Raw genomic sequence first — 288,358 nt, 5'->3', positions numbered from 1 at the left:
ACAAGTCACATGAGGGAAAATGGCTAATTGGGCCCAATTTGTACATTTTCACTTGGGGATATACTCACTTTTGTTGCCAGCAGTTTTGACATTAATGGCTGTTTGTTGCGTTATTTTGAGGAGACAGCTAATTTACACTGTTATACAAGCTGTACACTCAATACATTGTAGCAATGTATCATTTCTTCAGTGTTGTCACATGAAAAGATATTATCAAATATATTGCAAAAATGTGAGGGGTGTACTCACTTTCGTGAGATACTGTAACTGAACTATAGCAACTGGCAAGACACTGGCTGTGCCAGCTGTTACATCACTCCCTAACAAGTAACTCTTCCTTAGTAACACCTGAAACTGATCAATATGTAGTACATACTATATATAAACTGTGCCAATATTTTCTAAGGTGAAAGGAAACATGATTCCACAAGCAGATAAATATATTATAGAGCTTTAAAAGATACCTTCCCTAGATCAATGCCAGCTTCCCACCTACTTACAAGGTTACACAGAATAGTGCTCTTGTTCTTTTACTTTTACCATTGACTATTCCAACATCCACTGTTCTACAGCTTTGTTGATATAACTATTCACTAGTGATCCACTGGAGTTGATAAAACATCAGCTGAAAACAAACACTAAAAAACTTGAAAAATGTTATGTGAAATACTAATAAACTGTGGGTCACCACCATGCAGTACCCTCTCTCTTTCTACTTTCTACTAGAATCATCAACCTGTATCATACTTTATGGTGGAAACTAAATGAGAATTTTCAGTCTAAGACAGTAATTACTCAAAGTTGTGGGTGGTTACTCACACATACATGCACACACACACATTTTAGGTTTTACTTGTTGAGTCTCCAAAAAGTATTCCCTAACCCCTATCCCTAAAAAGACTTCTTTCCTCATGGTGACCAAGAAATTGTACCCACAAGGTCAGATTTCTTCTATTATACTATCCTTTAAAGGATCGTGTTACTCAAGTACAGTAACTACAACATAGTAAAATACATTGTACATTTTATAACAATTAAATAAACACACTAGAAAGAAGGGAAATAAATCTAGCAAGGATTTAAAGCCTTTCCTCAACTAATACAGTATATGCAGTAAGAGGAAACTGATTAAAAAAAAGTTGGAAATGCACATTTATCACAATTTCCTTCACAATGTCTGCCTTTATGTTGTTTTTGCCAAGAATACTTTTTTTCCCCACCAGTCTACAATTGAAAGAAAAGCATTTATTTCGTCATTGCACTATAAATGAAGATATATTAGCATCTACTAGGGGCTATGGGCATTTCCACTCGTTAAGAGCCAGTATAGACGGGGAAAAAATTAAGTTGTATTGTAATTCAATTTTCTACTTATTTATTAAATGTATTTTAACTGTGCAAAAGTCATTTTGGTTAGTGTTTTTATGGCCTTCTGCACTCCTGATGCCAATGGATCCTCTAGTAAGATACATACCTAAGGTCCAAGCCAGAGCTATTGAATGTCTGACGCACAAGGCTCTCCCTTTCCTTATTTTTTATTAGTACATTATATTTCTTACCCTTTCCTGCTTTTTTTAACTTCTTCTCCCTCTTCTCCTCATACGTTTCCCTCTCTTTACATTAATTGCATGCTTGTCACCACACCACAACCATTCCTGAGGAAGCTTCTACCCTGAATAGCCAGTCTTTGAGGTTGGAACCCTGGTCCAGGAGCACACTCCATTTGGCTGGGACCATGACGGAAAGTACAGGCACTGACCGCATAACGACCAGTGTCTGAGGGCCTGGCTAATTTTTCATGTTCAAACAGGGCTATCGCCTGGTATCTAGCATCTATTTTACCTTATGATGACTTTAGTCAAATGTGAAAACCGTCACATTGCAGCAGTCTAAGCTAATCTAACTTTCAGCAGAGCTTGCTTTTTCAGCAAAGGCTCTTTCCTCTATTTTTCCCCGACTGTATCTATATAATAAAACATAAACACGCCTTAAAACGTTACACAAACTGTAGTTGTATTTCAACTTAAAGGGATTTAACAGTTTGAAACACTTGAAAAAGAGCAGGCAGTGACAATATTTGTTCAAAAAGAAAAGATATTGAGAGCAAAATGAATTCTAAGAGTGGACAGAAGTGCATGCATTCTTTTTCCCCGTAACCAGCATGAAACCAGTATCCCCAGTATGTAGCAGGAACGTAAACCCTGTGAAAAATGACAATGTTAAGAACCTCTATGACAACAAACATAGTGATTTCAATAAGATGTATTCCCTGGACATAACTGTGAGAATGAGAAACAAGATTAAGCAATTTAAATCCCAGTATGAGAGATCTACCAAAGTTGCTGACACACTGCTTAAGGGTAAATGAAAAGATGACTAACTGATTCTACTGTCTGATTTCACAGCAATGAGGAGAACTGAAATATTAGCTGAAGATTTAGTTACTTAACCTTTCTTGCATTTCATTAGTTGTGGATGAATCAACAGCTAACCCTGATAATGCCCAACATCTGGTATTTGTCAGATTTCCAAAATGAAACTAAAAAGAAACTGTGAGCAGCTTAACAAATCAAGAAGCACACTCAGGGAGCAGTTATCAATGAGGACATCAAAGTGATGCTGACAATAAGAAGTTAGCGGTCTGCCAGTCCGGGAAAATTGTATTCTGAGGTCATGAGGAAGGAAACCTTTTGAAACCTTTTGAGATCAGCATTATCTCTACAACAATGCGTGCTGTGAGTACTTCTGACAGAGGCCAATGCATGCTTTGATGACTGACTACTGAAAAACGGCAAAGGAAAGAATTTGTCCCCTGTGGTTCTCAATGGCAACACTGCCTTGTTAACCTTGACAACGTAATTGTTTTCATCAGGTACTTTGTAGAAATTATGTAGCACCTGAACAAATCTGTGGGTGTGATGTTAAGGGCATATTTGTAAGATTTCCAATAATACAAAAGCAGAAAAAATATTCTGATTATATTATAAATGTTAATGAGAAAAGATGTTAATTGAAATTAAATTATTTCCAAAGTATTTCATTTTTGTCAGTCTATTCATGCTCATTAGATCTGACGTCTTCCTGATGATTTTCTCTTGCTAATGTTCTGCTGGTCATTTGGTCATCTGGAGAAAACTCAGACATAGGCATCTCTTTTGAACAACTGAGGAATACAACATGAAAAGCTAGCTGTTTTCTCATTAACATGCAAGTTAAAAATCCAAATAGCATGGAGTATTTATATTTTATAGGCAAACCTGGAATCTCACTATTGTGGCTTGCTTATCCACATACTGCTGACCAACACCACTTGCCTAGGACACAAAATGTGTTGCATGCCAACTTTGCCTACAGTCTTGTCTTCAGCAAGTGAAATACATGCTTGTTTTGATTCATGTTGAATGATTGACTTGGCTAATCAAGAATATTCCACTTTTTGGCCCTGAAAAGCTCCTTGGTTTCTTTTGCAGTATATGTTTTGGGTAATTGTCCTGCTGCAGGGGGACGGCATTTGGAGAATATCATATGTTTCTGCAGTGACGTGCATTTGGAGCAGGCCATATATTTCTGTAAACTTTCCTCCTACTGGTGCTATCAGCAGTTACAAGTGAGCTAGCCATTCATGCCCAAAGCATGACATAATTTCACGGATAAGTTAGTATGTCTGTTCCTTTTTCTCCCCTTTTCTCTCCCTTTTCTCTCCATAATCCTGTGTATTCTGTACAAATGACCTTTTTCCATAAGTCTGGTATTTTTTAACCCATCATGTTTTGAGGCTAACTAGTAGTTTTGCACCTTGCAAGTCTTCTGAGAATGCTAGTGGCTGACATTCACATGTACCACCTGTTGATTTTGGTAGGCCTGATGTTTTTGCTGCCCATGGTGGCCAACTTGACTTGCATTGACAGTACTTTGCTTGTTTCGTTGTCAGACACCATCAACTGACACCAAGAGCAAATGCTAAGCCAAGAATCAATCCTCAACATTGACAACTTTCTTGTGTATGCACTAATTATCCAAACAAACAAACTAATGACCTAATAAGAGACAGCTGTGATGCCAATTGTCCATAAACCTTTGTGAACTATAAATGGGGGGACTATATACAAAATGTGCTGTGATTTTTCAGTGTTTAAGTGCCAAAACATGGAAATTGTCCAAAATAATATGGAATGCACTGTGCAGTATATCTCAACACGTGCTTGCTGAGGCTGTGTGAGACCTAGATGGGATGTAACCACTCCTTTTTTTGGGGGCAAAGAAGTGACCGATGAAGAAGCCCTGGTGTGCTTACTCCTTTGCTACAACAAGTACGATTCCATTTTCCAACGGATACTGTATTTTGTCATGGGGACTTGTCATGGTTGCTCCCGGTTTGGCAGTATACTCCACTATTCCAATGAAATGGGAAGTCGCGTGTGCCTATTGTGTGCCACATGGGCATACACGGACTATAACCGTTTCTGTTGCATCAGGGAACACAAACACACAATGTGTCATGACCCTCCTAAAAACCTCACTGGGGTACTTAAGGGTCTGAATGGTATGGTTGACAAGATATCATGTCCATTAACTTCTTTCGTTCAACAGTGCCATGGTTTAGTGGGTAGTCATTCAGCTCTTTAGAATGTAGGCAGTTGCAGGTGTGTTCATGGAGTACCCACCTGAGCTGCAGATCAGAAGATCCTTCCGTAAACGTGTACATTAAACAAAGCATTAAAAAGTTTGAGTGTTCGATCCTGAGGGCAGAGGGTTTCAGAGCTTTTGGGTGGAGGTGCTCATCCAGGTAAGGCTTTATGGAACAAGGACTACGTCACCCTGATGACTACGTGGGCTTAACCAGCCATAGGAAAAGATGACTTATCAGATATCACACAGGACTCCAACAAAATGTAGAATTACCCAGAGAATAGCTTCCATCTATAAAAAACCTGTAGACCCGCCTACTCTCCAGAAACAGAGTTTCCTACACCTCGAATAGGATATGGACCTACGTTTTTCTCTAAATGTTTTAGTTATTTAGCAAACGACACCTGGAGTTAAAATCCTGTTTGCAGTATACGCAAATATAGCCTAGCATGTGGCAGTGTATACAGGCTTACAGCATCAGGGGTTGGAGGGTGGTGTTGGAAAGAGTCTTGTCACCCTCTAGTGACTCCTTATGATAGGTTGGATGGCTGAAAGTTTAATAAGTAGTTAAAGTCTGAAGAGTCTGAGTAAGAAAAATTGACCCATATATTTAACTATATTGTTGGCAATATGACAAAAATGTTTGCCTCTGATGTTTTATCTGGGTTTGTTGAGTGGGTTTCAGCTATGTTTGTGACTCAATGGTTGTAATTGTCTTTCATTTTAGGCCTGTATGAGTGTGCATTTCCCTAGAAAAATGCACCGGAGGTTCTTAGAAGAAAAGCCGAAAGCCTCATAAAGTACATGACGGCATGGCAATAGCGTAGATGTACTATCTGTACTCTCTCTTTCTACCACCTGTGTCTCTTACCAGAAAAGCTTTTCTGTGGCTTTCGTGTGTAAAGAGCACAGAGCAAACACTTCCGTTGGCACATCCTTCGGACCTATAATCTCAAATAATTGTAGGCTTTCATGTGTAAGAATGAAGATACCTTCAACCTCAGTGAAAATACTGTGTGGTTTTAAGCAGCATGCACATTAGGGGAAGGGGTGAATGAAAGATTCCACAACTTTCCACAGAACTGACTGATGATAAGGAAATAATATGGTAAATAAAAAACAAGTCTGAAAACTGTTCTGTATTCATTAAATCCATATAATAGACTACCTGACTTTCAACATTTCAAACAAACAGAACAAACTTTTCTTAGTCTGGTTGCATATCTCCAGTAAAATCGTTATAAAATATGTTATTAACACACTGAACCTAGATCTGTGGGCAACATCCATCATCCATCATGGGATCTGACATAATGTTGTGTCCAATTCGATCAGACTTACCAGATTAGATATTGGGTAATCGGATGCATACATGGGTCAGTGACGTGACATGTACATTTTGCTGTCTGAAATAAATATTTTCAAAACAGCTAATGTGTATATTTCCATTCTCCTATCACTGAGTGTATATTTACAACCACTGTTCTCACCAGTCTTAGTCACTTATTGTCCGGATCCCTAGTAAGAGTTGTGTGGGGTTTGTTTATTTAGCTGTGTTTATCCTAAGTGAGACTTGTGCACTTCTGTGTTATTGTTACAGTGTTAGCTTTATGCTCAATTTGTTAATCAGGTCAGTTGACCTTGTCCTTCTACCAACTCAAGTAAAGTTTACTGGTCCTTGCATTTTCTTCATTATTACAATTTGTGACAGAACAGAAATTCTTAAATACATAAAACTGTCCAGGACATTTTCTTTTATCATTAGCTGCAACCAATATTAAGCCGCTATATTGTGTTAATGGAATGAATATAGACATGTGACAGGATATGACATCATGGATAGGAAACTGAGAGACCCTCTGGTTAAGAAAAAAGATTCATAAGTCTCTAATAATTATTTGAAATGTTCACATTTCCACTCCCTTTCAGATTCCACCCAAAAAATGACAACCCCGTTTCCAAGAAAGTTGGGATGCTGTGTAAAATGTAAATAACAACATTTAAACCTCATATTCAACAGAAAATAGTACAAAGAAAAAAGTATATGACCACTTTGAATTTGATGACAGCATTTTCCAAAAAAGTTGGGAATATCATTAGTGGAATATCACAGAATTAATTAAGTCAACTGGCAACAGGTCAGTAACATGATTGGGTATTAAAGGATCACTCCAGAGAGGATTGGTCTGTCAGAAGCGAGGATGGGGAGGGATTCATCACCCCCTTCCCAGAAAGACTGCACAGGCAAATAGTGCTACAGTTTAAGAATAACGTTTCTCAATGTAAAATTGCAAAGATTTTGGGGATCTTATGATCTACAGTCCATAATATTATTAAAGTTTCAGAGAATCCAGAGAAATCTCTGTATGCAAGGGAGACGGCCTAAAACAAATATTGGATGGCCGTGATCACGGAAATCACTTAAAGGGCTCAGGAACACTTCCGAAAACCATTGTCTGTGAACACAGTACATTGTTGCATCCACAAATGCAAGTTAAAACTCTACCATTCACAGATGAAACCATGTATTAACAAGATCCAGAAACACTGCCGCCTCCTCTGTGCCCAAGCTCATTTAAGATGGCAAAGTGGAAAACTGAGGCAAATAGGTAAACTGTCCTGTGGACTGACAAATCCAAATTAGAAATTATTTTTGGGAATCATGTATGCCACGTCTCTGGACTAAAGAGAGGGACCATCTGGCTTATTATCAGCACACAGTTCAAAAGCCAGCATCCGTGATGGTACAGTATAGGGGTGCATTAGTGCACATGGCATGGGTGACTTGCACATCTGTGAAACCACCATTAATGCTGAACAATACATACAGGTTTTGGAGCAACATATGCACCCATCCAGGCAATGTCTTTTTCAGGGAAGGCCTTATTTCAGCAAGACAATGCCACATTCTGCACGTATTACAACTGCATGGCTCTGTAGTAAAAGAGTCTGGGTGCCTAACTGGCCTGCCTGCAGTCCAGACCTGTCACCCATTGAAAACATTTGGCACATTATGAAATAAAAAATACAACATAAAATTCAAAATGGGCATGTATCTTTCAAAAAACAATAACATTTCTCAGTTTCAACATTTGATATATTGTCTTTGTACTATTTTCAACTAAATATAGGAATAAATGATTTGCACATCATTACATTGTTTTTTTAATTAACATTTTACGCAGCATCCCAACTTGGAAACAGAGTTGTACATCATGCAACTGAAAAAACTATAAAAATATTACAGTGGCGTGCATTGAGGTCTAAGTCAGAGTGGGCAATAAGAAATACGCTAACATCTGATATTCTACTCTCTAGTCAGTTTGAACTTCCTAGCAAATCTATTTCTATTACCTGTCATTAGATTAGAAGCATACATGTTTTACATGGAACTGTACTGTCGTTGTCCCATATATGTATTTTTGAGACTGCCCTGGTTTTTTTGCACGTTTCTGTATCACATCAGCGGTTTCTTTGTGAATCGCAAAGTAAGCAATTGAGTGCGCGAGTAGCGGAAAATTGCACAAGCAAATGTTTTTTTCAAAATCTCGTCAGAGGATCCTACTTACCTCAGGAATGCTATGCACCATGTGGCCCTTTACAAAACAACCAATTATGTAAAACACAGTAGACATCCCGCAAAAAATCTGCATTGCACCAACGGCCCAAATACAAGCATCTGATACCTTCTGAAAGATTCCGGAAGCTAACAGCAGGATAAGCCCCACTCCTACACACCTGCCTCCCCTTGTGATCTTGTCATTAGGAGGAACTTAAGTGTTCCCAGGGAGCAGAACGATGTGGAGGCCGGAAGGAAAGATGATGAACAGGACATGGCTGGAAGACAAAGTTGGAGAAAGACGGCCCGGAGATGAAGGGTGCCAGAGCAGCCACCAGAGCTATGAACACCCTCACCCATTACTCCCAAACCCCCACTGGGAGGCTGCCTAGGAGTTGATTCTGCCTCCTCAACGACAGGGTTCGGCCTTTCCCTTTCTCCTTCACCTCCCCCTCATCCTTCTCTTTTAGTTAATACAACACCCACCGGGGCCCCCAACGCACGGTCTGTGTCCGATCCCTGTGTCTCTCCCTGTTCAACTGCACATACACCTACAGTCAATCAGAAGTAAAGACAAAAGTAAAAAGGTGAAGACAAAAGTAGCAACAAAAAGTCAAAGGGTTACATATTATAAAAACAGCAGTAAGACCGTAAGATGTGATGAGATCCAGTGGAGGTTTTTACCATGGCTGATGCAGGAGTCTTTCTCGTTGACCTTGTTGGAACAAAGATAGAGCTTTATTTCTGCCACAGACTGGTAATCTAATGCAAACATGACGCACAAGAGGGCAACCTAAGGAAGTGGAGTTCGGAAAAAGAAATGATGGCCACACAAATCCTGGGTTTGTGGCTGTACAGTAATTGCCAAAGCTGGGGCAAACCCAGTAATTCATCCACATTGAGTCTGTTAATTCATGGTAACTATATAAGACAGCTATGAATCGGGGACACACACACGCGCACACACACACACACACACACAAGCCAAAAAACTTAGAGTTTAAGGGGTGAAGGATGCTCTATAGTTTTGGCAAATTAATGGAAACTATTTTTATTCTCACTTGCTCAACCAATGGAACATAACCACTGAAATAGGAGCCTTGTGTAGCATGTGGACAAGCCCATGCATACATTTTTATGTAATAGAATGATAACCATTCAGAGATGTCAAAATTCCCCTTTCATGTGAATCGTTCTGCTCTTGTCCATCAGTGAAAAAACACAGTTTGGCAATTATGCACCTATTAGGATTAGTGTAGATTAAGCTATCATAGGGTTGAGTTTGGAAACGAGCTAACACTCCTCCAATTACTGGACCATTATCTCTTCGCCACAGCTCTGTGTGGTCTTCTCCACTCTGCCTGGATTTATCTAGACTAGCCAATCCGCTGCCTGACTAGAAACCTGCAAATTTATGTCCCGGGGGTGTGTCCCAATGCAGACCTTTCTGTTTATTCTCTTATCACAGTTAAACAGCTCTGATAATGATTGTACAGTATAGTCTGAGTCTAGCAAACCTCACAAAGAAACACTTAGGTGATTATTCGTGAGACTTTATTGCCATGGCAAACATATCTTTTTAACATATTGAACTGATACTTATTTAAGCATAACAGATTATCTAGCAGTCTGGGAGACAGATGAAAGATTTAAAGTGATGACAAGTACAATAAAAAGAACATTCTGTAACTGCACACTTATTTTTTTCACTAATTTAATTCTACAGTTTTATTTAGGATACCACTTCCAACTAGAACTTAAGGTGGAACAACTAATAATGATGGTCCTCTCCATGTGTATTACTTGACTTGGTTCAAACATAAACTGCTGAAGCAGAAAATTGTAAGAGCTGATCCTGCGTTCTCTAAGTGCACTCATTGGGAAGGCATTAAAATTGGACCGATCATTTGGTGCACCATGCAAATTTAGCTCATGTAATTTCTTTGCATGTTTTTTTCTCAGCAATCAGGCCATTGTTTCCCTGCCTCCTTACATTTACCACATCGCTGGGTTAATAGAGCTCTATCAGAGAACTGTAAATATTATAGAGCTCTCTGGATTAGCTGTAGCAAGTGGGACTCTGTTTATCTGGTACTCTGGCACCGCCCCAGACTGGGGATACTATCTCTGAGGTTTGTCCAGTAGAACATTGTTTTCAGATTGTGACCTTAGTCAGACCTTATTTCAAGAGAAGTTGAGATCACTAAACTCAGTCATTGCCTTTCCTATGTGTGAAATTCTGGCATAGGATGTGCATGCAAAGGTTGAGGTAAAACTTCATTTTAGGTTTTGAAATAGGGTAAATTAGGGTTTTAGCAGAATGGAGGAAGCTGAGTGCAAGTGCCAAACATTGCAGATACAACAGCATTAGCATTTTTAAGGTGCAGTAGTAAATCCTGCATTGGAAGTGGAGGGGCGGGATCTGGGGAAATTAAACAGGATTAATGCACTTCCTTCGTCACGGCGACTGATAGCGGTAACTATAGCGCCGAGGTGGTCACCTTGGCCTGCCTTTGAGTGGGATTAGACAGAGAATGGGTAAAATAATGTACTGGGTTGGGTTGTATTCATATTATATGATACCTTCCATCAAATGGCAAATTTTGTGGCAGTGACGCATCTAATCCAATAACAAGGCACTTATTTGTTTTTGTTGTGCAATAATTGATACGTGTGGTTAACAATTCTATAGACCAAGATCAAACATTAAATTGACAAAGTTGTTTAATTAGCAACTTCGGGGAGTTCTGGAAGCAAAGCACATACAGTATCTCACAAAAGTGAGTACACCCCTCACATTTCCGTGAATATTTGTGTATATCTTTTCATGTAACAACACTGAAGAAATGACACTTTGCTACAATGTAAAGTATTGAGTGTACAGCTTGTATAACAATGTACATTTTATTTCCCCTCAAAATAATTCAACACACAGCCATTAATGTCTAAACCGCTGGCAACACAAGTGAATACACCCCTAAGTGGGCCTAATTAGCCATTTTCCCTCCCTGGTGTCATAGTGTTACAAGGTCTCGGGTATGAATTGGGAGCTGGTGTGTTAGATTTGGTGTTATAGATCTCACACTCCCTCATACTGGTCACTGGAAGTTCAACATGGCACCTCATGGCAAAGAACTCTCTGAGGATCTGAAAAAAAGAATTGTTGCTCTACATACAGATGGCCTACACTATAAGAAGATTGCCAAGACCCTGAAACTGAGCTGCAGCACGGTGGCCAAGACCATACAGTGGTTTAACAGGACAGGTTCTACTCAGAACAGGCCACGCCATGGTCGACCAAAGAAGTGCACATGCTCAGCATCATATCCTGTCAGTGCTCAGACCATACGCCACACACTGCATCAAATTCGTCTGCATGGCTGTCGTCCCAGAAGGAAGCCTCTTCTAAAGATCATGCACAAGAAAGCCCGCAAACAGTTTGATGAAGACAAGCAGACTAAGGACATGGATTACTGGAACCATGTCCTGTGGTCTATTGAGACCAAAATAAACGTATTTGGTTCAGATGGTGTCCAGCAGGTATGGTGGCAACCAGGTAAGGAGTACAAAGACAAGTATGTCTTGCCTACAGTCAAGCATGGTGGTGGGAGTGTCATGGTCTGGGGCTGCATGAGTGCTGCCGGCACTTGGGAGCTACAGTTCATTGAGGGAACCATGAATGCCAACATGTACTCTGACATACTTCAGAGACTGGGCAGCAGGTCAGTATTCCAACATGATAACGACCCCAAACCCACCTCCAAGACGACGACTGCCTTGCTAAAGAAGCTGAAGGTAAAGGTGATGGACTGGCCAAGCATGTCTCCAGACCTAAACTCTATTGAGCATCTGTGGGGCATCCTCAAAAGGAGCGCAAGGTGTCTAACATCCACAAGCTCCGTGATGTCGTCATGGAGGAGTAGAAGAGGAATCCAGTTGCAACCTGTGAAGCTCTGATGAACTCTATGCCCAAGAGGGTTAAGGCAGTGCTGGAATATGATGATTGTCACACAAAATATTGACACTTTGGACCCAATTTGGATATTTTGACTTAGGGGTATACTCACTTTTGTTGCCAGCAGTTTAGACATTAATGGCTGTGTGTTGTGTTATTTTGAGGGGACAGCAAATGTACACTGTTATACAAGCTGTACACTCACTACTTTACATTGTAGCAAAGTGTCATTTCTTCAGTGTAGTCAATTGAAAAGATATACTCAAATATTTACAAAAATAAGAGGGGTGTACTCACTTTTGTGAGATACTGTACATATTCTGCCTACAACCTGTATAAAATAATAACTAATACATAAAAACGTTTTCTTAAGGGGAATGTCACATATACTGGAATTTTGTATGTTTTGCCCTAACCCTGTAAAACATTTTAAATTGACCTTAGTGGGAGTGGATGGGAATTACCAACCTAAAGCATTTGTCATCATTTCATTTATGCAGATAGGTTTCCTTGGATGCTTTTTACCATTAATCTGTGTATTACCAAGCAACAGCACCTCACCATCAAAAACAAATTAAGAATTAGTTAACATAACTCAATAAATGTATAATTAAGTTTTAATTGAAGTTTTGCCATGGAGGTCTTAGTTATTGTACATACAGCTAAGGAATTCAGTACCAGACGGATGATTAGTTCTGACATTTTATCATTTACAGAAAACAAATACATTCCAGTCTGTAAGCTGGAGCCAATCACTGCTAATGAAATTAAGAAGCTAACCAGCTAGTGGGCCATTAAATGCAATGTTCCTTCAATACGGTAGCTGCTACTTTAGTAACATGATTTAATCACAATGAACAACTTTTAATCAAGTAGAAACTGCCTGTTCTGGCCCAAGTCAGAGCAGTGAGGAGTCAGCGGCTGTGGCTGCACTGTATGCACAGCTGTCCCACAGCATTAAAACACAGGAACAGACAGTGAGGTTCACAAGACGTGTGAGGGGGTGTTTTGTGAGAGGTGACTGGCCGGCAGACAGCTTTACTATTGTCTAACTAATTCCAAATATTTTACTCCAGCAAACCTGAAACTTTGGCCAGACGTGTGTGGCTATGTTGGTATGCAGGGATACACATTGTGACACACATTATCAAAGGTTTTTGTTACAAATAGACACTGTCATGTACAGAGTATGATTTCAGATTGACACTGAAAGAAGAAATTAATGTTATTAATGTTGGATATGGGTTAAGGTTTGAGTAAGAGTAAGGGTTGAGGTTAAGATTTAAAGTATGAACAAAGTCTTGCTAGCCCGTCCCGCTTGAAAATGTCAACCAATCATATGCCTTCCTTCCAACGCTTGAAAAGAATTGGATCCTGTATAAAAAAAAAGGAGCCTTTTTTGTGTGCATGTCACAAATGTTTTTGTGTCTAAACAAAAAAAGCAATTTGTGTCTATAATTTGTGTTGCTGCACACCTCTATGTTTCCTTGAGTATATGATAAGTGAAATGGAGAAGGACCTGTCAGTTTCTTGTCTGGTCTATTCTGGGTACAGGTGAATGCTCCATCCGTCAGGGCTTAAGTAGTTTTCCAACAGTACATTGACCTTGAGTGCCTGACATTGATTTCCTGTGGCGTCGCACCCAGCTGGGTCATTACCGTGTGGCCCCGCCATGGGATGTGATCGGGAACACAATCCGCAAATCCCGATACTGCGTCTCGGCACAGAGGTGATGGATCGCCAGTCTCTGTAGGACATCAATCCTCACCTGGGGTAACAACTGATGTGGCAGAGCAGGTTAGAGTTGGGAATCCTAGATAAAGAGCCCCTTCACAAAGGCAAGTGGAGACATACCGCACATGGGCTACACACATTATTCGTAAACTGTGCACACCAATGCTATCATACCCTTCTCTTTTACTCCATTACACCTAAAGTAAATGTAAGTCCTGCAGGTGAGCTTAGTTTGAGAATGCTGACTAATCCCAACCAACAGCAATGTATATATTAAGTTGGGTTTTTTTGGTTACAAATAGCTGATGTGTACAGGGAGGTCCGATGCCAGAGAGATTGGCAATGTGATGAATCTAGCAATTAAATTCTAATACAAACGCAATTAATCTGATATACAATTTTCTAGCTATATATATTTTCATCCTATTTCTCTTCAGAAACATAATCGCATTTACGCATCACCAGAATTAGGTATCTACTAGAGGCTACATGTAAATTGGGTGAAAGAATATGAAAATGTGTATCCAAATTTACAGACATTTGCAATTGATGTGCACACTTAGAAATGTACTGTTTACTTAGTACACATTTACTTATTTAATGTTTGACCTAGAAAATACAGGGGATGGACAAAATACCAAACACCTAACAATTATTAAACATACAGAACCCATAGTGGCTTTCGACGGCCTACCTTTAATTTGATGTAGAACGAAAGTTAGGAAATATATATAGGTAGAAAATTGTATATCAGATTAATAAAGATTGTATTAGCATCTTACTAGTTTCAGATGTTTCAACACATCTCTCTGGCACTGGAATTCCATGTACACAGTGTTTCTTAACAAAATATACTGTATTTGTGCTAATATCACAAATCTACTCAATAAAAACTTGTTACATTATTCGTGTGGATATTGTTATTCAAAACGAAGCAAAAAGAGGGTACGCTTTCATTTTTACGTTTATTAATTTACTCAAAATGCTAGTGCGGCCACAACTCTTCATGTTAGTAGAGACTTGTTCTATGTTGTTGGATGATTTGGAGTTGGAAACATCCTTGCTCTTTGGAAAGAATCTTAGATTTGAAGTAACAATCTTTGTAATATCACATTGCTTTGACATCATGACACAAACTACTTTCAGAGAAAATGTGAGATATGTAAGCACATTCCATTGCTTTAGCAGGGATAGATAGATAGAAGGAATTTATGGAATCAACAACACAGCAGCCCACATATTTGTATTGAAGAAGATGCAGTGTGCTTTCCAAAGAAAATTTGAATATTTTCATTGTATTAAAACATGTTAAGAATTATTATTGTGTGTGTGTGTGTAACTTTGTTGGCATTTGCCTGTGGGAACTATTACATAAGTTTTAAACAGTGTTGTTGATTTTGTATGAATTGTTTTTGCCTTATTATGGGCTCAACTGTACCATGTACCATGTGCCAGTCAACAACAGCTAAGACCAAACTATGGGCTAACTGTTTTAATGAACATAATACATGGCTTGTTAGTCCAATAAATGTTGCTATCAGCTTTTAAATCAATGTCAGTTACACGAATGCATTTCCAAAGTGACTGGCACCGTTAATAAAGCTACATACAAAAAAAGAGTGTATGAAATAAAGAATAGAGGTAATTATTAAATACATCTTACAATGCGCTTTGACACATCATCAGTGATGTAACCTTGGATCATCGGGTCTTTTGGGTCTTTCAACAATCATACAGCCAGGGTTGATCAAGGGTTGTGTCCAAGTAGCCTGTGGAACCCACAGATGCCCCCTCTTGTTCCATAGCCATCTGGATACCCTCTCTGGCCCCTTGGTGGTATTTTTGATGGCTTTTCTTCTGTGCAAACCTGTGATGCCAAGGAGCTTGTGGGCGATTGGCTGTCAAAACCTCTGCAGCCCACATCAACAGGGGCGCATTGCGCCCACCATCCCTGCTTCTGGCACTTGTCAACCAGATCCTCGTACTTGGCCCTCTTCCTCTCATAGGCCTCCTCCATCTAGTCTTACCAGGGAACAGTCAGCTCCAGCAGAACCACTTGCCTTGATGTTTCAGACATCAAGACCATGTCTAACCTTAGTATGGTCACAGCAATGGTTTCTGGGAACTTGAGCTGCTTAAACAGATCAACTTTCAGCTGCCAATCCTGTGCCGTAACGTGGAGCCAGCCCAACCTCCTTACCTGAGTCTGTGGCTTCTCTTCTGGCCTTATCGTAGCAAGTTCTTGGAATGCTGCCGAGCCCTGCAAGTCCAACCGCCACTGATCCAACCAGAGCACTGTGATTCTGCCTCATCCACAGCCTCCTGGCTCCTCCACTTCCTGCCAGTCCTCACTTCAATGCTGGTCTTTGAGACTCTGGTGTCAGTGGAGTCTCTATTTGCACCAATTATCTTGCACTTAGACTGCTGATTGGGAGCCATAGATTGTTTTTCTGTCCGTATAAGGCGATGCTGCTCAGGCTTCGTGGCATGCCCAGCCATTTGTGGAGGAAATGACTAACCTTTCTGTCAAAGCCCTCAACAGTTGTTGGTGGGACCTTGTAAACCAGTAGAGGCCACAGGATGTCATGCTGGTAAATATAGGCCTTGAATAATGAGCTATGTTCAAATACATTATGTCAAAATATTTTACTTAATTAATGATTCAAGGAACCAACCTCAATCAACCTTTCCTGTAATTTTGGTTGATTCACTTGTATCATAAATTAAGTACAGTACAATATACAGATGGGTAACACATTAAAGGAAAAAGCTGAAAGAAATACTGTAGAAACATAAGTTGCTTCCATACAGGTGTACTGCATGACATAATTAAACAAGTAAAATCCTATCATGAGGAGCTCAGAGTAGAGCCGTTGCTCCTCCACATCGAGAGGGGTCAGCTGAGGTGGCTTGGGCATCTGTTCCGGATGTCTTCTGAACACCTTCCCAGGAAGGTGTTCAGGGCCCGTCCCACCGGGAGGAGACCCCGGGGAAGACCTAGGACATGCTGGAGGGACTATGTCTCCCGGCTGGCCTGGGAACGCCTCGGTGTCCCCCCGGAAGAGCTGGAGGAAGTGTCTAGGGAGAGGGATGTCTGGGCATCTCTGCTTAGACTGCTGCCCCTGCGACCCGGCCCTGGATAAGCGGAAGAAGATGGATGGAATCCTATCATGCTCTGTGGCATGTATAAAAATACAGACATTGAAAGAGGGTTCATTATTATCAAACATTAAATGGTTTGATTAGTATGAAAATTATGCTATGGCCTTTGCAGTCACCAGATCTCAACCCAACTGAACAACTAATGGAAATATTGGACCGACGTGTTAGACAACACTCTCCACCACCATCATCAAACGGCCAAATGAGGGAATATCACAACATCTATACCAAAGCGCATTGAAGCTGTTCTGGCGGGGCGTGGTGTCCCAACACCTTATGTGAACTTGATTCATATGACTTGCTTAGTATTCACCATGAAATCAAATGGAAAAGCAGCACACTCCCTTTCAGACATTGGTGTCAATAAGACGTGTGATCATCCCTTTAAATGGACACTTCAAATAGGACTATGCTTATTTGTGTTAAGTACTGAAATACTGTATGTTGCGGCCAATGAAGAGGGCTGCTTAACCAAAGATGTGCAAGAAACCACCTTTTGAAACCGGGACAACATAAGACAAGCACAGCCATGTATCTGGGCACCTATGTACAACATACGCACACACACAAGTACTGTGTGATGAAGAAGAGAATGAACAAAGAAGACAAGTATGTCTTCAAATAGTATATTAAAGAGGAGGAACACTGCTCTGCAGGCTTGTGATGGCAGATGGAATTGGGGTGGGGGCTTATTTGGGAAGACTTTGTTCCCTCTTCACTCTGGCTTGCCTCCGATTCACAGCCTGATGTATTTGTCCCGGGTTGTGGGGTCTGGTGTTGGCTACAGATCGGCGTGCTGTGGTTGGCGCTGTTCGTTGTATGTTTATATATGTTCCGAGATTTTAAAATAAGATAACAAATATCTTAATTTTAAGTATATCAAAATAAATGACCAAATAGAGCAGCCACACCACTATTGTATTTTTGAATTTTAAAAATACTCCAAAATGTTTACAAGGGACCATGAATTCACTTTGCAAACCTTCCATCAATCTCCCTATTTGATATATCCCTTCACCAATACACTGACTCAGTATGATTATGCAGACTGCCTAATGAGTCATGAGATAAATCTGACATATGAAACTAGTTAACAGATCAAATATTCACATCGCTGTGATCACTCATATTAAGATTAGTTTTAAAGTAACCAAGAGTTTAATGTTTAACTAACTGTTTGCAAATGACTCACAACTGTAAAAGTAATGTTTATTACTTGGTGTTTGGTAATGAAGTGGCCTACTTTGCATCAGCAATACTGACTCAATGACAAACAAGTAATTCATAAGAAGACAACTGATGGCACCTTTATTCATAGCAACTAGTTTCTAATAATTAATCATTTAAATATATAAATATAAATAAATATAATAATACATTATGTTTCAGGCAGTAATTAATGCAATGGTATGCAAAATCATAATCCTACTAAACAGCTACTTCAATTAGGGTACAATCATTTTGCAATCAATTATTTATTTATCAATCATTGGACACCTATTGGGAACTTGAAAACAAACATTTTAGCACTTTGTCAACAATTATTAAATGATCAATATGTTTTGATTTTAAATATAGCCAGAAACTTGTCAAGGAGTAGTAACCCAACTCCAACCACTGAATCTATTGAGAGCATCAAAATATCAGTATAGAGGACGAATACACATTAATAGTGTAGCAGTAACATTTACTTAAACTCCCATAGAGAACACTATAAGAAGGAATACTACAGACCAGGTATTTCAAAACAGTTCAAAAAAGTTCTACCAAAAACTGTCAAACTTATGTGTGAGTGTGGGTGAGAAAGTAAGTGTGTGATTGAATGAGTGTGTGGGTGTGTGTGAGAGAGGGAGTGTATTATAATACTGAAACATTTAAAAAAATTTCATGCACAACCGACAAAAATAGGCTGAAAGTAGCAAGCTAACGTTAACTGTGGGGCCTGCTACTCGGGTCAAATAGTTAGCTAGAACATTACATAAATTGGTAAACAATTTAACCTAGGCTACTAAAACAAACACCAAAACTTAACATGAACTGTTAAAAATTGTAGCAATTTATGCTAAAAATCTATTTAAGCTTGGCAACCTACACGTTTCTCACCTTGACCTTATTTTTCAGGAATGGATACATTTTCTGTTCTGTTCTCAACAGGTTTAGGCAAATTACTGAGTAGGCACCGATCAGGCAGCATTTTTATGATGTCATTATGTAGACTTCTCACAAATTATTTTACTGTATATTTAAACTACAAAATACAAAACACTAATGTATTTTGATACAAAATATGAAGACATTGTGAATATGAATACGTGTCATAGATCCTGCCCATCCAATATATGTGTGTGTATATTTTAGTTTTTGTTTGACTGCAGGTGGGTGTCTGCATGGGTAAAGGTTTGCGTGAGCGTGCAAATAAAGAAAAGTTGAAATGGTGCTAATATAGATTGTTTACCGATAGATAATATCTGCTTGATCACGACTAATATACATTACATAAATTACATACAGAAATAAGTATTGTATTGTGAAATGTCAAATCAGTGCAACACGTTGAAATATATTCAGCATCCAATGGGCTGTAAATACAATGGAATAATCAGGGGGCTATCATGATGAACCTTTGGAACTATTCTTTGGAACAGTGTTTGACTTGGAATTAAATAATAGCAGAAGCTGTCTTTTTCCAAGTCATTCCATTAGACCTGTGTTTCACAGCCCTTATATGTCGATCCCTAAATTACCACAATAACTGGGAACATCTATTTGTAGCCCCTGTAAATCTAAATAGAATGTTGCAGGTCTCTGGTCCCATAATTCTACCATCTCCTACCATTGGGCTTGATCAAAGCTCCAAGTACAATAACTGCTATGTTAGGCTACTGTATAAAATACATATCAGCCTTGTTATCTGGAAAGCTGCTGGGTGTGCAGGCATTTGATCCAACACTGAATCACACCTAAGGTATTGTCCTTTGATAATTAGGCTGTAATGTGGTTAGAATGGGGTTCAGGTCAGGGCCTGTAAACAGTAGCTTTCCTGGTGGATGATTGGCCACAACAAAATACTGTCTTCAATAAATGTTTCCCAAATTCAAACAAAAGCACTAAATAGGCAAATGGAATTGTAACCAGTGGTGTAAGGTAGGCAGGCTGGCTAGAGATGATTATCTACAAACATTAATCTACGGGAGATATGTAATTTATTCAGAGCATGGAAGCTATTTGTTAATTTTACTATTAGAATACGTTTTGATGAAAAGGGACTAGCGATGACATATTGCTTTGCTTAGCATTAAAACATTCAATAGCTTAGCACCTGGATTTGCGCACACACGGCCTCTTGGGACTAGTTACAACCGTACAACGATTCACCACCCAAAGTGTGTTTCGCAATTTTCCTTTCATTCAAATAATGAATAGGACATTACATATCTGCATTCCTGATTACCTTAACCCATAACGCCTAAATCTAAAAGTCACCCCAATTTGAACACTAACCCTAGCTGCAAGTTCTGCCCTAAACCTAACCCCTATGCCAGATATAGTATTTATATATGTATTATTAGACCTAGATCACACATACTCTTATTTCATGAACTTCGCTAGAGCTTCATGCATCCCTTAACACTACCAGTTTGACAGAGAAGTTTAAAGCCCAAATCTTCTAGATATGCACAGCACATACTTTACTCTCTACATCCTCAAACTAAGACATGGATTAGGTGGCATCAAAGGATGAGAAGTATAACCAATCGATTACTTTTTTAGTATTAGTTCTTTCTCCCAAAGTAAAAGGTATAGTTCTTTTGTATTTCTGAATATGCACAGACATTGATTTCTACATGTCAAAAGACAAAAGAACAAGAAAAATCACACAGACCGCAAACTTACAGTTTCAGTGAATGTGTACAGAATGCAATTATTGTTTTTTGTCCAGTGTAATCTCATAATGCAAAATTATTTTAAGACAGTATTGTGAATAAGGAAGAGTATTGCAGACTGGATACTATTTACATTGGTTTCATACACTCTCTAGAGCTGCAATAGTTCCAGCATTGTACACCATCATGGGAGTGATAATGCATGTGGTTCTGTCTGTACAGTAATAAATAAATATTAAATACAAAATCAGACATTATACAATTGCTGCATCCATGCAACCCACAACTCTAATTTCTACAACATAGTTCCCACACCATTTCTTAGACGATTCTTAAAACAGATGCTTTGAAATTCTTCCCTTTGATCCACCCGTTTGAGAGTGGACCAGGCCCCCTGAGCCTTTTGATTGAAAGGGACTGTTGACAGGATTTATCTATCCTTCGGATTTACAGTGGACCAGAAAGTGATCCAGAGCACTATGCTTTGATACTGAATGGTTTAGAATGATGATTTAACTAGTAATTGCCAATAAAATGACAATCAACAGACAAAGAACCAAAGGTAAAAAATAGGCATTAAATTATAGGGAATACTTAAAGGCAGGCTTATAGACGTGTTTTACTGAAGGGGAAATGCCTTTCATTTTGCCAAAGGAATGATTTTTTCCCCTCTTCATTATGATAATGATATTCAACAAGATAAACTTGTTGAATAAAACTGAACACATCTGCAAAAGTTTCTTATTGAGGAAGGACACAGGCACAGAGGTAGTGGAAAGCAGGACTTTTAATACACAGATGAAATAACAACATTTAGTAAAGTGCATCCATTGAGTGCATTGTCTGCTTTGTGGGTAGGGGTGAACTGTGAAAGCTTGAGATCAAAAGGGGAAAGGAGTAAGAAGTTATAAGAAATTAATCAAAAAGCAGACAATGGAAGACTGAAGTCACCCAATAATACTAGTAGTGAGCCATAATCTGGGAATGAACTGATCAACATGTCAGGTTCAATGGGACTCATTCATCAACCATTCTTAAGAAGAAATTATTTCTTAAAACACACTTACGCAGTTTCCACAAAGATTTTGACATTCACCAAAGTTTTCTTATTTGGGATTTGTTCTTGGGTATGCTCAGAATCTACACACACTTAAGAGCACACTTTCATTTGAGTGCTGACATGTTTGCGCCAAATAATTTGTTATTGCGTTTTCTTCCATTCTACCGTTTTATACTATGTCGTCATAGTATAAAACTCAACTCAACATTAGAAAAAAATATTGTGCATTAACATCACACCAAATTTGAATATTAAGCTAGAAACCATTTAGCATTGCGTTAAACTGAATAAAGTTTCTCATTAAGTTTACTTCCACTATAAATAGGATCTATGAAGTGTGAAGCTTTTGCCACTGGCAGTTTTAATAGGTTACAAACCAGTAATACTAGTATCTTCCTACTAGGAATAGTTATAAGAGTTGAGCCCATTCTAGCGAGACTGAAGACAAACTTCACACTTCCAAAGCAATTTCATTTCATGGCACAACAACATTTGTTTTTCTATCATTAATGAATGACATTTATACAGAAACTATCAATGTAGGTGACAATAACTGACTTTTTTGTCAAGTGAAAAGATGAGAGAATCATGGAAACCCCTCTTTTACTGCACACGGGGTTGTGGTCTATATTTCCCCAAATAGCATGCACAGATTTATACTTCGAAAATACCCCAACAGTAGACCGGGAACGTGGCATACTATTTTCAGTGTACTATGGTTTGGGACATACTAATCTTCTCACATACTAATCTGGTATCCTGGTATGCTATTCGTGATTCAACCCATCTGTGTATGATTCCTATGTCTGCACATGGCCCTGCAGTCTATTCCCCTTTTATGGGGATTGGTTGGCCGTTTTCCGATGCTAATTCTGAACAACTGGCACACGCTTTCAATTTATGAGGACAATTGGATTCATCATTATAAGAACATGGGTGCAAACCATTCTGCGGTTTAAGAAAATATCATGAATCTGAAAGAGTTTTCTTAGGACCTTTCTCAAGAATAAATCTAAGAAAAATGGTGGATAATAAATGGCAACAAGGTTAAGATTGAATGGACAGGCCACATTGACAGCATGGTGAGGGAACATAATCTTAATTTTGAAGAAATTAGTAGCCCTGTGTTACTACCATGGTGACCAGATGCTTTTGGCATATTAGACTAAAGAATCAGCTGGTGATCGTACACTGTTTACCGGGGAGCAGAGCCACAGAACGTAGCCGCAAATCTGGGGTTGGTGTTAGCGAAGTCTAAGTAAGTATAGAGAGTACAGTGATATTGTTATTCACGCTGGCACCAACGACGTTAGGATGAAACAGGCAGAGACTACGAAGCAGAACATACCATCAGCTAGTAAACTAGCTAGAAAGATGAGCTCTACAGCAGACTTGCAAAACTCAATCGCTGGCTGAAAATGAAGTTCTGCCTGTCGCAGGAGGTAGAGTTTGTAGATAACTGGCTCTTTTTTTGGGAATCTCCCAGAAATAGGGCCAGGCCTGATCTACTGAGGGGCAATGGACTCCATCCTAGCTGGAGTGGTGCTCTTCTTTTATCTAGGAACATTTACAGGAGTCTCACTCCTATAGCTTCACCATGAGATAGTGTGCAGGTCAGGCCGCAGACTGTTAGCCAGCCTGCTAGCATAGTGGAGCCGGTCGATAGCATAGCCAGAATAGTTAGTACAGTTTTACCTATTGCCACTGTGACTCATTCCAGGCTGAGAAAGGTTAAAGGTAGTGCTAACAATAACAACCTTATTATGATAAAGCCTTCCTCCACATCAGTCACAAATAAAAATGACTGTATCACCTCGCATCTCAAAATGGGACTCCTAAATTTTTGATCCCTTGCTCCAAAGGCAGTTGCAGTGAATTAATTAATCTCTGATCATAAACTAGATTTTATTGGCTTGTGTGAAACTTGGCTAAAGCCTAATGAATTCACTGCCCTAAATTAGGCCTCTACTCCTGGCTATGCTAGTGATCATATCCCTCGTGCATCCTGAAAAGGAGGGGGTGTTTATGACAGTAAATATAAATTTACTCTCAAACACATCACTGATTTTCATTCTTTTGAAGTTTTACTCATGAAAGTTAACCAGGCTGATAAATCGTTTTACATAGCTACTATTTACAGGCCCCCCGGGCCATACACAATGTTCCTCAATGAGTTTCCAGAAGTCTTGTCTAACCTTGTAGGCATGGCAGATAGTATTCTAATTTTTGGCGATTTCAATATTCATATGGAAAATTCCAATGATCCTCTTCAAAAAGCCTATGAAGTCATAACTGACTTACTGGGTTTTATCCAACATGTCTCAGGTCCAACACATTGCCACAATCACACCTTTGATTTAGTCCTGTCACGAGAAATAGATATTGTAGAATCATTTCACCCCAAAATCCTGGATTATCAGATCACTGTCTTATTACATTTACTGTTAAAACAAAAAATCCACTTGCTCCGCTAACAATGAGTTTCAAAAGCTGTACTATAAATTCTCGGTCTACAAATAAATTCCTTGATATTCTTAAGTTCGCTCATCAACGACAGAGTAAATAAATCTGCAAATGATCAAATCGAGGATCTAAACTCAACACTGCGAAATACTTTAGATATGGTTGCACCACTAAAAACAAAATAAATATGCAACAAGAAACATGCTACCTGTTACACAGACAATACTAGAGCTCTCAAGCAAGCCATTAACAACAATTGGAGCGAAAGTGGCGCTCCACCAAGTTGGAAGTATTCAGACTAGCCTGGATAGACAGTACACTACAATACCGAAAATCACTCACATTTGCTCGATCAGCTTATTTCTCCAACCTAATTAAGGTTAAGAAAAAACATCCAAAATGTACCTTCGATACAGTTGCAAAGTTAACAAAAAGTGGGTCTTCACTTTAGCTGTAATGGAAAAACGAATCCATGCTTTTGTTACTTCTAGACTAGATTACTGCAATGCTCTTCTTTCCGGTTACCCTGACAAATCAATAAATAAACTTCAATTAGTGCTGCACACGGCTGCTAGAATCCTAACTAGAACAAAACAATTTGACCACATTACTCCAGTACTAGCGTCTTTACACTGGCTGCCTGTTAGGGTTAGGACTGGTTTTAAGGTTTTATTGTTAACCTATAAATCAATACATGGACTTGCTCCTACTTACCTCGCTGAAATGATCCAGCCATACATACCCACAGATAACCTACAATGGCAAGGTGCAGGCCTTTTAATTGTACCTAGAATTTCTAAACAAACAGCCGGAGTTAAGGCCTTTTCTCATAAAGCTCCACTACTGTGGAAGGATTTGCCTGTTAAGGTTAGAAATGCAAACTCAGTGCAAACTTTCAAGTGTCTACTAAAGACTCATCTCTACAGCATGGTTTATGATTAAGTGTAGTCTGGCCGTGGGGCGTGAAGGTGACCAGAAAGGCATGATACTGTCCCCCATGCTGTCTTGCCAGCTGGGCTCTCATCGCTACTGGGATGCCCTCCCTCCAATGCCTCTCTGGGGCGGAGTCACTGGCTTGTTGCTGTCTCTCTGTTGCGCACTTGTGCAATTGGGCTGTACTCTGCTGGCAATACTCTGCCCTCATTCAGGGTGGTTGCGGTTGGTGGGTGTCCCTTTGGTTCATGCTTGGCAATGTGGGTGGATTGATTTCCTGCCTGTTGGGCCCTGTCTGGGGCCTCCCACAGATAGGGCCACAGTGTTGCCGGACCCCCGTCTCAGTCCCAAGGTCTTACCCTGCTATATTATTGGGCCGGGGGAGTAGGGTCAGTTCTCCTTCTCCACTAAGTTCTCCTTCTCCACTATAAATCCTTGTTGATATGAGGAATGCATTTTCTGAATTTTCCCAGTCTCCTCCCGTTTTGAACTTAGGAGGGCATGAGGTCCTGGCCCACACCTGCAGAGTACCTTGCTTGAAAGACCCGTTGCTGTCCCTGTCCAAATTCTTCCTGGTTGTGTTGCAGATCAAGACGATACCTGACAATTTCAGCTGCCACTGTGCTGACACCTCCTCCCTCCCCCTTTCCTTGTCCTTCTGGTCATGCTTCTGACCTGGACTAAGTTTAAATAGACTCTAGACTCAGCCCACATGCATTTATTAATTATTACAATTGTAATCTTAATATGTTCACCCGGCACAGCCAGAAGAGGACTGGTCACCCTTCTGAGCCTGGGTCCTCTCTAGGTTTCTTCCAAAATGGTGGCATTCTTAGGGAGTTTTTCCTAACCACTGAAAAAGGCCAGATGTTTTGTAAAAGCACTTTGTAAAAACTGCTGATGTAAAAAGGGCTTAATAAATACATCTGATTGATTGAAATAAATTTGATTGACATAGGTTATGGGAGAATAGCCGGAGTAGCAGATATTCCTTGCACAATCCACATCTCTGTCAGGGGCAAAATGTGAACATAATGTCACATAAAAGCTCAGAATGTGTAGTCTTAGTTCTATGCTTTTTGCCTTTACTGTCTGCATTTTTGTGTCAGTAGACAAAATGCAACATGAAAAATAGAAAAGCAAGCAAAAGAAAAGCGGAACTCAGAACCATAAACTAAAAGTTGAGCATAGCCAAATTTACAGTTTGGACTGTCCTGAAAAAGAAAGACACCACTGGTATCAGCAGAGGCGGAGCTTAAATGGGTGCAATCGGGGGCTGCACCCACGGCAGCCAATCTGAGGGCCCCACAACAAGTTAATGGTTGAAAAAATAATATTGCAAGCAGAAAAAACCTTAACCAGCCTATTGTCAATGTTATCATGTATGACTGATAAAACATATGGATTGTCTGGAGAGTCCGGATGCGTATTTTCACTTTGGATGTGGTAATTGGTGAAGCATTCTGTTGCTAAAGCTGTTTTTAACCTCTGTTAGCCTTCATTAGCCTAGCTCTGGGTTAGATTGACAAGTCTAGTAGCCAATTAGATTGTCCCTTCAGTGGTAGGCAGATTTCCGGGGGACGGCGGGGACGAGCCTCTATATTGATTCTCATCGCGCAGTAGGTCAAAGGTCCCATGGAAAGTCAATGGGATGAGAATGTTTGTGTTTTTATTGTAGAAAATGGTTTTCTATACTAAAGCTACAGCATTAAAATCATTACAGCTGTACATCAAACAGACTTGAGGTTAGAGTAGGTTTTGTTGTTGCCTAATAACAAGCATCTGTTCATCATGGTACATGAAACGTATGTATTTTTGGGGGTAGTATTATATATGAATATTATCTGCCTCTATTAGTTGGGAAATCAGGTAGCAGTAGGTAGATTTTAGTGGTGGCGAGGTGGGTGTGGGGGGCCTCCAAGACTAAGGTTTGCACCCATGGGTGAGAAAGCTAAGCACCGCCCCTGGGTATCAGCAATCATCAACAACCAGGTTGGCCAAGAAAAACAACAGCAGTTGATGACAGAAGAATGACCCGAGCTTAGAAAACACCCTTAAATAAGTCTCAGTGAAATCACCAACAACCTCTAGAATGCTGGGTTTGAAGTGTCACAATCTGCTATTCTCAGAAGACTTTGGCAGCAGAATTACAAAAGTTACACTGCAAGATGCAAACCTCTGATCATCTCCAAAAACAGAAAGGTCAGATTACACTTCATTAACAATGCTTTCGGGAAATGCAGCTGTAAGGTAAGATTGTATCTTACAATCATCTTAGTGCTTTGGGAAACCTGGCCTGGGGCTGTTTCAGTGTTGTAGGCCTGACTGGAACTTCTCAAATAAACTGTTCTGTTTGAGATTGTCCTGAAGCTGTATAGCAACCACTTCCTTCAACACATTGGAAAGGAAGGGGAGGTTGGAGATTGGCCTGTAACTGGTTAGCACTTCTGGGTCCAATTTTTTTTTTTTTGCAGTGGGCTGATGATGTCAGTATAGGTGGAACACATCTAGATTGGAGGGGAGTGGTTAATAATCTGGGTTATCAGAGGGCTGAGTGCAGGGATTGGTGATTTAAGCAGGGCTGTTGGTATAGGATCCAATGTACAGGAAGAGGTGTACATTGATATACTTTACTCAATATCTCCCTGACAGACTTCAAGGAAACTGGAGAGAGGTTGAGGTGGGTTTGGAGGCCTTTCATTGAAGAGACAGAAGAGAAGAGACAGAGTAGATAGAGTAGAACTGATTTTCAACAAAGTGCTATACTTCTTATCTTTGCTTTAAGTTGAATTGTCCCAATAGCCATGCTCTCATGGTCACACATTCGTGAGTATTAAAGCCTCCCCAATTCAGCAACTGCAAAAGCTGATTCTTTGTCATACGTCACCTGAGTATCTTACCGTGGCTTACTATAAATAAAATCATGATAATATAAAAAAACTGCTGTGAATTTGTGCTTTCGTAGCTATTTTACCTGTGTGTGTTTTCTATTCTCGTTTACAAGGTGTGGGATGATATTCGCAGCTCATGATTCAATACAGTTCAATTTGATTGCTTTGCAAATCAATTTTGTTTAAAATATCCAAACAAATGATCGATTTAGATAAATTATGACACAGTCACATGTTTACCATTCCTTCATTTTGAAACAGTGTTTCAGCTTAAAACAGTACCTATGGTTGTGATCATCCAGATACGACTCTGCTCCCTGTGCTGTGGCCTTCTGTCTGTGGCGCCATATGCACCCCCCCCTCTATGTTCCTCATTGGCACTGGTTAAAAATAGAACAAGACAAAAATGTAACTTCAGTGTTACATATTATTTTCCTGTGCTCTTGCATACCCACATACACAAGCTAAATATTTCATTAGTGTACACTCACCTAAAGGATTATTAGGAACACCATACTAATACCTTGTTTGACCCCCTTTCGCCTTCAGAACTGCCTTAATTTTACGTGGCATTGATTCAACAAGGTGCTGAAAGCATTCTTTAGAAATGTTGGCCCATATTGATAGGATAGCATCTTGCAGTTGATGGAGATTTGTGGGATGCACATCCAGGGCACGAAGCTCCCGTTCCACCACATCCCAAAGATGCTATATACAGTTGAGATCTGGTGACTGTGGGGGCCATTTCAATACAGTAAACTCATTGTCATGTTCAAGAAACCAATTTGAAATGATTAGAGCTTTGTGACATGGTGCATTATCCTGCTGGAAGTAGCCATCAGAGGATGGGTACATGGTGGTCATAAAGGGATGGACATGGTCAGAAACACTGCTCAGGTAGGCTGTGGCATTTCAACGATGCCCAATTGGCACTAAGGGGCCTAAAGTGTGTCAAGAAAACATTCCCCACAACATTACACCACCACCAGCAGCCTGCACAGTGGTAACAAGGCATGATGGATCCATGTTCTCATTCTGTTTACGCCAAATTCTGACTCATCTGAATGTCTCAACAGAAATCGAGACACATCAGACCAGGCAACATTCTTCCAGTCTTCAACTGTCCAATTTTGGTGAGCTCGTGCAAATTGTAGCCTCTTTTTCCTATTTGTAGTGGAGATGAGTGGTACCCGGTGGGGTCTTCTGCTGTTGTAGCCCATCCGCCTCAAGGTTGTGCGTGTTGTGGCTTCACAAATGCTTTGCTGCATACCTCGGTTGTAACGAGTGGTTATTTCAGTCAAAGTTGCTCTTCTATCAGCTTGAATCAGTTGGCCCATTCTCCTCTGACCTCTAGCATCAACAAGGCATTTTCACCCACAGGACTGCCGCATACTGGATGTTTTTCCCTTTTCACACCATTCTTTGTAAACCCTAGAAATGGTTGTGCGTGAAAATCCCAGTAACTGAGCAGATTGTGAAATACTAAACTGGCCCGTCTGGCACCAACAACCATGCCACACTCAAAATTACTTAAATCATCTTTCTTTCCCCTTCTGACATTCAGTTTGGAGTTCAGGAGATTGTCTTGACCAGGACCACACCCCTAAATTCATTGAAGCAACTGCCATGTGATTGGTTGATTAGATAATTGCATTCATGAGAAATTTAACAGGTGTTCCTAATAATCCTTTAGGTGAGTGTATATAAAATGTTAAATGATTAGAAACATTTTATTCTACACAAACCTCTCACACACAGGCACAGAAACACGATGCAGAGGATATAAATTAAATGCACAGAGGTTAGCTAAATCGCACATGCACAAATTATATTTAAAATTCAGAATAACACAAAAGAAAATAGTTGTGTTATGCAGTCTATTGATTAGTGATCAGTCTGTAATTGGGGTGTGATCTCTGGTAACCCACAGCCATTATCATGTATGATTGAAATAGCAGGAAGTCGATAATGCTCCGGTAAATAGTTGATGCTAAACACAATGCCTTTTCATCCTCAACCTTGCCAAATCTTAGTGTTTTTTTTTTTTTTTTTTTTTGCAGTCCATCTACTGGAATACTCACATAATATATGTGTAAAAAGCATCCAGTGCCATCTTGAGAGTGGAAGAAGTGCATTTACATGAAAAGCCAAACCAATATATCAACATGAAATATTGCTCTGAATACAACCATCTGGAGGAAACATCCTTGTAAGTACTGTAACAAGTGGCCTAGTTCAGGGAAACCAGAAACCCGACTCTGCCCAAGTCTCACTATCTCTCTTTCTCTCTCTCTTTCCCTCACTCTCCCCACCATCTGTCCTTCACTCTCTCTCTTCTGTCTGTATCCCTCCCTCTGTCCAGTGCTTAATTCAGGCTCAGGCTCAGACTTGGCATCCCTAGAAAACTGTGGCCGGCTCTGACCACAACTCCTAGTGAGGAGTGGGGTGTGGACAGTGTTGGCTAGGGTTGGCTAATCTGTTACAGTTACAAGTTACTTGTCCACATTTGTAATCAGTAATGTAACTTTTTACATTACTCAAACTCAGTAACATAATCTGATTACTTTGAGATTATTAAGAGGCATTAGAAGACAATGCCCACCACCCTCGTTAAAGCCTGTTTTCCTATCCTCTGTCACCAAATGGAAAACATCATAAATGCACCTCTTGCCTCTGGCGTGGTACCATCCAGCTTTAATACGGCGGCAGTCATCCCCACTCTTTAAAAGCCAGGCTCAGACCCAGACGACCCTAACAACTATCGTCCAATCTCCAACCTCCCATTCCTCAGTAAAATCCTGGAAAGAGCAGTGGCTGCCCAGCTTCACCATCATATGTCCCACCATGAGCTTTTTGAACCCTTCCAATCCGGTTTCAGAACCCACCATAGCACTGAAACCGCCCTTATCAAAATGACTAATGACCTCTTGCTTGCTGCTGACAATGGCCTCATCACCATCCTCATCCTCCTTGACATATCTGCAGCTTTTGATACAGTTTCCCATACCATCCTTCTCCACCGCCTCTCTGAGCTCATTGGCCTCAGTGGCACAGCACTGTCCTGGTTTCGGTCCTATCTCACTAACCGAAAACAATCCATCACCCTAAATGGCTCCAACTCTGATTCAGCACCCGCCAACCATGGCGTGCCCCAGGGCTCTGTGCTTGGTCCCCTGCTCTTCACCATTTACATGTTGCCCCTTGGTCATATTAATTTCCACTGCTACGCTGATGACACCCAGCTCTATATCAGCACAAACCCCTCCTCCCAGCTTCCACCCATACAACTTGTCAACTGCCTGCAGGAACTCAAATCATGGATGACCACAAACCTACTCAAACTCAACAGTAACAAGACAGAACTCATGGTGGTGGCTCCTGCACCACTGCTCAGGAAAGTTGGAGACCTGGCCCTGGTTGTGGATGGTTGCTCCATTTCCCCATCACCGGAGGTGCGCAACTTTGGTGTCATCCTGGACTTGGGTGTCATCTCTCCTTCCGGTCCCACATCAACAAAATCACCAAGTCTGCCTTCTACCACCTCAGAAATATTTCACGACTCCGACCTTCACTCACACATTCAGTAACCGAGACACTCATCCATGCATTTATGACCTCCCGTCTGGATTACTGCAATGGTGTCCTGTCCGGACTGCCCACCAAGACCCTCAGCAGACTCCAGTATGTTCAGAACTCTGCTGCCAGGGTTCTAACCCACACAAAGCCCTGGCAGCATATTACTCATTTTCAAACAGCTCCACTGGCTGCCAGTCAAGTCTCGCATCACCTATAAGATCCTCCTGCTCACCTACAAATCTCTCCATGGACTCTCACCAAAATACCTTACAGAACTACTCCACCCCTACACACAGTCACTCTCCTTGCGGTCCTCTGACAAAGACCTGCTGGACACCCCCTGTACCAGGTTGCGAACTTTTGGAGCCAGGGCTTTCTCTGCCAATGCTCCAAAACTGTGGAACAGTTTACCACTCCACATCCGCTCTGGCCCATCCTTGCAAAAAAAAAGCACCCTAAAAAAAAAAAAAAAAAGCACCCTAAAACCTTTTTTTTAATAAGTCTTTTGATCCCTAATCCCTAAGTCCCCTCTCCCCCCTCATTTGTGAAGTGACCTTGGGTATTATGAAAGGCGCTATATAAGTATGTTATTATTATTATTATTATTAAATAGGAATAGCCTATAACAAACTGAACACCTTTTGGGGTATGAATCAATGTTACAATTTACATAGCAGGCCAAAACAGAATTAGCATTTTACTTCATGGGTTAGGTTAGCCTTTGGAAAGGGTTTCTAAAAAATAGCTTTCTTCTTCAATATGATTGGGCTCCATCTCTACATTACATGCTAAAGGTCTGTCAGATATTCAGTCATTCCAATGAATCCAATAACCCTTGATCTTCCAGAATCTGCACAGTAAACCCACAATCTAAGGATGTGTTAACCTATTATGTTATTTCCATTTTAGGCCTATTCATGTTTTTTATTACTTCAAAACATTGTTGAAAAAGAAATGACAATTTCCCGAAAAGGGTATTGACATTATTGTATATAAAAATCTGGATACCCGTAGCTTTTCGTTCTTACACTAAATCTGCAGTAGTCTGATGTTTTGCTTCACAACCACCACCAAAACGTTGCAGAAAGCCCAGGCATGAGAATGCACGTTCGCGATCGTGAACACCCGCATACAAATTAGTTTTACCCGTGCGAACGTAACCTGCGATTTTTAGGGCCACCTGCGATGGATTTTCAAAACGCCAATTAAAGAAATAAACTGTGATTATACACCTGCACTCTTAGATTAAAGTCAATGTCGTCAGCAACCTATAACCAATTAACGCAATTTCCTGAGATGCAAAGCAAACAGAATCACAAGGCCTACCTGTTCGGACAGAGTTGAGGTGGCTGCATCAAATGCAAATCATCCACTTGGCAGAGTGCTTCCTAACACACCTTTTCTCCTCAAATAACATGCTAAATTCCATATACAGGTGCTGGTCATAAAATTAGAATATCATCAAAAAGTTGATTTATTTCAGTAATTCCATTCAGAAAGTGAAACTTGTATAATGTATACATTCATTCCACACAGACTGATATATTTCAAGTGTTTATTTCTTTTAATTTTGATGATTATAACTGACTACTAATGAAAACCCCAAATTCAGTATCTCAGAAAATTTGAATTTTGTGAAAAGGTGCCACACTCTAATCAGCTAATTAACCCAAAATACCTGCAAAGGCCTTTAAATGGACTCTCAGTCTAGTTCTGTAGGCTACACAATCATGGGGATGACTGCTGACTTGACAGCTGTCCAAAAGACGACCATTGACACCTTGCACAAGGACGGCAAGACACAAAAGGTCATACCTTAAGAGGCTGGCTGTTCACAGAGCTCTGTGTCCAAGCACATTAATAGAGAGGTGAAGGGAAGGGAAAGATGTGGTAGAAAAAAGTGTACAAGCAATAGGGATAACCGCACCCTGGAGAGGATTGTGAAACAAAACCCTTTAAAAAATGTGGGGGAGATTCACAAAGAGTGGACTGCAGCTGGAGTCAGTGCTTCAAGAACCACCACGCACAGACGTATGCAAGACATGGGTTTCAGCTGTTGCATTCCTTGTGTCAAGACACTCTTGAACAAGACACAGCGTCAGAAGCGTCTCGCCTGGGCTAAAGACAAAAAGGACTGGACTGCTGCTGAGTTATGTTCTCTGATGAAAGTACATTTTGCATTTCCTTTGGAAATCAAGGTCCCAGAGTCTGGAGGAAGAGAGGAGAGGCACAGAATCCACATTGCTTGAAGTCCAGTGTAAAGTTTCCACAGTCAGTGATGGTTTGGGGTGCCATGTCATCTGCTGGTATTGGTCCACTGTGTTTTCTGAGGTCCAAGGTCAACGCAGCCATCTACCAGGAAGTTTTTAGAGCACTCCATGCTTCCTGCTGCTGACCAACTTTATGGAGATGCAGATTTCATTTTCCAACAGGACTTGGCACCGGCACACAGTGCCAAAGCTACCAGTACCTGGTTTAAGGACCATGGTAGCCCTGTTCTTAATTGGCCAGCAAACTCGCCTGACCTTAACCCTATAGAAAGTCTATGGGGTATTGTGAAGAGGAAGATGCGATATGCCAGACCCAACAATGCAGAAGAGCTGAAGGCCACTATCAGAGCAACCTGGGCTCTCATAACACCTGAGCAGTGTCACAGACTGATCGACTCCATGCCACACCGCGTTGTTGCAGTATTTCAGGCAAAAGGAGCCCCAAGTATTGAGTGCTGTACATGCTCATACTTTTCATGTTCACACTTTTCAGTTGGCCAACATTTCTATTGGTCTTAAGTAATATTCAAATCTTCTGAGATACTGAATTTGGGATTTTCATTAGTTGTCAGTTATAATCATCACTATCAAAAGAAATAAACATTTGAAATGTATCAGTCTGTGTGTAATGAATGAATATAATATACAAGTTTCACTTTTTGAATGGAATTACTCAAATACATTTTTGATGATGATTTTATGACCAGCACCTGTATTGTTTTATCTTGAAGGCAGCGCCATGTTACAGCTATCTAACAAATATTTTCCTAATCTTCTAAACAATCCTGTCTGAAAAAGTTATGCTTATCGCCTATCAATCGTTCTGAGAAAGATGCGTCGACAGTAAATAACTAAATCACATTTTATATGGGTCGGCTAATATTCTTTAAGATATACTCTGTTTTTACCAGCCAATCAACCAACCGAAACCAGAGAAAATTCCAGTACTGCTTCATTGTTTATGCGCGCCCACTTTTTCGAGAACGATGATCACACACAACTGAAACGTGCAATTGCTATTTGGTTTCAAATAACTGTGTTTTTTGAAAACAAAAAATCAAACATGCAACTTATTATTTCGCGCACTTATTCATTTGAATTAATCCCAGATGTAATCATAAATTTTTTTGAAAGTATCTGTAAACAGATTGGTAATGTAACTGATTACAGTTACTGTTTTTTGTAACCTGTTACATGTATTTCCTCTAGAGATGCAATGATTTGGCGACATCTCAGGGAGTTCTGGCCTGCTCTGACTCTTCCCCTAATTTGTCCACCTCATCATTTGCACCCCTTGCTTTGTATCTGTTTCCGCATTTTCCTTGTCTGATTCATTGTAAGTGTGCTTTAACATTACCAACTCTCTGTCTGGTTTCTTCCTTTTCTATCTCCATTATCTTTCCCTTAGCTTGTTCATATGTTTCCGTCATCACTTTCTCATATTTTTTTCCCTCTCAACCATTCCATCAAAGAACTCCATAGTGTTATGAGGCTGGAGTTCTAGGCATAGACGGCATAGTCTGGAGTGGAAGAAGAGGCCTGAGCCGATGCCCAACAGCAGTGTCTGTGGATGGGTACTGGCTGTGCCTGAACCCCCTCCTCTCCACATCCTGACCAGTCAAGACATCTGAGAATGCTATTAAAGAACTGGTGTCACTTCAGGATAACCTGGATACCTGCAACTGTTTTCCAACTCCCTCAACCACTCAGCCCTCACCTACACTGCTCTACCGCCATCTTATTTCCTTTTGAATAACACCTCATATAGCTTTGGACCTACATTGTATTTACATTACATTTTACTGTGCGTTTAGTAGATATTTAGATTTTTCCTCCTTTCCCCTGTACAGATTATTCTCTAACTCCCAAAAGTTTTAATTAGACTAAAAGCTTGTGGAAAATGATGGACAGTAATAATAGATGATGAATTGAATCGAGACACCAACTGTGACAAGATAATTTGCCATCGCCCCACAAAAAAGTCCCTTACAAGGCAAGGGGAACAGCTACTTTAGTGTTATACTGAGACTTATGTGAATCAAAGCCCCAATGTTAAAGGATCATTGTTCAGGCTATGTATCTAAATGCCAAACCTACCTTAGAGTAGCTCAAGAACAAAAAGGTGAATGCCCTACAGTCGTGCAGTTAAAGTTGTTTGTAGGAACAATTTTAGATTTGTACTTACAAATGGATTTTGGAAATGTTGTATGCATAGAAAAAGTGTGATCTATTGAACAATTTTATGTACAATGGAAGGAGACCACTGTGGACCTTTACCAACAGTTCTTATGTTTGGAACACAAAGGTTTGGGAATTAATCGCTGTACGGTATCTTTCACGCAACGAAACTACTGTCAGTACTGCATCTTCAGCACGTCTCAATAAATCCATTTAATACACAGTTACAAAAATGTGATGATATGTATGCAGCTAAACACAAATATTAGTCACACATTTGTAGAACCCTGTTCCCAAAAAGTTGGGACGCTGGGTAAAATGTAAATAAAAACTGAATGCAATGATGTGTAAATCATTTAAACCCTATATTCAATAGAAAATAGTACAAAGACAACATATCAAATGTGGAACTGAGACATTTTATTGTTTCTTGAAAGATATATTGCCCACTTTGAATTTGATGCCAGCAACCCATTATGAAAAAGTTAGGACCGAGGCAACAAAAGCCAGGAAAGGTTGTGTAATGCTAAAAAAACTAAACCTGGTGGAATACTGCATAACTAATTAGGTAATTTGGCAACAGGTCAGTAACATGACTGAATATTAAAAGAGAATTCCAGAGTGGATGGGTCTGTCAGAAGTGAGGATGGGGAGTTTGCCCTAACATGCCAGTCTCACGGCCCTAACATGCCTGTCTCACGGCACAGTGATTTAACATTTAGCTTTTCTGCTGTTTGGCTGAGGTCTCTTCACAGTGTTGAACTATTGTCATGCCTTCTACGTGGCTTCATTGAAACACTTACATTAATTTAGCTGTTAAGACACTAGCTCAGCTCCAATTTCAGTAGCCTATCAAGCTGTCTAACCATTTTTATTGTCAGCAATGTAAGAGAAAGGTTACTGTTCATACTACTACTATTCATACTTCCTAACTATTACCGGTGAATGCTGCCTGTGAACTCTTGAGTCAGTCCGAATGGTATTATAGCCAGCTATTAATGTAACACAAAAACCCCATACCCTTATGTCTTTCCCAAAAACACAAACAAATTTCCAATAACCATAGATATTATTCACCTTCTTCCACATGTTTTAATATTTAAAAATCTTTCTGCAAAGCCTTACACAAAAGTGGCCAAATAAATAACTAATTGCACTATAAATTCATTCAGCAAACACATGCTCTCAATAAAATGTACACAAGTCATCACAACCTAAACTCAAAGAGCACACCTTTCTCCAGGTGCAAACCCTGACCTGAAACGAGATGATGATAACACTGACGCTGATTAACTCGACCAAGACCTGAGACGAGATGAGAACACTGATGCTGAGTAACTTGACCCGGACCTGAGATGTGTTAATGAGAACACTGATGCAGTAACCTGTACATTTGCTGCATTTGGAAATCAAACTTTAGGGAGTTGGGCAATTGACTCTTTCTTATATGTTTTGTCAATGGGACAGTTTTTGACCAAAAAAGCATTAACAGTAGTATTTCCTTATCCACTGTGTAAGATGTATTTATTACAGCAACGTTTAGAATTTCTTTCACCAGGGTGTTCCTGAAAGGGTTATGTGGATAGTCAGTGCTGTGATTTTACAAAGTTCCAAATTATTTCTCTGAAAACCTATTCTAAACATTTAGGTACCAGTTTTCTGAATTAATCCCACCAGTGTGTAACAAACAGCCATGCTGTCTGTGTTTTTGACAGCTTGTGTGTGTTGTCTGAGGGCAAAGTTTGAATTGGGACCCCAAAGTTAAATGTGAGTGAAGCAGGATGAAGATGAGATGAGATTAAGTTAAATGTGAGTGTTTAAAATTGTGCATGAAGATTTGAGAAAATTGTAAGTTGTTCCTGGAATTCTGTCTAAGCAATTGAAAAAAACTGTGATGATTACATCCGCTCAAATACAGTAACACATTTTTTGCTGTTACATTTTGCGATATACACTCACCTAAAGGATTATTAGGAACACCTGTTCAATTTCTCATGAATGCAATTATCTAATCAACCAATCACATGGCAGTTGCTTCAATGCATTTAGGGGTGTGGTCCTGGTCAAGACAATCTCCTGAACTCCAAACTGAATGTCAGAATGGGAAAGAAAGATGATTTAAGCAATTTTGAGCGTGTCATGGTTGTTGTTGCCAGACGGGCCGGTCTGAGTATTTCACAATCTGCTCAGTTACTGGGATTTTCACGCACAACCATTTCTAGGGTTTACAAAGAATGGTGTGAAAAGGGAAAAACATCCATTATGCGGCAGTCCTGTGGGCGAAAATGCCTTGTTGATGCTAGAGGTCAGAGGAGAATGGGCCGACTGATTCAAGCTGATAGAAGAGCAACTTTGACTGAAATAACCACTCGTTACAACCGAGGTATGCAGCAAAGCATTTGTGAAGCCACAACACACACAACCTTGAGGCGGATGGGCTACAACAGCAGAAGACCCCACCGGGTACCACTCATCTCCACTACAAATAGGAAAAAGAGGCTACAATTTGCACGAGCTCACCAAAATTGGACAGTTGAAGACTGGAAGAATGTTGCCTGGTCTGATGTGTCTCGATTTCTGTTGAGACATTCAGATGGTAGAGTCAGAATTTGGCGTAAACAGAATGAGAACATGGATTCATCATGCCTTGTTACCACTGTGCAGGCTGGTGGTGGTGGTGTAATGGTGTGGGGGATGTTTTCTTGGCACACTTTAGGCCCCTTAGTGCCAATTGGGCATCGTTTAATGCCACGGCCTACCTGAGCATTGTTTCTGACCATGTCCATCCCTTTATGACCACCATGTACCCATGCTCTGATGGCTACTTTCAGCAGGATAATGCACCATGTCACAAAGCTCGAATCATTTCAAATTGGTTTCTTGAACATGACAATGAGTTCACTGTACTGAAATGGCCCCCACAGTCACCAGATCTCAACCCAATACAGCATCTTTGGGATGTGGTGGAACGGGAGCTTCGTGCCCTGGATGTGCATCCCACAAATCTCCATGAACTGCAAGATGCTATCCTATCAATATGGGCCAACATTTCTAAAGAATGCTTTCAGCACCTTGTTGAATCAATGCCATGTAGAATTAAGGCAGTTCTGAAGGCGAAAGGGGGTCAAACACAGTATTAGTATGGTGTTCCTAATAATCCTTTAGGGTGAGTGTATGTACAAATACTATTGTTGAAGAGACGAGACCGTTTGTGGCCGATGCAATAAGTGAAAGGACTGCCATATCATTTCTAAAAGATTAATTTGCTTATTAGCATATACAGTGGATATAAAAAGTCTACACACCCCTGTTAAAATGCCAAGTTCTTGTGATGTAAAAGAATAAGATGAAGATAAATCATGTCAGAACTTTTTTCACCTTTAATGCGACCTATAATGTAAACAATTCAATTTAAAAACAAACTGAAATCTTTGTGGGGGAAAAATAAAATACTAAAACTCACAATAACCATGTTGCATAAGTGTGCACACCCTTAAACTAATACTTTTTTACCTTTTGAATTTATTACAGCACTCAGTCTTTTTTGGTAGGAGTCTATTAGCATGGCACATCTTGATGTGGCATTATTTACCCACTCTTCTTTGGTAAATAAGCTTAAGAAAAACAGCCCCAAAGCATGATGCTGCCACCACCATGCTTCACTGTGTGTTGGGTGTTCTTTAGGTGATGTGCAGAGTTGTATTTACGCCAAACATACCTTTTGGAATTGTGGCCAAAAAGTTCAATCTTGGTTTCATCAGATCATAACACATTTTCCCACGTGCTTTTGGGGGACTTGATGTTTGTTTTTGTAAACTTCAGCCGGGCTTGGGAGTTTTTCTTTGTAAGGAAAGGCTTTCCATCATGCCCCCCTACCCCATAGCCCATTCATATTAAGAATATTGGAGATTGTTGTCACACAGCCAGTACTTGCCCGAAATTCCTGCAGTTCCTTTAATGTTGCAGTAGGCCTCTTGGAAGCCTCCCTGACCAGTTTTCTTCTCGTCTTTTCATAAATCTTGGAGGGACATCCAGTTCTTGGTAATGTCTCTTTTGTGCCATATATCTTGATGATGACTGTCTTCACTGTGTTCCATGGTATATCTAAGGCTTTGGAGATTTTTTTGTACCCTTCTCCTGACTGATATCTTTCAACAATGAGATCCCTCTGATGCTTTGGAAGCTCTTGGTGGACTATGACTTTTGCTCTGAGATACAACTAATACAATGTCAGGAAAATCCTACTAGAACAGCTGATCTTTATTTGTGATTATTCAGAGTCACTTTAAATGATGGCAGGTGTGCAATGACTTCTATTTAACATGAGTTTGAATGTGATTGGTTAATTCTGAACACAGCCACATTCCCAGTAATAAGAGGGTGTGCACACTTATGCAACCAGTTTATTATTTTTCATTTTTCACCCTCAAAAATGTCAGTTTGTTTTTCAATTGAGTTGTTCACATTATAGGTCACCTTAAAAGTGGAAAAAGTTCTGACATGATTTATCTTTGTCTCATTCTTATCTTTGTCTCAAAAACCTGGCCTTTTCACAGGGGTGTGTAGACTATTTATATCCACTGTATTTTAATCCATCAACTGTATCTCTTGAACTGCTAGATACACCAAACCCACTTTTGCCTGAATCCATCCACACCTACTTTTCAATTGTAACCAGTCACAATTATTACTACTATAGGCCACTACCTTGAATGTTATTTCCGTAAATAGTTTAAAACAAAAAATTCTCTAGTAATGTTTTTCAGTCTTTCTGCTGTGTATTATCTATTGCGCCAATGCAACTGCAAACTTGTTTAATTGTCTGCTTGGTTTATTGGCTATGGTGCAGGTTCTAGCCACCAGCTGCAGAAGCCAAAATTAAATTGGCTTGAGAAGGCCAGGCAGTGGCTGTAAGATTAACCCCTAGCCTACTCCTCAAACTTGTCCTCTGTATTTTATTATTTGGGCAGACATAGGTTACCAGTTGAGCCTCTTCATGAGCATTTTAATAATATAAGGGGTTAACGAAGAGACTTCCTGTGTTGGCCACCATCCCAGAACAGGACATGTCTGAAGAGGTGCAGGCATGGAAAACATCTGTGTGGCAGATATTGTGAAACAGACACACAGAAAAACACTTAATTTTCTGTATATTTTCCAATTTGACACTGTAAAGCTGAATAATGTAAACTCCATGATGTTTTAACTGTAGTACAATTTTGACTACTGAATTATACTAAAGTTATACAGTGCCTTTAGAAAGTTTCAGACCTCTTCACATATTCCACATTTTATAATGTTATGCTCTTATTCTAAAATGGATTGAACTGATTTTTTTTTTGCTCATCAATCTACACACAGTACCCCATAATGACAGAGCCAATAGAAGTTTATAGAAATTTCTGAAAATGCACAAAAATATCATATTTATGTACATACTCAGACTCTTTGTTTTGACATTCATATTTGAGCTCCGGCACATCCTGTTTCAGTTGATCATCCTTGAGATGATCTAGTCCACCTATGGGAAATTGAATTGATTGGAAATGTTTTGAAATGGCATACACCTGGAACTCTGGAGCTCTGCCTGAGTGACCATCAGGTTCTAGGTCACCTCCCTGACCAAGGCCCTTCGCCCCCGTTTGCTCAGTATTCCTGGGCTCTTGGAGGCCTTCAGTGCGGCAGATACTTTTTGGTACCCTTCCCGAGATCTGTGCCTCGACCAATCCTTTCTCGGAGCTCTACATCCAGTTTGTTCAACTTGGCTGTTTTCTTTTCTGAAAATTGCTGTCAACCATGCAACCTTCTATTGAAAGTTGTGTGCCTTTCCAAATCCTCTTCAACCAATTTAATTTACCATAGGTGGAAACACCTCACGATTGGTGAGAACAAAAATCATTGTAATCCATTTCAATTCTTATTAATAAATAATTTAGTAATAACAGCACATTATGCACACAGCCCACCCATTTCTAGGTGCCATAAATATTTAGACAATGGCTTCATAGTTGCTTTTTGCCGGACCATGTAAACAGAGCCAGCTAAAAAGAGCAAATGTCTCATACTGACTGAGTGCGTCACTGACTGCCTACCCCTTGTTAAATAGCGTAGTGGTTAGAGAAGTGGATTTGTGAACTAGAGGTCCCAAGTTCGTGTCTCCTCACAGGCGGAGCGATGTACACATTGTGAATTATTCACTATTGACGGTTATATTGGGACTGTTTCTAGCATGGAATCGTTCATCTTCAGTCTCGCTAGCGATTGCTCAGTTCTTCTTATATACAGCCTTTCACATGGGTGACCCATGTTTGAATCTCAAGGTGTCAACTTGTTCTATTGCAGGCCAGCAGAACTAGGCTTGCCTGTTTTCTCGTAATTAGTCCTGTGTGTTTATTTGCATTTTTAGTGCATGCATTGTCTAGTCCTGATTTGCATCTGTCTAGGCTTTGCATCTGGAATCTGTTTCTGGTCTCTGAGAACATGAGGGCCAGTCTTCTCTCATGTTATTAACAGACGTGGCTATAATGTGTAAATTGATGTATGCATGAAGAAATGTGTCCCTTTCACATACATATACACCCAAATGTCTATATAGGTTGGTAACCCTGTTTGGGAGCAAAGGTAAATGACTTGAATTGAAAGCTAAATCCCTATAAAACTTTACTGCTCTTTTCTGTTGGAGAGATTTATTTTTATTTTTATTCATCATTCACACACACATTTCTGTGTGTGTGAGTGTGCGTCATTCTCTTTCTATGTTTCAAGGGCTTGTTGAATAATGTGTTATGTGGTGTGTAACAGGCTCCCTCTGTTTTTTAATGCATGAGTTGCTGGACAAAGTGTGGTGTGCCACACTAGATGCCTGCTGATAGAATGGTACCCTGGAGCAGTCAACTAAATGAAAATCACAACACTTCAGAACAGCTATGGAAAAACAGCTGTTCCACATAAGCAGTTCTGTGGAGAGAAACTAACTTTAAAGTGTAGACACTAGTGTTCTGTACTTTACAGTAGAATCAGAAAAGGTTGAAGTACACTGAAGGATCAGTAAATTGGATTCACAGAATCACAAGCTGCTCTGTCTTACTCATTCTCCTCTCTGTCCTGATGCTAACATGTTGACGATGTTTAAAGGTGTTTCGGATTACAGTGGAGCGGATTCTCAGTAGAGACTGAGACGGGGTTGTGCAGAGTAGTGCCCTTGAGGTAATTACTGGGTGGGGTGGATGTAGTTTACTTCACTCTGCCTAACCTACTGTACCCACTCCTCTGCTCCCAATGGGACTGACTCTCATAACTGTTGGAATCACAGAAGCCTCTCTTTGTCACACCCCCCCCCTTCCCCCACGCATTGTGGCTGTCAGGATCCAGTGGAGACTGTATTGGTAATTAACTATGCTAATGAACTATTCTATCTGCAATCCACTAATTAATACCTTCTTAAATGCTTTTGCTATCCTGCTACAGAACTGAAATTGTCGAAGATAGAAAATGTACACAAGACAATCAAACATATGAGATTGTGTAAGCTGAGTTACACTAAGGTGGGTCAACTAGCTTAATCTTAAATAATTCTGAAGCCCTTATTCAAACCATTTCATGTGTGGTAGTGTAATAACCTAAACCGATGAAAGCAAGCATGGATTGCAAGTTTATTTGTATAGCACAATTCATACATAGAAGCAATTCAGTGTCCTTTACAAAGAAGAAGAAGAAATATAAAAATACAATAGCATAAAAACAAATACACAAATGAAAACATCAAAACAACATCAAAATAAGAAAACAGAATAAGAAAATAGAAACAGAAAAAAACAGGATAAAAACATAGGAAGCTATAAAAGCTGTAAGGCTAAACAGAGTGGTTAATTTTAAGCGCTCAGTCATAGGTGCATGACAAAATAAGTGTTTTTAACCTGGATTTAAAAATGTATACGTTTGGGGCACGTCTAAGATCTTCTGGTAGTTTATTCCAGTTGTGTGCAGTATAACTTCCAAACGCAGCTTTACCATGTTTAGTTTGGACTGGGCTCTACTAGCTGACCTGTGTTCATGGATTTAAGAGCCCTGCTCGGTTTATATTCTTCAAACATATCAGAAATGTATTCAGGGTCTAAACCATTCAGTGATTTATAGACTGAAAGCACCACTTTAAAATCTATTCTGTAACTGACTGGAACCCAGTGCAACGATTTAAGAACTGGAATGATGTGCTCTGTTCTCTTGGTCCTGGTTAACATTCTAGCAGCAGCATTCTGAATGAGCTGCAGCTGTTTTACAGTCTTTTTGGGGAGTCCAGTTAAGAGGCCATTACAGTAGTCAACCCTACTAGAGATAAAAGCATGGATGAGCTTCTCTTGGTCTTTTTGGGACACCAAGCCCTTGATTCATGCTATATTTTTAAGATGATAGAATGCTGTTTTGGTGACTGCTTTGATATGACTGTTAAATGTGTCTATCAGAACACCAAAATTACGCACTTGGTCCCTGGTTTTTAGGGCCCGAGAATCCAGTTCTTTATTAACACTGTTTCTTTTATTTTTGTCACCAAACACAATAATCTCTGTTTTATCTTTGTTTAATTGTAGACAATTTTGGTTCATCCAGGTATTTATGTGCTCTATACAGTGACACAGTGAGTCTATTGAGCTGTTGTTGTATGGTTCGAAAACCATGTATATTTGAGTATCCTCTGCATAGCTGTGGTAGTTAATATTGTTGTTCTGTAGAATTTGACTCAGAGGTAGCATATATAGGGTTTGAACAGAAGCGGTCCGATAACTGATCTATGGACCTGTCCGTCTGATGAGTGGACAGAACTGGGTGAACAAAAAAAGTGTATGTTTCTCTGAGAATATGGAAGGTTGAGTCAGTGGTGTAGTTTAAAGGCAGAAGGAATTAACAGTTTGCCAGATTATGGATTTGTCAGGGTAAGAGAGCACAATGGGGAACCCCAGGCCAACAGGATGTTCACCGCAACGGAATGGTAACCTGTCTTTCCCGCACAGCTTTACTGCATTACATGCAGAAATGTACAAACGGATGCACGCACACTCAGAAAAATGAGTTGAGTGGTTTCCTGCTCAGGAAAACACATATGCTGTCTTCATTTTACTCACATCCTCTCCCCAAGTCTTTCACCTGCTTTCTAGGCATTTTTTTACTTTCATTTCATGCAAACGTCTTTGCAAAATTTCCCTTTAATGTCTGTGAAGTAACCTTACCTTGCTCTTTCATGGTACATTGATGTTCTCTTGCCAAGGCTATCCTTGTAAAGGAAGATTGGCTCTAAATGGACCTTTCTGCTTAAAATTAGTAAGTGATTAAGAGAAAGTATTGGAAATAACAACCTGATTTTGATCATGCTTACTTCCGTTATTAGTACTTTCATGTGAAATTATTGGTTCTTATTTTCATGACCTTTAGACTAATGAAAAATGATCCAATCTGGATTTGCTTAAGTCCAGTATTTCACCATCTTCTTCTCACTCATTGTCCAATATGCTGCATTATTGACATAAGTACCACACTCACATCTGCCAGCTAGCCAATCAGTCAGCCAGCTTGCCAGTCAGCCAGCCAGTGACCTGGATAATGCACTCCATTCATCTCCCAGACCATTTTTACTCATTCTCTAACTTTCGCTTCTCCTCTAATTGAGAAGTGTAATTTGATGGCACTGGTAACAGAGTTAGAAAGCAATTAGCATCCGACCCGTCTGCACAAATGGCAAAGAGGGCCCACCTGTGGGTCACTTTTTAATTTGGTGGAGTGCTGAGTGCAAGGACCCCAGCTTTGATATACTCAGTAGATGGTAAATCCTGTTAGCAATAATGCCAAAAACTCCCCTGGGGACCAATTTCCATTGAATCCCCTGGTTAGACACACCACGTTGTGCAACAAATTATTAGGGTGTCATCTGGACCAGGATTAAAAATACCTGACTCCTTGGAGAGAGGGATGAGAGGAGATGGAGGGAGGTTTAATTAAGGAGGCTGATCCGTGCTGTTTGTTGTAGAACTAATTGTCTGTGCCCCTGAGGAGAACTTTCCTCAAGGAGCCTCCCTAATTACACTGGAAACAATAAATCCTCATATATCTTATATGGTGGAGACCACTGCTCTATCCAACAATGCGAATAGAAATGCAAATGTACTTTTGTTAGATATTTTAGTAAATATAAAATGCACTCTGTCAGTCAATTATTGTAAGGTGACAAAAAACATGATAAATATATAGCTTGCATAGGTATTCAGCCCCTACACATTAATGTTTGGTAAAGACCCTTTTCGCTGCAATCACAGCTTTTAGTCTTTTGGTATGTACCGGCTTTGTACACAGTGTCCAGTGATTTTGGCCAAATCGTCTAGGCAGATTTGCTCTGAGTGGTTTTGCTTGGTTGGATGTTGCTGGTGAACTGCAAAGTTCAAATAGTGCCACAGATTCTCAATGGGTTTAAGATCAGGACTTTGACTGGGTTATTTAGGGCCCTATGTTGTCCGCAGTGCAAAAAACGTGGACAGAATTATGGAATCTGGTGATAAAAATGTATTCATAAAAATTGTCCATAATTTGGCTGAAATGTATTTAAAAATCTCAAGTAGGCCTAATTATTGTAGTAACCTAAATGATTTCATAATTGTAAAATTACAGATGTGTAGGCCTAGAGAAACAATTCAGTTTTCAACTTACTGTGCGTCCCCCTGACAACTTGACTGTCACTGAGAAACAGTCGTCAAAAAACCTAAAGATTTTGAACTGAACTGCTGAATTCGGAGCCGAGCAATACGGTAAGGCAATAAGCTATTTTGCAAATTCTGTCAACATACTAGGTTTTTGATTGGACCCGTAAAAATATGTGATGACCACTTAATGTCTAATGCCCATGTGAAGGACAAAGAAAAGCATCATGCTAACCGAAACACGTCTCTTCACAGACCAGTACTACAGCAAGCACATCAGCAGATTCAAGACGAGGATTTATTCAGGAAGTTGTGGCTGTTTCCCTAGTCTGACATCCCTAGAAGAGCTAAGAAAGCTACGGCCATTTCTGCTGAAGCATTACCTACAGGGAGAACTTAAGTGTTGCCCGAAAATGAGAGCAGCCTGCGTCAAACTCACTTACCCCGTGTGTTCAACCAACTTCTGAACAGCCTATTCAAATATTGCGATGCATATTGTCAGCAGCTGTCTGCCTCTCCATCTGGTTAACTATCGCTGTACCTGCACCTGATTGTGTTTACAACTTACAAATTTAAATAACTTGCCTTGATAAAACAATTGTGCAATGCAGTGTTGCATCATTAATCAATCAATCAATTTATTTATTTATAAAGCCCTTTTTATACAGCAGTTGTCAAAAAGTGCTTTACAGAGACACCCGGCCTTAAACCCCAAGGAGCAAACAACAATAGTGTTGAATTTCAGTGGCTAGGAAAAACTCCCTAAGAAGGTCGAATTTTAGGAAGAAACCTAGAGAGGACCCCGGCTCAGAGGGGTGACCAGTCCTCTTCTGGCTGTGCCGGGTGAGATATTAAGAGTCCAATTGGAATAATAAATACATTTCTCTGGGCTAAATCCAGAGTCTATTTGATTTTAGACTAGGTCAGAAATATGACCAGGTGGACAAGGACAGGGACAGCAACGGGCCTCCCAAACCAGGTAATCCGCAGGTGTGGACCAGGACCTCATCTCCTCCTAATATTTTAAACTGGAGGAGACTGAGAAAAGTTAGTAGTGCATTCCTCATATCCCCCAGCACAATAATATAGCAGCGTAACACCTTACAAATATACAACTTTACAAAGTTATATCTTATTAAATTGTCAAAGATTTATTAATTCACATTATTAGACACTAGATGATAACATTTCCGTCAATCGTAAAACACAGAATTCAGAAAAATTACAACGGAAAAAATAGAATTTGGGAAAATATTATACAGAATTAGTAAAAACCAGAAAAGGAACCAGGCAAGCCTTGTTCAGCCGGCCCACAATTAATATGTTATTACCCTCACTGGAATCATACCCAAGTTGCCCATGCGAGTGGCTCTGTCTTTAACCACTACACCACAAGGCAATATGTTTGCCCAGTGTCTGTATAACATCTCGACATTAGATCATTTCATCACATATTAACATCCCGCCACATTTAAAATGTTTTTTATTAAGTTTACCTCCACCACAAACAGCATCTATGAACTGTATTGCTTTTTCCACTGGCCGTTTTAACAGCTTATTAGCCAGTAATAGACTAGTATCTTACTTACTACTTGGAATAGTCCTAAGATTTGAGAAATTTCTAGCGAGTCTGAATATAAACTTAACACAGCCAAAGCTATTAAATGGCACAAAACTTTCATTTTTCTTTCATTCGTGAATGACATTGATACAATAACTATCAGTATATGTGATAGCCACTGAAGGTTGTAGCCGGTACAGTTTTTATCTATCCGGAACAAATCCTAATGCGTAATTTGCTTTGACTCTAACAAGATTCAAATGCGGGACCTATTGGTTGCAGGGCCGCGTCTCTAACCACTACGCTTTTTAACAAGAGCGAGTCAGTCAGTCAGTCAGTCAGTGACATTCACTTTTCTAGACCTGCTCTGCTTACGCGGTCCGGCAAAACCAATAGGTCCCGCATTTGAATCTTGTTAGAGTCCGGCCCTGGTTACTGTAGGACATTCATGTTTTTGCTCTTGAGCGACTCCAATGTTGCTATTGCCTTGTGCTTGGGATCACTTTCCTGTTGGATTTCTTATTTATACATTTCTTGCTGATTTAAGCAGGTTCTCATGCAGTACTTCCCTATTTTTATTCCATCTATTAAACTTTTAATCTTCCTAAGTTGTCCATTCCGTGCTCATCAAATTAACACTGAATGCTAACAGATGTGTTCTTAGTAACACTGCGCCAAGTACTTGGGCAAAGGAAGTATTTATATGAACATGAAAATATTTTTTATTATCTATGATCACAAGAAACAATATTTGCAGCTACAGCATATCTCTTTGTCATTCTAACAACTCTGTTGACTAGTTTGGTTGTCTCTAAAGGAATGGGTGAGTCAAGCTTGTAGGTCAAGCTTGAAGCCACATAGAATGGTTTGCGCCTCTAAAAAGTGAAAAATACCCATAGCCATACTTAGGTTTATGTCATGTAATTAATTTAATATCATTATCATTCATTTGCTTTGAATTGCATGAAGGATCAGCAATGCACTCTGAGGCTCTGTGATCCGCTCTGAATGCAAACTTGAGTTATAGGCTTTACAGGCACTCAAAGTGCACTTCTGGGTTTTCCAATCAGAAGTGTCCAGTGGAGTCAAACAGATTTATAGATAAGAGTATAACGAGATCGTCACACTTTTAGTTCTTAGCGTACTTAACTGTTAAAAACAGAAAAACAATACTCTTTGAGCGACATATAGTGCTTCAAGTTTTGTCTTGAATGTCTTATGTTAGTCTTAACTGACCACAAAATTGCAGCTGGGTCACTTATGCTTTGAGCTTTTTGCTATGCAGTTCAACACTGAGAGACATCATGCTGCTAATTAGATAATATATAACGAACAAATCAAGCTAGCCAAGTAGCCCTGCTGCCCCAAGTAAAACCTAACATTGTATATCAGGTTACTACAGTAGCCTCTTTACTTGTGTGTTACGACCAGCGCTAGACATTATCACTAGCCACCCTTTTGTTGTTGGGAAATTATGTTTTATTTGTTTATCAGTGCTACATTGTAGCCTGTCTCACTGTCTCATGCCCTGTTGTCCATGTCCATGTGAGCAGCTAATGCACGCTGCAATGTCCTCCCTAATATCAACCAAAATATATAAGCAATATATTTATTCTTAACATAGACCTATTAGCATGTTATTTAAAAAGAAACATGAAATCACTCATCAGCTATATAGCAGCCAATATTATTGTTGTCTATTTTCGTTGTTAAGCTATATTCTTGTTAATATAAACTTGCATAAAAAAGAAACAGAGCTGTTGATATTACAGCCTTGTCACGTAATTTTTTCCTCCATCCTTGCCGTGACGCCATATCGTTAATCTCCCTCTCTCGACCGCCTTCATCTGTACTAGGCTCTGCTGCTGTCGCTGATCCAAAGTCGGGAGGTATTTATATTCTTAGTGACTTAAATATGTTAATTGTATATGTTTTTCACTGTGTATTGCATATATAGCCCAATGTTTTTGGTGGCAGTACACACCCTTATCTGATTATCTTTTCACCAGTCATCTTCATTTGTCTCGCAATCTCTTTTTAAATAAATCTGTAATTGTAGGCTATACCAGTAGTCACCTGAAAAGTTTTTTTTAAATGTATGTGGCCCTGGTTACGACCATCAATTAAAACTGTTTAATAATTAGTAGCATTAACATAAGGGCATGACACCATCCAACTTAACAAACGTTTTAGTTACAAACAAACAGCTGCCTTCACTGCTGTTTTTCTTAGTGTGTAAAACATATTAAGTGCCAGTCAAAAGTTTGGACACACCCATTGAGTAGTCCATCTAAGCCCATTCCCCCATTTGACTTGTCTGGAGAGATTCAGAGGTACATTTTCTCAATATAGCATTGGAGAGTAGGTACTGTATTACATTATGTTATTAATTGTGTTTACTCGTCATTAATCTATGAATCCTGCCTAACAGCTAGTTAGTAGGCTACACAACTGGTAATATAAGGAATGCACTGTTCTTGTTGGAAATTTGAATTTCTCTCCTTGCATCCCTACAAAAACATATCAAACGAGGCCAACTCCCCTAACTCTGACCTTATTCTCCATCTGCTCCAGATGCTGTGTGTGTGCGATTCCAGGTGCTAACACCTTGCTTGTAGCATGGTAAGTTGTCATTATTTAATGTTTTTAAAGTTAAGCATTAATATCATCGCCAGCCTTGTTTGCACCAAAACATATTATATTCTAATAGCAACTTCCATGCTCTGCATACATTACAGATCTCCCCTGATGAATATTTTCTTTAAAACATCTCTAGCCACCCTGCCTACCTTATGCTATTGCTTATTATTCAAGTAGCCTACCGTTCCTTATGCATTTGGTTGAATTTGGGAAACTGCCAATGAAAACTCAAGTATTTTGCTGTGGCCAATCATCCACCAGGAAAGCTACTGTTTACCTGAACCCCATTCTAACCCCATTTCAGCCTAATCATCAAAGGACAATACCTTAGGTGTGATTCAGTGTTGGATCAAATGCCTGCACACCCAGCAGCTTTCCAGATAACAGGGCTGATATGTGTTTTATACAGTAGCCTAACATAGCAGTTAGCATAATTGGTGCTCTGAAGAAGAGCCCAGTGGTATGAGATGGTAGAACTATGCGGGACCAACATATAAGGGCCATAACAATCTGATCTATTGGAATGGCTTAGAAAAAGAATGGCTGTAATTATTTAATTATAAGTCAAACACTGTTCATAGTTTGCAGTAAAACACAGCATGTCTTTTACATAATGCACTGCTTTTTAAACAGGAAAGCGTGCGTTCAGAGCCAATTTTAATACATTCTAAAATTGTGATTAATCACGATTAACTACAGAAGATCATTTGATTAATCATCATTCATTATTTTAAAACGACGGCATTAATAAGAATAGTTCCAAAGGTTAATTACGATACCCTGATTATTCCACAGTGTTTACAGCTTATTGGATGCTGGGTATTCATGCTCAGTTCAGTGGTGTAGCTGTGGGCAGTGCAGGGGGCGCGGCTGCACCAGAGTCCGCGATGTGTCGGTTGGGGGTCCACGGTGGGCAGGGGGGCCGTGGTGGGTCAGGGGTCCATGCTTGTCCTGTATATTAAATAGTTGTGTTTATATTTATTTGATATTGTGTTGTTCTATGTGGTTTTTACATTCAGACGTCAGCTGTGAGGTTAATCTACGCCAGGATCAGTGTTACATCGTAATTTTCCGTCCCGGGTGGGGGGTGGGTTGGGGGCCACCACAGCCCGGCGTCATCACGCTACGCCACTGGCTAAGCTTTAGCACGATGCACTGATATGATATTTCACAATCTTAAGACGATAATAAGCCTAGTCCTAGACAAAAATAATATTCAAATGAGCATGATTTTTTTGTACAAGACTAGAGTGTATGGGTTTGAGACCCCTGTGGCATTACTGTGAATCTGTTTTCTTTTCATCCTCAGTTCACCTCACACTAGATGCTCTCCTGATTATTCCTCCCTACTTTCTGATTAATGAGACCTAGCTGAGTTTGTCTGTATGTGTGTCTGTGAAGATGTGTGACTAGATCACAGCATTTCAAGACTGTGCTCATTTCTTTAGTCGGGTGCTGCACCAGCTTGGGACACAGCAAGTAACACAGTGCTTAGCAGTAACTAAACACTACTTTGAGTGGCCGGGTGGAAGCACCTAAAAAAGGTGCATTTATTTGGCTATAATTTATGTTCCAAGACAGTGTTAGTGACTTCAACATCTGCTGCAGAGTTAGAGGGGATTGGGAGTGTCGGGAGAGGGGATTGTTTCAAAGAGGTAAAACCATACCAGCTCTCCCTTTTTGCCCTCTGTCTTTACACAGAGGGCCAAAGCAAGGATAGGGTGGCACCACAAGAGTGGGAGTGATGCATTCACAGTCTCACAGACGGTGAACAAATGTTCTTTTGAGGCGACGTTGCAGAAGACCTCTTGCGTGTCCCAGCAGTGGGCTGGCCTGCTGCAGAGGGCTGAGAGAATGAGGAAAACCAACAGAACCTCTGAGAAAAGGCTGCTGATAGTAGAGCATATTGCAACACGGTGGGAGGTCAACCACTGTACGTATCTATCCCCCTGCTTCAAAGACGTTTTCCTCATTTTTCAGTGACTACGCAACTTGCCAAATCATTTTACATATTCATCACTTTATTTCAGAATCTTCAGACTCAATCTCAATAGTCACATTTCATCATCACTTGAAATTCAATCTATTGTCGCTGTCATGATCAGTTCTAAGAGACTGGACATAATGGGACCTAATCACACCAGACTACCCAAAATAACCCCACACTTCCCAAAAGAGTTACATAAAATAACAAAACAAATGACAAAAAAAAAGAAACAAAAAACACTAAACTACCAAAAACAGGTATCATGATTTCACGTTCAGCCAAGTAGAATAATTTAGATATTTTATATCTTAGTATTTGTGTATTTGTTTTCTGGTAGTATTTTTGTTTTCTAAAGACAATATGGTATGTTTTATTGAAATAAATCATATACACATTGAGATATTTGTATCACCATGTTCCAATAACATCATCTGTATATTTCATTTTACCCCATATGAATCAAAATTCGAAGAATATAGATGTGATCTGTTGACATTTTTAACATTGCAATGAGATGTTTTGAAACAAATACAATTGTCAAGTGTTAACATTTTATTGAATAACTAAGATTATTTGTTCTTTTGAGTAGTTATATATTTTGGGATATCTTTTGCATTTTTGTGTTCTTTTCATTGGTGTTATATTATTTTGGAAGAGGTTTTGTGTTCTTTTAGTTGTGCAACAATGCACAACTGAAATGACACCTGTGCTGTAGAAACTAAGCACTTGTCCAGACTCATTAAGCTTGTTTCCTAACCCCATTGCAGATGCATTAACGTTGCATATATGTATATACATACATAACAAACTTTGAAAACCTTTAAGAAATGAAAAGATTTTGGGAAACAAAAATTGCATTATATAGCGTAATATGCTATATATTAGAGTGGATTTGGAAAGTATTCACACCCCTTCATTACTTCCACCTTTTGTAATGTTACAGGCTTATTGTGAAATTAATTATATGGATTTTTTTTCATTCATCAATCTACACACAATACCCCGTGCTGTTCACAAATGAATGAAAACATATCACATTTATGTAGGTATTCAGATCATTTGCTATGACACTTGAAATTGAGCTTAGGTGCATCCCATTTTCATTGATCATCTGTTAACAACAAAACTTTCTGCTTTAATAAACAGGGCATTGATTTTGAAGAGTCATGCTTTCTCCCTGTCAGCTGCAGTGTGTGGATTGGCAAATATTTTTTCGACCAAATCAAATTGAGCCCTTTGCATGTGTAATTGGGAGAAGAGGAGAGCAATTCATTGTCATAATTCGAGGGATACAAGAGAAGAGTATCACACATCAAATGGCCTCCAATCTACCCCGACCAACATCACATGGTATCCGTTAATGTCCTCTACATATCTGTCCTCCTTCTCTCTATCTTTCTCTCTCTCTCTTCCTCTCCCGACTTTCACCCTCAATTTCAGGTCTATTTCATTAACGTGAGAACTGAGATAAATAAGGACCCATTCAGTGCACTTTAATAATAAGATTAGACCAGGAGCACAGGGGTGTGGAAGTAGGCAGAGGGGAAGATGGCCCAGAGAGAGTTGCCCTTGTCTGGGAACAGTCATGCCCATTGTCTAGGGCAAGTAGGTGTTTTGGTCTGGAATGGCAGATCTTGTTCTATAATTGCAGAATGGAATGTGAGACTGGTTAGGGAACATGTTCTGTCTAATGGTTGTCATTGTTTCAGAAATCCTGGGAGCTAGATCCTAGTGCCACTCCAGATTCATGGCTGGCAATTTCGTTATTGATAGATTGTGTTTTTATTAGTCAATTTAGGTCACAAGAGAACCAAGACACATTCACATACACAATCATCCATGAATGTGTGGTCATGCATGTAGTATCAGAAACAGTTCTGTTATAAATGAAAAACACTTGCTTACTGTTTTATATCTAGATTGAATGGTTACCAGTATGTGCTTTGTTTTGCATGACATTTACATGAAGGAGATGAAGATGTTAATCTAAATGAAAGGTTAACTCTGTGATTAGGAAAGGGATTGCAGTTTTCTGACATGCTACCAGGAGGCTGGGTGTAGTGGTGCACCTTTCTCTTTATAATCTCTCATGCAAAACTTGTTCTCTTGAGATTCACACCCTAATCTGCATTCACTTTACATTGTGTAACAATTCCTTCTAATGTTCCATTGTATTCTATTGTGTGTGCGTTTATGATTTTTTGATGGAAGAAATTAATTATTGTAATATTATCTTGCTAAAACATATTTCATATCTTGGGTGATTGTGGGATGTAGGCCTTTACATCCCACAGCTCAAGTTTTATCTTAAAACTAGACTATTACCATTTTATTTAGATATTGTTTCAATTTGAATGCCCTAAATAATTAATTGTAATAGAGGGCATTATTCTGTTGTGTCCACAGCTACCTGAAATGACAAAATGTGTATCTCTTTCAGTCACACACAAACAAGGAGACTCATTATTCCACAGAAAATGCTCTCACGACAGAGTGCAGACTTGTCTATTCTAACCCTAACCTTTTAATGGAAAATGGTGGGACTGATTTCATAAACAAGATAGATCATGACAAAACGGTTACGGGACAGACATACAGACCGTCAGAGATTGGGAGAAAGACACAGATGCCCGCTATGCAGTGAAAGTTATGTTGTTATGTCATTCTGTCAGTCAATAAATGATCCATGTCAAATGTTTGTATTTATTTGTAGGTAGTCAATCCATCTCAAGATAGTATGGCAGAATACTAACAGGGCACACAGGGCACAGGCTTATGTGGTCCTCATCTCCAGAGTGCTCCCATTAATTGTGTTAGTCATTATCACTCAGACATCATATTAACTTGTCATAAGCAGAGTTGGGGAAAAATATCCATCCATCCATCCATCTTCTTCCGCTTATCCGGGGCCGGGTCGCGGGGGCAGCAGTCTAAGCAGGGATGCCCAGACTTCCCTCTCCCCAGACACTTCCTCTAGCTCTTCCGGGGGGACACCGAGGCGTTCCCAGGCCAGCCGGGAGACATAGTCCCTCCAGCGTGTCCTAGGTCTTCCCCGGGGTCTCCTCCCGGTGGGACGGGACCGGAACACCTTCCCAGGAAGGCGTTCCGGAGGCATCCGAAAAAGATGCCCAAGCCACCTCAGCTGACCCCTCTCGATGTGGAGGAGCAGTGGCTCTACTCTGAGCTCCTCCCGGGTGACCGAGCTTCTCACCCTATCTCTAAGGGATCGCCCAGCCACCCTGCGGAGAAAACTCATTTCGGCCGCCTGTATCCGGGATCTTGTCCTTTCGGTCATGACCCAAAGCTCATGACCATAGGTGAGAGTAGGAACGTAGATTGACTGGTAAATCGAGAGCTTCGCCTTGCGGCTCAGCTCTTTCTTCACCACGACAGACCGATACATCGACTGCATTACTGCAGAAGCTGCACCGATCCGTCTGTCAATCTCCCGTTCCATCCTTCCCTCACTCGTGAACAAGACCCCTAGATACTTAAACTCCTCCACTTGAGGCAGGCACTCTCCACCAACCTGAAGTGGGCAAGCCACCCTTTTCCGACTGAGGACCATGGCCTCGGATTTGGAGGTACTGATTTTCATCCCCACCGCTTCACACTCGGCTGCAAACCGTCCCAGTGCATGCTGAAGGTCCTGGTTAGAAGGGGCCAACACGACAACATCATCTGCAAAGAGCAGAGACGAAATCGTGTGGTCCCCAAACCTGACACCCTCCGGCCCCTGGCTGCGCCTAGAAATTCTGTCCATAAAAATTACAAACAGAACCGGTGACAAAGGGCAGCCCTGCCGGAGTCCAACATGCACTGGGAACAAGTCTGACTTACTGCCGGCAATGCGGACCAAGCTCCTGCTTCGGTTGTATAGGGACCTGACAGCCCTTAGCAAAGGACCCAGGACCCCATATTCCCCAAGCACCCTCCACAAGATGCCGCGATGTACACAGTCGAATGCCTTCTCCAAATCCACAAAACACATTTGGATTGGTTGGGCAAACTCCCATGAACCCTCCAACACCCCGTAGAGGGTATAGAGCTGGTCCAGTGTTCCACGGCCCGGACGAAAACCACACTGTTCCTCCTGAATCCGAGGTTCTACTATCGGCCGTATTCTCCTCTCCAGAACCCTGGCATAGACTTTCCCGGGCAGGCTGAGAAGTGTGATCCCCCTATAGTTGGAACACACCCTCCGGTCCCCCTTCTTAAAAAGAGGGACCACCACCCCGGTCTGCCATCCCAGAGGCACTGTCCCCGACCGCCACGCGATGTTGCACAGGCGTGTCAACCAAGACAGCCCCACAACATCCAGAGACTTGAGGTACTCAGGGCGGATCTCATCCACCCCCGGTGCCTTGCCACCGAGGAGTTTCTTGACCACCTCAGTGACTTCAGCCCGGGTGATGGACGAGTCCACCTCTGAGCCCTCATCCTCTGCTTCCTCAATGGAAGAAGTGACAGCGGGATTGAGGAGATCCTCGAAGTACTCCTTCCACCGCCCAACGACATCCTCAGTTGAGGTCAACAGCTGCCCACCTCTACTGTAAACAGCGTTGGTAGGGCACTGTTTCCCTCTCCTGAGGCGCCGGATGGTTTGCCAGAATCTCTTCGAGGCCAGCCGATAGTCCTTCTCCATGGCCTCACCGAACTCCTCCCAGGCCCGAGTTTTTGCCTCCACAACCACCCGGGCTGCAGCCCGCTTGGCCTGTCGGTACCCGTCAGCTGCCTCAGGAGTCCCACAAGCCAACCAGGCCTGATAGGACTCCTTCTTCAGCTTGACGGCATCCCTTACTTCCGGTGTCCACCACCGGGTTCGGGGATTGCCGCCTCGACAGGCACCGGAGACCTTACGGCCACAGCTCCGAGCGGCCGCTTCGACAATGGCGGTGGAGAACATGGTCCACTCGGACTCAATATCTCCAACCTCCCTCGGGATCCAGTCGAAGCTCTGCCGGAGGTGGGAGTTAAAGATCTCTCTGACAGGAGACTCGGCCAGATGTTCCCAGCAGACCCTTACAGTACGCTTGGGCCTGCCGAGTCTGTCCAGCTTCCTCCCCCGCCATCGGATCCAACTCACCACCAGGTGGTGATCAGTTGACAGCTCCGCCCCTCTCTTCACCCGAGTGTCCAAGACATACGGCCGCAGGTCAGATGAGACGACAACAAAGTCAATCATCGACCTGCGGCCTAGGGTGTCCTGGTGCCACGTGCACTGATGGACACCCTTATGCTTGAACATGGTGTTCGTTATGGACAAACTGTGACTAGCACAGAAGTCCAATAACTGAACACCACTCGGGTTCAGATCAGGGGGGCCGTTCCTCCCAATCACGCCCCTCCAGGTGTCACTGTCGTTGCCCACGTGGGCGTTGAAGTCCCCCAGTAGAACAATAGAGTCCCCAGTCGGAGCACTTTCCAGCACCCCTCCCAGAGACTCCAAGAAGGTCGGGTACTCTGCACTGCCGTTCGGCCCGTAGGCACAAACAACAGTGAGAGACCTATCCCCGACCCGTAGGCGCAGGGAAACGACCCTCTCGTTCACCGGGGTAAACTCCAACACATGGCGGCAGAGCTGGGGAGCTATGAGCAAACCCACACCAGCCCGCCGCCTCTCACCATGGGCAACTCCAGAGTGGTGAAGAGTCCATCCTCTCTCAAGGAGTGTGGTTCCAGAGCCCAAGCCGTGCGTAGAGGTGATCCCGACTACCTCTAATCGGAACCTCTCAACCTCACGCACTAACTCAGGCTCCTTCCCCGCCAGCGAGGTGACATTCCACGTCCCTAGAGCCAGTTTCCGTGTCCAGAGATCGGGTTGTCTAGGCCCCTGCCTTCGACTGCCGCCCGATCCTCTTTGCACCGGCCCCTTATGGTCCCTCCTGTGGGTGGTGAGCCCACGGGAGGGCGGCCCCACGTCACCCGTTCGGGCTGAGCCCGGCCGGGCCCCATGGGGGAAGGCCCGGCCACCAGGCGCTCGCATTCGAGCCCCAACCCCGGGCCTGGCTCCGGGGTGGGGCCCCGGCTGCGCCATACCGGGCGACGTCACGGTACTCAAAATGTTATTCTTCATTAAGGGGTTTTGAACCGCTCTTAGTCTGACCCGTCGCCTAAGACCTGTTTGCCTTGGGAGACCCTACCAGGGGCATATAGCCCCAGACAACATAGCTCCTAGGGTCACTCGGGTACTCAAACCCCTCCACCACGTTAAGGTGGCAGTTCTTGGAGGGGAAAAATATTAAAATATTAAAAGTAAAATATTGTAATCGGATTACAGATACCTTTGAAACAAATGATGATTACTTTTGGATAACTTCAGTTGAAAAAGTTAAAAAAAAGTTCATAATTTTGACACTTTGCATGTTTGAGTTCATTATTTAATGTTATAAAAACATAGTTATTTGAACCAAAATATGAATTGTGCGCCAAAGTTGTATGTGTGATCATCAAACGCGCAAAGGTGGATGCACATATACAGTTTAGTGATGGAGGAAGCGCTAGTTTAAATTTCTACGGTTTTAGTTGGTTGGATGGCTGGTAAAAACAGAGTATATCTTCGATAATATCAACCGAGTCATATAAAATATTTAGTTATCTACTCAACGCATAATTCTCAGAACAATGATAGGCAATAGGCCAACCTGGTGATATATGTTTTTCAAGTTTCAAGGTTTATTTGTCAAATGCACTGACCAACACAGCCAGGACGAGCACCGAATAACTTTTACCAGGAATTGTTTAATAAATTAGGCAACTGTTTGTTATATAGCTGTAACATGGCGCTGGGGAGAAAGGGTGTGTTGGGAAGCACTCTGCCAAAGATCCTCTGAGCCTGGGTCCTCTCTAGGTTTCTTCCTAAAATTCGGCCTTCTTAGGGAGTTTTTCCTAGCCACTGAAATTCAGCAATACTGTTGTTTGCTCCCCGGGGTTTAAGGCCGGGTGTCCGTAAAAGCACTTTGTGACAATTGCTGTTGTAAAAAGGGCTTTATAAATACATTTGATTGATTGATTGATGATTATTTGCATTTGATGCAAATCGGTCTGTACAGGTAGGCCATGTGATTCTGCTTGCTTTGCATCTCGGAAACTTGTGTTAATTGGTTATCATTGGCTGCGGACGTCATTTACTTTAAGCTAAGAGTGCAGGTTTATAATCACTATTTATTTCATTCGCGTTTTGAAAATCCATCACTTGTGGCCATAATAATCGCTGGTTACGTTCGCGCAGGTAAATCTTGCAAACGTGCATTCGGGTGCCGGTGGTTTCTCCAATGTTTTGACAATGTTGGCTGTGGAGAAAATCATCAGACTACTGCAGATTTAGTTTATGCGCGAAAAGCTACGGATATCTTAATTTTTATATACAACAATGTCAATACCCTTTTTGAGTAATTGCTATTTATTTTTCAACAATGTTTTGAAGCAATTCAAAAAACATGAATAAAACACAAATAACATAACAGGCTTAAGCAGTGGCGTTGTTAGACATGGGCGTCCGGGGCTATAGACTCAGTTCTTTTATGAATAGCCCCGGATCTCAAATGGACCAAAAATAATAGTAAAAAAAAATAAATACCCCCAATCTATTAATCTGTAATTCCGATTGCGCATTATGACAATGTAGACGTGCAGGCCGCTAGCGTGTACATCGACATTTTCGATTCAAAACCCTATACTTTCTGTCCCTGGCAGGATGGGAGGGTGGACTAAACCCCGAATGTTTTGTCAACCTAGTGACGCTTCTCGGTTTAAGCATCATTAGATTTTGGGTTATGTTCAGATAAAAAGTCAGATTCTGGAAGATCGAGATTTATTGGATTAATTGGAATGACTGAATATCTGACAGACCTTTAGCGTGAAATGTAGAGATGTAGCTCAATCATATTGAAGCAAAAAGCAATGGATTAGAAACCAATTACCAAAAGCACTGTAGCCTACACAACCCATAAGGTAAAATGCGAATTCTGTATTTGGCCAGCTATGTAAACTCTAATATTGATTGATCCCACAAAAGGTGTTCAGTTGGTTATAGGCTATTCCTATTTGTTTTCCAATGCCTCTTAATATGAAAGTAATCTAAAAGTAATTCTAAGTAACCAGTGAGTACTGAGTTTGATTAATCAAAAGGTTACATAACTGATTACAAATGTGGACAGGTAACTTGTAACTGTAACTGATTACATTTAAAACGTAACCTACCCAACCCTGGTCATAAGTAATGCAAGGATTTGACAAAAACCAAAAGTATATGTCTCAATCCATGTTTAAAGTATTGAATTGCAGGAAATTATCTAAATTGAAATGTATTCCTTCTGGTATATAAATAATAATAATTACTTGATTACATTTATCAATGCTTCATCATGGGAACATAAAAACATACAATCTATATGTAAATCCCTAATATGCTAATAGTTCCCCTGCATGCATGCAGGCTTCCACAAGTCTTTTGTTGCAACACAAAAACAAAAAGAGTTTCATTGCTTTTGAAAGTAGTAAATTATTTCCTGGTTTGTATTTGTAATTGATCTAAAACAATTTGTAGATTTAATTTTTCCCTTTGACATTAAGTATTCTTTATGTTCCTCAGTGTCAAAAACGTCTAATTAAATCCATGTTGATCTCATGTAACACAATCCATTGTGGAAAAGTCCAAAATGGGTGAGTACTTTTGAGAGCCACTTTAGGACTTTAGATTTTAATTGTATGTTTTACTGTATCCAACACATACTCACATGCATGCATAAAAAAACACAGACAGATATATACAAACATTAGGCTTTAAGTCTAGACGTTGCACTGCTTTGCCAACGGCTTTATGATTTAATGTAAAAACAGGATTGTTGCAATATAAAACAAAACATCAAAATAATCTCTACCATTCAGGTTTTTTTTTCTTAATGTGGACAATGTATTTCTCACATAAAACCATTATAATGTTCTTTATATGTCTTTAGTTTAAAAAAAAAAAAAATCATTTAATTAGGAAACAGCTGAAATTGACACTTCAGGAAATACACTACAAATGTAAATGTCCCTTCAATTAGTTAATTTAAATTAGTTTTTTTCATTTACTCTTCACACTGGGTTGTAGTGTTCATTTCTGAATAAGCTCTCAAAACTCTCTCAAATCAACATTAGGTACCTCATTCTCTGGAAAAGATTGAATGGGCTATGTTCAAAACATTTTCTCAAATTATGCTAACAATGGAGAAAGAGGACAGACAAATATTTTGCGGGTGAAAAAACTTAGACACACACCACACACACACAGCAACACACATACTGTTATTACGGATCACACCGTGACAAGTTTCTAATTTGGTTGCCTTAGTATTTTCAATTTAGTAATTAGTCCTGCATCCTAGTAGACGTTGATGACACAACCCTTAGATTATATCTGATTTAACACTCATAATGCAGATGATGTGTGGGGTGCAAACATCCACACGTTTCCATGTAGGCACAATAATTCTAGGTTCACCATTTAAGATTTGAAATGCACTGCAAATATACTCAAATGTCATCTTGGATCCAGTGATTAGTGAATTTTGAGATTAGGGATGGTGAATGACTAATAGGCTACCAGTAGACATGCATGACTAAATAGCAGTAAATGCTAATGCTCTAGAGCTTAAATTGACCTCTTGAACCATTTTTCTTTCTTTACTCAAGACACAAAGCGACTTTAAACATTTCTTTTTTCACTTCATAAAAGTTTTTCTTAATTGGCCTCTAATTGAGTAAAATGAATTCTTAGTAATGAAATATTCTTCTTAAAACATTATTGGTACCCCTGTGATTAGTCATTTGTGCATCCTCCCCTTGCCAGAGACGTTGCAGTAATGTTTGATGAGGTGGTGGAACCCACAACAAAGGATGTGAGACCATTTGTGCATACAGAATCTTTACATATTTCAGAGTCATTCGTCCCCACTTGTGAACTCTCCTCTTCAGTGCATTCCAAGGATTTTCAATGGAGTTATGGATCTGGTTGCTATCAAATTTCCCAAGATGTATAGCAAACTACAGGCTTTTACTTGATGAGATTTAGACATTTCCTCGGCAAGTCGTCCAAATAGCTTGTTGGAATTGGGCGGACATCTTTTGTAGTTTTGGAGACATGATGACCCTAAGAGTCAAACAATGTATGCAGTTCTCCAACAGTGATCCTAAGAAAATGTTTCGCCTCTTGTACATTTGTTCTGATATGGGGGGCAAAATACTTCTCCCAGATAGGTTTATTACAGCTCCAGCAAAATGTCTATTGCCTAATTTATGATGGAAATGTTTTCTCCTTGAATTTGTGTTCTCATAACTTCCCTTGCTAAATGAATGAGGGAGTCTGGCATGTGTGTCGTCTCATATTTATAACGCAGTAAAAAGTAATGGACCTCCACTTAAGATTTTCTAATGACTCAGAACCATATTTCTGTGAATAAAAAAAAACTGAAATATGTCACTTGCATAAGACTAAAAACAACACTGTTACTTTACCACTTCCCTTCACGTGTGAACCTTTAAAATTGCTGGCCTACAATCACTTTGATGGAGCTACAGCATTCACAGGCTAAGAGTGGAGTAAAGGTGCATTACTCCATATTGAAGGGTGGAAAGGAAAAACGTTTACTCAAAAAGTAAACCAGCTGAGATTATGGGGAAGGGTTTTGTGGTCAGATGAGACCAAACTGAGTGCTATTTGTGTTGCAAAACGAATGCTGCATATGTGTCAAGGCACACCATCCCTACAGTGAAGTATGGGGATGGCAGCATCATAGTGTTGGGATGCTTCCCATCAGCAGGGACTGAGCAGCTTGTTAAAATTCAAGAAAATGTTGATGGAGCAAAATTCAGGGAAATACTGTACCAGAACCTACTTCAGTCTGATAAAAAAATCTAAGCTGGGGTGGAAATTCACCTTTCAGCCAGAAAACGATCCCAAGCACCAGGAACAAAACATTAGAGTTACTAAAGATCCAAAAGGTGAATGTCCTACAGTGACCCAGTCAATAGCACAATTTGAAAATTGCATTACACAAACATTGCCCAACCATCTTTAACAACCTGGACCTAATCTACCAAGAAGAATGGACCAAAAAGCTGGTACTACCAAATATGCATGCATGGTTTCAGAATACTTATAATGGCAACATATTTAAGTATACATTTTGTATATATTTTCCAATATTAAAACAATGTCACATTGCAATTCATTCATTTGGTTGAGGGGTGACAATAATTGTATTTTGTTTATTATTTATTATTATTTTATTATCATTATTATTGCTTTTTCTTTTAATACTTTTACCTCATTTAATGGTTAGATGTCTCATATTTAAAATAATGCTGATAAAAAACAAATACAGTTTTTCTTAGCCTTTTCTTCTTATAGTCTTATCTTTCCAAATTGCATTTGATTTAACCTCAAATATTCAAAAATATTTTTCACACAAAATCTGACATACCACTTCTCCAAGAAATCTGAAAATAATAAATCATATCAAGAACTTAGTCTACTTGTAAATTATAATACACAAATGTGAAATATTTGCAAATATTGAACTTTCATTACACATTTAATTGTATGGGATTTCATTGGGGAGATTTCTTCATTCGCTTAAATTGAATACTATTAGTATATCTGGACAGTATAACTGTTCAAATTAAGGTCCCTAATTAGTTAAGAGCTCCCCTCACCTTAATCTCCAGGTCTAAATAAGACGTTCATTGAAAGGGAAAACCAAAAACCAACAGACACTAGGATCTCTGTGGAATGAGTTTGACACACTTGCCTTAAGAAAACACCCAGTGTAGGTTACACAGCTGTCTTGAAAAAACAAAACAACTTCTCTCTCTGTGTTAAAAGGGTCCACCTCCAACCAAACTGGCCCAGCCAAGCACTGTCCAACATGTTGAATGTAAAAATTATGTGAGGAGGAAATAACAGTAAATCATTTAATGACACAATAAGGGAGAGTTATTTTTAAATGGGGATTAATCAATATTCTCATGGGGCACATAAAAAAGTCTGAAAATATTTAATTCAAATCAGAGCATCTTTGTGTGTGTTAGTGTGTATGTATGAGAATGTGTGACAATATCTAAGAATGCACTGAATCTCACCTCCCAAGGCAGCTACTGAGGAGACCTTGGAAGAGATCCTAGAACAATCCTAGAGACAATCGAGGAGGCGGTACCTCCGTTTCGATGTCTTACCCACTCTCCTCATAAAAGCGGCGTTAGGGGTTATCTGTTGGATTCCAGAGTTGCGCAGCACTGCCATTAGAGGAGACCGATCTTGCAGTAAAGCCAAAATATGTTTGTATGTCTCATAGTGAGTGTTTGTTGGGCAACCCATCCCCTGCCCTAGTTCTGTCAATGGGTGTTATCAGCCTGGGTCCCATACAGGTTGTTGACACTCAGTACTGATGTCAATATGTCTATGGAATCCATCGCCAGTATCCACGGTATAAAACAGATATTAATAAACTTGACACGATTACTTCAGCCATTGTCTGAGTCACAGAAAATAATGAGAAAGTTAACAGAATGGTGAAAGTCATATAAGAACATATATGCCTGAGCCGATAGGGATTTTAATAAATTGTGTTATAACATAATTATTTCTCAGAGGCCCACTATAAGATAGTTGAATGATCTCCTAAAAGTCACAATAATTGTCCTTCTCATTTCTCATTGAGGAAATGAGTTTAGTTATTGAATGAAAAACATCCAGAGATAAAGCCAGTCATTATTCACTCATCATACATAAATATACATTAGCCGGTAAACTGTTCAGAGTTGTTGACCGTGATACTTATTTCTAATCAAGACTGACCCGTGATATGAGGCAATGGCTGCTTTCGACATGACACCCTTCAGTATCAAGTAGCAACTTTGATTAAGCAACAACAACACACATGCAGGCATCTGTGGGAGCTTTCAAGGCACGCTCTTTATCTAGCTTCCTAATCAGACCTATACTGAAAATTCAAAGTGGGTGTACAGTAAAGACACCTTCAGACTGAACCAACATTGCAATTACAGAAAAACAAAGGAGTTTACCTTTCTAGTTTTTGTCAAGAATCCAATATAAATATGTCATAGCAATGTTCTACAATTCAATACTAGAGAATGACTGAACCAAAAAAAGAAATATTGTGGGTAATACACAACTCCTTTCCACTTTTTGGTCCTTGTGCTGAACAATTTAATTTGACATTTACATGTGGAGTTGTGGGCCAGGCGCACTAGAGGTATACCAAATTGCTACATGCCTGCTCCTGCCCTTTTAGGCGGAACAAATCTTTAGCAAGGGTAATGTTTTGAATGTAGAAGATAAAATTCACTACGTAACTGGAACATGATGTCAATTTACAGTACTATACAAGCAACATATGATAGCGGGAATGGCTTTTCATATTTGAGTTTTCTGCAACCCATGAATACGATATCAATGCAAGGACGATGTCATTGTCGTCAGGAGTTCATCAGTCTCATTTGCGGTTGTCTTACACTCATCAAGGTTTTGTCAATTTCATTGTTGTCAGTCTCGTTTGCAGTTGTGTCAGTCTACGTCAAATGTTGTCATTCTTTTTTTTATGATCATAACATCTACACAATATTTATGATAATGTCAGTGTGCATAATTAGCAGTCTTTCCTCTAGAATGTTGGACAATACAGGCAGACTTAGTGTGCAAATTGCTAATTGGTTAAAATAAAATCATCACGTACATGGCTCGGTTTTCCCAAACTACCTAAGCATGGTGATTTAAAGAGTGTGTCCTAAAGAGATTGGAGGACAACACAGTAGTGCACAATGAGCTACCTTTCCAGGTACAACTTCCAAGACAAATATCCAGAAACATAGCCAATGTCCCAAGACAGATATCATAGCTGAAAACAGAAATAAGTTACCAACTCCCACTTATTACTACTCATTAATAACAGTCGCCACAAAAACAGTAATCTTTTTTTTTTTAGGCCAGTTTGGAAGTAATAGCCCATCCAAGGGTTGTCCTAATCTAGATAGTGATGAAGGACTGCTGATCCACGGGTTGTGTATCTGCCTTGTTTGCAGGTTTTTTTTGTTCTGTATTAAACTTTTTTAGATAAAATAGTTTCCTTTGGACAAAATTAAAGGTGTGTTATTTTCCTTACATCATACACACAACTATTTCTAGGACAATGCACTGACAATGTTTACAGTAATGTTCTTTTAACACTGTAGCATGTTTTTATCTGGTTTTATTGTTCACTCTGATACATTTTATAAAGATCTGATTAGAATTTGATAATATGTCATTTAGTTGTTTAGACCGGTCTAAAACTGTGGGATTTGTTACATAAAATATTTTTTTTACTATGCATTTCTTGGTTAAAATATTTTTTTTACATGTCCTTTAAATACCAAACTGACAGTTATTAAACACTTATTTTACAAAGGTGGATAATTTCAGTTGGTTTTATTGTTTTTAGTGTTATGAAACTGGTCATTTCACTATACTGTTGGGCTTTCATTAAAAAAATGTGGGCGTGTACAGTAGCTTATCTTTTTATAGCCATTTCCTGATTTGTAAAGATCAGCAGCATTTTATCTCAAGTAATGTTTGTGTTCTCTGGCTTTTCCATGTTGATGGATGACTAATGAAGTAATATATTTATCAGCCTTTTCATCTAGACTCGGTCTTAATATATAGAGGAAGCATATTACACACCCTATGTTGATGCAGTGATAAAGGCATTACCCAGTTTAACTTTTGTGAACTGAGTAACTGTCAAATACAACAAATTACAGATCACAGTGTTCCACATTGCAGGATACTTAGTTACACATTTAGTGTGTAAGAATTGTTGAAGAAATGACATTTAATTTAGGAATGTTTGTGAGATGTATATAAACAGTATAAACAGTACTTCATACATCCATTGAATTATAGGGACAAAGACTACACAGATCTGCAAACCATGAAGTGGTGCACGTGTGGTGGCACACCAGGCCTTGGATCAATGGTTTTAGGTGTGCAGTGCACGCACAACTCTGAAATAATAGGCAGATGCTTTTTTTCAATAATCATTTTGCCAAAGGGCTACTTAAATGGGAAATATAGGCTGTATGCTGGAATAAGTGCATGGTAAACAGCTGCTCTTAAATAACTCTAAAACAGTTTGGAGATACACTACTGTTCAAAAGCTCGGGGTCACTTAGGAATGTCCTTGTTTTTCAATGAAGCGTATCCAATTTATCATTTGAAAAGGCTAGTTGATTATTAGAAAACCCCTTTGCAATTGTGTTAGCACCGCCGAAAACTGTTATGCTTATTAAAGAAGCAATAAAACTGTCCTTCTTTAGACTAGTTGAGTGTCTGAAATCAATTGTGGGTTCAATTACAGGCTCAAAATGTACAAAACAAAGAACAATCTTCTGAAACTTGTCAGTCTATTCTTGTTCTGAGAAATGAATGGTATTCCATGAAGGAAATTGCCAAAGAACTGAAGATGTCATACAACGTTGTGTACTGCTTCCTTCACTGAACAGCACAAACTGGCTCTAACCAGAATAGAAAGAGGTGTGGAAGGCCCAGGTGCACAACTGAGCAAGATTACAAACACATTATAGTGTTTGGTTTGAGAAAAAAGATGCCAGTCACAGGTCCTCAACTGGCAGCTTCATTAAATAGTACCTGTAAAACACCAGTTTTAATGTCAACAGTGAAGAGGCGACTCCGAGATGCTGGCCTTCTAGGCAGAGATCATCTTCTGTCCTGTGTCAATGTACTTTTGCCCATCTAAATTTTTTCTTTTTTGTCTGAGATTTTTCTTTGCAGAATGCAGTCATATGCAAATGTGGGCTATAAGGATGTTGCCATTCTTTTTTTCTTTTTTTTTAAGAATACATTTTTATTAAATATAATTCATATAATTTGTTTTACAATCAATACATTTACACATTTCAAACATGAATATGATATTGTTCTGAAGTGCAAAATACCTCAAAAGTTATTAACTACTTTCTTTTTGATAATGCATAATTGTTAGATCAACCAGCAAACACGGCTTAGTTAATTATACAATTAATCTGAAGTCATTCTATTTCATTTTTTGTCTGAACATGTTCTTACTTGTTTATTATCTCTTATCTTGTTGCACAGTCTTTAGCATTGTTTGTCTGTCCTGAAATTACTTGGTAGTAACTAGCTACTATTTGAACTGATGGCACCAGTGAAAGACAGATTACTTGGACAACGGCACAAATACCGAAAACCTTGTTGTTTTAGGGTAACAACAATGCTGAGCACTATTGGGAAGAAGGTATGTGTGGGAGAAATTCCTCATTGAAATGCATTAACTCTTAGGCACAAGACAGCAAAATGTAAAAGAAAATATTTTCAAATTTTGTTGAGTCAATGCCTCAGTTTGATGCATTTCGATTAAGATTTTTTTTTTACACTTAACTAAACACATATATCTCTAGCAGGTCACACCCCATGCACCTAACTAGGGCATAAATACCAAAGCCAACAGCACTGATGCCTGGGGTCATCCTCCTGGCCTTGATCTGACCACCATCAGTCCTCTGTCAGACACTGCTGCTTACTCCTCTGTGCTACACCCCGTATAACTTTCCCCTGAGTTCACAGAGACTGCCCTCACAATGGAGACATGGAAATGGTCACTCTGGGAATGTGTATTGCCGTCTCTGACTACCCAGTCAACCCTCTACCCCCTCGGTCCCACCTCGCTGTGTGACAGATGTATTAGGGTCATTACAGCTTGGCTGTGCCCACATTCTGGTGGCAGGGTGAACATTTTAATTCCAGTGTCTCTCTCACCAAACTGTTGATGAAATGCTGTTAGCACTTGTTGGACTTGCTGTTCATTACTGGTTACCCTATTAAGAAACATAATGCTGTATATCCAGACAACATTCAGCCAAGGGTCTATATCTGTTTCCTGCATAACCTGTGAGCTTGGAGCAGATTCTTTCAGCTATCAGACTGCTAACAGTGACTTAGATAATACATTCAGATTAAGCCGGTGTTTGTGGTTGGTGAGTGTGTTTGTGGTTGGGGTGTGTGTTTGTGGTTGGTGTGTGTGTTTGTGGTTGTTGTGTATGTGTTTGTGGTTGTTGTGTATGTGTTTGTGGTTGTGTTTGTGTGTTTGTGGTTGTTGTTGTGTGTGTGTATGTGTTTGTGGTTGTGGTGTGTGTGCATGGTTGTTGTTGTATGTGTGTGTGTGTATATGTGTTTGTGGTTGTGGTGTGTGTTTGTGGTTGTTGTTGTGTGTGTGTGTGTGTGTGTATGTGTTTGTGGTTGGTGTGTGTGTGTTTGTGGTTGTTGTGTATGTGTTTGTGGTTGTTGTTGTGTGTGTGTGTGTGTATGTGGTTGTGGTGTGTGTGCGTGGTTGTGTTTACGTGTGTGAGGATGCCTAAGTGACTGATAAAATGGCAGGTCTATGCCTTATCAGCCCCTAGCAGCCTCTTACTACTATTAGCTTAATTCCTTCTAGTCTTTCTATTACAGTCCCACAACAAACAGATCACTAACCTCTGATCTTTCCACTTATTCTCCATATTTAATGCATACTCTCCAATTTTTTTTAAATAAATATGATACAAACAATGAAGATACTTTTACATAAATCAAACATCCTGATACAAAGCAAATTTTCCACAGGAGTTAATAATGCCCTGTTAAAAGTGTTCGGTAGGTGTGAGCACACTGCAGAGATTGTAGGCCACTGTGATCACTTGACATTCGCATTTCCTAACATCGCTAACTCACCTCATGCTGTGCTCACGCTGTCTTTTGTTGATCACCAACGGCTTGTGATTGGCCTAGCTCAGATGTGACCTCTGAGACGATCAAGAAATAGGAGAAGAAACCACTAGTAAAAGTAAACAACAGAGGAGGACTTAGTATTTTCTTCTGTGTGCAAAAGGTATCTTTTACATACAGTAGTGTTCGCAGCTGAGAACGTCCAATGTGAATGTGATGACTGCTAATCAAAATGTGTCTGAGTGAAGGGCTAAAGCCTTTAACATCCAAACGCAAATCATGTGCCTATATGAGCACAACCTTCAAGGGTCCAAAAAGTTATGTGGGTGATTCAACAACTTCGAAATTTAAATCTATTGAAACATTATTCTACTGTGCCAGTATTATGATAGTCTTTGATTCATATACAAATCATTTCTGATAATGCCTGTGATTGTACTATTATGGCATATCCACACTGCAAAATCAGTACATAGTGAGTAGAGCGTGTTTTTGTTTCCACATAGATTGTTCCAGGAGGATAATGTTAATTCAAAAACAGCAGGCAATCTAATAATTAGGACAGGTAAGATATAACCTATTTGAATGTGCATGTAACGCTTTAACACTTAAAATCTGCCCTTTCGCATTTACATTGAAGAGTTGCAAATGTTTCATTTTTTGTGGTCATTTTTAACCTAAAAGCCATTCATGAGCCAAATGAGTAGACTCCTTCAGCTGAACAGAGCTAACTCACCAAACAGATGCACAATGTAGGTAAATACTTCAGTGAATGGATAAAAATATCTTTTTTGAGTTATATGGTGAATCAGTTAAAGCTACATTGTGGGATCTTGGATTCTGTGTAATGCTTTATTCCATATTTAACTCTGATTTCTGTCTTGGATAATAAAATGTTAAATGAGCCTCATGAACATAGTGAGCTTCTTCATCACGTTATACATTGTAAGATGCAAAGCCACACCCAACTTTTGGGGGAAACTCGCCAGTTTGTCCCATAGACAGCCATTCAAAATTGTGGCCTTTCAACTGTATTTGAAGGGGTCAGATAACAAATAAAATCCCCGAAAGTTGTTGTCACAGGGGTGTAACTGTAAAATACACAAACACCTAGCAGTTGGATTTTTTTGCACTACCAATTTAAAAAAACAGAACCACATAGGTGAGTGCTTGAAGGGCCAAAATTCGTAGAAACTCAGCAAATGAGTGTTATGCAGCAAAACTATTCTGGAGGTGTACCTCAAACCCCTGCCAGGCTGTCCCCCCACTTCTAAAACTAAAGCTTTGCTCTTGATTCTTATCCTCAGTTCTCTATGACTCAGTAATGGATGCTTTAACAGAACTCATACAAATTTTATAAATAATAGGGTTTTAATAGAAAAGTGTCTGCACCTGAATAACTATCTCTGCCAACTGATCTCAATTTTCCCTCCATTTTGTCCTGCAAAACTACCTTCTTTGTCCTTTTTCTTTTGATGAGAATGCTTATTGCAGTGGTGCAATAAGCATGTAGATCTCTTCCATGTAGATCTCATCCTCTACGCAATGCATCATCAATAACTTCAAAGGCACAAAAGCAGCAAAATTAGGTCCGGCACTTTGTTCTGTCATGTCTAATGAGCTTTGCCTTAGTTTGAGTATTAATCTTGCTGCAATGTTGTGGCTCAACCCCAGGGAATGCCACACTACCTTGCCAGCTTTCCATGAGCTGATTAAAGTTCCTTACAGTCAGTACAGTGTACGTGCTAGTAAATTATGTTTTATACAGTTGTTAATATGTTCATATTTCTGCGCTGTTGGAATGCTTAATAATATTACATTACAAGTGCATGACGAAAGATGATGATTGGTCATGAGCCTGCTGGGTGTAGCCAGAGCGGAGTGTTATATAATTCTCCATAGATTTTACTTTCAGATTCTTATCTCCTCCTCTTTTTAAAAATCTCTGCTAGAATCTGTCCTCTAACAATTTGGCATTGTTGCTATCAGTTACAGTTTAAACTCAAAAAATATTTAAAAGCACCACGCATGTGAATTAAACTATGTTGAAAAGCTCACTTAACAAGGTTTTGGTGTGAATAGTACCTTTTGTTGGAAATTAATCTTACAAAAACCCACTCTTCATTACTGCACACCTTGTTCCGGTCTGCTCTGTCTCCCCTAGTGAAGACGGTCCACACTCTAAAGTGATTTGTTGCGTGTTGTTGCCTGTGCGACTGATCTGCATGGAGTGTGCTGGATTTACTGTCTGGCTCTGACTATGAGGACAGTGTGCTCTGTGTTTCTTAATTTGATCATGCAGACAATAGTACCAGAAGCTCAAAAACCTTATGAACAGTGTTGTAACTGGACAGATTAGACATACATTTTATGTCAGGGATTTCTTTTTCCCATGGAGGCTATGGTTTTGCCATTCTGATATTACAATGCAAAAATGTAACAAAATGCCCCTTTAATGCAAACACACTAAACACTGTACCTGTAAAACTGTCCTACCAACACAACAACAGTTAACCATTGTTAGCAAGGCTGCTAGCTATTGTTGAACGTTCCCCTTTCCAAAACAAAAATAAAATATGACAGAAAATATCACACTCCAAATTAGGGCATTTCTGTAACTGTTTTTTAAATGTCCGAGCTTTTTTTAATTGTACATTAACATAGTTTTCAAGGCAGTGTTGTAACTGTCGTTAATGTTTGTAGAAATATATTGTGGCTCTGAATATTAATGAAAATGTGTATTACTTGTGTGAGACAAATTCAAATAATTTGCTGTACATGCACACCTGTGTGCTTAAATATTTGCTTTTCAACTAGCTTAAAGCCGGCTAATTGCCTGTGTGGTTGTGTGTGTGTGTGTGTGTGTGTGGGCATTTTATGAACTTTTGTTTGAAGATGAAGGGCCAGTGAGAAGATGTTCTTTTCCAGATAAACTTTCTGTAGTGAAAGTATACATTATTACATTATTTCCAATGTGGGAACCTCACCGTAAGGTAAAGTAATGTACAAGTAGAAAATATTGAGCACCCAACGCACTCTTTGCCAGAATGCATGTCAGATTACAGGAATCATGGCATTTTCCATTTGCTGCACATTATTATCCTGCTGTGCACACTAACCGACAGTGTCTGAACTCAGTATTAGGCAAAACATCAAGGAAGAGCGTGCCTATCGGTATGCAAATCTATGGAATGGTTTGATAGCTTGCGGTTTAGCACTTTCAAAAACAGTACTATAACATGTTTTGTGTATTGCTCTTTCACAATGAGAGACAATCATACCCTTTATTATTAAATCTCTGGGAAAATGTACTATGGATTAATTTGTGCACACATTTTAATGACATCCTACTGGAAATGTCTACTGTGTCCTTTCAAAGTGATGCACTAACAATTTCACAGTAGAATCCCCCTCCCACAATGACAAGACAAATTAGTTCTCCTTAAGTAAACAACCATGGATATAAAAGTCAATCACACACATCATGCAGACTTTGGCAAGACAGTGAAGTCAAATGGAGGAGATACGACTCAATATAGCAAAGATAGACTAGGACTCAGAACCTGTTGCTATGTGTGTTTAGAATGTCAAAATGTGTACTTTGTCCATTGACGATGACACGCAGAGTCAAAGGTGAGAGTAAATCCCTTAGCACTGATAACTACAGGATCATGCTTACAAAGAAAATCCCCCTAGCTGTTTACTCAAAATAACTGTAACGACTGATGTCAATTTTCTTTGGACTACTTATTCAAGTTGTTAGTCACTGATGCATGTCAACTATATTCACATCATTGGCTAGAAGTGAGTTTTAGAGATTACATTTATTCCTGATATACAGAACAGTTGGATGTTTTTGGGACAGATTTAAATGACACATAATAAACCAGCAAACCACTAAATGTACAAAGCATTAAAAGCCAATGTTTATGGTGGTGTTTAGCCAGCTTATGACACAATTCAAACAAACAACAAACTAAGCAAGCATGTTCATGAATAACTTCAGTAGTTTTCATTTTTATGTACATGTTTTCTATGTGAATTTATGCTTTTTCATATTTTGGTTACTATAAACATTGGTGTCAGTTGTTTGTTGGATTACTTCTAGATTTACAGGCATACATAACTTTAGAAGTTCTGTATACCTGTAATACGAAGAACTGGGGCCTGTCTGTAGGAATTCAGACACGAAAAAGCATAAATTAAATCTAAACAAAAACATTATTTCTGAAAGTATATGTTCTATGTTGTTTGTATACTGTGATCAAAGCAGGATTTAATTGTGTACATTACAATGAACTCTGTAGAGACAAGCCCATTATTTCCTAGTTAATGTTTTTCCCTTACTTATAAAACTGGTTCTGAGATATTTGCAATCTGATTGGATGAAATTGGGGTTTTAGCTTTTCACTATTCCCTGTTACAGTGGGGGAAGTCTTTGATACACTGCCGATTTTGCAGGTCTTACAAAGCATATATAAGTCAATAATTTTTATCATAGGTACTCTTCAACTGTGAGTGATGGAATCTAAAACAAAAATCCAGAAAATCACATTGTATGATTTCTAAGTAATTAATTAGCATTTTATTGCATGACATAAGTATTTGATACATCAGAAAAGCAGAACTTAACTTATTTGGTACAGAAACCTTTGTTTGCAATTACAGAGATCATAAATTTCCTGTAGATCTTGACCAGGTTTGCGCACACTGCAGCAGAGATTTTGGCCCACTCCTCCATATAGACCTTCTCCAGATCTTTCAGGTTTCGGGGCTGTCGCTGGGCAATACGGACTTTCAGCTCCCTTCAAAGATTTTCTATTGGGTTCAGGTCTGGAGACTGGCTAGGCCACTCCAGGACCTTGAGATGCTTCTTACGGAGCCACTCCTTAGTTCCCCTGGCTGTGTGTTTCGGGTCGTTGTCATGCTGGAAGACCCAGCCACAACCCATCTTCAATGCTTTTACTGAGGGAAGGAAGTTGTTGGCCAAGATCTCGCGGTACATGGCCCCATCCATCCTCCCCTCAATACGGTGCAGTCGTCCTGTCCCCTTTGCAGAAAAGCATCCCCAAAGAATGATGTTTCCACCTCCATGCTCCACGGTTGGGGTGGTGTTCTTGGGGTTGTACTCATCCTTGGCCAAAACCTCTCTGGTTTTGGCCATTGTGGGGAGGTTGGAGTCTGTTTCATTGAGTAAGTGGACAGGTGTCTTTTATACAGGTAACGAGTTCAAACAGGTGCAGTTAATACAGGTAATGAGTGTAGAACAGGAGGGTCTTCTTAAATAAAAATTAACAGGTCTGTGAGAGATGGAATTCTTACTGGTTGGTAGGTAATCAAATACTTATGTCATGCAATAAAATGCAAATTAATTATTTATCGTACAATGTGATTTCCTGGATTTTTGTTTTAGATTCCGTCTCTCACAGTTGAAGTGTACCTATCATAAAAATTACAGACCTCTACATGCTTTGTAAGTAGGAAAACCTGCAAAATCGGCAGTGTATCAAATACTTGTTCTCTCCACTGTATCTGTCTAAAGTAGCCTAATCACTGAGTGGTAATGTGAAAATATAAATACGCCAATTTTACATGGCCAAAAAACGAAATAAAAAAACTGGCAGACAACTTCAGTATAGAATTGGAAATGTGGACATTATTTAGAATTTTCTTAAGTCTGCAACCCACAGACATCATTAGATGCTGGGTATCTTTCCTGGTGGTGCAGCCAACTAGGAGGAGGAGGGATAATGGTCTGGGGCTGTGTTTATGCACGTATTACAAAAGCATGGCTCCTTAGTGAAAGAGTCTGGGTGCTAAACTGGCCTGCCTGCAGTCCAGACCTGTCACCCATTGAAAACATTTGGCGCGTCATGAAATGGAAAATACGACAAAGGAGAGACCCTGAACTGTTGAGCAGCTGAAAGCCTATATCGAGCAAGAATTTGAATTTCACTTTCAAAACCACTGCATTTGGTCTCCTCAGTTCCCAAATGCTTACAGAGTATTGTTAAAAGACGAGGTGATGCACCACAGTCGTAAACATGCCCCTGTCCCAACTTTTTTGAAATGTGTTGCAGGCATCGAATTCAAAATGGCCATGTATTTTTCCAAAAAGAGTCAAATTTCTCAGTTTCAACATTTGATATGTTGTTCAGATGGGTTACGCACCTCAGCAAACAAAACAAAAAATAGGAGGGCTGCTGTGACAGTGGCAGAATTCAACCAAAGTATTTGCCACGAACTACCGAAAAGGCCTTTCCAGGCAAGGAGTAGTACATCATGTGCCGGTCGCGTCAAAGCAATTATACTCAGACACTGGGCCATTCTCAAAAGCAATTATACTCAGACACTGGGCCGTCCTCAAAAGCAATTCTACTCAGACACTGGGCCGTCCTCAAAAGCAATTCTACTCAGACACTGGGCCGTCCTCAAAAGAAATTCTACTCAGACACTGGGCCGTCCTCAAAAGAAATTCTACTCAGACACTGGGCCGTCCTCAATAACAATTCCACTCAGACACTGTGCCGTCCTCAAAAGCAATTCTACTCAGACACTGGGCCGTCCTCAAAATCAATTATACTCAGACACTGTGCCGTCCTCAAAAGCAATTCTACTCAGACACTGGGCCATCCTCAAAAGCAATTCTACTCTGACACTGGGCCGTCCTCAAAATCAATTATACTCAGACACTGGGCCGTCCTCAAAAGCAACCTTCTTTTGAAAATGTTACCCATTTGCTCCTTTTTTGGCTTCAACGTTCATGCGATTTGTCCGACTCCATTATGTTTAACATGCAGCCATCCAAGAATACAGAATCTTGGCTCCCAGGTCTGGAATTATATTTTAATGCAGTGATGAGCTTCAGTGTCACTAGACAATTCCATGGTAAGTAAACAACCTCTTGAAAAAAAATATATTAATGAGAAATGTGCCCTCTGGTTATTTTGTTGTGTAAGGTCAGTATGTTGCAAATGTTCATTAAACCCCACCCATACTAGTGCATGACCACCTGCCTAATATTGTGTAGCTCCCCCTTTTGACGCCAAAACAGCCCTGACCCATCAAGGCATGGACTCCACTAGACCTCTGAAGGTGTGCTGTGGTATCTGGCACCAAGACGTTAACAGCAGATCCTGTAAGTTGCGAGGTGAGGCCTCCATGGATCAGACCTGTTTGTCCAGCACATCCGACAGATGCTTGATTGGATTGAGATTGGGGGAATTTGGAGGCCAAATCAACTCCTTGAACTTGTTTTTGTGTTCCTCAAACCATTCCTAAACCACTTTTGCTCTGTAGCCAATGCCATCAGGGAATATCATTGCCATGAAAGGGTGCACATGGCCTGCAACAATGCTTAGATAGGTGGTACTTGTCAAAGTAACAACCACATGAATGGCAGGACCCAAGGTTTCCCAGCAGAAAATTACTCAAAGCATCACACTGCCTCCACAGCTTGTCTCCTTCCCATAGTGCATTCTGGTGCCATGTGTTCTCCAGGTAACTGACGCACATCCCCCCGGCCATCCATGTGATGTAACAGGAAACTTGATTCCTCAGACCAGGTCACCTTCTTCCATTGCCCCGTGGTCCAGTTCTAATGCTCATGTGCCCATAATAGGCGCTTTTGGCAGTGGTATAGGAGTCAGCATGGGCACCCTGACAGGTCTGCGGCTACGTAGCCCCATATACGCAAAAAAAACTGCAATGCACTGTGTGTTCTGACACATTTCTGTCAGTACCAGCATTAATCTTTTCAGCAATTTGACCTGCCTTTGAACTTGGGAACAGGTGGAAAAATGTCTTTACACAGAAGGAGTGTTTTGTTGTCTTTAATAACTAAAGCTCTGTCTTTATGACTCGAAAATCTGGCGACTGAAACTTTAGTAGAACAAGCTATGGCATTCTTCCTAAAACTATCACTATAATCTGAAAAGAGTTCTAAAGGTGTAAATATTTGTTAATTTTTTTTTTGACAATTGTGTCTAAATAAATGCAAAGGTACAGTAAAAATAGTTTGTTAGGCAAACAGTGAAATATTTAGAAAAACATATTTCTGTTGGTAAATATGTTAATGTTGTTGTATGTTGGCATGGTATATGCGGGATAAACAGATTTTAATATCCAGTATGTGGGTTTACCTATGAGATCTGTTCTAGCTACTAATGGGAAAGATCTGTCCATTTTGGAATTGTTTTTCAAAAAGTTTTGACACGTGTCCTGTCTGACAATAGTACTTCAAGTAGGTGATCTATGGTGAAATGTACCTTTAAAACAGATTTCACATTTTGGGTTATTTTGTAGATATGACTTGTGAGGTCAATGATGAGGAAATTTCAGTAAGACCAAGGAGCTGGTCACGGAACTTAAGATGCTACAGGAAGCCACTCCTACCTCCAACTGTAACCATTCAGGGTTATGAGCTGGAGTTTGTGAAGTCGTCCAACTATCTGAGAGTGCACTTACACAATAAATTGGAATGGAAACAAAACACTGGGCTACTGCAGATTTTTCATTGGTCTGGGATGATTAATGCACTGTTCTTTACTGTAGTGTGTTAGGGAGGTAGTATCATGCTGGTGATGAAGGCCTGCTTTGTTGTCAGCACTGAACTAGACAGTCTACAGGTAAAGGCTGAGGAGAATTTGAGATAACACCTCCCATCCTCTCTACTGTGAGATGGGGCTGCTGAGGAGTATTTTCCCCATCTCACCCTCCCCCAGTGCAAGACAAAAATTCTCCTTTGTGCCTGTTGTGATCAGACTTTTCAACCAAGAACAGTAACCTCTGTTAACTGTGACACCCACCTACATGCCATACATGCTCTATATTACTTTTATCTTTTTTGGTATACACACAAATCTACAAACCCGATTCCAAAAAAGTTGGGACACTGTACAATTGTGAATAAAAACCGAAGGCAATGATGTGGAAGTTTCACATTTTAAATGTCATGGCATCAACACATCTCAAAAAAGTTGGGTCAAGGCCATGTTTACCACTGTGTGGCATCCCCTCTTCTTTTTATAACAGACTGCAAACGTCCGGGGACTGAGGAGACAAGTTGCTCAAGTTTATGAATAGAAATGTTGTCCCATTCTTGTGTAATACAGGATTCTAGTTAATGAACTGTCTTAGGTCTTCTTTGTCACACCTTCCTCTTTATGATGCGCCAAATGTTTTCTATGGGTGAAAGATCTAGACTGCAGGCTGGCTATTTCAGTACCCGGATCCTTTTTCTATGCAGCCATGACATTGTAATTGATGCAGTATGTGGTCTGGCATTGTCATGTTGGAAAATGCAAGCTCTTCCCTGAAAGGGACGACGTCTGGATGGGAGCATATGTTGTTCTAGAACTTGGATATAACTGTCAGCATTGATGGTGCCTTTCCAGATGTGTAGGCTGCCCATGCCACACGCACTCATGCAACCCCATACCATCAGAGATGCAGGCTTCTGAACTGAGCGCTGATAACAATTTGGGTTGTCCTTGCCCTCTTTAGTCCGGATGACATGGTGTCCCAGTTTTCCTAAATGAACTTCAAATTTCAATTTGTCTGACCACAGAACACTTTTCCACTTTGCCACAGTCCATTTTAAATGATCCTTGGCCCAGAGAAAACGCCTGCGCTTCTGGATCCTGTTTAGATACAGCTTCTTTTTTGACCTATAGAGTTTTAGCCAGCAACATTGAATGGCACGGTGGATTGTGTTTACCGACAATGTTTTCTGAAAGTATTCCTCAGCCCATGTTGTGATTTCCATTACAGTATCATTCCTGTATGTGATGCAGTGCCGTCTGAGGGCCAGAAGATCACAGGCATCCAGTATGGTTTTCCGGCCTTGACCCTTATGCACAGAGATTGTTCCAGATTCTCTGAATCTTTGGATGATATTATGCACTGTAGATGATGATAACTTCAAACACTTAGCAATTTATCTCTGAGAAACTCCTTTCTGATATTGCTCCACAATTTTTTGCCGCAGCATTGGGGGAATTGGTGATCCTCTGCCCATCTTGACTTCTGAGAGACACTGCCACTCTGAGAGTCTCTTTTTATACCCAATCATGTTGCCAATTGACATAATAAGTTGCAAATTGGTCCTCCAGCTTTTCCTTGTCTGTACATTTAACTTTTCCGGCCTCTTATTGCTACCTGTCCCAACTTTTTTGGAATGTGTAGCTCTCATGAAATCCAAAATGAGCCAATATTTGGCATGACATTACAAAATGTCTCACTTTCAACATTCAATATGTTATCTATATTCTATTGTGAATTAAACATAAGTTTATGAGATTTGTAAATTTTTCCATTCCTTTTTTACTTTTACCAATTTTTTTGGAATCGGGTTTGTATCTATATTTAAACATCTATCAAGATATGCATAGTGATGTTGTGTATACAGCACACGTCTGGCATGACAGAAACAGCATTATCCCCAAGACTTTTCATAAATATTGTTCAATGTTGCACACACAGAACAACTCTGCAAAATACTTGGTCTGAAAAAAGTTCTGAACAGAGTCTTTAGCACTGACAGGTATGTAGGGGAAGGTTTTTCAGATGTATCATCCTGAACTCCAACAGTCGGTACAACGATATGATTCTAGAGGCTTCGAAGTGGTGAATTCTGGAGACATGGAATGGTTTGGAAAACATTAGGCTAATTGGCATGATCATCTGGGATGTGACTGATTTGACCTATCATTACACTATGTTTACCACAGAAGCTAAAAATACTCTGGATGAGATCACAGACTTGGAGTTAAAGAGAGATGGAGAGACTATGATTATAGACTTTTGTCATGGAGATTAAACAGCTACGTATTTGTCGACGTTGTGTGAGCTTCTCTCCAAATAGTCCAAGACATGAGGCCAGAGGGTGAAGCTGATATCACTCACTATATCAATGGACAGTGATATTACAATGATAGCATTGTAATGCATTATGATGCTGTCATCACCATATCATAACATCTAATAACAGCTGACCTAACTTGTCATAACCTGTTTTAATATTCTCATGACACTGTTATGACATGTAAACGGTCATGTAACATGTAAACTGTCACTTTACTTAAAATACCTAAATACACTTCACGAAACTGTCGGGAAACATGTCTATCGGAATCACTCCGGTATCAGTCCCAATGACTGTCTTGCTCCTGAAATCAGCAACAGTATTCTGTAGGTTTATGTCTGAATTCCATATATGCGCTATTACAATGATAACATTGCAAATTCCTATTATATGTTACGGGTTGGTCCAAAATGTCATGACCTGAAAAAAGAAAATCCCCCAAAATGTTCTTACATATGTATTCTGTATTTTTAGTGAAGGGTGAACTCCAGGGATTAAGGACTAATCCATTTTAGGAATTGGCTGATTTACTTATATAAACGGCAAATCTGTAAAATCTTTGAAATTGCTACATTCATATTTTTCCTTTTGACTTATGATCTCCTATCAACTCGGTGCACCTGTGCACTGTTACAGTAGATTGTGAGTGCAATATAACAGTGCACACTGAATTCAACCAAAGATGATCTATTATGCTGTCAAGATAGTTGACTGATTCTAAAAATGTAAGTACATGCTTAGACATATGGGAGGACACAAGATTAGAATGGAAGACTTTAGCCAATTGCTGTTATATATATATATTTATAGATTCTTCATTTAAACAACCATCTTTGATACAATTGTTTTTCTCAAGGTTGCTGGAATGCCAGCTTTGTCTGACATTACGTTACATCCTAGCATACATATTACAACATGTATAGTATATCAAATTAGTCTCACACAGCAATTTAGCAATTAAATGTTTCTTAACAAAAATGTACAATCTCTTAAAGATTTAATATATGACTATGGCGAAAGGCTGCAACAGCGGAACAACTTCTTTAAATAAAAAGATGTATTATTATTATTGTTATAGTAATATGCATGGATTCTAATCCTGGATGCAACACCTATTCATTGTTGAATTACTATTTATTTAATCACTGCTTTATAGCAACCCAAAATGTAATATGACCACATTGGAGGAGGCATACACCTTTACTTGACTAACAAATATTCTATTTAATAATAATAATAATAATTTAGTGCAAGGGTTCAAAACCAATTGCCCCCTTTTCACATTTGAAAATGTAACACTTCTATCCAAATGTGATATCCACACATTCTTTAGCATACAATTCCTTCCCAAGCAAAGTCCTGTTTCTTTGCCTACTCAACTTACATAACAGGTTAGAAATTAACCAAAGATGTTCATTCCCATGTGCATCAGAAATACACTTTCATCTGGCACTTACCACTTTTTTCTTGACTAAATAAAATGTATAATGTTGATGTATTCATGAAGAGTAATAATGATGCCTATAATATGTAATATTCACTCATTTGACTATTCCTCTATCAATACTATATATAGGCTATGTGTACATAGTATTTTGGAGAATGGTGCTTCCATGTGTCCAAAAGGTGGCACTGTTGAGTTTTACAACGACAGATGTCTGCTCTCTCCATATCTTCTTCATAAGCATATTGCAAACATTTTATACTGTGTTCTGTCACATATAAAGGAACCAAATCTGTTGTTCTTGTAAATACAATAATTTTAGAGTGTGTTTATTCAATTTGGTTATGTTACATGCAGATTTCAACACGAATTTCAAAGTGCACAATTCTAAAACTTTTTTCAAATCATGAATACAAAACGTTAGGTTTGAAACAAATACAAATTAATGCAACATACAAAAGCGTTATTTCACGTTTATTTATAATAATTATATAAACATCAATAACAGTATCAATTGCACAAGATGTTGTACATATGAATATTCAAATACCTTGATTCAACATTAAATCGAATCATATGTTGCATACAGCCCAATATTCTTTACCCACTATTGTCTCAATGAAATAATCATATATATATATATATATATATATATATATATATATATATATATATATATATATATATATATATATATATATATATATAATTCAAACTGAGGAGTGAATGAGTTAATCGGTTGAGTTCCAGCTGACAGTCAGCTGATAACCTTTGACAGTTGAGAAAAGTTTTGTTTCTGCACTAATATGTTAATTAGCCCTCCAAATGTGCAAGCCTATTGGCTCTTCGTCCGAGTCAATTTTCCATTTCCAACCTGACGTCAGGGTGGCTATAAAACTCTGCAATGCTTTTAAACTCATCTGCTGTGTGATCCTTCTAAAAAATCGCCTGCAAGTTAGAGCCATATTACGTGCGAGGCTAAATTTATCCCTTCTCGAGATATAACCATCACCGCTTTAGGCAATGGATAGATGAAGAAACATTAAAGTGTTAAATGTTTAAAATACAAAGCCGCCGAATTTCTCTTGTTGAAAGAGGACTCCGCAACTTGAGTGCACGGCTCTGGTGAGTCTGTGCAATAGACTGCAAAGGGAAAGTATTCATCTACAGTTGGGAACCCGTCGTTGCAAAAAGGACGTTGAAAATATTTTTTTCTACTTTAAACAAATACGCTTAAAAATCAAACTGGCTCACGTTCTTCCGAAGCAACCCAGTTTGACAGCTGCTCTTCACCCCGTTTGGAGGACTGTCAGCAGCAAGAGGATGGCATCAGAGCTGGCAATGAGCAACTCCGACCTGCCCACCAGTCCCCTGGCCATGGAATATGTTAATGACTTCGATCTGATGAAGTTTGAAGTGAAAAAGGAGCCGGTGGAGCCCGATCGCAACATCAGCCAGTGCAGCCGCCTTATCGCCGGGGGATCCTTGTCTTCCACCCCGATGAGCACGCCTTGCAGCTCGGTGCCCCCTTCTCCAAGCTTCTCGTCGCCCAGTCCGGGCTCGGGGAGCGAACAGAAGGCACACTTGGAGGATTTCTACTGGATGTCCGGTTATCAACAGCAGTTGAATCCGGAGGCGCTGGGTTTCAGCCCCGAAGACGCAGTTGAGGCGCTGATCAACAGCAGTCACCAGCTCCAGTCCTTCGATGGCTATGCTAGAGGACAGCAGTTTGCCGGCGGAGCCGGAGGAGCAGGCACCATGGCCGGGGAAGAGATGGGCTCCGCCGCTGCGGTGGTGTCCGCAGTTATCGCCGCCGCAGCAGCCCAGAATGGGGGTCCTCACCACCACCACCACCACCACCACAACGGTGGTCACCACCACCAATCACCCGGGGTCCCGTCCAACGGCAGCTCCGGAGGAAACCATCCACATATGGGACATTTGGACGACCGGTTTTCGGACGACCAGCTGGTGACTATGTCGGTGCGGGAGCTCAACCGACAGCTACGAGGGGTCAGCAAGGAAGAAGTGATCCGGCTGAAACAGAAGAGGAGGACCCTAAAGAACAGAGGCTATGCCCAGTCCTGCCGCTACAAGCGGGTCCAGCAGCGGCACGTCCTGGAGGGCGAGAAGACGCAGCTCGTCCAGCAAGTCGACCACCTTAAGGCTGAGATCTCCAGGCTGGTCCGGGAGAGGGACGCATACAAAGAAAAATACGAGAAGCTCATCAGCAACGGCTTCAGAGAAAATGGATCCAGCAGTGACAACAACCCTTCCTCCCCGGAGTTTTTCATGTGAGTTTCAACATTATCGTGAAAAACAAAAGATTATCAACTGAGTTTGTCAGTCCCCTCATTAACCTACAAAGTTTCCTTTTTTATGGGGCTTACTAGATCAAGACTAATTTCCCAACTTTTTCGATAGTGGTTATTTGACAATCGGGGTTTGCTCAAGTCTGTCAAATAACGGTTTTGAGTTTTTTGGGGGCTTGCAATAGAAAAATGGAACTTGTCATCATTTTCGTTCATTTTGGAGTAAAAACGTTGAAACCTGCCATCATCATTTTCGCTACCATACTTATTATTTTATTCATATTTTTGTCAAGCTTTTTTGTCGTTCATTTGACTTGCAGTGTTTCCAATATCTCATCTTGGCTATTGTTTTTCGATGTTGATTTGACTTTGCACTGTTGCTGTAGACTGTGTGCATGCAACCACTAAGTATACCCCTTTGGAGTTCATCAACTTGCTTTTTTCCCCCCACCATTTTACTTTGAAACCCGCGTACCTGTAAAAACTGCAACCATCTACAGAAAAATGTTTTTGGTCCTTTTTACTTTCTTTTTTGGTTTCTGACAAACTTCGATGACTGCGGATGACCTGCCATTTTACCCCACCTCATCTCATGCGTTATGCTTGCTATTTTGTGTTTAGCAAAAGACTATTACTCTTATGAAAGAATATCCATTGTTTTAAAAGATATATGAAATTGAACTGGCCTGCATGCTGGACATGTACGGTTTATATTATATTTTTGCTTGAAAATGTACTTTTTTCAGATGACTCCAGCATGGCATTCATACTTTCTTTTATGGCCTGATCACTTTTTTGGGATTGATCAAAAAAGTGACAAGGACCCTTATGCCACCCCCCTTCCCGTGCAAGTGCATTTCAACTGTGTTGAATGACACAACGTCGGCTCCCATTTACATGCAGTGAATGCTCTGATGCATTCTTGATGGAAGTTTTTCCGCGGGGATCCATGTTGCGAGGGGTGAAAGGACGTAAACTATTCAAAAAGGAATCATGTAGTCCTATGTGGGCCTAAACTGTATGTGGCTTTAAAACGGTTTGTTTATTTTTAAAAAGAAAATCCCTATCCTTGTGCATTTGAAAACGTTGGAATGCAATGGATCTTTAGTTCATAATCTAGGTATAGCCTACATTTTTATTATCTGTAACTCTAAAATATAACTTGGATGTTCTACAGGTTGACATTTAAAAATGAATGTGATATAGAATATTAGGATCCTTTAGATGTAGATATCATTAAGTCATGTGCCCTAAATTATTTACTTGTCATTGGTTAGGTTAGGTTGGCACGTCTCCAATTTATACAATAAAACAGTATTGTTTCCATTCATAAGCAGCGCTTTTTGCGGCATGTTCTGGTAGTTCATACAGTAGTTTGACAGCTCTAGTGATGTTTGTCTTTGCCAACCGACTGTATTTAAACCAAAGTATTAAACGAGGAGAAACTTCAGGCCCAGTTTAGCGTGAACCATGCATTTTGACAATGTATTCTGAGGTATTTTGGACTGAATTGCACTAAAATGTAGCCTGCAATATCACATAATGGGATGTCTACGACGCTGATAAAAACGCTGATACCTTGGCATCGCTGGATAAGTTAATTTTAATAGTTTGTTGGTAACCAGGCATAGATGTTTTTGTCTCAAACGTAGTCATTATTTACAAGGCAATAATATTATTAGGAAGTCTATAATCAATAATGTCTGGACATTGTTTAAAAGACAGGGATTGACACCCTACTTGTAAAAATTGTGAGATACCATTCCTCAATAAATCTTTAAGAAATTTGTTAATTAAACTTTTCTCATTTTGCTGTGCAAAATTATTTCACTCACTAACCTTATGTAATGTTCATATGTGCTCGTTTTTTTATTCTTACAATTAAATGATATGCAATAAATGTATGTAATTGGCATTTAATTACGTTTCTCCGTTTTTTTGTTCTTGGCATATACCAGCAGAGAGTGAATATGGATTTCACATACAAAACCAGAGTAGTTCATGTTAATGCAAAGTGAAACAAAGAGTTCAGCCTACATTTGTAGGGTTGACTTAACTGGAGTATATTTGTGACTTGGTATCAAGACGTTTGCGGCAGGTTTTCTTGTGAGTTTTCTAGTCTATGAGATTTGTGCTGATGAAAGAAGGCACATTCCAGGTAATAACATCATTAATAGTTTGTTTGCCAGTTTGCCTTATTCAAATCTCACTGAAAATCTTAAATGTAGAACATGATAATTCAACTTAGTACATACACATTTGCCTTTTGTTGGAGATACAATCCATTTGGAATGTGGCACTGAAACATTTATTTAAGGGTATCTTTACATGGAGCAATATCTATAAATGTAAGTTTTGTTTTGTGAATTTCTTAATAAAAATAAAGTAACTTAAAAGAAGAGACTAGTTTATATCCCACAGGAACTATCTATCTAATGTAGGTGTCCTTGCAAACCAAGTGAAGTTGTATAACAACCAGCTCTTGACTTAATTTCACTCTTCAAGGAATTGTTTATAAAAAAGTAACTCAATTGAATAAACCAAATTGAAGTAATAGTTCCGATGTCTTTTCCTCCATGCATGGTTAGATCAAGCCTCTTGGGTATGTATAACACTTGTCATTCATATTAGCAAATTCAATAGCTATTTATCATTCAAATCCGGTAACGTGTGTGCATTCTATATTATAAATACATAATGTTTTATATAAGTAAAGTGCCTTTCATCCTCAATTTGAATCAACATTTCTGTGTGTAAAAAAATCCTATTTTAGAGTTATTGTGTGTTCCTATGTTTCTATGTTTGTGTGTGTGCGTGTGTGTTTGGGATACATTTCCACATGTGCAAGAGCCCGATCTTTATATCCATCCCCACTTCACCATTCACTTCACCCTGCCTTTCTCACCTCTTGCATTTGGCCTAACAGAAAAGACCATGCCCTGAGAGCTGGGGTACACCCTGACATCCAAGAGGGCTCTGTCATACATTTGAGGGGATTTAGGAGACAGTGCCAGCGCAGTATGTAATGAGTCACAGAGGCAGGTGTGGGCAGATGAAGCATAGAAACACGGCTCCCTGCTCACTGTTGGATTGATGTTTACGTTTTGACCTTTGAGACCTCTTCTGACGATGGATCTTAATCTTAGTGTTCCTAAGGGGACTGTAACTAAAGATTGCTCTCTTGAATGTGTGTGATGTCAGTCTGTCTAAAATGTCCAAAAGACATGTAGAAGAAAGAAGGACGTGGTTCATTTCCAGTGTTCTAGAACATTCACTTAATGAGAAAAGAAATGTGACGGTCTAAAATATACACAATTTTAGGACCTTGTTTTTTTGTTGTTAGAAGCCTGCCAGTGCATCAGTATGCATGATAAGGTGTGCATTGAAAATGTTTTTAATGAGTGTGTGAACACATATCCTACTCTGAACGTCAGTGAGGTTGGGTGTGGCCATTTTATCATAACATTTAAATCACCATCACAGTGGTGTATCCTTCCTCGTGATTATTTTATGATAGATAACCAGTCATGTAATTGTATTTAAATTCATGAACCCCCAATTGATGAGACTATTTGTATTTGCCGGTAAAATAAGATCACTGTTAAAAGCATAAAGTACAGTCAGTTGAAATAATCTGTAGTAAAATATCAGAGTCATTTCTTTATTGATCCCCTAAGCCTCTACAATAATTCAACTAAATAACCAATCCGTGAGAGGCATGGTGTTTTACTCCAACACCAACACAGGGACACTTCAGTTCCCGCTCCTCTCCTGCTTGGCTGTTTAGGCGTTATGTGAGAAGTAGGGTAGTGCGGTGCTGCCGCGGTGGCTGATGTGCCCATAGCAAGGGCCGAGAGGGGGGCGAGGGAAGCGGGTGTAGATGGGGAGGACTGAGACAATAGTTGGAGCTGGGGCTGAATTAAATGATTTTGCTGATGATTAATAGCACAGCGGGCCAGTGGCTCCTGCGATGTGGAGATGATAAATTGTGAGTGCGGCTCTTTGCAGCTGTGCCAGGCCTGTGCCTTAGCGTGCACACACCACGCAATTTACAGCCAAGCCCACTCTCCTGCTTACTTAGGAGAAACCGCTCAATATATCTAATCACATATGTGTTTGATCCCCAGCCATAGAGATGCCATTTATTGATGAATATTTAATATTTGCAACACAGAACAACCAGACATGTTTGGCGTTATTTTGGGTGGATAATTTTCACCTTTTGGTGTCTTTTATGGATAATGAAAAAATCAGCAACTAGAACCAATGTGGGTGTGTGTGTGTGTGCCGCCTTGTGTGTGTGTGTGTGTGTGATAGAGAAGGAGAGAGCAAGTCTTTACTGTGTCTCTAAAGATCATTATCCATATAAGAACTTTGTCAATTTTTGTGCAAATGTTTATACAGTGAGAGTATTGAAGCACCTTGACCTTTTACACATTTCCTTAAAATGTCACATACATTTTTTTAAATCAATAATTAAAACAAAATACTCTATAATGCCAGATAGGTTGATCAATTCTAGGAATTTTCAACAAGGTATTGCTTATGTATTCAACCTCCTGAGTCTATATATTGAAGGAAAACATTTAGCTGTGATTAGAGTGTGTCTTGTTATAAGTCTCTAAGAGCTTTGCACAGCTGGATTTAACTTCATTTGCTCAATAAGCATTTAAAAACACTTAAAGTTCTGCCACCACCATGCTTTCAAATATAGGGGTACACAATGATTTATTTTGGATTTGCCCCAAACAATGCTTTGCAATCAAAAGAAAAAGGGATTTATTGCCACTTTTTTTTTTTTCGTGTTGTGTTTAATAAGTGTCTTGTTATATACTTAATGCATGTTTTGAAACAGTGGTGTTTTGTATAGGCCTCTTCCTTTCAGTCTGTCGTTTAGGTTAGTATTGTGGAGAAACTGCCATATTGTTCTTTCATCATCGGAGCCATTCAACTACAGTCATGTGAAAAAGTAAGTACACCCACTGGAAAGTGTATTATTATTTTTTGGACACGGATATGTAATCTCCCCCTTAACACCATTGACAGATAACGGTAAACTAATTCAACAAATGACACAATTATTATATTTTATATTTAATTTTATACTTTTATTGATCAAATATCTACAGAAATATACCTTCAATAACAGGTGTTTGCCTGAAATAACTTCATGTAGTCTTTTGTTGAAAGTGTCTATCAGTCTCTTACATTGACTGAGACATTTTTTACTTTTACCTGGCCATTCCATAACCCATCATTTCTTCTATTTAAGCTATTCTGTTGTAGCTATGCTTATGTGTTCAGGAAAATGCAAAGCAGCCCCAAAACATAATGCCACTGCCTCCTTGCTTTATCCTTGTAATGAGGTTCATATGTTCAAACGCAGTGTTTTGTTTTCACCAAATATGGCATCAGGCATTGAGGCCAGATAACACCTTTGACTCATCTGTCCAGAGCACAATTTTCAAGTAGCTTTGGTCTTTACCCAGGTGTTGTCTGGCAAACAGTTGTGTCTTGATATTCCTTTTGAGCGCAGACACTTCTTCCTTTTTGACTTTCCGTGTAGGTGACGTTTTCGCAATCTCTTTCTGACTCTTTCAGTCACTATCTGACTCATGCACTTCAACATTTATTGTGGCCAGAGAAGCCTGTAAATTTCTTGTTACGCAGTCATTTTTAGAGACATCTGTTAGCATCATTTGGTCAGCTCTTGGCCTGAATTTAGAGGTGCAACCTGTCTTATTTAGATTGTTTGACAAAACCAAGTTTGCAATCTTTATAGAAGGCTTAACCAAACCAAGATAAACTCAAAAGATGTTCCAATCATTTACACCCTATTCTAATTGTAGTCATTTTATGTTATGGTAAAGGTAGGGGTGTACTAAAACTTTCTGCGTAAGGCAATATCTTATATTTATTGTAAAAATGGTTTCTACGTTTTTTGTGATTTGTTGAATTGGGTTAGCTTTATAAAATAATTTGGTTGAAATGTAGCTGTGTCCAAATATTTCTTTTATATTTTTGCTGAGAATTCGCTACTTGACTGAGAGATCTTAGATTATTTGGGAGATAGAGAGCTGGAGTATTTATTCAAAAAGTATGTTAATTGAAACATAATTTCACGCAGAGTGAGTGTATTCAACTAATTGGGTGATTTGAAATGTGAATTTCTGCATTCAAAATACAATTATTTCTATACATACTGCTGTCAAGATAGTGAAGACCAAAGAACTCTCTGAGGAGGTCAAATACTAAATAATCCTCATTAAACATAGACATTCCAACATTCCAAATTCCTGTTAGCACAGTCTGGAGTATTATCAGGATGTCTGCAGCCCTTCGAACCGTGGTCAGCTACCTAGAATGTAATATTTGGTGAAAAGGTAGTTCAAACAGTTGACAAAGCACCTTGCACAACTGCTAAAGATCAATTAGCTGACCTCTAAACAAGTCTAAATCCTTCTGGGAAACCTTTCTGTGGGCCGATGAAACAAATTGGAGGTCTTTGACAAAGCAGATCAGCATTGTGTAAAGAAGACCAAATGGAGTGTTCAAAGAAAAGAACACCCTGGCTGAAGTCAAATGTGGAGGAGGTTCTATAATCCTGAGGGGTTACTTTGCTGCCTCATGTATTGGAATGCTTGAATGCGTAAAATGCATCATCAAATCAGCTGATTTTCATGCAGTTTTTTTTTCATCTCGTGTACATGAACTGATCATCAAGAAAGAATGAAAACCACTCGGGATTAACTGAGGATGAAACAGTGTTGTTTTCTGTGGACAGTGAATTTGCAGCTGAAGACTGGGATAGAGAGGTGAAGACACAAGTAGAGAGGTGCAGGAAGCTTACTGATGGTTACAAGATCTGTTTAACTGTCGTTATCTTTGCCAACAGATTAGCAAAGAAATATAATGTTGGGTGCCAATAAGTTTGCCCATAACATTTATGATACGTGTGTTGGTTTAAAAAAATGAAAACAATAGACATATATTTTTGTAAGAGTCATATACATTTTCAAGCTGTAACACAAAATGTGGAACAAGTTAAAGGGTGGAATACTTTCTAAAGGCACTGTATATGGCTTGCAATCTGGCCACTAGGGGCAATCATATTCACTATTACATTTAATACATATCCCAGACTGGAACCACACATGCCCCCAGGGCTTCAGCCTCAGATAAGCCAACTCTCTCGGTTTCCCTTCCTAACTGTCCTGTCATTAAAATAATCAAAATACAGAAATAAGGCTTGCAGTGTAATGGGGGATTGCAGAAATGAATGGGGATAGGATATAAGTGGTTAGGCTTCTGTCTAAAAAGGTTTTAGGTTTGAACCTCCTAAGAGGGAAAAGTTTGTTTAGAGCTTTGTATTGAACTTGACGACAAAACCCTAACTTCAACCATCAACTTTATTCCTAACCTTACCCTAAACTTAAAAAAACGTAATGAATGCCTAACACTAACCCTAACTATACTTGCACATAAGTTTTACTTATAGTCTCTCATCGATGTCATGTTAAATGTTGATTCAACCCCTCGAAAACATCTGAAGTAAATTGAAAGACACACAGACATTGCTTCTACACCAGGATGGTAAGGGTTAGGTATTTTGGACTGTTTTAAGTAAAGGGTTACTCCTAAGGCTAAGGTGAGTTATTCATTCTGACTGGTTTGTTGAGGTTAGCAAACCACCAGTCTCTTTAAAATTAAATCATCAGCCATAGTTGCCGGTTTTTAAGTCATATCTAGGCGTTTTCCTGAACAGGACAAAAGTAATGTACTGTTAGGTAATGGATCACGTGTTGTCTGTCTGGAGAAATCATCTTCTGCTACTGTATAATTATTTTTATTTTTATTTGGTAAACACCATTATCCATTATGAATGATTTCTTAATATTTAATATTATTTAATTCATAACAATAGATATAATTTTGATACATTTGAGTGAGGATGGTAGATAAGTTATATGCAACATGCCCATTGCTAATTTGCTATACATTTATTTGAGCCACTAATTCTGAGTTATAGAACACTTTGACGTTAGCCACTTATAGAGGTTGGCTGTGGAAAAGGCTGTATGTTAGCTCAGAGAGTAACAAGCCTGTTGTCAGATTCTAAAGTTAGGGGGTCTGAAATAGAGGCCCAGGACAGGGCTATGGGAGTAATTGTTCATGCATGTGTGTGTGTGTGTGTAAGTTTGTGTGTGTTTGTGTCAGACTGTTTTAGAGGAGGTATGGAGGTCAAAAGTGAAAGTGCACACGGCTGTACACAGTCATTAGAGTAATCTGTAACCCAGGGGAACACACTCATTTCCTCTGCAGAGTAAGATGGCTCTGTGTGTGAGATACAGCTAACGCTCTAAGTTATTACTGCCTAAATAATATATACTGTCATCATAACAGCCACTTAGCTCGACACTCGGTACAGTGTGTATACAGAGAGCGCAACTGTCACTGCAGTTTTGCCAGTCCTTAACTGTGTAGGTGCATTTGAGGGAGCGTAAGAGTTTTGCAACAGCTGTTCCAGATAAGTGACTGACTTGTGTGTAAGTGTGTGTGTATGTGTGTCACTAATCAGCGGAGCTTTAGTAGAGAATCATGGACTAGGGACCAACCTCTTTGTTTAGTCATAATAATTCCCCTCCATGGTAGTGATGTAATAACACTGATTTGAATACATTCTGAATACACATTGGGCCTTTAAAATCTTTTGGACGTCATTTAAGTAAGTTATTATTCTGATGGTTTGGTTCTGCTAAATGCTAATTTTATTTTTGTTTAAAAAAGATAGCTTTTGATGGCTGGTGATGGTCAGAATGAATGTAGCTGACAGAGTGAATAGCCAGTCCTATCCCATCCCTCCTGGCCTCCTCATAAAGCCTGTCCAGGATGGTGAAGTAAGGACATCTGATGAAATACCGCAAACAGCAAAATAACCTATCCTCTATCCTCTTTTTTATTGCATTCCTTCGGGGGCCTTACACACACACACACACACACACACACATAGAGGATCAATTAAGATGTACTTATTTTATTGGGGAATATTTATCTAATTTTATCCTCTTAATGGAGGCTGAAAGTTGAAGATTAGTGCTTCATAAAGATATTTTGGTGAGAATGGATGTTCAGCTCATTAGAGAGTTGTCCTTGAAAGTGGCTGGCTGCAGGTTATGTTAATAATGAGGTGTAGCTGTACTCTGAGTTGTAATTATACATATTTGCAAATGAACTCAAAGCAAAGGGACTGTGACTTAAATGAATCCAAACCCGGCTCCCTGAGGTCCAGTAACACAGAGGTTGACAAGGTTGTTGTGTTTAGTTTCATTTCTGTGATTACAATAACTGACATTTAATACAGCTAGTAAAAAACATTTGAAATCCTCTTAAAGTGTTGCTATAGGTTTCTGGATCATTGTTTGTGCCGTCTGCCTCAGCTTGTGGTGTACCTCGTTGTTTGTTGTTTTTGTTTCTGGAAAAGCACATTAGAAGAAATTATTCCCTTTACTCGCTCTGTGTCTTGAGTCCTGCCTGCCCTTCACCATGACAAAAACAACACTTACTTACAGAATTACGCTTTCCGTTTGACGTCATCACCAAGTGCAGCTTGTGGTAGCAGGAAAATCTTCCACATTTCCCTCCGAGCAAAATCTGATCATCAAGCAACGTCGCAGGAATATAGTATATATCATGAGTGTAAAGAAAAAAATAGGATGTTAAGCTTTTTTTTCCTTCAATAGGCTTTTGTAGTTTCTGTTTTTAATAATTCATGTCGTGTTTTTTGTATATATTGTTCAGCAAATTTTATTACCAGATTTGTCACTGGAACCATGTGTTCAGGTAGTAGGAATGTGTTAATGTTAGCTGCCAACATCATTTTGTATGATTTGTGGTAAAACGTTACCCAAAACGTTAGCTAAAATTTTACTATTTACAAGTTCTTTATGATCTATGGTATTACTGTAGTTAGCAAAAAGCCCTACCCAGTTATGCTAGTGGGCATCTCACCACGTTGATATGTCAGATTAAAACTAACAAGACAACTAGAAATGGTGGGCTAGTTGTAGACAGTTAATAAGTACCAAGCATCAGTTTGCTATGCTTCAATGCCTTAGTGTGCTAGTGGAAAAGTCCGATAACAGGCCACAAGTTAACTAGACAACATTTAGTAGGGTAGTAACAGATAAAAACTAGCGAACGTTCAATATCTTACTATGCATAATTTATTCAGTCTGCTAGGTAACATCTCAACCACATAGGTAGGTCTGATAACAACCAACAATATGGCTAACACATGTTTGGCAGGTTAGTAGCCAGCTAAATAGATTGCGTATGGGGTCATAAAGTAAAGCAAAAACTATTTCAGGTAAGTTATTATTGTAGTTAGCGCAGCTATTAAACATAAATAATTTTTTGTTAACCCATGTAAAACATCTGCAAATACCAACCGTACAGCGTAGAACATAACTAATACCTACTGTATTTCTATTTTGTCTGCTTGTTCAAATGTATCTGATCTTTGCAAAACTGATTTGTGCAGTTAAACTTAAGCTCAGTGTATTTTACCATAATGACAGTATTTCATTATAATGTTAGTGTGCTAGTTAGTATTTTTCAGTACTTTTCAACCCTGATTCCTGTGTATCCTTTCCAGTAGCCATTTGTCTGTCCCCCACTACACACAACACCCCATCAACCCTTCTCCAAAAACATTGGGGGTCTGTGTAAAATGTAGTTAAACAGAATTTAAACAGAATGCAATGATGTGCAAAATATCTAAGCCCTATATTCAATAGAAAATAGTACAAAGATAACATCAAATGTTGAAACTGAGAGATGTTATTGTTTATATGCCCACTTTGATGCCAGCAACACGTTTCAAAAAAGTTGGGACTGGGGCAACAAGACTGGTAAAAGTAAAAGTGGTGTAATCCTAAAAAAACAAGAAGCCAGGCAAGCCTCTTTTTGCCACTGGCCGTTTTAATAGATAATTGGCCATTCGTGAATGAAATTGATAGTTAAACTGACTAACGTTTCTTACGAAGTTTACCTCTACCACAAATAGTATTGAGTTTGCCACTGGCCGTTTTTACAGGGTATTAGCCAGTAATAAGCTTTACCGGTATCTGCTAACTTACTGGAATAGTCATAAGAATTTAGCAATTGCTAGCGAGTCTGCCAAAGCTATTTCATTTCATGGCATAGGAACATATTTTTTTCTTTCATGGCAAAACAGTGTACTTTTTTCATTCGTGAATGACATTTAGACAATAACTATAAATAAAGGCGACAATAACTAACTTTTTCATCAAGTGAAAAGATGAGAGAATCGTGGAATCTACCAGAAATAATTAATAAATGTAATTGCACTCAATAGATTCAAACGTTGGTCTTCCATATGAGAGACAATGTCAAATAGTGCAACAATTTATGAATGTTTCTCAATGTCAAATTGAGTTTGGGGATCTTATCTACAGTATATAATATAATTAAAATATTAATGTAATCCGGAGAAATCTCTATGCAAGGCACAAGGCCAAAAACCAATGTTGTAAATTTGAAATTATGTTTGGGAATCATGGACGCCGCATCCTCGGCTAAAGAGGCGAGGGACGGTCCAGCTTGTTATCAGCGCACAGTCCAAAAGCCAGCATCCGTGATGGTATGGGGGTGCATTACTGCACATGGCATGGGTGATCTGCACATCTGTCAAGGCACCATTAATGCTGAAAAGTATACCCAGGTTTTGGAGCAACATATGCTACCTTCTAGACAATGTCATTTTCAGGGAGGGACTTGCTTATTTTAGCATGACAGTGCCAAACCACATTCTGCATGTATTACAACGGCACGGCCTGCATGCAGCCCAGACCTGTCACCTGTTGAAGACATTTGGTGCTTTTTGAAACGAAAAATATGACAAAGGAGACCTGAACAGTTGAGCAGCAAAAATCCTATATCAAGCAAGAATGGGAATATATTTCACTTTTAAAAGTAGAGCAAAATTGGTCCCCTCAGTTCCAAAATGCTTACAGAATATTGTTAAAAGAAGAAGTGATTCAACACAGTGGTAAACATGCCACTGCCCAAACATATGTGAAACGTGTTGCTTGCATCAAATTCAAGAATGTTTTTTTCCAAAAGCAATTACATTTCTCAGTTTCAACATTTGATAGGTTGTCTTTGTGCTATTTCAAATAAATATGGGGATACCTGATTTGCACATTATCACATTCATTTTACACGGCGTCCAAACTTTTTTGCAAACAGGGTTTTATATATATATATATATATATATATACACAATATCTCACAAAAGTGAGTACTCCCCTCACATTTTTGTAAATATTTGTTTATATCTGTTCATGTGACAACACTGAAGAAATTATACTTTGCTGCAATGTAAAGTAGTGAGTGTACAGTTTGTATAACAGTGTACATTTGCTGTCCCCTCAAAATAACACAACACACAACCATTAATGTGTAAACCACTGGCAACAAAAGTGAGTACAAATTGGGCCCAAAGTGTCAATATTTTGTGTGGCCACCATAATTTTCCAGCACTGCCTTAACCCTCTTGTGCATGGAGTTCACCAGCGCTTTATAGGTTGCCACTGGAGTCCCCTTCCACTCCTCCATAGCGAAATCACGGAGCTGGTGGATGTTAGATACCTTACGCTCCTCCACCTTCCATTTGAGGATGCCCCACATTTGCTCAATAGGGTTTAGGTCTGGAGACATGCTTGGCCAATCCATCACGTTTAACCTCAGCTTCTTTAACAAGGCAGGTGTGTTTGGGGTCGTTATCATGTTGGAATACTGCCCTGCGGCCCAGTCTCCGAAGGGAGGGGATCATGCTTTGCTTCAGTATGTCACAGTACATGTTGAACTGTAGCTCCCCAGTGCCAGCAGCACTCATGCCCAGCCCCAGAACATGACACTCCCACCACCATGCTTGACTCACCTGGTTGCCGTCACACACGCTTGACACCATCTGAACCAAATAAGTTGATCTTGGTCTCATCAGACCACAGGATAAGGTTCCAGTAATTAATGTCCTTAGTCTGCTTGTCTTCAGCAAACTGTTTGTGGGCTTTCTTGTGCATCATCTTTAGAAGAGGCTTCCTTCTGGGACGACAGCCATGCAGAACAATTTGATGCAGTGTACGGCATATGGTCTGAGTACTGACAGGCTGAACCCCCACCCCCCTCAACCTCTGCAGCAATGCTGGCAGCACTCATACGTCTATTTCCCAAAGACATCCTCCGGATATGATGCTGAGCATGTGCACTCAACTTCTTTGGTTGTCCATGGCGAGGCCTGTTCTGAGTGGAACCTGTCCTGTTAAACCGCTGTTTGGTCTTGGCCACCATGCTGCAGCTCAGTTTCAGGGTCTTGGCAATCTTCTTATAGCTTAGACCATCTTTATGTAGAGCAACAATTCTTTTTTTCAGATCCTCAGAGAGTTCTTTGCCATGAGGTGCCATGTTGAACTTCCAGTGACCAGTATGAGGGAGTGTGAGAGCAATAACACCAAATTGAACACACCTGCTCCCTATTCACACCTGAGACCTTGTAACACTAATGAGTCACATGACACTGAGGAGGGAAACAATGGTCTGCAACAATGCTTAGGTAGGTGGTACATGTCACATTAACATCCACATGAATGGCAGAACCTAAGGTTTCCCAGCAGAACATTGCCCAATGCATCACACTGCCTCTGCCGGCTTGCCTTCTTCCCATAGTGCATCCTGGTGCCATGTGTTCTCCAGGTTAGCGATTCACACGTACCCTGCCATCTACATGATGTAAAGGAAAACATGATTCATCGGACCAGGTCACCTTCCATTGCTCCGTGATCCAGTTCTGATGCTCACATGTCCATTGTAGGCACTTTCAGCAGTGGACAGGGGTCAGCATGGGCACCCTGACTGGTCTGCAGCTATGCAGGCCCATATGCAACAAACTGCAATGCACTGGGTGTTCTGACACCTTTCTATCAGTACCAGCATTAACATTTTCAGCAATTTGAGCTACAATAGCTTGTTTGTAGGTACTGTCCACTGCAACCGAGAAGACCCCACCAGGTCTGCAGTTTTGGAGATGCTTTGACCCAATCGTCTAGACATCACAATTTGGTCCTTGTCAAAGTCACTCAGATCCTTATGCTTGGCTATTTTTCCTGCTTCTAACACATCAACTTTGAAGATGGAATGTTCACTTGCTGCCTAATATATCCCACTCACTGACAGGTGCCTTGATAACAAGATTATTAGCATTATTCTCTTCACCTGTCAGTGGTCTTTCCAAAAAAGTCAAAAAGGAAGGTTTTGAGTGAGGAACAGAAGGGTTAAAATTATGAGACCACTGCAAATTTAATGCTTCTGTTCCTCAGTCAAAACTTTCCTTTTCAGATTTTTTGGAAAGGAAAGAAAAAGTTGCAGTGGTTTCTTAATTTTTTCCGGAGCTGTATATATTATAATATTATATATATTATATAATTTTTTATAAACTTTAACCTCTTTTTTTTTCAAACTCTTAGTGGATTCAGGACAATTGATGTTGAGATGTGGCCTCTGAAGCAAATTGGATGCAGTTCTAGTTAGAGCTAGAAGGAATGCCACACGGAGTAGAGGGACTATACTGTATATAATACAATTGCATTAATTTATATTTATACAATGACAAGCTCAACATTTGGGCACCCTCAAATCTAATTTTGTTTTAGCCCCCAAAAGTTCAGGGCTACTTAGGAGGAGATCTATTCCAGAAAGATTCATACTAATATACTGTATATCTTTTTTGGAAAGGCTTCAAGACAATGTAATAGCACTTAAAAAAAACATAAAAAACATATGCATTTGTTTATATGCTTCTGTGTGAGTCAGTCAGCCATCCTGTTTGATAGATGGACATACCCAGTTGCATTTTGTGAACCAAGAAAGCAGGGTTAAAGTAGTTAGGGGCTAGTTTGGGCTGCTTTCAGGCATAATATACAGTGTCTGCATCTCTCTTTACACGCAGAGTGATTTAGACAAGCTAACTTTATGTCCTGCTGTGGTCTCTACATCATCAGACTGCATCACTGCTGTTTTCTTAGAGTTAGTCAGCGTTCAGTAAAATTGAGTTATGTGGCTTTTATTTGAAAACCCAATAACTTCAGTTTTTTCCTCTGCAGTGTTTGTACATATTTCCTGCTATGTGTGGATCTGTGCATGCTTGTGTGTGTGTGTGTGTGTTTGTTTTCGCATGTGTGTAATCGGTCTGAAAGACTAGCTTTTGTTTGGATTGGTTTCGGTGTGATGATAACAAAAGAAATATGCACTTTTCAATGACTCAGATTAAGGGCAGTATGAAGTAAAGTAGATGGCTAATGCTGTTTTACTAAATAATTACAATAGTTAATTTCTAAAAGTATGTTTAGTAGAGCTGGTGTCAGTCTCTCTTGAAACCATAATCAGTTAAATGTAACTATTAAAAATGAAACTGATATATTGTTTAATTGCTCAGTGCTGTTTTGTGTGTTTTTGTCTGTGTGTGTTTATACATGTGCAGATGTGCCTTTTGGTGCAAATATGTGTTTGCCCATCAATGTGCAGTTAAGCCTCCATGAGATCCAATAAAAAGCAAATAATTATTTTCACAATTAAATGTATTAGCTTCCTAAGATCTAGCCCCACACTGACATTTTTCACATTTTTACTTCAGGGCAACCAGGTTAGTAGCTCACAATTTTTTTTTTTAATTGCATTTATACAGTTTTATTTATTAGTGTCATTGATTAATGTAAATAGATTATGAGATCTACCAAAGAGTTCCAGTGAATACTATGTTTAGAGTATGTGCAACAACTTTATAACGTTCATAAAACTGTATAAAACTAGGGCTTGGTATTTCCTATAATCTTCAATTTAGAATATCTTGTTCCTTATCTACATTTGTGTGGCTTCTGAGCATCATAGAGCACAGCAAAGCAAATTATATTAGTCTCACAACATTTAAAAATAGACTTGCCTTGTGGTTGGTTATATTTTTATAATTAATTACTTCTTGATTACTGTTGTATTTGTCTGCTTTGATTTAGTATTCCCATTCTTTAGAATACATGTCAGTTAGTATTTTAAATGAAATTGAATTTGTTTGTGTAGATGTTTAGAGAATTGACAAAGCAAGTCTACAATGCACATTTGCCTAATATTCAACCTTTCACATCAAATTAGATGTACAGTAAGCTTCCATATTTATTTTACTGCATAGCTGCAGAGAGAAAGCAACTCGCTCCGTGGTTGTGTGTGAAGTATATAGTGTTGTCTGTGTATCTTTGTGTGTGTATAAATGGTATGTGTTTTGACTGGGTTTTCTATTTGCATTTCCAGGTCGTCCAGAAAATTCCTCCATCTGTGATCCAGACCCTCGCCGCTCTGTGCCCTTGGCCTTGACGTCTGAGGTAAATGCAACTCTTTCTCTCTCCTTTCTCCTTTTCACTCGCTTTCACTCTTTTATCAATGTTATTGATTATTGTCTGTAGCACTCTTTTATACTGTTACTCTTTAATAACAGTATCAGCTTGTAAACCAATCTTTAAATGTAATTATAACATATAAAATAAAACTAATAATAACAATAATAATTATACATATTTTCTTTATTATATTTATTGTTGGTTATATGATCGTTACCTTTAGTATTATTGTTCCTATTTCTAGTACTTCAGTCACAAAAAAATATTTTTATCAGTGTCATTTAATGAATAGTTTTCACTTTGAACGGAACACCCATGTACATACAGTATATTAGATTGAACAACACCAGAGTACACTTTGTACTATGCTATTATAACATAATCTGTGGTTCTCTGAAAGGTCCATTACAGCTATGTATGTAATATTGTTTGTCATTCTTTATTTATAAATCTGATGCCAGCACCATCTTTCCTCTGCAATATCTTTCTCCAACTCATCACTTTATGATGTTCATGGAGCCGTACACAAGCATTTTTATATCATTAGCCTTTATTTACATCTCTGAAATATAATGGGCTGGAAACATAAAACTGCCTTATGAAGACAAGATGGAATATTTTACCTACGTGCCATTTCTACAAACTAATTTTAGTTTCTGGCTGTTTTGTTTTTCTCTTCTAATATACCAAAGTGTGTCAAATACACCTTGCGTGTACAGTACAAGATAACTCCAATTTAGGAAATTTTTTGCATTTGTAATTGATGCACACCTTTGAAGGGAAACTTGGGTCACAGTTTGTCACAAAACCAAATGTTTTTTAAATGGCTTCACTTATTGTGCCGCGCTAAATCCCATTGACTGATCACTTAAGAGGGAAGTCTTCGGTGACTTAAAATGAGACCCACAGTGGGCGCAAAATACTGTGAAATATAAGGAATTGCACTTGAGTAGTTGTCCTATGTGTGCCTGTTTGTGCTGTGCTTAAATTCAGCTGTACTTATCATATCTCATTCCATCGTATGGATCACGACCAGCCCCAAAGCCCTCCGTTCCTCTTTATGATGTACAATACATTACAACGCCCACCTGCCTTCAACGGCCTCTCTGACGGCCTCTCCAGGCAGCTGTTCCTCATCTACCCATAGGCAGCTCTTCCCTGGGAAATCCCTGTCATCCCTCTGATCCCAAGTGTATGTTCAGGGAGTAGTCACCCTAATCAGCCCTCAGACACTGGGCTTACCCATACAGGACCACATATAGTTATGTCGAGTAACAGCTAACTGAGTTTATGAACAACAAAGTGCATCCCTATTTATTTCAAAGGTTTAGGGATGGCCTTGTCTCTGAGGAATGATCCTATGAGCCAGGTGATACTATGGGAGGTAACTGGAATAAACATTTAAAAAAAATCTGAGTTGAAAAAAATAGCTCACATGTTAAACAGCAAGCATGAAGAATCCATTCAGATTGCCCTTCTGATTGAGCTGGCATTATGTTATTTAATATATTACACCGCCTCATGCCCCCGTGAGTGGTCTTCTAAGGCCAAAGTCAGTTGATGTGAGTGACCGGTGGCTAACACTGCACAAGCAAATTGAAGGGGATAAAAAAGTCTAGGTTTCACTTCTGAGAAGCATTAAAAATATAACTTTTCTAAAAATAGTTTGTACTGAGATGGCGCATTGTGGGCTTCTATCTCCACACTATATCGAGTAAGGCGTCCCATATGGCCATACGTGTGTGTCTCCTGTGTTATCTGCCTGATTGTCTCTAAGTGGGGTGTGGGATCAGTAGCTGGCCTGTCTCCAGCTCCACTTAGCTTCAGCAGAGTGAGCGAGAGAGAGAGAGAGATAGAGGAACGATAGAGAGCACAACAGAATGAGAGAGGCAGGCGGCAAAAGACGTTAGTAAAGACATGGACAAATCATATTTAGATGAAGTGTTTTAAGTGCTTCGCTTTTCCTACTGCACCACTACTGTACATTTGGTGCCCTCAGCTCAGCATGTGCCAGGGCACAGAAAATATACAATGCCACAACCAATGGGTGTGGAAAATTGGAAAACCATAAGGACGTCAGGCTCTTATATCCAAGGCAATTTCCCATTGTATGAAATTGTTGTACTCCCTGACCATCTGCCAACCTCTTACAGCTTGACCTAACCCTGTCTTTTCTGTGGCCATCCTGGTTTTTGTCTCTGTCCTCAGGCAAGGTAGGCTATGATGATGAGTCTTTGCTTAATTCAAATTCATGCATAGGAGAAGGAATGGGGGGCAGTAATCAGTCTGCTCACGTAGCTCCGAGAGGACAGGCTGAGGGATCGGAACAGAGAGACAGCGTCTGAGTGTCCTTGCTTGAGGAAAGAGTTTCCTGACTCTGGTTGGAATTGGAGCTGACCAGGACACAGATACAGTATCTCTGTCTATGTCTCAGACTAGCTGAGGGAGTGAATCAAGACAAACATGTATTTATAGTATGGAAACTGAAGGAGAAAAAGGGCTACTGTGTCTTCATGTGAGTTGCGTGGTTAGAGCTAAGACAACTGCTCCTAGTTTGTCCTTTATACCAAGAGATGCGTGTATGTATGTGTGTGTTTGTCGGCGTGTGTGTGTCTTTGTGTGAATGTTCAGATCTGTCTGTGAGGAAGGCAAGCAGGCATTTTACCTCAGGTGTCAGCCCTGGCAGAGGGGGAATGGAGTTCAAAACCCAGCAGGGAGGAGAGGGACCTGGATTCTGCTGACAAGGAGAAAGTGCCAAGTGTGTGTGTGTGTGTGTACACATGCGTACGTGCGCTCCCATGACTATGAATAAGTGCACTCTGGTTAAAGAAGATTATGAAGCTGGCGTTTGTGCCACGGAGTGACAGTGTGTCTGTGTGTGGTCAGACGGAGGGTAGGCTGTAACGGACAGGGGAGGTGTGACATTAGGGTGGCTTAGGTTAGGCTCACTGATGCAGTGTTACCCACACACAGCACTCCTCTCACAAAGACGCCCATTTTCACAATCACCAGTGTGTGTGTGTGTGTTTGTGTTCATCTGTATTCTTTGACAGTCAAAAATCATCTGTGTCCATTTTACTCTACACTATTTTCAGTGTAAGGTATGAATCTCCCATTTGTTCAAATGTTAATTGTCTTCCAGTGTTTGTCTGTCCCCATATGTGCTATTTTTTGAAATTGTTGAAAATGGTTTAAAATTGTTTCTTTGCAAAAAAGGCTTTGGTAGGTTTTGCTTAGTCATTGTACTGGACATATTAGCTGAAACTGAAAAACTTGCTCTTCTTTCACACTCATGTTGCCACAGCTACCTAATAAATGGAAATTTCATCTAGTAACTGAATCTTTACCAAGCTGAACATTGCACTTTTTCACTTTAATATTAATAGGGGAGTTTAAGGGCTTTTTCAAATATAACTATATGCTGATATTGATTTTGACTACTGACATAAACATTTACCTAACCAGCTAATCTGTCAAGGGTGAGTATTGTCAAAATAAATGTCCCCATACTTATTTCATAACCACTAATTGTAGAAACATTTCACAACATACAGTGCCTTGCAAAAGTTGTGTTTTGGCCTTTAAATTGGAATTATTGTCCTGCTGAATGATGCATTTCCTCCCAAGCTTTAGTTTTCTGGCAGACTTAAGCAGATTCTCTAAGTATTTCCATGTATTTTGCCGCATCCATTCTTCCTTATTTTTAACAAGATGCCCAGTTCTTGCTGATGAATAACATCTCCACATCATGGTGCTGTCACCACTCTGCTTCATTCTAGGAATGGTGCATGTAGAAGCACGGTCAGAAGTTAGTGCCATACATTGGTCTTTGAGTTTTTGCCAAAAAGCTCAGTTTTGGTCTCATCTGATCGCAAAACATTTTCCAATATCACAGGTGGATAGCTCTCATGTTTGCTGATTATATTTTAGGAGTAACAGCTTCTTTCTTGCCACGCTTCCAATACAGGCCAGTTGTTTGCAGAGTTCTCTGATATGTTAGGTCAGTGCACCATTTTTCCACCCCCAGCCAATGAACTCTCTAACTCCTTCAAAGTGATCATTGTCCTCTCTATGCTTTTTCTTTTGTTTCAGCACATTAGTTTTGAGGGACAGCCTTTTCTTGGCAGTGCCTGTGTGGTGTGATGCACTTCCACTTCCTAATTTTAGGTCTAACTGTGCTCAGAGTGTAAAGTGGTTGAATACTTATGCAAGCAACATATTGCATGCATACATATATTTTTGGCTGGATTCTGTTTTACTGGATAGATACATTACGATTTTTCCCCCCCGAAACAGTAGCAGGCTTGAAGTAAACCCATGCTTTAAAGGGTATATCTTCTCTGGAATCTGCAGCTTAGATCAGTGAAACCGCCTAGGCTACCAGATTTGTTTTCTTATGACTTCAAGTTGGCCAGTCTTATTGTGTGTTTTAAAACCAGTGTTTTAATCCTGCACATGGATTAGCCCAGGGGTCCCATGGTTTTGCAGGGTTAGTAATATTATTTAGTTGCCTTGCCTACTGGCACTCTAGAGAATCCTTTTGGCGGCATGGGTGTCTGTGAGCTCAATCAAGGGAGTAGGTTGGATAATACGCTCCTTACGGCATGTAAAGATTATAGTATAGGCCTCCTAGGTAAGTGAGCAGTGTGATAAGAGCACCACTGGAGTCTGCTGGGTGTTGAGGCAAATTCTTAATCACAAATTTCATATCACAACATTGCCAATAAAAACATGGTAAAAGCAAAAATATAAATACAAAATAACCCGAAACCGGACCGCTCTGACATCAAAGACGACAAAAACATGTGAGCGTGCTGACCAACTCTCTTGGTGTCTCTCTGATTACAATATTTTCTGCCCGTACCAGTCATGCTTCATGTCGAGTCACTCCACTGAGACGGCTGTCCTCTGTATCACACTGTATTACACTGCCTAAGCTGACACTCTCCACTGTTCTCATCCTTCTTGATCTATCTACAGCATTTAACACTGTGAACCATCTGATCCTCCTCTCCTTCCACTCTGGGCTGGGCGTCTCAGGCTCGGTACAGCCTTGGATAGCATCCTGTGTGGCTGGCTGCAGCTAGAGTATATGTGTTTTCCTCCAAGAAATCTCACTGATGGTGCCCCCCAGGGCTCAGTTCTAGGCCCTCTCCTATTCTCTAATTTCTTTACCTGGTCTTTCTTATCATTGCAACTTGACACTTTACTATTTCCCTCGTATGACACCAGGTGGCAACCGGCATTTCTGCGTGGCCCACCACCTCAAGATCAATCTTGATAAAAGCTAGTTGCTTTACCTCCAGGGAAAGGCATGTCTCTGTAAAATCGTCAGTGTCCCCCTCACAGAATGCTAAAAATAACATTTGTTCTTCTAATTAAACATCAAGGCGGTGACCCTCTCCTGCAGGGAGAGCACAACCTTACCGTATACATGAAGCAGCCCAGTTACGAAGCAGTAACCCCAGCCAAAGTGTTCGCTGTCCTTGCACCAAAATGGTGGAACCAGTTAAGAAAGCTGAGACCATGCTCATTTTCAGAAAACGTCTGCCTTTTGTGAACAATTGTTTGCATATTTTGTCCTTCTAGCCCTTAGTTTGTCCTTCTAGTCTTGACTTTAAAATGATTTTTGTAGCTGTAATTTTCTGCTAAATTACAAATGATCTGCTAAATGACTAAAATGTAAATTCCTGGTTTACAGGCCATATCGGGCCTCCAAGTCACATTATGCTAGCTAGCAAAGGAATGCGTAATTCCTACTGGAATCCAGTCATTGTTAAGAATATACAGCAGATGTGGTGTGTATATCTCCATGTTCAGTATGTGCCTGTGTCTGTGTGTGACACAGTACACTCCTCTCCCTCCGCTACTCCTCCTTAGCTGCATAATAACTCACTGTTCACTTCCTCCTCTGTGCACCGGAGGAGTCACCGTATTTCTGGGTGCAATGCAGGATGATGGTCTCCCTAGAGGAATGAAGGCAGATGAACCTGATACATATTGACCTGTCATCCGGAGGAGAGAGGTGAACGTGGGGACAGAGTTGAAGCAGATTTGAGGGAGGAGAGGGCATCGCAGAGCTTCACAAACAACCCTTCCGACCCCTCTGCCACACACAGGTCAAGAGTTCTTGGATTTAGTTTGGCATCAAGACAGAGGTGACATGTCACCCCTTACCCCTAGATGAGCATGTACCATGTCCCCTGTCTCTTTCTCATCCTCTCTACCCCTCATCTCCACCTGCCTCCTGGAAAGGAGTGAGAAACTGGAGTAGTGTTCAGAAGGAATGAGTCTATATTTAGCCTGGGTGACCGAAGACACTGTGGTCTGGCTTTAAGGTTAAAAATATAGATCTCCATGTACAGCCAGCTGGGTACAGCCGACGTCACACTCAGGCACCATGAATCAAATTCCCGTTCCTACTAAACTCAGTCTTGCCCATCTCAGCCTGGCCCAGGTTAGGGTTTTAGGGCTTCTTTTGTAGGCTCTTTGGCCCTCTGTAGTCTGTATAATTTCATTGTTTTGTAGGTTCTGGGTATTTTTTGACTCATTTAGTAAAAGAGCGGGATTTAAAGGCTAATCCAAGTAAAAAAAGAACACCTGTGTGTGGAAGCTATCTGTGTGTTTATTGTACTTAAAAAAAAAATCACAATGACAGGTTATTTAGGAGTTTAACCACAAAACAACTCAAGCATAATCATTTTTAAGAATCAAAAGAAAGGTGGAAAGAAAGAGCAATTTAGTTCTTAGTTTAAAACATACATTTCTCAATTGTATCTCCAATTTTAGGGAAGTATGGGCATGTCTTGGTTGTGAAATGCTTTCAGATTTAGCTCAGGGCGTATGGACATACAGCTCCACTTTGCGATTTATTTGCCGCATGGCACTTCCTTTCTTTTCTTCCAAGCCTAAAAACAGTCTCTGAAGTAAGATCCTAGTCTGCCCTACTCAGGGTGTGAAATACCAAAGTAGGCTAGAATTACCTGGAAAAGGAGGAAGGACACATTATGGCTAGTCACCGTCAAAAACACATCCATTGGTTGGTATTACTTTCTGTATACATGCACAGTACTTAAAACTACCCTCAGCTAAATTAGAAGCGATTGCAGATACATTATATCCAGCATTTGTGGAGCTGAGAGGGGAAGGCACATACGTTTTTCAAATTTTTTTGACCAAGATGGCCTGATGTTAAGATATTTCACCTCAGACCGGCATCCTGCCTAGTGGCCTAGACTGTGGAGAGCAACTGGACATCAGATCTCTTCACCCAGCACTTACTGGTGAAGGCCAGAGTCCAGGGCACCACTAATGGTTGATGCTGCCTGGAAGCCTGTACCTCAGTTTATAGCACTGCAGTCCCCACAATAGCCATTGGCAAGGACCCAATTCACATGGTTGTGTGCCCAGATATATGTTGTTATGTAAACTCTCTAACATGAGAGGTACTCTTTCCACAGACTCTCATTCTGTCTTGGTTTCTGTCAGTCTCACTCAATCTGTTTTTCCTCTGTCCTCGTGTCTTTTTCTGTTTCTCTCTGTCTCCTGCTGTTTCGCTGTCTCTCTCCATCTCTCTCGGTCTGACTTAGTCTCTCTCTGTCTCTCAAAAGACATTGACATTCTCCACATTCCTTCCAAAGCTTGTACCCCCTCTCTTTCTTCCTCTTCGTCTTTTAGAAGAGTTCACTCCACCAACTAAGCCAAACACTCCTAAAAGAAAGCCAAAAACTCCTTATCAAACAGTATACATCCATCCCAATGCTACCAGAAAACCTCACTTCATCCTTTCCCTCCAACTAACACCCCAGACCTTCCGTTCATGCTACCTTCCTCTTCTCTCTCCCCTCTGCACCGCACCTGCCTCCCTTGTCCTCCCTCTCCTCCTCTCCATACGTCAGTTATTCTTCTCTTCTCCCCCTCCTCTCTCGTTAGCTTGATGAATGGCTTCACTGCAGGGAAAGTGCTGATTTTCCTCCCTCTGTCTGATTTTTGCTGGCTGTTATTAATTTCAAACACTCAGAGAAAAGCAAGCGAGTCAATAAATAAGGAAATGAACACACTGAACAGCATTGCCTCTCACAGTTATTCCCCCTGTGCCCATGTCCTGCACAAGACTGCTGTTTACACACATAACGTTACTGTATGTGTCTACCTGCAGTAGATGTTTGCATTGATTCCCTCTTTAGCTGCTGCACACTTCACAGTGTATATTATATTTATTTGAATGTTGTTTTGTTGGCCAGGTTGACTCTATCAATTTTAAACATTTGTACATTTGATAATGGCATGGCATTCATTATCATTCATAAACAACAATGTAAATCAATTTGACTGACCCTACTTAGTTTGAGCTAGTTTGTACTGTGCAGTGCCAAAACCCCCACAAGCTAGGTTTGTTTTGTTTCCAATACTCAGGAAATGGATGATGGGGTCAGGTATCATTATCATTAAGTCTATAATTACTTTTAAGAAGGCAACAGGTAATGTTTTCAGAGTGACACTGCTTTGAAGTATTTTGGAGGAAAGACAGTAAATGTGAGTACATTTGTTATGGATTTTTTTGTTCATGTGCAGTAGTGTAGGTAAAGTTATGTTTGCTAGCCATTGTGTTGCTAGCTCTGTGTTGCTAGCTCAAAATTTTTCTTAACACACTTGGAATGGACACCTAGGCCCTGGTGGTAGATACATGTAACTAGTTAATTGTGAAATGTATTCATAGATTGCAACACTTTCACTCCATTGTGTCATTGCTATATTTGTGTAATATGTATTATATAACAACTTTGCCATCAATGTCACATCATGAAATGTATTGACAGATGGCAATGTTGCCTTTAGCTGACAAAAGTTATTCATAATATTGCTAGAAATGCTAACAGTAGCTAGCTAACATTTGATTGACTGATAAACAGATGTCCAGTATCATTCACTATGCTATATTTATTAGATTATATCATAATGATGACAAAAGGTTATAGCTACTAATGATTTCCTTTCTTTAGAGATGGTATTGTGTTCACATGCCTAACTGTAGACCAAATCATCAGCAGCTCCCATTGAAGAAGCAGTTGACCTTATTTTGTAATCCACTATAAAGCTGTTTTTAAAGATGTCGGGCCGTCTCCACTGCACTGGAAGCTGTCTCATCATAATGTAGGTGATCCAAATGTTGATATTTTGGGACCAACCCGATATCCAAATCAGATATACCCATGATGCAAATAATAAAGCTATTGGATCAGAACTGAATCAGTGTAACCATTTAAAATATAAATTCCCAAGTCCACACTCTCTCCATATATACAGTTTTGGAATATAACACTGCCATGTGTAAAGCTCTCAGATAAAGACTATAACCTGTGTAATTACTTCTATACAAGTAAAGATGACAAACAATTGGGTTGTTGCTTTGATTCCCATAGGGAGCCAGTACTTAAAAAGTATGAATACTGTATCCCAATACTGTCATTCTAGAGTGTCAAATAACTTACAATGTAATTAAATTGAAATACCATTGATTACCGAACTAGAAGCTCTGCGGTATCTGGTGCATCGATTGCGTCAATGGAACCTGAACATCTGAAGGATAGTAATCTCTGGTTGTGGTTTAACCAGAGCACGCAGCTTCTTTTTTTAGCCAGAGGTTCATTACCTTTGCGTCCACCTTTTCTGCAAAATGACCTGTGTTTCACGTTTCTATAGTACTCACTTCCACATAGTACAGCTAGTTAAGCTGTACTTTAAAATGCTAGTATCAAACTTGCACCCCCCCCCCCCACTTTTACTTTTACAGGTTTTATTGTGTGACAACATGTTTTCAAAATCAGTTTAATTAGGAACTTTTTACTCTAATCAATATTTTCCTGTTGCCACTCAAATATAGATTTGACTGCGTTATCTGTACTCTACAGTGATGAAGCTGCAAAGGGCAGAACTGTTAAATTACGTGTAACTGCAAATGTGCACAAACAAATTGAAAAATTATATATTACCGTCCTGATCATCAATGCTTGTATTTAATTATTTATGTTGATGTTAACATCCTCAGACAAGCCAGTTACCTGGTCTGTCGCCGAGTACAGTGTCAACTATATTGATGATGGTGTTGAAAGCCAGTGTGTTTTCCAGCATGATCCACTTTTGTTTTTCTAATCTTTAAAAATAAGTATTTTTCATCCTGGTTGTTGTAGCGTGATTCATTAGGGTTATCCGAAATGTAACTCCCTTCTATAAAAACACTTTTGGAAGTGCAGACGGATCGTTGGCAAATGGCAAAACTGATGGCAGTTTGTGAGAACTGATTTTCCTGACACGAAGCAGCATGAACCTGTTGTGGAAAAAGGCTTGGGAGTCCATTAAGACACAGTCCGTATGTAGACAATTGTGTATGTAGACTGTTTTATCCTGCATTTCCAGGGCAAGAAAGGTTACACTCATCGCTCAGAGGGAGTAACGGCATTGAGGGCAGGAGGGAGGGTTATTGCAGTGATGGTGTCCACAATCTGACCATAGATTTGTCTACGTTTACAAAATGTTTAGCCAGTTGTTAATGTTCGGTGCACAATCCTTATTTTTATGTTTAATAGGTCAAGAAAACAGAATGGCAGGCCACTGGAATAACAGGCCACTGGACAAATCTCTCCTTTTCAATTTGGGTAATATAATGTTGTGTGTACTGCAGGTTTTCTGTCATTCAATTAAAAGGCCCTTCTTATTGGGGATTGAGATAATCCATAAGGTGAAAAGGGCTTTCGTCAGTATTGTCTATTACATTTTCTAATGAACCCAGCCGACAAACCCCAATGTTATTCTGTTATTTCAGACATGGAAATTAAATGTATTAATGTATATTCTGATAAATATAATCTTGTCCGTAACCTTAGATATATTTTTAACAGAGTGGTAGACTCACACATTCTTCTCGTTGCTGTGGTTTGGCTAGCACTTCTGCCTTTGCTACTTGGATTGTGTTTCCCCTGGCTCCGGCAATGATAACAATATTTGGTATCAAATTAATAAGGGTTCTGCTTGGTTGAAGCCAGCCCAGCCTGCCTGCATCACATAGATTTAAGCAAACAATTCACAGCTAATGCTGCTAAATTAAGTCATATTTTTATCACCTCGTATATTTTGGAGACTGCTCATAAATCAATGTGTATGAATTCCACAGAATAGGCTACTGAGGAGACGGTTGACATGTCAGTATTTTGGTAAATAGGAGTGTAGTTTGCAGAGAAAGGAGAAGGGGAATATATATATATATATATATAGGTATATATATATATATATATATATATATATATATATATATATACACACACACAATGCATGTGTGTAAGTATTGAGAGTTTCCCAAGGAATATAGTATAGATATTGTTAATCACTCAAATTGTTACCATTTGTAATGACTTTATTAACGTAACAGAAAATGTAATCAAGATTCTTTTCACGGGCTTTAGGAATTCCTTCAAATGTTGATTATCTAATGACTTATGAAATACTTGCTATTTTGCCATTAAACACAATGCATTTTGGTTATGTTATTATATTATCAAGTACAACAAGTTCTCATACATAGTAGATTTGGGCACCATGTTATAAATGTGCATTCATATTTCTTTATAAGCTCGAAGACAACTTCTCTCCCGTCAACTTTATATATATATATATATATATATATATATATATATATACACAGTATCTCACAAAAATGTGTAAACCGCTTGCAACAAAAGTGAGTACACCCCTAAGTGAAAATGTCCAAATTGGGCCCAAAGTGTCTATATTTTGTTTGGCCACCATTATTTTCCAGCACTGCCTTAACCCTCTTGGGTATGGAGTTCCTCTTCCACTCCTCCATCACGCCATCACAGAGCTGGTGGATGTTAAAGACCTTGCCTTCCGTTTGAGGATGCCCCACAGATGCTCAATAGAGTTTAGGTCTGGAGACATGCTTGGCCAGTCCATCATGTTTACCCTCCGCTTCTTTAGCAAGGCAGTGGTCGTCTTGGATGTATGTTTGGGTTCGTTATCATGTTGGAATACTGCCCTGCGTCCCAGTCTCTGAAGGGAGGGGATCATGCTCTGCTTCAGTATGTCACAGGACATGTTGGCATTCATGGTTCCCTCAATGATCTGTTCCCTCATTCATGGTTCCCACAGACCATGACACTCCCACCACCATGCTTGACTGTAGGCAAGAAACACTTGTCTTTGTACTCCTCACCTGGTTGCCGCCACACATGCTTGACACCATCTGAACCAAATAAGTTGACCTTGGTCTCATCAGACCACAGGACATCTGCAGCAATGCTGGCAGCACTCATACATCTATTTCCCAAAGACAATCTCTGGATATGACCCTGAGCATGTGCACTCAACTTCTTTGGTCGACCCTGGTCGAGGCCTGTTCTGAGTGGAGCCTGTCCTGTTAAACCGCTGTATGGTCTTGGCCACCGTTGCTGCTGCTCAGTTTCAGGGTCTTGGCAATCTGCTTATAGCTTAGGCCATCTTTATGTAGAGCAACAATTCTTTGTAGAGCAAACTTCCTCAGAGAGTTATTTGCCATGAGGTGCCATGTTGAACTTTCAGTGACCAGTATGAGAGAGTGTGAGAGCGATAACACCAAATTTAACACACCTGCTCCATTCACACCTGAGACCCTGTAACACTAAGGAGTCACATGACACCGGGGAGGGAATGTGGCTAATTGGGCCCAATTTGGACATTTTCACTTAGGGGTGTACTCACTTTTGTTGCCAGCGGTTTAGACATTAATGGCTGTGTCTTGAGTTATTTTGAGGGGACAGCAATTTTACACTGTTATACAAGCTGTACACTCACTACTTTACATTGAAGCAAAGTGTAATTTCTTCAGTGTTGTCACATGAAAAGATATAATCAAATGTGAGGGGTGTATCATGTTCATAAAAAAAATTTATGAACATGATACAGGACATAGATTTTCCATAGCGGTTTTAATTATGTCAGTGTACATTATCAACAAATCTAAGATCAACTGTTATCTTTCCTACATGGTATACCATTAAAAATACTATTTCCTTTCTTGCATTTCAGGGCATTTAATACCCATTGATGTATTAGCTTTGCCAAAAACACTGGTCCAAAAGTTTTTGTACCATATATTTTTTACAATACACCCCCATCTTTTTGAAACATTATTTAAACAATGATCACTAATGGGGAAGTACTAATGAATAGGTCGTTTCCACAGGTAATACTTCAGCTTTGTCAAGTTTGTATTTTTAAAGTGTTTAGTGAAGTGATCAATTGTTGAAAAACCAACTAACCAGTTCTGAAATACAAATAAACAAAGGCAACAAGCGAGACATTTTCAGGTCACTAGGGTTGGAGCTTGCTATGTTTGGGTCTTCAAGTAGCAGGCATCTATGAGGGAGATGACTTAGAAATGAGATGGGAAAGGAAGAGCCGGCCGTCTTTTTTTTTTTTTTTAAAGTGAGAGTGCTGATGTTGTTTGTCCTTTAAGTCATTTATCGCCAGTGACTTTCATCAGTGAATGCATAATGTTTTCCATACCAACACCTCATGGGAATTGAGCCCATAACCTTGGTGTCAGACACGCAATTCTCTACCAACTGAGCTACAAATTCTCCTCCGTATGAATTTGTAGCTCAGTGGAAAATGTCTCCCTGGCAGACATCCTTGCACAATACAGCCTGGACAGGTGCCTGTCTTCAACAAGGTATACCTTGTGTAGACAGGAGAGAAGGAGAGAGGGAAGGCAGAGTGGTAAATGTATAGTCAGGGAAGTAGCAGATGTGGAGGGTTATCTGGGGGGATGGAAGAGAAAGGGAAGAGGTAAAGATGAGGAGAGAGGAGTCTGGCGTGTGGTAGAGTGGACAAAAAGGGTTAGGAGTGGTAGAGATGGAGGGGGGAGGGGGGAAGAGAAGGGGAGGGATGATCTCTGTGAGCAGAAGCAGCGGGGGGTGGTGGAGCCTGTATGTCTGCTTCATGGATCTCCGAACCTAGACATAACCATTGTGTTTACAAGCCTCAGTTACTCTTTCTGTTAAATTATTGGGGTGGGGGAAGTGTAGGGAAAAGGAGAGGGAGGGGGAGTAAATACATATCTTCTCCCTCTCTTTCTGGTTAACCAGGCTCAAGAATGCTCTTTAGGTTTTGTAATGACAGACTCTGAGTACTGAGTGTCACCCCATTAGAGACCCTAGAGACCATAGCCACAGAAACTGCACTCTCCAGAGCGAAGGAGGCAGAACTAAGGCTCTGTTGGAAACAATGGCTTTGCTGGGCCTCGACTTGAGGTGCTCTTGGGGGCTTCTCTCTGTGATATTGCTGTAGGGCAAGTTTGTCATGTCGTGGACCAACACTTTTCTGTATTTTGTGCAGCTATGCCAATCAGCCTAGTGTTATGAACTTTGTCCCCTTACTGTTGTCTGCTATGGTCTGCTAGGTGAGTGACACCTGGGTGAGAACATATATGTGAACCAAATATATATATGAACCAAAACAGAATCATGTGAGACCCACCACACCAGTTTATGCAAGTCCTAGATGCAGGCCAAAAGGAGACGTTTCACTGTGTGTGTGTTTGTGTGTGTTTGTGCGTGCATATTGCTCTTTGAAATGCCATTTTCCTCTCTCTGCTGATTGATTCTGTCATCATCATGTGCTCTGACCTCAACAATGACTATTTCAGTATAGAATTACATGATCGGAAAGAGACCAGAATAACTACAGAAAAAATAAAAAAGAGATACCACTCAGCCTTAATTCTTTTGTCTGAACTTCTGTCTGCCTGATTGAATTACAATAATCATTCCTGGATTGTAATAGGTCCAGCTGATTTACATGGATACTAGTTGTGTTAGCTGGTATCTTCACTTTGTTTGCTGAAAAATATATGCCCTCTTTGAATTTGATGCCAGCAACTTGAAGTTGGGACAGAGGCAACAAAAGCCTGGAAACGTTGTGTTAAAACATTTAACCTGAATACCACACAACTTATTAGGTAAATTGGCAACAGGTCAGTAACATGATTGGGTATTAAAGATGAGGATGGGTCTGTCAGAATTAAAGATGGGGAGGGGTTCATCACTCTGTGAAATAATGCACAGGCAAGTAGTGCAACAATTTAAGAATAATAATTTATCAACGTAAAATAGCAAAGAGTTTGTGCGTCTCCTCATATACAGTACATAATATAATTAAAAGACACAAAGAATCCATAGAAATCTATGTATGCGAGGGACAAGGCTGAAAACCAAAATTGGATGGCTGTGATCTTCGGGCCCAGGTGGAACTGCATTAAAAACAGACACAATTCTATAGTGGAAATCACTGCATGGGTTCAGCAACACTTCAGAAAACCATTGTCTGTGAACACAATACGTTGCTGTATCCACAAATGTAAGTTAAAACTCTACCATGTAAAGAAGAAACCATATATTAGCAAGATCCAGAAACGCTGTCGCCTTCACTGGGCCCGAGCTCATTTAAGATGGACTGAGGCGAAGTGGAAAACTGTCCTGTTGTCTGACAAATCAAAATTATTTTTGGGAATCATGGACGCTGCGTCCTCCTGACTAAAGAGGTGAGGAACCCTCCGGCTTGTGACCAGCACACAGTTCAAAAGCCAGCATCCGTGATGGTATGGGGGTGCATTAATGCACATGGCAAGGATGACTTGCACATCTGTGAAGGCACCAATAATGCTGAGCAACATAAACAGGTTTTGGAGCAACATATGCTGCCTTTGAGATTATGTATTTTTCAGGGAAGGCCTTGGTTATATTAGCAAGACAATACCAAACCACATTCTGCATGGATTGCAACAGCATGGCTCCATCGTAAAAGAGTCTGGGTGCTAAACTGGCCTTCCTTCAGTCCAGACCTGTCGCCCAGTTAAAACATTATGAGCATTATGAACTGAAAAATACAACATAGGAGATCCCAAACTGTTGAGCAGCTGGAATCCTATATCAAGCAGATATATTCAAGAATGTGAATATATTAAATTTTGCAAACTACAGCAATTGGTTTTCTCAGTTCCCAAATGCTTACAGAGGATAGTTAAAAGAAGATTTTATGCAACACAGTGGTAAACATGCCCCTGTCCCAACTTATTTGAAACGTGTTACAGGCATCAAATTCAGAATGGGCATGTATTTTTCCAGAAACAATAAAAATTCTCAGTTTCAACATTTGATGTGTTCTCTTTGTAGTATTTTTTAATTTTCAAAGTTATTTAAACTTCATTGCATTCTGTTTTTATTCCCATTTTATGCAGTGTCCCAAGTTTTATGGAAACAGGGTTATACATCACTTGCTCCATGTGTGTAATGGAGCACAAATGAGTGGACAGTCTGCAGTACTTAATGAAGCATCATGCCCCATGGGTTACATACCATACACACTCTGCTTAAACTGCACATCATCCTTCTCTCACTTCACACCCTACCTGCCACCTCTTGTTTTGGGGCCTGGGATAGGGCCGTGCACAGAAAAAGCCATACTGTTCCCTCCCGAGTCCCCCAGCCTTACACACATCCTCTCTGTGCACACAGACAATCCTCCCTATTTGTAATATCAATCATCTCTCCAGTCTCAGTCTTAAAGAATGTCATGGTTTCAGGATGAAATGCTTAATTTTGCTGCACAATAAGCACATCTAGGGGAATGGGAAGTCATCCCTCTCTCACCCTCTTTTTTTCTCTTTCAATAATTTTGGGGGAAATGTTGCCTTTGACATATCAGACATTTAAGGCCGTACTTTACATACAGACAAATTCAACCTTAGATCCTTACATTGCAGATATGTGCACATGTAAATCGTTATTGTATTCAACTGAGGAGGATTGCATTAGTTCAGTTATTGTTGCTGTTGTAGAAGAGTAGTGGTAATGGGTAGTGACAGCTGAGGGAGTGTGGGAGCTAGAGAGTAGTATCACTCCAAAATCCCCAGACAAAACAGAGAACAAGAGGAGTGCGATTTAGCCTGAACAACTTTCTCTAAGCCCCTCCCCTTGCCATTTCTCACTTTCCCTCTATTTCCGTGTGCACACTTTCAAATAGTTTTTGTGGTCTGTTAATATTTGTAGTAATATTTATTTTGTGCTTAGTTTATATTTGACTGAGTTATGCATTAACAAGATCATCTGGCCAATTAATAAAAATTATCACATATGAATATATCTAGCGTGTCTATTAGTTACTGTATATAGTATCAAGCACATACAGTGTGCCCGTTCAGATCTCTAATTCGCCTCTTGCTCAGTGTCCCCTGCTTGTATCTTTAATTGTCTTCAGCGGCAGAATAATTTGCTCTTAAACTCTGTACTGTATGTACATGCGATTTGTGTGCTTTCAGTCTGTGTACAATCTTTGTGGCTCTCTTTATCTCCTAGGCTTGTGTGAGCATGTGGAGGTCAGAGACTGGGCTGGCGGTGTGTCTCCATTCCCACGGCTGCTGTCTCACAGCCACATTGGTCACAGGAGGATGAAAAGAATATGGATTTTTCCTCTTCTTTGTATTCTCCAGAGCGGGCAGATTAGACAGGAGATGAGTGGAGCCTGGCCCACTGAAAGCAGCTCTAAGCTCAACACTGTAGTAACGCCTGACCTGGAGTCTTTGGTTCAGGGAGCAACAAACATGCAGATGTACACACAGACAGGCAGACAGACAGACAGACAGGCAGGCAGTTGTACATACACGGGTATGCACGCACACACACACACACATTCTAATAAACCTGCATTGGTTTAAAGCAGTACATGGGTGGAACACTGACCTTGTAACCTTCAATGTGAATATTTAATTCAGGAAGCTGAGCTTGCTGTCAATGCAGTCAGTCAGTCACACACACACATACACACATACACAAATGCTCAAACAATTCTTAGCAATACCTTATGAAAACTGACACATATGTTGGTCGACACAAAAATGTTGAAAACATGAAAGGTAGCGAGAGGGGGAGCAAAGGGGAGGAATACATATGGGTGGATGAAGTCAGAACGATTGAAGGAGGTAGGCAGAGACAGAGCAAGAATTCACAGCACCATTGCCCTTACAAGCAATTAGAATAATTTCAAATTAATATGAGTGTCTGCTGCAGTCTTATCTGTATCCAGAGAAGAAGGCTCTCTTCCTCTTCAATCAAAATGCATGAGAGGCCTTCCTGACAGAAAAACTGACACCCTACCATATGCCGGGCTCCTCTCTGTTCCCACTCTTTTCAGCTTGCAACTTTTTTAATAAAATAAAAACATCTTTACGCAGACAGACAAACAGACAAACAGGTTGACAAACAGAGCAAGAGACTGAGATAGATTTAATGGGTCTGTAATTGTTCCTTAATTAACTGTCAAGCTCTTATTTATATTGTCTTTTTTGTAAATGTTCATCTTAAAAGCTCCCAACTCAGTTAAAACTCAGAGACTTCTACAGAGACTTCAGGGTATTTGATTGACCGCCGTAAACATTGTCCACAGTGAAAATCAAATACAGTAATATCCAACATGCATTACCGTTCACAAGTTTGGGGTCACTTAGAAATGTTCTTGTTTTTGCAATTGTTAATGTTGTAAATGGCTATTGTAGATGGGAATGGCTGATTTTTAATGGAATATCTACATAGGCCCATTATCAGCAACCAGCACTTTGTGTTTGTTAATCCAAGTTTATCATTTAAAAAGGCTATGTGATCATTAGAAAACCCTTTTGCAATTATGTTAGAACCACTGAAAACTGTTAAGCTGATTAAAGAAGCAATAAAACTGGCCTTATTTAGACTAGTTCAGTATCTTCAGCATCAGCGTTTGTGGGTTCGATTACAGGCTCAAAATGGCCAGAAACAAAGAACATTCTTCTGAAACTCATCAGTCTATTCTTGTTCTTAGAAAGGAATGGTATTCCATGCAAAACATTTCCAAGAAACTGAAGATCTCATACAACAATGTATACTTCTCTATTCACAAAATAGTGCTAACTGTCTCAAGGGCTCGATAACACTTTATAAATACCTGAGGGGATCTCTAACTGAAAGAGGTGTGGGAGGCCCTGGTGCCCAAATGAGGAAGAGAACAAATACATTATAGTGTCTAGTTTGAGAAACAGAAGCCTCACATTTCCTGAACTGGCAGCTTCATTAAATAGTACCCACAAAACACCAGTCTCAATGTCAACAGTGAAGAGGCGACTTCGGGATGCTGGCCTTCTAGGCAGAGTTGCATAGAAAATGCCAGATCTCAGACTGGCCAATAAAAAGAAAAGATTAAAATGGGTAAAAAGAACACAGACGCTGAACAGAGGAAGAACTCTCAAAAGGGTTTTCTAATGATCAATTAGCCATTTTAAAATGATAAACTTGGATTAGCAAACACAATGTGCCATTGGAACACAGGAGTGCTGGTTGCTGATTATGGGCCTCTGTACACCTATGTGGATATTCCACTGAAAATCAGCCGTTTCCTGCTACAATAGTCATTTACAACTATAACAATGTCTGGACTGTATTTGTAAACAATTTTATGTCATTTTAATGGACAACTAATGTTATTTTCTTTCAAAAACAAGGACATTTCTAAGCGACCCCAAACTTTTGTGTTTCTGATGGTGACTGCTAAGTGACGCAAAGGCTTGCCGTTAGTACTGTTTCCAGAAGTGTACGTGTGTGTGTGTGCGTGTGACCGTTGCTGATTTCTGGATGTCGGGCGAAGTGCGAATCCCTGGGTAAGATGTGCCATTCACACACTCCTCCAAACTGCCATCATCAGCATGTATTTACATGGGTGAGATTTGGCCACAACGCTCAACAATTTCCCAGTCAGTACAGGACATTTTGTCACTTGTGTCTAATTAGTGAATGTCTTAGCACCAGTATATTTTACAATACCATTTTATTTTTATTTGATAAAACCGACACAACTTTTATCTTCATGTTGTATTCCAACACACTGGTTACAGCCAGCTCTTTAGTGGTGTGTATGGGGTTGGCTGTCACAGTTTTTTGCATTCATTCTTTGGCTAAAGATGTTTAAGCTCGATTGAAACACATTTCAATTATAATACTACTTAGTATTTCGTTTGTCATGGTATCTCTTACGCTACTCGGATTGTCATGGAATAAAACAATCAGCAATAACAATTTGATATTAAATGGAGAATAATACTTGTTTTAGTGCTTAAAACAACGCTGTGAATATGCATCCAAGTGCTACTGTTCGCAAAGAAATACTCACTACTTCCAAACAAAGCCAGATGTAGCACTCTGGTTCTGAATACCAGGAGTTGTACCTCCATCTGATTGGTGAGACAGGTAGTCTCCTAAACAGCACACATCCATAAGCATTATGATTTTAAATAAAGTTGGTTTGATGTCAGTGTTGACGTATTCTCTTGGGTACTGAATATATCTGATGTTGCTGGGAGAAGGCCAGGGGGAAGTGCTTGTATTGGAAGTGGGCCGCTCATTTGACCGGTACATGGAGCAGGCCTTTGCTGACAAGCTGCTCAAATATCAGCCCCTCATATTACGCCTGAACAGCCTCTGTTATCTGTGCAAGCTTGTGATACTGATATTCAGGAGTCTTAGCTATGTTCAATGGTTGACAGTACGTGACCTTCAGATTGCAGGCCTACATATAGGCAGCTAGCAAGATACTACTCTCTTTCAGCTGTCATTGACAGCCTCACTGTATGTTCTATGTGATCTATGGTTCCATAGATGTCCAGGTATCTTTGTCCTTACATACTTGATTTCTTTATGTAATTCATAGTCAAATAATTCAAGTCAAATAATGTTTAAAGCTGTATTGACAATAACTGTGGCAATTATATTCGACGACTAAACAACCATCCTACTTTTTTCCATTTCAATAATTTACTTGTTTGAGACCACATAATCTAATAAATAGTGCTGCCTATTATTTTAATGGTCTTATCTTGAAAATGCTTTCGATTAAAGATTACATTTATTTATTAGATTTGCATTCTAGAAAAGCCTATGTTTATTAGGTATTTTACTCACATGGTATTGGTTGTACAGCATTCTGATGGGATTGTGTTATATTCTTTTCTTTTTAATTGCTGCACTGAACTTATTCAAAAGATTCCAAGATACACCACTACTTTCTAGTACAGTGAATTGATGTCCAAATTATATTTAAATGTAGAAAGTATGGCCCAACCAAATGTGTTTTTGTCTGAGGTCAAGCTACTATAACTTGCATAAAAAACACCAACATATAGAAGACTACTTCTGTGTTCCAATATAGTAAATTATCAACATGAAGATTATAACATATCTATGGGATTGCCCCACTATATTATTACAACAGAGTTTGTTATTACATTGTGACACCATGGAATTTACGACCATAATAATTCCAAAAGTTCTTCTCACCTCAATATTTTCATTAATTCTAAACTGAACTGATCACTGACCTGTCACAGTGAGGTCATTCATTTTCATCTAATCTTAAAATTGTTAGTCAGCATCACATGGATTTTGAATAATAAGCATTAGGACAAAATGCCCCATTGACAACCTGCTGTAGATGGCCTGTGGCATCTTAATGGAGGATGTCAGGCTCATAGTAATGGCTGTAAAGGGATGGTTTTCATGTTTGATGCCTTTCCAGGTATTATTATAGGTCCACCTCTATAACAACCTAACCTGGTCTTCCCTGTTTTATACCAGGTAATGATAAATACATTTTGAATATAATTGTTTCAACACAATGGCATAAGTCACTTCTGAATGCATTTCTGACAGTAGAGGTATACCTCCCTATAGTATCCCTCTCTCTCTCTCTCTCTCCCTCTCTTTCTGTTTCTTTCAGTCTCGATCTTTGGGCCTGGTGGTTGTGGACTGTACTGGGCATGCCCAGAGTGGGATGGTGAGGTGGTACGCAGGCAGGCAGCTCATCTCCGTCTGCATCATTAGGGAGTCAGCTCACTGTCACGGACACACAGAGGGCATCGCTGCCATGCCATGTGTGGTACAGGAAGTGTGTGTGGCGAGGATGACATAAGCAGGACGCTGCGCCTTTCCCTGGCACCGTCCTTTTGCTACACCTGCATATGGGAGGGGGGTCAAGGGCGAAACAAACACATGGGCATGCTCATACAAGTACGCATGTACGCACAAACCCCCTTTATCTCCTGTGTGTGTCTCTGTGTGTATGTCGTGCCCGTATGAGCTTACTGATGTGTTTCATTTTAAATCAGTGCAATTTGTTTTCATACCAATACAGTCTGATATACTACGGCGATCAGCCAATCAGTATTCAATGCATGCGTGCAGTACTATTGAAAGCAGTAACAAATGTACGCGTATGTATATGTTTGTGTCTATATATAAGTTCAGTAGTGGGTCTGTGCTTGTTTTGTATGGATGGTAGCCTGTGTGTATAATGTCTGTGTCCGCACACTCTTGGCAGCAGTACACACTCACTGTGAGGGCTGTAAATAGGCAGTGTGTGTATGTCGTGTGTCTCCGCTGTGTTGGGGCCTATTTTAGAACTCACAGGATACCAAGCCACTCTGACAGCCATGCACCCTGCCAGCCTGTACCGAACAACACAACACAGCTCCGGAAGCTTCTGTCTCACACATCCCGAAACACACCTGAACGACACAAAAAATATACAACAGCTATACAAGCGAAGACGAAACACACGTGCGCATGCACGCACATACACATTTTTACACTGTACCATTGCTTCTCCACATCATTCTACCATTCACTTTATCTGATATTCAATCGTAAAATGTCCCTTCTGCCTGCTAGTAATCCTGCTACTCTGATCCGTGTGGAACCATTTCCAAGAAGGACCTGCTGAGCCTCTGTCCTTTGCCTCTCCCCTTAGGAATGCTATACACTTCACGCAAGCTATGCATAAATGTGTTTTCACACCAAGCTCGACATACTTTTGTGCGGGCCAAATTTTGTAACGGAACTGTTATGGCGTTCCGATGCCCTAAGTGATGTCTGTAGCAACAATTATCAGCCTTTTATACTGTACATACTTGAGTCCCTGCTGCTGCCTCTGAGCCTGAACATTTATTAAACGTTTACAGCCATACTATCCAGTGTGCTTTATTCTGTGGCTTTCACGACCGGTCTACCAGGCTCTACGCTCACTAAACCACAGTAAATTTGACTGCACCTCTAAGTTTACCCTTTACTCTGGGTATAACATTTCTGCACGCCATTTTTGAAAATGCAGCTTTTGTTTATTTACAGTAAAGTCTTGAAATCAAGATGAATCATGTCAGACCTTCTACAGTAAGATAATTTTTTTTTTTATTTCAGCCAAATGTATTAAAAAGAAAACTGTCAATGACATAATTGTGTTCACATTCCAAATAATGTATAAGGGGACTGTGTGAGTACCTGAAATCAACTGAAGTGGTTCCTTGAAGGTTTCTTGGCTGCAGACTGCAGAGAGCCTTGGTCCACAAAGAAGTAACAAAATATTTACAACATTTGATTGTTTAATGCATTACCTGTATAATGGAACAGCGTGAAGATCATTGTTAAGAAGTGGAGGCGAGACGGCACCACCAAGACATCACCAGGGAACTCATTACCAATAATCTGATCTCAGCCTGATTGGGACCTAAATTAAATGTCAAAATAATTCACATCCTAAAGTCGATCACAATGTCTCGGGTAGTGTTAGCAGGATGTCCAAAAGTCAAGTTTTCAGTTGCCAGGCCTTTATATTTTGGCCAGGAGACAAATTCTAATAATAATAGAGGGAAATGATCTGGGGGAAATGGAGCCCAATTAGTTGTAGCACTTTGCCGGCATACTTATGTGAAAACATTGTAACTGTGACACTTAACGGGACATTTTCCGCTGTTAAATATATGTAATATATCAAGTACTTAGGTTAAACAACCTTTATAACGTCAGCACATGAAGCAGCTTGAGTTATATTTCTGTCGTTCTTCCTTTCTCTTCCAGTCTTTCTTTCGGCATGACTTCAGTATCAGTGGAAGGCGTTATAATAGGACAGCACCCTGGTGAATTAACTGAAAGGAGCACATTGCCGCATGAACCTTTTAGGCAATAGAAATATGTAAGTGTATATTAGCTGGAGTCAAGCACGTTGTTTACTCTTTCATGATAACAGAGGTCTATTAAAGGTAACAGGACCTTTTTAGGGATCAATGACAAGCTCACGCCACATTTAGTGCCTATTGTGGGCTTGTAACACAATGACGAGTCAGCGCTTTGAAAGAAAAGCTCATTTTGTATCGGGCCTCATTAGGGGACAGTGAGGGACCTGCCCAGGGACATGCTTTTTATCACACTCCATGCTCATCCCATTCCGAAATACTTAATGATTCTCTCATGTATGTGTGACATATTTATTCTGCGTGTCACATGCAATAATATCTTTTTTATTTATTCTATGTGATTAATTAATATTAGTGGCCTTAGACAAAATCTCTCTTGACATTAGTATTTGGAAGGGTACGTCAAACCCATTTCCAGCCTTTGCCCAAGCTGAAAAGTTGGATGGAGGGAATTGCTCATAAATAGTTGGTGCATTTTGCTGTGACTCAAATCACTCACTGTCTGTCTAGATCCGCTGACTAAGAAAAAGATGGAGAAGTCATGTTCAGTCGGTGCATCCTTTGCGACTGAACTTTTGTTTGAGGTCAAGGACATCTCCCAAGTGGAATCCCCAGTGTGACCACATGAGTTAGAACCATCGGCACTGGCTGCGGCCCAACTTGACGCTGATGCCTGAGCAACTCCAGGAAAATGGAGGTTGGAGAGAGGATGGGAGATACTATACTGATGGTACCTCATTTTGCTCATTTGTCTGTCATGATAGTGCAGTTTTGGGGCTATTGTCACCCAAGCACTTGGTTTCCCAATAATGTAAACCTTTCAAAATAAAATGTTAAGTTGTTCGGTTGCAGTCATCGGTCAGCCATGTCAGGAGATCTTAGAGGAAAGTGCTTTTGCAACAAGGAAATATGCAGACAGGAAATTTGAATTTGCTTTTCAACATTAATAAATGTACATTTAAAATATAACTAACAGGCAATGAATGAATGGACAATAAAAATAATTTTTCAATATTACTTAGCTAGACTACCTAACCACCATAATGTAGCTATTCTCAGACATACACAGCCAGATTTGCACATTACACTTTTATAATGAGACTTGAAACAGTGTAACCCATCACATCTAGAGGGAGGATGCTTTATACATGTCTTCTCCTTTTAGAAGATACTAAAGCACTTTTGCAAGGAGCATCTAGGTCCCACATATCAGTAACAGAGTTGAACTGTCAAGGGCAAATCATAGCATGATTTACTACTTTAAAATCCCAATATATTGCGTTTTCTACAAACTATCAAAATAATAGAAATAATTTACTGTATCACTATAACTAATAATAAAACATCTGGTTCCCCTGAAAAGTTACTTTCAATATTATTTACTATTTTATGGGTTGCTTGCAGTATCTCTCTATATATACCGTGCTTATGTGCATTATTATGGCAGGAGACATACACATTATGGCCAAACGTATGTGGACACCCCTACTAATTATTGAGTTCAGGTGTTTCAGTTACACCTATTGCTCACTGGTGTATAAACTCCAGCACATAGTCATTAAATCTCCATAGACAAACATTGATTGTACAATGAGTTGTACTGAAGAGCTCAGTGTCTTTAAACATGACAATGACATAGGATGCCACCTTTGTCACCAGTCAGTTTAATGAATGCGTAAATACATTGCTTAAGACTTGCAACATACTATATATCTATATAATGGGTTTTTATACTAGATTATATTGTCGAGACTAAGGATTTGTTAATAAATGAATGAATATTTTTCTGAAAAATGTATTTAACGGTTATTGGGACTTTTAGTATTGTGTGCAATACACTCTTTTCTCCAAGATAATGGCACTGAGACTTGTTTCATAATATTTCTTGAAGTGGGAGAACACATAGATCTGAGACCACTGATTCATGAAGAATCTCAACATATTCTCCAAATTATTCAGAGTCCATGGTCCTCGCATCGCACTCCACATGTTTTCAGTTGGTTTAGGTACAGGCAAATATAAAAGATTAATTCTTGCTTCTAATTCTTGACATATAGTGAGGAAAAAAAGTATTTGATCCCCTGCTGATTTAGTACGTTTGCCCGCTGTCAAAGAAATGATCAGTCAATAATTTTAATGGTAGGTTTATCTGAACAGTGGGAGACAGAATAACAACAAAATAATCCAGAAAAAAGCATGTCATAAAATTGTATAAATTGATTTGCATTTTAATGAGTGAAATAAATATTTGATCCCCTCTCAATCAGAAAGATTTCTGGCTCTCAGGTGTCTTCTATACAGGTAATGAGCTGAGATTAGGAGCAGACTCTTAAAAGCAATGATCCTAATCTCAGCTTGTTACCTGTATAAAAGATACAGGTCTGTCCACAGAAGCAATCAATCAGATTCCAAAACTCTCCACTATGGCCAAGACCAAAGAGCTGTCCAAGGATGTCAGGGACATGATTGTAGACCTATACAAGGCTGGAATGGGCTACTAGACCATCGCCAAGCAGCTTGGTGACAATAGTTGGTGCGATTATTTGCAAATGGAAGAAACACAAAAGAAATGTCAATCTCCCTCGGTCTGGGGCTCCATAAAAGATCTCACCTTGTGGAATTGCATTGATCATGAGAACGGTGAGGAATCAGCCCAGAACTACATGGGAGGATCTTGTCAATGATCTCAAGGCAGCTTTGACCATAGTCACTAGAAAAAACAATTGGTAACACAGTACGCCGTGAAGGACTGAATTCCTGCAGCACCCACAAGTCTCCCTGTTCAAGAAAGCACATGTACAGACCCGTCTGAAGTTTTCCAATGAACATCTGAATGATTCAGAGGAGAACTGGGAAAAAGTGTTGTGGTCAGATGAGACCAAAATCAAGCTCTTTGGCATTAACTCAACTCGCCGTGTGTGGAGGAGGAGGAATGCTGCCAAGAACACCATCCCCACCGTCAAACATGGAGATGGAAACATTATGCTTTGGGGACGTTTTTCTGCTAAGGGGCTGGACAACTTGACCACATCAAAGGGACGATGGACGGGCCATGTACCGTCAAATCTTGGGTGAGAACCTCCTTCCCTCAGCCAGGGCATTGAAAATGGATTGTGGATGGGTATTCCAGCATGACAATGACCCAAAACACACGGCCAAGGTAAGAAAGGAGTGGCTAAAGAAGAAGCACATTAAGGTCCTGGAGTGGCCTAGCCATCTCCAGGCCTTAATCCCATTGAAAATCTGTGGAGGGAGTTGAAGGTTCGAGTTGCCAAACGTCAGCCTCGAAACCTTAATGACTTGGAGAGAATCTGCAAAGAGGAATGGGAGAAAATCCCTCCTGAGATGTGTGCAAACCTGGTGGCCAACTACAAGAAACGTCTGACCTCTGTGATTGCCAACAAGGGTTTTGCCACCAAGTAATAAGTCATGTTTTGCAGAGGGGTCGAATAATTATTTCACTCATTAAAATGCTAATTAATTAATACATTTTTTGTCATGTGTTTTTCTGGCTTTTATGTTGTTATTCTGTCTCTCACTGTTCAAATAAACCTACCATTAAAATTATAGATTGATAATTTCTTTGTCAGTGGGCAAAATCAGCAGGGTATCAAATACTTTTTTTCCCTATAGTCCACAATATCATGTATCTTAACATAGTTCCCAGGGCCCACAGCATCACATCCACCACCATATATGAAAGTTTGAGTTTTTTTCTTCTTTAAACTGCCATGTTATGTATGTAGGGACCCATGAAATCCGTTTATTTGCTCAATTATGTTTATTTTTCAAATTCTGTGATGCCTACTTTTTTTTTTGTAATTCTCTAATCACACTTCCATGTAAACGCTCCAGGTCAGCGTTTTTTTCCACACTATTCCTAATAATCTGTCCCCAACTGCTATATGGATGAAGTGACCCGAAACCTGCAAATATAGACAATGCTACTGTAACATACAGTTTGCGCAGCATTTTTTCAATCAAATGTTTCAAACTGTTTGAGTGACAGAGGCTGGCTGGTGATATGTAGCTTACTTTGAGAGGCATATTGCGAAAACATTCAAACCGCTCACAACCCACTATCATCCACTTTTGTAAAAATGTGCTGTTTGGCACAATTCACAGACTAAAGAAAGTGAAATAAGTATAAAGAAAGTGGAATCACGATTCATGACATGAATGTCTACCCTCCATTAGTATTTAGAAAAAGCTTCTGGTACTGCATTCCGGACACCTCCGGCCCAAGTCAAACACTGTGGATGGTTTGGAGGCTCAACAAAATACATATATGTAAACTATAACCAAAACAATGTATGACATAAAACAGTTGAAGTAAGACATTAACTTTACAGAATTTGTATATGTATATAGATGGGAAGAATTTGTATGGGTTCAAATAATACATACGTGACCTTGAAAGTCATGATGTGACCTGAGTGGCCCTCCGTAGCCCAGGCTTTTTTCTCTTTCAGTGCTTGTATGCATTTGTTTACTCTTCTCACATTTTACCATCTTCATAAGGTGGGTCATTTTGATGTGCTTGACAGCACAAGGCAGCTAATTGGACAGTTTGTGTACCAATGTGTTAGGGACCAATGTGGGCCCATTCCGGTGAGGGGAGTGTTGGGGTGTCAGCCGGAACGTGTGCTTGGCAGGCGTGGCTATGCTATTAGCGAGCGCTAACAGTTTTATTATTAGAAAATAAACGGTGCACTGCAAAACTCTGAATGTTATTAGCACTCTGCCATCTGGGTCTGACAGCTGTGTTCAGTCACCACTACACCACCATGGCTGTGGCGCTGCTAACGGTGTAGTCACAAATCTCAGTCTGAAATCCTTCTTTTTATCAGCCGCACTTCCTCTCTGAGTACAATTTTCGTCTCTCTACTCTCTCTGTTTCCACACACACACACACACACACACACACACAGTTGACAGGGACCCTTAGAGCATACACTTAATAGGATCACAGGACTATTGGTCTGGTGCAGGGATTTCTCCGCCTGTGAGAGAAAAGAAAAAATGCAATAGGCTCTCTTTAAAAGTCTCATCACTCATGTTTTTACAGGCGGGCTGTGAAATTAGAGCGCTGCAATGTTTTGTGTTGTTTAACTGTGTACTGTTTATGTCTTTAAAACCCTACTCAAAGCTCTAATTCTGCCATTTGAAAAAAAAAGAATAACTGCAGAAGCAAAACCACAATAAATGATTAGGGCTGTTCCCACTGAAAGCCCCATCTGCTGTTTGTTACAGTTACCAGTGTATTGCTGTCAATAAAACACATTTACACAGACAACAAACACAACCAAACACGACATCGCCAAGATGTGAGAAAAACAATGCTATTCCTCTTTTTATCTCTGTTTCTTTTGCAAGTGTGAATTATTTACATTAAGGTAATAAACAAGATGTTGTGTTTCTTGATATGACAAATGAGTATGACAAATTATGACCCAAGCGGTTGAATGTCCAGGCATACCAGATACATGTTCTGGTCCAGTTCTCCCCTGTCTGGTTCACAACCTTTGCATGTTTACATCACATTACTTTTTCTGAGACTTATTGGTATATATTGATATTGGTAGCTCGAGGCGCCAACGTCCGTGATGCTGTGCACCACATTTTCGGACGAGTACCCCTGGAGTATTGCAAGTTTGAAGACAATACTGTCAGAACTCTATCCATTTTCTGTGCAGTGCGCATGCATATCGCTCGGTTTTCCCTCGATTGACGGCCTCAAACATGTCTCCAACATGCTGGTGTCAATTGAAACGGTATGGAAATGATTATGCAAACCCAGATAATTCTGTCTAGCTTTTAATTCTCTCGCTCATAATGTAAACAAGCCCTAAGTTTCCATGTGCGTTCAAATTGCAGATAAGTGTGTGTGTGTGTGTTATACACACCGAGTTATATAGTAGTTAGATACACCTACTAGACAAACAATGGACAAGCCCATCTGGCATTTGCCACGAATGTCCAGTACTCTGCTGAATTTCCCCTATCCCCCTATCCCAAAGCATATCAGAGATTTATTTAATCAGATAACCTGCTACCACTAGCCTGCAGCAAACCCCATGATTCTCCTGGCTCCTCATGTTGCCCCCCGGTCCTCCATAGAAACCCCAGCTGACGGAGACGCCTCCAGAAACACTCATTCTTACTGCAAACGCTGCACAATACACTCCCCCACCAGCTATTCCTCTCTTCCTCTCCTCAAGTCGAAAAAGAACAAGTTTTCTTTTTCTCTGGCAACTCCCCGTACAGGTGTCATTCTTTGTTTAATCTACATGCATAGCTACTTACTTTGCTCCTATTTGGAACGTCACGTCCACGTAGCGTGAAGGACTCTGCACCATAGGAATCCATTTCACATGCAGATGCACAGGGGTAGAGCACAATGAACAGTGGGGATAAGACATGAGGGGAACAGTGTATTTTCAATTTCAAGGCGCCTCTTTCCTATTCTACTGTTGTTATTGTCTGTCTAATTCTATTTGTTTGATCGTTTCGTCTCTGTCTGGTAGTTTTTTGGTAATGGTAAATCCATTGTGGATTTGTAACAGATTGAAAGTTGAAAATGAGGTGTATAGGTCCCATGATGACTTTTGTGTCTATGTGTTCGTCCTTCTTTGCCACTACATGTAGTGTGTCAGTGAGTTCTGGGTGGAAATATAGATATTGCCTCTGAATGCAGAAACTGCTTTGGATTTTAAAGTTAATTGCCCTGGTTATTTCCCGTTGCCTGTTTGTAGTTAAAAATAAAGAAATTCACACTCTTTCAGTTGGTGTGTGTTTTCTAGCTTTTTTGGGTGCTTGAATTTCCACTGTGTGTTTGCACACTACACCAGTAAGGGGTTAATTCCCCTCAAAGAGGTTTATGTGATCACGCTTCTACTGCACTGACCCAGAGCCCTAGTCTCTCCCAGGCCTAGTTTGGAGCACTGGCCAGGGGGAGCCAGCCCTGGCATGGTGCTGGAGAACAGGGCAATGGGCCAGAGGTTATGGAGGTCGAAGGTGTGTGGGTAGAGTTGGAGCGGGTGGTATGTGTGTGTGTGTGTGTGCTTGTGTGTGTGTGTGTGTTTGTGTGTAGAGCCCTATATCAAGAAGTATTGTAAAGACGCAGGCAAGGATGCAAGCCAGAGAGGGGAATATTCACAGGTTTGTCTTACCCAGAACTCACACAAAATGAGTCACTCTGGCAGCAGACAAAGAGAACGCGGTACGTCACATTATAATGGTTGGTATTGGTAATTCCCCGACACAAAATTATGGCAGGCAGAAATACCTTTTCTGCTTTTGTTTACGTGTCTTATCTATCAGTTGCAATCAGTGCAGTACCTTCATTGTGAAATATATTAATAAAACAAGTGACAACAAGAATAAGCCAAGCCTCTATATTAATTTGTCATTGTCCGGTTTAACAAACATCACAAACCTTTGTTTGTGTGTGCGTGTGTTTGTATGTGTTTGTCTGTGTGAACTATACCTCGCTGCGTTTGTGTGTGTGTGTGTGGTTAATGTTTTCGACTTCACTCAGACCACAAATCAAAGTGAAGGCTGGTGAATACCACATAAGAGAGGAGATACAAAGCAGATATGTGTTGATATCAAACAGTCCCTAGGCAGCCAAAGTAGCCACGGTCCTCCAGCACAGAAATGACAACTATATTTCACAAAACCACAGCCGTTGATGTAGGCAATGCAGAGGTTATATACTTTTTATTTTTTACGTCACATTATTAACAAGATGAGTTCAGCTGAAGCTAATTAACCAATTAATAATTTAAAATGTATCCATCTGGATGCACCCAATGTACTATTATTGCACTTTTACCCTTGTTGGTTAATTAATGTCGTATTTTATTATTTGTGTATTGAATTTAAGTTGAATGTTCTGCAGCTCGCCCATATCGTGGCTTACACTCATCAATACGCCAACCCTTGTGATAGTTTATCGTGGAGTTGTTGTAATTCAATTGACTTCAGATCAGAACCTAGTGCTTGAGAGCAGTCCTGGATTGAGGGACAGATCGAGAAACACGGGCATGAGAAATAGCCTGGATGGGAAGTGTGTGTCTCTGTCGTGGTACAGGGCCACTGAATAATGTGGACCGTGAGGTGTAACGCTCTGACAGAGCTGTCCCTTGGATGATCCCCACCTGACAGGATGAACAACAGTCCTTCTATGTGCCTGTCTACTTGCTCCTCCACCGTTCCGTCTTCTGTTCTCTAGAAGGTGGGCAGGCCATGTTTGTGTAGGACAGATGATCTTCCCACCCTGTAGCCGTAGTGAATGAGTTTACTGGGTTTATTACAACGCGCTGTTTAATCACCCTCTCTATTCCCTTTAGTCTTTTTGCGTGCCAACCTGTGACCGAAATGCCAACAGAAGTCAACTAGGCACCTGTATGCTGTGCCTGACAAACGCCGCTGACTGATGAATACCTCATCTTCTTTCAGTTCTCTTGCCTCCTCCCATTCCTCTCTTCCCGTGACTCGTCCCGTTTTCTACCCTGAGACCGATCCTACAGAACCAACCCCTTCCACCCATTCGTTCTCTCTCTCTCTCCCACCCACTGATTTGTCCTTTCTCGCTCTTTCTCTGTCCCTTGTTTCCCTCCCAGCCTGAGTCCCCTCTCTGTCCCACGGTCTGTCCCTCGCTCCGTCCCTCCCTAACTCTCTCTCTTCATCTGTGGGCCATACTTCTTCCTGTAGCTGCTGTGCTGCTGTGTGTGACAGTCTATTAATGACAGGGGGGCAGCTCCCTAGACAGCTTTATAACAGTAATTCCACTCTCTCTCCACTACTGCCAAATTGTTCTGGGGGAGAAATAGGAACTAATCTTGTCCACTGTCATCGCAGTACAAACTTAGCCACACAAAGCCATGAATCCAATCCTACCTTTTACACTTGAAATAACTGTGCAATATATTGTATTAATCTCTGTGCACTTTTCTATCGTCGGTGTAATACTTAAGACAAGGCTCTTTTTTTCAGTTGGGTTTTTTTTCATGGGAGATTTATTTACCATTTGATTAGATGGCAAAAATAGAGAGAAAAGATTTTGACAATATTGCATAAAGAAAATGTTATTACATAAATGGACTGTGCAATACAAAGACATGCATATGATCATAATTAAAAGTGAAATGGACCATATGGTGCGGGAGAGGAGCTGCACACAAACAATCACAGTGAAAGCCTTTAAGTGAACAGTGAAAAGCAGGAAATGTTCATTTTTCAAACCGGGATAGAAGGAAGCACTGATGGGGCTGTTGACTGCCGGAGCGCAGGGAGTGGCTAAATAACTTACACTTCCCTGTAACCTTCTCCTCTCTTCCCCACACCTCCTTCATCTTCTGATTTACACTCAGCCTCTCGTCTCTTCTCTCCTCCCCCTCCATCCCTCTCTGTGCCCTGGCCCCTGGGTTATGTGAATATCCAGGAATAGCTGTCACGTGGGCCCCGCAGCACTGGGATCTGTTCCCTAGGCAGGAAGCTGTTATATGGTTACAGTTATTTCTGTTGTCTGTCTGGGGATAGTTTTTACTGTGCTCCGGACGATCAATAATTGTCATATGCCTGCGTCACCCGGTGCCCTCTGCAAGCAGCGCTGTGTGTAGGTTAGGATGCTGTACGTATGGGGTGTTGTGTGTGCACAGGTTAGGATGCTGTACGTATGGGGTGTTGTGTGTGCACAGGTTAGGATGCTGTACGTATGGGGTGTTGTGTGTGCACAGGTTAGGATGCTGTACGTATGGGGTGTTGTGTGTGCACAGGTTAGGATGCTGTACGTATGGGGTGTTGTGTGTGCACAGGTTAGGATGCTGTACGTATGGGGTGTTGTGTGTGCACAGGTTAGGATGCTGTACGTATGGGGTGTTGTGTGTGCACAGGTTAGGATCCTGTACGTATGGGGTGTTGTGTGTGTGCACAGGTTAGGATGCTGTACGTATGGGGTGTTGTGTGTGCACAGGTTAGGATCCTGTACGTATGGGGTGTTGTGTGTGTGCACAGGTTAGGATGCTGTACGTATGGGGTGTTGTGTGTGCACAGGTTAGGATGCTGTACGTATGGGGTGTTGTGTGTGCACAGGATAGGATGCTGTACGTATGGGGTGTTGTGTGTGCACAGGTTAGGATGCTGTACGTATGGGGTGTTGTGTGTGCACAGGTTAGGATGCTGTACGTATGGGGTGTTGTGTGTGCACAGGTTAGGATGCTGTACGTATGGGGTGTTGTGTGTGCACAGGTTAGGATGCTGTACGTATGGGGTGTTGTGTGTGCACAGGTTAGGATAATTTTTTGGTTGAGAAAACACTTTGTGTTCCCTTAACCAGCTTCCTGAGGTAGTCACCTGGAATGCATTTCAATTGACAAGTCTGTAGGCCCCTAGATGTTCTACGTTGAATTTAATTTTTTTTTCAGTATATGCAGTTGTACTGTTAAAAAGTAAATGTCAATTTCTGCAAACTGTAGTAGAGTATTGAGAACCTTCTCATCAAGTATGTTGAGATCAAAATAATGACTAAACTTATTCCTACTTATAATATTCCTACTCATCATGTTTTCCAGACACAGCAATTGTTCCTGAAATATTTTAACAGAATGTGCAACCAATGAAGAAACTGTCAATGCTGTAGGCTGTCTCTTTATGTATGTAACCATCAGCCCCACAGAGGAGGTCCTGTAACATATCACATGGCATGGTGGGGAGCGGAAGCAAATCCACAGCTAATTGCTTCCTGTGTTATTGGCATCCCGAGCCGCCGTTGTCACTTTCAGCGCATCTCTCTCCCTCTCTTTCTCTCTGGCAGATACACTGCATACGCCCACCAAGGGTTTGACACCCCTTCAGCAAGACACACCTGAGCTAGTGTGTAGCCCACATTTCTGCACCTATATGGGATGACAGTGAATGGTTGAATGATATTTTTTTGTGAAGTAGATGCGACAATAATGCCCAATTCATGAACATGCAGGCTACATGCAATAAAATCCCCCTCAGGCAGGGAACTGTATTTTACTTCATGTTTCTGTGCTCACCTCCCCTACCAAGCATTCTGTCACACACACACACACACACACATACACACACACACACACACACACACACACACACATACACACACACACACACACACACACACACACACATACACACACACACACACATACACATACACACACTCTATCCCGGCCCCAGCCCTGAGTGGAGGATATGAAGGTCAATGTGTAGCACTCTCAGCAACCCCCCCAACCTGACACGGTTCCTAATGACAGGGAATGCAGGCCTTAGTCCTGATAATCACAACCCCTGTGCCTGTGTGTATTGTAAAGCGGACAGAGTGAAAAGGAGTCACCCCCCCGCCCTTCTTTTTGTGCAGTGGAGTTCTTAGGCAGAGTGATCGGAGTGTGCTCTTGTGGTGTTCTGAGAAAGGAGAGGGACAAAGGGAGGTCTCTGGTCTCAACCCACTGCTCTGATCATAGGCTTCATGTCAGGACTGTCAGAAGCAGCATGTGTGTGGTTATCTTGGTAGGAGACCTTCTATGTAGAGGCAAAAACTGTATTTACTCACTTGCAGTAGGGGGACAGAGAGAAAGACAATTACCTCTAACTCGACCAAAACATAGACACCACAGGTAACTTAAACAGTGCTGTGAATGACCTGAAAGACATGGCAAGAAGGGTCTTCTAGGCAATCAAAAAGCACATACAGCTTGACCCCCAATCAATATCTGGCTTAAAATACTCCAATCAGTTATATAACCCATAGGCCGGTAAATGGAATAAACACCAAAATTATTAATAATTCATGCAGAGCTGTAAAAAGTCCCAAACACCTAAACATTGCCCTCATCTACAGACAGATTAACACAGAGAATAATCTTTAGCCTAGTGATCTTGGGGCAAACACAGACAGCACCAAGCTCCAGGAGAACTAAATTACATCTGTTATCACACTGGAAAGTATCACCTGAAAACCAGAACAAATTGGAGAACAGAGTGGCAGTGTCCCTGACCACTAAGATTGAACCAAAAATAAAGAACAAAATGTACAATGTATAGACTCAGTGAGCAAGTCTTTGCTATAAAAAGAGACTGCCATTCGCAAAATAGAAGCTACAGTATGTACACACTGTGCAGAAAATGTAGTGAGAATAAAGCTACACTTCCTTTCCTCCTGCCAAATATATGACCACATTAGGGACATATACTGTATTTACCTGAAAATATTCAGACCTATAACATTTTTCAAAACATTGATAAACTCATGTATCGTTTGGGCAAAATACAACAGTATTAAGTAATATCAGCAAGACTGGTGTTCGGTTCCTTTGAAAAGGGTCAGCAGTGGAGTAAAAAACAGATCCAAATGTTATACATACCTAATAATATAATGTTTCATTTATGAAATGCATTTATGCTTTTAAATTGTCTTGCGTTTAAAGTTTTTGTTTTATTTTCTTATTTATTTTTCTTATTTTCCGTTGGCGTTGGCAATGTAAGCAAATGTTTCCTAAAGCGAATCAGACTTCAAAGGGAAATTGAATTGAGGAGAGAGAGAGAGAGAGAAAAAAGCCTCAGTGTGCCATGCATCTTGTCAACTGATCCCCACAAGTGGTGTGAGAGAGGACTAGAGGATGTTACCGATAAGTTCTACCCAACAGTGTTTCGTGGTGGCAAGTGAGCAATGTTTACAAGTAAATACAACTTTGTTATGTATGTAACAGGAACTAAGCAGAGAGATTACATTTGTCCAATATATATATATTTGTATATATTATATTACTTACACATTTTTTTGTTTACTTTTTCTGTAATTGGTTTCAATCGTTTTAAGAATGTTTTTGTTGTGTCACTTCCTGTATTATTAAGATCAGTCCCTACTGGCTGGTGAGGTGAACCCGCCAAACCTTTTCCCTCCAGTCCCCGGTCTCCTGTCCCGCTGTATGCAGGATGTCCTGCCAGACAGCTCTGACTCCCCCCTCCTCCCCTGTCATCCTCACTCTCCCCAGCCACCTCCTCAACCTTGATGGTTCTAGTGTTGACCCCCTCTTCCAAGGACCTTTGCTGCTCCCAACACGTTAATCATTCATGGTGAAAGATTGAAGGCGATAACCAGGCTCTGATATGACCTAAAGCTTGCAACTTTCCTTACCTTCAGTAAGTCGGATCTGCTTTATCCAAGGCCTGAATGTTGTCTGCAGTCATTCAGAAAGAAAATCTACTCAGATCAAGTGGAGGTTGATTAGTAGCTACTTGCTGCATTGATGTGATTTCCTGAAACTGTGTGTCAGCGTGCCCTTGAGTGCCTATGCATGAGCCCTGCCGCAGCACACGGCTATGTGAGAGGATGTGGTGGGAGGTAGGAGACGACAAGTTGCGTGTCTTTAATTATTGGTTACCTCTCCCAAACACTTAGAGATAAGGGGTATGTAAGAGCAACAGCGCCCTGTCTCACATAAAAGGTATCTGTAGTGCAAATCAATGCAACCCTTCCTGCTCTTCCCCCCTCTGTCTTACATGCAAACACACACACACACATGCACATACACCCACACACACACGCACGCACACACACACACACACACACACACACATACAGGCATATACACTACCATCGACAGATGAGACTCATTCAACATAGCTAATTAATGCCACTTTCTGTTTTCACTAAAAGCACGATATGCAGGGACTCTATAGCTTCATTAGATGTTTCATATTGCTTGGTTGTTGCTTGCAGAACAACAAACATGTTACTTCCCTTTTATTAATTGAAATGGATGAAAAATACAATCGTAGTAATTTCAGAGGCAGTTGACACTCCTGTTGAGAGAGGTTTAAGCAAAACCGTATCTGCTGAGAGTACAATGGAGTAATAATCAGGTATGCTCAAGGGAGGAAAAATGTTGGCCGGGGTGGTTGGGCAGATTTAGCAGAGTATGCACATTGGTGTAATGTCCTGGCACGACAGGCCTGTCTCTACTTAAGTTACTTTTTTCTTCGTGTGTCTTACGGGTCTTTGGTTATGCCATATGTAACATTGTTTCTGTTTTGTCTTGCTATGTCGTTTTTTGTTTTGTCATGTCTTAGTTCATTCATTAAACATCCTCCGTTTTCACATCCTTCATCTTTGCAGTTGCCTGTTATAGCATGAATAGAAAGAGAATTGAAAAACTTCAACTATTCCAAGAGAAACCTGACGTCTCTAGGAATTTGGGGGAAATGAGTGGCATGCATCTTGATTGGGGTTTTCTACAAGAATAGGATATTTTTTTTGCAAAACAGGGATGTGGAGTGAAGTCCTGTTTGCAAGGAGCACTGAGCAGGGGTGACAGTGACCTTAAAAACACTGGGTCATGATGTGGCTGCACTTTGTACAGGATACTATTAAATAATCACTCAGTGACAGAAGGACTCGATGCCAAAGAGGTAAAAAGAAAAGTTTCCTGCGTGAAATTGGGATAGTTATTGCATTGCAAAAGTACATATCCACAGCACTCTTTAAACTGGTAATGTTGCTAATGTACTGAACTACAATAATGACAAACGTCAAGCACTGTCTGATAGTGTGCCGCTGACCACGGCCCCTCGGTTTGACTCCACAGGAATGGTATAACCAGATTCCCCGGGGACATGTCATTTCACCCATGAAGAGGCAGAACGTGTGCTGACATCCCTAGCTAACAAGTGGATCAGATGTTGTCACTCTCGGAAACTTGCTGCCTCTATTATCACAGCCCTTATTGCCTGCCTTTTCAGCCTCTCAGGACACACTTCTGAAATCCCTCCTGAATTGGAAAGCTGCAACTGTCATTCAACTATTTAAAGGGGGTCAATAAGCTACACCCAAAGTGTAATAGGCCTTCCTGCCCAGTATATCGGGTTTTTTCTTTAAACTGTCTGTGAAAGAAACCGTTAAACCAGCCAAGACCCACTTGTTCTCTCCCGCTGCAGACCTGAGGGAACAAGCAACGCTGAAGGTCATAAATCACATAATATTTGCTATAGAGAACAAGTGACACATTTTACACAAGTACTGTAGTCATCTGCAGTCTCAGTACTGCTTAGCCAGTGCCCACCTGCTACTAGTTTTATGGTCAAGAGAAAGACATGGTCATTGGAAAACTAAACACTCGTGGCCCGGGCTCCGAGTCTAGCTGGACCGTCTGGACTGAAGAGGAACATTGCTGGAGCTCAGTTTGGGCCAGTGCCAACCTCTGATGTAGCTGCGGCAGACCCTGTGGGGTGTGGAGCATCTCATCCTTGGGCAGAGTTAGCTACAGCAGCGCTGGATTGACCTCCAGCTGCAGGGGAAACTCAATGCTCTGGAATGTGGTGGTGACCACTCCGTCTCCCATTCCATGTCTCAGAAGGATACCACTGGCGGGGACATTCTCATATTTACCGTTAAGGCGAGGTTTTAGGTTCTACAAACAACAGAATGCCTTGGTACCCTGTACCTATTTTATGTTCTACATGGAAACATAAAGGAGCCTGTTGACATTGTTCTGGTTGTTTGTTGAACATGGACATTGTAAACCTTCTGGACTTGTTGACCTGACTAGTAGTTTCAAAAGCAGCGCACATCCACATAAAATATTTGTGGAAGATGGTTTAACGTTGATGTGTTCTCTGAATACTCCTAATGTTGTTTTTAACATTTGAGTTATTCTGCAGACAGTCTTATTTCAGTTAGCAATTAGGTTTAAGTTGCTTGCTCATGTGTAAAACAACAACAATTTCAACTTGTCGGCTCAGGAATTACAACCAGCAACTTTTGGTGGCTGGTTAATTGTTTTAATCACTAGGCCATCTACTGCCTTGTGGATCTTGGAATGCTATAAGGAGCCGAGATTTGCTGGCATACTGCTAATGTATCAGCACCTCATGTCTGAACTGCCTCATTTCAGTGCATCTCTTGTTCTTTGAGACTGAGGGCCATGTGATAGGCCAAAAGTACACTGCTTTCAAATGGCAGATCAAGTCAAGTGCACAGTATCTAGCTAGCTACTGCTCCCTGTCAGCTATCATTTTATTATTATTCTATCATTATTATTCTAATTATTTTTTCCTTATATTACAAAGTAAGTTGACTGCGAACAAATTATAATTTACTTCAACGACCTGGGAGCAATTAGGGTTAACTGCCATGCTCAGGAAAAGACAGACAGGTTTTTCACCTTGCCAGCTCAATGATTTGTCTAAGCGGCTCATGTTTTAACTTTGCCACCCCTAGAAGGAGCCATACTTACATTGTCAAGTAGGTGATATATATACCTTCGAATACAGGAAAAAAGTTTTTGTGGGCTCAAGTATTTCAAATGTGTTTATGTGTTTGATAGTGAAAAAGAGAAAGTGTGTGTGCGTGCATGCATGTGTGAGAAAGAGTGGGCCATTAGAGTGTCTGCACCTTCTCTGTGTGTATGACTTCTATTGTTTACATGTAGCTGGAACAAGCTTGTGTTAATCAGGATCATGGCTGATTATGTGGCCGTAGGGCATTGTGGGTCTCTGACTAGGACTGGACTGGCAGTGTCATGTTGGCTGAGTTGGTCCTGGGAGTGTCTGCTGGCATTGGCCAGGCTCCCTCTGTCGACCCTGCCAATGGCCAGCCACAACACCTTCTTACGGCTCAGAACTATCTGGAAATATCTAAGCGTGCTGTAGTGGAAATTAAATGCCAGTAAATATGAGGACAGCAGCAGTTTGCTCACTGTTTGCGGACAAATGCATTGAGAGTCCCCATGCCTCTGTGCTTCAAACATGTTCCTCAGGGTTAATTTGAGAAAAAAACATAAAAAGCCCTTATAATGACAGAAACGCAAATATGTCAGTAATCATTGAATTAAATTAAATACTGAAGTCGCCTTCAATAAATGTATTATATTAACCTGCCAAATAAATCTTTGCATTGTATATTTCATTTAGCAGACTCAAAAGCATTACTAGTTAAACTCCACTTAGTCTTTCAAGAAATGCTCAAATCTGTTTTGCCCGTAGCGATTTGGGTGGAAATCACATGAGAATATAATCTAATCACAGTGCCTTATGATCACACCTCAGAGCAACAGAAAATGCCAGGCAGAATAAATAAGAAGGACTAAATAAATGATCAGTGATTGTTTGGCTCTAAGTGCAGTTAGCTCAGCTTCCTGATTTTGTCGAAGCCTTCAGCCATCCCTCACTGGAGGCCTGGTCTTAGCGGAAGAGAATCGGCTAAAAAGCCCCATTCTTCTTCATACCTTCAATATTCAATGAGAGTGCTAATTGCACTGCGCTGAAAGAAAAGGAGGGAGGAGGGGAGGAATAAAGGGAGGGAGGGAAGAGAGAAGGGAGGGATATGCTGGCTAATGGTCTGTAGGCGGGAAAAGGAGAGAGAAACAAGAAAGAAAAGGGGATTTATTTTACAAAGTTAGAGCATATCCTCGGGAGGTTCCTTCCTCCTCCTCTGTGTGTTTTTCTTTTACCTGTACTGTATGTGTCTCTTAGCGCTAATGCTAATGCTCATTAGCCAGTCTGTGTGATGGTAGCTCAGGATCACTGGTCTCGTTAGCTAGCAACCGTCACCGCGAGCACTCTTGCCAAGACAAGAGGCTTCCAATGGTTACTGTATGCACCACTACCCTCTTGTCAGCCGGAATCAAGTGCACTCCTTAATGAAGTCTTTGTTATTGGTGTAGGATTTGACTTCAAAAGTTTATGTTAGAATGAAGTCGCTCTAGGTGAACCCTTTTTCCTTTTCAAGAGAAATTTGGGGAATGCATTAGCATTAGAATAGTCTTTGAGTGGAGAAAGTGCCAGCACAGCACTTCACTTTTCCTCCTCCTCATCCTTCCACCTCCTCTCACTTCTTTCTCTTTAATTTTCGGGGCTTAATCCTGATATCTCACTCCCTAGAGAATAACATTATCTCCTCGTCCTCAGTAATCTGGAGACAGTGAATGAGATAAAGCTTGCCTAACCCTGTCCAAACTAAACATGGGCCTCAGGCCAAGCACTTAGCTCATGTCTAGTGTGCTTCCACACAAACCCCTACAATCAACCCCTCACTATCCTGGTGTACAGCAGGTGAAATACAACTGGTCATAAGTTATCTTCATAAATCATGTGTAGTACAGACTAAAGCTGTAAAGATGGATGTCCTTAATGAGGACTGAGGGTACGGTGTTGCTTGAGTTTAAGAAAGTCATTTTTCCTAAGTGGCAGCACTCATGCATGTTTGGCTATTTTGTAATTGACAAATGCATTCAATAAAAGCATTCATTATCATGCAGTAGGAGCTAACAATTAAATAAACACATTGCTTTTTGATATACGCTCTGTGTGTGTGTGTGTGTGTGTGTGTGTGTGTGCATGTGCTTCTGCGTGTGTTTGTGTTGGTTGTAAGTTTGCTCCCTGGTTCTCCGGTTTTGTCTTTGGGGATCATTTACAACTCTCAACATTTTTATAGCAGCCCATTTGATGCTATTTATATTGATTACACTGGCTGCCAAACACTGGCTCTAAATACTGGGTTTCCATGAATCCCACCTTTTCTCTCTCCTTGGTCCCGCTGTGTGATGTTGTTACTTTTCGCACTCTCCTTTTTCTCTTTCACTATCTTTCGCTCCCTATCTCTTTTCCATTCGGTCTTATTCCCTCCTTCTCGGCCTGTGGCTCTATATATCACTCAGCCCTGTATAATGTTCAGTGGGTGCTGTACATCTGTGCCTTAGTTTTCATGTGCCCATTTGATTTGCTTCCTCTCACTCGCTCTTGTGCTCTCTCTTTGTCTCCCATACCGATTTGCACTCTTCTGTTTCGCTCTCGTTCACTCTCTCTTACAATCGGCATATGTTAAACGTTCCATATCCATGTCCCTGCTGACATTCAAATTGATTCTGAGTGTGGATACGATTTATAACATCAGAAGCAATATTTTTATAGTCCTTTATTTAATGATATATGTTCACGCTGTTGATTGAGTCCCACTCAGATTTTACCGCAGCCATGTAAATGGAAGATAAATATGTCTTTATTTATCCGGATGTCATACGAGAAGTGATCATTTCAATGGCGTGATTGTGTTATGATGTCAGTACCAGTCAGGACATACCTGTGTAATACTCCTTTCCCCTCACTAATTGGAGAGAAAGATAATACTGGTCTCTATTAATAGGGCGATCTGCTCAGCTGTGGATCAGTGTCCCTGTGATGGAGAAACAACATTTCTTCCATAAGCCTGACCCTGGCACAATGGTTAGTGACCAGATTCTACATTCTTTACTTTGGTCCTTGAACAGCATCTTGTGTGCTATCAGAGGTATTGTGTGTGTGTGTGTGTGTGTGTGCGCGTGTGTGTGCGCCTGTGTGTGTGTGAGTGGGGGTGTTTGTGAGTCTGTGTGTGTGTGTCCAGCTGTCAGCTCTGCTGTAACATAACCTCGTGTATAGGGATCTGCTTTGGTCAGGCCTCTTGGCTCACTAAGGTCCTGATGGCCTTCGCGCCTCCTCCACTTGTCCCAAACAGGAACGTGTGAGAAGTTTGAAGTGCCTGAAGCGGCTTACTTAGAGCTCCCTCCCTGTTGTGGGGACATCAAGTAGGCTCTCAATGCTCCTGTTTTTCCCAGTGGAGTTATAAAAAGGGGTTGGGCAGCAAAAAAAAGGCAGGGCAAGTCATGAGTAGCACTGGTGGAGGGTGTGTGGTCAGAAATTAGGGCTGAGGGGTAATAGGTGACAGAGTAGAGGAAGAGAACCAACTGGGTTTGGCAACATCCTAAATTCTTAGAGGCAGGCCAGAACATCTATATTTCCTTGTTTTTGGTCTTGGCCATAGTCTTCTTCTTTACTACTTTCATTTCCTTGTTTTGTTGTCTCTCTTTACTACATTTCATGGCTTTTCCTTTCTCTTTTTTTCTGTCCTTCTTTCTGAAGAAAACAGGATGATTTAGGGTGAATTACTTCCTCTGACCTGAGAGCATGGTGAAGGATGGGTGGGGACGAGGAAAAGCCTCTCTTCTCTGGTTATCTCTTGTAACAGCACAGTGCAGTTAGAGGGGCATCAGAGACCAAGCCCCTTGACTTGAACTATGTCCGTCTCTGAAGTGGCGTGGGTTGGCACACGCTTGCATTGTGAGAGCCCCGCATCCTGTCCTGTCAGAGCTTTATGAGCCCAGGGGGACTGTAAAAAGACAGAAACTCTTGGCCTTGGTCTGGTCAGTGGGTCAAGGAAGGCAGGGGAGGGATGGGTTAGTGATGACCAAACAGTTCTGTATTGTCTGAGGCAATATCTCCTCTCACTCGGCAGCATAGCACCCGACGTCCCACTGCTGGTTTGCGTCTGATGCTAAGCCGGGTTGTCGATCCATAGTTGAGAGACCAGATGCTGCTAGAAGTGGTGGTGGATTGTGGGTTCATTTGGTGTTAAGATTATTGCCCATTGCCCCAGGGCAGTGAAGGGGACATTGCTCTGTGTAGGGTGTATCCTTCATATTTAAAATGGATGTCCTGACTGCAATCACACACACACATCAAATGTCTCTCTGATCCGACACACCATAATCTTCACAACTAATGTTAAGGAATACAGTATATGAAAACACCCATTCTCATGGATGGATAACAGGTGTTTCCTTTGTTCATTGCAAATTTCAGTAAATATGTTATTAGTGTAATTGAACCTTATCGGTGTTACAATCTTTTGGTGGTAAAGATTATCTTAAATTAAATGTTTTCTTGACTATAAGGACAATCTGTAGGTCGGTTGACGACCTTTTTACGAAGAATATATTTTTCTCCTCCTTTTGTGTGTATATTTTCATCTGTGTATTTCAGTCATTGTGTAATTTACAGCTAATCTATATTAGAGACCTTGGTCTCAGTAAGGCTCCGTTTTATAATAAATAGGAAATATTTTAATCTTGAGGCATTTAAGGATGACCATGTTGAGGTTCCCATGACGTGAGATTACATGCACACACAGACAGACCTCAATGCAAAGGATTTGGATTTTGACCCGTTTTAGATGAATTGCAAACAGTCAATGAATTAGTGTAACAAATGTATTTAATATATAGAGAATTACAGTACAACTATCAAAGATCAAAGCTCTCCAAACATTTGAGAGCAAAGATGCATGCACAAGTGAAGAAAATGAGAGATCTTTCCCAAACATCACTCTGGTTTATATCCCCAATTGAAGTTGTGGGGGTTGGTTAGCTAACATAAAGATACCAAGACTAGTCCTGCAGAATAGACCCCTTATCAATTAGGGACACTTTCTGATCTGTTCCTGGGGCCATCTCATATGACCAAGTGATTTTATCTTGTGGATCATGCAAGCTAGGCAATTAAAAGCAAACCTTTTGGTCCTTTTGTCCCTGCATTCACACCTTACAGAAACATCTGATAACCATTAACATTAAAACGATAGCCTACTGGGACAGAAATTAAGTACACAGGTATCAATGTCTATACTAAATAATGAAGAATCATTTAATATGTAAATAAACATAGAATCTGCATTTTTCAGTTCCTTCAATACACCTGTATCCAGGTGCCTGTTGGTCTGTTTTGCCCACTAGGTATTTTGGGTAGTTTCCACAAAGATTCTGGCATTTGCCAATGTTTTCATATTTGGGATTTGTTCATTGGTAAGAACAGAATCTACGCACAATTAGACTGCTGACATGTTTGTGCCAAATAGTTAATTAATGTGTTTTCTTCAATTCTACAGTTTAAAATATTCAGTAAAAATTAAGAGACCACTGCACCTTTTTCTTCCCTTTCCAAAAAAGTCAAAAAGGAAGGTTTTGAGAGAGGAACTGAAGCATTCAATTTCCTGGGGTCTCTTAATTTTAACCCTTCTGTTCCTCACTCAAAACCTTCCTTAATAACTTAATTTGGTAAGGAAAGAAAAAGGTTTAGTGGTCTCTTAATTTTTTTCCAGAGCTGTATATGAAATGATCATTCATAATATTTTTTTTAATAATAATAAAAACATTTTTTTGGGGCCTCAGATTTGAAATATATATTTTTTTGTAACTTCCTTCTCCAGTTTCAGCGTTCACATCCCATGCATCTTTTTTGTTGTTATTTTATTTGCACTACTGAATATGCCCGCTGGTTTGCTCTTCACTTCCTGCAGCAATACCTCCACTTCAGGTTTTTTTTTTTTTCATTTGGAATCCGGACGTATTTCGATTTTTGTTTTGGCATAACTGACCACTCTTTCAACTTTTCTTTTGAATTTCTGTGTGCAATTTCTGGGGCACACAGCCATGCAGTCTCATGCCCTATTATCAAGTTCAACTTTATTGTCGTGTGTATTAAAATACATTGAAATATTTGCGCTCTGGCTCTCTCTGACTTACATATAGGACACAGGTCCACAGAAACACAATGTTTAGGGACACTGCATTCAATATAATAAATCATTGAGGTAGTCTTTTCTTTTATGGGGATTAGCTGAGTGTTTACCTGTGCTAATTATAAAAACTGGCACACACTTTTAATTTAGGAGCACAATCATTAAAGGAACGTAGGTTCTGCGTTTTAAAACCATTTCATGAATCCGACATAGATTATTTTTTTTAAATCTCTCAAGAACTTAGGAAGATATTGGTGACTAAAGCCCACTGTTCTAGTGGGGAAGACAAATCGATGTTGCAAGAAATGAAAATGAACATGCATGTTTTTTATTAGCGCTGCATTGGAAGGGCAGGTAATTTTTCTGATCTTGGTTTTTCGCACACACATATATACACATTCCTTACATCGCCATAAACATTTCATCTGAATTATAAATGGCCGACTTACCTAGCAGGGTATGTGTAGTTGCACAATACTCTCCCAGGTAAGGCGCTAATAAGAGCAGGGTGATGGTGACATTGGGTACAGTGAGACGTAAAGATCCCACAGACTGCTTTAGACACAATGGGAACATTCAGAGACGGGCCTGGTTGCCTGGGCATCTTCTTCCATAGGGAACCCACTGACTGAAAACACACATTTAACCATCTGCAGCTCAACGACGCATGGAGCAGGGGAAGAAAGAAGAAGGGAGGAGCACTGCTTTATGCGTGGTTGTGTGCATGTGTGTGTGTGCGCGCGCAGTTGCATATCAGTTTGTATATGAGTGCATGCCTTTGTTTGAAAGTGGTAGGGTTTAGTCTTTTTTTCAATGCATTTGTAGTTTGCTATGCATGAGCTGCAACTAGGTACGAAAGACGCAGTGTAGAAAACCGGCCTGTGTGTCCTGTGATGGTCCAGTGCCTCCGCTACTTTTGCTGTGGCACGTGTGCCGTTTGGCCTACTGCTATTTTGGGCACACCGTACCTCTCTTTCTATCCTTCTCTTTTCTGTGGATGAATTCCTAAAAATGCCACAAAAAAAGTGTATTTAGATATAACACAATTGCATGGAATTGTCATGATGGAATGAAATGGACCCTACTGAAACATTGTAGTTGTGACTCAGTGGCCCTGTGTTGAGTGGTTTTGGTCACGTTGTTTCTAGATTATGAGCTAGCTTTCCTATAAAAGCCTCTGACAGTAAGCTGTGATTCATCCGTCATTTCGTCAGAATACCACGCCCACCTCGGCACCTCAGGACGGGGCTGTAACCATTCCAACACCCTGTATTCTAGTAACCCGTGGGCCTGCTAAAACCTCAGTCCCCTTTCTCCATGACAGGATATTGTGCTTCCGTAGAGTGCGGTGTGCATACAAACTCCCTCACACTGCAAAAGGAAACATCAGTTCTCCTGCTTGTATTGATACAATCGTCAGTTGTTACCTTAATTGTACGAAGTGGTCATTTTTCTTCCTCTGCTTGTTACCTTAATGAAGGGCAACTCAACCCATCTCCCACATTCACCTCTGAAGCCCTTAGATAAACAGGGCAGAGGGGTTTCAAGGCAGGTCTGTGGTGAAGGTGGTCACACAGAAGCTCAGAAGTGTGTGTATGCGTGTGTGTGTGTTTGTGTGTCTGCTGCCATGCATACATCATCTCAACCCACATCAAAAGTAAACAACACCTGAAACTGCTCTAACTGCCACTGTACAGCCTACGTCAACGCACACAGACAAAAACAAACAGACCCACACACTCGAATTCACCCATCGCCTGTGCTACAGTTGGCCGAGGTGGCAGCTTGTATGTATGTAGAATCTCCAAACGGGGAAGAGGGGTCGCAGTTGTGTAGAGAGACTGTGTCACACGAACACGAAAACATACAAACACACGCGTATACACCTTTTGATACTATGCAGCATCAAAAACTGCAAAACGTAATAGATTTTCGTTTGTCTGTTAGTCTGCAGATGTCAAGTTTGATTTGGAGATATTTGCTGTCTTAATATGCATATGGCTGTTTTAACTTCAGTCACATCAATGCAGTGATGCACATCAGAAATGCACCCGCAGTTTAATGTGTGTGTGTGTGTGTGTGTTGGTGTGTGTGTGTGTGTGTTTGTGTGTGTGTGTGTACTTTTGCATGTGCTTGTGCACTAGGCGGAATATAACTTTCACTCCCATGGGTGTGCGTCATAGCCTGCCCCCCCCAACCTCGGCTTAAGGTCATGCTATCTCGACAGTACTTGATTCATCACATCAAAAATGCAAGCAGAGAATGTTGCTTTCTAATACCAATTGCATGTTTTGTTTACCTTGATGAACGGAAGCCTGTTACTAAACTGCTTCCGTGTGTCCCGCAGTGACAAGGCCTTGTAGCCAGGTGCTGCTGGACCTGTCTCATCCTCGTCTCATCCCCATCTCATCCCTGTCTCATGCCCGTCTTCTCTCCTCTTCTTACTGACGCTGCCATGCTGCTGTCACTGTCTGCAGACCTTCTAACGTCAGTCCTAGAATTGTTCTCGCTCTCCTGTTCCCTTTTGAGCGCCAGGCATATGCAAAGGAAAAGTGAAAAAAATGTTAGGTTACTTTAGGTGAGCTTGGTGTCTTCCAGCTCAGATTCTTAGCTGACTAACCCACTGGATCTGACATTACACACCTGCAGTCACAGATTGGTGTTGAGAAATCATGAAGCAAATACAGTTAGTGATATATATATATATATATATATATATATATATATATATATATATCACTAACTACATTAATACCAAAATACCTGTTTTCTAAATACAATCTATTATAAATCATGCACCCATCGCAACTGTGCCTAGTGTAATGGTGGCTATGCAGACTACAGTGGATATAAAAAGTCTACACACCCCTGTTAAAATGTCAGGTTTCATGTCAGAACTTATTCCACTTTTAATGTGACATATAATGTGAACAATTCAATTGAAAAATAAAATGAAATCTTCAAGCGGTAAAAATGAAAAACAAAAACCTTACAATATCCTGGTTGCATAGGGATGTGGCTTTGTTCTGAATGAACCAATCACATTCAAATGTCATTAAATAGAAGTCATTACACACCTGCCATCATTTAAAGTGACTGATTAATCACAAATACATTTCAGCTGTTCTTGTAGGATTTTCCTGACATTTTCTTAGTTGCATCTCAGAGCAAAAGCCATGGTCCGCAGAGTGCTTCCAAAGCATCAGAGGGATCTCATTGTTGAAAGATATCAGTCAGGAGAAGGGTACAAAAGAATTTCCAAAGCATTAGATATTCCATGGAACACAGTGAAGACAGTCATCATCAAGTGGAGAAAATATGGCCCAACAGAGACATTACCAAGAACTGGACGTCCCTCCAAATTTGATGAAAAGACAAGAAGAAAACTGGTCAGAGAGGCTTCCAAGAAGCCTATAGTAACATTAAAGGAACTGTAGGAATTTCTGGCAAGTACTCGGTGTGTTCTACATGTGACAACAATCTCCTGTATTCTTCAAATGAATGGGCTATGGGGTAGGGTGGCAAGACGGAAGCCATTTCTTACAAAGAAAAACACCCAAGCCTGACTGAAGTTTGCAAAAACTAACATGAAGTCTCCCATAATCACATGGGAAAATGCGTTATGGTCTGATGAAACCAAGGTTGAACTTTTTGGCCATAATTCCAAAAGGTATGTTTGGCGCAAAAACAACGCTACACATCACCCAAAGAACAACACACCCACAGTGAAGCATGGTGGTGGCAGGATCATGCTTTGGGGCTGTTTTTCTTCACCTGGAACCGGGTCCTTAGTCAGGGTGGAGGGAATTATGAACAGTTCCAAATACCAGGCAATTTTGGGCACAAAACCTTCAGGTGTCAGTTAGAAAGCTGAAGATGAAGAGGAAGATCACCTTTCAGCACGACAACAACCCAAAGCACACATCCAAATCCTCAAAAGCATGGCTTCACCAGAAGCAGATTAACGTTTTGGAATGGCCCAGCCAGAGCCCAGACCTGAATCCAATTGAACATCTGTGGGGTAATCTGAAGAGGGCTGTGCACAGGAGATGTCCTCGCAATCTGACAGATTTGGAGCACTTTTTCAAAGAAGAGTTGGCAAATATTGCCACGTCAAGATGTGCCATGCTCATAGACTCCTACCCAAAAAGACTGAGTGCTGTAATAAAATCAAAAGGTACTTCAACAAAGTATTAGGTTAAGGGTGTGCACAATTATGCAACCAGTTTCATTTTCAATTGAATTGTTCATGTTTTAGGTCACTTTAAAGGTGAAAAAAGTTCTGACATGATTTATTTTTGTCTCATTCGTTTACATCACAAGATCCTGGCATTTTAACAGAGGTGTGTAGACTTTTTATATCCACTGTATGTGTTTTACTAATGTATTTCAATCAATGATTTCATTGCATCAATTCCTGTGTGACTGACCTGGAGATGTGAATCCTAAACGAGCAGCTTATTCCCGTCAATGCTAATGAAAATGCCTCTGTGTTTTCTGACTTTCTTTCCTGCCGTGCTAGTGTACACGGATTGCCCCCTGACCCCTGATCAGGGCTGTCTCAATAGCCCAAGGAGACATGACTCTCACACAATTCTTCCTGTGTGGTTTCAGCACCTTGCCAACCCCATAGCAGTGTATGTGTTGCTGAGTCGTGTTTGACCTTTGAAACAGCCTGAGAAGCCCCCCTGGGTCAAGACAATGATGTGCTACCGCCGTGGTCACAGCCTGCTGTAACGACGTGGTTAGTGTTGCTGTGAAATTGGCAGCCTGGAAATAAATGAAAATAAACGGTTCTCATGTCTCGAGAACATGACTGAGAGAGAGCGAGAGCGAGAGCGAGAGCGAGAGCGAGAGAGAGCGAGAGCGAGAGAGAGAGAGAGAGAGAGAGAGAGAGAGGGAGGGAAAGAGATTGTGTTGTGTGTGAGTGCATGTGAGAGAGACTTTTTGTTTGAGTAGAGTCAAGAATTTGAAAACAGGAGATTGAGAACAAACAAATGTCGGATTTGAAATCGACCACCATGTTGCAGGACGATAATTGTCCAATGCAGGATTTTTTTTAACCAAAAATACATATATATATATATTCTTTACCCAAAAGAGAGTTCACCAAAGACAATTTTAAACATAATAAAAAAATCTAATAATAATTTAAGTATAATCGTACACACACACACATACTCACACAGACAAATGTCCATCAGATATTAAAACATTTCCACAGATTGTGATTCACATTTCTTTCGCTGCAGGATTGCTGTAGAAATTTGTCTCAAATTAAGATCCTACTTCTGTGTATGCATCATATTATATTTGTCATGTTCTTGGGCATAGTTTTGCCTGCATGCAAAGTTTTGTTTAAGGATTGCATTGTGTATAGTCATTACTAGTTTATTCTGTACTAGATATTTAGTATTCATCCTATCTGTCCATGTGTCACATCACTTCTACATTACATTGGATACTACTACCACTCACACACACAAAAAGCCTCATGACTTTTTTTGCAGTTCTGTAGTTCATCTGTTGTGTCACCAATCTTGTATCCTACTCTCATTTCCCTTTACAGGTTTTCTGTTTGACTGTCTGTCCTATGTCATCCTTCCTCCCTCAGTGCTGTACTTTTATTCACCAAACACCCACACAGAGTGAACACTACTGTTGAGCAGCTCAACAGTCCACCTTAACCTATATGCGGGGTGCTGCTACGACCAAGTACTTTTGAAACTTAAATCCAACATTCTTTTGTAATAATTTGTTATTCATTTAAGTACTTGATGTATTGTATTTTGTGTGTACACTCTGACTTTAATATGGGCACTTGTATAGGCACTTTCCCTGAAGGTCCAGGTTGCAAGGTGCTTGTTATAACCACTCAAGTGGAAGAGAGGGTCTCCCCAAATGACTGTGACTTGAAAACCCAAGCCATTTGAAACAAAGATACTGCTTTAGGGTTCATAAACACACATTAGGCTTAATATAGTCATAGTTGATCAGCATTTAAGTACAAGCAACTCAAGTTGGACCTGTAAATGTAAGCAACAACTGTCTCTTTCCATTTGTCACATAGAGTATGCACAGGACACCGTTTGGAAAATGGGACTTTTTTGGGAAGGGACTTCAGAAGTTATAATTTGACAAATACGGGAACATATTATGACTGGTTGTCTTCATATAAGACTAAAAGTAATTAATTAAGAAATAGAAATGAAAAGTTTTGATTACGCCCAGAGAGATCATACATATCTTTACATACCTATATGTTGTTTTCTAATTGTACCTATAGAATACAGTTTGTTGGTTCTGTTTCAGATTGAACATATCACACGCTCAATTTCCACTACTGCAACAACTCATGATAACACCAACCACTGTTGGTGAGACAGAAAGACAGAGATAAACAAAGAGAGAGAGAGAGAGAGAGAGAGAGAGAGAAAGAGCAAGTGAAAATAAGATTCAGATGGAATGATAGAGAGAGAGAGAGAAAGAGAGAGAGAGAGAGAAAGAGCAAGTGAAAAAAAGATTCAGATGGAATGATAGAGACAGAGAGAGACATGCTTTCATGTGTACTTTTCGGTGTCAGATGCATAGAAAAAGCAAAAAACTGAGTTGAACTATGGGGAGTGTCTATGGGGATGAGTCTGTAGAGTGGAGGCTGTGTGTCTATGGGGATGAGTCTGTAGAGTGGAGCCTGTGTGTCTATGGGAATGAGTTTGTAGAGTGGAGGCTGTGTGATATGGGAATGAGTTTGTAGAATGGAGGCTGTGTGTCTATGGGAATGAGACTGTAGAGTGGAGCCTGTGTGTCTATGGGAATGAGACTGTAGAGTGGAGGCTGTGTGATATGGGAATGAGTTTGTAGAATGGAGGCTGTGTGTCTATGGGGATGAGACTGTAGAGTGGAGCCTGTGTGTCTATGGGAATGAGTCTGTAGAGTGGAGGCTGTTTGATATGGGAATGAGTTTGTAGAATGGAGGCTGTGTGTCTATGGGAATGAGACAGTAGAGTGGAGGCTGTGTGTCTATGGGAATGAGACTATGGGGAGTGTAATGCAGTCTTACTAAAGCCTGGGTTTGCAAATAAATCATCTAAAAGCGCCTGTTCAAAGCATTAGCCTATCAAATCTAATCTAACATGCTATCCCCTCCCTTACTGCTACACTCGCTCCCCTCCCTTGGCAGACAAAACAGTTTGCTGCCTCAGGCAAGGGCTGGAAACACAGGCGCAAAGTCACAGAGCGGTAGGCTCCAGTGCTGTATTTCAAGTCTGTAGAATCCCATGGACGACTTTAAGATCTGAACGTGTGAAATGACTAATATGGGGTCACCAAGCAAAGCTTTGGAAGCCAATTGCAATATACTGCCCTGCAAAATTAAATTGTTTGTTTTCTTGTTCCCAACTGCCTCTACGAGATGAGGTGCATTACAAAATAGATTAGGAATCCTGCCAGTGTTAATCTTCCATACAATTAACAATATAGCTAAGAACAAGAAAGTAGTGGCAGTTTTTGAGTGACTGCTGGTATACAGAGCATGTCTCAGGAATGTATTTTGCATGTCTTCTTTGTGTCTGTCATTCATTGCGGTTTCCACCACAAGACACATACCCTGTTCCTGTGGGGACTGTAAGGGCAGACGCCATGACAGCACAGCTAAGCGACAAACAGGCCAGCAGACACTGAACAGAAACCTAGGGTTAGTTTGGAGGTTTCTGTACTCAGCTGGCTTTTACGCAGTGACGGCTCTAGGCTTTTGGGGGCCCTAAACAAAATGTAATTTGGGTCCCCCTCTCCCCCATAGGTCGTGGGCTCCCTAACAGTCGGAGGCCCCCAAGGGGTCAGGAGGCCTAAGCAACCGCTTATGTCGCTTAAGCCTGGAGCCGGCCCTGCTTTGGTGTATATGACGTTGATCTTAAAACAGTGTTTTGAATTTAGATTCTCGTAGGATTTTTTTTCTTTCTCAAGCATTCAAACCCCTTTTAATTAAAATGAGAAAGTATTCGTCCTGAAGCAAAAACAGAGAGAAAGGAGAACATATAGTTTTACTGAATTTAAGTGAATTTAATATTTACACATTGATCGTGGTAAGATAAAAGGCTCATATATTCTTTCTGACTCTAGCTATACATTTGAAACATGCACAATGTGTGCACCACAGAGGCTGTTACATGATCTGCAGGTGTAGTAGACACACATCTACATGCATTTATTGATGTGTTTGTACACGCATGACCACATGTAATCGTAGTTTTTCTGTGCATGAATTATCCCCCACGATAATTAGTTTTAATTAGTTGGTCAGTCAGTTTGCTAGGAGCACTACCCCTTGACAACAGATTCTCCTTCCCCATTCTGCTGCACCCCTGAACCTGATGTGGAAATGAATGGGGTGTTGATGTGACTGGGTTCATCATTACTAATCCAAGTCTAGTAGCTCTATTAGATTGAGTATGCCATTGTATACCAATGATTGATTCATTTGAATCTAAATATGGTATTTTAGTGGGTCAGTCTGTAATATTTTAGAGCCATGCTTCGGCCAATGGGTTTTCTTACCTATTTATGAATGAATGAAATGAAACACTTTATTAATCCCCAAGGGGAAATTAGTTTAGTCTTTTAAATAAAACAAAGAAGTCGCCTTTCTCTCTGTGACAAGGCTGTGTTATGTGAGAACTGTCTCACAAGACGTTTGCACTTCCGTTCTCACTTAAGGACAAGCCCCATTGATCCACTGGAGAAGTGGGTTAGAAGCTGTGTTTTTCAATGGCTCCCTCCAGTGCTGAGGCCTGCAGACTGCTGCTCCCTGGGTGGGTGTTTGGCTGCAGCCGGGTGTGAGACGGCCCAGCCCAGGGTGACTGACAGGCCTGGAACGGGGATAATGTGTCTGGCCTCAGTGCCATCGCAGCACAGCACAGCTCCAAGTGATAAACACTGGCAACCTGATCCAGAGACAAGAGACGCCTTTCCACTGCTTCTCCTGACACGACGCAACCGTAATGCATCTCCGTAATGTCTCACTCAGATCTGACCAGACCTGCTTACAGGGATCCACCCTGATCTAGCCCAGCGCCGGTTAGTTCAACTCAGTCCAGCAGTGCTCAGTTTGGCCCAGTCCAGCCCAGCCTTATTTGATTCTGGCTAATTCCACCCCTCTCAGAGGCAGCCATCCGATTTTTACCGCCAGCTGCCTGCTGTCTCCTCTTGTCTCCTGCTGTGTCTCCTTCTTCACAATTGGGCACTGCCAGTATCCTTACAGTCCTCCATATTGAATATTCCCATTCCGAGGACAGGACCTTTGGATTCTATCCCTACCAGAATATTTATGGGAAATGTGTTTTATTTTATCTGCTTTTTTATTGCTCCTCTTGTGCAAATAGGCCTCCTCAGAGTGTCTGGGCCCCTGCCCTTGCCGTAATGGCAATGTAAACATGGGAAAGTAATTTGAATTCTAACAAAGTGGAGATTAGCTGGTGACAGTTTGTGGCATAGGTGATTATTTATAAAATAATCCTGTTTTGATATGCATCGGCGTCCCGGCAGGAATTTTCAATTTGTTTTCCCAATGCTGCATGTAAACAAGCTCCCAGTGTCTCCTTATCACTGAGACGCACAAACGGGGAATGAACGTGGGTCTGTCCCCCCGTACTCCTCCGCTATACGGCTCGGCATCTGGTTTGAGTCGCTAAGAAGCAGACTCGCTTGTCTGGGTTTCAACAAGTCCCTTTATCATGCGCAGGTAGAGGGGTTTTATGTATGTACCTGCAAGTCATTTGCAAACATGAAGTCCTCAGAAATGCGCCTCCTGAATATGTTCTGCTTGAAGAGTTTCTGCCCATTTCCCCATGTGAATAGGCAAATGTGCTGCATGGCAAAATGGCCCCCTGTAACCCAAAAGAAACAGGAGTAGCCACAAGCCTGGTGCATGTGATAAATGTTTAGAGAGTTGATTGTCAATCACAAGTTAGGAGGAGAATTGATCATTTATGTGAATAACTCTCCCTGAAAAAGAAACAACTTTAAATTAAAGTTTTAAACTTACCGTGACAATAGAAAAAAATATGTTGAAAAATATGTAACTGCACTATTCGTGGTTCTTTGTTGCCAGTAATATCACCCCATTGGCTCACCCTCATACCCACCAACTAGGACGTGTTGACTCATTTCATAACCTGCAGTTTACCTAACTGCAGTGCAAAACTTCCAACCACAATATGGATAGCAACAGAGAGAGAGAGAGAGCAGCTGTGGCACACAAGAGCTGTTTACTTTAATCTGCCTTTATGTGGCAGGAATGCCAAAGGGGCCATTTCACTCAGTAATTGATTGCTCTTGCCTGAATCTGCATGTTGCTTGTCATGTCTCAAAGTTTATCAGGATTATGCAAGGATAAACATTGTAATCCTGAGCGTGGTCGAGGACTTCCAATTACCCACGCTCCTGCACATAGAAATCAAGTCACCATTGATTTAACCTATTAATGCAACATAAGCCCTGTAGAATCCCTCTTCTGCTAATATCACCAAAGTTAGTAACTCAATAGAACTGCTTACATTCAACAGCCACCCATGTTTCAAGCCGTGGGCCTGGGAGGTGAGCCTCTCCCCACCCCTGCTTCATAGGTTGTGGGCGTTAAATTAGAAGTGACCAGGCAGTTAAGCCTGCGGTCGCTGCTGTTATCCAGCCTGGCCGCTGTAGCGTTAGCGATAGCACAGTTGGAATGGGCTTCAGGCCTGCGCTGAAAGTCGGGATCAATGGGGAATATCACTTTCTCCCCGTTCAATCTGGAGGACCCTGCCCCCTCCCCAGCTCAGTCGAAGGCATGGCGGTCAAACAGGGAGGAAGCAGAGGTGTACTCCTGGGGATGACATGACTGACTGAGGGACACACAGGGGGTGGCAGAGCTGACTGATGTGTACCGCGATCCGGCCAGACTGTCTACTGCGTCTTAATGTTCTAAATATGTCGCAGAGCAGTTTTACACCACAATCGTTTTCGGTGGATGAACAGGAATTTCTTTTCTTTTTTCTTTCTATGGTTATCTGTGAAAATGCCAATTCTCTAATTTCACCTTTCAAGGTAATGTGGGAAACTTTTCCAACAGATACTCCCTGTGGCTACTGAAGTCTAAAGATGATGTATTTGTATTTGAAATACAAAAACGTATTTGTCATTAGGAAGCAACATCTCACGCTGGCACCTTAAACAATTCACTGTCAGCAGGAGCAGCACTAGGTTAGAGCCTATTTATACCTCAATTGTTGTGAAAACAATGTAAATAACATGAAAATAATATGTAAATCCTATTTTTATTCCAAACTAGCAAGGGAAGAAACTTACTGCGCCATGAGGTGCACCACGTACACGGGCAACGTTTTGGCCTGACCTCTGACCTGGAAAGACGATCAACTCACTGACCACGCTGTTCACCTAGTAACTAACATGGCGCTCTCTGTCTGACATCCCGTTGATGATGATAGCAGACTTGCAGAACCACACTTCCTAAGTCACCACTCATTCCACTCCAACAAACATTGAGCGACACATCATAACTAGTCCTCAATATCTGTCAAAAAAGTGTCAACCAGTCACATTAAGGTTGTCATGCTGCATCACATGGTTGATCACAAAATCCCACCAAGCAATGTTTTCCAATGTGGTCTCCACAAAAAAAACACAAAAAAAAAAAGAAATCCTTTGCTTTCCAACCTATTGTGTCTTTTCCACCTGATGCTTGCATTGCCAGCCAGTAATTCCTCCCACTTTGTAACTCTTTGTTATGTATTCTAACCTGTCAATAACAATGAACAGTGTCTCTTTATAAAAGCTAATTTGTTGTTTCCTTACAACATGGCTTTACCATACAATCACATGCGAGGGTGCTTTTTCTCTCATGATGGCTCAGTTTCACACAGCCTTCAAAGAAAGTGAAAAGAGCTCCGATCTGAGGCTGTCTAAAGTAACCCATGTTTTGGTACTTAGTTAATAAACCTGCTGTGTGAGCCTAACAAAACACAGGAACCAAGTCTGATGTAGTAGCCTCCAAGTAAATACACCACATCAGTATTAGAGTGCACAAATAACCTTAAGAATGACATGTCATGAAAAATCACAAAACGCAAAAATAAAACGGGTGAATTTTTCCACAAGGCAGTTCTCAGTAAAATTCATGAAAACATATAAAATCCATGACTACGTTTTGTATGTTTGAATGCTAATTGATTGTATGTGAATGTTTACAGTGTCGTTTTTATCTGATATCTGTCTGTTTTCTAAATATTCCCATCCTCGCTGCTCTGTGCATAAATACATTTAGTGTGATAAGAAAAAAATAAGATTATCTCAAATCTAATTAAATTAAACACACTATCTTTCTAGTTGAAATATGATAGAGCTTCCTGGCCTTGTACCTAAGTAAGGGCTACAAAGCAGACTGACTCAGAGTATTAGCCTTCTCTGTATCTTCCCCTCATTAATCTAATCTAATACATTCAAAGCCAAGCAGTGCTTTCATAGGCAAGAGCAAGCACGCCTTAAATTACAATACAAAGGAGTGGGAATCATTACTACCTTTAATGTTCCCAATCTAATTGAGGCATTCATTTAAGCAGAGAACTCCGCTGAGGATAATTCATAACTGCTTTTTAATTTAGACGGACCATAAGCAGGAATAAGGCATTGGAAATGCCAGTTTACTATTCCTGTTTATTTTTAAGTCATTTTTTATTTGTGTTTAATCTTAAAGCACACTGATGTTTGCAAGAATGGAGAAGGGAATTGCAAAGCAGGAGAGAGATCCCCTGTCTCCCTAACAATGGACAAACACACGTGACAAAGACCACCGTAAATGACCACTCACACACTTTACACATCCCTAACCATTCCCTATCCTTAACCCTTACACATCCCTAACCATTCCCTATCCTTAACCCTTACATATCCCTAACCATTCCCTATCCCTAACCCTTACACATCCCTAGCCATTCCCTATCCATAACCCTTACACATCCCTAACCATTCCCTGTCCATAACCCTTACACATCCCTAACCATTCCCTATCCATAACCCTTACACATCCCTAACCATTCCCTATCCTTAACCCTTACACATCCCTAACCATTCCCTATCCCTAACCCTTACACATCCCTAGCCATTCCCTATCCATAACCCATACACATCCCTAACCATTCCCTATCCATAACCCTTACACATCCCTAACCATTCCCTATCCTTAACCCTTACATATCCCTAACCATTCCCTATCCCTAACCCTTACACATCCCTAGCCATTCCCTATCCATAACCCTTACACATCCCTAACCATTCCCTGTCCATAACCCTTACACATCCCTAACCATTCCCTATCCATAACCCTTACACATCCCTAACCATTCCCTATCCTTAACCCTTACACATCCCTAACCATTCCCTATCCCTAACCCTTACACATCCCTAGCCATTCCCTATCCATAACCCTTACACATCCCTAACCATTCCCATCCCTAACCCTTACACGTCCCTAACCATTCCCTATTGAAAATCCTTACCAATCCCTAACCATTCCTTATCCATAACCCTTACACATCCCTAACAATTCATTATCCATATCCCTTACCCATCCCTAACCATTCCTTATCCATAACCCTTACCCATCCCTAAACATTCCTTATCCATAACCCTTACCCATCCCTAACCATTCCCATCCCTAACCCTTACACGTCCCTAACCATTCCCTATTGAAAATCCTTACCAATCCCTAACCATTCCTTATCCATAACCCTTACACATCCCTAACCATTCATTATCCATATCCCTTACCCATCCCTAACCATTCCTTATCCATAACCCTTACCCATCCCTAAACATTCCTTATCCATAACCCTTACCCATCCCTAAATATACCTTATCCATAACCCTTACCCATCCCTAACCATTCCCTATCTATAACCCTTACTCATCCCTAACCATTCCCTATCCATAACCCTTACTCATCCCTAACCATTCCCATCCCTAACCCTAACCCTTACCCATCCCTAACCCTTACCCATCCCTAACCCTTCCCTATCTATAACCAAACAATAATCAAACCTTCATGCCTTATATTAACCCGGCCCTAACATGTACATTTGTAATGCCTAAACCTGAAAGTAACCTAAAATCTGTTTTAAGTAACCTTTTTTTTCTACTGTCATCCCCATGCGTAAAGCTGTGTTAAAGCTGTGTCACACACACACAGACACACATGCACACACACACGCGTTGCACAAACCCACATGCTTAAATAAATAACAAAAAGTCATGTAGCCTTTGTATGTGTGATCCACTGCTGTTTGTACACGATTGTAAAACCACACAATATGTCCACACAATGTTTTTTGGCAGCCCCATACCTGGGTAAACTAGATTTTTGGCCTAGGAGTGAGGTTTTGGGAAAACATAGAATCAGGCATGTTACTAGAATTGGGGTCACTTTTAGATTTAGGCATTACTTGTGAGGTTAGGGTTAGTGTTAGTATTGTGGTTAGGGTTAGAGTATAAAAGAACATGGATTTATAGTTCCCTGATCCCAACAAGGATAGATAATCACTTGGTGTATGTGGATGTGTGTATATTTACTTGTGAGCTGATGGCGTGCCTCAACTCGTCTCCATCACCTTATCTGTCCCAAACCGTAAAAAGACATGCTTCTATAAAGTTAAATCAAGCGTTCAGATATGTCTCAATTACTACACAATCATCGCACTTTCAGGGCAATATGCTTGTGCAGGCGGAGTGAAACTGACTTGAGCTTGATGATCTTGACAGAGTGGCAGTCATTGTGTATCTGTATGTGACTCAGAGCTGATTACCCATGATGCCTGGCTCTAGTATCTGAGTCCTGGTAATGAGCAAAATTCTTCTCTTTCTCTTCTCTGATGCTGTTCTGATGATTCCATTCACACAGCGTAAAGGGCACTCAACTGCTTTCTTTGGCTGGATGGATGTGGAAAAAAGGAACACTTTCTTTTCAGAACTGTTTAGGTGCTTGTAATCATTTTAAATGAATCAAGAAGAAACAAAATATTTGTGTCCATTAAAATACAACATTGATCAGAAATACAGTGTAGACATATTTGCAACTCTGTGAAGGGAGCAGTACACAAAGTTGTACGAAATCTTCAGTTTCCAGGCAATTTCTCTCATGGAATAGTCTTCACTTCTCAGAACAAGAATAGACTGACAAGTTGCACAAGTTTGTTCTTTGTTTCTGGTGATTTTGAGCCTGTAATCGAACCCACAATTGCTTCAGATATATATATAAACTTGTCTAAATAAGGCCAGTTTTATTGCTTATGTAATCGGCTTAACAGTTTTCAGTGGTTCTAACATAATTGCAAAAGGGTTTTGAAATGATCACATAGCCTTTTAAAGTTATAAACTTAGATTAGCAAACACAAAGTACCATTGGAACACAGGATTGATGGTTGCTGATAATGGGCCTCTGTACGCCTATGTAGATACTCCATAAAAAATCCACCAAATCCAGCTATAATAGTCATTTGCAACAATGTCTACATTCTATTTCTGATCAATTTCATGTTATTTTAATGGCAAGAAAATGTCCCTTTCTTTCGAAAACAAGTAAATGTCTATGTGACCCCAAACCTTTGAACGGTAGGGGATTTCATTTTTCTTATGGACAGCCCTGCAATCTTTTGTATCAGTGTTATCCCTCATACATGGACCAGTTATCCCAGACAGAAAGAAACATAAGGGAACCTGTCTAATACACACACAGAACCAAAGCATGCACACACAGTACACACACACACACACACACACAGACCGCTAGGGACTTTGTCACGCTGATAGCGTCACTGCTCCCCTGTGGCATTAGTGTCACGCATAGCATGCCATCTGGAGTGGGAAGAAGAGTTTGTTCAAAGACTGTTTGAGCTGAGTGGTACATGCTTCGACCGTGCGGCTGACCATCTGGGCTGGCATGGTGTGTATCACTAACTTTGAGCGGCCTGTCCTGTAGAGGGGGGGTGGGGGGGGTGGGGGGGGGGGGGCAATAGAGGGGGATATAGCTGCAGGGTTAAGAGCAGTCAGGAGCTTAGTGTCCCTTATCGATGGATGTATTAGATACCATAGCATTCTCTTAACTCCCTACTGGGGAATTTTTCCATCTCTAAGAAGTAGGGTAGATGAATCGTTTATGCTCTCTAATATGAGACATAGAATGACTATATACAGTATATCTCTCTCCAACACCTGTTGATTCTGCAACCAAAGTATAAGTAAAACAAATGTTGTTGTGAGAAAAAAACACTGCAAAGTTTAACTGGGTTTTATCATTATTATTTGACATCAACAATACACTTACATTTAAATCAAACACTCTTAGCATGTAGGCAGAATAAAGTATTTAACAAGCTTAAAACAGTTAAATGGAAAATATATATATTATGTACTTTATATTTAGACAAAAGTGAGAGATTATCAAAAGTAGGCCCTTGTCATTATTAAGCCTTAATCACTGAGGGTTGATGGGTGTATTAACAGTAATGGGATCGGGGGTAGGTGCTGAAGATGGCAGCAGGGGAGGGTTAAAACAGAACCAAAGATTGACCTCTCTCCAGGACCTTTACCTACACTCTGTGGATTAGTGGCTGTCAGCTCTGTGACTTCCCTGCTTATTCAACAGCGAGAGAGGGGAAAGAGAAAGAAAACGTCTCACACACATTATGGCTGGTCTATGGGTGGCCAGACCCTTGGCCAGCCGCATTACTTAAGGATGTATCCACTTCCCTTTAATATTTTATAGTTTCCTTCTAAGGGGTGCTACTGCCTTTACCGAACCCTGCTCTCTGCTCCCATGTCTGGGCTGGGCTTGGCACTGATTGTCCAGACTTCTCGCCTGTATCCTGCATGGGGATAGCGTTACCAGCTCTTCTACCTCTTCCTCTCTCTTCTATCCTCCTACTCTCTCCTTCCTTTGCTATCGCCTCTGTCTCCCCTGGCCATCGATCGCCATACAGTCACTCTCACCATGCCCCCCCTGGCTAGGGGGTATCCTGGAGACCTTTAGCTGGGTCAGCCGTAGGGGGGAGTTTGCAGAGTGGGTCGAAAAAGGGAAAAAAAGAATGAAAGATGGCGAAGGGCTTTTTGTGCTTGGATACAGCTACTCAGATCAGTATTCCTGGCATCAGAAAGCGGGTTATTTCCTACGTTGTTGAAACCCCAAGAGTCAAGTTTGCTGGCATTAACATACAGTATGAAGGCATTCCGGCTTTTCCCAACATATGGACGGATTAGAACAGAAAACTATATATATATATATATACTGTATAGAGAGGGATGTGTGTGTATATATACACAGCTCTGGAAAAAATTAAGAGACCACTGCACCTTTTTCTTTCCTTTCCCAAAAAAATGGAAAAAGAAGGTTTTGAGTGAGGAACAGAAGGGTTAACATTAAGATATATATATATATATATATATATATATATATATATATATATATATATATAATATATATATATAATCAGCATATGTATATATACTGATAATTCCTGACAAGCAAATTGATGCATGTTTTTCAGGAAGGAGAAATCTTTTCCAGGAGAAATCTTGTTGGACATCAAAGACTGGGATTGGTGTAAAGTTCCCAAACACTTTATGAATATTGCAGTATTCCAAAGTCACTCCTCCTGTTCTGAAAGAGAAACTTCTGAGGATCAGGCCCCCCTTCTTTACAGTAGCAGAAGAATGGCCAGTCCATTAACTATTTAAATGCACACAGAGATGTGAAGAAGCAGTGGCCAACATGCTAATGAAAAGCAGAGACTGGACAAGATGTATTGAGAAGCCTTCTGTTACTGATTACCTTCTACTCTCCAGTGCTACTCTCAGGCAGTCTGGCATTTTGTTTGGACATAGTAATACATACTTTACATTAGTTGTCTTCATGTATAGAAACTCTGCTGGACTATTTGCAGAATGGGAGTTCACTCAGCTTATATTTCTGTGTGCATATTTTGGCAAATATTCTTGCATTTGTGAGTGTATATGTTTATAGACATGCTATTGTGCCTCCCTGCATGTGTGTATAAGTGTATAATCATAATATTACTGATATAGCTGTTTACAACAAAAGTTTTCTGAAAGTCGAAAACAAGTTACAAAGGGACTTAGTGGCTCTAGGAGTTGGCCAAAGCCACAGTGTTATCAATCCCCCTTTCATGTCCCCAGTGGGAGTCCTCTACCCGTCCACACTTGGCTGTCCTGTCTTAGGCACGGTGCTAATGAGAAACAAGCCATTTATTAAACACTGTGAGGCCTGGTGGAAGGATCTGGAACAGGGCTGAAAGAGCAGCTCCCATGGCCCTGTAGGCCTATGTCAATCCAGTGCCTAGGAATTCTATTTGTTGCCTTCACCATTCAGTTAAAGGCGTTTTTTGCATTGGATGTTATTGGGTGTGAGGATTAGGGTGGATACGCATGTTACACTATAAATATAGAGATAATATAATTTTGGAACTGGGACGGAAAGCTTCCAGTAAATGGTCAAATGCAAACAAACAAACAAAAGATAGCGAACAGAATAGGTTGTTCTGTGTTGGTCTAAAAAAGTTTTACATTAGAACCGCCAGGCCTTTTTGACCTCCAGTAACCGCCAGGTTATATAACTTGCTTCTTATTTCAGGTTCTGGTCTAATGCTCAACCATACGGTTAGATGCCGTGGTTAGAGCATAAGACAAGAGTAAAGACCATAATGTACACAGGTACACTGAACTTAAGTTCACAAATCCAGATCTTTTCTCAAGAGCTGTTTTTGTGATTCAAAGCCCTGTCTTAACCATATAGCTCTGCAATCTCAGTTTCGAGGCCTCTAGCCTGGAGACTGAGAACGGGCCCCTGAGACAGTGTAACAGACCTTTGCTATTCGAAGGGCAGAGGGCTAAGTGGTTGTTAGGATGTGGAAAGGGCCTGGATAGAAGACTAAAGACAGGCCTTTGCAGAGCCGTCTTCTATGCAATGCTCCTATTCTTTTCTTCTCTTCAGATCAGTGCTCATTCATTTGTTTGCTCCAGCAGAGTCAATAAGGTGTTGTTTTAAGTGTCTATCTGGCTTTTATCCTCTCTCTTGTGCCCTCTCTTTAGCCCGTTTACGTTTACTCTTCCAGTGGTCTTGCTATCTCTCTCTGTTTCTCTTTCTCTCAATCTGTCTCTTTCTGTTCCTCTCTCTCTCTGTCTCTCTCTGTCTTTAACTCAGAAGCCGTGCACAGTCTCATGCTGCAGCGTAGCGCTACAGGAAGCCGTTTACTCTTCCAATCCTCACCATTGTTCCAGCCTGTTCCTCTCAGAGACAGCTTTTATTCATTCAACTGAGTTGTCTGCCAGGGGACAAAATAGATGTGTCGATTGTTTGGCTGCCACCGTTGAAGATTGCACCCAGGAGGATTGCACTTTAAAATCATAGAATGTGTAATAAAGATGCAGATGTGGCGAGATGGATGGGAGGACGTGTGAGTGAGTGATGGGGACAGGGGGCAAAGCATCTTCCTCCTCCCTGTTGTTCTGTTATCTCAGGGTTCCTTCTTTCTTTCCTGTCATTCTCTCTCCATCTATCTGTCATCCCCTCTGTCTTTCATCTCCTCCCTCTCTTTTTGGAGTTCTCATGGAGGAGTATGTAGCACATTGGCAAATAAGTTCCCCCTCTTAGACTACTTGTCTCACTTCAAGACTGCATTTCAATACAGTATTTTGGGAGTGACATTTTCATTCGTCATCCTTGTTAAGAGATAAGGATTAGATGTACAGTATACCACTCCAGTTCAAATAAATCAAATGGTACAGTCCAAGCACCCTGATCTTGTCTAGAAACCCCGCTCCTTAGGAAGATTCTGCCTCCTCAGCCAGCAATGTGAACCATGTTTTGGCCCAGTTGTCATTGTAAATGAGAATTGGTTGTCAATCTGCTTACCTTGTTCAATAAAGGTGAAATAAAAACATTAAATAGAAATGTTGCATAAGAGATTTACAGTTGGCCATAGATGCCATGTAAGGTGCTATAAATGGAAGGGCACATTGATTGCTACACTAAAATGTCTAAAATGCAACCTGAAATGCAATTGCAAAATAATCTCAAAACAAAATGTGCCCCTGTGATGAAATTATGCCATGACTTCACATATTAGTAACATCGTGGGTTATATACATATGTATACGAACCGGCTCATCCCTAATGTTTCATACATATAAATATATATTATATATACAGTGGATATAAAAAGTATACATACCCCTGTTAAAATGCCAGATTCTTGTGAGAATGAGGCAAATATAAATCATGTCAGAACTTTTTCCACCTTTAATGTGACCTATAAAGTGAACAATTCAATTGAAAAACAAACTGAAATATATATATATATATTGTTAAATACTTTAAATATATATATATATATATATATATATATATATATATATATATATAAAAAAAAAACACAATAACCTGGTTGCATAAGTGTGCACACCCTTAAACTAATACTTTGTTGAAGCACCTTTTGATTTTATTACAGCACTCAGTCTTTTTGGGTAGGAGTCTATTAGTATAGCACATCTTGATGTGGCAATATTTGCCCACTCTTCTTTGCAAAAGCACTCCAAATCTGTCAGATTGCGAGGACATCTCCTGTGCACAGCCCTCTTCAGATTACCCCACAGATGTTCAATTGGATTCAGGTCTGTGCTCTGGCTGGGCCATTCCATAACGTTAATCTTCTTCTGGTGGAGCCATGCTTTTGTGGATTTGAATGTGTGCTTTGGGTCATTGTCGTGCTGAAAGGTGAACTTCCTCTTCATCTTCAGCTTTCTAACGGATGCCTGAAGGTTTTGTGCCCAAAATTGCCTGGTATTTGGAACTGTTCATAATTCCCTCCACCCTGACTAAGGACCCGGGTTCCAGCTGAAGAAAAACAGCCCCAAAGCATGATCCTGCCACCACCATGCTTCACTGTGGGTATGGTATTCTTTGGGTGATGTGTAGCGTTGTTTTTGCGCCAAACATCTTTTGGAATTATGGCCAAAAAGTTAAACCTTGGTTTCATCAGACCATTTGGATGTTTTTCTTAGTAAGAAAAGGCTTCCGTATTGCCACTCAGCCCCATAGTCCATTCAAATGAAGAATACGGGAGATTGTTTTCACATGTAGCACACAGCGAGTACTTGCCAGAAATTCCTGCAGTTCCTTTAATGGTGCTGTAGGCCTCTTGGAAGCCTCTCTGACCAGTTTTCTTCTCATCTTTAATCAATTTTGTAGGGACGTCCAGTTCTTGGTAATGTCTCTGTTGTGCCATATTTTCTCCACTTGATGATGACTGTCTTCACTGTGTTCCATGGTATATCTATATGCTTTGGAAATTCTTTTGTACCCTTCTCCTGACTGAAATCTTTCAACAATGAGATCCCTCTGATGCTTTGGAAGCTCTCTGCGGACCATGACTTTTGCTCAGAGATTCAACTAAGATGTTGCATCTGGTGTGTAATGACTTCTGTTCAACATGATTTTTTTGATTGGTTAATTCTGAACACAGCCACATCCCCAGTTATAAAAGGGTGTGCACACTTAAGGTTATTGTAATGTTTGTATTTTTCATTTTTCCTCCTCAAAGATTTCAGTTTGTTTTTCAATTGAATTGTTCACATTATAGGCCACATTAAAAGTGAAAAAAGTTCTGACATGATTTATCTTTGTCTCATTCTTTTACATCACAAAAACCTGGAATTTTTTATATCCACTGTATACACTACTGTTCAAATGTTTAGGGTCACTTAGCAATGTTCTGGTTTTTGAAAGAAAAACAAATGTTTTGTCCATTGTTAGTGTTGTAAATGATATGATGTTGTTGCTGGAAACGGCTGATTTTCGATGGAATGTCAACATAGGTGTACAGAGGCCCATTATCCGCAACCACTCCTGGAAATCAATCCTGTGTTTCAAAGTTGTGTTTGCTAACTGGAGTCAGAAATGTCCTTATTTTCCATGAAAACATATGTGAAATTAGTTTTAATAGGACATATAGCAAACTAGATGGGAAATATAGTAATTGAGAACGGTTTGAAAGGTTAGAAATAATGATTTTAATCCAAATAATTATTGTGTCCATTATATACACCATTTACAGCGGTTGCCAACCTTTGGCATTCAAGTTGTCAATTTCTTGAGGTTATCTGAAAATATTTCACCCTTTGCTCCCCGAAGCACCTCCCACAAGTTGGATTGGCTTGATGGGCACCTCTTCCTTACTGTATGGTTAAGCTGCTTCCACAACAGCTCAATAGGGTTGAGATCTGATGACTGCGCTGGCCACTCCATTATAGAGAGAATTCCAGCTATTTGCTGCTTCTTCCCTAAATAGTTATTGCATAGATTGGAGTTGTACTCTAGGTCATTGTCCTGTTGTTGGGGGCAGTTTGCGAAATTTTTGTGGTTATTTTTTAATGAAGCAGCCAATTGTGGAGCTGTATGGCTTTTGTTTTTCAAACTAGACACTAATGTATTTGTCCTCTGGCTCAGTTGTGTACCGGGGCCTCCCATTCCTCTGGAAATTTTGAGCCTGCAATCGAACCCACTGTTGATGCTCCAGATCGACAAAAAAGGCTTCTTTAATCAGCATAAAAGTTTTCAACTCTGCTAACATAATTACAAAAGAGTTTGCTTATAAAAGGGTATTATTATAATATATATATATATATATTATAATAATAATTAATTTTGAAATATTCACAAGGCCCCTGATACTTTGAAGCCTGAGGCAGTTTCATCTTCTGCCTTATGGTAAGTCTGCCCCTGAGCATGTCCCTCAGTCCATCACAACATCTGCCCACATGGTTTTACAGCTCTATACTTCCCAACTGGAGCCGTCTCTCTTCACCTGCCAACATCCGGCATTGCTGTGGCCTAATGGACGCACAGTAAAGACTGAGCCCATTAGATCCCATTATAGAGCCATGGGAGGGACGCTACGGAGGAAGTTGCATATGGCTTCAATTTGGCAAATGGCTGGATTATCCTCAACGATTATCTTTCTTTAACAGGGGAAATGTTTGAGTCACACCTTTCATCACCCTGCTATCTCCCTTCTGTATGATGTAGTTACATAGCTGTAGAGAGTGACAGCAATTTGTATGGAAGGATGGTACTGCAGCTAAAGAGACTGAGACATGCGACTATATACAGTAGACACAAATTAAATTTACTGTTTGTTTTTATTTCCTACTTTCGCTATCCCTTTACCCTAAACCTAACTATAATATAAACCCTAATGTTAACCTCAGTAACCTCAGTTTACCATTATACCGAAACTTAATCTAACCTTAAAATCCAACCCCTAATGCCGTAACCTAAAACAAAACCCAATTTGAAACCCCATAAGCCAAAAAGAACACTTTTTCTTCTACGGGACTCTATAAAAAACCTTGTGAGCATTGTGTGTGTATGGGTTTGTGTGTGTGTGTGTGTGTGTGTGGTGTGTGTGAAACCTTGTGTTTGTGAGATGGACGTCTGTGTAATGGTAAAATCTGACAACTCAGTCCCCACAAGGTTTTTTAGCAAACACACACACACACACACAAACATACAATGATGTTTGAATTTCTATCAATGTGAGGACCTGAGACTTGAGCCAGAAATCTATGTACCTTAATTTCTGACCCTAACTTTTACCCTCACCCTAAACCTAATCATTATCTCAATAATTTAGAACAAACCTTGCCCTAAGGCTTCACCCTAAGCCTAACTGGTTATTACTAACACTTAAAGCAACCCCAATTCAAACAATATGCCCATTTGTTTTTTCCCAAAACCCAGCCTCTTAGCCAGAAATCACATGTTCCCTTTTTGGGACCTGCCAAAAATATTTTTTCAGGTTTGACAATTTTTGTAGGTACCACACAACACATACACACAGATGTGGAGGACATAGACACAATTGTTATTCTATCCTGGTGGAGACCTGCAACATTCCCCTTATATAGAAATGTTCCCTATCCCTTATCCATAAATGTGACCCTAACATTATCCTCAGTAATGGAACATTTATCCTTAAACTCAGCCTTGCCCTAATGCCTATTTCAACAAGTGGAAAGCATGTGGGTAAACTTTTCCCAGGATCAACCTCTCTTCTGCCCACTCTAGTTCATACTGGGGGTTCCATGACCCTTTCCAAAATAAATTGCTTTTGGATAATCAATTGCCACACATTAAAAGTTATCTCCATGTCACTGTGCCATGGACACCAGTTATTCACCATTTTAGATTAAAAGAGACTTTTACGGTCTTCTTTCTGGACATTTAAAAGAAAGACCGGACAATAGTAACAGTTGCAGATTAACAACAGCTAGGCTAGAAGTTAATTTGGCTAAATTGCTTTCAAATATGCAACCTGCAATTACATGCAGAGGCTCATTTACAATGGTGGGGTCAGGTTAAGATCTTGAGGCAAAGTTTAGAGCTGAGGGGCTTTAGGGCTTTGGCAGTGAATGTGCATGTTTTGTTCATGTTTAGAAAAGGCTAGGTTTAGGCCTTCTTCGAGTTCTACAATGTGAAATACCCTTTAGATGGAGCTACACGCCCAGATGATTAGCACTCTAATAAAACCCATATAGCAGCAACAGAGAGCATGACTTATGCTATCATTTGAGGTTAGAAACATGGCCCCATAATCAGGATACAATGCTGCACTAACATACCGAGTCGCTGTTTGCAGAACGGTTCACTATAACCTTCATGTAAATAATTGAACTGCTATTGTGAATTATTCATCAAAGTGGCTGTAAAACGAAGGTAGCAGCTCTCCATAGGGCCATATTTTGTTTTGCTTTAATGTTCTTTACAGTAGTGACTACATGTATTTATTATAAAGGCTATTAAGGCATTGATTTATACTGTTTATTGTTGTTAGTCTTAACATATATTGTTTGTTCAACGAACATGTTTGGGTCATTTACATAATTATAAAAGACATTACTGTGCCTTTAGAGTTCATGAAGACATTAGAAGGTAAAGGTAGCCACCATTCAGTACTGTAGTAGCAGGTGAATTTCCAAGGTTTTGGTAATAATTGTTCATGTATGGAGGTAAAACATCAAAGCATTTATATGAACAAGGAGAGTGAGCTTCTGTGAAATCTCTCAAAACTAATAGTTGTGAACTGTAGTAATTTCCATCTCATTGTAATATTCTGTGCTACATAGCTTCGATATTTCTGTGTCGCTGTAAAAGTTACTCTGTCCACAAGGATGTATGCTGCCTGCCTGCGTGTGTGCGTGTTTTTTTAGGTTTAGGTGGTTTTTTAGGTTATTAAGACATTTGCACTTTTTTTATTAAGCGCCCATGTAGCCTTTGGCTCGGATTACTTCAGGTCAGAGAAATACAAAGTGATCGGTACAGATGGAAAGAGAAACTGAGTGTGTAGAGAGAGAGAGAGAGAGAGTCAGGGGGAGAGAGAGTGAAAGAGGTGACAGTGATGAAGAACCAGATAGTGTAGAGGCCCCACAGGATATGAACCAATCCACTTCCTCTTCAACCAAACCTCCGTTGTCAAGCTTTTTAACATCCATAATAAAGCCACTACCTGCTTTTCTCTCCTTTTCTCTCTCAATTAAAATTTAATGTATAGGATTTATTGGCATGGGAGTCATTTCTTTACATTGCCAATGCCTGTGGAAACGAGCAAGACAAAATAACTATGAAAATAATGGGCATATGTGGAAATTCTTGGCATTCGCCAGGCCCACTTGCAACTCTTTCAGGCTTTTGTCACTGTCACCATTTGTCTTCGCTGTGACTTATGTCCCCCACAGGTGTCCTGGGACTCCATTACCTCTGCATGCATTGAGGGAATGTCAGGACCTCCCTGTGTGGAGCACTTGCTGTCGTTGGCGCGCTTTCTCAGATTGATAGGCGGAGGTGCAACGGTGACCCGACTGACTTTCACGCTAAGCAGGGACTCAAGGTGACAGATTTACATGGTAGACATAATGGAGGGCTTCTGTGGTACAGGCTAGCCGGGGCTAGCAGGTGCTAGTAATGCTATCAGGCACCAAGTCCCAGGGTACACAGAGAGGAATGACTTGTCCAGAGGCTTGCTGTCAGGGGAGGAGAGTTTTTCATATTGTAATATTGTATAGAAAGGACTTCTGCCCATTTAATCAGCAGGTAGGGTTGAACACCGCATGAAACTTGGCATCATTGATATCTGATATATTACGTATTGGCTAAATTGGTTAAATGTTGCAAGAAATCATCAAGTGTTTTAGGCAAATCTTGGGTTCCGGTTGTTGTGCTCATCAGCGACAATGGAGACAGATGACTGAATAATGCAACAGGGAAAAACTACTTCAATGATGTTTAATAAATTATATAAAAATTTGTATACAATAATATTACTGGTAGTATTTGCTCCAAATATTAATTTAGAACTAATAACGTGAAATGTTACAGATTCGGGCTGATTTTTTCTCCCTACAGTCCAGTGGACAGCATGAGATATTTGCATATCAGGTGCAGAGTCTACTATATTTCGGTTCATTGTCTTTATCAGAGTGGAAAACTTCACTTTCTGAACTGTGTTCGGAGAAGTAGCTGTGTATAGACAGAGCGTACATGATTAAATACAACCAGACATTGTATTACTGTTAAACATATTAGCTATTTGGGGAGGCCTGGGCCTAAGCAGTAGGTTCAAAAAAGCCTGTTTTAACTTTCATGTCTGCAACTCCATTCCAGACTTAATTCAAGCGCTGAAGTCTTTTGCTAGATGTAAAACTGCATGACTAAGTATGTATATTTTAAGTATTTAAAAAGCTTACCATTTCCAAGTGAGGCATTTTTTTTTACACTTACCAGATCACAGTTGTTCATTGAGTGTGTAGAAATATGTTTCACCAGGATCTGGAGGGAGCCCTAAGTGGTTCTAGCTCCAACCCTGTAATCAGGGCCTTGCCTCTGTCTGTGTTTGTGTGATTATTAGACATGACAGCCTCTCCACAGGGAAGGAGCTTTGAACCAAGGCGCTCCAAGATTCTCTTTTCTCCCCCCTGCACGGCCCCCTTTCCACCCCCTCTCCAAGGTTCCCTCCTCAGCCCCCACCTCTAACCTGTCCTCTGTCACCGCCTGCTAATCGTACCATAGGAAACCTGGACGGGCCAAAAAACGAGATTTTCCCCCAGGAAAGACTGGGAGAGGGTTGGCCGCTAATGAAGTGGGTCAAAGGCTTTTTTTTACAGCTGGGTCTTTATGGAGATGAATGCCAGAGATGGACAAATAGCAGGACATTAGCTGTCAGCATGCCGGGCAGGAGCCAGAGGCTGACCGCCCGTTAATACCCTGTTTGTTAGTGGGGAGGAAGAGACTCATAAAAGTGGAGTCTCTTATCTGATGAGGGCCCTGTGTGTTTATGTGTGTGTGTCACAGACTCAAAGTTACATATGCTGAACTCCTTTTGTTTCTGGATCTTAGTATCTTCAAGACACAGTACATTCGAAAATTATTCAGACCCCTTCACTCTTTACACATTCTGTTATTTTCCAGACGTATTAGAAAATGTATTTAGTAATTTTTCATCAATAATTTTTCATCTTTCATCAATCTACACACAATACCACATAATGACAATAAGCAGATTATCACATTTACATAAGTATTCAGATGCCTTTACTCAGTACTTTGTTAAAGCATTTTTGGCAGCCTTGAGTTTTCTTAGGTATGATCCTACAAGCTTGGCATACCTGTATTTGAGAAGTTTCTTTTTTCTCTGCAGCTCCCCTCAAGCTCTGTTAGGCTGACTAGGCCACTCAAGGACATTCACACACTTGTCTCACAGCCACTAATGTGTTGTATTGGCTCTGGGTTTGGGGTCGTGATCCGGGTGGAGTTGTGCCCTTGCCCAAATCTGAGGTCCTGAGTGCTCTGGTGCATGTTTTCATCAAGGATCTGTCTGTTCTTTTCTCAATTCATCTTTCCCTCTACCCTACATAGTCTCCCAATGCCTGCCATTAAAAAACATCCCCAAAGCAATATGCTGCCACCACAATACTTTACCGTGGTTTCCAGGCGTGGCTATTGGCATCTGGCAACTATAGTCATTGTGGCTGCAGTTCATTAGATCATCAGCTTCTACTCTTGGCACATTTCTTGCTGGAAATCAGAAATGTAACCATGCCTGAAAAAGTTTAAACTTGAGATTGTGCTATGCCAATCTGATCCTAGATCTCTTCAGATGATTTGTCAACACACTGAAGAAATCTTCACTGGGGGCGGTTGAGTGATATGTGCCGCTGTGACCTGTTAATCAGCTCATCCAGTCATGTTTTATGTCCTGACAATGATGCCTTTCTCTTTTTGCCTGAGAAGCGCTGTTGGCCATGTTAGCTTGGTCCCTGTGCTCACACCTTTAACGACTTCTGAAATGTCACTGAATGTCATGAGGAGGGATAAAACCAGTGTGCATGTGTGTGCCTGTGTGTGTATTAATGGTAAGGTGCAGCTTGCCAGTGATCCTGGGTGGGTTTTCAGTGCACGTCAGCGAGGTGATACTGTTGTGTAGGGGGAGTTTTGTGTGGTCCACATTTGACCACACAAGCTGTTTGGTTGGTGGCATGGCAGAAAACACCTGCTACTTAGGAATACACTGAGGGAGAAAATATGTTCATTATATAACAGTAAGTAAATAAAGCTTGCTTTTTAACCAAAGACTTAGCTGGCTATAGTTTTTTTTTACCAGTTTTTTTAGAGATAACTACTGGGTACCAGATAAGCATGCAGATATTTTCTAACCATATCACCTAAACCAATGTCCAAACAAGCATGCTGCTGCTATTGTGCGTGTGATATTTTAGGAGCTCTTTCTGTCTGTGTTGTGAGCCCTACAGCTGTGTGAGCTCAGGCTGTGCCCAGATGGCAGAAACTCAGTTCAGCCCAGCAGCGTGAGTCTGTATCAGTTACGTTGTAGCAGAGATACGGACCCAGCAGGCAGCCACCTGGCTCAGGCCCAGCGTCCGTGCGTACGGTCAGCTACCATTCAGTGTCTCCTCTCCTTCGGTTCCCTGACCTAATAAGGCAGTGCATAGGCTGGGTACCTTTCAGCCTACACCTCACCGAAACCAGAAGAAAGGGACAGGCTGGAGAACGAGAGGATGGTAAATAGAAAGGGGGGAGTGATGGGGATAGATGATGACGGTCAGGTAAAAGAAGGGAATGATTGATAAAGGAAAAGAGAAGAGATGGAAAGAGAAGAGAAGAGAGAATTGCAGTGGCTTCAGTGACGAAGGTCATGGCCTAATGACTATCTAACCGCATACCTTTGGCTGTAAAACTGAGAGGCCCGTTGCTCCTCAGATACACCACACACATATGGATCTGTCTCAGACCAGAGCCTGGTGCTAAAGAAGTATAGATGTTCTTTAAGCCGTATAGCTCTCAACTCTCCATCTCAATCCAATGAATATGTGGCTGGCTATACAGTCAATACTGCACCACTGTGCAAACGAACGCCTTTGAATCCAGAGTGTGTGTCTATGTTTGGTGTGTGTAAATGAGTGAGAGGTTTTCTTAAGAAAACACTGTCATGCATAATACAGTATGTGTGTTGCCTTGGTGAGGCCCTTGGTTTGAGGCACTGGCTGGCTTATCAACCAGACAGAAGGGCAGAGTAAGGTATGTTAATGAGATAGGGTAAATGGCAGGGTCTGAAGCACTACTTCCTATTGTAATTTCACACTTGTCAGCTCTTGTGAGGAAACTTCACCTTACAGGGGCGAGCAGACCTGAGCAGACCAGAGCAGACCCTTCGATGGAGAACACACAGACATTCTGTCTGGTGTAGGTGCGGTCTTGGTTTTTATGTCATTGCAGCGGATTTCTTAGGTTACATTTCAAGGTAACCATTTCAGTGGCCAGGTATGTTTGTCTTGACATTGGCTTATGCAAGTATATTGTAGATTGAGAGGCAGGTAATATGATTTAATACATGTACTGGGGTCCATTATGCTACTTTCCGTGTAATGTAGTTTACACGGCAGTAATGTAGTTTATCGCCACAGTGATCTTCAGTGGTTAACTGTTCAGTCCTTTCATGTAAAATAGTTTTTTCTATAGCATATGTGTATCATTTACATCATGATACTGTTAGGTCACAGTCGGGCATTTTTAGGATGGTTTGTACTTAACTGTAAAATATCCATACATTTGTATACGGGTGTATATGAGAGAGTGTTTGAGAGAGGGACAACTCGTGGGCGCAGTGGGTTTTATGGTTTTTGCTAATAGAACAGACTAACAGGCCAAAATGTACACACGTGTCATTCAGAGCTTTTGCTTATTGTGTTGCCATTATTATCATTATGGTAATATCGTGGTCTGAAAGTTAGAAGTTCAATACTTTGTCCGGGATTTTCATAGGCTGCGGGTAAAACATGAGTCCATTATAATAATTAAATCAAAATGTCTAAAAAATGATATACTTTATATTATTCAAAATTATTTCACATTACCTCATCTTTTTGTGTCTCCATTCATGAAACCTTTTGTTCACAGTGCAGTGTTTCAATGTACACATTTTGTGAGCGGACAACATTTTTGTGTTTGCAGGGTAGATAACAGGAGTGTCTGCTAGGCCCACAAAGATCCTACTAAATCAATATGGATTCTGTATGTAATGATATGATGAGACATTAAAGAAAACAATGAACAAAGCATACATTCCCCCGTTATGTTTCTTTAATATCCTCTTTACATGCTCACTTGTTATAACAGCGTTGTTATACAGTTTGTATAAATACAGCATATATATATATACAATATCTATTTTTGTTTGGGTGGGGGTTGTCTGTGTCATTTGGTCATTTCGCCGACACTCTTATCTACGTAATCTTACAGTTCAATTATGGTTAACTTTCTTGCTCAGGGACAGAATGACGAATTGTTCATCTTGCCAGCTCGAGGATTTTAAATATAGCAACTTTTCCGTAACTGGTCTGATGCTCTGACCGCTAGGCTAAACAGCCGTCCCCACCCACATATGAATGTGACATATTATATTTTGACTGTCATGCGATTACACCCATCTGTAATGGTCAATCAAGCAGAGCCATGATGTGTTTTGTTAAAAAAAAAAAGCATGGGAGGTGAGGCACATTTACCAAATAGAGAATGTTTTTTTTTCAGTCTGAAGAAATTGGGGCAGAGCAATTACCAAACTTGTAAGAAACTGCTTCATAACTGTAATTAGATGGCAGCACCCCAGACAGTACAACACACAGTCAAGTGCATCGTCTCCGTGCTCTTTGGTCTGACAGGGAGGAGAGAGGCCCAGTGCAGCAGTGCAGTGCAGCAGTCCAGTGCAGCAGTCCAGTGCAGCAGTCACATCAAAAGTTCCAGCAAACATCAAACAAACAAACTGTGGTACAAACAAGTAGAAAGATAGTTTTCAAGTGAAAGAGAAAAAGTGTCCAGGGGAACACAATGGTCATTGTCATGTTAAGCTATAACATGTACAGTCAGAGATAGACACTAATTATTTGAGGCATCAGCTATTTTGTTGAACATGTATTTTATGTCTTGCTGTTTAGCAAAGAAATGTATTTGATGCGCAATAACAGAAAATACGAACTGTATTTCCCTGTAATCAATAATGTTCTGTAAATAGTCAGTAAATAAATATTATTTTCAAGAACAATCTTCCCATTGAAGAATATGTTTTTGAACTTCTGAGTTAGGAACACTTCAGGGATCTGTTCATCTCCAACCGCATCAAAAATTGTGATACATGTTTTTGAGAAGATTACAATTTCTTCATTAAAGTACATTACAGAAAATATTTTTCTGGAGTTGTCTGTAATATAATTGTATTAATTGTATTATTTATTTGGGTCAGTACATAGGTGCCAAAACTCGATATCAAAATGGTTAGTGATACTTGGTATCTTCATTTTAAAACAATGGTTACTTAGTGCAGATCACAATAAAAGAAAAAGAAAAACTGAAGGTAAAAGAAATGGAATTAATATGTTTTCATCCGGCATGTCTTGGTCTTGCTCTGTTTACAGGGAATATGTAAATGATTGCAGATCATCAGATATTCTTTATGTTTACGTTTCTCAACCATCCCTTACAGACTGGCACATTATGCAGTCAGTACAATTAAGTACTACATTTAAAGAAAATGGCTTACTAATAAACCAAACACACATAATATATATTGTCAGAGAACTGATCTTGTTTACAAAACACACACACACACGCACACACACACATGCTCACACTGAATCCTGAGGCCTACTCTCGCTCTGGTGTCTAACATAAACACACATTCTGATGGGTGTATTCTAATTGTTTCTAGGGGTGGAGGTGTGAGGAATACACAGTCTAAAACTGTATGCTTATTGTGCCGATACTTGAATTCATAATGCCATGATGTGGACAACATTTGATTTACTAATGTAAATTAGTACTGTAAACTCAAGTGCCTGTAATATGTGTTTTACTGTGTTTGAATGGTCCCTCTACCAGTTCTGAAGTCATTCAGTCACAGCTATGAAGTTTTTAACCCATTTTGCTTCAGTCCTTTTCATAGCATGCCGGACCACTTTTCTAGCAACATGCACTGTCTAACATGTTCACAGTAGGGGGCTTACTGGAGCTGTTATTTGTGACTGAGACTTATAAAAACCAACTTAAAACTATGTGCCTTTAGGATTACAAACAATCCTTTTCATGTGTACCTTTTAAATTAGGACTATATGCAGCCACAACCATACTAGACTGAATGACTCTTGACAGAACACTTGACTGCCGCAAGCGTGATTAGCAAAAATGTCTAATGTTTTGCTGCATCCCCCTGAAACGATTGGTTCTCCAGGTTTAGTGTTCAGTGGAGGCTGGCTGTGTGAAGCTGTGTGCATCAATAACATTCGATAATCAAAAGCTGACTGTCTTGCAGCAGCGGCGGCGTTCCATCATATTTTCTTATGCATAGCTCAATGCGTGTTGGTGGCAGAAACAGCATTCCTTTCCTTTTTACTTTGTCCGTCTGACTCTTGTGAATGCACATATGAGACACTAATGTATTTCATTGCATATACCTTTATTGCGTGTATAATTGCACTTTTTTATTTCAGTAGTCATAAAAACGGAGTCATTTTTCAATTCCTTTCAGCTACTAAAAGTTTACATCATTAATAAATAGCTTTTTTTAGGTTGTTCATTTTAATAGGCCAAAATTGGTTTCTTCTACAGAAACAAATCATGTCTGTCATCTGAGCGTTGAAATAAAGCCACTGTTATGTCGCCAGTAGACTACGGTGATGTGCAATATCTGCGTGCCTCAGCATTCACACTGAAACCTCTGGTTACAGTCTATCATGCAGCCTTGCATTTTATCTCTGGTGCAAATGTTCCCTCACATCATTGTCTTTTACATACTTCAGTTGGCTGGGGCTCCTTGACCTCTGGGAGAGCCAGACATTGGTTGATAACACAAGGCAAGTAGCTTTTTTTTTCCGGAATGAGCAGCAGGTCGGATTCAACCCTATGCTACAGCAGTATGCCGATTGCAGCTTAGACCGATGGACTGCCCTAGGGCAGAAGATTACACGAAAAGCCGGAGGAACACATTTTCTAACCGTCTACTGAATCAAGAGTTACTCTCCAGAAAGCAATTATATGAAAAAGAAAACGATTGTAATTTCTAAAACCTTTTATCTAGTTGTAGATGTTTTTGTAGTGTCCTGCAGTGGCCTATGGTGTGCTTATTTCACATGTTTCATGAGCTGTAATAAAAGATCTCAGACATGTTCCATTTGTAAAAAATACAAAATAAAATTGAAATTGTGGGCACAGGTGTGGCATGTTAAGAAGCTGATTAAACTGCATGATTCTAACTGTGCACCTTGTGCTGGGGACAAGAAAAGGCTACTCTAAATTGCTCTAAAATTTTGTCAGCTATCACAATGCAACAGATGTCTAAAGTTTTTAGGCAGTGTGCAATTGATATGCTGACTGCAGAAATGTCCACCAAAACTGCATTCGCTGCCTCCTACTTTCGTTTTAAAGCATTTTTCAGTATGTCTCTCTGGCCTCAGAACCACAGACATTTAATCAAATCTGCCTAGGACCTCCACATCCGGCTTCTTCACCGGCGGGATCGGCTGAGACCAGCCACACTGGACACTGTGGATTTGCTTAGCTGAAATGTTTTCACAAGAACTGTTAGAAAATGTATCAGGGAAGCCCAACTGCGTGCTTGTCGTCCTCGCCAGGGTCTTCACCTGACTGCAGTCTGGCGTCATAAACGATGTGAGTGTGCAAACGCTCCCCTTCCAATGGCCAGGGGCATGCTGGATAGGTGCCATGCCATTCATCTGCCACCATCACCTCGTGTTTCAGCACAATAATGCCGGCCCCGATGTGGCAGGGATCTGTACACATTTCCTGGGATCTGAGAATGTCCCAGTCCGTCCATGGCCAACTCACCAGAAGTGTCACCCAGTGAGCAGGTTGGGAATGCGCTGGATCAGCGCGTGCAGTGTGTTTCCGGTTTCCGCAAACATCCAGCAACTTCACGCGGCCATTGAATGGTATAACATTTGACAGGCCACAATCAACAGCTGATCAGGTCTTATAGACATTTTCCCCACGTGGATAAACGTCTAATAAAGATGTTGATCCAGAGTGAAAAGGGCTTGTGAAAGTGAGAAACAGAGAGAGAAGTACAGCCAGGAAGAAACAGAGAAAGAGAGGGAGCGAGAGGGAAAGGATATGAGAGCCTTCTCAGGGGACGTTAAACAAACTGACTAAAGTGGGCCTGTTTTTTGATCAGGCACTCTAAACAGCCACTGAGGAATTACCCAGTTACTGTTGGTGGAACTCCAAGTGCTTCAGGGACTGTGGAGTGTCCTCAACTAACTAACCCCATGCTCACAGACAGACAGAGTTGCTAAATGATGTACACACACACACACACACATTAGTATGCACATTATTTGACTGATACACATGATAGACATGGCTAAATAGAACACAGAGGTACATGAACACATGTACACCCACACAAACACAGAACACAGAGAGTAAACTAGGTAGAAAACAAATATAGCTTCACTCAACGCACTCAGCAGACTTGAAAGAAACATAAAGCAATGACCTTATTCTATCTACTGTTTTATATTTATTTTTTTCTTTTCTTTGCTTACTGTAACCAGGTTTACCTGAAATAAAGATGAACTCAAAGTTAGGCCCCATGATGTTGCACACAAATACACCAAGAAGGATCACCTTAATTAGGTATTTCCCTCCCAAGTAAAGTTCATTTCAATTAGTCCCACCTCAGCCCTTGTTCCAGATCCCAGTTATTCGTCATTGCCTCAACTTGTATTTAGTGCATGTGTGGCGATCACAGTGGTATACACTGTGTTTGTGTATATGTGTGTGTGTGTGTGCATCTGTGTGACCTGGAGAGAAGGAACTCCTTTGCCCTTGACATTTGGTTCTTGTACTTGTGATAAATTGCAGGGGTTGTTTACTGCTACTTGAGAGTGAGAACCTCAACCCTTATTTGTTCCCAAAACACACAAAGGAAGCACAGTGGTAATGCTTACCAAACACTCTGCTCTGGAACTGTCGCAGCCAAACGCACGGTGGAATTCTTCCTCTGCTCACACTCACATTTGTTATAATATTGTGAATAGTAGCAACATTATATAATTCCTAGTTTTTTAAAATTTGAATTCAGATGAGAACAGACAATGCATCTGATGTAGCTCAGTTTAGAGATCATGGTGCTTATAATGCCAGAGTTATGGGTGTGAATTCCATGGAGGCTCTCTATGAAAAGGTTTGATAATGTATGCACTCACTACTGTAAGACGTTCCAGATAAGAGCATCTGCTTAATGACTTAAATGTATATTAATGAAATGCACATGAATGATATAGGATTATTTTTCTGTTCAGAACAGTCAACCATTCTGTCTTCACTCCAAACACTCTGAAGGTGCTGTTGTGTGTGACCTGTTAAATTGTCAGAAATCTTGTTGCCCCTGAGGGTGTGCAGAGGGTGTATTGTGTCCGTACTGTTCGTTTTGTGACACCCTCACATGGGCCGATCAATCTGCTGAAAGGAAACCCATCAGGTCACCTTTGGAATTTATCATTTTTGTGCGCGTAAAATGAAACGGCCCATGATCGGAGACAAGCTAAATTTAGATTACCTATATGCTAACATATCTCTGTCCTAAAAAAAGGTTTAATGGATTATGCTGAGAGGCCTTTCCATGTCAGGTCATTTCAAAGACCTCAACTATACTTGGAAGCTTGAGGGGATTTTATGCCGTGTAACAGAAAAAGGATATGCAATTAGTGTCTCTCTCTTAACATTATGCTTCCATAATTGTAATCATTGTAAAATGTACATACATGGAAATGCAAGTCAAACCATATATTCAATTTAAAAAGAAATCAAGACGTAAGGAAGAAACAAACCGGCGTGAAGTAGCCAATGAGCAACCACTTGAGTTTGACTTTGTATACAACTTCTGTTCTTGTGTGTGTTAGTGAAATAGGGATAAAACTGTGGTTTCAGAGAATTATTACGTCTTGTTTGCATATGTGTGCGTGAGAGAAAGAGTCGCTCCTGGAGGTTTGAGATGCTTAGCGTCTCTTGTTTGCACACAAGCCTCCTGTGATTATTGTGCGCTCTAGGCAGTGCATACGTTGCTGCCTCTGCTCACAAACCAGCTTAATTTGCATAGCTATCGCTGTGAAAGCCTCGAGTCTTAAGTGTCACATTTGTGTTGAAGACGTGAGATCGTAACGACAGATCATCTTCATTTGTGTTGAAGACGGAAGGCCATATCAAAGTATGCAGGCGCAGGATAAAGGAAAATAGCTCAACTCAAACGTACAGCGCAGTATCATCAAACTGTTTTGAATATGACCCCTATGGTTGAGCATTTAAAGGAGTTAGGTGAGTTTTATAGTATAGCAGTCATGGGTTCGGGCCCGTTAGCCTCTACTCATTGACCCCTGCCATCAAGGTCCTGCAGTAGGATTTTGCTGGTATTTTCCTGCAGATGGGACACAAAATGTGCCTTATCTGAGCATTTGCTAAGGCAACAAAATTAGCCATTTCTTATGTGTTTGTGGATGTGTTTCTTTTTTCAGTTTTTTGTGTTGTCGCTTTTTCTTCCTGTTTTTTTTTTTGCTGAACGCAGCTTCTCAGACCCCTCCATGCAGAAAGGTCCAATATGGCTCTGTCTGTAAACGGGAGTCCGGGGGCCCAAAACAGAACACACGGGAGAACCACCCGGCAAGATTTAGCACACGATAGCTCCCAGCGGGCAACATTTGGGGACTACAGCTTAGCATTTTTCTTCCTCCTAATTTCTTTTGCTTTATCCCCCACTTTTTCCCCTTCAACAGTGAGCAGGTTGGAGAGCTCAACTCCGGCAGCGGTGCTGACACAACCACTCAGGGACGGCTGTAACAGCTCTCTCCCTCCCTTCCACCTGCTATTGAGCAGTCAGAGAGATAGGGAGAGAGAGCAAGAGAGAGGTAGTGAGGAAGGGGTGGGAGGGGGCCAGACAGGGGAGGGAAACTCACTTGTAATCTCAATACTGTCACGGTGCTGAACTCTGGTATTTCAGCCGCGGCATCGGGGAGCACGCCAGACTACCACATGACCCTGATGTTACACCGGGCTACCGACATGGAGATGTTAACAAGACTACCTTTACAGAGATGTTCCAAATTGTGTTTTCAAATTATACTACTTTTTTTTTTTTTTATGTCAGCCGTGCAGTACCGTTGCCTTACGACTGTAACCAACTGGACTCGGAAGGTTCCAGCCCCAAGCTATAAGACTGCTAATAAAAACAGATGATAAAATGGTTACCCGCATCTGTCCGCCTCCACAGTTTCTGACATTCCACAAACATACACTCATTCATACAAAACATGAACACATGTATTCTGACGCTGGACACCTACCCACAGTTTACACTCATCCACCCCTGGACATGTGTTAAACACTGACATGAGACTGGGAATACATTGTTTTAACTCCCCTGAGTAGTATGTGCTCTTGTAGGGGAGACTTGCGCAAGACTATTTACTTTGCTCTCACTAAATGTTTTATAACGATTGCCTACAGTATCTAGCTAAGACGCTTTCAGAAAATAACAGCTGTAGAGTAAGAAGGGTCATTAATGTAAAACGGATGCCTTAAAGCTGTTGTCCTCGCAGTGTCCAGTATGTACTCACAGTCAGCACTATGAGACGGACCGCCCAATATCACTGGGATAGGTTCACTTTGTAATGAAGACAATGGAAAATACTGAAGTAACTGTTTTAATTTCCATAGCCAATGATCTGAAATAGGCACACACACACACACACACACACACAAATTCCAACAAAGAACGCAGCTGTCCATTCAACCAACACCACGATGTCCCACTGCGGAGCAATCAAAATGGATAAAACCCACTGCTCCCTCCATAATCAGATACGCCTGCAATAGGTGATTGCGATGATCAATACGTAATAAAATAACCAAGCATAAATCTGATACTGTTGTTCCAACACTTTTAATGACATATATTTGTATATTGTTTTGTGCGTTGGAGTGATTCATTGGTTAAAAAGTGCTATCAGGCTTATATACTGTACACGGCCAGAGTCCTGGTGGCGCGCCAATAATGCAATTAACTGCATTGTTCAGACTCATTATGTGATGAGGAACACAATAATAATCGCAGGACTACAAATGCATCGTTTCTCCCATTGAGCTAATCACTTCTACTGGCTGTTATTAATCTCTCCCCGCTCCCCCTTCCCGTCCCTCACTCGTAAATCTTGGAGTGTCTGCTGTATAAATCCCATGGTGGTGAATTAGTATTGTAATTTCTGGGTTTCCCTGCATGCTTTGCCAGAGCAGACCTGGGAGTTATTAATCTGAGGGGACAGGTGCCATGGAAACAATATGCTGAGCGGCCACTCGCATGGCTGGGAGGTGAGTACTGGACTAACTCTGCCCGTGCCAAAGTCCTCAGTGCATTCAACTGGAATTACAAGGCATGGACGTGCGCCTAGTCTCAGTGAATATACACTTGCTATAGATCAAACTGCCGTCCATGTTTAGAGAAAATTGCGGAACATTTTAGATGAGGATCTGATTACTTTGGCTGTAGGAAAGTAAAAAATAGTTACTGTATATTGCAAAATGGGCCTCTGTAACACACACACACGCACAGATCCCGGTAAAACACAGACTCTCTCTCACTCAGGAATATATCTAAACGTGTCCCACTCGGTAGGCTACTCCCAAACATTAGCGAAGGTCCTACTTGGTTGCAAGCTTCAAACATTAGCTGGGCATTAGCAGTGCATTTGTGTGCCTTTGTTGATGCCACCAAGTGCTATTTGAGCTCTGTTGTTTTTTGGACGTCCACAATATGTGATATGGAGTGGATACTTCACTTTTTACTTCCTCTCTGATAGCACAGCTGTTAGACTGCACATATGGCCCACTGACAAACATGACAGATGAAACACTTTGTCTGTTTGCTTTTGTTTAAGCGGCGGCTCCACTCCTAATACAGGCCTTTTAAGTGATCAAAAAGGCCCGGTGATATTTGATGTTGACTGCGGAGACAGCATGGAGGAGGGAGAGAGGGAGGGAGCGGGAAAGAGAGAGAGAGACTGGAAGTGTCATCCAGTGATATACCAGTCTTCTGTCAGACAGCGTAATGTCTGCTGGGAGATTATCTGACAGTGTACGCTCCAAACATCTCTGTGACGTGATAGAGGGAAGGAGAAAGGGAGGTAGATGAAGAAGGGAGAGTGATGGTAAGGGAGGGAACAGAAAGGTAATGATCAATGGGGACAAAGGAAAGCAGAGGAAAAAAAAAGTGCGCTAGAGAGCTGAAGAAACGAAGGAGAGAATAGAGGAGGAGACCAGGTGAAGAGAGCAGAGTCTGAATCATTCAGATGGCCTGCCTGACCTGTCAACAGCTGTCAGAATAGATTTAGAAGTCAGGCTTTGGAGAGAGGCCTTCCACAGCCCCTGTCTGCTCAGTGGCCTGAGTGACCACGCTCACCGAGGTCTTACTGACACATCAGCAGACAATTTAACCCACTTGAAACCCAATCACTGGGAATTACAAAGCAACAGACTGCCATGTCATTGTTTCTCATCTGCTTGATCTTATTAAGCAGTAAGTGATCTAACCTTTAACAAAGTTGAAATTATTCAAAGAAACACATTCTTAATCAAGAAATAAATTCTTAATCATCAAATAAAAAACATGTCACAGTTATTGACGTGGCTGCATTTAATTCATTGTGCACCCTCCCTTTGCCAAGATAACAGCACTGAGTCTCTCTCTCCTTCTAGTGTGGCTGTAAGTTGCCCACAAGCCATGCTATCCACAAACAAAACGAAGGAGTCTGTAGAAAATCACCCTCATCGGGTGCACCTACAAATACATTCCTTAAAAATGACCAGTTGGAGCTAAAAAGTAATAGAAAAATATATTGTACATTCAGTAAAGACTCCATAACCAGGAGGTGATTTTGGTTGATCTACAACGGTAAGGGTAAGCACAGTAAGCTGTGGGAAAAATGACAATGAGGGTAAAAAAAGTTTACTAGATAGAATCCTGAAGCTAACAAGGTGAACATCTGTTCTTCTCTGCCTGTGCAAGGCAGTTTGCCCTACTTGTTCTCCAGGTTTCTGCTGTCAGTCAGAACGTGTTGTCAGTCAACTTACAAGGTAAAATAAGGGTAAACGTTATTTCAGAACTAGCCAGAAGACCACTCATTTTGCCGTTCAACTACTTTGCTGCACTTTTGCTTCTTCAAACGCCCACTAAAGATATGAGCTGACCAGGCATTACCATAGGAGAGTGGCAGGAATCCGGGCCCAGAGCAACACCCTTCAGCACCTGATGGCGCGGTGTCAGGCTGCCTGCCTGTACAAGCAGATGAATGGAGAACAGAGAGCATGGTGCTTGAGAGATAGAGTGCATATGGACAGGGCCATTAAGAGAGAGACAGGGAGAGAAAAAAGAGCGTGCTACAAGGAAAGGAGGGAGAACAGGAAAAATAAGGAGGGAGGGATGGAATAACTCGAGTCATTAGGCATGTGTTTGTGGGAGACTGGCACCGATATGACATAGCAGGGTGGCAGGATGAAGCTAGCTTCTGTTCCTTTTCCCAGTAAAAAGACAAACAGATTGGCTCGTTTGCATTTCACTCCTCTGGGTGCCCCCTCGCCAGGGTTCTGGGGAACACTTGAGGACTTTCTCTCAGCCACTCACGCTCAGGGTAGGGTATGTCTGTGTGTTGTAGGGAGAGTTTTAGATTGAGGATCCCGTGACGGTGTATGTCATTGACCAGCAGAGAAATGGGGGAAACATTTCTGACACATGAGTTCACAAACGTACCCTTTTCTGACATGTCTGCCAATACTTCAGTAAATAGCATGCAACCATTTTCTTTTCCACAAACCCAATATTTGTCATCATCCCCTTCAGAAGTCAAAATACTTAGTCTTTATTTGGATTTTAACTCACAACCTTGATGGGAGCTTATCATAACCAATTGTCCACGCGCCAACCATTTCCACAATGCTCCAGTAAGCTGTCTGCTGTGATCCTCCTTAGTATCAAACACATACATACATACATACCTACATACATACATGTATAATGTACCTACCCCTACATACACTCACACACCCTACCCTGAGTTAAGGTGAGAAAGACATTGATGGTCCTGGGTGTCCCTGTACCACACCCAACACATATTTTCTTACAGCAAATTTATTGTTTATTTTATTAGCAGAGGTTTTTTTTTTTTAAATATATTTAAAACAAATATATTTATAGCAAAAATAGTGAACCATTGTGCTTTACACTTTTAACACAGATAACATCTTGTTTCTGTTGAATTTCAAGCTCAATCTTGAATTACAGTCATTAAAAAATATTATCGCTGGGCCTTGACACAGCTATTTAGGAACTGAATAATAATGGAGGGCATAATTAAGTGCTAAGAGCCGTATCTGCCAGCTGGGTGGAACACAGTCACCTCTGTTTTCCAGGAGGTATTGCTGGTCAAAGGGAGTGTGCTACACACTGTACGTAATATGGTGCCATTTTAGACACAGAGATTTTGTATTGACTAAGAACAGGGAAAATCAGTTAAGAACATTATCATGAACAGACTAACACCAACTGTAACACCTACTACAGCATTTTTGTTCCCTTTTTCACTTGAAATCCGACTTTTGTAATGATTTCAGTTTGTTCACACAATCACATCAATTCTTCTCTCTTTCATGTCATATTTCTCTCCCCTCAATAATATGCTCATTATCTATCTGTATCCATCATTTTTCTATCTATCGTCTTTCATGCTATACTGTGTGCGTGTGTGTATGTTGGGGGTGGCACTGGCTGTTGGACGGTGAGTGATGGTGCCCATCAATGTAGTGCGTGTGTTGTAAAACAGTCACCCACTGACAGATTGACTGAGATGGTCGACCCCTCAATCACCGAGCTCACATAGGAACGGGAGGAGTGAGAGGAACATTTGGAAAAAAAGATGAGAGGAAAAAGGGTGACAAAAAGTAATGTGTAGAAATCAGATAATGTTCTAATTGCCCCCCCCCCCCCCCCCAAAAAAAAAAAGTAAAAAAAAAAAAGAGCTTGAGGCTCCAACCACAGTTAAAAGTACATGAAGAAAGAACTAACGTGAAAAAAGATTTAAAGATTGAATGGTATTGAAAAAACTGTGGTTCTGTGTCATTTCAACAGCTGTTGATTCAAAGAGTAAAACTTTATTGGGTCCAGATGGTCCCAGTCAGTGGCGGAATGAGAGAGCTGACTGTTGGCTTCAGCCATGTGTCTCTCCTCCTGATGAAAATGAAAATGGTTGTTCGTTTGTCACTGCTCACTACACAGCTTAAAATGTAGTTCTGAAACATTACTTAGTGATAATGCACCATAATTACTCAAAGGCCTGTTCTTTATTGCAGTTGGAAGACACATGGAGCACTTCCTTTTAGATTTAAATCACAGAGTTCACCCAACTTGAAGTAAAAGCATACATATAGTTTCTGAGGCAGCAAAAGCATTGTTTCCTCATAATCCCTTTTTGATCTTTGCCACTTTAATGAGTGTCTGCTCCTGATTAAAAACAATAGACAGGAAGAGTGGATACTGTATAGTGTACAGTAGCATGCGTAAAGATGTGATTCATGTATTTCTTTAAGCCCTCTGATGGCTATGGTGATGCTCACAACATCACTTCTTAACAGGACTCAGTCAGAGTTGAACTCATAACACATCAGACACACACACACACGCACAAAACACAGAGACAAGGTGATGAACACCCTGTCTGGAAACATGTCATCGGTGTCAGAAACAACACATACGAACACATGAAATCCAAAACACAAACTCACAGTGACCTGTGTTCGTGTCACATCTCTGGCCCTCGTGGATACCACGGCAACCTCCAACTCCTGGTAGAACCACGGTAACTGTGTCCTTGACGGCAGTGGCGTCAGTGAACGTAGCGCTGCACAGCTGAGCATGCTGAAACAGATTATGAATGATTCATTACGACTGCCCTTACCCTGGACTTCACTTCCAAGGAGTTATTCAAAACATTCCCATGACTCTCACTCTCTTCTTTGCTCTCCTAGTCTTGTACTTCAAATTCTGCTCTCTTTTACCTTTTCCCTGCCTCTTCTTCAGCAGGATGCTGGATCACTCATCAAAAAGAAGGATCTCATGTCTGTGTGAGTCTTTCATTTTTCCTCTGTGTTCATGATCCGATTGTTTTGTCCTTTTTTTGTTTTGCTTTTACATAATAGAAAATGAGCATGGGATTTTTTTTAAACAATCAAATATGAACAGAAACATTTTAGTTTCATGAGAAAAACAATTATTCTGAGATCAGAGACTATATTATATCCATCTCGTATTACAGTCACTAAGAATGTCTGAGCCACTTATTATTATTTTTTTGAGTCTTTTAAAGAGACCACAACATACTTGGAGAATCCTCAGTAGGACTTGAAACCACCAGCCCAGATTTGAATGCAGAGGGAAACAAGACTCTGTTTAATAGGGTAATGTTTGATTCCTCGACTGAGACTGACTGTTTATTTCCTTGACTGTGACTGACTGTTTATTTCCTTGATTGTGACTGACTGTTTATTTCCTTGATTGTGAGGTTTGGATGTTTAAGGGGACCAATAAACAATAAGTCAATACAATTGTCATTATGTAAAGAGGGCGAGCGGCCATGCTAACAGCACATGAGAAATGCTTATGTTATATACAGTTTAAATACATTTACATTTCCACCAGGTTCAGTTCAGATGCCCAGTCACAGCCTCACAGTAGTGACAAGGCATCAGTAATGGAAATGTAAGAATGTAAATATATATCAGAGATTTTCTATTATTTCCATCCATAAACTCAGATCTTATATCTTGTACCGCACAGCCTGATTATGGTCCAGATGTTGACTGAATACACTGTTTTCATTTTGACATATTGTTAGGTGAAATATTCCACACTGCACTTAAAGCTATTAATAAGATAATAATAATAATAATAATAATATGATTCACCCAAACCTTTTTTAAATAATAATAATGATGAAATGTGCACATAGGAAATGCAGCCTTTTTTGTTATTAATTTTGACAGCAATTTTTTAGTTTAACACAATTCCTGCTATTACAAATGTCTAAATTGAGTCACTGGGGAGTAAAATGTTTGGAGATGTCATCTATAATGGGCGTATGATCAGTATGATCAGCTATCCATTAGTTGATCTGAACATGTATGCATGTATATGTGTCTTCATCAGTAGAATGCACACAGTCGATCAACTGCAGACTAAAAAACACCAAATGGGCATATTACACTGTATGGTCTGTTACGGAGGTCTCTGTGGCCTGGTCCATAAATACAAGATCTGACTGGGTAATGTGTGTCTCTGCTCACTGTGGTCTCACTGTGGGCCCAGCCGGCAGAAGCTGACTCCTCCGGAGTGTTCTACTCTAAATACGTTCCACGACATGGGAAGACTTCAAATACAGGCTCTGTAAATAATCTGTAAAGGCTGTCCTTGAATTTTTAGATGTATAATATAAAACAGTTTTCTACACAACCCAAACACACAATAAAATACAGCAGATTTATTTTGCTATGGTTTAATCTATACGAGTCTATTTTAATTTGGCCATGTCATTATGTGTGGCCTGATTCCATTATGTTTGTGCTAGCTGCTTATGGTAAATGTATTACCAGAATTCCTTATTTGCAGAGGTGGGGTGCCCTGATGAGACAGACCTCACTAAGACGTCTGAAAGTATATAACAGTTTGTGACACATCAACCAAAAGGGGAGAGCCAGGGTAAGATGCTGGTCATCACAATGTTTTTCTCAGACACACACAGCCTTAGAAACAGCTGAATCTGTCCGGAGTTGTCAGTGTCCGGAGTTGACAGGCTCTGCCAAATATTACTGTACATTTTTGGCAGAGACTCCTTTTTCTGCAATAACAGCATTAAGTCTTGGTTGCAGATTCTCAGTGGCAGATTTGCTCCAGGTTTTTCAGATTGGTTGAACAAAGCTTGTGGGTTTTAAATTTTCAAATAGTGTCACAGATTTTCTGTGGGATTGAGCTCAATATTTAGACTGGGCCACTCTGGAACATTCACCTCTTTGTTTTTTCAGCTACTCCAGTGTTGCTTTGGCCTTTTGCTTGTGATGATTGTCTTAATGAAACATGAATTGTTTTGTGGACTGAAGCAGACTCTCTTGCAGCATTTGCCTTCCTTCATTTGAACAAGCTGCCCAGTCCCTGCTTATTAGAAACCTCCCCAGCATGACGCTGTCACCACTACACTTCTCTGTCGAGAATGGTGCGTGTTGAGGCCTGGTCAGTGTTAGGTTTGTGCCACACACAGCACTTTGAGTTTTGACCAAGTTAGTTAGTTAGTTAGTCTCATCTGACCAGACAATCTTTTTCCACATTGCAGCTGTGTCTCTCTTTTGCTTTCAAATTTCAGACAACATATTAACTAATGGCTTCTTTCTTGCCACCCTCCAGTACAGGACAGTTTTGATATGGTTGACCGGTGTACTGTTGCTGCTCTAACAGCCAATGAACTCTAGCTCCTTCAAAATAATCGGTGGCCTTTCTGTGGCTTCTCTCACAAGTGCTTAGTTTGCAGGCAGTTCCAAAGTGTTAATAATACACTATTAACATACTGAAACCAGTATAACATTAAGTGGACGTTCCCCTTTGTATTTATACTGGCACTGTGTCCAGCTACTCTAATATGTTTGAATGTGCATAAAAATCCTCCAAAGTCTGTGTTGCTGTAATAGTATATATCCACATGTTGCTATGATGGTGTCTGTAAGTGCTTTTAGACGAACACTACTTTAAACATGTAAGCGCGTCAATAGTTTCTAAATGTGGACATACTTTCTTAATGGAGAATGTGATTTTGCTCACTGACAACACTTGGCATGTCTCTTATCAGTGATTATATAACTTGCCTGTACCAGTGTGAATGCTATGTACACGATATCATCTGAAATGGATGCCATGCAATTACGTAGAAGAATGTGGATTGCAAACAGGTTCTACATATACTGCAATGATGATATAAGCCGACAATTAGTATTTCGTTTACAAAGTCTATTTAACAAATTATGCTATAACTATCATGGAATGGGATCTGAAAATAACTTTTATTTTAAAAAGTTTTAAATGTTTATTTAGCCATAGAGCAATATTACATTTTGGGAGGTGTCAGGCCTTAACAAAATTGCTAATTATTAATGAATCAGAACTAAGCCATTTTTGCCACCGGCACCATATAACTGATGCACCCTAAAGCGTATTATCCTATTGCCAGCCCTAAGATTTACCACTGCATGCTTTATTTCCTGCAAGGATTTTAGATGGGTGCCCTATATGGTTTAATGCCTTTTGTTTATTCCCCATTAAGCATATTTTTACATGTGTAAGAAATAACACTCGCCTACTGCTATGACTGCCTAATGCTATTTGTCATATCATTGCCTGAGTTAAAGAGTATTGCTTTTAACAGATTGCCTGTCGTCCACCATTCTATTGGCTGTTTATTTTTGAAATGTTGTTTTTTTCAAATAGTTTTTGTTTTATTTTGTCTGTTTAAAATCAGATGTTCAGAGAGGATGCAGAGATGTGGGTTACCTTATCAGAGCAATCAGAGGAAGGAATTCAGCTGCAAACAAGTAAGAAAACCTGAGGATATGAGCTACCACTAGCCATCAACACTGAATTAAAACTAAATACATGTCCAGTATGGGCAGAGGCTTTTTGTCCTTTAGTGAAAGAGTCACTTATTATGTGATGGTCAGAGAAAACACAAATACTTCTGAAAACTCTTTATTGTAATCCCCGTTATCTGATTCCATGCGTCCAACACTGAACATGACATCACAGGCAAACAACTATAGCGTTTTTATGATAACATTACATGCTTAATCCAGAGTTGGCTGTTTGAACCACGTGTGTCCATTAGCCCTGTTCACAATGCATTTGCAAGCCTACTAGCTGGGAATAGATGTTCTTGTTTGGGTCATGTGTTGAGAGATGAGGTGACTGAAGACGAGAGTGATAGATGACTAACAAGGCAAACACAGGTCTGCCATCCTCCTCCTATAGTTCAAACACATGAGTCACTCAGCCAGTTAGGGCCTGCTTCACTGCTCTCTGACCCCAGATCAGTGCCGTGGAGGGACAGTCCTCTTAACTGTAACAGAGCAGACAGAGGAAAAAGCTGTTAGGCTAGGGACATGTTTATATGATGTGGTATGTGTCCAGAAGGTGCTTCCGCTTTCGCTCTTCATCATTCTAAAAATAACCAACATTCTACTTGAACGTAAATTTCACTATTTAAAAAAAAAATTGAGAGGTTTAGCCATGGGTCAAAAACCATGCCCTTCTATCTTTGGTTGTGTGCAGTTGCCTATTTTATTAAATGAGCTATGATATTTGACTAAGGCAGCTCTTATCTCCCTGGGTTTAGGCGTTCCTAAGTCTCTGGGTCACCAAACTCCCCAACACCTAAACCAAGCACCATGAACCCAGCCACTGAACAGAAGCAAAGCAAAGGAGAGAGGGAAAATAAGACTCAGATAAGCGGAAGGTCATCAGGAATTTTCCACAAGTTGAATCCTCTATTCCATTAACCTTGTAGGGTGGAAAAGAGCACAGTGTTCTCATTGCAGCCATTCACAGGCCACCCTCTATTTCTTTTTTACTGTCTTATCTTTCAATGTGTTTTGTTTCTGACTTCGAATGTCACATTACACAAGCACACTCCACAAGCCTCTGTATCAGGGACACGAACAATGACCAAAACAGGATAAATAATTTAATTTTGCGATTTTTTTAAAGTGTGAACGAATACATTAACATGTTTTGTGTAGAAGAAAATCATCAGTATTATATCAATTAAAAGGCAATTAAAATGAAATGTGTAGTTCAGGCAGAAAACCCAGCGTATTAGTTAAAACATTTATTGGAGAATAAAGCACAGCGATGTGCATACAATGACCTGGCATTAGGTACTGCTCATTTGAGGTAACTCACTGCCATCAGAGTATATGAGACTATAAACAATAACATCACAGTGGTATTATTAAGAACCATCCCCATAGGCAGTGTGCAGGGTATGCAGTACTGATCCACCCATAAAGGAAACAGAACCTAACAGTTGGAGGCCGGGGTGGGTGGGTGGATTTACACCCTCATGCTGGTACAACCATCAGCATATCAGACTGGCTACGTCACCTGACTATTAAATAGACAGGTATAAAATCTGATTTTCTGATCGTCAGCTGATGCATCGCTGGCCAATTACCACTCTCCTGGTTTCCTGGCTGGACTGGCTGTGCTAATTTATAGGTGGTTGGAATGTCGCTTTAACCGCGTCACTACAGTTGTTGAACCATGTTTTACTTTGTTTTCACTTTGTGAAGAAACTTTCCTGCTTGTCAAATGTGTGGTTTCTCTTACATCAATGTGTTCATTTTCGGCGTGTTGTTGTCTCTCTCTCTCGCTCTCTCTCTCGCTCTCTCTCTTGCTCTCTCTCTTGCTCTCTCTCTCAGTCTCTCTCTCTCTCTGTCTATATCTCAGTGTATATGTGTGTGTATACATGTATGTGTGTGTGTGTGTGCGTGTGTATGTACGCATGCCTGTGCACATACGTGCCTGCAATCTTGTATAAAGAGAGACAAAGAAAGAGACAGAAAGAGACAGATCCAGATTATATGTACTTGCTGGCTATCTGCAGTTAAACCACAGGCATTTGCATTGCAGGAAGCTTGACATCCGTGCATATAAAAGGGGCAGTCCCCAGGGCAAGCCAACAACTCAAACAACCCTTTATTCATATACATACCAATGGTGTGGAGACAAAACACTGTCACACATTACCCATCTGGTATTAGGTTTTTGTGACATAAGGTGGTGAGATGCAGGGAAGGCAAACATTAGTGTGTCTCGATATTTAGCTCTAAATATGGTGAATAGGAGCTAATGGAGACATTAATAACTCATCCAGTTACATCCACCGACTATGAAGAATCAGTCCCAAACATCCAGTGTTTTATTCTAGACTACCTGACAACTTAAACTGAAATCTGCGTTAGACAAAAAAAAGAACATCCATGATTGAGAAATTTGGCTCGGTAGGCAAATCATGCGTCCCTCCAATATCTACGTGTTCCTCTCTAATCTCAGCTTATTGGGGATTTCACCCGTCACTTGCCACCTTCCACAGATCAAGACTTTATGGACCTTTTTAGATGAAAATTTATCAATACAGGAAGAAACATCAGCAGAAACACAGTGACACATTGGCAACACCAAGCTGTTCTCTATGCCAGCATCAATAATTTACCCCGAGGGCTAATAACTTTATTTTTTTAATGCATAATTGAATCCAACCAATGTTTTCTTCAGATGATAAAATGTAGAGCAATTTTTTGTTAACAGTAAAAGGATCGCTCCATTACATTTTTATCGGCTTCTCTTCCTGCTTTTGCATAGTGTACACTAGATACAGTATATTGTTCAATACAGTGGCCGCTCCTGCTGTAATTTGTGCATCAGCCTTCAGCGCTAAAATAGGCTGCTTTGATATAAAACAGTTCTCTGTTCTCCATTCCCTGAACAAGCTGTAGGTATATCACTCTAAATAACAACACCTTCTGAGGAAAGTGTGGTGAGAGAGTGAGTGTCAACTAACTGTACTTAAATTAGGAAGAGGGGCTTGCTTAGAGGAGGTACGTGCACCTCAATCTGTGTGTCTGTGTTTGCGAGTTTGTGTGCCCATGTGTTTATTTTTATTCATGTGTGCACCCGCATATCAGTGTGTGAATATGCCTTTGTGTGTTCCTGCATGTGCCTGAAATAGGAAGGTGGTGGCGTTACAGTATTATTTTAAACTCATAAGTCCTGGGTTTGCGTGACGATGGCCAAAGGTGGGGCATCGTTGAACTGAGATAGCAGAGGTTTTGGTTAGAGTGGAGGAGGCAGGGGAGGTTTGGCTGACCTCACCCCTGCCTTACTGTATCCTGCCTCACTGTATCCTGCCTTACTGTATCCTGCCTTACTGTACAGACAGACAGACAGACAGACAGACAGACAGACAGACAGATGGTGTAGCAGCAAGCATCCAGTGCTGCTGAGAGGGTTTTATGCATAGTGAAGTGTAACGTGAGCAGAGTTATTCTCAGCTGCTCTGTTTACAGAAAAACTACAAGAGCTGAAGGACGGGAAAGAGAGAGAGAGAGAATGAGAGAGAGAGAGAGAGAGAGATAGAGGGAGGGAGAGAGAGAGAGGGAGAGAGAGAGAATGCTCACCTTCATGAGTTCACCATGCTTCATACAGATGCATGCACACACATTATTATAATAAAGCAAGTGATTCAGAGAAAGGTAATAGATGCACTTGTGGTAATAGTGCAAGCTTCTTCTTGTTCATGAGAGGGAGGGTGGGAGGAGGTCATTGTCCTCTTGGCCCAGACAAGTAGTGCTTAATAAATATTGATTCACTTTTTTTAATTACATGCTAATCTCAAAACACATAGGTGCTAGCTTTAAGACTCTGAAGTCATACAGAAAAAAATCCAGTTTGCAACTATTTATTGGTATGGTGTCCGGAGAGGGCTATAAAAGTGAATGGTGATCATTAAACAAACAGTAGCTATTGACAATATCAAGACAAGTGTCAATATCAGCCACACCAGTGGATAGGCCAACCAATCAATATAATGGCACTCCCCCTTTAAAAGAGCTATGTAAATCAAGAAAAGAGATAAAACTGCTTAGAAAATTTTACTAAGAAATATTATGTTTAACAGTGACTTTGCTCTATAGGTATGACAGGTTGGCAACACTTAATTAGAATATGATTTTAAGTGATTTTAGTTGAGAAAGGGAAGGGTGTCTTGTATTAGTTTAGTTCAAATATAATGCAAGATTGAATATGAAATATTTTGTATATCAATATAACAAATTTGAAGTGTGAAATAACATTTTATGTAAAAAAAAAGAATGTATTTGTTTGCTATTTTTCTTCTCTCTCCTTTCTTCCTCTCTACTTCATTTTTTCTGTCTTTCTTTTAACCTTCCATCAGTGAGATGTATTGAAACTGAGACTGCATTAAGGTGATTAGAAAGCTGAAATATTCAGGGGAAAGCTTGTCTTTTTCAAAGGGAAAAAGTAATGAGTAAATATGAGTAAACAACTTAGTATTCATCCACTATTCATTTGCCCTAAACAAAATGGACATCAGGCACAGTATTGTATACCATATTTGTTTATTTTTTTGTATTATACATAATGAGTATGTTTGCATTTGTGATTATGTATTTGTGTGTATGTTTGTGAGTTTGAGTGTGCGATGTGCATTATTGTGTGTGTGTTTGTGTGTGTGTGGGCACATTCTTATGCATATGTGAGTGTTTGTGAATATTCTATGTGTTGTGCAAGGTTTGCATGTTTTTTTTTTTTTTCTGATCAAGGTTGCTGGTTTTATTGAGCCTGGACTGAACACCGAGCAGAAAGAACAGAGAGAGGGGCATTGATTAGCTATGAAATGCTTCCAATATGGCCACTCGATCACACTTTATAAGGAGCTCCTTCAGGGTCAAAAAGAGATTCCTGCCTAAAACAAAAAAAAACCTTGATAGGGTATTGATGTCATATTTGTTTGTTTTTATATGGTTGAGCGATGTCATATTTGTTTGTTTTTATATGGTTAAGTGATGTCATATTTGTTTGTTTTTATATTATTGAGTGATGTCATATTTGTTAGTTTTTATATGGTTGAGTGATGTCATATTTGTTTGTTTTTATATGGTTGAGTGATGTCATATTTGTAATTTTTTGTATGGTTGAGTGATGTCAGGTCCTTAAAGACTCCCCCACGCCAGGATTGCCACAGAAATCTGCAGCAGTAAATACTACCAATAACTATCTGCCCAAGTGACTGGTTCATGTTATTCTGTTCGTGAAGAGGCCTGTATAACACAGTGACAACACTTTATTCTTTGATGTAGCTCATTTCTACAGGAGCTTCAGTAGCCCATACATATCATCTGTCTGAGTGTTGACCAGGATCAATCTGTGTATCTGGGACAGGAACCAGTCCTGCTTAGCATGGTGTCAGAGGATCGGTGTAAAGGGGAATTCACACTTCCTTTTGGAAGTGGTTGCATGGTCAACATTTGTGCTTGGAAATGTTATTTTGCGGGGGGGGGGGGGGGCGGTATACTTCAGTGGGGGGGATTTTGCCAAATCCTTTCGCACACATGATTAGTTTTTTTGGGCTGTCGTTTGTTTCGTTTGCATACTGTGATTGATCAGAGGTTCGCACACCTCCCTTGGTCCTGGAGAAATATTACCAGTCTCCCCCCCTTCTCCTCTCTTTTTTCAAGGCAAAAAATTAGAAGTATGTGAGCAAACCACGTCGGACTGCCGCGAGACAAATGGTTCAATGCGCCATGCGACCGAGGTCTACCCCTGCCTTAACTGTCTAACTGTTTCAACTAATTGCCTCATAAATGATTCACCAGTGTGAGCCTGCTCTAGCACTTCGCTGTGGAGAGCAAATTGTTCTGATTGGTTTGCCTCTGTCAATTATTGATGAGGCAAGCAAGCTCAAGTGCTAACACCTGGCTTTGGTGCTGCTGAGTGGTTCACGGTTCCCATCGCTGGCTAGCAGCATTGTTCACACTGCCAACACATTGTATTGCCGCGGAATGAAGCTTAATTCACGGCCAGAGATTATTCACAACTGTGTTCTTTCCGAGAGTGGATGATTGTTGACCTGTGACAGTGACCGCTAGTTTAGCGGGTACTCTGATCATAAGCTCCTCACAGAATGGAGCACAGTGAGTGAACTGGATGAAGACTGTACTGTACTGGGACAAAACAGTGGCTTCTTGTTGTTTTAGCTGAATGAGATGCAGTGTAAGCCATTCACCACTGTATCCTCACCGATGGGGGCACAGCTGCATGGGAGCTATATGCTTTACCCCAGATGTGTGTGTTTGTGTGTGTGTGTGTGTGCAGCAGGAAAGGAGACAGGACTTAGGCCTCCCTTGACGCCCTTCAACCTGCGTTATGTTGGGCCTCAGTCTGAGAAACAGAAGCTTTGTTTGTAAACAAGTGACTCACCCAGGACATACTGACATGGCAGTACACAAGGAAGCCCCACTCGGTTCTGGTTTTATGTAGTAAATGGGAGCTATCTGTTTAGAGCGCACAGCAGTGGCTGGTTTAAAGGGAATGGGTCAGAGGCTGTGTTTTAACTACTAATGGAAATCCGTATAGCCACACTATAGTCGCTCGTTTGTAGACATGTCAGGAAGATTTTGCAGCATTTCTGGAAGTCTTGAATGTAGTGTGGTCAAATGAAGATAGCACCGGTTATTAAACGGATTCAACACTTCAAGAAATGCTGCAAAATCCTCTTGGCACGGACATGAGTCGTCAACTGTAGGCAATGCGAGCATGGCTGTCCGGGATTTTTGTTTGTAATCTAAATGCAGGGTTAGGTAGTGATAAATATTTCCACTATGCACATGCTATAAAGACTCATATCATAACAGGTTATTCTGATGAATGCAGTTATTTTTGATTCAAGGATTTTAGCTAAGAGGCTTGTTTTGAATAGGTGTGTGTGTGTGTGTGTGTGTGTGTGTGTGTGTGTGTGTGTGTGTGTGTGTGTGTGTGTGTGTGTGTGTGTGTGTGTGAATGGGTGTGTGGGTGTGTGTGTTTGTGTGCATGCAAGAAGAATGTGTGGGAAAGCGAGAAAATCATCTATGAAGAATCCACTCTGCATTTTTTTAGGGTGTGACAGGAAGCATTTTCTTCAAATCAAGACGTGACATTAACAGCTCTCTTATGCCTGCCCAACTGATGGGACACTATGTTTGACTAACCGGAAACCACTGTTAAGCATATTGTGCCAATTCTTTTGGTGGCCAGACATTTTGTGAAATAAGGGGAAAATGTATTCAAACTATTGTTATTTCTTAAAACCGATGTGGAAATATGCAAAAATAAAAGGCATAAATGATTCTTGAACCTTACTAGTAATTGTTTCAATACTTCAACCTCATTGGTTTGATTTGATGTCCAAATATTTGGAGTATAGGACAGAGATGGTGTATGAGTGTTAAGCTGCTGACTTTGACTCCAAGGTTGTGAGAATTCATTTATGGAGAAAGACATTTAGTAGAGATGCTGTGAAGACTTCAGTATGGGTTATTCAATCAGTCTTACCAATACAGTAGCATATGTGTTCTGTTTTCTTTTTTTTTTTTTTTGGGAGGGGGATTACAAATTTGCCACAAGAACCATTCTGAATAAATATTTAAACTTAATAACAAACCCTATCCATCTCCATTATTCTAAACATGCTTTCACTTCACCTGTAGAAATATTTCCGTTTTCAATTTACCTATAAAATTTGCTCCAACTGAAAAAATAGATCATAGCTAACATCCCAGTATTATTGTCAGTTTCTAGGGGTTGGAAAACTAAGTTCAAAGTGTAAATGCACTGGAAATCAATGGTACCTTTTGCTATTAAATATACCCTTTCAGCTAGCCCACCACCATTTTTCTATACATTTCTGGAGGTCTTTTTTGGACATTTTAAAAGGGTCATGTATGAATATTTTTTTTTTACGAATCATCAAATTCCACTTGCGCCACCGACCAGACATCATGTAACATCAATAATACCAACTTTTTTTCTTAACCGGAAGGCATAAAAGGTAGCTACAACTTCCTAGTAGGCACTTCAGAGAAGACCATGATGTAATTTGTAAGACAAATAATAATGAATTATAATATAATTCAGCAAAATAGTAAGATGGCTGATAATTGGAGATGGTGGCCGCTAATAAGGTGTCGTCTTTTTTTTAGCTACGTTGCTAACCAACTGGCTGAAAATATTTAGATTTCCACTGATATTTCATGAATGATAATTAATGACATGCTAGCTAACATTTTTATGTCATTAATTATCAGAAAACATTGACGACTTGATCAAGTGATTACTCAGAACAAGAAGGTTTATAAAAAAAAATGCTTTTTGGATATGCTCATAATAGGAGGTTCTACGGCTAATGTGGCCTTCCATTTCATTACCTTTGTTTACAATGCAATATTGGCAAGTAGGCTACAACTTCCCAGTCCACATTGGGTAGATCTTCCCTTACAGATGTTGTCTGTTAACTTTTGTGTGCTTCCTTTCAAGTATGTCTAACCATTCCATCTGTTTTGCCAGGGTAGCTGGTGGCGTATAAAATGGCTGGAAAACACAAAATGACAAAGTCCAGGTTTACAAGTCAGCCCATGTCTCATGTTCTGACGTACCTCAGCTTGAACTTGTTTGTGTGTCAATTGTCACTTTACGGCGCAATATTTTTGGTGTTTTATTCGCTCGACTTGGGTCACGTTCACAATGTCCTTATTTAAGTGCAAGCACTTGTTGTATTTTAGCTTTCCTGGAAAACACTTTGTTAAACGATGACGTTCGTTGTCTATTGCTCTCATCTATACCTGGCTTCCAAGTTGCAGCATGCAGCAATAGATTGGGAATGGATGTTGAACTGACATCAGGGCAGCCACAGAGCCTTGTGGAGTTGGCGTGTGACTGCCCTGCCAATAATGCTCCATTTATAGATTTGTGCTCCGGAGCGGAGCACCTTTTTGTGGAGTTGCCTTTCCCAAGGCGGATGGACGTCCCTATCCTGAGATGCTGGTGAATTTCGTGGTATGGGCAGTTTAATTCAGTGCATGTCTAGTGGTTCAGTCGGGGGCATGTGGTTAAATCTTTTGTCCATGCTGGTACAGGATAGACAGATACTCTGATGAGCCTGTTAAGGGCTTGTTCAGTGCCATAATGGATTCCATAAAAGTTTGGCTCAAGGAGAAATTGAAGCCGTACAATGCACGCTTTCCTTTCTTTTTGCTATTCAGTGGGGTTGTGGCATTTCAGGAGCCACTGGCAAGGGCTGGATGGCATTGGAGTTCCCCATGTATCTGTTTCATCTGTCTTTCTGCTAGGGCACTTGGTCTTGGACAGCTTGGTCAGCAGCAGAAACATGGGTGAAGGAAACCCTCCTAGGGGCAAGCGGATGAGACAGGATTGCTTCGAGAATCCCCCTGGCTTCTCCCCGTTGAAAGCTGATAATGGCTCAGCCAAGTAGGGTGCTCCAAGACAAGTTCTCACCCACGGCCCCAGAGTTGGGACAAAGTGGACGTGTTCATGTCCAACAATGTCCATTCCAGAGACCCATCAGGGATGTAAGTGTGTTACAGCAGGGGCTTTTCCAGCAGGGACTTTTAACTATTAACTTACAAGGTGAGAGCTTAGGGCCAGCATCCACACCTAGTTTTGCCCTGGTTCTCGATGCTCACTGTGCACCTCCATTCAACCCAGCAGCGTACGGTGGGAGGAGACTCTCTCATAAAACTGCCCTGCTTGTCGATCTGCCTTCAGCTGAATGTATGGATGATGTCCATGTGGTGTCTGTACACCCCTTCTTCTTGGAATTCAGCTATCATGCCAAAAGTTCCCTTTGTCATACTTTGTCTTTTATGCACTCCTTTTCCACCCCCTCTGTGAAAACAAGATGTATGTGAACAGGACCTGTGGGGTCTGTCGGTGTGACCAGCTCTTTGTCTGTTCAGCCAATCCAGCTGGCGTAAAGCACTTTCAGAGAAGGCACTTTTCTTAACAGGCACTTTCAAAGCAGTCTCTATTGCATTTTACAGCAAGGCCCAGGTGTTGCCTAGTGGGACTTGTGCCCGCTCAACTGGAGGGTTAGCGGTGTCTTGGGCACTGTTCACTGAGTTGACTGTGGCAAAGATTTGTGCTGTGGTGAGCTGGGAATTTCCCTTATACCGTTGTTTAATTGCCTGGATGTCAGGGCTGCCAACCTTTCAGATCACATGCTTACAGCTGTAGGGGGCAAATAAATGTTGACTCTGAGTTACTGTATGGGTCTCTTCTCTGCCTCTTTCCTGGGCCTCTGGCAACCTGGTCTGGTGCTGGTCAGGCCAGTACTGATTGTATATCCCATATACTGTTGTACCAAGTGACTGACTAAAGGGACATTTCAGCTAGGTATGTGACTTGAGGTAGAGAATTAACTCCTACACCTGCTTAGCCCACGACAGTTGTGTGATGCGCGGTTCTGGAACAGAGTTAGGAAGCTTGCACTGGTATTTATAGCTTCTGGAAGGAGTATCTCCTTTCCTCCCTCAGGGAGCTAAGTTTCTAACTGATTAAAAAATATATACATATATTCTAGAAACAAACCTGGAGACAGGGGATTTTGTCTGAGGGGTTCTTTTTAATCCAGAGGGACACCAGCACAGGGCAAACTCATCCATGCTGTTAGTGAGCAGTTTCTGTAGCCATCTCTGTCTCTCTGGCCTTAATTCAAGCTGATTCAGAAGTCACCTCCCATGAGGCTGTCGCTGTCGCTCTACATCTCAGCGAATACGTGGCAAGACCGTGCAACACAACAGGGTGGTCACCGGTCATTTGTTTCTACATGGACACCTGGGAGGGCAACACTGCCCCAAATAACAGTGAGTCAGTCTCTGTCATGGCTGTGACGTGGTAGGAGAACGTTCGCCTCTCACTCTTTCTCTAATAGTGTGTGTGTGTGTGTGTGTGTGTGTGTGTGATGGGGAGGTGAACTCAAAAGGGCCCCACAAATGGGTGGTCTGACTCAAACACATTTAATGACCCCTTTCTCTCTCTCTCTCTCTCTCTCCCTCTATCTCTCTCTCTCTCTCTCTCTCTCTCTCTCTCTCTCTGTCTCTTTGTGTCTCTCCCTGTCTGCAGATTACTTGAGAGTGGCTGACCAATGGCACAAAGGATCCCGACAAAGCACAACACCATTTAGAGATGACTTCACATGGAAAAGAAGATATGACAAAAGATAGCCCCAAATTCTCTTTAAAATCCATGCAGAGAAATTCTCCAGTGCTTCTTCCTACGCCCACTTTCATCAATTTTACCTCCAGCTTTTTTTTTAAGAAAACAAAAACAAAAAACAAACAGAACTCAAATGATGAATCAAGAAAAGTGACAAAAGTATTATGGGACAAACCATGTCCTCCTCAGGGGGGGAAATGAAATGTTGATGCATGTTACTGTAAGTACTTCATATTACCCTCCCCCAACCCCCAAGTGGGATGTCTTTACTAAGAAGACTATTCTCAGTTCGTCTTTCCTGATTGTGGATGAAATATCTCTGAAATATCTCACCTCCCTCTGAAATCCATAACTCTTTATCAGAGGTCATTGTAATTATCATTGACTATACGTTCCTCGTTTTAGAGAACTTATACTTATCTGTATATTTTTTGTTAGTTTGACTATAAGACATACATTAGTGTGTACTCTTTGCATAATGAACCAGTCTTCCTCTCCAATGTACCATTCCATGTGTACATGAGTGATGTACCATAGCATGGAGCTGACTTTAGTGTATACCTCCGTACCCTTGTAGATCACAAAACCCATAATTGTGGATAGTATAACGATTACATCTTTTTATTCCTAGATTCCTAGGCAGTATTAGCTTACTGTATACCATTTAGGCAAGTTCATTCACCTGTGTATTTGACTATAAGCATATAAAGTTATCGCTCATTTTATTATGTGAATACCTGCCGACATGTTAAGGAGTTTTTTTTTTTTTATAACGCTAATGGGACTGCAATGAGCCATACAATGTTAAAGACAGAATCCAGAGTAAAAATCCAATAGAGAACACATCCTCAGCCAGGAGTACCACTGCATTCACATGATATATGAACCTGAGGTCCGCGGGCGGCCGCTCTTGTGTTTTTTTAAAAATTGTTTTTATTTTATTTTTGAAAACCTGTAGCAATGGCCCCACTCTGGGTTCTGTAATGTGGTCCCTCCTGGATGAGGAACAAACTGGTGACATGGGCCATAGGGCAACGCACTGTGTCTTCAGCTGAGGCAGGGGTCGCTCTCTCTTCCTCATCACCTGCTGTGGTTTTCCAAGGTGCTCCTCTGTTAGACAGCAAGAAAAATGGATCACGTAGGATTGTTTTAAAGTTGCCGAAACCATAAAATGTTCTTTGCTGAAGATTTCAGAACTTCAAACCAAACAAACAGCCAGACTAAGTTCAGTTCAGAGGATACTGTGCATGGACCACAATGCACGCAAGAAAACCTGAAAGCATATTCATCCTCTTGCATCCTCTACCTCTCTGCGCATCAAGGACAAACCAGAACCCTAAACGGCCCCTACTCCCACAATCCTCTATGTTCCTTCTTTTGCCTATCCCAGAGCCCCATGAGGAGAGTGCCATTTACTCTGTTTTAGACAATATGGATGGACCCTCATGATGAAGGAGGAAAGCAATCCAACAAATAAGTTCACAGACATGTGGGGACAAGTGGAATACAGTCATGTATATATGTATATTCTGTGTGTATAGAACCCTACGCTGTAAGTATTCTGCATGTTGACATGTAGAGGAAAATATGGATTGTGATTTTAATACCTACTGTAGACAGGATGGTGCCCACTGGATCAAACAGAGGAAGAGACCGTCTCTGTGAGTTGACGGAAGAACTCTGTCCTTCATGTGCTTACTATGGGGTACATATTCGACTCTGTTTCCCTAATAATTACAGACGTAATGCATTTAATAACATGTTATGGAAATACTGTTGCTTTTACCCATTCCTATCCTATTTAAAAATTACCTGAGTAAAACAGCAGATCTGAATAGGTTTTATGCTCTTTGACGGGATGCATAACCTCCCCTTTGATGTCAAACTGAACAGAACCTGACCAGACAGAAGAGCGGGAGCAGGCTGTGGGAGGGCGGTGGGTGTTTTGGGCTGCAAGGTGAAGGAGGGAGGGTGAACTAGGGCGCTCCAATTAAGTGGCAGCACACAAAGTGTTGCGGGGCGCCCTGCCAGGAACTGTCCATTCATCCTGCGTGAAAGGGATTTACACATCTCAATGAGTCAACAGCATGACCAGGGCCTAGCAACATGGGAAAGAATGGAGCAAAAACAGAGAGGAGAAAAGGGGGATGAGCGGAGAGGGAAAGAAGAGGAGAGAAAGGGAGGGAGCAAAGCAAAGGGAAGAATGTGTGCAGAGGACAGGGGAGGGAAGTACAGAAAGTGATAGGAAGGAGAGACAAGGGGACCAATTCATTCAAACCTGCATTGCAGTATTCATGCAGTAAATGGTTTTCCAATGTTCCGAAAACCCAAAGACGTTTCTTAAGAACTATACAAAAACGAACAAGTATAATCAGGTTGGCCTGACAGGTATTCTTTAATCTTTTCAGAATTAGAAGTGTGTGGGCACCAAATGAAAATAAAGTCACTGCTTCAACATTGCATGGCTGGTTTGAATGAAATCAAGCCAGGTTTAAGTAAATGAGTTGCCACGTTGAAGACTTCAGGCCAAACTGCCGCTATCCTCTCGGCTAGCCCTGACCTGACTGCCCTGCTCTCCATTCACCTGCACAATACACCACTGACCCCTCAGCCACTTTCCATAGTCACTGGCTTCACCACTTCAGCTTGTGCCACTGCCCCACAGCCCTGTGACCTCACATCCTGCCTGAGGCTGACACTTTGTTAATGAGCGTTAGCCCTAAGCTCAACCAGATGTTCAGGCTAAATGTTAAATACCTGTTGCCCTTCCACACCAGTGACCCCTTTATCCTCCTCGGTGCATCTGCTCTCTCCATGGGCCAGGATCCATGTGCATTAGTCACTCTGTGCAGGGAGCCTCGACGCAGCCTGACTCTACTCTAATCTGCTCTCCTCATCCAACAATAACAGTGTTCACTGACTGGTAATAATCACGTGACTAATCATAGCGTTAAATGGGATTGATGTGGATTCAGGGGAGAATTGAGTTCTAGGCTTTGGGTGATGACAGAGTTGTTGATTGTGTGACATGAGATTCGTGCAGGCGTCATAATCAACACATCAATTCAAGGGGAATCCTGAACAGTCGTTCGCCGCTGTAAAGCTTTCCCAAACCCGGCACAGTGTGTGTTGGTCTATACAAGAACAATGCTACGGCAGAGAAAGAGAGGTCTAGACTGTGGGTGATGGAAGAGTTGGCCACCCAGGGGAAGCGAATAGTGATGGAAACTAGTTTGGGCATACCACCGTCCTCACTCCTGCCACCTGTGTGGAGCAGCAGTTGTAGGGAGCATTGGATGCGTGAATTATCTCCCATCCCTTACGATAAGTGAATATACAAACACGACATCAAACGGAGGAAAGGAGCGCAGCTTCTTCCTGGCTCCGCGGTGATAAGTTAATGCAGATCCGTTAGGCAGAAAAATATTAAAGGATGAAGATGTCAGTCACACACACACGGCAGGAGACAACACCTTAAGCTGCTGTTGATCTTTTCTCTGAGTTTGAAGTTCTCTGATAACACTGAAATGAAACAAAAACACTTTTGTGAGAAGACAAGAATGGTGAAAGTGATAGATGTTTACCCCTAACCTGTTTGAAGAACAAGGCCAGTACGTTTTTGGGTGAAATAAACTAGCAGACCCTTCAGTGTGTGACCCTGACCCTCACATTTCCCACAGCCTCAGTTGTATTCCCATGGACTGCAGACGCTCACACAGTTCCACAAACACACATACAAGTGCACACACTCTTATTCTCAACAAAGCACACTCACTCTCTTTCAATCACTCCAACATGTAGCACCCCCCCCCCCCCCAAACACACACACACACACTCACACACACATGCACTGCACACACCCACACTCAGACTAATCTAAACAACAGGGCTGTATGTAAACAGATCGGTGCCATAATGGGATTGTTCAGTGTGCAAACAATAAGCTGTTAGCGTAATCACAGGTCAAAGATATATTACCCAGAAGGCCACGCCAAAGGTATATTAACATGATGGATATGTGGGGAGGAGAGGAGCAGGGGATAGAGTGCTGTCCTGATTCAGATGTACCACTTATTGAGTGCCCCTCCTTTTCTCTCTTCTCTTTACTTCTCTCACTCATGTACATAGATCCTCTGTTTAATCAGGCTCATCCCTTCTTCTCACCAACACTCGTTCTTTTCCTCTCCCTCTCCTCACTGCTCAGTCCCTTCTTTTCCTTGCGTTCTGTGTGTGGATTTTCATTCTTTTATCGTTCCCTTCAATTTTCCTTCTCCACAGCTTTCTCCTTTTCTTTCCCACTTATCGTCTACATTTTCTACTCTTCTTTCTTCCCTTTCACCCCATCTAGGCAGAGGCAAGCTACTGAAGCAGAGCACAGAGAGGAAGAGAGATGCAAAACAAAGAGTTGCGGTGACATAGACTCTGAATGTTGTTTCTTGATTAACTAAAGAGGGGTGTGGATAATAACGACTAACAGGCCGCAGAGCAAAGCGTTTCTCACCCCTCTGCAATGGCAAAGTAATTCACCACTGTCAGTAAACGGAGGAGATGAGAAACTAGTGGTAGAGAGACATATTTGGGCCCATTGGAAGCATATGCATCCGCTACTCCGTGTTCTTCAGTAAGTACCTTTCATAGCTTATTCATGTGTCAAGTCACAAGCAAACCATCAGTCCAGACTTAAAATAGATATACTTTGTACCCCTATTGCTTTAGCCTTATGGCTTATCAACTTAGCTGTACTGCATTTGTTTCATCGCCTATCTGCTCTTGCCTAGTTAATAAGTGCATGCCTCTCTGGCTGTACAGTTCATTAGTGAGATGGTGAGCTGGCTAATGTGTGTCTAGGGTAGTCCTGACCCATTGGAGCAGGTGCACATTGGGACAGTAGCAGAGCAAATATTGGGGAAGTGCCGAGAAGAGAAAAACAGCTTATATGAGAGACAATGTGTACATTTAGCAAATGCCAGTGATGAAATAGTGAATCTGGCGACTTGTGTCATTTTGTAGAGTTTAGGGGCTTAAATGTTTCATAAAGACTTAGACATTGGTCCCTTAGTGACGTAACTGATATTCCAACGCCAGGTATGTATCTTTGTATTTGGCTGTAATATTTGATACGGACCCACGGCCGGAGGCCACAGAAGGTTTTAGGGCTGAGGTCAGAGTTCATAGGATTACTGAACCTCTTTAGTGCAAGACTCCATTGTGCCTCCGCGGCCGCCCTGAGTTAAAACAATCACATAATGCTGCACCAAAGTTGCTCTAATGAAATTACAGAGTGGCCAAGCCTGGCTCAGCTTCACGTCAACCCTCCTTAACCCCTCACAAGCTGAGATTGGCACCCAGGAAGATTTGGGGCTTTAGAAAGAATCAGATTAGCCAAATGGTCCTGGTTGAAGTAACAGCAGAAGGACACATTTCTCTGTTACATCATCAGCATAACAATATTGAATCTCCAGCCTAGGATTTGGCTACTAATGAGGATGTGGCTTCTAGTTTCCCACAGTTCAGAATAAGATTAAGCTGAGGTGATACACAGATAGTGAGATCCAACACTACTGAGAACGATAAGGGAAAAAGGACAGCATATGTATTACAAATACTGAGTAGTTGTGTATGGTAATAATAGTAATGAACAAGGATCTAAAATGATTTTCCACTGAATGGTCTCAGGCTGTATTAACAAGGGAGAACAATTCACATCATTTTTTCTTTACTTTTGATGGGGGGAAAAAGTGTACTTGAATGCATGTACCAGAAATTGTCATGTGAACCAGTAATCCCGTACCCGTTAAAGAGTCCCACTCAGCAAACAAATAATTGAGTTAGAAGACAAAGAAACACTTACAATTTATTCAATCCTATTGATGCAGAGAGAGCAGAGTTTATTCATTTTATCAAATATGCAAATGATACTGTATTTCATATCATACACACAGTCATAACGTCATGCATTTATTAGTAAGCGAAACTCAAAACAGGCATTGGTTGTTGTAGGGTTGGGAAAAAACTGCTCCAAAAATAAATAAATGGTGAAAAAATTAATCGCCCATAGACAATGGACAGGTGGCATTTCAGGCTGTGCCGTTTAGTCGTGCAGTCTGCCTTCTGACAGCTTGATTTAGGCTCCTGCAGCTGAGCCAGAAAAATAGAGAAACTAAGGGAGAAACTGAGACAGATATGGTGAATTGGAGAGACAGAGGGAGAAAAGAGAACCAAGGCAGACAAATCTTTCTTTGGTATCACATTTTAGGCATGAATCATGCTATTTCAGAGGATGCCATCCTATCATTTCAATATTTGCATACAGATCAATTTGATGTGTCAAAATAAGGATCTGTGGACACTGTAGGTCACAGTGGGTTGTGCTACCCATCTGACTCAGGCCAGGTACATAGAGAGGTCATAGCAGAGAAGGGAGTCACCCCTGCACTGTCACAGCCACCTGTGCCTGGCCAGGCTGGAGACATGTATGGCTCATTGGGAGTGGATGAGGGTTCAGGAGTTACAAAGGCATTTTGTAGCAACAAGGAAGGAGGTTACGTGGGAGTTGACGTGCTTTTGTGTGTGTGTGTGTGTGTGTGTGTGTGTGTGTAATCATTTCCTATTAGAGCAGTGAAATGTCAGGCTTAAGACCATTCTACTAGGGTCCTTCTCACTATACCTCAAAAAAAAGAATCCTAGAGGATTGAGAGAGACAACGTTTGAACGACTGGAGACACCACACGTGTTCACACCCAGCACGTTCCAAATAAAGAGCGCCCACTAAATGAACCAAGTATCATGTAATCCACACTATTACATTCTTGCAGTTTGCTACACACAGTGCTATCCCATACATTAAGTCTACAATAAAATTTTATTTTTTTTAGATTTTGCTCTGGTCAGTGACAATTCAGCTTGAGCGTAATGATGCTGTTATGTCCTACTCCAAAAGTATAATTATATAATAACGTATTATTCATTTTTTACCTGATCTGTCTTTCCCACCGAAGGACAATGAAACATTGTCATGATTTAAATCTGGTTAAATGTCATGATTTAAATCTGGTTAAATGTCATGATTTAAAGCTGGTTTAAACCCTGTTTTTATAAGCCCCGACTGCTCTCACCGACCCAGGCTAATTTGCACTTCCCTCTCATTTCTATGTCACTGTATTAAACGTCTTCCTGATTTCGTATACAGGCTTCCGTGATGTGGTTTTGATTGTTCAACGGGGTGGGGTTCAGTTGACTGTGGTGGAATCATCAAAGAGGTCGTCAAAGCCTCGTAGATGGCTACCAGGGGCCTTATTGCCGCAGCGATCAGCCCCCTGCTACTTGGCCTGGGTGACCCCAGTCAGAGATAAGCTTTATAGGATAGCACATTAACATGCTGGGCAGGCCACCTCCCTCGTTTATCAAAGGCACTGCTGTGAAATCAACTGTTTATGGACCTCTAGTGAGAGGGTAGCACCGCTGATTGCCTATACTAGGGCCTAGGTTGTAAATGAGGTGCCCATGGACAAAGAAACTTCAGTAGACTAGAGATACATATAATTATGCTGGTGTTATTCTCACTGAGCAATGTATGTAATGACTACTGCCGTACCCCTGAGTGGTTGGGCATGTCAACCCAGAAACCTGAACACCTCAGGGAATGGTGTTTATCCCCTTCTTCTATGTACAATACAAACTCACAGAATAGTACAACCAATGGACATGTAGATTACAATAAACTTAGTGATGTTTCATATTATGTCTATGTATGGGTGTGTACAGTGGGGAGAACAAGTATTAGATACACTGCCGATTTTGCAGGTTTTCCTACTTACAAAGCATGTAGAGGTCTGTATCATATCATAGGTACACTTCAACTGTGGGAGACGGAATCTAAAACAAAAATCCCAAAAAATCACATTGTATGATTATTAAATAATTAATTTGCATTTTATTGCATGACATAAGTATTTGATCACATACCAACCAGTAAGAATTCCGGTTCACACAGACCTGTTAGTTTTTCTTTTAGAAGCCCTCCTGTTCTCCACTCATTACCTGTATTAACTGCACCTGTTTGAACTTGTTACCTGTATAAAAGACACCTGCCCACACACTCAATCAAACAGACTCCAACCTCTCCACAATGGCCAAGACCAGAGAGCTGTGTAAGTACATCAGGGATAAAATTGTAGACCTGCACAAGGCTGGGATTGGCTACAGGACAATAGGCAAGCAGCTTGGTGAGAAGGCAACAACTGTTGGCGCAATTATTAGAAAATGGAAGAAGTTCAAGATGACAGTCAATCTCCCTCGGTCTGGGGCTCCATGCAAGATCTCACCTCGTGGGGCATCAATGATCTTGAGGAAAGTGAGGGATCAGCCCAGTACTACACGCCAGGACCTGGTCAATGACCTGAAGAGAGCTGGGACCACAGTCTCAAAGAAAATCATTAGTAACACACTACGCCGTCATGGATTAAAATCCTGCATCGCACGCAAGGTCCCCCTGCTCAAGCCAGCACATGTCCTGGCCCATCTGAAGTTTGCCAATGGCCGTCTGGATGATCCAGAGGAGGAATGGAAGAAGGTCATGTGGTCTGATGAGACAAAAATAGAGCTTTTTGGTCTAAACTCCACTTGCCTTGTTTGGAGGAAGAAGAAGGATGAGTACAACCCCAAGAACACCATCCCAACCATGAAGCATGGAGGTGGAAACATCGTTCTTTGGGGATGCTTTTCTGCAAAGGGGACAGGACGACTGCACCATATTGAGGGGAGAATGGATGGGGCCATGCATCGTGAGATCTTGGCCAACAACCTCCTTCCCTCAGTAAGAGCATTGAAGATGGGTCGTGGCTGGATCTTCCAGCATGACAACGACCCGAAACACACAGCCAGGGCAACTAAGGAGTGGCTCCGTAAGAAGCATCTCAAGGTCCTGGAGTGGCCTAGCCAGTCTCCAGACCTGAACCCAATGGAAAATCTTTGGAGGGAACTGAAAGTCCGTATTGCCCAGCGACAGCCCCGAAACCTGAAGGATCTGGAGAAGGTCTGTATGGAGGAGTGAGCCAAAATCTCTGCTGCAGTGTGTGTAAACCTGGTCAAGAACTACAGGAAACATATGATCTCTGTAATTGCAAACAAAGGTTTCTTTACCAAATATTAAGTTCTGCTTTTCTGATGTATCAAATACTTATGTCATGCAATAAAATGCAAATTAATTATAAAAAAATCATACAATGTGATTTTCTGGATTTTTGTTTTAGATTCCGTCTCTCACAGTTGAAGTGTACCTACGATAAAAATTACAGACCTCTACATGCTTTGTAAGTAGGAAAACCTGCAAAATCGACAGTGTATCAAATACTTGCTCTCCCCACTGTACATGTCTACTTTAATGATGCTGTCTCTAGATTACTCAGTGGTCTTCCTCTTTTACTTCCTTCCAACCCTGTCAAAACTTCCTGTGGTGAGATGGTCAGTCAGGATTTTATGTTGTCTTGTCATCTGTTTTGTGGTCATGGACATTTTAGCCACATTAGGCTCAGAGTGCCGTAGCCTCTTGCTAGGGTGGCTATGCACTGTGGATCGCGTAAAACTTGATCCCTGGTAAAGGCCTTGTCAGTATGTCTTCCATTGTAGATAGTGACGGGTCAGTGTACACAGCTACGGGTGGGACCTGGTTGTTTGTTGACTGAAAGAGAAGGTGGAGGGAGAGAGACTGGCTGCCTAATGTCCTTCACCAGGGCTGTGCATGTTCTCACAACTTTGTTCTAATTTCTGTTCATGGCATGGTTAACACCAGATCTTAACCTTTCCAACCCCTTTGTTCTCAGAGGCCGATGCACAACACAAGGGAAAGTAGACATAGAGAGGGAGAGAAAACGAGAGAGAGAGGGAGAGAGAGAGAGAGATGACATGCACCAGGGAAGTGCTACAATTTACCTTTATCCCTCTTTCAATTATTAAATAGAAAAACAACACTTTGTTCAGTGAAGCAAACGTTTCTTTTATGTGCATGTCCTGTGTACTCGGCATTCCGTCCGTATCAAGCTGCTTTCTGTTCACCATTTGAGATTCTAAATGAACCCATAAAAGAAAAATCCCTCCTCTGTGTAGTCCATGTCTGTAAATAGAATGTAAATACCAAACAGCTATGCATGCTGATATACTAGCAATACGTTCAGGTACTTTTGTAATCCAAGATTCTCATATGGCATGTACTGAAGAAAAAAATTCAACAAAAAATTGAATAAAAAAAAAAAAACGATAAAAATGGATATGGTTTGTTAAACAGCTTTGAAACTGGGAAATATATGTCTTTGCTGTTAATGTTTTCTTACTGATATTACAATATGTAGCCTGCCATTATTAGCAGTGCTCTGCTCATGTTACTTGTTACCTGTTATGTTTGTTAAGAAAATATTGAGGCAAAATAGACCATGAACATGTCATACTGTGGGTTTGTGGTTCAGCTAGGTTGAGGTGTGATTAGGGAGAGGGGAGGGTTGGAAAACATCTCAAAAGACTCATACGCATCATGGATTGTAGATTATTTTAATGGCATTGCATGTTCATATGCATATTCTAAAATGAATTATTACATACTCTTAGTCGATAATTTAGCCAATTAAATTGTACGGCAAAACGGTTTTGTGTGAAAGCTGGTAGTTGACACAACACGATCTGTCAGAGAGAGAGCCAGATTGAGCCGCTTGTTTGATTTATTTAACCAAAAAGAAAATTCACCAGCTTCAAAGTGTGCCACTTTTTAAAAGGTACAAATATGTTTCTAATACAACAAGACAAAATAATACAAGAACAAAGCTAAGAGAACAACTTTGAAATGTTGATTGAATTTATTTCTAAACTGAGGATGTCATTAATTCATTATTAATTACTTGCCAGGAGAATGAGTCATTTAAAAGTTGGACTGGACAGTTTTTATGTCGCTGCAACAATTTTTATTCTTCCAGTATGGTAATTGCAATGCGTGGGCATGTTGAGAAACAAACAATGATTATGAAATTCCAATTTGCCTCTGCCCTAGCAATTGAAATGTTATATGCTCTGAGACAATGGGAAAGAAGGTAGACAGGATTGGATGAGAAATAAGGGGTTTTGTTTTCTAAGAGTGTTTATTTTCCACCATGTTAGAATCTAAAACCCATGGCGCTCATGGTAGATGGAAGTGTCTAATTTTTAACCTGTGCTAAAGATATTTTAAATTTAATAAATAATCGTTGTAACAAGACAGCCGCTCCATGTGTTACAGTGTGTCATATATTTCTACAACTTGAGTTACTGCTGGGCAGTACATAAACAAGACAGCTGACCCCTTGCCAGTACAGTAAATGACAATAACGTGTGTGTGCTGGTGCGCACGTGAGCGGGAGCATGTTTGTGTGCATTTGCATATGTGTGTGTGTATTTTTTTTAAACACACACACATATGTGAATTTGTTAACATCTTGCTCGGCGCATGCGTGAGTGCATGAGTGAATGTTTGCATGTGTGTGCCTGAGTAGGTGCCATGGCAACGGGCCATCCAGACTAGATAAACAGCTCAGACGTCAGGCTCTTTCAAGCTTTCCTCTATTGAAGCAAGCCGCTCAACCAGACAGGAGGCTATTTGGCACATAAAGATCCACGAAGGGGCCCTCAACTCTTTCGCCGGGGATCTGAGAAACCAGGGAGCTTGGGGACCTCGTACTGGAATCAATGCGTCGTCTCGATCCTCTCTTTTTCGTTCTTTCTTCAGGTAGCAGGAGACAATATTGAGACATGTTTTAGTGTTGGTTATTTTTCAACGGATCGGTCCTCCTAAGTGCATATGGCCCCTGAGAGAATCAAACCTACAGTACAACTTTACTGTTAAAAGATCCATTCTTTACCCCAGCCATAAAATCACAACTACAACTGTTTGTTGGTCATGTGATATCACTTCTGCACTTAACACGCATATCATCAGCTCAAGATGGATGGGAATGTTTGAACTTCGTAGCATTTTGCAGCTAATCAATGAGATTACCCCCCCCCCCCCCCCTCCACACACACACACACACACACATTCATACATACACAGACATACACAGCTCCGCTCCTCTGTACTAATGCTTGTGTGAAGGTTATCAGAGTCTGTCTTCATTAATTAAAAGCCACTCACAGCTGGGTAGAGGGAGGAGGGGGGCGGTGGTTGGGTGTGTTTGTAAGTTTAAATAAATCGCTTACGAGAGGACACATTCAATTAGTTATTTCATTATACCCCTAGGTGTAATCAATCGGCAAACCGATAACAAAGCCACATCAATTTGCTGGACTGCTCCGGCAGCCATTTCTCCAAATGATTGAAGAGCACCTCTGTTGTGTGATGCTCCCATGAGTTTCTTCTGCTCTGCCTAGAAGTGGAGATGGAAGTTTAACAGGATCATGAGTGAAAACAGCTTGGTTGTTAATGTGCAAGGATTTAAGGTAAACATTTAAACATGAGATTGAGAATTGCACAGTGGGTGTTAACATAGTTTATTTCCTTGAGCACAACTCAGTGATTAAAAGTCAAATAATGGCATCCTGAACACGTTTTATTCCTGCAATTCCAAACATTTAATATCAATTTAAAATGCAATATGTAAAACCCCACCCTGTTCCTGGAGATCTACTGTCCTGTAGGTTTTCTCTTCCACCCTATTTGTGACTAACCCGGTTAAGCTTTTCATCCAGGCAATTATTAGAATCAGGTCTGCAAAATTAGAGTTGGAGAGAGAACCTACAGGACAGTAGATCTCCAGGTACAGGGTTGGGTAGCCCTGATTTAAAATGTGCCACACTGTTCTGCTATTCAGTTACATGCAGATATCTACCTGTGCCCTCTTGTGAAATAATGGATTTCTCAAGGCTATTTCCCATTCCACTGTGGGAAAGATCTTTCTTTTCAGGTCTCTTCAACTTGCTCACTCTCATCCTAACCCACTGAGTATGCTAGTCTTTCTTTTCTTTCTTTTTCTTTTTCTTTTTCTTTTTCTTTTTCTCTTTCTGTTTTTCCTTTCTTTCTCTTGTCCCCCACTCTTTCTCCTTCTGCACACTGCAGCATAGATAAACAACGTGCGAGTGACAGTCTCTCATCACTCAGGAGGCTGAATCTCCGGCCCTGGCCTGATAACATCAAGTGTGAGTGTCACCTGTCAAGTGCCTTCTGTCACACCTCGATGGTAACCCAGCAGCCAGTGTTTGTGTGTGTGTGGGTGTGTGTTTGTGTGTTTGGGTACGGGAGTTTATGTGCCATGTTGCCAAGCGAGCACAGACCTTTGTAGGCTTGAGTGAGAGTGAACGCGGCGATGGGGGGATGGGTGGTGGAGGTATGCCAGGAAACAGAATAAGGTGGGTGGGGGAGGAGGTGTAACGACCCAAATGAGAAGGACTTGTGCAGGCACTGTGAAACTATCTCATTTTGTAAGCTCTGCTACTCTCATGTTCAGAATGGACATGGTGATCCGGGAACGCAATTATTTTCACCTATAAAAGGCAACATATGCCAAGATCATAAAAGTTCTTATTAGACAGTAATTTATTAAAGCAAGTCATAGAAATGGAGAGAGGTAGGGCATATAGCTTCAATATAAAGGTGCTTTTCTGCTTCTCATTACGGGCCTAAACGGCAGGAGAATTCAATAGCATACAGTCTGGATGTAGAGTACAGGGGATGAGCAGAACAGGAGATGTATTTTCTTCACAGGGATCATGATTTCAATGGGATAGCTAGGTATCCATAAAATGGCCTATGGCTGGTCGTAACAGACAGACAGACAGACAATGTGTTCACTGTCCACACTGTGTGTAAGAAAGTGTACACATTTGGATGTCAGTGTGTTTGTTTGTGGGTACATCTGTGCATGTGTGTCTATGTGTGTTATCGTTTCCTCTAATTACTGGTAAGCAGCCACCACAGCCACCAAATCATCTAAGCATGTGTGTGTGATTAAGGTGTGTGTGTGTGTTTAAGGTGTGTATATGTGTGTGTGTTTGTACTTGTGTTTCTCTGTGGTGCATCTGTTGTGCATGTTTAAATCAGAATAGAGCTTCAGTTCACTTGTGAATGAGCAGTTATATAGCACCATTATGCTCTACACAACAGGGAACGATGCAGATTAGCCAATAGGGAGCAGATTGTATTGAGGAGCTTATCAGCATCTTCTCATTATCTAATACAGGAAGTGGAGGGGAGCTAATTGTGTCAGTGTGTGGTTTGACACAGAACAATCGTGTCCCTGTGTACGATGGTTCATCTGCTAAAGAGAAATCAGCGACAAAGGATACACGCCATTGTCTGGGCGGATTGGAACAAAAATACAGTTTTTGTTCATGTAAATGATTGTAAATGACTCTGGTTATATAAAAGAAGGGTTTTACATCATTAAGGGCCATAAACACCGAACACAAATGATAGAGAACAAACAATTGAGTTTGGCTGGCTAGAGTGGAGTGTGTGTGAATGCTTGAGGATGTGGGGCTTGTGTGTTATGTCATTCATACTTGCTAGAGAACAAAACTAGGAAAACAGACAGGTGGGACAATGTTGGCGTGCACAGAAATGACCTCTGACTCTTAAAAAGAATGACATTAAGCCATGTACACTCATTCTGTTGACACGTCTCCCTTGGACAATCCCCTTGAAACATGGCCTCCATCTCTTTCTCTCCTTATCTCTCTCCCTTTCTTTCGTTTATTTCCCAGTTAAGGAGGAACAATGTGCAGGACCGCTGAGAAGATGATGATGATGATAATGATAGTTCTTTACAGGGCTGTGTCATTTAGCCTATGAGTGGGAATCAGAGCTATCTGAAGACAGTCTGAAGGGACCTGATTACCTTGACCTTGTCTGACACCGGAACTGCACATTCAGATGAAGAGCCATTCCAGAAAATGGTAAGCCATAAGACGCGATCTTATGAAATAAAAAGAAACTAAAAAGCATCCGATCTCATGGAAATCAAATGCTGGTAAAAAGCACTTATTCTGATCCCACCCCAGTACTCATGTCTCTTTGGATGGTGTGTACTGAGTTCATCATATTCCTTATCATAAAGAGAGGCAGAGCAGTCCCCCGCGCATTTCCTGCCTGCCCAACATCACTCCATTAAACAATCCCAACCACTGGCTGATAGAATGGATAATCCAAAGACGGCAGCTGAGTTTAAGAAAAGGCAGCAGGGTTCTGTGAACACTCTCTAACACATCATAGCCAAGTAGCTATCGAACAATCAAGGCCGTATTCAAATATTTGGTTTCTGATGTGTTCAGCATCACTTTTTTCCCCTCATAACATCCTGGTAGTGTGATATCACATATTGACATACACATTGTCAAAGGTGTTGTTAGGCTAGTCAGGCCATGTATCTACATGTGTCCAGGAAATCTGTTCTCATAGGCACACAGTCCAAACCATAGAACAGTAGAGCTGTAATCCCTTATTTGCACTGGAATCAATGTCATTTTGATCCTAGAGTAATTATTTAATTGTATTATTATATATGCCAGATTCAATTGATTTCCAAATGGCCTCCTTTATAAACTCTAGACTCTTAAAAGCAAATGAACATCAAACATACAGTCTCAGGACTTTTTAGGGACATCACACGTTGGGAATCTTTTCTGGTGACAGCCTATTAGATGATTGGAGACTTGACATATTGGTGGAGTGGCCTATGAGGAGTTATTCAGCTTATTAATCACTGTTACATCATTCCTGTTCATCATTTTCCTTGAATACATATCCTAATATAACATTTATGACACTCATTTTGCTAATTATATATAGTAATAAAGAGGTAAGTGCAGTATTTTAATATAAGTTATTTGGTTTGGCTCTTCACCTCTGCAAGCCTCAAAATACCCAAAATATGTGATGAATAACAATCTAGTAGAAAAGATCAACAAAAATCGGAAAGCCTCCCACTTCCAGGGTTCCTCCAGGGACAATTTGCTTCATCAAAACATGAACAGTTCCTCCAAGAACCTTTCAACTTATCGAATGTGACAGTAGTTGTTCCATAAGAAACTACAGGGCTACCTAAGAATGTTGACTGATCCTCAGCCCTAATTATTTGACTGTCTTCTCTATTGCATTATACATATAAATTATATTTATTCTGAAAAGAGCGGATGAAGGATAAATGATTTGAGGTCCAGCAATGAACTTCATTAGTCACAGGCATTGTCACGGTTGTGGGATGAAGAGGACACAGGCGCAGAGTAGAGGTAGGTAAGGTAATCCATTTAATACAAAATAAAGAATGCAGGACTCCAACAAAACAAAAAGCAGCAACCAGTGACGTGGGTATTCCTTACACAGGATAAACAAAACCAAAATGAACCACGCCTTGGGGCCTACAAACTAAACTTAAATAGGGTCCCCAATTGGAGGCAATGACTAACACCTGCCTCCAATTGGGGAAACCAAAAAAAGGAGTAGAGGTGGCTAAAGGCCACCTCCTGTCCTGTCCTGGCTATGCCCCGAGCCCAGCGCAGAGATGGCTAGGGGCACAGCCAGGACGTGACAGTACCCCCCCCCAAAGGCGCGGGCTCCCGACCGCAAGACCGGGACGACCACACCCGGACCGGCGGAGGCTCAGCGCCCGGAGCCGCCGGCACAGGCCGGGGAGGCGGAGCCGCAGGGACAGGCCAGGGAGGCAGAGGGTCAGGAGACGGGAGAGCCGGCGGAGGGACAGGAACCGGCAGGAGAGCCGGCGGCGGGTCGACAGCCGGCGGAGAAGCAGGAGCCGGGGGAACCGGCGGAGGGTCGACAGCCGGCGGAGGAGCAGGAGCCGGGAGAGCCGGCGGAGGAGCAGGAGATGGGGAAACCGGCGGAGGGTCAGGAGCCGGCGGAAGAGCCGGCGGAGGAGTAGGAGCCGGCGGAGGCGGCGGAGGGTCCGGAGCCGGCGGGAGAGCCGGCGGAGGAGTAGGAGACGGGGGAGCCGGCGGGGGAATAGGAGCCGGCGGAGGAGCAGGAGCCGGGGGAGGCGGCGGAGGGTCCAGAGCCGGCGGAAGAGCCGGCGGAGGAGCAGGAGATGGGGAAACCGGCGGAGGGTCAGGAGCCGGCGGAAGAGCCGGCGGAGGAGTAGGAGCCGGCGGAGGAGCAGGAGACGGGGGAGCCGGCGGGGGAATAGGAGCCGGTGGAGGAGCAGGAGCCGGGGGAGCCGGCGGAGGGTCCGGAGCCGGCGGAAGAGCCGGCGGAGGAGTAGGAGCCGGGGGAGCCGGCGGAGGAATAGGAGACGGGGAAACCGGTGGAGGGTCAGGAGCCGGCGGAAGAGCCGGCGGAGGAGTAGGAGCCGGCGGAGGAGCAGGAGCCGGTGGAGGAGCAGGAGCCGGTGGAGGAGCAGGAGCCGGGGGAGCCGGCGGAGGGTCCGGAACCGGCGGAAGGGCCGGCGGTGGGTCCGGAGCCGGCGGAAGAGTCGGCGGAAGAGCCGGCGGAGGGTCCGGAGCCGGCGGAAGAGCCGGCAGAGGAGTAGGAGCCGGGGGAGCCGGCGGAGGCATAGGAGACAGGGGAGCCGGCGGAGGAATAGGAGCCGGCACCAGGTCGGCAGCCGGCGGAGGAGCAGGAGCCGGGGGAGCCGGCGGAGGGTTGACGGCCGGCGGGGGAGCAGGAGCCGGCGGAGGAGCAGGAGACGGGGGGAGCCGGCGGGGGAATAGGAGCCGGTGGAGGAGCAGGAGCCGGGGGAGCCGGCGGAGGGTCAGAACCCTGTGGGAGAGCCGGCGAAGGAGCCGGAGACAGGGAAGCCGGCGGAGGTTCAGGGAGAGCCGGGACAGGCGAGGGCGCCGCTGAGGCCGGGACAGGCGAGGGCGCCGCTGAGGCCGGGACAGGCGAGGGCGCCGTAGGACGATGCGGGGGCTCCTGGGCAGGTGAAGGCGCTGCGGGACAAGGCGGCCAGTCCACCGCGGGCTCGGGCGGCGGCCAGTCATCCGCGGCCTCGTGCGGCGGCGGCCAGTCATTCGCGGCCTCGGGCGGCCAGTCAACCGCTGGCTCGGGCGGCGGCGGCCAGTCATCCACGGCCCCGGGCGGCGGCGACCAGTCATCCGCTGGCTCGGGCGGCGGCGGCCAGTCATCCGCGGGCCCGGGCGGCGGCGGCCAGTCATCCGCGGGCCCGGGCGGCGGCGGCCAGTCATCCGCGGGCCCGGGCGGCGGCGGCCAGTCATCCGCGGCCTCGTGCGGCGGCGGCCAGTCATTCGCGGCCTCGGGCGGCCAGTCAACCGCTGGCTCGGGCGGCGGCGGCCAGTCATCCACGGCCCCGGGCGGCGGCGACCAGTCATCCGCTGGCTCGGGCGGCGGCGGCCAGTCATCCGCGGGCCCGGGCGGCGGCGGCCAGTCATCCGCGGGCCCGGGCGGCGGCGGCCAGTCATCCGCGGGCCCGGGCGGCGGCGGCCAGTCATCCGCGGGCCCGGGCGGCGGCGGCCAGTCATCCGCGGGCCCGGGCGGCGGCGGCCAGTCATCCGCGGGCCCGGGCGGCGGCCAGTTCACGGCGGGTCCTGGCGGCGGCGAAAACAGGGCAGCGGGAGGAGCTGGCGGCTGAGGCCACTGGGCAGCGGGTGGAGCTGGCGGCTGAGGCCACTGGGCAGCGGGTGGAGCTGGCGGCTGAGGCCACTGGGCAGCGGGAGGAGCTGGCGGCTGAGGCCACTGGGCAGCGGGAGGAGCTGGCGGCTGAGGCCACTGGGCAGCGGGAGGAGCTGGCGGCTGAGGCCACTGGGCAGCGGGTGGAGCTGGCGGCTGAGGCCACTGGGCAGCGGGTGGAGCTGGCGGCTGAGGCCACTGGGCAGCGGGAGGAGCTGGCGGCTGAGGCCACTGGGCAGCGGGAGGAGCTGGCGGCTGAGGCCACTGGGCAGCGGGTGGAGCTGGCGGCTGAGGCCACTGGGCAGCGGGTGGAGCTGGCGGCTGAGGCCACTGGGCAGCGGGAGGAGCTGGCGGCGGAGGCCACTGGGCAGCGGGAGGAGCTGGCGGCTGCGGCCACTGGGCAGCGGGAGGAGCTGGCGGCTGCGGCCACTGGGCAGCGGGAGGAGCTGGCGGCTGAGGCCACTGGGCAGCGGGAGGAGCTGGCAGCGCTGACTGCGTCTCCCAGGCAGCGGGGAATGCTGGCTGCGGCTCCCAAGCAGCGGGGGGCGCTGGCTGCGGCTCCCAAGCAGCGGGGGACGCTGGCTGCGGCTCCCAAGCAGCGGGGGGCGCTGGCTGCGGCACCCAAGCAGCGGGGGACGCTGGCTGCGGCTCCCAGGCAGCGGGGGACGCTGGCTGCGGCTCCCAGGCAGCGGGGGACGCTGGCTGCGGCTCCCGGGCAGCAGGGGGCGCTGGCGGCGCTGGCTGCGGCTCCCAGGCAGCGGGGGGCGCTGGCTGCGGCTCCCGGGCAGCAGGGGGCGCTGGCGGCACTGGCTGCGGCTCCCAGGCAGCGGGGGACGCTGGCTGCAGCTCCCAAGCAGCGGGGGGCGCTGGCTGCGACTCCCAAGCAGCAGGGGTTGCTGGCGGCGCTGGCTGCGGCTCCCAGGGAGCGGGGAGCGCTGGCTGCGGCTCCCGGGCAGCAGGGGGCGCTGGCTGCGGCTCCCAGGCAGCGGGGGGCGCTGGCTGCGGCTCCCAGGCAGCGGGGGGCGCTGGCGGCGCTGGCTGCGGCTCCCAGGGAGCGGGGAGCGCTGGCTGCGGCTCCCGGGCAGCGGGGGGCGCAGGCTGCGGCTTCCGGGCAGCGGGGGGCGCAGGCTGCGGCTCCCGGGCAGCGGGGGGCGCAGGCTGCGGCTCCCGGGCAGCGGGGGGCGCTGGCTGCGGCTCCCGGGCAGCGGGGGGCGCTGGCTGCGGCTCCCGGGCAGTGTGGGGCGCTGGCGGCGCCGGCTGCGGCTCCCGGGCAGCAGGGGGCGCTGGCTGCGAGAACCGGTACGGCGGGTCCCGATAGCCCCACCAGTCCTCACATCTCCCAACATCAGGGAAAGCCCTCATAGGCCCCCCCGGCGTTGTTGCCCGACGCCTAGGAGCTGGCACCGGGCAGGGCTGGGGCACCTGGACTACCCCACACGTGAGCACGGGTGGCACGGCCGCGTCCTTCCATTCCGCCTGCCCCCACAGCACCCCGCCAAGAAATTCTTGGGGCGGACACACGGAGGTTTGCTTACGTCGCCTCCGTCGACGTCTCCTCCGGGGTGGATGCTGTGGAGGCCCGGTGTGCCGCAGAGGACAGTAGGGGTTCTCCTCCTCCTCGGTGTCGCTGTCCGGCCAACCGAGGAGTTCCCCTACCGTCCATTTCTGCTGTGTCTCTTGGTGGTGGTTCATTTTGTCACGGTTGTGGGATGAAGAGGACACAGGCGCAGAGTAGAGGTAGGTAAGGTAATCCATTTAATACAAAATAAAGAATGCAGGACTCCAACAAAACAAAAAGCAGCAACCAGTGACGTGGGTATTCCTTACACAGGATAAACAAAACCAAAATGAACCACGCCTTGGGGCCTACAAACTAAACTTAAATAGGGTCCCCAATTGGAGGCAATGACTAACACCTGCCTCCAATTGGGGAAACCAAAAAAAGGAGTAGAGGTGGCTAAAGGCCACCTCCTGTCCTGTCCTGGCTATGCCCCGAGCCCAGCGCAGAGATGGCTAGGGGCACAGCCAGGACGTGACAGGCATGCACACATGAACACAGTATACAACGACACATGTGCACATGTCATCACACACACACACACACACACAGGTGCACACATACACGCACACACACACACACACACACATCCCTTGGACATGTCTCATTAAATTCAGGTGAGCAGATTAATTAAAATGATATTTAAATCCCTCAGGACTGTAATCTGCACCACCGGCGTGTCTGTCACACACACACACACACACCCAAACCCATACACACACATACCCACACACACATACACACACACACACCCATACACACATACACACAAACCTCACTGAATGGTTACGGGTAAGCAGAAACATCGGTGTGACCTGTATACAAAAGGACACAGATGGGACAGCCACCACAACACTGGAATGCAGAAATACAGTAGATACACCTCCACATTCCACGTGGGCAGAGGGCAGTCTATACCCCAACATCCGTCTTCTCCAACACCACAATAATAATAATAAATACAGTAGATACACCTCCACATCCCACGTGGGCAGAGGGCAGTCTATACCCCAACATCCGTCTTCTCCAACACCACAATAATAATAATAATACAAAATAAATAAAAACAGTTTCATTGCATTTAAAAATGTTCAAAGCTCCAGCTACTCTGTCCCAGAGTTGACCTTGTGTGTCCCTACCCCCTTCTCCTCCCCTCTCTCTTACCCCCACCTCCCCCTGCTTTCCCCAGCTACTGCGCTCCTGCACCGCCACAGCCCTGACCTTCAGTGGGCCTGTAATTGGTGTGCCAGGGGTACGCTTTGTTAGCCTTGTGTAATTTCTGCAATAACTTTACTGATTGCCTGACACTGTCCCACACTGTGAGCTGCTCCGCCATGCTACACTGAGGATAAATCAGAGGGGAACTTAGCAAGAGCTTAGCGAGGGAGAGGGGAGGAGAGCAGAGGTCACATACCATGTAGCTATCTAACCACTCCATGGGATTTTGCCACATTCATTTCATTTAAATGTAATCTTGGTTTTCATTTGATAAAAGCTAAGTAGATTGGGTCAATGTCGTGTTTGGCATTGCTTTTTTGTTTTATTTACATGACCTTTTTCATCTCCTTATTCATCAACATCAAATGCATGTTTTCTTCCAGTTGTTTTGGAAGGTGAAACAAACCTCTGAAAAACAAGGAATCTGTAGCTAAGATGTCTGTCAATGGCCACGGTCAGCATCTGGTAAAAAACTCCCACACATGCACAAACCCAGGTTATTCCTATGTTGGTGTGTAAGTCAGCATGTTATAACCTAGCGATGTTAGTTCATAATTTATTTTTACATTATACTTACTCCATTCTCACTTACAGTTGAATAGTATTAGAATAATACACAGATTTGTCCATGTTTTGGATGATCACTCTGTCTGCAGCCATAACATAACATAACGTATCCTGGTATACATGGCCTTTAATGGTATTTCCTATACAATAAGATTTCAGAAATCATTTCTAAATGGCAAACTCAATATTTTAAATATCATAAAACATATCTGACTGGTATCATCAAATAATTATTAAGTATACAGTTTTCTAGACGCACTTTTAACCATTATTAACTCCCATACTGGATTACAAAATAGTGGATAGCATTACTATTTTTAGTGAAGTAATTCACCTTTATATAGCTCCTCTAAAGCTTGTATTCATTTAACACATCTGTGTTCCTAAACATCCACTGAGTGTAAATGTTAGTTATTAGTTTTTAGCCCAATCAGTTAAGTTGTCAGTGTCGGTTTTGTAAGAAAACAAATTCCTGTGATGGAAACTGATCACACAAAGCGAGTGACAGTTACAGATTACAACAACTGCAATGCCATCTTGTAGCCTAAACTCCCTGCTTTCTTACACTTTGTCAGGTTTGTTTCTAGCTCATGGGGTTTTACAAGCAATGTAGTGAAGATTGTCTTCTGGAACTTCTGACTTGAATGAAACGCTGCGATTCATGGAACACTTCAATGCAGTTCGTAAATGCTTTAGTCTGGCGGGTTCTTTAGTGTGACAATCACTGTGAACAAAACAGCAAGTGTCTATCATCAACACAGACATAGCTATGTATTACAGAAGTGATGTCAAACAACTCTGATGTTAGATTGTGTTAAAACAACCGGATTACATTAGTCAGCTAATTATGTTCTACTTGGAAAATGTATGTTTTGTATGTAATGGCTTGATTGATTATTTATTGTACATGGTAGAATGCTGGAATGGAAGCAGGTGACACTACAAAAGGAGACCCTTTATCAGTTCAATTGGGGTTATTTTTCCATTATGCTCTAATGGGGCAACACTAGCTTGCTGGCCCAATAATTTATGCAAATTTACAGTATCTGCAATACGTATTTTTTGGGGGGATTCACTATTTAATTAAACACCCTGGCATATAATATGGGACTCCACTGTTGTTTATCCTATAAGTTTTTTACGTTCAGCATAGCCACAGGGGGCCTACTTGACAAAATCTAACTGTAACAAATAAAGACTACATGTATTTAGTTTCTACAGTAATTATTTCTTAATTTTCTGAGAGGGTGAGTACCACGTCACACTTAATTCTGGGAATTTTAAAGGTGTCAACATTGACAAAGCTAGTGCCGTCCGTAGGAATCACATTCCTCTTGGGACTCAATTCAATTGTCATTATCAAAGAAGCTCAGTGTTACAGTGTAATAAAATGTAAAGGCACATTTAGCAATGTTATGTAGTAAAATCACAAAGAAAGGCAGAAAGAGAGTTGATGAGCAATGCTACAAGCAGGAGATGACTGATTTGAACTCACACTCACGTGGTATGGGTGTTCCGGAGGGAGCATACACCACCTTAGACTAAACGTCTCCCTTTTTAGGTTCTGTACATTTCTATTGCGCAATATGTAACATGTTTCATACTGAAACAATGAAAAAGAAATTGAAGCGTGAGGTTTGGTTTCTCACGAGATTACTATCAGTGGAAAATGAGAGAGAGAGTGAGAAAGGTATTCACATTTGACATTAGTCTTCATTTTTGAGTTCTGTTTTTTTCTCTTTTTTTTACTGGTATTAGACATCACACTGTGGAATTTGACCAAATTAAAATCTTAATTTCAACTAGGCAAGAGTTTACGGTTTGCTTCTTTTCTCAGTTCTGTCATCACATTGTGTGATTTGCGTGCGATGCTACATCATCTGAGTTCAACATAACATTAGCTAACCACCTGTAATGAAACTAAATATCCACAGCGGCTAACAAACAGTAAATGTTTCTTTATTTATTGATGATGAACTCTTCTAGCTAAATATAATATATTGGATTAAAGGCTAAGTAAAAATAATCCTCACCTTATTATTTGAAATAAAAGGGATTATGATATCAAAAACACATTAAATGAAGCATGTTCTCAGCCCACCAACATAGCACAGAGAACACACTGAACAGGATACGAGAAAAAAAGAAGGCGATAAAAAGAAAGAATGAGAAAATGAGAGAAAAAAAAATGAGGGGAAAACATGCTGCTTGCTGCGAGGCCCGCTTCTGACCTTCACCTGGGTACAGAGGCAAATTGCATTAGAGAATGACATGTCATTCATCTGGTCCACACTTGGAGGATCATTTAGCTAATTTAATGATTAATAAGTTTAACACCTCTTAATAATTTAATATGGCCCCACGTGACTTGAAATGGCAGTGAGTGAGCTGTGAGCGCGAAGCACGGCAGAAGACGGAGGACATGAGCATGGCTGTCTGTCTGGATGTTGGACAAAAGGAGGGAGCGAGAGAGAAGGAACTCCCAAAGGACGGTAGATCAGTCTATTACCACCCTGACCTTTTCCTTCCTCTAGATCCACCATTAGAGGGGAAATGTGAAAGTAAAGCATTCATTAACACAGTTATCCAGCCTGGTAGATGAAAGAAAAAGGGAAAATATGTTCGTTCATTCGGAAAATGCCCTACATTATTAATGTAGGGATTTATTTTAAGTGGAGAGTCATGGTATCCTCTGTTTTATATGGGATATTATAGAGGACTCAGTATAGGGGGGATTCAAATAGATGGGATTTACTGTAATATTTACTTGTAGGAAACAGGCTGTCAAAACCATCAGAAGATTAGAAAAATCTCTTGACCTGATTCCAGCAGTGGAAAGTGATGACCTTATGTGCTACGTGACAATGTGGTGGGCTCTCACATTCTATGAACTCTGCATTATTGCAACATGTCTCTCAGCACTTTCAAAATCCTTAATTTAAATGTGTGAAGTTGCTTTTTTTTTTTTTACATTCTTGTATTTACTGTTAGCCAAATGATTAAAAAACGATCAGGACCTTCTATGTTCAACTTCTATGTTCAACGTGAGATTGTCAGTGCTTCAAATTTACTTGCTAAGATTTTGCACTGTGACATCTGTTGGAAAAACTCACCACATTATTGTGTAAGATCACCTAAATAGGCCATGGTGCTGGTAAAGAACATGAAGTCCTTTTATAACATGGGTAACAGGGTCATCCACTGAAACTCATGACAAACAGTTTGTTCGTGGAGTAACTACGAACTCATCGTGGTTGCGGAGAAAACATCGAAACGACTTAAGTCTAAAACAGACTGACACTCTGAGCGAGCTGACCACAGCGCACGGATTGATACCTCGTAGGAGGAGAGGAGAACACTGGGCTCAGAGCTGAGATGGTGGTGGTAGTGACACACACTCCTCCGTTTGGTGACACATGCGCCCGGTTGCAGTTATGGTTACCAGTTTGGCTCAGCACTCGTGTCTTTCTCAGATCTTTTACTCTCGGTTCCCAGGGGTTACCGACAGGGCTCTATTTTTGTGCATTACTCTTCAACACGTAGAACCCTTCCACTCATCCAGCGTTGACATTTCATTTTTTTTATATTTTCTTTAAATAAATAAATAGCGTTGATCTGTTCTTTGCAATGCAAACGCTAAGTAATCAAGACAGCCAGAATGTGTTTGGCTAAAAAGTTTGCTTGGATATACATCATACTCACCAAGCCTGTAATAAAGTCATGTTTGGGAACAGCAAAATATTATTTATCTACTAACGTTTTACCATTGCCTACATGGCTACATGGCTTACATTATTTTACATTATTCACACAGCTTGTTATGAACATACGTCAACCCAACTCCATGTTGTACAATAGGCTGCATGAGTTCTTATGTTGATTACGAGTAATACATGCAGGTGAAGCTACTAAAAGTTATTTTCCTGTAACCATTGCCTGAGGCTATCCTTATCTTACCCTTGTTGTAATAAATGCTGGTTCAACAGCAATGCATTGAACGTTTTTTATTCTTAGGATTTATGATATTATTTCTTAAACCAAACATACTTTATTGTTATTGTTGTTTTTTGTTTACGTATCAGGATGATTAAGCGTCCTTGTTTTATTGTCAACGTCTGTGGCACGTCTGCAATTAAATTTGCAGAGAAGTATGAATGTGGTCTTTACGATGGTTCAAATGTGTTTATAAAACATTACATCTGGGAGCATTAAAATGGTGAGCTTCTCTCTGGATCATTGTCCAGCTACTGTAAAAAGGCGCCTAGAATAGTTACTTTCAGAATGTTAAAAATATGTCAGTTTATTACAAGTTTGAACTGCACAATAAAGTGCAGTTTAATTCAGTACATTAAAGACCAGTACAGCAAGGTACATTACTTTATGCTTCAGTCCAGATCTGTTTGTTAAAATTTTTAGCCATAGGACTGACTAGGACAACAATTGGGACATACACTGATAAGTCATAACATTATGACCACTTGCTTAATATTATGTAGGTCCCCCTTTTGCTGCCCAAACAGCCCTGATCCATTGAGGGATGGACTCCACTAGACCTCTGAAGGTGTGCTGTGGTATCTAGCACCAAAACGTTATCAGCAGATCCTTTCAGTCCTGTAAGTTGTGAGGTGGGGCCTCCATGGATCAGACTGGTTTGTCCAGCACATCCCACAGATGCTCGATTGGACTGAGATCTGGGGAATTTGGAGGCCAATTCAAAACCTTGAACTCGTTGTTGTGTTCCTCAAACAATTTGTGCTTTGTGGCTGGGCGCATTATCCTGCTAAAAGAGGCCAATGCCATCAGGGAATACCGTTGCCATGAAAGGGTGCACATGGTCTGCAACAATGCTTAGATAGGTGGTTCTTGTCAAAGTAACATTCACATGAATGGCAGGACCCAAGGTTACCCAGCAGAACATTGCCCAAAGCATCACACTGACTCCACCAGCTTGCCTACTTCCCATAGTGCATCCTGGTGCCATGTGTTCTCCAGATAAGTGACGCACATGCACCCAGACATCCACGTGATGTAAAGGAAAACGTGATTCATCAGACCAGGCCACCTTCCATTGCTCTGTGATCCAGTTCTGATTCTCACTTACCCATAGTAGGCCCTTTCAGCAGTGGACAGGGGTCAGCATGGGCGCCCTGACTGGTCTTCGGCTACGCAGCCCCATACGCAACAAACTGCGCTGCACTATGTGTTCTGACACCTTTCTATCAGTACCAGCAATAATGTTATTAGCAATGTTATTAGCAATTTGAGATACAGTAGGTCGTCAGTTGGATCGGACCACACAGGCCAGCCTTCACTCCCCACCCTGTTACCGGTTCACCGCTTTTTCTTCCTTGGATCACTTTTGATACAGTAGGTACTGACCACTGCAGACCAGGAACACCCCACAAGTCTGTAGTTTTCATCTAGCCATCACAATTTGGCCCTTGTCAAAGTCGCTTAGATTCTTACGCTTGCCCATTTTTCCTGCTTCTAATACATCAACTTTGTGTACAGAATGTTCACTTGGTGACTAATATATCCCACCCACTCACAGTTGCCATGATAACAAGAGTATCAGTTTTATTCATTTTACCTGTCTGAGGTCATAATGTTATGGCTGATTGGTGTAGCTAAAGACTGCACACACTACAATGCCTGGGATTACCTTGGTGCTTCTACATCCCTGTTGGATATTCAGCAAACCAAAATTCTAACTTATGGATTGTCATATAATAAGAATATAGTAAATACATGGATCAATTCATTTAAACTCCTTTCACTCTGTCATCCACAGACACACTCAAACAGACACACCTACTCCGGTTTTTAAAAGCTTTCCTTATTTCAGGTTTGCCAATGTAGTTTTATGTCCTTATTTTATGAACATTTTAAATATTCAGCAACATTTTATTTACAGGAATCACATTTTTTATTTTTTTATTTACCAGTATTATGACGATTTCTGTGAAGTCATATGTGAAGGGGAACAATACTATGCATACATTTACATTTAAGACAGAGGTATTTAACCCTCTCTAAGGGACACCCAACCTTTCTATGCATGACTCACTGAAACCTGATATTGTAAAATGGCTGGATAGTGCTGTTGAAGTCAAGTTTTAATTTTGTGTGCTGTTGAACTCATGTTTTATGTGTGTTGGACACACATCAATTGTTTTTAGATTATTCCAAAATCTATCTTATACATTGACTAGGTTTTCAATAGTTATACGTAATGATGATTATTTGATTGATGTTCATTTTCTGGCTATGATGTTACATGGGGACATTATTATAAATACCACTAAACTGGCCTACACCGTTAGTGCCAAAAACTTCTGTAGCCCTGATGTATAGGATATACACTGAATATGGTAGCACCAAAAATGGTAGAGATGCTTTTTTAGGATGATTGTATTGATACTAATAGCAGCATGGCACCCCAGTTTTGAAGAAGATACCATATGGTTAACACCTCTACTCCTAAGATATATGCCATGGACTTATTATTGACGAAAGAGTCAGATGACTACTATAACACTCCTATCCTAAAGACAGCACCATACAAGGTGAGACCAGATAAAATGACGCCTCCTTCTTGCTCTCCAAAACCTCTTGCACCATCTGGTCTCCCATTCAGGTAGCAATCAAAACAGACTGTGCTCAGCTTCAGATGCCTGCTGGCTGAACTGTAGTGTACATTTAAATGGTTTGATACATAGAAAGCAAACAGTATCTTAAATTTCATTTCTATAACATTGTTACTGAATTTGAAAAACTTGGTATAATCTTTGTCTGTGTACATAAAACTACAGATTTTGGTCTGTGCAAGATTTATATCCACAAGACATCAAAGATGTATCAGCTAACATTACAAAAATCACCCCAGATGTAGCCTATAAGTCCTGAAGAAACATAATGAATGATCAAATCATTTATGCCTCTTCTCCAAGGCCATACATAAAATAATGAGCTGGTATAAGTTACAAGGAGAACTATTAGCCTAACAGGGTAACCCACTACCATGTATAGATGGATTTACCTGTGCCGGTAGATACAGATAGACAACCAGTGTGCAACACAATCTCAAGTCCATTTATTACCCCCACCAATGAGAAACAAATCACGTTCCTAATACTATATCATAAATATTTCCAGGCAATAATTGATTCTCAGAATATGACAAGGAAATGTTTAAAAAAAGTCTGAAAACCCCTGGCAAAATGTTAGTTCATACTCCTCATTGTACACTTTTTAAAATTGCTGCTAGTTTACATTATGCATATTATTGCTATATTTTTGCTTTATATATTTCTTAATTCTTACTATGTAGATGTCGCGTCCCATGTCACAAGAATTTCATTGTTCAGAAAGACGCTGTGTTATTCGGTGCATTTGATGAATAAACTTTGAACTTGAAACAAGAATAACTGTTTTGCTCAGTAAGAATTAGACTATGTAGCTTGTTTAAAAAAAAATCTGTCTTGTTACAGTCAAATTAAGTTACTTATTTTTTTAGGAAGCATTTTGCACAGTAATCTTTACTTTTAATGGCATTATACAGTTTCATTGTCATCCGCATCTTTTTGTTATGAAGTAGTTTTTTGCCAAAATGACAAATGTCAGGACCTGTTTTAGCTACAAACAAATAAAAAAAAATAGATACACTCAGTAGTTAGTCTGGAAAAGAACTTTTACCGCTTGTTTCAGGAACTCCAAGCTGGCTCAGGAGAGAATGGGCTATTTGTCCTCCAATGCACATTCCCCCATGCCATTTTGTTTCTAATAATACTGCACACTCAATCAGGAAGCATGTGAATTATATGTGCTTTGAGGAGTATGTATATTTGGCAAAGGACCACAGTTTAGCTTGTAGGCTCCCTACCCGCCACAAGATGTAGCTGGAGTACGATGTGGTCAAGTCCACCACCTGGGTCATGATGCAAAAAATTGCTCACAGGACTCCAAGGAACTGTTGGTGTACCACAACCATGACACCACACATTTTGGCAGAAAGCATGGTCTGACTGGACAGTTAGGGATCAAGCATTAAAATCACCTACAACCTATTAGAGATGATGTTGGGACTAAACTGTCACAAATGCCATTGTTTTCCATTTAAAAATGTCAATAGAGACGGTAACTAGTTTGTTTTTATCTCTATCTTGAAAAGGATTGGAGTATATTTGTAACATAAGAGGACAGAGATTGCGTTTGTGTAAAAAGGCTCAACTGTATTTGAAAAGATAAATCCTTTATTTTTACAGATAATGCACAAATAAGTACATTAAGTCAGATCTCTGATGATGATAAACGTACAATGGCTTCATGAATGGAAATTGTATCTAATATCTTATATCAGAATCACCAGCAAATAAAAATTTAAATGGGACCTTGCTTCTCACATCTCCTTAACAGCTCAGTAGCCAATTAGCTTTTGTTCCCATCCACTCACCACACACAAATGCTCACGCACAGAGGCTAACACACTTACATAGACTGTTCTCTTCATTGACAGGTCCCTCCATACCTCGTCTTGCAATCTCAGTCTTAGTGACCTCAAACACAAGGTCAAAATAGACCCACCTACGTTCATCTTATTCTTTTTGCAGAGACCAGGAGTTAGGTGTTGGTTGGGTTAACACATAGGGCTGCCAGAACAGTGTAGGACCTCCAGACAACCTTGGGGGTCCCAGCTCCAATCTACCCATCAAGAAGGTGATACTTATCTCCAGTGTAGCTTGGAATAGATCTCCAATTGTGTGGACACTATATTGTCATGAAGGACAAAGAGAGTCTATTAAGTTCATGATTTAAGGGTTTGCAGAGATGAAATGATGAGATGCTGTGTGACTAAACAAACCAAGCCCCAGCTGGCACGTGTGTGTGTGAGGGTATGTGCACACATGCTTACATTTCACGCTGTCAAGGCATCAAATATCCCTTTCACCATAAACATCTGTTTGCAGCAATGTATTCTTCTCTCTCTCATTCACTCTCTCATTTCCTTTCTCTCTTTCTATCTCTCTCTCTCTCTCTCTCACTCTCACACACACAAACACACACAATGTTATGACGCAAACAACACAACATCCTAATTAAATGGGTTCAATACTGACATCTCAATGGCTTTTGGTGGTGTCTTGCAAAGCATGGGAAACAAACACTTTAAAGCCTCAAACTTTATGAAGAATCTAGTTTTTATTGGAGCACTTAAAACATCCAAGCTATTTATTTCCAATGAATGTGCACTGGGTCCCACAGAAATTCAGCATGTAGACCTCCGACTGGCCTTCTTCAATACAACCTGCCGTGTCTATGCTAGCGCCAGCAGAGGAAGACATGCAATAGAGGGAAAAGGGCTGGCAACTCTTTTGTGGTTTTCATGGGAGGAGACACTTGTGGGGGTTGTGTGTACATTTAAAACGTATCTTTGAAACTTGAACCTGTGCAAACAGTTAAAAACACTGATGATATTCAAAATAAATGTTAGTGCGGAATACAGAAGAGGAACCGCCGTCTTGGCTTTGGTGACTACCTGGGGAGAAAAAATGTTTATTTTTTACAATGGAGGTTTCATGGAAGGTTTGGGGAACTCAGGGGACACTCAGCTTCAGGGTCTAGGACATCAAAGAGTTTGTCAGGCCTGTTTATTAAGGCAGGTTACCAAGACCACAGGTCCTAGCCAAAGACCCTTTAGACGGACAGACCAAAGCCCTTAACTCAACAGGGTGCACCTGGAGGACATTGAGTCCTGTGTTTGGCTCAGACAAATCTGTAGACTTGCTTCCTAAACCCCCTCTCGCCCTGCAGTGTACAGACAAGCAGGGGCTTGAGAACATGTCAGGGTTATGTTCAACAGAGTGAAGGCTACACTGTTAGGGTATGGTTTTGGATATTGGATGTGAAATATAAAACAATTTCCAAATACTTTATTTGTAGGCATTTTTAATGTATTTGAAAAACATTTATACAAGAAATAGATTATATGGCAAATTGTTTATTTTCCAGATTTATTTTAAATTTCTCACATAAATCATGAAAACATGCATAAACTCCTTGTTGATTAGTACTTGATGTTTAGGTGAGATAATGATTGCTTCCATTGAAGTGAGTGCTCTTGAACTGGGGTTAACTGTGTTAATAACATAACAATTTAGCTCTTCTTTTCTAGTGGCAGTGTGAAGTGATTTCACAACTGTTTCTGGGTCTACACTGTATATACAGGTGTGTAGCCAGCTGCAGCTTGGGGCAGTATTAAGTTACTAATTTCAGTTTTAATTGCACAATCTTTTCCATCTATACAGGGAGTCGAAGTTGGAGAGGTTTCTTCCCTCTCACTGATGAACACAGCGGGCTTTGAGATGCCAGCCGGTCTCTATAACGGGCCAGTGACAGCTTCCTCCTGTCACAACTCTGACTTCCTGTACAAACAGAGCCTCATTAAATTTACCACCCCGGTCTGTGGGCGGGCCTCCTGGTCCTCCCCTCCAATTAAGCGCAGTCAGGGCTGTCGCCGTGACGACTCCCCCCTTTGAGTTAAAAAGCTGGCACTCTGGGGGCTAACACCATGAGTCAAAACATAATTATGATCTCACCCAATACCCTTGTCCAAAACTAGATGGAGGGGGGGGGGGAAGAGAGAGTCAGAGAGAAAAAGAGAGAGAGAGAGCAGAGAGAGGGCAAGCCTGACTGGTGGCTGGAAGCAGTGAAGGGGATAATGGGTAGATTAGACCAAGAAAAGGCATGTGGTCTCTCCAACCCTTCCTCCTCTGTGTGTGCAAATTAACTGTATTATTTATTCTGTGTAAATCTGGCCAGGGCAAAGGTGTGTTTTTCACATATCTGTTGATGCTTTCCATCTCCGCTTACCAGAGGACTGACTATCAGTGGGGGTTAGGGTCAGAGATGAAAAAGTCACAGGCTGGAGATGACAGCCTACACACACGTATTCACCTTTGCGCTCAAACACACACACACGCCTACACAGGCAGATACTATACTCTAGTGTGTACGCTTGATATGCCAACCCAAGTCAAACTGAGCAAGGGAGGAGGACGAGAGCGAGGACAGGAAGCGGGTGAAGGGTCACAGATTATGCTGGCATTAAGCCCCCCCCCCCCCCCCTTCTGTCTGCATCACATAGTAGCACAGCATGGTCTCACTGAGGTCCAGTGACCTACCCGTGGCTCACTGTGAGATAACCACTGCAACTGGCACTCAGTCTTCCTCCTGGTTGTCAAGGATAGAGGCCTATAATGGGTTTCTATGATCAGTATCTGTACAACAATGGAAAGTGAGAATCTGTTTTTTCTCAGTAATGTTGATTGCAATGTGGGGGTCCTGTTCCCAACAGTTGTTGAGAATACTGAAATATTTTCTTTCGGCATTTTCTAATATTTAGGTTTATACTGATATCTGTCACTGAACAGACCACAAGTCTGTCTCGAGGTTTGGTTTCAGCCAGAAACGAGGACGCTGCCCCATTGTTCCTTCTTCCCATTTTGTGCTCTCCCTCTCTTACCTTCCTCTCCTTGGCGTTTGGTTGGAGCGGTGATGGTGGTACTGGTTTTGGACAGGAACAGACAGGTGTTCAGGTGTGTGATGTTTGACAAGTTCACACAGTGTGTGTTCATCACGGGGAGGAGACATGTTTGACAGGCCAGACTCCCAGGCCATGATTACATTATCTCTGTGTGTGAATGTGAAGGTCAGGGGAGAGAGCAGGCAAACACTGACATTAGGCTGGGGGAGGGTGGAAGGAACACAGTGATGAACATAAAGCATTTCAGCAAAAATCATCTTGGTGTTTTTTAAAAGTTGTGTATAGCTTTAAGTTCGGGTGAGGATGGGCTCACTCTTGATTGGTTGTTGTTTTGAAATGGAGGTACAAAAGGAGGCAGTGCAAATAAACCAATCAAAAACAATTTTGCCCATGTTAACTGTAAGGTTTTTAGCCCTCACTCAAGATACTGGTAAAGTGTTTGCCTCCAAAGACGATGACATAAGACAATTACACTGACCTAACACACTATACTGACATAACACACTATACTGCCATAACACACTATACTGACATAACACACTACACTGACCTAACACACTAAACTGACATAACACACTACACTGACCTAATACACTACACTGACATAACACACTATACTGACATAACACACTACACTGACCTAACACACTACACTGACCTAACACACTACACTGACATAACCCACTACACTGACCTAATACACTACACTGACCTAACACACTACACTGACCTAACACACTACACTGACATAACACACTACAATGACCTAATACACTACACTGACCTAATACACTACACTGACCTAACAGACTACACTGACCTAACACCCTACACTGACATAACACACTACACTGACTTAATACACTACATTGACATAACACACTATACTGACATAACACACTACACTGACCTAACACACTACACTGACCTAACACACTACACTGACATAACCCACTACACTGACCTAATACACTACACTGACCTAACACACTACACTGACCTAACACACTACACTGACATAACACACTACAATGACCTAATACACTACACTGACCTAATACACTACACTGACCTAACAGACTACACTGACCTAACACACTACACTGACATAACACACTACACTGACTTAATACACTACATTGACATAACACACTATACTGACATAACACACTACACTGACATGACACACTATACTGACATAACCCACTACACTGACCTAATACACTACACTGACCTAACACACTACACTGACCTAGCACACTACACTGACATAACACACTACAATGACCTAATACACTACACTGACCTAACACACTACACTGACCTAACAGACTACACTGACCTAACACACTATACTGACCTAACACACTATACTGACCTAACAGACTACACTGACCTAACAGACTACACTGACCTAACACACTACACTGACCTAACACACTACACTGACCTAACAGACTACACTGACCTAACACACTACACTGACCTAACACACTACACTGACCTAATACACTACACTGACCTAACAGACTACACTGACCTAACAAACTACACTGACCTAACAGACTACACTGACCTAACACACTACACTGACCTAATACACTACACTGACCTAATACACTACACTAACCTAACACACTCCACTGACCTAACACACTACACTGACATAACAGACTACACTGACCTAATACACTACACTGACCTAACACACTACACTGACCTAACAGACTCCACTGACCTAACAGACTACACTGACCTAATACACTACACTGACCTAACACACTCCACTGACCTAACACACTCCAGTGACCTAACACACTCCAGTGACCTAACACACTACACTGACCTAATACACTATACTGACCTAACAGACTACACTGACCTAACACACTACACTGACCTAACACACTACACTGACATAACACACTACACTGACATAACACACTACACTGACCTAATACACTACACTGACCTAACAGACTATACTGACCTAATACACTACACTGACCTAATACACTACACTGACCTAATACACTATACTGACCTAACAGACTACACTGACCTAACACACTACACTGACCTAACACAATACACTGACATAACACACTACACTGACATAACACACTACACTGACCTAATACACTACACTGACCTAACACACTCCACTGACCTAACACACTCCAGTGACCTAACACACTCCAGTGACCTAACACACTACACTGACCTAATACACTATACTGACCTAACAGACTACACTGACCTAACACACTACACTGACCTAACACACTACACTGACATAACACACTACACTGACATAACACACTACACTGACCTAATACACTACACTGACCTAACAGACTATACTGACCTAACACACTACACTGACCTAATACACTACACTGACCTAATACACTATACTGACCTAACAGACTACACTGACCTAACACACTACACTGACCTAACACAATACACTGACATAACACACTACACTGACATAACACACTACACTGACCTAATACACTACACTGACCTAACAGACTACACTGACCTAACACACTCCACTGACCTAACAGACTACATTGACCTAACAGGCTACACTGACCTAACACACTACACTGACCTAATACACTATACTGACCTAACAGACTACACTAACCTAACACACTCCACTGAACTAACAGACTACACTGACCTAACAGACTACACTGACCTAACACACTACACTGACCTAACACACTCCACTGACCTAACAGACTACACTGACCTAACACACTATACTGACCTAACAGATTACACTGACCTAATACACTATACTGACCTAACAGACTACACTGACCTAATACACTACACTGAACTAACACACTTCTACATAAAGGGGATTGAATCAAGGCTCCCAGGTCTGGAGAGTTTATAGAGCATTCCCTGTAGCCCCTCTCCACCTCTTCCTCTCCTCCACCTCTATCTTCTTCTCTCTTCTTTTCCTGTGAATGACCGGGGCACTCCTCCGCCACTGCAGTGACATTAAATGTGACAAGGTTATCACTTCATACACTCACACCGAGCATATGATTTATGAGTGGGACTGTGTGTGTGCGCGCGTCTGTGTGTGGATATGTGCGTCCGAGGCCTCATCCTCCTTTAACAAAGCGTGCTCTCTGAATATGATTACTGTACTCCGTCTCCCTGCAGATCCTCCCCTTCTCTGTGGCTGGCGATATAGTAACTATACAGGGGATGAAGGCAGAAGCAGAGTATTATCTCTATATGACTGAACCAGCAAATACTAAAGTTCACATCGTAGGGATGAAAGGATCTCCACTTAAGATTAGGAGACCGGATCTTGTCAACTTTGAATGATAATACATTTACAGCATCTGACAAAAGTGAGTACACCCCTCATATTTTTGCTAATATTTGATTATAACACTGAAGAAATGACACTTTGCTACAGTTTAAAGTATTAAATGCAAAGCTTGTATAACAGTGTAAAATTGCTGTCCTCTCAAAATAACTCAACAAACAGCCATTTATGTCTAAACCACTGGCAACAAAAGTGAGTACACCCCTAAGTGAAAATGTCCAAATTGGGCCCAATTAGCCATATTCCCTCCCCGGTGTCATGTGACTCGTTAGTGTTACAAGGTCTCAGGTGTGAGTGGGTGTGTTAAATTAAGTGTTATCGCTCTCACACTCCCTCATACTGGTCACTGGAAGTTCAACGTGGCACCTCATGGCAAAGAATTGTTGCTTTACATAAAGATGGCTTAGACTATAAGAAGATTGCCAAGACCCTGAAACTGAGCTGCAGCACGGTGGCCAAGACCATACAGCAGTTTAACAGGACAGGTTCCACTTAGAACAGGCCTCGCCATGTTCGACTAAAGAAGTTGAGTGCACATGCTCAGCGTCATATCCAGAGGTTGTCTTTGGGAAATAGACGTATGAGTGCTGCCAGCATTGCTGCAGAGGTTGAAGGGGTTGGGGGTCAGTCTGTCAGTGCTCAGACCATACGCCGCACAATGCACCAAATTGGTCTGCATGACTGTCATACCAGAAGGAAGCCTCTTCTAAAGATGATGCACAAGAACAGTTTGCTGAAGACAAGCAGACTAATGACATGGATTACTGGAACCATTTCCTGTGGTCAGATAAGACAAAGATAAACGTATTTGGTTCAGATGGTGTCAAACGTGTGTGGTGGCAACCGGGTGAGGAGTACAAAGACAAGTGTGTCTTGCCTACAGTCAAGCATGGTGGTGGGAGTGTCATGGTCTGGGGCTGCATGAGTGCTGCCGGCACTGGGGAGCTACAGATCATTGAGGAAACCATGAATGCCAATGTGTACTGTGACATACTGAAGCAGAGCATGATCCCTTCCCTTCGTAGACTGGGCCGTAGGGCCGTACTCCAACATGATAACGACCCCAAACACACTTCCAAGACGACCACTGCCTTGCTAAAGAAGCTGAGGGTAAAGGTGATGGCCAAGCATGTCTCTAGACCTAAACCCTATTGAACTTCTGTGGGGCATCCTCAAACGGAAGGTGGAGGAGCGCATGGTCTTAAACATTCACCAGCTCCGTGATGTCGTGGAAGAGGACTCCAGTGGCAACCTGTGAAGCTCTGGTAAACTCCATGCCCAAGAGGGTTTAGGCAGTGCTGGAAAATAATGGTGGCCACACAAAATATTGACATTTTGGGCCCAATTTGGACATTTTCACTTAGGGGTGTACTGACTTTTGTTGCGGTTTAGACCAGTGTTTTTCAACCCTGCTCCTCAAGGCACACTGGCCTGCATGTTTTAGTTCTCTCCCTGCTCTATCACACCTGATTCAAATGATCAGCTCATTATCCAGGAGCCATGTTGAAAAACACTGGTTTAGACATTAATGGCTGTGTGTTGTGTTATTTTGAGGAGACAGCAAATTTACGCTGTTATACAAGCTGTACACTCACTACTTTACATTGTAGCAAAGTGTCATTTCTTCAGAGTTGTCACATGAAAAGATATAATCAAATATTTAAATGTGAGGGGTGTACTCACTTTTGTAAGATACTGTATACTTGATTTTTTCACCTTTCAAGTACATGTGACTCCGTGTTGCTGCCTGCCTTACACTGTCCCCACGCCACTGGGCCAGTGTGAAAAACCTTCAGAAGAATTTTCTAGACTCTAACTGCCCAGTGTCCCACTGAACCCTGTGAACTCAGCTGGTTCCCAGCTGAACCCAGCTGGAAACTACTACATTTATATTTTCCTGGGACCTATGCACCACAGGCTCTTGTTATGAATAAATAAAAGGAACACTATTTGACTTATTTTGGGGTGTTTTACATCTGCTATACTTGGCAGAAAAGTTACGATAAAGTCTGCTTAGTAACAACAGTATTTATGTATTTTCGGTTAACTTTTTCCTTGAGACCTACAATACCGTTGCGGGAACTGAAATGAGAGGATCTATGTTTTTTTTTCACTATCTTCTAGCCCTGCTAATCTGGCCCCCTTGAGCTTCAACAACAGGGGGTGTGTTAAATGTTGGCCAGAAAATCTCTATTTGAATAGCAACAAACAATCCGTGCTAAAACGGCTCACATTAAGTCAATGGAGATGTCAGTCGTTTGAGCAAAGCCATCCTGAGTTCCTCCCTCGGGGCTGCTGTTGGACTGAGAAGGGATTGAAAGGGGGACAGGGAAGCATAGGCCCAGTGTGTGTAATGGAGAGGAGTGTGGCTGCAGGCCAGGCCTTTGAGTTAGCGGGCCTGGAGAGGAGTCTCGCGCACACTGCCAACTGGGTCTGCCATGCAGAGAATGACACGGGAGTCCTCTGTGTGTGTGTGTTCCGTGTGTGTGCGTCTGTGTGTGATTAAGGGAGTTCTTGTGAAGCATGCTCTAACCAAGCCCTCTTCCCTGATGTAGGTTCACAAAGGGGATGCTGCTCTGGACAGTTCTGAACATTGCCAGCATAATCTCCAGGGTAGTCATGGAGATTGCCTGTTTAATTGCCATAGCAATAGTTGTTACGTCTGTTGAGAGGATCCTCTTTGGCAGACTATGAAGTATAATCCGATATATTTTCACCCCTTTCATGGACAATGAAAATATGATATTGGAACTCACACAGATGGTCACAGAGCATGTAAATCTACACACATACTGTAGACGCATACACACACACACACACACACACTAATTACTGTAAGTGAGTGAGTGTTTAGAGCGGGTGGACAGGTCTGGCTGAGTGGACGGTTTCACGCGTTCATGCACTGCTGCTCCTGCAGCATAATGAGGTGTGACGCATCAGACTAAGTGGCTAATGGGGTGTGAAGTCATTAGAACAGTGCATCTATCCCTCCCTCTCTCTCTGCCTCTATCCCTGTCTCTATCCAACTCTCATTTAACTAACTCTATTCCTCTTTTTCTCCTCCTCCACCTTTTTACTGACATTCTGTCCTCCCTCTTTCATTGCCTTTTTTCACACTCCATTTTCCGGGCTCAAGTGTCTAACATTGGCTTTCCCACACGAAGTCCCCTATTTTCTCCCTTACACTTTTCCTTCTTTCTCTATTGTCTGTCTCAGGGTATGAGTGGTGTGTCAGGTTCCTTTGGGTGGTCTAACATAGAGTACATTTTATAAGGTCTAATAAATAGTACCCCAGCTCTACAGTGGTGTGGAGGATGTATCTACTGAAAGCACTCAGTGACACTCGTTGGTGGTCCATCATGCCAAATATTTTCAGTAGATTCCTACTGTTGTGTGAGTAATGGGTGTCAATGTTCTTGACTCACCATGCACATGAGCAAACCCGCCCCCCCCACACACACACATTTTTACACATGCATACAAACGTCTCTCTTGGGGTATCAGACACACTTGTAAACAGCTTGAAGCATATAGAGCAAATTTCAAAGGATGTGAAAACGTAACTTCTTCTATTGCTTCTTTCTTCTTTCTTTTCATCCTCTGTACTACAGTAGGACCCTCGTCATCACTATAGGTTCTTTGCACCAAAATAAGTTAAAACAAATGGCAACAGGTGACCTAAAAACTGTCAATAATTAAAGTGTCTTGTTATTGTGCAGCTGGGAAGCCCTTCTGCCACTGGAAGGGTTGTGGGCAGGAAGGCTTTGTCAAACCTTGATGACCATCCTAGAAGGGCAACCATTTCACAAACCTTTTGTCATTTTGATGTCATCAAGTAGATATTAGATGCAGTACAGCAGTTCTAGTTCAATGAATATGATATTAGAAATGTACCTCAGTGCCAGTCAGACGTTTGGACACACTTATCAATTGTCTAAACGTTCATTTATGGCCATGGGTCATTGCAACAGCTCTCCAGTTGGTTTGGGAGAGTTAAAGATGTCCTCCAAATGCTCATCTCGTCAAGCCATTCTGGCACTTATTAGGGGTTCACCAGCACAAATAGGAAGGGAGAGCGGAGTCCCTGACCAGCAATCAAGATCGAGCTTGCATGCGCTGAGCCAATATGAACTGCTTAGGCACTGTTGCTATGCCACAACCAAGAGAAAATTCCGGGGGAAAATGTTGCAGTTTGTAATTCAATTTTATACATTTAAAAAATAAATTGCATTTATGCTTTATTAAACTGGCTGCATTGTTTTATGAGCCAAGCATTTTGCTACACGCAACAACATCTGCCATAATGTGTATATACGACTAATAAAGCTTCTGCTTTACTGTGCACTGCATGTCAAGTGGGAGCAAAAAACACTGTCCGTGGATGTGCTTCTGGCATGCTCCACTCTTGATTAACGTTATTAGACAGTATCACAGTGTAACCAAACATTTACCAAAAGTAATTTTTTGTGTGTACGCTGCGATATCCAGATGGTTCAACATCATCAGTTATTTATCGCTGGCGAATCTAAGAAAAGATAACCTTATCTTACAATTGTTAGTGCCCGGCTGTTATTGCCAGTGAGCTAGAGGGGCTAATAGGCTGTATAATTTCTAGGCATGACGAATCTTATACACCCTATGAATTTAACAATCCAAAAACCATCCACTTGAATATAATATAATGACAAGGATGTTGGCTTGTCTATAACATTTCTTTATGCCCAAAGACTAGTTGTTGTAAGTGCAACAGCTAATGGTGATAATAATAAACTAAACTCAGAGAAAGTGAAATCATAGGAATTGTAGGAACTGAAGGGTAGGTGGCTACATAAACAATCAGACAATTTGGAAATGTTGTTTTTGGTAAATGTGGATTACTTCATTTAATGAACAAAAGTCTGTCTACAGAATTAAACAAAAACGATGTCCCGAGCTCTTAGGAGATGTTCTGACCAGAAGATAGCCAATGTTTCTTTAACAGCTGTGTGAGTACAGGATGGGTTGGGTGAAGAGGGATTAACACTCAATGATGGCACACACACACACACACACACACACACACATACACAGGCCCTGTCAGCATCTCGACATAGACCCCTGTTAAAGCTCACAGACAGCTGTGCAACCCCCAGAGCAGGGGGGAATAGTGGGGGGCCTTGGAGACAGGTCAGGAGCCAACTGAACTGAGGGAAAAGAAATAAAGAGATCACTCACAGGTGGTTCAGGTACCATGACATATGACCCAACGGTCAATCTGTCCACAGAGAGGTGGAAAGAGCGTGGTCATAATGTTGGTTCTGGTTACACCTGGCATGTTTACTCGGTTCTAACATGTGTCTGTTGTCCTGATCATGTCTACATTTTGATTGTGCCTACATACTGTATTTTAACAAGTGTACACATTTAAATGATGAGTTGTGGATTGATTGCAAATAAATCTTCTCCTGATGTTCTTCAGAACATATATTTTATGGACATCCTTGAACTGTAAACCAAAAAGGCGTGTACATTTGCCCAAAGTCTCACTCGCTACCCACAGACAGGCCACCAATTAAAGGCTACCTTCAATTTCTCTAGAAGTTAATTCACAGTCTTTATCAGAACTCAAGTGACTAATGGCATTTTGGTTGAATGACACAATTCAAACAAAATTTAGTCATTTAAATTCTGCAGAAGTAAAAAAAAAAATCTCCAGAATCAAGGAAAAAGGTGCTCATGTTCCATTGTCAAATTTTGTTAATGATAACAGAAAGGTAAATATTTAAAGCCTGGCCTTCAGGCTAGATATCTGTAAAAGCACTTTGTGTGTGACAACTGATGATGTAAAAAGGGCTTTATAAATTAAATGTGATTGATTAATTAAATGGTCTTGTACTCATAATCTCCACACAGTATTACTTGATTAGGACAGACCACCTCTCAGAGCCCCTGGTTGCTTCTGAGATTTCAACTTTTTGTGGCGGGGTTCGTAACCACTGTGCTGATACATCTCGTTGCTTGCTTGATTGCCATAAAAACAACAATTAGGCAAATTTAACCATGGCATGTTCACCCAATATGAACTTGCCCATTTTATAGCATTAATACCTGGATTATCTTTAGATGGCTTTTAAAGCGTGTGTGAAATACTGGGCAAAATGCTACACACATGCATTTTCCTGAAAGACCACTGATTGAAAACGTCATATGTATGTATATCGTTGTAGCTTACACTGTTCAGTATGAACAGTCAGTATCATGAAAAAACAACCTTCAAAATAAAATACACTGTTATCCCTGATTGAATCCCAAGCCCTACAGCCCCACAAAAATAAACTGAATCCAGATCAGCTGCACAGTCGGATCAGCAGAATCCAGATGAGCTGAAAAATCTGGTGGACAAGAACAGGGATGACCAGGTGGACCGAGGGCAGTGGAGGTGAGAAAAAGAACAGTAAAAAGACACATTTTGTTCTTGAGACTCTGAAATATGGAAGTTACTTGGGCTCAAATGTTCTTTTTTGTCTTGTGTCTTTCACATGTATTTTGTATGTGACTGACTTACACAAGTGCATTTTACAGAATCTGACAAAAAAGCTGACTAACATAGAAAGTCATAGACATAGAAACCCACACAAAGACATTAAATGGAACGTGATGATGTTGCGTGCTATTCTGAGGGCGAGACAGTTGTCAGAGTCAAATTAAGCAGAGCTTTTTGGTGTCTCATCGGAACCACAGCACGTTAGATTATGTTTGTATACAGGGACGTAACCAGACAACCTGACCGTAAAACGGACGCCTTGAAAAAACAACAACATTGCATTACCATGTGAAGACACAGCAACTCTCGATGAGATAGTGATTGGATTCTCTTGATCGACTGACGACAACCATACGAGTGTAAACGCAGCGTCTGTATGTGAAGCCTGCAGGCTGCCACTGTGGCGCGGTACACGACATACCCCCCGTGTCATTTCATTAACCTTTAGACAGCTATGTGTGCATGTTCAGATCGTCCCAGTGGACCCTAATCAGCAGAGTCCTGCCACACATCTGCTGAAGGTGGCAGCCCTGTGACGTTTAAATGTTTACTTGCAACGTTTGGGTGTTTGTGTGAGTACGTGCGTGGTGTGCATGAGTGTGGGCATCTCTGAGTGTGCAGGAATGAGGTCGGTGGAGAAGAAAGAGAGAGAGACAAGATGTTGTGACAAGTGTGCACGTTTTTTGGGGGGTGGGGAGTTGAGGTAAATTAGAATAGATTAAGAGGTTTTCATTAGAGCAATGGGACAAAGCATGATGATATGTCCACCATCGTGAGACTTTCCGTCTGTGTGCATCACCTCACTTGACTTTATTGGCCTTGGGAACCCTCCCTATCAGTGTATCTCACAGTGAAGTGTGTGTGTGTGTGTGTGTGTGTGTGAGAGGAGTGAGGCTGGGAACACCGTATCCCCCTGGTAGATGCCCATGCTGCCCCAAGGCCCTGATCAAGGTTTACTTTCCCATTCTATCATATAACAGTGAGGTCAGCCAGTGTGATAAGAAAATCTGATCCTGAACCAGTGCATAGTGATAGCCTCCCCCTGGAGCCTCTCTCGTACCCTCCGAGACATGAAGATAGCGCTGACAGGCTGGGAGTTGGAGCACTTGGAGATTGGCGGGTCTTGTTGGAGCTATCGACATTTTAATGCTGCCGACTACTCTTAAGATCTCCCCGCTGACCTCCAGAGGTCCCTGGGTGGTTGCTTTTTTCATATTATAGCATACCCCATAGACATCCCCTCTCACCCACTATGATTAATCCACAATAGCAAGTAGCGGTCGGACATGAGAATATAAACTTGCATTGCCTTTCCACAGTATGCGTATTGATTAGCAGCAGGCAAATCCCTAATCATGTGTCAACGGGCCTTAAATATTCCTCTTAGAAGTACTGTATAGGTCTAAGAAAATCTATATCTTAAAATCCCAAAAAGTTGTGTGTCCTATATTAAAGGGGCTGTCTGCAGAATGTGTTTTCCGACTGGAAGGTTGGTGAATTGCAGCATCAACAGTTTGCATTCAAACCAACTCTCCCCAACACAGCAAGGAAAGTAAGTTTAATAAAATACATTTGTGGATATTTACTTTCTCTGTACGTTTAAGTAAAATATGTTAACAGACAAGGAATATAAAAAAATAAATATTTTCAAACTAACTTGCACTCACGCGACTAGATTTACTTTTGGTCGACTAAATTACAAAACTTTAAAAACTATGTATTTTTATATTTTAAAGGTATGTCAAAGCAATTTAGGTAATGATTCCATTCAGTGTGTGTTTAGTCACTTGAACATACAACATATGGGCAACTTTACTAATTATTAAGTTCAGGTGTTGCAACCACACTCATTGCTCACAGGTACATAAAATCCAGCACATAGCCATGAAATCTCCATAGACAATCATTGGCAGTACAATGAGTCATCCTGAAGAGGTCAGTGATTCTAAACGTGGTATTGTCATAGGATGCCACCTTTGCCACAAGTCAGTTTGTGAAATGTCTTCCCTACTAGATCTGCCCCGGACAACTATAAGTGCTATAATTGTGAAGTGGAAGCATCTAGGATCAACAACAACCAGCCACAGAGTGGTAGACCCCACAAACTCACAGAGTGAGGCTGCCGAGTGCTGAAGCACGTAGCATGTATCATTTGTTGTATCACTCACCACAGAATTCCATACTGCCTATGGAAGCAACATCAGCACAAAAACTGTGCTTAGGGAGCTTCATGAAATGGGTTTCCATGGCCGAGTAGCTGTACACAAGCCTCACATCAACATGCGCATTACTAAGCATCGGCTGGAGTGGTATAAAGCATGCCGCCAATGACCTCTGGAGCAGTAGAAACATACTCTGTTATGTGATGAATCACGCTTCACTATCTGGTAATCGGATGGATCTGGGTGTGGCGGATGCCAGAATGCATAGTGCCTGCTGTAAAGTTTGGTGTAGGAGGGATAATGGTCTGGGTCTATGTTTTAGGGTTTGGGCTAGGCCCATTCCAGTGTTCCAGTGAAGGCTCTTCTTAAAGCTACAGGATACAAAGACATTTTAGACAATTGGGTGCTTCTCACCTTAGTGGCAACAAAGGGGAATGCTTTTCCTGTTCCAGCATGACTGTGCCCCTGTGCACAAAACATGGTCCATAAAGACAAGGTTGATGTGGAGGAACTTGAGTGGCGTGCACAGAGCCCTGATCTCAACCCAGCTGAACACCTTTGGGATTAATTGGAATGGCGAGACCTTCTCGTCCATTTTCTGTTATAGATGAAAGGGGGTGGCACAACTCCATATTAATGCCCATGGTTTTGGAATGGGATGCCCAACAAGCTCATATAGGTGTGATGGTCGTGTGTTCACACACTTTTGGCTGTATAGTGTATGTGTGAAATATGCAACATTTTTGAAAAAAAATTGTCTCCCAAAACGTGGGTTAGCTGAAATTACATCAGCAGAATCCAGAAATTACATTACAATAAGCATAACTTATTGTTAAGTTATTTTTTACATATGAGGTTACATCTGCCATTGTTTGTCAATCGGAAGTGAACAGAGGAGTTAAGATACATCTTTTCTATTTGACATCAGAAGCCTGTTGGACAACATACATTCTGCATTATAGGATGTGTACCCAACATCCTTTTTGACATAAAATGTACCCCACATTTGGAGGGTATTGGATCTCTAAAAAATATTATAATTTAAATTTTATTCCAATGGATGAGAATATCATTATCTGGAATACAACACCATATTTGGCCTTTCTATCTTTGGAAACTAATCAAAACAGTAGATCACTTAAAACTAAAGAAAACATAAAAAGGGAATTCACCTCTGAGCAAGATATTCACCGCATTTAAGTCACGGACAAACCTACACCTCACCCATATTTGAGTATGTCATTTTCATCGCAATCAGCGCCATCTATGACATTTGTAAATGACACATTCTTCTTAATAATCAACACCCTGGATTTCCATGTGTTGACCCAATACCTCTCCCTTCTCTCTCTTGCTCACAACCTCCAAACCCCACTCTACTTTTATGTTCTAGCTACTCCCCAAAAAGCAAAAGAAGTGTGGGAGGTTAAAAGCTACACAAAGTTAAAAGAAACTCATAGCAGGAAACCAATATCAGGTCATCTTTAACAAAGTTACAAAACAGAATTTTCCTTGAGATACTGTAATCTCATACTAGATCTGTACATGAGGTTTTCAGCCTTCTTGTAGAGAGCTGGAATTTGCTAGAAATGTATTGAACCATGTTGCAATATTTGACTTGATATGATATCTAATTCCCCATTCAGACAAACAGCTGTGGTATTCCTATAACCCAACCCCATATGTGTTCAGGAAACCTGACATAAGCATAAACTTTAATTTGCTAAACAAAACAAACAAGCATTTCCAGCTCAGTGCACTGAAGCCCAGTGGGTACACGAATCCTGCACATTTGGCAGTAAATTTTATGTTCTACTTTTTATAAACTTGTTGAGTGACAAAGCATGGCTAAAATGTGGTTGTAAACATCAGACCATTTCACGTTGTCTGTTTTGTGTCCTTGAGTACCTCCAAATTTCAATATATATAAAAAAAAAAAAATTAACAGACCACAGTTTTGAGTGAGGAACAGAAGGGTTAAAATTAAGAGACCACTGCAAATTGAACGCTTCTGTTCCTCACTCAAATCCTTCCTTTTCGACTATTTTGTAAAGGAAAGAGAAAGTTGCAGTGGTCTCTTAATTTTATCCAGAGCTATATATATATTAATGTATTTATGAATAAAATACTTTTATATAATTTTATATAAATAGTTAGGGCACTGACACAACATTCATAATATGGCTCTGTACGCCACCACAATGAACTGAAATGAAACAATCGAGATGCAATTGAAGTGCAGACTTTCAGCTTTAATTCAAGGTGTTGAACAAAAATACGGTATGGAATGTTTAGGAATTGCAACCATTTTCCTACACAGTTCCCTTATTTCAGGAGCTCGAATGTAATTGGAAAGATCCATCCATCCATCTTCTTCCGCTTATCCAGGGCCGGGTCGCGGGGGCAGCAGTCTAAGCAGGGATGCCCAGACTTCCCTCTCCCCAGACACTTCCTCTAGCTCTTCCGGGGGGACACCGAGGCGTTCCCAGGCCAGCCAGGAGACATAGTCCCTCCAGCGTGTCCTAGGTCTTCCCCGGGGTCTCCTCCCGGTGGGACGGGACCGGAACACCTTCTCAGGAAGGCGTTCCGGAGGCATCCGAAAAAGATGCCCAAGCCACCTCAGCTGACCCCTCTCGATGTGGAGGAGCAGCGGCTCTACTCTGAGCTCCACCCTATCTCTAAGGGATCGCCCGGCCACCCTGCGGAGAAAGCTCATTTCGGCCGCCTGTATCCGGGATCTTGTCCTTTCGGTCATGACCCAAAGCTCATGACCATAGGTGAGAGTAGGAACGTAGATTGACTGGTAAATCAAGAGCTTCGCCTTGCGGCTCAGCTCTTTCTTCACCACGACAGACCGATACATCGACTGCAGAAGCTGCACCGATCCGTCTGTCAATCTCCCGTTCCATCCTTCCCTCACTCGTGAACAAGACCCTTAGATACTTAAACTCCTCCACTTGAGGCAGGCACTCTCCACCAACCTGAAGTGGGCAAGCCATCCGACTGAGGACCATGACCTTGGATTTGGAGGTACTGATTTTCATCCCCACCGCTTCACACTCGGCTGCAAACCGTCCCAGTGCATGCTGAAGGTCCTGGTTAGAAGGGGCCAACACGACAACATCATCAGCTAAGAGCAGAGACGAAATTGTGTGGTCCCCAAACCTGACACCCTCCGGCCCCTGGCTGCGCCTAGAAATTCTGTCCATAAAAATTACAAACAGAACCGGTGACAAAGGGCAGCCCTGCCGGAGTCCAACATGCACTGGGAACAAGTCTGACTTACTGCCGGCAATGCGGACCAAGCTCCTGCTTCGGTTGTACAGGGACCTGACAGCCCTTAGCAAAGGACCCAGGACCCCATATTCCCCAAGCACCCTCCACAAGATGCCGCGAGGGATACAGTCGAATGCCTTCTCCAAATCCACAAAACACATGTGGATTGGTTGGGCAAACTCCCATGAACCCTCCAACACCCTGTAGAGGGTATAGAGCTGGTCCAGTGTTCCACGGCCTGGACGAAAACCACACTGTTCCTCCTGAATCCGAGGTTCTACTATCGGCCGTATTCTCCTCTCCAGAACCCTGGGATAGACTTTCCCGGGGAGGCTGAGAAGTGTGATCCCCCTATAGTTGGAACACACCCTCCGGTCCTCCTTCTTAAAAAGAGGGACCACCACCCCAGTCTGCCATCCCAGGGGCACTGTCCCCGACCGCCACGCGATGTTGCACAGGCGTGTCAACCAAGACAGCCCCACAACATCCAGAGACTTGAGGTACTCAGGGCGGATCTCATCCACCCCCGGTGCCTTGCCACCGAGGAGTTTCTTGACCACCTCTGTGACTTCAGCCCGGGTGATGGACGAGTCCACCTCTGAGTCCTCATCCTCTGCTTCCTCAATGGAAGACGTGACAGCAGGATTGAGGAGATCCTCGAAGTACTCCTTCCACCGCCCGACGACATCCTCAGTTGAGGTCAACAGCTGCCCACCTCTACTGTAAACAGCGTTGGTAGGGCACTGTTTCCCTCTCCTGAGGCGCCGGATGGTTTGCCAGAATCTCTTCGAGGCCAGCCGATAGTCCTTCTCCATGGCCTCACCGAACTCCTCCCATTGGAAAGATCAATCCAATTTTTATTTTTAACACTTAGTCAAGAATCCTTTCGGCAATGACTACTTGAAGTCTGGAACGCATATACATCACCAAACCCTGGGTTCCCTCCTTTGTGATGCTTTGCAGGCCTTTACTGCAGCTGTCTTCAGTTGTTGTTTATCTCTAAGTTTTGTCTTCAGAAAGTAAAATGCATGCTCGTTTGGGTTGAGATCAGGTGATTGACTCGGCCATTGCTTAACATTCTACTTCTTTGCCTTCAAAAACTCCTGGGTTGCTTTCGTCATATGCTTTGGGTCATTGTCTATCTGTAAAGTGAAGCGCCATTTAATCAAATTTGGCTGAATCTGAACAGACAATATATCTCTATACACTTCAGAATTCATCCAGTTGGTTCTATCTTCTGTCACATCATCAATAAACACTAGTGACTCAGTGCCATTGGAAGACATGCATGACCAAGCCATATATATATATATATATATGTATATTAAGATCATTGCACAGTACCGTACATACATGTATGTGAAAATGTATCTGGATCTTTGGACCCTTAATCCTCTCCAGGGATAGTGTCCCATTGGTTAGTAGTCATACTGATATAGAGCTTTCATTTCTGGATTGTCATGCAAGCACTGAGTCACACTACGGGAAGGATGTCAGAGATTGACGTGTTTCTCCCTAACCACTGACTCAACCTAACCTCTAACCCTTCTGGCCAGAGCACTTGACATCTCATGGATGGCGAAATGATTAAGGACAATGTATAATAAATTACAATGACAGACAGTGCTACTTCATCTATGCTGCAATTATTTCCGTCTACTTTGCTGTTAATTCTTTGAAACGGTTTGCTGTGTTTGTTCTCTTGAAAACATAAATATTGACATGCAGAACAGGGACAATATCCTATTGATTATGTATGCATCAAAAAGAGAGTGAAAAAAAAAGGAGTACAATTTTAATGGAATTCTTCATCACTTCAAGTGGATTCCAAGTATTTCCCACAGCTTCTAACAGCATCCGGGAAAATGGAATACACATTTAATTTGCAGTCGGTACAAGAGTGATCCATGTGTAATTAGATCAATATTCACATTTGACTATTTAGCTTTTAATATGAAAAGATTAGAGGTGCCCCCAGAAGGATTAGGCGTTCTTTTAAGGACCGGTGGCGTGCGGCCACTATCCCTGAAAGGATTAAAGGAACTAATCAAGCACATTTTGCATCTTGAGCTAATTGGGTGTACATACTTAGAGAGGGAAGGATCCCTCGCAAGGTTCAAGGGTTTTCTCTCCAGTCAGATGTACCCCTCGCTACTAGCACTCTGACAGAACTTAAGGGGAGCTATTTGCATATTATGGTTGTAATTTCCGAGAGAGATGCTTTCTATTAGAATGGCAAATGGAATCCAGTGGAGAGAAAGAGCGAATTGGATAGAGAAAATACAAGTAAGGGTAGAAGAATGACTAAGAGAAAAGTGAAGAGGACACAGTGTTTTAGAGACTACAGGAGAAACAGAAATAAAGTAAACTCAAGGTAAGTTGAAGAGAGGTGAGCAGTGTAGAAAATGAGACCACTGGAATATGCGATCAGTAGAGAACCCTGTTGGGAGTGTCTGGTCATCTGTAAACCGACACTGCTGTGGGCCAGGTGTGTGACCATATGTATAACACAGCTGTGTTGCACCCAGTGACGAGGATACTGGACTGTGGCCATGCCAAGGCCAGGCCAGCTACATAAGAACAACACCGCGCTGGGGCCAAAAAAGCAGAAAAGTTAACGATGCACATACATAAAATATCGACCTGTTAGATTTTGTCCAGAAATGTCTGCAATGTTTCTATCCTGCACTGGAATGTTCATCTCGGACACATAGCAGCTGCTACATGGGGTGTTTGGAAACTTGTCTTGGTGCCTGTTTGTTGTTCTGTCTGCCTGTCGCCTTCCCTCTCTTCAGTCATACATCTCACACCTCTAACTAACACACAGTAGTAAGGATAGTGAATGACCCACTCCAGTATTAACCATTAGACCAATGGTTCCCCATTCTATTACATGCCATTCCAATGACGTTCATGGTCATAACAGCTTCAGTGAAATTCACCTGCCATGACAGTCTAATGGCAGCACATATGTCAGGAGGGGGAAGCTCCATGCTCCACGATCCGTGGGAGTGCAGGGATGGGGTCAATTTCTCAACCTCTAATGGATCTCTTTGGGTCACGTGAATGGGTAGTATTCTGGAACACTCGTTACCACAGATAGACCCAGGAAATGATTATCAGGAGGTCAATTTATGCAAGGGTGGGTTGGGATGACAGAGTGAGGGGTCAAAGCCTTCGTCTATATCTCTAGGCATTAAAGATTGACATGCAGTGATCGGAAAAAGGCCCACAAAGTCTGTCATCGACACACACACATGCTCACACGCACACACTCACAGACACACACTTCCACATTTAAATATCTGACAGACGATGAAAGTGCAGCCATTAAAATGTCCGCCGTGCGTTTCAAGAATGAAATGGGGGAGATAAAAGAATTCCCTGGGGTAATCAATGGGCCTATGAATTAGCCCCAGGTTTAAGATGGGCAGAGGGGGGAGGGGAGAAGAGAGCAAGAGGGGGGTAATGTTTAACGTTTTTCATCGTTCACACTGAAAACATCCGCTTAAAGAGGAAGCCAGAGTAGATGGTTTATATCCTCCATCTTATGCTTCAGCTGCCCTTAAGAGTGTTTAAAAAACATGTAAACTGTGTTTTAGAGAAGCAAGAAGACATTTTGTTTATGTGGTCTAGTCAACCACATAAACAAATGTGGTTGACTAGACCAGAAAAGCACCTCCACCCACGTCTGTGTATTTCTCAGCTCAGAGGTTAAACCACTGGTGGGCCACCCATCTGGATGGTAAGGGTGATGCTGCACCTGAGACAATCATTTTTCTATTTTGGTTTTTATATTATTAATTAACTTGAAAATTCTCAAAAGTGAGGTATGTGCATTTCCATTTTACTGTTTAAAATAATATATTGTTTAAAACAAGCTTTTCAATGACCTACTACATTTTCAGCAGCACCTTTGAGCAGTTGGCTGGACACATAGAGCTTGGATTGCTTAACAATTGCTTGCTTATGGGGGAGGACTGCAGCAACGAGATGCAGGGTATTTCATCACATTATTGTTACAGCACAGTGTAAGTGGACCACTTTCAGACGTTAAAAAGAACCTCCGGGTCCCTATGTATTCCTTAACATCGTTTTTCTAAATGATATGTTGCCTAGATGGCACCAAAGAGCAAGCAATATAGTCTGTCACATTCATCGTGGCGATGCCACACAGCTAGGAAAACAGAAATCGGACAGTAAATATCACACTGGCTTCAAACAAACTGCAGCATCAAATGACATAGGACAGAGGAAAGTTATACTCATAACTTGGAAAAACATACATGTTACTGAAATAGAAGGGAAAGCATGGCTATGTGGCTGCACTCCTTGGGGATACTTTGCAAATCTAAACTTTTAGCAAAGGTAAGCTAATTATTACCAAAGTGGTTAGCCAAAGCTAACACTGGATGCAGCAGATTGAGGAAGAGTCAAATTGAGGAAGAGGAATCAAATGAAACTATTATTAGAAATAATATTATAGTATATGTTTTATTAATTTGAGCAATAATTGATTGCTTGAACGGACAACAATATATTATGTCTCTCAGTCCAAAAATTCTGTCACCATTTAACACCAACCCTACTACAGAGCCAATCAAGAGGCTCCAGTGAGTTGAGCTACAAGGTGTTCGATCCTATTCTCACAATAGGTTTGTCACACAAACAAAGCTAAGCTACTCAGACGGGAGATGCTAGTCACTCAGGGAGAAAAAGGGGAACAAAGAAAGGGGAGCATGAGACAAAACCTAATACTGAAACAGACAGTGACTGAAATGATCCTCTACATTGAAGTATAAATGCAACGCACGAAAGGGGCCTCCTGTACAGCATTGTCAGTTGTAGGTCAAAGATGCTGGTACAAAGCTAGGTTTGACCTGCCATTCTAGGGACATAAAGCTCTCACTTGAGATTCAGAGTGCCGGCCTGATGCTATCACCCAGATTCATTATCTCAATGTCAAGGTCAGGCTAACAGAAGAGGAAGCTATCTACCTCACCTGATTTTAGCAGGCTCGAATACCTCTAAATGACCCTTTCACAATACAACCTAATTTAAAGGACTTGACCACAGAAGTGTCAGTCACTGACTGTGTTTCTTGTTCTAAATGTGTTAGCATTTTAGCATTGGTGGGGTGTTTGATATCAATCAAACAGTAATTCTGGGAAAACACTCAGGGCACTATATCTGATTACTATCCAGGGCTGTTGGAAGAGTGTTAATCTCATGTAACATTCAATTATGTAAAAGCAAACAAAGAATAGTACAGTGATTCTATTTCAAGACTTCTTATATGGAACCAAACAGGTTTTCCAAGAACTGCTGATGTAAATAAGGTCTGATGAGTCCCCTATGACTAATCAGACCTTTCAGCGTTAATCAGTCAAGTTTATGAAAAAAGCATATTTTTTTTTACATCTGCAGCTGTCACAATGTGCTTATAGAGATACCTAGCCTAGCAACTCCAAAAACAAGCAACAACAAGAAATGTATGAACAGTGGCTAGGAAAAGCTCCCTAGTAGGGTTTATACCTAAGAAGAAACCTAAAGGTGAGTCCTCGTCTGGCTGTGCATGGTGAGATTATAAGAGTACATGACCTTTTTGAGCCACATCAATGTTTTACTATGTTCAGATGACCAGCGGGTCAATGAAAACAGGTTGGCTGAACCCAGATCAGCCGCAAAACCGTGTGGACAAGGACGACCAGGAGGACTGTGGGCAGTGACGGTGACTTTGGGCAGCGTCAGCTCGATGCTGTCAGGACAGGTAGTCCTAACTAAGAAATGGTCCAAGGTCTCTGCACTTAGTGTAAAGGGATACAGACACACACAAAATCCAGTACTGTGCAAAAGTCTTAGGCACCTGAAAGTTAAACAAATATATTTCATTTGGAGAGAAAGTGATTATTTGTAAGATATGTATATATCTTACCTCAAAGCTAATTTGAATAAAAAATTACTATTCAGCATGACAAAAGACTTGAAAAGAAAAGCTTTGAATGAGGAAAAGAAGGGTTAAATTCTGGCTTTCCTGGCAGAGGGATACAATGAGCGTCAGGTTGCTTCCATCCTGAAAATTTTAAACACGGCGGTTCATGAGAACAAAGTCAAGCAACAGACACTGGGGACAACAAAGCTACAGACTGGCAGAGGGCGAAAACGACTGTCCACTGACCGAGATGACCGTCAACTCATTCGAATGTCACTCAAAAACCAAAGGATGACATCAAGTGACCTACAAAAAGAATGACAAACAGCAGTTGGGATGAATTGCACAGCAAGGATGGTTTGAAACAGGCTCCTAGGGGCAGGGCTGAAGTCATGCAAACCTAGAAAAAAGCCCTTCATCAATGAGAAGCAAAGAAGAGCCAGACTGAAGATTGCAAAAGGCCACAAGGATTGGACCGTAGAGGAATGGAGTAAGGTCATCTTCTCTGACAAGTCAAACTTTCAGCTTTGCCCAACAACCTAATGGTTATACCTGGAGAGGCCTACAAGCCACAGTGTCTCACACCCACTGTGAAATTTGGTGGAGGATCAGTGATGATCTGGGGACGCTTCTGCAAGGCTGGAATCAAGCAGATTTTACGTTGTGAAGGAGGCATTAATTAAGCCAATCACAAGGTTATCCTAGAAGAACACCTGCTTCCTTCTGCTCTGACAATGTTTCCCAACTCTGAGAATTGTTTTTTCCAGTAGGATACTGCCCCATTGAACACAGCCAAGTCAATCAAGGTGTGGATAGAGGACCACCAGATCAAGACCCTGTCATGGCCAGCCAAATCCCCAGATCTGAAGCCCATTGAAAACATCTGGAATTTGATAAAGCCATGAAAACAAAGCCGAGCTACTTATATTAGGAGTGGCATAAAGTCACCCAACAGCAATGTGACAGACTGGTGGAGAGCATGCCAGGAAGCATGAACGCTGTGATAAAAAATCAGGGTTATTCCACTAAATATAGATTTTTGACCTTTTCCTAAGTTAATATATTAGTATTTTGTTTTCTGTGCGTAACTTGAAGTCTGAAATTTTTTTTTTTTTAAATACTCTAAATGACAATATTATTTGGGGGGAATTTGGAAGTAATGTTGTCAGTAATTCATAGAATAAAACAAAACTATACATTTTACTTAAACACATACCTATAAATAGTAAAACCAGAGAAACTGATAATTTTGCAGCGGCCTCTTAATTTTTTCCAGAGCTGTTCATAAAGACTGGAGCGCAAAAAAAAGGAGACCACGGCAGCCTTTTCTTTTCATTCCAAAAGAAGTTGAAAAGGAAGGTTTTGAGTGAGGAACAGGAGCAATCAATTTGCAGTGGTCTCTTAATTTTAACCCTTCGGTTGCTCACTCAAATCATTTCAACTTTTTTGGGAAGGAAAGAAAAAGGTGCATTGGTCTCATAATGTTTTCCGGAGCTGTTTATATATATATATATATATATATATATATATATATATATATATATATATATATATATATATAGTGGGGAGAACAAGTATTTGATACACTGCAGATTTTGCAGGTTTTCCTACTTACAAAGCATGTAGAGGTCTGTAATTTTTTAGGTACACTTCAACTGTGGGTGACAGAATCGAAAACAAAAATCCAGAAAATCCCATTGTATGATTTTTAAATAAAACATTTGCATTTTATTGCATGACATAAGTATTTGATCACCTACCAACCAATAAGAATTCTGGCTCTCACAGTCCTGTTAGTTTTTCTTTAAAAAAAAACCTGCACAAGGCTGGGATGGGTTAAAGGACAATAGGCAAGCAGCTTGGTGAGAAGGCAACAACTGTTGGCGCAATTATTAGAAAATGGAAGAAGTTCAAGATGACGGTCAATCTCCCTCGGTCTGGGGCTCCATGCAAGATCTCACCTCGTGGGGCATCAATGATCATGAGGAAGGTGAGGGATCAGCCCAGAACTACACGCCAGGACCTGGTCAATGACCTGAAGAGAGCTGGGACCACAGTCTCAAAGAAAACCATTAGTAACACACTATCCCGTCATGGATTAGAATCCTGCAGCGCACGCAAGGTCCCCCTGCTCAAGCCAGCGCATGTCCAGGTCCATCTGAAGTTTGCCAATGACCATCTGGATGATCCAGAGGAGGAATGGGAGAAGGTCATGTGATCTGATGAGACAAAAATAGAGCTTTTTGGTCAAAACTCCACTCGCAGTGTTTGGAGGAAGAAGAAGGATGATTACAACCCCAAGAACACCATCCCAACCGTGAAGCATGGAGGATGCTTTTCTGCAACGGGGACAGGACGACTGCACCGTATTGAGGGGAGGATGGATGGGGACATGTATCATGAGATCTAGGCCAACAACCTCCTTCCCTCAGTAAGAGCATTGAAGATGGGTCGTGGCTGGATCTTCCAGCATGACAACGACCCGAAACACACAGCCAGGGCAACTAAGGAGTGGCTCCGTAAGAAGCATCTCAAGGTCCTGGAGTGGCCTAGGCAGTCTCCAGACCTGAACACAATAGAAAATCTTTGGAGGGAGCTGAAAGTCCATATTGCCCAGCGACAGCCCCGAAACCTAATGGATCTGAAGATGGTCTGTATTGAGGAGTGGGCCAAAAGCCCTACTGCAGTGTGTGCAAACCTGGTCAAGAACTACAGGAAACGTATGATCTCTGTAATTGCAAAGGTTTCTGTACCAAATATTAAGTTCTGCTTTTCTGACTTCTACATGCTTTGTAAGTGGGAAAACCTGCAGAATCGGCAGTGTATCAAATACTTGTTCTCCCCACTGTATATATATATATATATATATATATATATATATATATAAATAAATAAATATTAATGTATTTATGAATAAAATACTTTTATATGCCTTACATATTTGCACAGTAGTGTACATCTGCCATTACTAATACACTGTATGTTTAAGTTTTTTTCAGCCACTATGGCTGCCATTTGCACAAAACAACTACACACCATACATTTATTAAGTGCTAATTCGTAAGCACTTCCTCAGCCTGTTCTTACTGTGTAAAGTATGTGTGGGTGTTTATCACTTGGGGAAACCAAAACGTTTTAACAAATGTAGCAAAGCAGTTTTTGCATTTGTTAATTTCATAGATTATGAATGACCATACATTGTTCTGGAGGATTCTATCTTTACAGAAGTCCCCTGGTAGATGTTAATATCTTATATGATGAGACATGGTATGAAGAGTGGAAAACCTTTTTGGAATGGAGGAACTATGAGTACTGTATGAGATTTGAAGGAGTGGAAGTCCCTGCTGCATAACTTATAATTGAGAATTCACTTGTGATGGCAGTTGGGGCGGGGAGTGAAAGATTGGGGGTGGACCGGGTGGTGTGCATCATACTTTAAATATTTACGATATAGTAAGGATAGTTTCCCTTACAGTCTCATTGCATGTATTATCTGTACACATCCTCTTAAACTTAGACATGCTTCCAGCAGATAACACTGGCTGCAATGTTCCATTCAAACTAGGCCTGATATCACACCCACGACAGGATGAGTACATACATTGTCATCAGTTACAGCAGACCCTTTATGGCCAGTCAATATGGGTAGATATGCTTAAATTAAATTTGTATTCAAAATGGCTGCCTCAAAGTAGGAAGCAAAGAAAATGGCTTAAATGTTTACTCTTTAGATACAGTTATTGGGTGTTCATGCTGACAACCTGCTGAAAGGGAAATATAGTTTGGTAATTCAGAAAAACTTGGTTTAAATATGCGGCACTGTACTTACCATTAAAAGGCAAGTTAGAGCAGAAAGGTGCATGAGCTGAATTGAATTCTGTTTGAAAGATATGGCTTATTTTTCTACCCATAACAGTTCTCTAAATCTCCTAAGAGACTCAAGATTTAATTTACCAAAGTGAATGAAAATGAATGCTATTCCACACAGTAATTGCCAGAGATTCATGATAGCCAACGTGCAGAAAATATAGGTCACTTCTAAGCAACAGCTACATGCACCATAGATTACACTTTATATATTTGCTGGGAAAATAAGCTTTTTAAAAGGCCAATAAACATGTTAGTGATGCTTCGTTGAAGGTACTTATGCCACAGAGGGAGGTCTTACTATCTATCAGAATTAAGCTCACTAGCGTGGAGGGAAACAGTAACTACACTGTGCTCCCACAGGGAAACACACGCACACACATCTAACATACACACACACATCTAACATTCACACATCCCACACACGCAAATACACACCTGCTATGCCTTTACCCTTCTTCAATTGCGTTCAAGTGCCATCAATATAGTGCATTTTCACATGCTTGGCCTGTCCAAAATATGCATATCATACCCTCCCTTGTATTTCCCAGGTCCTGTACTGTCATGCCTGAGACTTTGAGGGTAACACCAGTGGGTGTCACTAAGCTCCTGACCCACATACAGTAGGACATATATTTACCAACAATAGACAGTTACACCCCAGACACCCCACCACTGCCACACACACTCAACGTGCCTCAGGGTGTGTGTCGACCAAAGTAATTAATCTGTGGTGCTCGTAGTCTGCTAAGTGTATTACAACAGATAGTTAGTATACATGGGATTTACCATATCGATATCAAAACCTACTGGCATTTTGGAATACAGAACGTGATCATACCCTCAAAATTAGTGCGGCCCGAAGTGGGACAAATCATCTAAATAACAGTGGCCAACATACCCATGCTTCTGTATTCCCCCCCTACGTCCCTCAGCAGTAGCCCAGGAAAGAGCCTGTCATGGGGTGGGGCCAGAGCCAGTAGATCCAAGGGTCTGTCTAAACCACAGTACATGCAGGGTTACATCCAGAGCTCCTCTCTGGGGTGGGCTTTACTAAGGCTGGGCGGCGGAGGAGTCAGGGGATGTGTGTGTGTGTGTGTGCGTGTGTGTGGGGTGGTAGAGGTGAGGGGGTTAGGAGAGAGGCACTGTGCTCTACAAGGCCCTCTGTCCCAGGTTAGGCTGGGAGCCTCAGCCCCTCTGCTGATAAGACTGTAATAGTCCTCCTTAGAGGACCCAGGGCTCGGCTCCCCTTATTAGTCATTTATCACACCTGGCAGCCTCACTGAACCATAATTACTCTTCCCTTATCCCCTCGCACTGTCATGTCCAGAAGAGAGGGAGGGAGGAAGGGAGGGAGGGAGAAGGTGTGGGCAGAGAAGAGGGAGAGAGGAATGGGAGAAAGTGGAAGCCTGGACTGAGAGCGGGACAGAGGAGGTAGAGGAGGGAGAGATTTAACAAAAGGAGAAAGACGATAACTACACATATAAGGAGGAAGAGGAAGAGCAAACAGGGCCCACCTGTATGAAAACACGGAGGGGATGAAAGGTGAAAGTTCATGTTGCTGTACAATCTTGTGCCAGACAATCAGAGGGAAATCTGATAGTTTTCTGATATTCAGTAGAAGAACGTGAGAGAGAGTGAGAGTGAGAGAGAGAGAGAGAGAGAGAGAGAGAGGGAGAGAGAGAGAGAGAAATGAGATGGGGATGGAAGAAACTGAAAGGCTTAGCCACTTGCCTAATTTGTCTCAAATGTAACTCAATGTAACAGCATGTTAGGATTTAAAGGAATGGAATCTACACACTGCCATTTGTGCCTCAAGTAGGAAATCAGTGCAAATATTCTGGCCAAAGCCATCCTGAAAGATCATTTTGAAGATAGGGGAAGGTCTATCTTTACCAGTACTGTCATTTTAATACTGACCACTAAGTATTCAATACAATAGATGGTAAGGGAAGAAAAATATAAAAGCAGTACTAAATCGCTCCATAATTGCGTATATTATTTGTTACTGTATTATTATCCATACATTTATTCTACTGGCCTCACTCAACACCCACTAAAATGACTGAACTCAACACCCACTAAAATGAGTGAACTCAACATCCGCTAAAATGACTGAACTCAACACCCACTAAAATGACTGAACTCCAAACCCACTAAAATGACTGAACTCAACACCCACTAAAATGACTGAACTCCAAACCCACTAAAATGACTGAAATCAACACCCACTAAAATGACTGAACTCCAAACCCACTAAAATGACTGAACTCCAAACCCACTAAAATGACTGAACTCAACACCCACTAAAATGACTGAACTCAACACCCACTAAAATGACTGAACTCAACACCCACTAAAATGACTGAACTCAACACCCACTAAAATGACTGAACTCCACACCCTCTACTCTGTTCTAACTCCATACCCTCTACTCTGGCCTAACTCCACACCTTCTACTCTGGCCTAACTCAACACCCACTACTCTAGCCTTACTCCACACCCTCTACTCTGGCCAAACACCACACCCTCTAATCTGATCTAATTGCCACATTTGACTGATGTTGTATTACATTTCAGTGCTGGTTGTTATGATTGTTTTATACAATGTCTTCAGGGCATTCTGGGGCATTTTTATAAACGATTTTATTATTACTGCTAAGTGGAGGTCTGTTACTACAGTGCCCTGCTCAGCCTGGCAAGCACACCGATGTGGGAGACATGGTTTTAATTTCATGTCCAGGTTAAGTGTACTTAATTACAGACATCACTAACCCCTATCAGTCAAAACCAAGTCTGACAGACAGATGATTGACATGGTACATGGACAGGGCGTTCACCTCATGACAACTCAGCTATCCCAGCTTAGAGGGGAAGCTGTTCTGTCATTGTAAACCTCAAAAAAGGGAAGAGTTTTCACTAGTCAGAGCGTGAACTGGTCTCCCAGATGTTGCTGAAAGAAGAGCTTCAGTAAGTATGTTGGATTTATAAGCAGCTTCACTGACTACTTATTAGGCTAGCAGCTTGGTTTTTAGTGGATGTGGATGTGAGCTTCAACTGGATCCCAGTGTAGTGAGTTAGGAGGACATAGAATGGTTGAACAGGATGGTGGACTACTACATTCTGAATTGCCAGATTGGGGATGACAAGTGCATCCACTTCCTGGATAAGTACTCTAGGAATGTGGTAGAACTGGCAGGAGTATGTTGCCACATTCATTATAGCGTATGGTCAAAACAAGACACAGTGGAGTTGTAAAAGCATAAAGGGGAGGTCTTCATGCAAAGAGGCCTTCCCTCTGAGGAAGAGCAGCTATGTCTAGTCGAGGATGAACTTGAGCATGGACCGACATCTGAGCAGAGATTGTGTTGTGGTGTGTATGAAGCATCGGTTATCTTTTGTTCTGACAGCGCCAGCACATACTGGTATCATCCTGACAGAATAGGTCAGGAGGGCCAGCTCTGCTCCTACCCCGCCCCCTCCTTTCCTGGGCCTCTGTAGGATCCATGCCTGTCCTGGAGCTGCTGGGGGGTGGGGTGGGGGGGCTGTGTTCTGTGTTGTTCCCTCACAGATGGGGACAATACCAGGTCCCAGTGAATCAGCTCCAGATGTGTAAAGAGAGGGAGGAGGGATGAGAGGGGAGAGGGAGGAGGGATGAGAGGGGAGAGGGAGGAGGGTGGGAGGGGGGTTCTGCGTGAAGAAATGGGGGCGCATTAATTTTGCTGTCATTAACAAACTCGACAGATGTGTAAGCCCCACAGGAAAGAACAGCTGGCTTTCTAAAAGTGTCTGAAACATTGCTCCCTCTCTCTTCCCCTCCTATCTCTCTTCCCCTCAACTGGCACGTTAGGTGGGTGTGGAGGAGAGGAGGCTCTTGGCTCTTTAAAGGCTGTATTGCTGCGTTCTTCCATTTTAACAGGGGTTTTATGGAGCAGCTTCCTTAATAGCCACTCACTTATAAAACAAACCTGTAATGACATGCAAATGAGTCACATGGAAACACTGTAAAGAGGATGTGATGTATTGGCCGTCTGTACACTGGGCCTAGAAGTACCTGCAGTACACGCTCTCTCTCTCTTACCAACGGTTGCTTTCTCAAACACACAAAGGTGCATGCGCACACGCACACAAAATGTTGATGCTAAATCTGAAACCAAGCTTGGAAACTGAGAGCACCGTTAAAACCAGAGTCTGAGAGAACAATTATCCCGCCCACGCTCACACACCAGCCTGTGAGTCTCCCTACACACACACCCGCCTGTGAGTCTCCCTACACACACACCCGCCTGTGAGTCTCCCTACACACACACACCAGCCTATGAGTCTCCCTACACACACCCCAGCCTGTGAGTCTCCCTACACACACACACCAGCCAGTGAGTCTCCCTACACACACACCAGCCTGTGAGTCTCCCTACACACACACACCAGCCTGTGAGTCTCCCTACACACAAACACACCAGCCTGTGAGTCTCCTTACACATACACACCAGCCTGTGAGTCTCCCTACCCACACACACCAGCCTGTGAGTCTCCCTACCCACGCACACCAGCCTGTGAGTCTCGCTACACACACACACCAGCCTGTGAGTCTCCCTACACACAAACACACCAGTCTGTGAGTCTCCCTACACACACACCAGCCTGAGTCTCTCTGCACATACACACACACCAGCCTGTGAGTCTTCCTACACACACACACACACTAGCCTGAATCTCCCTGCACACACACCTACACACCAGCTTGTGAATCTCCCTACACACATACCAGCCTGAGTCTCCCTGCGCAAACACACACACCAGCTTCGAGTCTCCCTACACACACACCAGCCTGAGTCTCGCTACACACCAGCCTGAGTGTCCTTACACACACACGAGTCTGAGTGTCCCTACACATTCACCTGCCTGAGCATCTTTTCCAAGACAAAACATCTCAGTTTTACTAACAATAGATATGTCATTAAGTTCTGCCAGGTACTGCCAGTAGTCTTCCCCTCAACAAAATACACATAATCACATACACACACAAAAAGGACACACACTCTCTCTTCAGTTGGGCTCTGCACTCCTCACATTCTCAATCTCTTTCTTTTATTCTAGTTCTCTCTCTTTCACTCTTCATTTCTTTCTCTCTTTCTAAGTCCCTCGCTCTACTCATTGTCTCTAATTCTTTCCTCCAATATTGCTCTCTCCCTGACTGTTCCTCCCCTTCATGCTGCTCAACAGATAAACCCATGAATGCTGTGAGAGGAAATTGAAAACCCAAGCAAACAAAGGCATTAATGACAATAACAAAAACACGGGCTTGTAATGCCATGTTTTCCAAAATAACAGCCTTTTCTCTTAGTGTCTTAGGAAGAAACAATGAATGGCCTATGAGAAGTGTGGTCTGTTTGTATTGTCATAAACCACCCTCTATGATTAGCCATGTAAGTGGTTGTACTGGGAAAAGCATGAGTCAACACGTGTTAAATGGATACCCAGATTAAAAGGATTCCATTTGTATTTCTCTGACTGCAGAATGCCAGAAGCTAGATGTATCAAAGTATCAATACGTTAATCTAATTCAGGATGAATAAATACAAAGGTGCCCTTAATAGCACTGAATGTCTATTTTCTACCATGCAAACATATAGAATTGTATTAAGATGGTCATACAATTGATCACATAGTCCCCCCATTTTAAGGTGCCATTAGTATTTGGACAGATTTACCTGATGTGGTGTACAGTTTTTCATGTTTAGTTATATCCAATGATTGCATTAGGTTAGTGACCCATAAACATGACCAGATGCAGGGTCTCTTACCTGTTGATGCTCTGCCAGACTATCTTCAGTTTCTACATGTCTCTGTGCCTTTTTATCTTTGTCCTGGTATGTGAAAGGCACACTCAGATGGAATTAGATTGGTTGACTGACTCATTGTTGGTATGGTGGTCTGTTTGCGTTAATTGTCCTGAAGCCAGATGAAGCACTTTCTAAAGAGTTTATAGGCATTTGGTTGTATCTAAAAACACAAGCTTGACTCTGTACACTTCTGAACACAAATGTCATCCCGCTTCAAATCCCCCCAAAAATATCAATGTCCGTACTTTTGGAGTTTGCAGTGCATCAAAATCTAACAGCGACATTTGCCGTTGCTGCTTTATTCAGCTGTTTTTTTGCATGACATTTTAATATTGTCCTTTTCCTGGTAAGAAAAAGTGACTGTGAAATGCTACCTTTCTTTCCTTTAAGCTGTAATACAGTGGATTGATGACAATGACATAAATATTTATTAGGGTTGACATCCATGCATCATACTTTTAGCTCAACAGAGTGTGAAATGTGCTAGAGATCAATGAAAAGATTCACAATCTGTTTACCATGGTATCTTCTCCCAAGTTACCAGGAAATGTTCATTGTTTGAGAGGAGTTTCATTAACCTCCACTTTCAGCAAGATTTAAGCTACAGATGCTCTGAATGCTAAGCTACATTTGGATGGTGATATTCTGTCCCGGCCATAGGATTCCTGAAAGCAATCTGGTACATAACAGTATTACCTTTGCACAGCCATTATTTCCATCGACATCAAAATTGTCCTTAAGGACTACCATGGATGGACCAGTACTAACAACGGTCAGTCCAGCCACACCACTTACTTACAGAGTAAAACAGCTAAACAGCTAAACAATAAGCATGGAAGGTTGGTGCCTTTGTGGCTAACGGCTAATATCCTTTTAAATGTTAGTGAAGAACAAAGTGGGTTGGATGATAGGGAGCGTGGATAATGGCTTTATAGGGCACAGTGGAGCAGTAGCCCCTCTCTTCATTATGATAAGGAGGTTATCTGATGGCAGGCTCCATTGCTCTGTTTCTATCTAGTTGTTTGGTTGCTCCGGGCCCCGACAGGCTGAGTGGTAGAGGAAAGCATGGAGAGACAGGTTATTCAATGTAGGGCCTAATCAACCTTTAATTAAGAACCTTACCGCTACATTGTTGCTTCAAATTGGCAAAAAATTGCCTTTGTTTCATGCAAGTGACTGCCGTTCGCATCTTTCGGGAAAAAAATACTCTAATGTAGCAACAGAAGTTGGGATACTTTCTAATTAAATTGCTTTATGTTAACATTAATGCTTTATCATCATAAGTTGAAAACACTGTGTATATAATCACCATTCTATTATTGTGATAATCTAAGTTGTATCAATTTTCAAATGGAGGCTTTAAGAATCCCATCCTCTCCCCGTTTCCTGTGTTGGCTCAGTCCCAGTGGAGGTGTGCTGTGTCTGCCTGTCTCAAGCTGCCCAAGCATCTGCATCATGACTCCAATTAGGGGAACCAACCACGGGGAGGAGTACCGACCACTAACAGGTCAACGGTCACCTGACAGGAAATGGGGACAAAAGGGAAGGAGACAGGCAGCAGATACAGATGCAGCAACAACCTCTTCTTCGCCTTGCCAGATACTGACTGGAATAACAACTTTCTTTCCTTATTTTTTCCATTTGTCCCTGCTTCTCTGCTCCCTGGTCGGTTTCCTCTTAATAATTATGAATTGTTTTGAGTCTGATGTATGGTCCATTAATATAGCCTGAAAATCATCACTTGTGAATTAAAGTAGACAGGAGATAGGTGAACCATACGATACAGAAGACCATCGCAACACAAAAAATAGAATCGCATGACAACCTATGAAAATGATAAGCCAAGGAAACTCGAGATGATTACACCAGTGTGAAATGTTATTTGGAAGGATATTTGTGACTTTAGAGTCCTTCGAACAAAACACTTAAATGATTCCTAAGAAGAAGATAGAGACCAAGCTTAGTCCACATATCAAATGTCATTAGACATTTTCCAATCTATTTCTAGTCATCAATTTGCAGGTTTACAGGGGTCTGGATGATGGAATTATTTAAGTGATGAAACATGCACATGTAGCCAATAAGTGCACCTAATGAAGTGATAGGCATTAAGATGCTATCATCATGACTACATGTGTTACATTAGGATAAATGTTTAGGCTACTACACTGATGGAAATAATCAGGCTCCAAAGTGAACCCCCTTAATCGATCCTACCTGAAACATTGAGTTTAACATTGGTTTAATGGGAGAGAAAGATTTTGGCACAAGTTCTCTGACTATCATAACCTCTTTTCAATATCTATATAATTGGGTATTTTTACAGATACATTTACACAGGCATCCTCATTCGGATCTAGTAATTTTGAGCAAACACAGGCACCCCAATTATGATCTGGTGATTTTGACCACTCAGATCAGCTATTTGGCCCAACATCCAAATTAGCTGTAAAGGCAGCCAGCCTACAGTCGTGCTCAGAATTTTGCATACCCTGGCAGGTCAGGTAGACCAAGAAAGATTTCAGCCAAAACTGCCAGAAGAATTGTTTGGGAAAAGAATCCCACAGGAAAAATACAGGCTGCTCTGGAAAAAGACGGTGTGGTTGTTTCAAGGAGCACAATACGACGATAATTGAAAAAAAATTAGCTGCATGGTCGAGTTGCCAGAAAGAAGCCTTTACTGCGCCAATGCCACAAAAAAGGCTGGTTACAATATGCCCGACAGCACCTTAACACGCCTCACAGCTTCTGGCACATTGTACAGTAGCATGTTATCAGAAAATACTGGCAGACAATTTGCATTCTTCTGCACAAAAGCTGCGCATGGGACGCTCTTAGACTTTCCAGCACAACAATGACCCTAAGCACAAGGCCAAGTTGACCCTCCAGTGGTTACAGCAGAAAAAGGTGAAGGTTCTGGAATGGCTATCACAGTCTCCTGATCTTAATATTGAGCCACTCTGGGGAGATCTCAAACGTGCGGTTCATGCAAGACGACCAAAGACTTTGCATGACCTAGAGGCATTTTGCCAAGACGAATGGGCAGCTATACCACCTGCAAGAATTTGGGGCCACAACTATTACAAAAGACTGCACGGAGTCATTGATGCTAAAGGGGGCAATACACAGTATTAACTAAGGGTATGCAGACTTTTGAACAGGGGTCTGTTCATTTTTGTCTTTGTTGCCATGTTTTGTTTTATGATTGTGCCATGCTGTTATAACCACAGTTGAATGTGAATCCCATAAGAAATAAAAGTGTCTGTTTCGCCTACTCATATTTTCTTTACAAAAGGTACATACTGTTGTGCTTTTCTTAAAAGGTGTTCTTAAAAAATATTCTGCTAATATGTCAGGACATAAACTTTTATGAAATGCTTTTATGTATTTGTATGTATGTTTTCTTTCAGGAAAATATATCTCCAGTAGTGTCATTCAAGAAATATTTCACCATAGGCTGCTTCTCAAATGGACTTCCTTCTCTCCCTTCCTTGGCAGCTCTGAAAAAAAGGAGATCTCCTAGTCAATAGTGAAGTATATTGTAGTCCATTCACACTTCAACACCATCTGGGTTGGGGCTTACGCATCATTACTGAGAAACCTGCATTATGTGTGCTACCTAGAACTCTTTCATTCTTGAAAGGTTTGAAATAGAAATGTCTTTTGATGGGTTCACCAAGACCTCTTTTATCTGAAAATGGTAGTTACAAAAAAAAAAAACTTTTAAGGTTTTATTCAAGAACTCTTTCATTTATTGATGTCTGTCATTCTATATAGTGTAATACCGAAAAGCATAAATGTAAAAATGTTAAGATGTAGCATAACAAGCTTTGTTTCTTGGTGTATAACATAATGTGATTTTGAGGTGCGTTATCATGCTGATCATCATGGTGATTCAATTTAATTGTGGGTTATATCAACCCGTTCCATTCAAGCTATATCAATGAAGAGTGAGCAGATTTTGTGAATTTGACAGGGACATAAAATGACAGTCAAACTGTATTTGGTTCAAATTTGGTTTCCCTAAGAAAAGTGATGAGAAATTAGGGGTTAAAACAGCCTGGATTTTAGACAGGAATGTTTGTTCTACATAGCATATGTGATATTTATATGTTTCAAAAGATGTTATCCAGTTGAAAAAACGGCATATAAGGGGTTCGCATACTTTCAAGCAGCACAGTATGTTAACACCATGGGAGTGCTCTTACATTTAGGAACATACTAGTCCTGATCCAATAACCATGACATGAAATCCATGAAATCCAGGCTTTCTCTCACTTGCTTGTGTACACCAAAAACACAAGAACATCAGCTAACCAGAGCAAGGTCAATTAAAAATCAAGATGGAACCATTTGGAAAACATTTGAGGTTAAAATTGTACTTGTAATTCTGTGGCCTGTCTGCTAACACATGCTTCTGCCCCAACCAACATATTAACTGGAGTCCCAATCACGCACTGGAATGAAGTGCCTGAGACAATTGTGCCAACAAAGAAACATAGCACTTTGGTTCACCTGATCCAGTCCTAGGTATTCTCAAGAAAAAAAATAAGAAAATAAAGAAAATGATAGAAAAGAGACGGATATTTCATAGATTTTACACTGAGTGTAGCTAAAATGGTTAGAGGAGTGGCAGTAACTCCGGAGCGAGGGGGAGGGAGCTCTGTATGTGTGTGTCTGATCAGGCCTCTCTCTGAGGAAAGCTCCACCCCCCTCCTCTGAAGTGTGCGTCCATCAGGCCTCATTACTCTAATGCTAGTGGCAGTGATTAACGCTTCCTGGATGCAGACTCCTTTGTTTATTCACTTGTAACTTCCCATCCGTAAAATGCCCGGTCCTCAGGATGCCAGTGCCCAGCTCACCCCACCCCGCCTCCCCCCGGGCTGCGGTGCTAGCAGGTCCCCCCTGAACCTTCAGATTGTTGGGGGGAGGGCTGGGGGGGAAGGTTATCACAGAAGGAGAAGGGAAAGCCAGGAACCGTCGGGGTCCTGCACACACACTGATAATATGGGCAGGCAGTGGGTAATTAGTGGTAACAATGCACTATTTTCCTCTGAGTGTGTGCATACAGAAGTAGTCGCTACAGAAATACACGTGCACACTCAAATACACGACACACACGGACACTACTTTTCTCTATTTCCCATTCCCCTAACCCATATTCTCTGTCTATCAACAATGCAAAATGAAGGAGAGGAAAAATGTTACCTCTGTCAAAGTCCTGTTTTAAGCATTACGAAAGCAAAGTCAAACGTTCAGTGACATGAGTTACTATGTCCGGGATTCTTCAGTTACACTTTGATTCACTCCTATCCCTCCTTCATTCATAATGGATGGAACTCTAAGTCAATGAGCAAAGAGCTAATTGTGGAGTTCAATCACAGAATTGTTTCATTATTAAGAAGTGCTGCTGTCAAAGTTAAAACAACAAATTAATTAAAACAAAACAAAATATCATAAAGAAATAAATTAAAATACTATTTTTAAAGTATGTGCATTAATAAGCAAAATTCACATCAGGAGGTATGCCATTTTTTTTGCTTGGATGTCATTTTCTACATTTTCAAAATGTGCCAGAGTAACTGTCACAGGAGACCAACTAAAGCAATGTCTAAACAAAACAAAGAGAAAACAAACACAATGGGTAAACAAAATGTAATGTGTAAACAAAGAGCGGTGCGTGTTGCTCACATGTCTGGGTGAGAGCACAGCAGAGCGGTGGAGCTGCTGTCTGTGGGCTGAGCTGTTCTGTCAGAAGGCCTCACCAGGACCTGGAGGTCCCCATGGTGGAGGGCTGGGAGTGTCTGGCTGTCACATCTGGACAACACAGGAGGCAGAACTCTCAATAGGGGCTGCATCTATCACTGTTCTCGCTGCTCTCTCTTCCATTTCGGGGTCTACAGGCAACAGTCACAGGGGAAGAGATGATGAACAGCTCCAACAAAGCCAGCTGACTCTTTATCAGTGGGACTGTCCCTTCCCTTCTCTCCCTCCTCATCTTCTACACCTCTCCATTCCTCCCTTCCACTCTGCCTCACTCCCACGTAGTCGTGGTGGCACACAAAAAGGGCTCCAGGATGTGGAAAACACACAGTGGAAGTAGGGGTTAGGCCTTTCTCTGTGTGCATCATTTGTGGCATTCAAGTGTGTGTGTGTGTGTATGTTTGTATGTATATGTCGGTGTGAGACTTCTGTGAAGCTCTTCATGGCTTTAATAATTGCTGTGTGAGTTGGAGGGTGCTAACATAACGTTAGGAAATACACACTGTAATCAGCTTGTCAGATGATATTACCAAGCCTAATTTATTGTGATATAGCATAATATCCTGACTAAAAATCATTTTATCGTAGTATAAATACATATCCTACTTTTATCAGATCTAGTCACAGTTTAATGTTATGTATTGTTTCGCACCCAAGGCACACATATGGATACATGGGCATACTGAGTGTAGCATCAGCATTAGTGGTTAAACAGGCAATCCACTCCCAGATGCACAATGTAGACAACACGACACATTTAACTCAAACGCACTGGTTGAAAGGCAATAGGTCCATCAATGGGTAAAATGACTGTGGTTATGACTACAAAAACTTTTACATTTCCAGGAAAAAACTAACTGCCATGATCTTCTGTTATCAATGTACAGTCCCTTCTTTCTTTTTTGTCGTCCTTCGTTTAACAAAGGTGCACAGTGTGACTAACAGCCACCAAGGTCAGAAAGAGAAGAGAGGGTATTCGGGAAAAGGGAGATGGGGGATGGGACGATCTTCTGGTGGAAAGGAAAAACAAGAGTATGTCATGTCTTTTAGATGAAGAAGAAAAACCTCATCAAAATCTCTCTCCTGCTTTCTAATAAACTGAGTGCATTCAAATTGGATGAATGAGATATCTCAGGTGCAAAATCATAATTACAAACCCTTATTCCCCACAGCACTGGAGGATGACTTCATCAGGCAGACACTGGTCTGTGATGGTGGTGTTGGCTATGGGAGGATCCTTTCCTAGACCTTATGATATCTGTAATTTTGTATTCAGATGAGGCACATTGAACTTGGGCAGAAAAGAGAATTTAACCAAACTAATTATTATGCCTTAATTAATATCATGGGGAATCCTCAGTGAGTTACCTGAAGTCTTCCTTTATATCCTGCACAACCATGGAACAAGTGCTAATGGGCTGTATTTCTGATGATGCACCAAAGTGTGTATCACGAGGAAGACATTTGCGAAATAGTTTTTTTTTTTATCTCCCCGCCGAACGATTGCATATATACTTACCAGTACAATAGAGAGAGAAAGCCATGTCATAATAGTAAAAGCTAGGAACCATTAAGGAATGGTGTAGCTCAAGTATGATCCAGTGGCAGTGCCATAACAGCAGATGTGGTGTATCTGTGGCACAAAGTTGTTCAAACTGGGCTCCCAGATGTTAGGAAACAGAATGAGGGGGAAAAAAAAAACACTGAAAACACCTGAATGGAAAATGGCATATAGGTAAAAAAAAACATTATGGTGTGTTATTTGCCATATAATTGGACTCAATTATTGTTCTTTTGACAAAGTAATATTTTATTGACCAGTCTCACTGTTAGCTACAGTAAATGCATATTCATAGTAAATAAAGAGCACATTTCACAAGCAACATACTTTTAGTAATCTGTCCCAATTCAAGACTGGTATTGACAAAGTGGCTAATATATTCACTGTTTTGGAGTAATTTCTAAAAAAAAAAACTTGATTCTAGCCCTTACCATTCAAAAGGCTTACATTTTTCAGCAATATTTTTTTGTCATCATATCATGCATCAGTGGAATACATTTTACAAATCACAAAGGTAGTTATAAAACTAGGATATAGCCTATTTGTACACCTGAGCATTTACTGTTAACATCCAGTACAACTATAGTACAACCCAGTTTCCAAAAATGTTGGGACACTATGTAAAATGTAAAGAAAAACAGAATGCAATGATGTGCAAATAATTTAAACCCTATATTCAATAGAAAAGAATACAAAAACAATGTATCAATAACTGAGAAAAGTTATTGTTTATATCCCCACTTTGAATTTGATGCCAACAACATGTTTCAACAAAGCTGGGACTGGGGCAACAAAAGACAAATAAAATATGTTGCGTGGAAGATCTCACAACTAATTAGGTTAATTGGCAACAAGTCAGTAACATGATTGGTTATAAAAAGAGCATCCCTGAGAGGATGAGTCAGAAGTAGAGATGGGGAGGGGTTCATCACTCTGTGAAAGAGAGTGCAGGCAAATAATGCAACAATGTAAGAATAACGTTTCTCAACATAAAATTGCAAAGAGCTTGGGAATCTTGTCATCTATGGCACATAATATCATTAAAAGATTCAGAGAATATAGATAAATCTCTGTTTGCAAGGGACAAAGCCGAAAACCAATATTGGATGGCTGTAATCTTCAGGACATCAGGCAGCATTGCATTAAAATCAGACACAATTCTGTAGTGAAAATCACTGCATGGAAGGCTCAGGAAGGGTTCCAAAAACATTGTCTGTGAACACAGCACATCGCTGCATCCAAAAATAGAGGTTACAACTCTGCCATGCAAAGAAGAAGCCATATATAAGCAAGAGCCAGAACTGCTGTTGCCTTCTCTGTGACCGAGCTCATTTAAGATGGAGTGAGGCAAAGTGGAAAACTGTCCTGTGGTCTGACAATTCAAAATGTGAAATAATTTTTGGGAATCACGGACACTATGTCCTCTGGACTAAAGTGGAGAGGGACCATCCAGCTTCTAATCAGCGCACGGTTCAAAATCCAGTGTCCGTGATGGTATGGGGGTGCATTAGTGCACATGGAATGGGTGATTTGCACATATGTGAAGGCAACTATTAGTGCTGAATAATATATACAGGTTTTGGAGCGACATATACTGCCATACAGAAAACATATTTTTCAGGGAAGGCCTTGCTTATTTCAGCAAGACAATTGGGAACGTGGTTCTATACGGATGTTTAGTTGCTAAATATTTTCTTCAAATGTTGAGGTTTTTATCAAATTTCAGTACCCCAGGTAACTTTTTTTTATATGGTAATTTATTCCTGACAGTTTACCTTGAATGTTATTCACTGCACGATTGTGATCTGTGCTTTTAATAGGCAATCTGTGAACATTGTGCAATCTCGTTAAATCATAGTCTTGAATATGTTGCGTATAAACAACATATATAGTTGAGGAGATAAAATGTTCGACCAAAAGTATACATTTGATCATGCTTGAAAATAGGGAACTACAGTATTAGACAGATTACTAGCAATATTACTTGTGTAATTTGCACTTTATTAACTATGAGTATTTGTTTATTTGAGCTAGAATAAGCTTATTAAGCATTTTTCAGTAACATGATTTACAATGTTTGAATAAGAAAATACTTAAGTCTTAATATATGGCTTTTATAAGGTTTTTAATAACCGTTTTCTAGGACTAAATTAAGTAATTTCTTACTTAAAATTGTGGCTTATATGTAGATCTTAAAATAACGTTTTACCAAACAAAGCACTTTTGTGGCACAACTGGTCACAGATTCTATACTGCATTGAGGAGGCTCCCACAGTCTCAAGCTGTAAGTGGGAGATAGCATTTATAGAAGCCAAAAACATTTTAACTCTAGAGAAATAGGACATTTGTTGGCCTATTAGGCAATAATAGACTTGCTGTCTGTTGTCTGTTGCCCTATACCACAAGCATACCTTTCCATTCAACAAAATGGGTTAGCAAGGCGCAGAAGAGACCTGGAAAATGGCAAGTGTACACTTTCTAACCACTACGGTCTTCTAACTCTCTAACCACTACGGTCTTCCTTTAGACCTGACAAAAGCATTATCAGTAAGAAATACAGGGTGCATAAATCTTTCCGTAATGTTATAGAGGTCATGAAGTATTATGTTGACATAATCAACCTTCTCAATCATGCCCTAACAATCTCATAAATTAATTATAATAAGCGTACTCAAAAATTACTAGCCGACAAAAGTGGACAATTTGGCATTTTATAGTGCTGTGGTTTTAAAGCTCATTCTTTTAAAGTAAAATGAATCTTCAAATGATGACTGATATCGAACGGATACTGTAAAACAGTTATTTGCAAAACAGATAGCTGTGTGGTTATAAATATAGAACATCACTACAGATCCATTTTCACATCACAAGTAAGATTAGTGAGTAGATGGTGTAAAGAGAGCAGTGGAACACTTGGTCCTGTGATGTTGTCCGTGGTGCAGATACTGTACATTTGCTGCATAACATTGCAGTTCTTTACGTTTTGAGGAATTGACTGTTACATGCTAACTCCTGTCTGTTTCTAGCAGCTGGTAGCCTAGCTACCTTTCATTTTTTACCTACAAATTCATTTGATTTCTTACAATGACATGATAAAATGGGAATTACATCCATAAATGCATTACTCTCAGATGTATGCCTTGAATAAAATAAAAAATATAAACCAAATACATATTTTGTTGCCGGGCATTTGGAAATTTGGGATCTTTCCCCCAGTGACTTTCCACCACACATTTCTATGGCATTTTATTGTCTTGGTTGAGTTCCAATTGAAAATTGAATTTACCGCATCTGTGGAAACTCTTCACTCAATGGCATCCGCCTATCTTCAATGAAACTGATGACGTAGCTGATACAAACGACTATTTTTCCTAAACGGAGAGTACAGCCAAACCACACGTATGTGACAGGAGAAAGGTAACAATTCTCAGGTCTAAAAGGCTGCAGAAGCATTAAGGATTTGTGTGTTTTAAGTATTCGACCTGGTCTATTATTTCAGCACTGAGGCTGTCTGTGAGAGTGTGTGCGTGTGTATGGGGGAGGGGGGTTCTAGGTGTATGGGCTGAAAGGGTGTGTGATAATAGATTAGAAGAAGGAAAATTTCACTTTCTTCAGTTTGATGTTAGATGGTTCTTCAGTCAGAATTAAATCTATGGGCGAGGAGAAACTGTAATTCATGATTCAGTTCACTTAAAACAGCCATTACAAACTTTGGCTAACTTTATCCACGGCTAACTAAAAATCTATGTAAGTAATCAGGGCGTGTGAACATGTACAAAATACTTGATGTAACTTAAAGGTGATTTGTCCATTAAAAAACAAGCATGCTGACATTCCCTGATTACTTCCATTGATTTTTAACTGGCGGTGGCAAGAAGTTTGCATTATTTTTAGTTAAAGTAAACTAAACAATGGATTATGTGTGATTTTCTCCCAAAGACGTAGTATTGGGTAACATCAAGTTTAACACTAGAATGTCTAAGAGAGTCACTTTAAATCAAATTGTTTAGAGTAACATAATTTTTTTTTTGTTCTTTTAAAGGAGAAATTGTTAAGTTCCTCTAGAGTCTACAAGAGGAAGAGCACAAAAAATGTACTAACAACTCAATAAAGCCCCAGCACCAAACTATATAACAGCTGTCTAGCAACAGCATTTGAAAGCCTTGACTATAGGTACGCTGTCTGCTCAACTTTATTCCAGTTTCTTCTGGACTGGCAACGCAAAAATACCAGACAGAAATAAACAAGGGAATATCTTAGGGTAGACGCCAACTCGATGAGAATGGATGTGCTGATAATAACTAACTATTTGTTTTGTTTTTATAATTTGTAGTCTGTATGTTGTAAATCTTATAAAAAGGTCATAAATTATACTTTTTTTTTATATCTAATGACACCGAATACCAAAATGACTCATCTTGGCTGGAAGGATGGGGCAAATGCACTGGGAGCCAATGCCCTGCCTTAGCTAGTGTTTAAAAGGGGAGATTCTACTCTAATGTCACTACTGGGGGCCCAGACAGATTACTATTAGGGATTAGGGGTACCTGAGAGAACCTGAAACCTCAGATGCAATTCTGTGTATGCATGTCTGTTTCAGTCCTTTGCATTTTCATGTGGGTGTCTGAAACAAACCTTAGCTCTATTTCTTCTTTCATTTTGACAAGTCTTTATTTCCTAGAAATCACATGACACCTCATTCTTGCACAATCAAGTTAATGAAAGACAAAAGCATTCAGTTATAAATATGTTCTAATATTATTGGTATCTCTTATGTCCCATGACATTCCCCAGTCCAAGCATTGCCTTACCATGGGTTTAACTGTCCTACCTTGAAGTAAGTGTCTCTTTCCTGGGCAGCAAAATGGATGTCCAGAAGATGTGGATGATCCATCATATGCTGAAAGCAGAGGTCATCAGAGAGATGATCACAAGTATGTGGGGGCTTTGAAGAAGAGATGAAGTGTGTTTTAGTGTGTGTGTGTGTGTGTGTGTGTGTGCGCGCGTGTGCAGTTCCAGTTCCGGAAGATAATCCAAAACAATGGTGTCCTCTATTTCCTGATATGAAAAAATTCTGTATGAATACACTCCCCCACAAAAAACAAACTTAACCAATATGGAGGTCAGTTTCAAAATATTACCATGAACTGTCTTATAGCTAGCAGATAAGCATTCTATTGAAATTGCTGTGCGCAATGTCTTTGGAAATGTGGATTTCCTAACCGTAACCCTAACCTAAGGTGTATAGTTTGTATTGTCAATGTTTTGATGAAGTCTGCTTTAGAGAAAAAAATATTCTTAAAACTATAACCGCCAAAAGCCTACGCCAATTGGAGTTTGAGTTTGTAATTAAAATAAAACTGCCATTTTGAAAGCTACACTCTCCTCCTTCCATGACTTCCCCTAAATAGGCGTATATTACATTGTTCCGTTGTCGCAATTCTAAACTGACGAAGAGAAAATACCTAGAGACTATTTACCTGTTTTTTTGTACCCTATTTTCCGACTTAATCCGCCAATAGCCCACACCACTTAGCGTTGGTACCCAAATGGTACCCAGGTGCTAATCACTGCTAAATGAATGCATGACGTCAATGGATGACTGTGCGATACTCCCAGATGAATGAAAACTTAATTAGGATTATCATTGAAACATAATACAAATGATATAGGCTACTTATCACATGGGTTACCGTTTTTTCAAAAGGAGATTCATCTTATTGTGCAGGCTAATTCATCAAATGTAAATTGGAAATTTAGCAGGGAAAGAGAAACTAAATCTCACACACATCCTATGGTCTCTCGGAATTTTCTCTGCTTATTTTACTGAAGATTAATATTCTACAAATGTATTAGGCTAAATAATTATTCACAAAACGAAATTCCTATGATATCTCTTCTTTTTCTAATAACTCCTCTCGGTTTTTCAATAACTAATTAATGTCACCTATAGAAAGATACATACATCTTCTTCCGCTTCATCCGGGGCCGGGTCGCGGGGGCAGCAGTCTAAGCAGGGATGCCAAGACTTCCCTCTCCCCAGACACTTCCTCCAGCTCTTCCGGGGGGACACCAAGGCGTTCCCAGGCCAGCCGGGAGACATAGTCCCTCCAGCGTGTCCTAGGTCTTCCCCGGGGTCTCCTCCCGGTGGGACGGGACCGGAACACCTTCCCAGGAAGGCGTTCCGGAGGCATCCGAAACAGATGCCCAAGCCACCTCAGCTGACCCCTCTCGATGTGGAGGAGCAGCGGCTCTACTCTGAGCTCCTCCCGGGTGACCGAGCTTCTCACCCTACCTCTAAGGGAACGCCCAGCCACCCTGCGGAGAAAGCTCATTTCGGCCGCCTGTATCCGGGATCTTGTCCTTTCGGTCATGACCCAAAGCTCATGACCATAGGTGAGAGTAGGAACGTAGATTGACCGGTAAATCGAGAGCTTCGCCTTGCGGCTCAGCTCTTTCTTCACCACGACAGACCGATACATCGACCGCATTACTGCAGAAGCTGCACCGATCCGTCTGTCAATCTCCCGTTCCATCCTTCCCTCACTCGTGAACAAGACCCCTAGATACTTAAACTCCTCCACTTGAGGCAGGCACTCTCCACCAACCTGAAGTGAGCAGGCCACCCTTTTCCGACTGAGGACCATGGCCTCGGATTTGGAGGTACTGATTCTCATCCCCACCGCTTCACACTCGGCTGCAAACCGTCCCAGCGCATGCTGAAGGTCCTGGTTTGAAGAAGCCAACACGACAACATCATCCGCAAAGAGCAGAGACGAAATCGTGTGGTCCCCGAACCTGACACCCTCCGGCCCCTGGCTGCGCCTAGAAATTCTATAGAAAGATATGCCAATAATATTATATGCCAATAATCTAGGAGAGAGCTATGCACTGGCGTTGAAATTAACTCAATAGCCCCAATACAACCCACGGGAGAGACCTGTAAAGACACACCATTCACAGCCTATTCATTTCAGACCTCGTCTTTTTCTATGTATTCTTTTTTCAGTAGTTTTTTTTGTATGATGAGACCTTCAATACCAACACATTATTGTATTTTTCAAATCCATTAACCATTTAAAACCAACAGATTCTGTAATTCATTATTGGTAAGACTTATCTACAAAAGTTGATGACGATCCAGTAGAAAAACATATGCTCTGGCTGGATGGTGATGCTGCAGAGGAGAATGTCCATGCAAATAGGTACGATTCGTAGGCTAATGATGCCAAACAGCGTTTGGCTCTGGCGGTTACTGGGGGTCAAAAAGGCCAGGCGGTTCTAATGTTAAACCTCTGGATGGATGTTGGCAGAATATATATATATACTCTTCAACTGTGAGTGACGGAATCTAAAACAAAAATCTAGAAAATCACATTGCATGACTTTTCAGTAATTAATTTGCATTTTATTGCATGACATATGTATTTGATACATCAGAAAAGCAGAACTTAATATTTGGTACAGAAACCTTTGTTTGCAATTACAGAGATCATACGTTTCCTGTAGTTCTTGACCAGGTTTGCACACACTGCAGCAGGGATTTTGGCCCACTCCTCCATACAGACCTTCTCCAGATCCTTCAGGTTTCGGGGCTGTCGCTGGGCAATACAGACTTTCAACTCCCTCCAAAGATTTTCTATTGGGTTCAGGTCTGGAGACTGGCTAGGCCACTCCAGGGATCTTGAGATGCTTCTTATGGAGCCACTCCTGTGTTTCGGGTTGTTGTCATGCTGGAAGACCCAGCCACGACCCATCTTCAATGCTCTTTCAGATTGTTGGCCAAGATCTCGCGATACAGGGCCCCATCCATCCTCCCCTCAATACGGTGCAGTCGTCCTGTCCCCTTTGCAGAAAAGCATCTCCAAAGAATGAGGTTTCCACCTCCATACTTTACAGTTGGGATGGTGTTCTTGGGGTTTTACTCATCCTTCTTCCTTCAAACACAGCGAGTGGAGTTTAGACCAAAAAGCTCTATTTCTGTCTCATCAGACCACAAGACCTTCTCCCATTCCTCCTCTGGATCATCCCGATGGTCATTGGCTAACTTCAGATGGGCATGGACATGCGCTGGCTTGAGCAGGGGGACCTTGCGTGCGCTGCAGGATTTTAATCCATGACGGCGTAGTGTGTTATTAATGGTTTTCTTTGAGACTGTGGTCCCAGCTCTCTTCAGGTCATTGACCAGGTCCTGCTGTGTAGTTCTGGGCTGATCCCTCACCTTCCTCATGATCATTGATGCCCCACGAGGTGAGATCTTGCATGGAGCCCCAGACCGAGGGAGATTGACCGTCATCTTGAACTTCTTTCATTTTCTAATAATTGCGCCAACAGTTGTTGCTTTCTCACCAAGCTGCTTGCCTATTGTCCTGTAGCCCATCCCAGCCTTGTGCAGGTCTACAATTTTATCCCTGATGTCCTTACACAGCTCTCTGGTCTTTGCCATTGTTGAGAGGTTGGAGTCTGTTTGATGGAATGTGTGGACAGGTGTCTTTCATACAGGTAACAAGTTCAAACAGGTGCAGTTAATACAGGTAATGAGTGGAGAACAGTTGGGCTTCTTAAAGAAAAACTAACACGTCCGTGAGAGACGGAATTCTTACTGGTTGGTAGGTGATCAAATACTTATGTCATGCAAAATAATGCAAATTAATTATTTAAAAATCATACAATGTGATTTTCGGGATTTCAGTTTTAGATACCTCTACATGTATATATATATATATATATATATTTATGGGTTACATTTCTTTTCATGATTTTAGCTTAAACATAAGAAGAAGAAAAAATTGTAATAGGGATTTTCTAAATATTTTGAATATTATACTTTTTGGCTTTACCTGGAAAAGCACTTGTTATAAGAAAAAGAGAAGTGCAAAATATATAAAAGAACTCAGATTAAAATGTTATTGTATTAAAAATGATACTTTGCTAATGTTGTTCTGTTTGATATTTAAAAACACTGCCACTTGAAATCATCTGTAGCAGGTTTTGGTACAACTACTGAGTGGGGCATGTTTATTAAAACCTGTAAGAAAAGATTATTTAAAGTCAAACCAGGTTTCTTCAAACGAGAGGTTTATGTCATTCATGTAATTTTAAACCTGTGCACAGATGTCAGATCATGTAAGGAATTCTCAATGCAGTGTTTTAACTAATGTTTGAAACTGATAATAGGTGATAGGTGTTTAACAGAGGTACCAGTGCAGACACAGACAATACCGTAGTGATCAATTAAATCTTGGCAAAAGACTGCAGGAGTGCATTTACCCAGCATATTAGTGTTAATGATATCTTTGAGAGCTGCATTGTCCAAAGACTTGGTTTGGAATCGGATAGGGGCCTGAGGAATTAGGAAGGTGTAATGCATTAAATTGGAGCTGCACAGGTTTTGGTTGGTTGAACATTGAACATTCCAATTGAGGGCACCTAAAATCACAAACTCTGAGGAGCGATGCATTTAATTATTTTATGGCAATAAGAGCAGAGGATATCTATAGCAAAGACGTGACTTG

The 288,358-nt window shown here is 41.3% G+C and overlaps 1 protein-coding gene across 5 annotated transcripts; it reads left to right on the top strand.

Annotated features, from left to right (window-relative positions):
- The first annotated feature begins 83,986 nt into the window (after positions 1-83,986).
- On the top strand, positions 83,987-214,874 carry mafa (v-maf avian musculoaponeurotic fibrosarcoma oncogene homolog a (paralog a)). Of its 5 annotated transcripts, XR_829286.4 has the most exons (4): positions 83,987-85,548; positions 101,947-102,017; positions 195,761-195,833; positions 206,989-214,874. XR_829286.4 is itself a non-coding variant. In XM_010899490.5 (3 exons), the coding sequence occupies exons 1-2, from the start codon at positions 84,578-84,580 to the stop codon at positions 101,972-101,974; spliced, it is 999 nt and encodes a 332-aa protein (XP_010897792.1). In that variant the 5' UTR covers positions 83,987-84,577; the 3' UTR covers positions 101,975-102,017; positions 206,989-214,874. The 5 variants fall into 5 exon arrangements, 4 of the variants coding, with proteins under 4 accessions (XP_010897792.1, XP_019895967.1, XP_010897793.1 ...); XM_010899490.5 differs by lacking the exon at positions 195,761-195,833; XM_020040408.2 differs by lacking the exons at positions 195,761-195,833; positions 206,989-214,874 and adding an exon at positions 186,160-186,339.
- The last annotated feature ends 73,484 nt before the right edge of the window (positions 214,875-288,358 follow it).

This window comes from Esox lucius, chromosome 2, assembly GCF_011004845.1.
Source record: "Esox lucius isolate fEsoLuc1 chromosome 2, fEsoLuc1.pri, whole genome shotgun sequence".
Taxonomy (NCBI): domain Eukaryota; kingdom Metazoa; phylum Chordata; class Actinopteri; order Esociformes; family Esocidae; genus Esox; species Esox lucius.
Note: the sequence above shows the minus strand (reverse complement) of the source record. Positions and strands in the feature narration are given on the sequence as shown.

Excerpts from the sequence above, each read along its gene's own strand:
- mafa (XM_010899490.5), top strand. The coding sequence starts at position 84,578 with ATGGCATCAGAGCTGGCAATGAGCAACTCCGACCTGCCCACCAGTCCC. Across the intron at positions 85,549-101,946 it reads TCCTCCCCGGAGTTTTTCAT|GTCGTCCAGAAAATTCCTCC; the intron begins GTGAGTTTCAAC and ends TTGCATTTCCAG.